This window comes from Excalfactoria chinensis, chromosome 1, assembly GCF_039878825.1.
Source record: "Excalfactoria chinensis isolate bCotChi1 chromosome 1, bCotChi1.hap2, whole genome shotgun sequence".
In the NCBI taxonomy this organism is placed as follows: Eukaryota; Metazoa; Chordata; class Aves; order Galliformes; family Phasianidae; genus Excalfactoria; species Excalfactoria chinensis.
The window spans coordinates 46,940,011-47,222,133 of record NC_092825.1 but is presented as its reverse complement, the minus strand read 5'-3'; the positions used below and the strand labels follow the sequence as shown (position 1 = coordinate 47,222,133).

At 45.2% G+C, this 282,123-nt stretch overlaps 10 protein-coding genes and 1 long non-coding RNA gene across 29 annotated transcripts; 7 read left to right on the top strand and 4 right to left on the bottom strand.

The window, feature by feature from the left end:
* The first annotated feature begins 3,353 nt into the window (after positions 1–3,353).
* On the top strand, positions 3,354–5,085 carry LOC140247466 (uncharacterized). The gene is made up of 3 exons (XR_011902670.1): positions 3,354–3,469; positions 4,154–4,299; positions 4,990–5,085. It is a non-coding gene; the product is annotated as an uncharacterized lncRNA (long non-coding RNA).
* Positions 5,086–8,825: 3,740 nt separating this feature from the next.
* SLC25A17 (solute carrier family 25 member 17) lies at positions 8,826–21,352 on the bottom strand. 2 transcript variants are annotated; one of them, XM_072326725.1, is made up of 10 exons: positions 21,173–21,352; positions 18,352–18,412; positions 17,757–17,823; positions 16,184–16,335; positions 13,829–13,945; positions 12,997–13,142; positions 12,207–12,302; positions 9,833–9,915; positions 9,262–9,429; positions 9,110–9,182 (listed from the first exon to the last, which is right to left on the bottom strand). In XM_072326725.1, the coding sequence occupies exons 1-9, from the start codon at positions 21,308–21,310 to the stop codon at positions 9,282–9,284; spliced, it is 1,008 nt and encodes a 335-aa protein (XP_072182826.1). In that variant the 5' UTR covers positions 21,311–21,352; the 3' UTR covers positions 9,110–9,182; positions 9,262–9,281. The 2 variants fall into 2 exon arrangements, with proteins under 2 accessions (XP_072182825.1, XP_072182826.1); XM_072326724.1 differs by having other exon boundaries at positions 8,826–9,429.
* An 889-nt stretch (positions 21,353–22,241) lies between these two features.
* ST13 (ST13 Hsp70 interacting protein) lies at positions 22,242–43,201 on the bottom strand. Its single transcript, XM_072326722.1, has 12 exons — positions 42,966–43,201; positions 40,559–40,616; positions 39,292–39,361; positions 39,129–39,199; positions 38,711–38,777; positions 38,035–38,119; positions 36,276–36,386; positions 35,216–35,318; positions 32,057–32,173; positions 31,312–31,375; positions 30,128–30,228; positions 22,242–26,297 (listed from the first exon to the last, which is right to left on the bottom strand). Exons 1-12 carry the CDS (start codon positions 43,073–43,075, stop codon positions 26,169–26,171), a joined length of 1,086 nt encoding a protein of 361 aa, XP_072182823.1. The 5' UTR covers positions 43,076–43,201; the 3' UTR covers positions 22,242–26,168.
* A 117-nt stretch (positions 43,202–43,318) lies between these two features.
* On the top strand, positions 43,319–58,148 carry XPNPEP3 (X-prolyl aminopeptidase 3). The gene is made up of 10 exons (XM_072326721.1): positions 43,319–43,508; positions 44,475–44,591; positions 47,132–47,539; positions 49,151–49,353; positions 49,809–49,871; positions 52,334–52,447; positions 54,776–54,861; positions 55,460–55,643; positions 56,514–56,634; positions 57,491–58,148. The coding sequence occupies exons 1-10, from the start codon at positions 43,463–43,465 to the stop codon at positions 57,655–57,657; spliced, it is 1,509 nt and encodes a 502-aa protein (XP_072182822.1). The 5' UTR covers positions 43,319–43,462; the 3' UTR covers positions 57,658–58,148.
* Positions 58,149–75,605: 17,457 nt separating this feature from the next.
* RBX1 (ring-box 1) lies at positions 75,606–85,948 on the top strand. Its single transcript, XM_072344564.1, has 5 exons — positions 75,606–75,764; positions 77,654–77,732; positions 83,129–83,199; positions 84,489–84,574; positions 85,779–85,948. The coding sequence occupies exons 1-5, from the start codon at positions 75,687–75,689 to the stop codon at positions 85,789–85,791; spliced, it is 327 nt and encodes a 108-aa protein (XP_072200665.1). The 5' UTR covers positions 75,606–75,686; the 3' UTR covers positions 85,792–85,948.
* A 24,509-nt stretch (positions 85,949–110,457) lies between these two features.
* Positions 110,458–166,769, top strand: EP300 (E1A binding protein p300). The gene is made up of 31 exons (XM_072333092.1): positions 110,458–110,791; positions 122,978–123,636; positions 131,430–131,606; positions 133,682–133,943; positions 134,688–134,801; positions 135,617–135,853; positions 138,178–138,271; positions 139,012–139,146; positions 139,469–139,586; positions 140,006–140,180; positions 141,886–141,963; positions 142,803–142,912; positions 143,384–143,539; positions 144,575–145,015; positions 145,415–145,603; positions 146,274–146,430; positions 146,947–147,065; positions 148,216–148,455; positions 148,988–149,076; positions 151,649–151,729; positions 153,255–153,311; positions 154,712–154,789; positions 155,565–155,632; positions 156,850–157,000; positions 157,351–157,497; positions 157,885–157,998; positions 159,743–159,908; positions 160,195–160,359; positions 161,952–162,113; positions 162,440–162,721; positions 163,987–166,769. The coding sequence occupies exons 1-31, from the start codon at positions 110,698–110,700 to the stop codon at positions 166,222–166,224; spliced, it is 7,353 nt and encodes a 2,450-aa protein (XP_072189193.1). The 5' UTR covers positions 110,458–110,697; the 3' UTR covers positions 166,225–166,769.
* A 3,235-nt stretch (positions 166,770–170,004) lies between these two features.
* Positions 170,005–183,196, top strand: L3MBTL2 (L3MBTL histone methyl-lysine binding protein 2). Of its 2 annotated transcripts, XM_072333453.1 has the most exons (17): positions 170,005–170,098; positions 171,207–171,486; positions 171,694–171,827; positions 172,147–172,270; positions 172,580–172,659; positions 173,536–173,653; positions 174,425–174,559; positions 175,182–175,270; positions 176,273–176,504; positions 176,810–176,889; positions 177,412–177,516; positions 178,688–178,835; positions 179,648–179,730; positions 180,082–180,316; positions 181,081–181,146; positions 182,082–182,204; positions 182,421–183,195. In XM_072333453.1, the coding sequence occupies exons 1-17, from the start codon at positions 170,069–170,071 to the stop codon at positions 182,528–182,530; spliced, it is 2,172 nt and encodes a 723-aa protein (XP_072189554.1). In that variant the 5' UTR covers positions 170,005–170,068; the 3' UTR covers positions 182,531–183,195. The 2 variants fall into 2 exon arrangements, with proteins under 2 accessions (XP_072189554.1, XP_072189565.1); XM_072333464.1 differs by lacking the exon at positions 181,081–181,146 and having other exon boundaries at positions 182,421–183,196.
* Positions 183,197–183,979: 783 nt separating this feature from the next.
* On the bottom strand, positions 183,980–188,208 carry CHADL (chondroadherin like). Its single transcript, XM_072352822.1, has 5 exons — positions 188,112–188,208; positions 187,436–187,599; positions 185,694–187,358; positions 184,948–185,114; positions 183,980–184,684 (listed from the first exon to the last, which is right to left on the bottom strand). Exons 2-5 carry the CDS (start codon positions 187,586–187,588, stop codon positions 184,468–184,470), a joined length of 2,202 nt encoding a protein of 733 aa, XP_072208923.1. The 5' UTR covers positions 187,589–187,599; positions 188,112–188,208; the 3' UTR covers positions 183,980–184,467.
* A 597-nt stretch (positions 188,209–188,805) lies between these two features.
* RANGAP1 (Ran GTPase activating protein 1) lies at positions 188,806–207,505 on the bottom strand. 2 transcript variants are annotated; one of them, XM_072356760.1, is made up of 17 exons: positions 207,368–207,505; positions 206,997–207,039; positions 204,644–204,780; positions 203,866–203,993; positions 202,914–202,973; positions 202,065–202,244; positions 200,832–200,966; positions 199,285–199,443; positions 198,974–199,087; positions 197,306–197,405; positions 196,538–196,622; positions 195,970–196,138; positions 195,367–195,480; positions 194,951–195,053; positions 192,973–193,061; positions 191,450–191,571; positions 188,806–190,012 (listed from the first exon to the last, which is right to left on the bottom strand). In XM_072356760.1, exons 3-17 carry the CDS (start codon positions 204,753–204,755, stop codon positions 189,943–189,945), a joined length of 1,740 nt encoding a protein of 579 aa, XP_072212861.1. In that variant the 5' UTR covers positions 204,756–204,780; positions 206,997–207,039; positions 207,368–207,505; the 3' UTR covers positions 188,806–189,942. The 2 variants fall into 2 exon arrangements, with proteins under 2 accessions (XP_072212861.1, XP_072212852.1); XM_072356751.1 differs by having other exon boundaries at positions 207,001–207,039.
* Positions 207,506–209,921: 2,416 nt separating this feature from the next.
* On the top strand, positions 209,922–254,296 carry ZC3H7B (zinc finger CCCH-type containing 7B). Of its 13 annotated transcripts, none has more exons than XM_072332190.1 (23): positions 209,922–210,215; positions 215,658–215,718; positions 217,352–217,385; positions 217,773–217,970; positions 218,769–218,927; positions 221,642–221,722; positions 223,222–223,278; positions 225,174–225,216; positions 229,314–229,573; positions 230,460–230,808; positions 231,766–231,875; positions 232,601–232,763; positions 232,863–233,024; positions 233,822–234,027; positions 234,762–234,862; positions 235,561–235,742; positions 239,202–239,287; positions 244,712–244,845; positions 246,094–246,199; positions 247,344–247,452; positions 248,719–248,852; positions 249,679–249,842; positions 250,475–254,296. In XM_072332190.1, exons 2-23 carry the CDS (start codon positions 215,666–215,668, stop codon positions 250,665–250,667), a joined length of 3,084 nt encoding a protein of 1,027 aa, XP_072188291.1. In that variant the 5' UTR covers positions 209,922–210,215; positions 215,658–215,665; the 3' UTR covers positions 250,668–254,296. The 13 variants fall into 13 exon arrangements, with proteins under 13 accessions (XP_072188291.1, XP_072188342.1, XP_072188310.1 ...); XM_072332241.1 differs by having other exon boundaries at positions 209,997–210,215; positions 231,769–231,878; XM_072332209.1 differs by having other exon boundaries at positions 209,997–210,215; positions 231,766–231,824.
* Positions 254,297–261,641: 7,345 nt separating this feature from the next.
* TEF (TEF transcription factor, PAR bZIP family member) lies at positions 261,642–277,798 on the top strand. Of its 4 annotated transcripts, none has more exons than XM_072326503.1 (5): positions 261,642–261,966; positions 271,338–271,661; positions 273,031–273,251; positions 273,847–274,058; positions 275,980–277,798. In XM_072326503.1, exons 1-5 carry the CDS (start codon positions 261,864–261,866, stop codon positions 275,999–276,001), a joined length of 882 nt encoding a protein of 293 aa, XP_072182604.1. In that variant the 5' UTR covers positions 261,642–261,863; the 3' UTR covers positions 276,002–277,798. The 4 variants fall into 4 exon arrangements, with proteins under 4 accessions (XP_072182604.1, XP_072182605.1, XP_072182602.1 ...); XM_072326500.1 differs by lacking the exon at positions 261,642–261,966 and adding an exon at positions 265,935–266,245; XM_072326504.1 differs by lacking the exon at positions 275,980–277,798 and having other exon boundaries at positions 273,847–275,966.
* Positions 277,799–282,123: the final 4,325 nt, after the last annotated feature.

Below are 282,123 nucleotides of genomic sequence, written 5' to 3'. Positions count from 1 at the left end.
AAGTCTCTTGCACTGCACAAATGGAGCAGAGGAAAATCCCTGCCTCCATGGGCAAGGGCAGGTGTGGGGCAGGACTAACAGCCAGTACTCAGCTGCTGCTCACAGCTCAGGTAAGCAGAGTGTTTGGGATGAGGTTAAGGCTACCAGTTGTCATAGAATCTATCTATGACATAGATTCATAGAATGGCCTGGGTTGGAATGGAGCACAAAGCCCATCCAGCCCCAAACTCCTGCTGTGGGCAGGGCTGCCACCCAGTGGCTCAGGCTGCCCAGGGCCCCATCCAATCTGGCCTTGAACCTCCAGAGATGGGGCACCTACAGCTCTCTGAGCAGCACCTCACTGCCCTCTGAGTAAAGCCTGTCCAGCTCTTTTTGGATGGCTTCCCTTCCTTCTGTCAAGTCCTCTGCCTGTTTCCCTATACTAGGGGACAGTGGGCTCTTGCCCTCACAGAAGGGCATCCTTAAGGAGGTGCCAGCTCTGCTCCCTACCTTTGTCCCTAAGGACAGCTTCCCAGGAGATCTCACTCAGTAACTCTTTAAACAGCTGGAGTTTTGCTCTTCTGGAGTTCAGGGTGCTGACTGAAGGGAAGGCACAGAGGGATCTTTGTACAGACACCTGAAAGAAGGATGCAAAGAACACAGAGACAGCCCTTTTTTTTAGTGGGGCCCAGGAATGGGACAAAAGGGAATGAGCACAAAGGGGAATGCAGGTTTCTACTAAGCACCAGGAAACAATTTTTCACCTTGTGGATGACAGAGCATTGCCAAAGGTTGGCCCGAGGCTGTGGGGTGTTCTCCTTGAACATCTTCAAAACCCACCTGGACGTGACCCTGAGCATCCTGCTCTGATGTTCCTACTTGAGCAGGGATTGGACCAGATGGACACAGAGGGCTCTGCCCACCTCAGTTCTCTGTGATAGTTATGTTTGTATTCTGTATTTCTGAACCCTCTCTACCCAATTCAACAGACAAACAAACAACCCCCTCCTCCCCCCCCCAATAACCCAAATTAAAAAGGCATGATGCAGATAGTGAAGTTTCTCTACCGTTGATACTCATGTATTGGGTCTGTCTCAATATAGTGGAATAATTTTGTCTGTCATTCAAACAAGGGGACCAAAATAAATGCAATTAGTAATTTTTGAGACACGGAATTGTTTCTACGAAAGCAAGATTGGGAGCTTCTCTTGACACAGTTCCTTCAAGGGAACTGGCTCAGCCATTAATTTCCTCTCCCTTGAGAAAGTATTGGGCAACCTTTTAATTAGCTGGACAGACTGTGTGATCTGTGGCCAGATTTGGCTTCTAGATGGGTGTCTAGCAATGAAAAGAAAGAGATGTGACATGACACGGGATTACATGTGTGTGGTGCTGGTGGTTTGGGCTGCCGAGGACATTTGGCACCGCAGGGGCATGATGTGAAAAATGAGCCTGGAATAATTTCTGGAGGAGATATAAAGGGAAAAGTCAGGGGTAGGACTGGGAGCAGGAACAGGCAGTGCAGTTGGTAACTGCAGACATGCTGGTGCTAGTGAGATTCGAGGCCTGTGGAAAAGAACGTGACTTCCAGCATTGCTGTACTTCAGTATGTGCCCACAGTGAGAACGCTTTCCTCCTCTGGATGTGTTCTGCAGAAGGAGTTTCCCCCTTTATTTTCCAGCACAGAAGAGCTGGGCAAAGCAAACCCTGCTGTAATTTTGAGGAATAATGGCATGCACAGGTAATGTTTGCTTGTAATTTTGGAAGCAGTCCCAGCAATGTGGTTTATCCCCAGCTATTCTTGAGAAAGAAACACTTGTAGAAGCCGAAAGATGAAAACCAAGTGTTTGCATCAGAAGAGTGGTCAGATGCTGAGTTTACCAGCGTTTCATCCTTGTCTCTCTTCTCGTTTTCTGTCTATTTCCAGCATTTTCAGGAATGCCAGAATGCCTTTATAATTAGTGCTGGTCACTGAGGGGTTTTTCTTCTCTTAACAAGATGCCATTTCTCCGCCTGGTGGCTTCAATGAAGGTGCACATCTCTGTCCATTTTGGATGTATTACAGCACAGGCTGGGGCTGTGGGACAGTTGCTGGGGTGTTATAATCAACATCATAAAACTGAGATAACACTAAATGGTAAGGGCAGACATGCCTATTCAGCATTTTACCTGTGATTTAGTCAGGTTGAAGCTGGCAGTGCTTAACAGAAAGGCATTTATTAGAGCTGCCTCCCACCTGCCTATCTCACACATCAGGTTCCGTTGCTAGGAAAAATATCATCTGTGGAATATATGTAATGCTGTAACTAGCTTTCCATCTTCAGATTTCACATGGGCATCCAGATACGTTCATTAATCCTTAATCCACTTCTTTGTTTTGGTACTAAAGGAGCAACATTTCTTATCATTTTAATAAATTGGGGTATTTCTTTGCACTACTCTGCCCACCATCACCACAGTTACATTCAGCATTTCTTTTTACACTTGGAGATGAATGTATCACTTTACCAGGGCGTTAATGTTTATATTGGACTGACAACTCAGCTTCTCAGCAAGGATAAGAGTTATTCCTTGCTGTCTGAGGGTGCATGTTCCAGCAATGTGCTCCTGCTGCTAAGAAGAGTTAATGTTATCCCCAGCTGCATTAGGCAACGGTTTGTTAGCAGTGAGAACATGTGATTACCTTTCTTCAGTGTTGGTGAACCATGACTGGCAGTGCTGGGCACAGTTCTGGACTCGCTGGTATGAGTTACATGGACAGACTTGTGAGAGGCCAGGGAAGAATGAAGATGCTGATGAAGGGAGGAGAGCACCTCTCCTTTGAGCACCTCTCCTTTGAGGAGAGACTGTGGGCTGGGCTGTTTAGGCAGGAGAAGGAAAGGGGCCAGCACACGAGCAACTGCTGGTTTTTGTGATGCAGAGACATTTGTAAGAAAGCAGGAGCGGGAGCTCATTTCTGTGTGGTTAGTTCAGAAGTAACTGCGTTGTGCGTGGCTGAGCTGGGAAGAGCTGTACCAGGTGATTGCAGAATGAGTGTTACTTCATCCTCCTTGTTCTTGCAAGGTGCAGTTCTGAACTGCCTCTCTGTTGCAACCCTCTGCAGCTGTGTCTTTCTCCACCCCCGTACCGAGTTCTGATTCTCAGCTTCCCTGCGGTACTGTTGTGTTTGGGTTTGTGTGCAATCCCTTTTTGCACCGCCTTTAAGAATCCTGAGTTTTGCACCTCGAGTTTGCTTCACTTGTCCAAGAGGCTGAGCGTTCTTGTTCTCGTTGTTGTGGCAATGCAGGGGCTCTTAGCTTGGTAAGCAGAGAGGGATGCCGTTGGGACCTTCTGGTTGGCGCTGATTTTCCTTGTCTTGTGTTTGCATCAGGTGTTGTGGTGAACGTACTGCTGACCACTCCCCTTTGGGTGGTGAACACACGGCTGAAGCTGCAGGGAGCAAAGTTTAGAAACGAAGACATTGTGCCGACCAATTATAAAGGCATCCTAGGTGAGCATCTGCTGTCCTCAAACAAGGAGGAGCTCCTTCACTGGAAGCCCACAGCAAGGACTCTGAAGGTGATAGACTCAATTCATGTAACAGATCTCCTTGTGGAATCTCTGTACTCCCGTCACTTTGCAGTCATGCAGTTTGACAGGAACCTGGACTGTGCCACCTCCAATGGTAACTGGAGAGTTTGTTGTCTGTGCACACGTAACCCCAAGGCTTTTGCAAAGACACACATCATCTTACCCAAATCCTGGAGGAGCAGCGAGCCCAGCAGTGTGCTAGCTGGGAGGTCTGCCTTTGGACAGACCACCTGCAAATTGACATTTTACTCACTGTAATCTCTAACCTATGCTTACATTCAAGCTGCCTTGCTCAGTAAGGAAAGAAGGAGGTCATTTTGAAGAGGGTTCAGATAAGTAACGTTGATTCTGAGCTTGAACTGAAGAGTTGAAGGCACCTGCATGGCTGGCAAGCTTTACTCACACTGAGAGCGGTGTGAAGAGCCTCCTCTGTCACTGTTTATCCATTAACTACCCGATTAGAATAGAGGGTAAAAAATGACACAGAGATGAGTGTTGAGGAGTTTAATAAAAGCAGAGCATCAGTCTTCAAGTACAACGTCTCCTACAACCAGAATGTTGTGCTTGTAACCGTAACGGCTTGTTTTTCTACCTCATTTCTCAGATGCCTTCCATCAGATCATACGGGATGAAGGAGCCTTAGCTTTATGGAATGGTACTTTCCCCTCCTTGCTGCTGGTCTTCAATCCTGCCATACAGTTCATGTTCTATGAGGGCTTTAAAAGAAAGCTTTTAAAAAAGCAGACACAGGTAAGTATGTTTTGAGACCAGGTGATGGACGTTCTCTGTTAAGAGAGAGGTTCCTTGGGGAAATGTACATTTGGTTCCATTCCTTGCTCTTATGGAGCTGTGGAGGTTTTTGCTGCCTTCTTTTTTTTTCCGCTGTTGTTGGGTTTTAGTGTATATTATGGCATGAGGTTGTGATGCCCTGTGGGCTCTGGATCTCTGTTAGGCATTTTAATTCTGGCTTATCTGTTTGAGAAACAGGTAGTTTTACATACCCTGTAACCCTTCCTCAAGTAAATTAAATACGTTGGTTGCCCATATTTCTGATTGCAACCAACCTACTTTTATAATCTGGAGAACGTTCTGATACGGACACCCACTAATTTTCAGTAGTAAATTCACACAGATGGAACTTTCACGCTTTCTTCCACTGAAACAGGCTGTAATCGCGTTGTTTCAGTAACCTGCCTGGAGGTGCAGGTGAGAAATGCAAAAGCCTGTGAGTAGGAAGGAATTACAAATGAACTCCTGTTGTGGGGAAGCTGCTTGTTTGCACTGTTTTGGCTCTTAGGAGTGAGATAACCTCAAGCTTCATTCTACTCCTGTTATTGCAGAGATGCTTAGAGAGCCAAGAAGCAGGTAATGCTACTGACTGTCAAAGCTATGCAGGTAGCTGGCTGATGGGGTGCTTTGTGTTCTGTCTGTATTGAACAGCTGACATCTTTGGATGCTTTTGTCATGGGTGCAGTAGCCAAAGCCGTTGCCACCACCCTCACCTATCCTTTGCAGACAGTGCAGTCAATCCTGCGGGTGAGTACTCTTTGTTTCTGGGTAACTGATCTAGAGGAACCTGGCATTAACGATTGCAACGAGAAGAAGAGTTTTCTTTGATACGCAAGGGATGTCTCTGAGGCTTTGGGCTGCATGGGCACGTGCACAGGGAAAGATGATGAGAAAAATCCATCCAATTAGTTTTCTCCCATCAGCATTCACAAAAGGCAGCACTCGGGAACAGCTTCACATCAGTAAGTCCCCACTGCTCAAGGACTCTGAAAGGACAGACTCCACAAGACAAAGGAATAGACAAGATTTCTTGTACAAAAGGATAACTCCTTTCCTCTCAATGTCCCACCATTGAGCTGAGATAATGAAGCACGTAACGGGGCCCCACCACATCTGTAATCTACCCAGATATGCTGAGATCGCCTATGGATCCCACATTAAGATCTGCAGGGTCACACCAAGAATTTTCAAGTGACGATTCTCAGCAAGGAAGCCACAGGGAAGCCTGCCAAAGTGCTCAGCGTTTATCTAATGCCACATCAATCTTATAGGAAGGAAAATTAAAAACAAAACTAAAAATCAAGAGCTCCATATGTGGATGTAAGTGCGCTGAAGAGATTAGCTGCTGCTAAGAATAAAAGCAGCACCCACAGAGAGGGCAGCCGGGTAAGGAGCGCTGACGACTGCAGCTCTCTTGGCATAAGAGGATCACTGGGAAAGCTCAGACAAATGCAGTTCCCTCTTGCAAATCGCGTTGCCTTTATGTTACTTCAGATTGTCACCTGAATATCACCATTGCTGGGAGGTTTCCTAAAGGCCTTAATGCTGTTTTCACAGCCAAGCCCTAAGGGAAAAGCCTGGACACACGCATTGCTTTCTGCAGGAAGTAAACAACAACAACAACAACGCAGCCAAATGTGACAAGCTGTGCTGCAAATGAAAAGCATAAAGTAACATGGCACCCTGCAAGAAAGCATCCCTATCCAACCCATTCCTGAAAGGTACGTGTAGCATTTTTCAGTGGCTATAAAAATGAAGGCTCTCAGTGCTGACAGGGCCCTCACGTACTGCTCTCCCCTCCTCCTCCTCCTGCTGCTGCAGTACTTGGGTCTACAGCTGGGGGGTCTGCTTAGCAACTTGACCTATCACCCTCCACGCAGTGTAAACTCACTTTGATATGGTCTTTGCAGCCTGCCCTGTTGGAGAGTGCCTTAAAGGTAAGAGGCGTCTGCTAGGAGACAGCAGCTGCAAGCTGCAAGGGGGTTGGTAGGCAAAGGGAAGCCTCCCCAGTGTCTGGTGCAGCCTTTGGAGATGCACAATTCAGCCTTTAGGGGGTTAAATAATTCTAATCAAACGAGTGTTTTAGATATACTGTCTCCCCCTCTGACTCTGCTTTAAATCATATTGATTAAAAACTCACCAACACATAAGTGATGCCAGTCCCATCAAGAGCTCCACCACCCCCCATGTCCTTGTACTCCGCTGCCACACTCCCATTGGGTGGGAAATGTTTTTCACAAGCAATGGGAAAATGATTGTGGTGATGGCAATCACTGCATTTTGCAACAGACCCCTGTGGCAGGAATGTGACAGTTCGCTCCCACTTCTAGGAACGGATTGTGTTTGCCTGCCTTTGTAACAGGTACTGGAGCAGAGCAAGCACTCCTCTTTTCCTTCTTCAGCAGATAAGCAATAAGATGTGCAATGGAAAGATCGATCTGTACCAGGGGCTTTGCAGTGCAGCACGCTTTATTCCTCTTGGACAGATGGGAAGTAAATCTTGTTCTTCCTCCTGCACAGGTTGTATATCAGCTTTCTTTGGGTTAGCCAGCAAACTGTGCAGGGGAATGACTACTGCAGTGAGGTACAGCCAGCTCAGGAACAGACATGGAGCAGTATTGATGACACCATTTAGGACAAAGAGGACACATTATACCTCATCGGCTCTCAATCTGTACCCTCAGAATCAACATTCAGTACAAAAAAAGGACTTATAAGAACTAGCAGGTCACTGGTCCTTCTAGATTGCAACCACTGCATTAAATACAGTTCTGCTATTATTTATACAGGCAAGCAATCAACGCAGCAATGAGGCAGGTTCAAAGATGTAAACAGAAGCAAAAAGCACCTCTAACATCAAGGTGGCAGAGTAACTGCTCTCTTAGCAAACTAAGCTGCCACAGATGTCTCTGCACAGTCGGTCTAGGGGTGTGGTGAGGTACAGAAAGGATGGGACAGGGATTCAATTTAGATCCCCTACACTGAGCCAAAGAAAGAACAGTTACCCGTGAGGGAACTTGGCTCAGATTTTGCTGCTGTCCTTCATAACAATCCTTCTCTTCCCTTTGTAAGGGTATTAAGAAGTCTGGTTTTCATTCTGAGATGAAAACACTTTCTGTTCTCTGGAAGTGAGAGGATGCAGTTTTGGGCTGGAACACGCAGCTAGATCCTGGGCACGCAAGAGAAAAGCAGAGCACTGTTAGCAGCAATCTCAGTCTTGAGGCTGTCAGCACAAACACCTGCAACATCAACACGGACTCAAAAGTCTGCAAGACACTGAGTTAGAGCTTCCAGCAACCACAGATTTCAGCTGAAGCGCTATCAGAAACATCTGGCATTGACGTAAAGCCAGCAGCCTCCCAGCTCACCTGCAATTATTCTGAGAGCAAGAACATCACAGATCCTTCTATACCCAAAGTGGTTTACCAAGAGCCATTCTGATGACAGAGAATGTCTTATTAAAAATAGCAAGACGCACCAAATCATCTTTCTATGTGATCCCTCGTTTCCGTCAATGGAACATTTTCACTGCAGTTCCCCGAAGTGTGACTGCTTCTTTACCATCAGTGAGGCCTACATCATCTCAGGAAACGTCCTGTCATTTAGCAAAGTATAACCCCAGCTCATTGTGCTTACTCATTCCTCCTGATGTCACACGCAAATGCCATTTGGGCTGATAAGGACCAAGCAGAGCACCAAGCGCAGTTTTATTGTACCCTGAGACTCTCAATGCTTTCTGAACCTGAATCCAATTTATTCTTGTGCAAAAGGCGGCAATATTTCTGCAGAAAGACATTCTCATTTCACACGCAGAACTGATTCAAATTGCAGGGGAGGGGGAAAGACGCCATTTCAGAGTTCAACAAACGTCCTGCAGCACTTAATCCTCCCAGACTTCACTGGCGTTAAACTATCGCAGCCTTTCTCAATACCAACTGTAAGACTGCACTTCAGAAGAATCCTGCTGCAGACTTCATGACAGCAGTATTTAGATGCATTTTATGGTCAAGGATGACTAAACAAAACTCTGCATAAAGAACATACACACTTGCATTAGCTGGGACAACAGTTACAGCCCTTTGGCCTTCTGGTCAAGAAAGTGTCTGGGAAGATCCATGGAAAAACAACTAAACCCCATTTTTGGGAAGGCATGACACTGATGAAACACAGGCTATTGCTCCCCGTCTGCATGACAACAAGAATTCACATTCTCAACAAGGAACCTAAAAATACAGAATTGTATCTGTTTCAGTGTAGGGAGTCACTTTCTTGAGGCACTCCCTTTGTAAAAGCATGAGGATACTCTCCCCTTTTCTACTCAGCGTCTGCACTGAATATCTGCCTTTGGGTTTGGTAGGGCACTGTGCCTACTTGCTGCCAGCGTTCACAGTAACAGCTCAGAAACATCAATAGCAGGTTTCTGGGAGAACACCTGGTCATTCTGTGCTACAAACATGTACGAGATGTTAAAAGAAAACTGTAAAAATCTCGATCTTTCAGAATTGTTTTAATGATCCACATTATTGAGTGACATAAACATAGTGTGAGGAGAATAACATGAAACTGGCCCCACCAGCCCTTGACAGAAGGTAAAGACAGGGAGAGTAGTTGAGGGTTATTCAAAGGAAAATCAGAAAGTTCAGCACAGTGAGGGAATCATTCTCACCGTGACTGTCTGCCAATTCACAAAGCAGTAGGAATTTCATTTCAAGTGTTTGAATAAGGTCTCTGCTTTGTTTCTTAACACAGCGAGTCCACAGAAGAGCAGGGAATGGGCTGTTCCCAAAGTTGCGGCAACACTTCCTACAGACTGCATTCCAAACTCCTCCGAGGAATGGAGATGGCTAAAGAAGAGCAAGTGAGGACCCGTTACTACCCAAGTGCAGTCTCAAAAACAGAATACATCTTTCTAGAGCCCATAACCTTTGGCATAGGTTCCTTTCTCAATGTGTGCGCGAATGCTTTAATCCCATGACTCTGAAGGTTGCCGCAGTCAGTTTCTCATATACTAGAAACATAAGAGCAGCAGTAAGGACTGTTTGCAGGAGCTTTGCTTCAAGGCCTTTGTAGAGTCCTGCTAATCCAAAACGCCTAAGAAGAAGAAGAAGAAAAGGAATTAATTCAAGTTAATGACAACTGTAGGGATCTTCAGCTCATTCTCGATCTCTTAACTGACTGTTATGATTAAGAGTTATGTATTTTGGGCAAAAAACTTGCTTCTTTTTAAAGCCAGAGGTGAATCAATCGGTTTCCTGTTTACCAGCCACTGCAGAGACTTTAAGGAGAATTCAGTTTTGTGTATTTCTACACTACAGTAGGATTATTAAAAAACAAAACAAAACCAACAACAAAAATCAGGCTGATTCAAATAGCAAGTTCAGGCTGTGGTGGACAGGCAAAAGGAAACAAGAGTCACATCCAGCAGTGCTGTCAACGTTAGTAATACTTATTATACCGTATTAGAAAAACAAGCGAACAAACAAACAAGTCTCACCTCACTCTCTCTCGAAGAAGGTAGAGAACATTTCTAAGACTGCCCAGTGTTCGGTTTTCTGGGTTCAATCTGTGGCGTCCAAACTGAAACAAAAAGGAAGCACCAGCATTGTAGAGCAGTAGTTCCCCACATTAATTGCCTGAGAACCCAATATGTGGTTAAAAAGCCTGAAGAGTCAATCCTACAGCTCTTCAACAGCTCTCAGCAAAAGCATGAAGCTAAAGCTCAAGTTACTCAACTTCTCATGCTCAGGGATACAATCAACTATTTTGGTTTTAAGACAGATTACAAGAAAGCATTACGCACGGCCATGCTCGCTGTCTTTTAGTCCTACAAGAGAAAACTTTTTAGCATCTCAAAAACTGAGCTTGCAAGAACACGTGGGGTTTACACAAGTCTCTTTGCTACGCACCTTGAGAAACAGCAGCAACAGAACTGTTGGAAACTATTTAGGTGAAGAGATTCTCGCAAGCAATGACTTGTCATCAGCAACTAACCCACTTGATCCTGAGAAACCAAGGTTAAGTGCTGCTGCCAGAGAGTCAGACGCCTCTATCAGTTTTCAAATACTAACTAGGTTCAAGCTACAGGGCCAGTCACAGCCCATGTTACTCAGACGTTTCTGAACACTGCCAGGTTTGGGAGCTTCCTTCTCATCTCCTCTCTACCATCACACTGCTCTGCAAACAGAGCTTCACCAAGGAACAAAGAGTTAAAGATCTCCCAAAGGAAACAGCATTCTCTAACTCAGAAAATGAGGCATGAGTTTTAAAGAGAATGTATGAACCCTGGAATGCCACACACACCAACAGCACTGCTGTTTCTCCAGTGGGAACTTAATTTATCCACTGTTTACTGACAAAGACACTGAAGAAGCAGCTTCCCTGCAACAGTGCCATGTATTTTTAATGACTGAAAGGGAGATAGACCTACCAACAAGCAAGGCTGGAAGCAGCTCAGCACTATCAATGACACAGGTCACTGCTCATTTCATGGGAACAAGGAATAGTATTGTGCCAGGAAGAGGAAAGCAAAGGTGTAGACAGCTTGTTACAAGGAGCCCCAATAACTATGAGAGCAGCAAGTTTCTAAAAGTTGAAGATTTTTAAAAGAAAAAGCCCCATAATTCAACTTTGAGGACAGAACTTAAGTTTCATGCAGAAGTATTCTTTGTATTATAAGGAAAGAACGGGCTGCCATGAAGTAACAGCACATAGGGCGTCTTTTGCTAGCACAGGCCCCTTTGAAAAGCACACATCAGCACTGGGACACCGACAGCAAGGCTGTGCTTTACCATAAAGGTGACTCCTCACTGACCACGCGAGCCAGCAAAAAACTGGCTGCCATAGGCTAGAGCAAGCAGGAGGCAGCAGTTGGTTTGTCATCAGCACAACTTAACCGGAGCAGCCCTCATTTTAAAGAATGACACTGCCACCAAGAGACAGAAGGACTTTGTTCAAGAAGCCAGGAGGAGACAAATGAAACATGGAAGCAAGAGTCACAGAACTGCAGCTATTTCTGCTGCATCCATGGAAAGGAATGAGGGGTAAAGCTGCTCTGTTGACACAGATCCAGGAACACTGTAACACTGCAATGCTAAAGCTGAAACAGAGCATTCTACTTTCAGACAGTTCTCACTCATGCCAGCAGATAAGGCACTACAAATTAAAAACAGGCCATCCTGCAATGAATCCAAATAAAGGTACATTTGCTTAAATGTCATTTGCTATTTAACCTCTCATGTAAATAATAAAAGCCTGTATTATTAACTCCTGAGATGTGCACAGTCTCTTTAGACAGGATGAAAGAGCAAATGAATGCATTGGCTCTGCTGATAATCACAACTGGAGAAGTTCTAGAAGAAATGGCTATTATCAAAACTTGATTTCTACATAGATGTCATTGTGTGCACAGGAATGTGAAGAGAGGTGGGAAGGAACAGAAACTGAGAAAAGCTGGGCAGACACAATGTTCACCCTGTATCTTATGAGGGTAGCAATAACCACACAGTGGAAATGTAAATAAACATGTAACAGTTCTAAAATTAAATAAAAACATAAAAGAGATGTTAAAGCTTGAGGTCATCTGGAAACAACCTGGGCTTAGAGGATGTAATTTTAGTTTCTCACTTGACACATTTTCTGTTTATAGCCAAAGAATCTACAAAAAATCGACAATTCTGCAATGCCTATAAGCTGCATGGAGTACCAGCTTTTGTGGGACACAGTACAGATGCATAATGCTGTCAATCTTGACAGCTCTAGAAGCAACCTGGCACGGCAATGCCAAGTTCCATTGGAACCCATCAGTACAGCTTCAAAGGAATGACATGTTCTTGGAAATGATCAGTTACCCAGAAACAAAGAGTACTCACCCGCAGGATTGACTGCACCGTCTGCAAAGGATAGGTGAGGGTGGTGGCAACGGCTTTGGCTACTGCACCCATGACAAAAGCATCCAAAGATGTCAGCTGTTCAATACAGACAGAACACAAAGCACCCCATCAGCCAGCTACCTGCATCCCTTTGACAGTCAGTAGCATTACCTGCTTCTTGGCTCTCTAAGCATCTCTGCAATAACAGGAGTAGAATGAAGCTTGAGGTTACCTCACTCCTAAGAGCCAAAACAGTGCAAACAAGCAGCTTCCCCGCAACAGGAGTTCATTTGTAATTCCTTCCTACTCACAGGCTTTTGCATTTCTCACCTGCACCTCCAGGCAGGTTACTGAAACAACGCGATTACAGCCTGTTTCAGTGGAAGAAAGTGTGAAAGTTCACATCTGTGTGAATTTACTACTGAAAATTAGTGGGTGTCAATATCAGAACGTTCTCCAGATTATAAAAGTAGGTTGGTTCCAATCAGAAATATGGGCAACCAACGTATTTAATTTACTTGAGGAAGGGTAACAGGGTATGTAAAACTACCTGTTTCTCAAACAGATAAGCCAGAATTAAAATGCCTAACAGAGATCCAGAGCCCACAGGGCATCACAGTCTCATGCCATTATATACACTAAAACCCAGCAACAGCGAGAATAAAAAAAAGAAGGCAGCAAAAACCTCCACAGCTCCATAAGAGCAAGGAATGGAACCAAATGTACATTTCCCCAAGGAACCTCTCTCTTAACAGAGAACGTCCATCACCTGGTCTCAAAACATACTTACCTGTGTCTGCTTTTTTAAAAGCTTTCTTTTAAAGCCCTCATAGAACATGAACTGTATGGCAGGATTGAAGACCAGCAGCAAGGAGGGGAAAGTACCGTTCCATAAAGCTAAGGCTCCTTCATCCCGTATGATCTGATGGAAGGCATCTGAGAAATGAGGTAGAAAAACAAGCCGTTATGGTTACGAGCACAACATTCTGGTTGTAGGAGACGTTGTACTTGAAGACTGATGCTCTGCTTTTATTAAATTCCTCAACACTCATCTCTGTGTCATTTTTTACTCTCTATTCTAATCGGGTAGTTAATGGATAAACAGTGACAGAGGAGGCTCTTCACACCGCTCTCAGTGTGAGTAAAGCTTGCCAGCCATGCAGGTGCCTTCAACTCTTCAGTTCAAGCTCAGAATCAACGTTACTTATCTGAACCCTCTTCAAAATGACCTCCTTCTTTCCTTACTGAGCAAGGCAGCCTGAAGGTGAGTGTGGGTTAGAGATTACAGTGAGTAAAATGTCAATTTGCAGGTGGTCTGTCCAAAGGCAGACCTCCCAGCTAGCACACTGCTGGGCTCGCTGCTCCTCCAGGATTTGGGTAAGATATTGTGTGCCTTTGCAAAAGCCTTGGGGTTACGTGTGCACAGACAACAAACTCTCCAGTTACCATTGGAGGTGGCACAGTCCAGGTTCCTGTCAAACTGCATGACTGCAAAGTGATAGGGGAGTACAGAGATTCCACAAGGAGATCTGTTACATGAATTCAGTCTGTCATCTTCAGAGTCCTTGCTGTGGGCTTCCAGTGAAGGAGCTCCTCCTTGTTTGAGGACAGCAGATGCTCACCTAGGATGCCTTTATAATTGGTCGGCACAATGTCTTCGTTTCTAAACTTTGCTCCCTGCAGCTTCAGCCGTGTGTTCACCACCCAAAGGGGAGTGGTCAGCAGTACGTTCACAACACCTGATGCAAACACAAGACAAGGAAAATCAGCGCCAACCAGAAGGTCCCAACGGCATCCCTCTCTGCTTACCAAGCAAAGAGCCCCTGCATTGCCACAACAACGAGAACAAGAACGCTCAGCCTCTTGGACAAGTGAAGCAAACTCGAGGTGCAAAACTCAGGATTCTTAAAGGTGGTGCAAAAAGGGATTGCACACAAACCCAAACACAACAGTACCGCAGGGAAGCTGAGAATCAGAACTCGGTACGGGGGTGGAGAAAGACACAGCTGCAGAGGGTTGCAACAGAGAGGCAGTTCAGAACTGCACCTTACAATAACAAGGAGGATGAAGTAACACTCATTCTGCAATCACCTGGTACAGCTCTTCCCAGCTCAGCCACACACAACGCAGTTACTTCTGAACTAACCACACAGAAATGAGCTCCCGCTCCTGCTTTCTTACAAATGTCTCTGCATCATAAAAACCAGCAGTTGCTCGTGTGCTGGCCCCTTTCCTTCTCCTGCCCAAACAGCCCAGCCCGCAGCGTCTCCTCAAAGGTGAGGTGCTCAAAGGAGAGGTGCTCTCCTCCCTTCATCAGCATCTTCATTCTTCCCTGGCCTCTCACAAGTCTGTCCATGTAACTCATACCAGCAAGTCCAGAACTGTGCTCAGCACTGCCAGTCATGGTTCACCAACGCTGAAGAAAGGCAATCACATGTTCTCACTGCTAACAAACCGTTGCCTAATGCAGCTGGGGATAACATTAACTCTTCTTAACAGCAGGGGTACATTGCTGGCTCACATTCAACTTTTTGTCCACCACAAAGTACTCGTTATCACAATGCTGTTTTCCTCCCAGGCAATTGCCAGATTGAACTGGAGCCTGGAGTTGTTCCTTCCCTGGTGTAGGACTTTGCATCACCCCTTGATACACTGTACTTGTGAGCCCATTTCTGCCTCATCATCCAGTCCACTAATTAAGATTATATTAATCAGGACACGACTCAGCGCAGACCCCTGAGGTACTCTGCTTGTTCCTGGCCTCCAACTCAACGTCATGCCACTGATCACAATATCAAGCAGCAGAAAAGTCACATTAATCACTTTTAATCAAAGTCAGTGTGATTACACTGTGGAGTTGACAGGTTAGAGCCCAACATGTTACAGAATAACTCCACTTGCAATTTTTCAGTTGACTCTGTTAAAGGAGACACAAAATGTTATTGTCCAAATAGAAAAGACAATGGCATCGATTTCTTTGTTGTTTCTTTGGGTTCTGGTGTTGTATTTTCTGTTTGGTTTTGGTGTTTGTCCAATCTGTATTTGCTACCGGTAGGAGGAGTGAGAGACTGGTGGGGCGAATTAGCAAACACCTGAAGTGGAATTCTTCAGTTGACACCAGACGTTATTCCACAGAGTTACTCATTACTGATGTTGAGCACAACCCAGTCATTCAAATGACAAACTATTACCGTGATTCCTGCCGCCTTTGATCTAGAATGTCATTAGATCAGAACTTACTCCACTGATACAGCCAACTCTACCAATTTCCTTACCTTCCCCCCAACTACTTACCCATCACCTACACTGGAGATAAAACAAGAAACTACCTGAAATACATGAACAAGCCACCTCCACACCCCTGAAAATCACAGTCTTTTCGGTGTGGTCACATGAACTACTGATCCTTTAGAACAGTGCCCGCAGACACAGACATACAGTAGTAGTTTTACAATGCTGGATTTGCACAAAGGAGTTGGCACTGTCACTCCTTCAAAGCAGCTGCTGAGCATCTGCTTGAGAGGAAGGGATGAAAACGAACACATGGTTCTCACTGTCCTTGCATATACAGAGGGACTTCTTGTCCCTTTCAGATGGCCCAGATAGAAGTCTAAGAACTGGCATCCAAACCCCTTCTTCAACTCCTCTAACATCCTAACTGAAAATACCTGGAATTGCCATTTGCCCTTCCTTTGAAGAAAACAATTCTCTCTCCCTGCTACTTCTCTTATCTTAAATTATGACACCCTGATATCAAATGCACATACTAAACAATGTGCCATGCACAAACAGAATACAAGACCACGACAGCACAGTGCTTGCATTCCCAATACGAACCATCAGAGCTTTACAACAAAGCCAGTTGTTATACGGAGATAGGCAAAGAGTGAGACCTCTGGTGGACTTGATAAAGGAAAATGTTACATAGTTAAAAATCTCAGTTTCATCAGAGGTGCATTTTCAGTACATTTCCTTACCTGCAACAACCCCAAGAACCAAGTCTTTGCCAGTGGTTGAATGCTGACCTTTGACCCAGAGAGTTTTGAGACTATTAAAAGTATAAAAGTAAACAAAATTGGAGCAGCAAAGGCTGGAGATAACAGGGAACCACCCTCGATATGGTGCCAGCCTAGTGGAAAGAACAAAAGTTAAGGTAAGGATCAGCAAAATCTTCATTTGGGCAGGCAGGTTTGACATGTTGTATCCCTGAGGCCTTCAACATCGTATATTACAAACAATAATAACCAGGAATTTCTTCATCATTGCTGGTCACAAACCAGACTGAACACTTGAGTTCAAGGTAGGTGGAAGTTCTAATAAATGCCTTGCAGTGAAGTTTAGAGCAAGTAAGTTGGGTAAGTGAGAAAAAGACATCATCTGCTTAAATTTAATTATACTGATTGCAGATGAAAAGCAGAACTGACATTGCATTACATCAAGAGGAGGAAAGCGTTGTTGAAAAGTCTACTATGAAACAAGAGGAATTGAAGCAATGGTCAGCAAAGTGCTTATGACCTCACATCACTCTGTTAGGTTTTCTTTGGATGGCTGGTTTGGTTTAAGGCTTTTTCTTTGTGGTTCCAGACTTTGTAAAAACCTTTACAGTCTGTGCACTGCTCAGCCAGGTTCACTGGAGGAAATGCCCTTCCCCTTGTGCCACAATCACTGATGTTTTCTTCACAGGAAACACAGGATAGATGCCTGCTCTTTGCAGCCGCTTCATTACAGTTAATGGCTTGTTGGTGTTCTTTCAACTGAAGCTGACTTGTCACCTTCATGAGACAAACACAGTGTAGAAAAGCGAACAAGGAGAGCGCTAACCGGCTGACAGCTTCTAACACACACAGCTGCCAACTGCTCACATTCAAAGCTATCAGAGAGTTATTGGCCAAGCTAAACTGGTGTTCTGGAAACTCTCGCCCACCTTCGAGTTCCAGGGATTCTCTTAGGAAATCAGTTGTGACAAGGACATGAGCTGCTTTCAAGCCACTCAGCACAGACTGCGGGCACATACTGAAGTACAGCAATGCTGGAAGTTACGTTCTTTTCCACTGGCCTCAAATCTCACTAGCACACAGAATCACTTTTTTCCTTCCACTCTGCTTACCAGAAGAAACTTCCAGCTGGTAAATATGTCTCAATTCTCTTGCACAAAGAGGCTCAGCTGTCCAAGAGTTTCATCTGTGCTAGGAGAAATGGACACACCCAAGAATTCGGGCAGACAAAGCTGGTTTATCAGGTACATGCAGGTTTGTGTGCAACCGTACCTTCATTTCTGAAAGGGCACAGCCCCCTCGCTCACGGAGACACAGTTACATGGCTAAACAGCTCGATTGTGTAACATAACCAAGAAAGTTAATCCAATTAACTGAAGGTGAAAAAAACGCAGCTTCTGCCGTTCATATCGCTTAGATGTGGGGATGCTTCCCTTCAAAGCAGAAATCTGCGTTCACACAGATTCGGGCTAACTCTTCCACTTCGTAAGCAAATTCAAACCATGTTTTAGAGCTTGCCTACATAAGGGTGAGGGGAAAATTCGGATCTACTCACAGGCCTTCTTCTTTGATGATTTCCAATAAGACTGCTGGTGTGGTCTTAGACTTCCGCTTCTCATCAACTGGGAAACAGAAGAATCACATTTTTAGGTTAAGCTGATGGTCAAGACTCATTTTCAGCTTCTTACCCTTCTTGTTCTGAACACATCCCCAAACAGCGTATTCCTTCTTCTTCCTTGTACAGAACACACAGCCTATTTCTGCCTATTTTCTCCTCCAGAAATTATTCCAGGCTCATTTTTCACATCATGCCCCTGCAGTGCCAAATGTCCTCGGCAGCCAAAACCACCAGCACCACACACATGTAATCCCGTGTCATGTCACATCTCTTTCTTTTCATTGTTAGGCACCCATCTAGAAGCAATCTGGCCACAGATCACACAGTCTTTCCAGCTAATTAAAACGTTGCCCAATACTTTCTCAAGGGAGAATTACCTTCTGCTGGAAACACAGTGTTAGCAATTGAAAGGCATTGCACAAGTGAGATTCTTCTTCATGCAAGATAGGTCCCCACGCAACAACCCTTACAAACTTCCACAGCAAGAAAACACAAATGCCACTGTACAAAGAAAACTGAGTTTGACACTTACCCTGAAGTCTAAGCCTAGCTGTATCCAAAGGAAAAAATACAGTCATTGCAGTCATACTGCCCTGAAAATAAAGAGAGAAATACATTGGCTACAAAGCGTATCAGTAGCCTCTACAGGCACCTGACAAACTCTCTGGTAGCCTTTTGCTTCTCACCCAGAAACCGGTGTACTATGTTTGAAGAAGGGACAAATTGCACATGTAAGAATATTAGGGATGGAATAGGTTTTGCTTCCATGCTTACAGATGACTTTTGTTTTCTTTTACGTACAGATTATTAGATCAAGCTAAAACCATTCAAAGCATTTTGTCCAAAGAGAAAACTATCCTCCCCATGGAACATTAACATTCACACTCAAGTAAGAAGATGGAAAAGGGGAACATTTGTGAAAGGTTTGGGTAGAAGCCAACAGGACAAATAGGTGGGCACAAGGTGCAGGCTTCTTAAAACCAGCTTAAATCATACAAGAAGCTATGGCTCAAGAGAAAGCCATGAGCTAGCTCAGCTGATTAACAGATTACAGCCAACGAAAGAATCTGTACCCTCTCCCCCTCTTACAGATAAACTGATGAGAAGAAGCTGAAAGAAGCAGCATTACTTTTTGCTGGGCTTGAAAATGGAACAACTCAACAGTGCAGTCTGAAGAGTGCCAGACGTATCACACAGTGGCAACAAGAAAGAAACAAGGGGCAGAGATCAGCGGAACCAGCCCTTTCCCCAGCAACAAAACTGCTCTCAGGGTTTGAATCGTGGCACCAGCAGGAGAAAGTAACTGTCACTGCTGCATGCAGGTACATGCAATGCAACCTGCAGCCCTGTGCTGCTGAAAGAGAGACATTTCACTCTCTGCTTTCCCACCACCTTTCAGGCAGTGCTGAAGCTCAGCGCTTTACCAATTCAAGTGAAGCTATCACTGAATGATCTCCAGAGCAGGTACAAACTGGCTTAAGTAATTCCAACTGGTGGTAAGCAATGCTCCCCTACCACTTCAGTTCTGGGGGTGTAACTATTCAGGTAGCTGCATGGCAATACAGAAGGTGAGGGAGCTTATCTGTCCAAAGCAGAACTTTTCCTGCGAGGTCACTCTTCCAGCTCCCTGGTCAGCAAAGTCTACAGTCTGCTGGTGTTCAGATGTAAAAAATACATGTTGACGGTCAATATTCAGAGCAGCTTAATTACTGCCATAATACCTCTACAGAGCTGATATTCCTATAGCTTTTGGAACAAGGTTACTTTACAACTACGTGCAGAGACTAAAAAAATAATTCTATAATTCAGTTAAAGTCTGTTTTTGTTTTGTTGTTTGTTTTGTTTTTTTGCTGCTCACAGCACTATTAATTTAATCAGTCTCAGACTTGACCTGGTAGTCCAGAGGATAAATGGACTTCCATTGAACTGGAAGGAAAACAAAAGTGATGATGTTGCGATCAGACGTGTTGCTCTGATTCATCATTTCAGCACAGTTCATAGGTTGCTTTTTTATAGAATCATAGGATCCTTCAAGTTGGAAGGGACTTCTAAAGGTCATCCAACACCTCTGCAACAAACAGGGACACCAACAGCTCCATCAGGGTGTACAGAACCCCTCCAGCCTGACCTTGGCTGTCTCCAGGGACAGGACATCCAACACCTCTCTGGGCAACCAGGACTTTTTCCTTATAACCAACCTAAAATCGCCCCTCTTTAAGTCTGAAACCATTTCCCCTTGTCCTGTCACCAAAGAGCCTGCTAAAGTCAGTCCCCTTCTTTCCCTGTATCTCCCCTTTAGATACTGAAAGACCACTATTAGGTCACCTCAGAGCCTGCCCTTCTCTAAGCTGAACAGCCCCATTCCTCAGCAGCCTTATAGTAATTTAAACAAAAGTTGAGACAGTGCACCTTCGTAAGAGATCTTGACAAAATCCCCATATTACCGCAGCAAACAAATCCATAGGAGGATAAATACATATTTACTGTAACAAAATAAAAACAAAAGCTAAGGTTTTCAGCATAACATGGTTTGTCCAAAGGGAAAATAAAACAAACCAGCTCATTTTCGGAACGAGATCTTCCTCTGGGGTCTTGATTTGCATATGAATATTAGTATGTGTGGAACCCACAAAGGTACAGAAGTGCAATGGGTGCAAAAAGTTCTGTCTTTGCTGCAGCTCAGCTGTAAGCAGCGTGAAACACAAGAGGGAATTTCCATCAGCCAACCACCAGCAGGACGCTGAGGTGCCATTCTATCAGGCTTTAAGCTTACACACGGATTTGTGGTCCTGGTTTGCACCAGAAGCTGTGATGAGGGGCACAGCCTGTTTGTCCCGGTCTGTGCACACAGGTGTGAGGCTGACAGGGAGGGCCAGGGAGTATTGCTGTGTTCTGTGCGAGCCACAGAACGCGTGCAGTATTCCAGTGGTGAGCTCGTGTGAGGGGGTTCCCATTCTCACAACGGGAAACAAAACCTCCTCACTGCCTCAGATCCCTGAAGCTGCACACCTAAAGCACTCTGAAGTCCAGAGAACGTCCCTATGCTTATCAGTGCCACACAGACAGTAACAGCTGTATTTTGCTTTCCGTGGCAGGCCGATATATAACCAGCTTCTATTGTTCATGAACACCTAACGCCTTTCATCCAACCACAACTCACCTGAACGCCTCAAATGAGAGCTCGTGCCGTGCCGAGCAGCCCAGCACTGGCTCCAGCCCAGCACTGCTCCAGCCCACCTCCGGCTGCCCCGGACTAACCCGAACGCAGCGCCACAGCGGCTCGCTCCAAACCCACCGCGTCGGCTGGCATAACCCGCCGCACAGCTCGCAGCTCCCCCGCCCCGCCCGCTCACCACGGCCCCGGACACGGCGTGCACCAGGCTCTCATAGGAGACGACGGAGGACATGGCCGCGGCTCCGGTGGGCTCCGGCTTCGAGGCGGCGGTGTCGCGGAGCTCCAGCTTATCGACCGCCGCCCCCACGCGCGCCATTGCGCCCGCCCTCCCGCGCACCTCCGCGCTGTCACGTAGCACCGCCCCCTCCCGGCCCTCTTGGGAGCTGCGCGCATGCGTGGGGCCGCGCCTCAGCGGGAGGCTGAGGAGGAGCGGCTGTGGGAGCCGGGGGAGATCTCAAGGCTCTCCACAGTGATCTGAGAGGAGGCTGTGGCCAGGTGGAGGTCAGCCTCTGCTCCTGGGGAACTGCGATAGGACAAAAGCCTTCAGCTTAGTCAGTGTTAAGCTGAAGCAGAGTTGATGGTTTGTCTGGGCTCCAGGAAATCCAGAAGGATCATCCCTTCCCATCCCCACAGGCAGCGCCCATCACTTCATCCAGTGAACTTGTTCTTTGCTAGGGAGTTCAAATATTGTCACGCCATGCAATGCAGGACATTGTCTCCTTCAGCCTTGTGTTGGTAGGACAGGTCCTAGCAAACCTGCGTACCACGTTCCTTCTGTTCCCATGTGAGCATACGTAGAACACCCAGCACAAACTTTGCCATATTCCAACATTAGAGTTTTACCCTCCTAAGTAAGAACATTCGATTTAGGAAACCAAAGGTTTTAATTCTGGAACTATCCCTTTCCTATTAACGGAGTTAGACTTCACTTCCTTATTTCACAGCTCATGTACAGCACCTTCTCTTTCTGAATGCTTTTGCTCTGTACAAGCTATACTTACCATCTCTGCTTCTATTTGCTGTCCTTAAGGAAGAAGTTTCACGGTAAGCTGCTACCCCAAGTCTTGTCATCTTCCACATTTAACTACAGCTAGTAGGATCTGACTTCTTGTAGCCACCAAAGTGCTAGTGCATAAAAAAAATAAAAAAATAAAAAAGCTGTTTTATTTTTTTAATAAACTAATGTACTTAAGTGCATAAATCACAAAAAGTGCCAAATGTTGCCACCCAAAGAGCCACCACACGTTCTGCAAATACATTCGTTTATTGACAGGCAGATCTCAAGCTTGTCTGAGACCATCCATCTAGAATATACATTTCCAAAGTGTATTTGTACATCAGACAGGTACAGTAATAACACATTTAATTAGCAAAATTGTAAGTTAACACCTTGACTTGGTTAGTTATCAAGACTCAGATTTACAGGACAGTCCTTAGTATTTACATTCACCAGGACCTCCAGCCAGGGGGGATGAAGGAAGCTTTGCCTCACAAAGTTCCTGTTTGTGAGGACCATACCAGGAGAATGAGATTTGCCTAAACTCTGATTCACAAGGTGATCAACTACTTGTACCCCAGAGACACCTGACGATTTGTGTTGCTTTGTAGCACAAATCAGCCGGTCACCACGCAAACAGATCTATTTCTTTATCACACAAAAACCATTCCTGCTTCCCCCATACTTGCAGTTGTTTCTATCATTCCCCTGAAGCCCTCATGACTTGCTCTGTAATACTCAACACAGTTGCCTGTGGAAGTCCTCTTTACTCCATCTCTTTGCTAATTCAGAATCACATTTCTACAGTATGTAGAAACACTGTACAAGGCTCACCTCTGCAAAGCTCTGAAACAGGTTCACGAGACATCTTTATCTAAGCATCAGAACAATGAGAACAATGACAGCCTGCTACCATATTCCTACCTTATTGCTCTCCTGCTCGAGGACACCAATCTACTTCTGCACTGGCACCAGCCACTTGCAGACCAGGCTGCAGCCAACGAAACAACTCTCCAGCCTTACCACTAATCCAACAGATCCTCCTGCTGTACAATCACTAAATCACTGCACTCATCACAGATGTCCTGTGGGAGTCCCAGAGGGTTCCAAACTCCCATCAGGAGCATGCTACAACCCATAGGAAGGTACTCAAAGCTGACCTGACTCCAGCTCATCCCGGCTAAGGCCCTTACCTCCTGTCTCTTTGGATGAAGGATTCTGTTCAGACAGCAGTTTCTACAAGCTCCCACAGCAACACTGCTTACTTCCTGTGAGTAATAAGAAAGTCGCAGTGGTGTTTCAAGGCAGGTTATCTGGATCTCCAGCTTGTTGCAAATAACAAACCGTGCTGTTTCACCACGTGGTTTTACCTTCACGTAGCTTTTTAATACTCATTTATTGACACCATCAGCCCAGTTTTGTCCAAATCTGAGACAGTCTGGCTCCCACCCATCTGATTATCACCTTCCAAAGTAAGGAAAACCAAGCTACTTTGTTAAGTGCCTTTCATTCACCGTCCAACAGGGAAATGGGAGCAATTTTTAAAAAGCACGCTGTTCTCAAAGTCAAGTTGTCAGCTAAGCTGATTACTGCTGCTGTACTGATAAGCACAACCCCTACTCTGCTGCAATGGAGCAATGAACCTGAAGGAGCTGCCAGTAAACACTGGAGCAAGTGCTGAACAGAAAAGTTACTTGCTCATATAGCTACCTATACCCCAGAACAGGAACTACCCTCATCTTTGCTCTTCTCCAGAGCAGTTATGTTTTTGCACTTGCACTTCTGTTCAAAGCATTTTAGCTGCTTAGGTGTCAATGCAGCATCCCGAGGAACTGAGATGAGGTCCAAAGATCTCTTCAACTATCCTACCAGACAGCACTGAAAACAAAGACCACATAAACGAGTCATGGGATGTGCACTCCCAGTCAGACAAATGAATTCAGCTACGCTGCTAAAGCTAAAGCCAAAAGAATCGGGAGAACATTTTGTTAGCATCAATTAACTCTGAATAAGGGTAACTGATGTGTAAGCGAGCAGACAGGACACACAAGCGACCATTTCTACTGGGGTAGCTTCCGACTTTTGACTAGCCATGGGTAGACAGAACAAACAGCCAAGAGGAAGTAAGAGGAAACCATAGGGAATTAATCTGTATTAAAGACTAAGTCACACAGAACATATACGCAACAGCATGAATGAAGCAGAAACAGCTTCAGCCTATGCTGAGGGGTGGCCTACTTCAAGCCTCTCCTCTTGGGAAAAGGAGATCAGAGCATGATCAAAAGCTGGGCTCAAAGCAACACTCCATCACAGCTTGAATTTGCTTGGTCATGAAGAGAAAGCATTAAGCACTTAGTTCTAACTTAAATCACAGGTCATATTATATATATACAGTTTAATTGAAGCATTCCCACATTCAACTTCAGCAAAATAGGATTTATCAGAAAGTTACGCGAATCCAAGAAGTTTTATTTTCCAAAACCATACTTTATTTTGAAAGGCTACTAGAAGTATTCAGAACTATATCTTTACAGCAAAAAGATTCACATTATATTCCGCAGGGTCATTAGGATGAGAAAAAGCATTTGGGGATTTACTTTTTGCTTTGTTTTTTAATTCCTACACCGATCCAGATTTACTTAAAAATGGTAACAACAGTTATGGCTTAGGATACAGAATTATCAGAGTAACAAATGGATGTTGAGACTCGAGCAGTGAACAGTTAATTATGATCATTTTTCCACAGAAAGATGTTTTAGCCAAGACAAACAGAGGCAACGCTGGTCCTTACAGTAGACAACCGAACATCATTAACAGCACAGAAACAGCTTCAGGAATACACATGCTCAGAATTCACAAGCATTAGAAGAACGTTCTGTCTGCTTTAGTTACCTCATCTTTTCCTCCATATCCCAAGTCTCAAAAATACAGACATATGAAATCACAAAAATCCCTTCCTTCCTCTCCCTTCTCCCCACCTCTTTTTCTTTAAAACAAAAAGGAAAAAAAAAAGAAAAAAAAGATGGAAGACTACAGTATGCACTGGAGGAAGAGTCATCATCTCCGCATGGACACAGGACTTCGGCCAATACATTTTATCTGTATGCACGTAAGGACTCAAACCAATTCAGAACCCCGAGCTGCAACTCTGTTGGGCATTTTCCCCATCATCAATCTATAACTCTGTATTTACATGTTCTGGATGGCTTGCATTCAATGAGACAGAGGTAGCAATGGGAACAGATTCCTTCCCTAAAGTTTCCAAATAGATGAAACCTGGCAAGCACGCCCCAAGGAAGGGCAAGTGCTACCAGATGAGGACCTGCCAACTGGGCAAGGACAAGAGCACAAGCACAGACAGTAAGCTGCCCTCCCATACCCAGACTGATTAGAGAAAACAACCAAAAACTCAACATTACATAAACATGCTGGACAATATCTGAATTAGTAACAAAACTTCTGTGGCCTCCACAACACGTACTTCATGCCAGGCTGTGCAAAGGACGGGACAGCACCTTTGCTGTACAACTGTGCTGATCAAAAATAATGTAATATTTGCAGTACTGCCAGAAGTTCCAGTGTGTAACTAACTATCATGGTTATTCTGATCATTTCAATATCTATATAAAGTCAGTCACTCATTTAAAAAAACAAATGAACAAAAAAACCTGATATGGACTTGTATTTGCAGGCAATTCCTTTATCCAGTTAATTCTTCAGATTTATCCCACCTTTGCTACTTATGAGTAGGTCAGTTTTTCTGTCCTAACTAGATTAAGACAGACTTCATCTAAGTTCCTCGCTTTTTGTTCTCTGAAGAAAAATAATTAAAGAAAAAAGAAATGATAGAAAACCCAAAAAACAAAGAGAAGCTTTTATCTTACACTCCTGGAATATTACACTCACAGGAATGTTAAACTGTATTTCATACTTGCCATAAAACATTGCATTTCTTGGACAAGGAGGCATGGCTTAAACTAGGTCATCTGAATATAATTTGAGTGCTGTAAACCAATCATTGAATAAAGTCAACATTTGGGGCTAGAGAGCAGTTCTCCTTAGAACACACAATTTCTCTTCTTAAGAAGATCAGAGGTACAATGGTTTGTTTTATTGCAACACTGGTTAGCCAAATCAATCCTTCCCACTCAAAAATTATTTTTATGAACCAGGGATTTTACGGTTTACTGCCAAATTTAGCAGACAATTTACTGATGAGACTCATGACCTTGGGATTGTTCTGGTACTTGGACATATTCGCTGGGTTCTGGGCAACGTCTTGGAATGCAGCCATAACTTCTGGATCCTGCAGGACAGAAAAAAGCAAAAACAAGGGCATTTTTAGAAGTAGTCTATAATGGAGACCTCCATGCATATCAGTCATGGCAGAATAACCCTCCTCCACGCAACAGCATCCCTTTCACCCGATTTCCTTCCGGCAGCAGAAACTTTAATCTGCTGGACTGCAAGCAGATGATGTGGCAGCACCTGGCTTTTAAACATACATCTGATTTTCAGGTATTCCCTACTTCCTCTGGGAAATAACAACTGGAAAAGAATCTTCTCTCATGGCACTGATGTGTCACAGTAAATAAATGCATTCACATACATGTTAAAGACACTGGTCAACACAAGACAGGTTATCTTCCCTACTTAGTATGGAAAACACTCTAATACTTCTTCCTGTATTGCAGGCACACTTTTGACTTTTACTGAACTACAACAACTGCTCCAAAAGTAATGCCTCATACTTTATTATGTTGGCTCATGATATCAGAGGCAGATGGTGGTGGCATGGCAGTAGAAGCAGAACTCTGTCAGCAACATTCCATTACGTGTTGTTGCCGTTTGACAGATGGCAGCAGAGGGGCAGGCTGACAAAATGGAAATGCTCATGAAGCAAAGGTGTGTCACTGAATTCCTCCATTCAGAAAAAATGACAGCCAGGCATTCACTGAAACTTGCTGAAGGTTTATAGAGATTAAGCAGCAGATGTTAAGCACAGTGAGGCAGCAAGCGGTGCCTTTCAAGCAGTGTTATTGTCTGCTTTACATCTACTGTGATTTCCATTGAAATAAACAGGAGGCATTACTTTCAGAGTAACCTACATAGAATTGTTTTTACTTATTTCACACAAGCATGTTTAGTATGATGTTCTTTAACAGATCTGCACAACTCAATCTTGCCTCTTGATCTGGAAAACATTTCCATTATAAGCAACTTCTGCATGAAAGATTCAAGTTTTCTTTAATCCAGAACAAAACAGAGGCTCTTTATTACATCCAGTATAAAGCTGTAATTTCACCTTCTCTTCATTCTAGCATTCGTGTAGTTTCATCGAGGGATACAATCTTCCCTAGACTTCTATTCCATTGCTACCACAGACGTACTCCTTGGAAACCATCAAAAACCAACCAGTGTCCTCAGAAGATGTCTGTGCAACAGTAACACTCATCATGTATCTATTGTAGCACCAGACACAGACTATAGCTGTTACACAAGTCTGATCCAAAACTGCATCTGGAGGGTGTGTACTCCAACACCCACACGGCTAAATCATGTTTTACACATGCTGAGAACTGAAGAAGTAAACCACAGTATAAATGGCATTAGTGAAACATTCAGTTTTCTATTGGTCCTGTCTTCAACTGCAGAAGAATGAATAACACCATTAAGGGAAAACACTTAACAGTATTCCTTTTTTTTTCCCCCTTTATGTTACACACTGGGGCAGAAGCTTGTGTTCAACATATAGCAAGAAAGCAATCCTTACATGCACTTTACACACCGTTCTTTTTAAAAAATAATTTATATCTGACCATGACTGCTTGTGTTTCTCTGGATACAGCGTGACATTTGTGTTTAGAAGTTGTGCACAGGAGACCTGAAATACTACAACACCCTCTAGACAGCCAAAAAGATAAAAGTAAACAAAACATTCCCCAGATGTCTCACCCCATGTTACCCATTTCGACTACTTCTGGTGACTACAGAGCTTAGGCAAGTGAAATGAAAATAATGCACAAGGGCTGCTCTGAAAGCAACGCTTCCTATTTTATTATGTTGGCCCACAATGTCAGAGGCAGACGGTGGTGGTATGGCAGTAGAAGCTGAACCTTCCCACCAATACTCCATTACGTTTTGCTGCCATGTGACAGAGGGCAGCAGAGGGACATTCTGACCAAATGGTGTCTGACATGGAAGCACAGAGGAAGCAAAGGTGTCTCAATGAATTTCTCCACATGGAATAAAAGGCACCCACTAAAAGTCACCGATGCTTGTTGAACGTTTATGGAGACCAAACAGTGGGTGTGAGCACAGTGAGGTCTTGGGTGGTGCATTTCAGCAGTGGTGACAGTGATGTGAAAGACAAGCCACATTCCAGACTGCCACGCAGATTTTTACATGTGTGGCACGCAGGCTCTTGCTCATCACTGAAGAAAAAAAACAAACTTCAACTATGCTGAAAAATAGTGTTTTGTAACATAATTTGCACTGTCAAGTAGTGTTATTGCACTCTTTGTGTCTGTTGTAGTTTCCGTGGACCTAAGTAGAAGGCATTACTTTCAGAACAAGCTACATACATTAGAACTCACTGCAGAAAAATCACAATTGGTATAGTTAAGAAGCCTTGAAAAGAACTGCAAGAAGCATATACTGATGCAAGCAAAAGGAGAGCTGTCACAAAGTTGTTAATAACCACTAAGAGATTGGGAAGGTCTTCACCCTCAGAAAACTCCAGTTTCAGGAATAACTCTTTGCAATGAAAAGACTCTACACACGCTCAATTAAAATAACACTTTGATATTAATGATCTGGGAGAGACTTGTGTGAATCAGTACCTTCAGATTTTTTTGCAACCTCGTTGCTAGCCTCAATAACAGCTATCATCTTCCATTATCCTTAAACATATTCCATAGCTGCCCTGAGCAGAATCAAGTCAAGCAGTAAAACCTACTCTTAAACTATAGCTTGTGCTGCTGATTCAGAAAGGATATAAGAATGCAAGCAGACATCTCAGTAGGGTGAAGGCAGTGCAGATATTTAAATCTTACCTAGATTTAAACATTTTGCAAAAGAGACCAACGAGAATCTTAAAGCTTTGCTAACAGGCTCCAGAGAAAACATCAATCTATGTTCTTGCATCAGAATACTGTACCATTTTGGAATATACATAATCAGCATGCACTGGAGCCTTTTTAAAGGCTCGTATTAAGCACTCAACATTTAACTGCACTTCAGAGCTGTTTTCAGCAACTCCAATTTCCAAGTCTTGTGTTACAGCATAAACGAGCCAGGTAATGAATGCAACTGCAAGTCGTGGGTATTCTGTTGTTGTTTGTTTTGGACAGTTTGATGAAAGATGACATTGCTGTGTGTGGCAGAGTAAGTAAAGGTGTGCGTCAATAAACCAGTAATTACTAAGAGATCTCATGAATTTTTGCACGGAAAGCCATACCTTTTTCATAATTTTAGGGCATATCAAATGACGGCCCCATGCAATGCTTTTATCTATTTAGATACCAATCACAGCTGTTCAATGACCTAAGCAACTAAGCAAGTGAGTAGTCAATCAATCCTACCAAGGAAGAAGGCTTTCCAAACACAAATTTAGAAAATACCAGATGTGGAACTATTCTAATAGTTCTAATATTCTAATACTATTTTGTCCCTTCGTTCCCTGAAGAGAAAGGCAATTCTCAACACTATTGCAATACATTGTGTTGCAACAATATTAACAATAATTTTTCATTTGTGCATAATTACCTCACCACAGTGTGGGTGCATTCGTGAAAAAAGAGGAAATGAATCATACTATGTAGAAAATAACCACAGACTCAAAAAAAAGCTTAAAAGCTCTATCTAGTATATGGCCGGGGCAGGAGGAAGGATGTATGGGGAAAGAAAAAGGACACAACACGACACCTTTAATTAAATCCCTGTCAGTTTGAAAAAATAGAATCCAGACAGTCTGGACAAGCTGTACACACAAACAAGGAGAAAATTTTGCAACAGAAATAAGCAAGTACCCTCACGGCTATTCAGTGGGTCACATCTTTTTCTCTTCCCTTGGCTTCCCCGAGATGTTCCTCTCTCATTCTGAGCATTCAGCTTCGATTCTAATCAAACACTCACCTGCATGGCTGCAAGGACTTCTGGATCACTGAGAATCTCATTGAGACCTGGCATACCTGCCATTCCCGGCATACCTCCAGGCATAGCCCCAGGAAATCCACCTGCAAACCCCAAGACACAAGAATGCGTGATGAAGAACATTTAATACATCTGTACAGAAGCTCGCTGACACGGAACAAAACAAACAAAACATCCTTCCACTCATACAACCCCAATTTTATGCCTTCCACAAAGCAAAGAGTTGTTTCACAGAATGGAAAGCAGGGGCTCTGTGAAAAACTTGCTTCATCAACGTTTTTAACCCAGTCGAACAGGAGGACCCAGTTAGGATCAGCACTTTGTACACAAATACAATTATTTTCTAGTAAACTTAGTACATATCAAATCAAGAAATTCAGACTTTTGAAAGCCAGGGATGAGCAACTGAGGGCAGAATTAAATCAGCAGCAAAATGTCCTGGGCTTGTTCAGTGTGCAGCAAGAACTTTAGATTTGGGGGGGAAAAAAATGTCACAATCACAACTGAAAAAAAAGCCCTGAGGCAGATATGGTCTCTATTTGCCTCCCTTGACAAGCTGATTTATTTGGAGCATGCATTCAACCCATCACAACTACAATTTGATCTTGAAGCACCCACTATTGCTTCTCTGCAACTGACTGCACCCAAAAATGACACAGAAAGACTGATCTACATGGAACTGTACAAAAATTGCACTATTCCCTTTGGGAAACTATTCTGTTAAACAATAGGGAAAACTGAAATGTTTGGAAGCTAACATTCAAATCAATTTTCAGCTTTACAACTACTGTTCTTGAGCAAGATGGGTCCAAGCCACCCTGAGTACTACAGAAAATATTTTATACTACATTTTCAGCACATACTACTAAGCAAACATCGCATCTTTCTTCTCTCAGGCCTAAATCTTTTCACTCTATTAATCATTACTACTGATTGGTTTTCCCTCTACTTGTTAGCCAGAAACAACGCAATTAAGAGAATCTCATCCCTCCCCCTACTAACGCTCAGCTGTTTAATACAAATTTAATACTTGACTATAAATATTTTTCCTTTCCCTGTCTTGAGAATAAATGCCACCTAAACTGTGGTTTTAATACTGTATATAGGAAAAAACAAGCAGTCACTTCTACCTCAGGTAACAAGTACTGGCGTTTAACAATGCATACCTGGGAAGCCACCTGGGAAACCACCAAATTGAGCTCCTCCTGCTTGTCGTCTTGCTTCTTCCTCCTGTAGAAGAAAGCACATAATTCCAAACAAAGCTATGGAACTGCAACCTGCTTTCTACTGCTCAAAGGGTTCTAGGGGGAAAAAAATAGCTGAGACTGTTTAATATTGACAAGCTAAAGGAATTATCAAATATATTCACAACATAGAAAGCCCCAGACAAGAAACAACAATTTTCATGTTATTGCAGTGAAGTCACAGAGAGTGTGCTTCTACCGAACATGAACCACATGATCAGCTTTAGCCCATTAGCTTAATTTTTAGAACCAATTCCCCACCCCTAACACATGCTGTAAAAATACTTTGGTAAAACAAGAAGAAAAAGGAAGTGAACCGTAGTCAGAAAGTGCAGAGGAGATACAAATGATTATTTTGAAGTTAAAATATCCCAGTTCTAGAGACAAATATTAAGTGAATGCTATTCAGGTAAAGTCACATAGTAAATGAATGCTTGAAATACAGATTCCTAGAGATTCCAGAGCTTATCTTTGTCAGAAGCAACAGATACAGATACATCAAAAGGTGCCCTTCTTCAGATTCCACAATTGGTCAAGCATGCAAAAAAATAAACTCCCTACGATTTAAGATTTAAAATGGAAACGATTCTCCCACACAGCTCATCTAAAACAAAATAACTGCACCACTCTCCAAAACCTTAAGCAATAGTAAAGCCTAAGTACTCACCCTTTGTGCTCTCTCATGCTCCTCTCGTGCCTTCTTCACTCTTTCCATTCTCTCCTTGATTTCCTTCTCTTCACGTTTCCGTTCATACTTTCGGCGATGCTCTGCAATTTTCTGAGCCTGTTACAATACAATTACAAGACTTCAGCTACTTTCTACTTATTTCATTATAAAAGACATGCATGTCTTGTAATAATCTATATTCATCAGTTCTTATAAAAATAAGATTTGACTTCACATCACAGAAGTGCTACTTCCTCTCTACAACAATCAGTTATCTGCACATACTATGTCCTCACTGGATTCACCAGACCACGCACTCCGCTCCAGTATGTTTCTTCCTGTAAAGCTCTGGGACTTACACCATCATTAGAATTTTAACATTTAATAGCTCCACGTTCCTTCCTGTTTTTGTGCTGAAATATTAATTTCTACAAGGCTGACACCAGCAATTGCCCCTGGAGAAAGGAATTTTCACTGGCACAATAACAGGAAGTATAATTCCCCCTGCAGAAACACTTGTTAGAGCTACAGCTGTTCCAGGTGCACCATACACAGCTAGACTTGAGCAGGCCAAAGAATATCTGAATCAAGAGAGACAGGTGGGAACAAGTTTGTTTCCTGTCTTCTTCTCAAAGGTAACAACACCTCAAATCCAGCAGAGGAGACTCATTAACAGTGAACTCTCTAGGGCTCCCCACTCCAGGCTGATCTTAATAACAGAATGCTAACTGCAGCACAATTCCTGAAAACAGAATGCATCTTTATGACATTTCAAAACACGGTTCATCTTGCTATTTGCAGAGCTTTGAAGGACAATACCAGGTACGATGGATGCTCTGTAACATTCTCCTACGTCAAAGTTGAGGAACAGAAGAACAGCTAGAATCAACTACAGCTGGAAGCCCCTCTTACATATGCATACTCTTCTATGCATTCTGTTCTACTCATTTAAAGGGTACTTTGAAAGAATAAATGATTTGCAAGTTGTTATCTTTTGATACAATTTATTTTAACCATTAGATATAGATTTCCTACCATATATTTATCAAAGTATATCTGCCAGAGAAAGCACACTGCAGGCAGCAGGACTGACACCAGAAGCAGTATATGCCATCAGAATCTGATGTTATAGCTATGAAATAGCTCCATTACTTTTTTTTATTTAAAAAAACCCAAAAGCTTCTAAAGTTTTAACTTTCATGGCTTTTAAGTATTTCTCAGGTTAAGTTAAACATCCTCAGAATATAACTCAAACTAGAAGTGCTACTTAATCAAGAAGTGCTGCAAAAGATGGGAGTGAACTAATCAGCAAACAGAATAGTTCAGCTGAAAGAAAACATTACTTTCACTTCATGTGATGGAAAGATCACACATTTGTTCCTCAAGCTACATACACAAACTGGCACACCCCTAGCAAGTACATCTCAGCACATCATAGGCATACTCTGCTTATTCCGTGCACATGCATATCAACTGAGGGGAAAAAAATAAAAATAAAAAAAATCCTCTCAGCCAACCATTAAGCTCTTATGTATAAAAAAAATTCAAGACATAAGACCTAGAAGACCTGCAACAGATCAATAGTCTCTGACACAGAAGACTAATTGCTTGTAAGATGGTTTCAGTTGTTTTGCTGGTGAGTGTTTTCTGCAAAGGCAAGCCAGGAAGACTAAAAACTTGAGCTATTCACTATGGAAATGTTTATGTATTCTGCAGGTTAACCTTGGTTGACTGCCAGATGCTCACTGAGCCATGCTCCCTCTCCTCAATAGGAGAACAATGAAAAAAATCTCATGAGTCAAGACAACAGGGCAACATCCTACCAACGACTGTCACTGGCAAGACAGAATCAACTGGAGAAAGATTAATTTAACTTGCTGCCAAATAGAGTAGAATGATGAGAAACAATGACAAAACTAAAAGACATCTCTCCCTACCAGTCTCAACTTCAGCCTTCCATTCCCACCTCTTCTACCTCCTCTCCTCCAAGTCATACAGCTGGGACTGGGAAGAGGGCTTGCGGCCTGCTTGTAACAGCTCGTTTCTGCTGCTCCCTCCTCCTCACACATTCCTTCTGTTCCAGTGGTACACAGTCCTTCATGATCTGCTCCACACTGGCTTCCCCGCAGGTACATTCCCTTCAGGAACAGACCACTCCAGCCTGGGTCTGCCACAGGCTGTAGTTCCTGCTAGTAGCCCGATCCAGCATGGGGCCCTCCAAAGTCTGCGGCTTCCCTCACAGCACAATCACTTGCTGTGACATGGGCTTCTCCACAGGCTCCACAGGGACAGCACTCTTCACCACAGGCTGCACAGAAATCCTTGCACCAGCACCTTCCTCCTTCACTGACCTTGGTGTCTACACAGCTGCACACTTCTCCCTCACTCCTTTCCCTCTCACAGCTGCTGCACAGCATGCTTTACCCTTTCTTACACACATCATCGTAGAGTTGCAATGAACACAGCTTTGGCCAGGAGTGGGTCCATTTTCGGAGTTGGTTGGAACTGGCTCTGCAAACCACAGGTATACAACTCCCATCCTCACCCTCCTCCAGACCTTGCAATGTAAACTCAGTAAAATGCAACAACTGCAACTTGTGGTCTACAAATCACTTAAGAAAAAAAAAAAATGTAAAAGAGAAGAGAAAGAAAGCCTACAATCAGTGGTGTTACAGATGTTACTCAAGCACTTTATTAGAACAGTATTGGGATCAATCACTTAGGAAAAAGTGAACATCAGTCTCAAAGGAATTATGCTGCCCTCATGGGGTAGACAAATGAAAGCACTTTTCACAGCCAAGAACACTTCCCTTGCAAAACACATAGGATGAAGCTTGGTTGGTTTGAAAACATTTTAGGGAAGAAAACAACAACCATCACTGTGATAACAATGCCTGGATAACTTCAACAAAATCAGATTTTTTTATTAAGGTTTTAAAAAGGAACATTTCATTGTTTGGTTATATACTGAGTCCCAGAGACCTGATTTCCTAACAGTCAAGGCAGCAATGACTGAAGACAGAGAATCATTTATAAACTCAGTTTGAAGTGTCAGATGAACACTGACGTTGACACATGAACATTCCCATAGCCCAAGCATATGAAGACAGCAATGTCACTAAAACAAAGAAGGACCTCCATTGTCAACTTCCCACTTACCCTTGGCTGCACCTCCTTCAGCATGGCGCTAGCATCTTCATCGTAATCCAGTTTACAGGCTAGAGCAAGATCATGAGCAGCCTCCTCCCAGTGACCCAGAAGTCTGGAATTCAGAGGACACCATTCAGAAGCCAGAAAGCAAACTGTTAGTAGTTGTTTTGTGTATTTACAACCACACGACACTCGGTAACTTCTTCCAAAGCTATCTACGTAGTTTCAAGTTTAATAATCATGGTGTTTTCTGTAATATGTGCACTATGATGCTATTAGAGCACGCTTGCTTGTTCCATATTTTTACTGTAACTCTTGTGTGATGTAAAAATCAAGAAGAAAAACTAAATCAGCTCGTGTAATTCTTTGCAATGAACAAGAATGGTCTCTCAGGGAGAACGTACTCTACCTAAACACGTAAAGCATACTAATAAACACTCAGCAAAACTGGGCACATGCTCAGTGTGAAGCTACACATTCAGTGTTCTGTACAAGCCTACACTACTGCCAAATCAAGCCTAAGTGCACATCTACTCAGCATCTAAACATCCTACCTAACCAGGTGCACCATGTCTTAACCAAACAGTTATAAAAACTGCTGTGCAGCACTACTTGATACACATTTAGACAAACTTGTGACAACCAAAGAGTTAAGTGAATGCGGCCATTCCTAAGGGGTCACAGTACTTCATCTCACAGAGCCATTAATCCCAGCCTTCTCAGTTAGGCTGCATGTCACGAATAATACCCACACTGCCAGATCTCATAATCTTTAGCAAATGATTAGAAAACGATCTTCCAAATGACAGTAAGTCATAAGAAGATGGCTTATCAAAGGCAAGAAAAAAAAGACTGTGCCAGACAGATTATTCTTAAGTGACCATTAATAAATCACCACCATCCCTTCTTTCTTGCAAGATATGCACTTAAGATATTGGATTCTTGGCTCACAACTACTTCTCTCACATACAAAATTGACATTTCATGGAGAAACAGAGAAAGAAAAAGCATAAACAGATTCGTTCCTCTCCAAGTAAAGACAACATCAAGAACAGTTGCAGTTCATTACCTATGCGCTTTCCCCCTCCATTTGTAAGTCTGTGCTGAGTCAGGATTAATCTTGATGGCTCTGTCGCAATCTCTAATGGCAGCATTTGGCTTCTGTAGTTTCACAAAAACACTGTGGGAAAAAGAACATTTATTGTATGTATTGAAATGCCAAGTTACTAACTTAAGCTGGAAATAATTTTGGATGACTAACAGGCAGGCTAATGAGATACATTTGAAAAGCTACATTCAAAAAGATTTTGTAGCGTTAACAGCCACTGAAATTTAGTTTCCCCCACCAGTGTTATGTGAATCATTAGCAAAAAGTGTGAGCATTCAGTATTTGAGGTTGAGCCTTGCCAGCAAGAACAACTTTAATGCATGTGAAAAAAGGAAATGCAAAGCGCAATTCCATTCCACAGGGCCACATTCCTCAGCTCACCCTTTTCTCCAGACTGTTACCAGAAGGGGTGAGTTAATTTCTTTTTGATATCTTTTCCTATACCTTTGGCTATTTCTGAAATAAAGGCTCTGTCATCACCCTCGTTAGTTCTACACTGACCAATTACAAAAAGCAGATCTCATCCTGAGCTGCTCCCTGAACTCTTCTGACAGCGTACACAGTGCCTTGGTTCAAACATTTTCATGTCTAAGAAAGGCATTCCTTCAACTAATACAGTACTATCAACTGATTTCAACATCTCATCAACAGTCTCTTAAGCTTTTCAATACAGAGATATCAAAAACCATAAAATCAAAGACCGTAATCAAAATATAACATAATCACATCGCTGTCTAAACCTACAATAGACCTCAACTTGAATACTTTGTGAAACTTTGGTCCAGTTCTTCAATCTCAAAAGCAGCTGTAACAGAACTGAAAAAAAAATAAAATTGCAAGAACAGAGGCATCATTTTAAGAACAGAGCTGCTCCCTCCCATACAAGGGAAAGAGATTAGGACCTTATAGCCTGGAACAGAAAATATATCCAAAAACAAACAAAAATGCACACCACAACTCCAGTCTATAAAAATCAGAGGTAGCAGGGAGACCAAGAACAAGGAACCTTTAAAAGATCTTAGTTCCTTTATACATCAGTAGGAAGCAAACGAAATAACAACTTCAAGGCAAGAAACAAAGAATCACATAATTAATTTAGTTAAGCTTTCAAACTCCTTGCCAGAGAACACTGCAAACAGTAATTTGTTTTTCAACAGGAGACTGACATCATCACAGCAAGACAAGAAAAAGCCATCAAGAGCTATTAAGTATAAGGGCATAGCTTCAAATAATCCTCTGAGATGAGATAAACCAAAGGCTGAAAGAACTGCAGGAGTACCACCCTACTTGCCTTGTTCATATTCTACAGGCACCTGCGACTGCTAACAATAACAGAAGGCTGGATGAGATGTGCTGCTGAACTGACCCTGAATAAGTGCTCTGAGTGTTAAGGCTTGGACCATCCTTCAGAAGACTACTCAATAATAGATCAGAAACAGGCACTGCCAGGACACCAGTTGTTAATATAAGCAGTAAAAAACAACACAGTACATGGAGAATCACAGCCTCTGGATTCTGAATAATTAAATCACTAACTTGCTGTATTTACTACAATACTTTACTTACACAGAGTATACGATGTATTGTTTGTTTCACTAGCCCCTATCAAACAGATTAAAAAAAGAAAAAAAAAAAAAAAAAGCAAGAACTATACATTAATCAAACAAAGACAATTTAAGTTTAGGCCAGAAACATAAATCACTAGTTTCTCAGGACTCACCTTGCTCTCTTGGCATACAAGATAGCCAAACAAGGATTCAGCTTGATAGCATCTGTGAACAAATCGACAGCCTTCTGAAGTTCACCTGAAAAAGAGCACCAGTAAAGTTTCCATCATTATGCAATGACTACACCCAACTTGCCAAACCTGCCTTATATGGTGCTATTCCCCCAGCTCCATCTTGAGTGGAACATTATCAAAGGAAAATCAGTTTTCCATCCTTGCCACAATACTTAAGAACAAACTTCAAAATGAATTCTGGAACTACATGGAGAGGGTGTCCTTTCAGAGTTAGGTTTATACGTTTGACTTCACATGCAATCACATAGGATGTCACCTCTTTATTATGCAGCTTTCCACTGCATTAAGACAAACCACTAGAGACATTAATAATATATATAGGGAACTACTGTAGCAGTTGATGTATAATTAAGGTACTGCAATACTTCCCAAAAAATTACAGCCACATGGGGAAGACTGTACTTAAAAAAGCTTTCATGTTCTAGTTAGTTTTGGATATCTAATATGAAGTAAGCTTTCTGCCTCTAGGAGGTGCTCACTAAAGGACCACGATATTTTATTAAGGTTTATTTCTTTTTGTTGCTTTGTTTTTAAAAGGAGCACCAAACATTATGTCCTTCAATATGTATTAGAAAGCAACTGAGCAATGTATCACCTTCACTTAGGGCATTGATAGCTTCCATCTTCTTCTCATTAGCTTGATCCATCATTTCTTCAGTTACCTAAAAATAATAAGTAAACAAAATCAAAGACCCAGACAAAATTCAAAGGTTATGGAGTTCCAAATGCTGTAAGTATCACGCTGAGACAGCACCAAAGGAAGCTGCACCTGACTCCAGAGGTTTTTGTTTAATTTACATTTAAACCATAGTATAAAAGGTTGTTAATCTTTTGCTTCCATCTTGGAGATATTAGTCACCATGATTTTAGCTGGAAGATTCAACGTAGCAGCAGACTACATATTAGGGATAACAGGTAATACTATTTTCCCCCCCGTGACTGTTATTCTTGACTAAATTCAAACCTCTCCCCTTCTTTCCTGCTGCCACAGCCATTGAAGGATTCGTGCTTACCTCCACATTTTCATCTCCCATTTCTTGAGGGTCATCATTATCAGGTTCAATCACTCCCTCATTGTCAATTTCTGGGGAAAAAATAAAAAGCAAGTTTAGACTACATTTACAGAGATTTCCAGAATCATGTTTTAACCATGATAATGTCATCTGTCTTCCACACCTAAGTCACTCTCTTCACTTTCTGGCTCAGGAGATTTAACTGGTTCCTCTGGCTGTTCTTCTGCTTTGCCCTGAAAAAGAAACACATTTGTAAATGCATATTTCTGACTGATAATCTACTCCCACTCTAATAAATAGCAGGGCATTGAAAAATCCAGAACTGATCTTCAAAGAATATGACTGTTCTAAGGCTAAACAGTTATTTTCAAGACACAGATCTCCTCTTTTCCTCCTCTGAGATTAAGTCTGTCATGCATGCTAATATTTCAAAGCCCAAATCTTGACTCATAAACTTCTATTATTGGTAAAGCCAGTCTTTCAAACTGTATAATTCAATAATCAAAACAAAATGATTTAGGCAATACCCAATTCAGAATCACTCTTGCAATGAATACTAACTAGCCCTTGCAATCTTCCAGCCCACCGACACATCCTTTGGATGAGAAATTCTCTAAATACTTTTAAGCTAAGGTCGTCTGCAGGGAACAATAAGCTAGCATCAATGACACTTACAATATTCTTTCAAATGTTTTCCTAGCAGCTTCTAACTACTTGAGTACGTTCCTCTGCATCCCACTGCACGGCACAACCTCCTTTATCACAGACAGAAGCTGTGTCTATACATTCAGGGCCACAGGCTATACCTAAGCATAAACAACCCCCCAGCAGAGTTCAGTTCTTATCAGCCAGTAACTCCAGCACCCACTATCCTGTTAAGCCTAAAATAAGCATTCTGCTTTTTTCAAAAATAATCAAGCTTGAGAAAATTCTCCCATAAACATCTAAAAGCTGAATTTATTCTCTCCTGAAATAAATAACAAAAACCTCTTCTACAATACTGTCTTAAAAACTTGACAGTTCAACTCTTTCCCACCTATCATGCTTGCTAGTACTTCTTGACGTGTAAAGTTATAATTTGAGCCAGCAATGGCTACATAAGAGGTTTATAAACTGACAATGACTGCATAAAAAGGAGCAATCAAGACTTTGTATGCCATCTGTATTGTTGAGAACATCAGGCATTCATGATTAAGGAAATGGAGCATGATAACAACTGAAACAAACTAGAAAGCCATCCATAACAAACTGTCACCCACAGGATGCAGTGGAGCATGCTTCAGTCTTACCTCCCCAAGTTATTCACCCCATTGTATTCACCCACACGGTCTGTGTAAAACTTAGCAGCAATTTTCGTTTCTCTCTTCCTGCCCAATCATCTTTGCAGTGTCCAAATGTTATTGTGCAATTACAAACTCTTTACGTCTCACCTTACTTGTCTCATCTGTGGAAGCACTGGCTGGAGCAGGTGGTATTGTGCCTCCCATGCTTTTCAGCAAATAAGGGAAGAGAAAAAACAGTAAGATTATCAAAACAATGCCAACTACTTTATTGACTCAAGTCGTACTGATAATCTCAGCTTTCTGTTGTGACAAAAAATACAACAATCCAATTCAATGTGAAAGCAATCAGAAAGTACACATTGAACCGTATTTTCCTTAATGCAGTGTAACGCACACTGGGTTTCCACCCTAGTTTGCACTCGTGTGTATCACACATACCACCCTCCCTTTCTTACAAGGGAAAGCTGTCTTATGGATGAAGCTCTCTTCTTCTTTCCCTGAAAAAGCAAGTTTGCTTTCAATTCACGACAAGGTATTATTATTATGGTTCCCATTAAAACTATAATTATTTTTGAAACAGATCAAAACATTTAAGAGAACTAATAAAAATCTATTACCATGATAATTTTCTCGTCTAAAATGCTTATATAATTTTTAAGAAATGCTGCCAAGAAAACCATTTCATTTCTTTTATGCATTGCAATATCCGTGACTTTCTCCCACTACCCATTAAATAGCATTCTCTCTACAGACTGCATTTCCCTCAATATAGAATAAACTTCTGTATTACATTGACTTGGCTTAACAGCCAGAAATAAGCACAAGTGGAATTCTCCAGCTGTTTCATGTAATATCTAATCACATCTATAGCAGGTTGCCACAAGGACTACTTTTCCACCCATTCTCTGCTCCACATTCTTATCTTTGGACAGTCTCGATTGCTTTGGCTATGAATACTCCGAAAGGGAAAAACAACTACATTTGTGTCCAGCAACTCAACAGCCTCAACCAGCTCAATGAGGAACCACACAATTAGTTTGACACAGTGGGGAATGAAGTGGGCACACATGCAGGAGAAACAGGAAGGGCTTTGAGGAATCAGCTCAACTAGACTACAACCTAACATTGAGATCCTACAGCTTTTTAAGTCAGGCTCGAGATCAGCTCATTTTAACCTGACACCTTGATCAAGACTGAAAGCACTCAGTCAGTCTCCTCTACCTTCTTCACACTCCAAAGGAGGTCCCAGCCATGCTCTGAACTCTATGAGATGCACTTAACATATATAGATCACCCGCAACTTCATTTATGCTATTTCATGAACTACGAAGGCTAAGAAAAACAGAAGTCAATCCGAATTTTATTTGTATTTAATCGTTATTCTGTAACCGATTGCAACATCATCTTGGTGACTAACCTATATAATCATAGATTACTACAGATAAGCTGACAGACAGAAAACTCATCGGGTTTGCTCCCACCCGAAGCCAGGCCACGATGAACTTCAGGCCATTTGCAGAGAACAGGGAGACCCTATAAGAGCACGTAATTGTCCTTGTGGAAGGGAGGGTGGCCCTCCAAACTTCCCGAGTGCGACGTGAAATGTAATTTCGTGACCACCGTTCCACATTCCCAAGTGTATAAGTTCATCAAATATTTAGCTCAAATACATGAGCAAAACCAGAAAGAGACTCCATTAAAGCGAATCTGGTCAGTAGAGCCCTCTGCATTACATGGAAAAAATGAGAAATCAGAGATCGTTTCTCCATTCCCTAACGCTTCTTTTGGCCAAAGGCAGCCTTGTTCTCTTCCCCCGCCCCAAAACCTCTGCTCACACATCCAGAATTACACAACAGAGGGATGGATGCGACCCAGGGCGAGGCACCGAGGTCTCACACGTTAGCAATGGGACCGAGGGCCCACAGAAGATGAAAGCATTCCGTGCGTTTCCATATTTCATATAGGAAACACGCACATGTGCTGCGGGCACTGCAAAACCAAGCGGAGTTAAGTCGGAATATTCCCACAACTACACCAGACGCATGAAAAAGTTCAAGCATCACTGCACAGAAACCTAAATGAATAATTCATGGCAGCAGCGTGGCACGCTGTGCAGTACCACTGTTTGGGTTCTCACACACACACACGCAGCCGGGCTCGGCCGTTCCCGCCCGGCGCTGAGGGAGCCCCAGGGCGGCCCCGCCGTGAGGAGATCGGACCGCAACGGCTTCACCTATTAACGAAGACCGTGCTTGTTGTTAGTCAGGACGCAATGTTCTGCACGGAAAGCCGCGAGATGGCCGAGAGGCACGACTTTGGCCGCGTGCACAGCCACCATTTAACAAACAACCCAGACCGCCCCCCAGCCTCCGGCGCGCAGGGATCGGAGCCACGAAGGGATTCGAACCCGCCACGACTACATCGCGCCCCCTCCGCCCCCCTCCTCAGCCACGCGGCGGGGCCTCGCTCCGCCACGTGCCGCTCCCCCCTCCCGCTAACGGCCGGGCACGCCTCCCCCCCTCAGCCCCGCTCCCCACGGTCGCCCGTGACCGACCTCTCCACCCACTCGCGCAGGAAGCCCAGCTCCTCGGTGTGCAGCAGGCCCGGGTTCTGCTTACACAGCCTGACGAAGGCCCGCAGCTCGCTCAGCTTACGCGAGTCCATGGTGGCGGAGCGAGAAACGACGGCTCGGAACAGCCGCCCGTTCCCCTACCCAACACGACCGCCGCGCGGCGCCGCGGAAGCTGCCAGTCCGCTCGCTGGCAACGCCCACCGCCCGCGAAGCCACGCCCAGCGCCACGAAGCCACGCCCCTCCGCCGTGCGGCGGCCGGAACCTTCTAGAAGTGGGGGTGGCGGCGAGGTGGGCTGCTTGGGGTCGCGCGTCGTTTTAGTGCGCCCTGCCGCCCTTTCCGTCGCCTCAGCTCCGCAGCCGCCAGCAGCGTTGCTCAGGTTCCGTACAGGCGGCCTCGGTGGGCGCCTAAGATGGCGGAGCGGCGCTCGCTGATGCGGTCACGAGGCGGCGCCGCGCAGGGGGAAGGCCCCCCCCGGCCATGTCGCGCCTGCCGGCGGCGGTGAGGGGCTGGCGCGGCCTCCCAGGTCAGAGATCTCTTCTCCACAGTGGTTTGGTGCCTCTGGGCCCTGCCGGCCACGGGGCTGCCGCGTTGCCGGGCGTTATTGCGGGGCGCTGCGGTGGGTGGGAGAGATGTGGGGTCACGGCTGCGGTTGGTACCGTTGTTTGGGAAATAAAGCAACGATTTGGAAAGCTTCCTAATGCCTTCACAGTATTGCTTTCATTAACGCCTGTCGTGTTGTCCTGTGGCAAGGTACTTGGTAGCCCTCTCTGTAGGTAGAGATGCTGAAAAAACTTGATAGTTTTTTATGGTTCAGTCTGTAAAACTGTACCTCCTGGCCTGGATCTCCGGGCTGTTATTCCTGTCAGTCACTGCACAGCGAGTGCTGAATGCTGCGACTGTCGGTCATGCTGTGTAAGTAACCCCCAGTCCGTGCTGTCACACCGCTCCCTCAGCAGCCCTCAGTCGGGCGGTGCTGCTGTCTGTGTGAGGCAGCTCCAGCCTTGCTTATGCTTATGAGGAGTTGGTTATGTTTGTTCCCAGAACCCAGGACTATGGCATGGCAGCGCAAACTGATGTGTCAGGCAAAACAAAAGGCAAACCATTCCCTCAGTATCAGCCGTTAGGCCTGTTGCCATCTCCTTCAGCAGTGACAGAAATCCAAAGTTGGTAAAGTTGTGACAACTGCGTTTAATTTTAGCTTTTGTCTTACTGTGCACTCCCACAGCTTCCAAGTACAGTACACACATGTAATGCCTTTAAAGAATTGCCTGCTTGGCTGCATGTGCTGTTTGTGGGTTTGGAAATGGGATATGCAGCCATGCTTCTGAGAAACTGTTTTCAGTCTGACTCTATAACAAATGTTAAATGGATATGTTTGTGATACAAGATAAGTAAATGCTACGAGGACTAAAGTCATTTGATTATAATTTTAAGGTTTTCTAACTAGAAAGCTCCTTTCCTTTGACGTAGTCCATTTCTCTTCCTCTAGCTTGCAAGTCATGTGTTCTCCGGAGATTCTCCATTCAGCCAGCCCAGCAGAAGAAGATTCCAAACCGATATTTGGGCCAACCCAGCCCCTTCACACACCCGCACCTACTCAAACCAGGTTAGGTTTATGCTCAGTGTGGTCCATTCACTGGTGTTCTTTCTTTTCTCTTATTTTCTGAGTTGCTTAGGATGGAATATTGTTCTGTTGCATCGTACGCATGTCAGTGATTTCATCTGTTTATGATTGGCTTCATTTGGCGTGTAGGCTACTCCTGAAGTACTCTGAAAGAAACGCCTCCTATTTATTTCCCTGCAAACTACAGCAGATACAAAGAGCACAATAACACTATTTGATAAAGCATGTTTTCCCAAACACTATTTCTCAACGTAATCACCACCATTAGAGATACAGTTTCACCAGCAATGAACAAGGGCCCGCATGCTGTGCTTGTAAAACTCTGCATGGTCACCTGTAACGTGGCCTTTCTTCCACATCACTGCTACTAGTGCTGAAATGCACCACCCACTGTGCTCACTTCACTATTGGTTCTCCATCAGCGTTCAGCAAGCATCAATGAATGTCAATGTGTGCTATTTTTTTCCACATGGAGGAATTCAATAACACGCTTTTGCTTCATGCGCTCTTCCATAGCACGTACCATTTTTTCAGACTGCCCCTTTGCTGCCCTCTGCAGCACAGCAACAAAATGTAACAGAATATTGGTGAGAAGGTTCAGCCTGCCATACCACCACCATCCACCTCTGGTGTCATGAGCCAACACAATAAAATAGGAGGAATTACTTTCACGGAACCACAGAATCTTATGAGCTGGAAGGGGCCTCTGGAGATCATAAACTCCAACACCCCTGCTAAAGCGGGTTCCCTAGAGTAAGCTGCAGACGACAAGTGGGTTTTGAACATCTCCAGAGGAGACTTCACATCTTCTCTGGGCTGTCTGTTCCAGTGCTCCGTCACCCTCATAATAAAGAATTTCTTCCTCGTGTTTGTATGGAACTTCTGGTGTTCCAATTTGTGCCCACTGACCCTTGTCCTATTGCTGGACACCACTGAAAAGAGCTTGGCCCCATCTATTTGACTTCCACCCTTTAGATATCTGTAAGCATTGATAAGATCCCATCTCAGTCTTCTCAAGGCAAACAGTCTCAGTGCTCTCGGCTTTTCTACAGAAGTAATATGACATTGCTGTGTTGAAATTATTGATTTTAAAAAGAAAATGACTTTAAAGCAAAGAGGACTCCAGGCCTCACGGTTGGAAAGCAACTGAGGTTCCCATGTTCCACTTAATTGCAGCTTACTGGACCGTTTGCAGTAGTTAGCTGACAGGAACACAATGGAGCATAGGAAACATGCAGTATAATATTGCAGAATTGTGGGATCAGGTTGCAGTGAAACAGTTTCTGTATTCTATATCATTCTACGTCTATAGATAAAGTAAGAAATTTTCTACAGCAAATACCGAGCTATAAGGTTTAATGTAAATGAAAAGCCTCACTTCTTTAGATTCTTTTCTTGTCAGAGACAAACATGCTGGATAGAACCCCCCCCCCTCTGGCCCTACTCGTGCAAAAATCCATTTACATAAAAGTCAAATTTGGATTTTCTTTCCTATAATTGTCAATACCTTAAAGAGTAAAGAAAGAGTATTATAATTTAGCGGTATGAAAATGCAATCTATGTTAAATCTTGTGTTAATATAGGATATTAGCCAAAGCACTGAGAAGGCTTATGTCTTAGTCTATAGCATCGTTAAGGAATCTCATGTTCTTAAAAATATATACTTAGTCGTTGGTTGTTCTTTTGACTTCAGTCCACTTTTGGTGAGTTTCTTGATTGCTTCACTTCTTGTCCTTCGTGACTGGTACGCTGTGAAACAGACTTTCATCAAAGAAAACATTTGTTTAGAGTCGTGTGGAATATAATATTTAGCTTCAGAAAAATCCAGGTGTTGAATTATTGAGATCAGCTGCATCTTCCTCAGAAAAGATTCCTTCTGTTAATTAGAGTGATGCCAGCTTGTGGGTCGTGGTTTCCTTCTGCTTGGAATCCTGTGAAGAGAACCTCTGTGTTTCTGACTCCCTTCCCTGTATCTAGCTCTCAGTCTGCCTCTTAGAGTTTAGGACTAGTTACTTTATGAGTTGACTTAGTGTGTATTTGAACAGACATTCTAGCTTTACCTGATGAAACCAGTGCTCAGCATAAGGAGGTAATCCTTGGTTCAATGTCCAGATGCTATAAAAAAAGTCATGTTTTCAACAAAGTTCACTTTGCCTTGTCCCCTTCTTTTTTCCTTATCTTTCTGAAAGTCACTCCTACCAAACTTCTGTTCACTGAATGCTTTGGATAGTTGTCTGGTTCTACCAGGTTCTGTAATTTCTGCCTTTCCATAGAAATATTTAACAGAAAATGTGTTTAAAACAAATTCCTCCTGTTCGCACAGTGGAGGAGCAGAGTAAGCAAGGATGTGCTGCAGGGGTGAGAGCTGAGATGTTGGAGAGAGCAATGGAAAGGCTAGTGGGAGACTGCAACAAACCATGCATATGAAAGGCATCAGGAATCAAGCAGGAATCCAGCATGTGATTAGTAAAATATCACGAGGGCCTTGAATTTTTTGATCTGATTTGGTTTTTTGGTCATAGGGGAGGTAACCCCAGGATTGTCACAGGTGGAATATTCTCTTCGCCGGCACAAACTGATGACGTTGATCCAGAAGGAAGCCCAAGGCTGGGAAGGATTGGACCACACAGTGATTCTGCTATCCAACCCCATGTACTACATGAGCAATGACATCCCCTATGTTTTCCACCAGGACACGAACTTCCTGTATCTCTGTGGGTTCCAGGAGCCTGACAGCATCCTGGTGCTGCAGAGCCTTCCTGGCAAAGCGCTGCCCTCTCACAAGGCCATACTTTTTGTGCCCCGGAGAGATCCGAGCCGAGAGCTGTGGGATGGGCCCAGGTCAGGCACAGATGGGGCCGTCGCTCTTACAGGAGTAGATGAAGCATACACTATTGAGGAGTTCAGGCACTTGGTGGCCAAGCTGAAAGGTAACAAAAACAAACGGGGGATGAGATGAAGCATGGGTTGTGGGGTCTGAATGGTACGTCTTTACAGTTCTGGGAAGAAACTACTAAGTAGGTGTAGGCTCCTCCCTTCAATGCCTAATCTGTGAGCCTGTATTGGTGATGAAAGCAAAGAGGGTCTCACAAAGTCACAGAATCACCAAGGTTGGAAAAGACCTGCAAGATCATCCAGTCTAACCATCCACCCATCACCAATAGCTCTCACTAAACCATGTCCCTCAACACAATGTCCAAATGTTCCTTAAACACCTCCAGGATCAGTGACTCCACCACCTCCCTGTCAGCCCATTCCACTGCCTGACCACTCTTGCAGAGTAGTAGTATTTCCTAACATCCAGCCTGAGCCTCTGGTGCAGCTTGAAGCTGTTCCCTCTAGTCCTGTTGCGAGTTACACAAGAGAAGAGGCCGACCCCCAGCTCACAACAACGTTCCTTCAGGTAGTTATAGAGAGCAATAAGGTCTCCCCTGAGCCTCCTCTTCTTCAGACTGAACAATCCCAGCTCCTTCAGCTGCTCATGTAAGAGCTTTAAAATACTCTCATTAGAAGTAATCTATCCTTGTTGGATGACTGTAGAAAAGATGCGGGATCATAGTTTAGGCATCTAAGGCTAGCTAATATGAATTCCCACCTTCCGTCCCACATGATCTTAGTAACTGAGAGGTGGTCAGTGCAAGTAAGAGGCTTGTTCTGCTGCTCCTGCCTATTCTGTGTTTGGTGTATTCACAGAAAATTTTAGTTAGGCTGACAACTTTAGTATACATATATTTTTTTTGGAAGTCCAGTGAGATGATGTAGAACTGCTTCTCTCATGGGGGTTCTGCCTCTCCTCTGTGACCTGAGTTTTTTGGGTACATATGTGAACACTGATGGGCACATCTCTGGGAAGTAAGGAACAATATAAACAAGAGAGCATGTATTAGTGTTTTAGGCACATCTTTTTGCTTATAAGGCCAGAACCACTCTGAAGCACTGGAAACTTGAAGGAATTTATTCATAATAGACTTGAAAAATTATCTATCAAAGGAGTTTGTTAGTTCCCTCACCTTTGTTCCCATTAAAAATGTTCCTGTGGGGAAAAAGGTGCTAGTTCTGGTGTTCTAAATAGATTTTCACATAGATAAATATGTTTGTCCTCAGTAAGTTCATCTCCTGTAAATGGCTGAAATAAGCAGTTGCTCACCAAAGATATTCCAAATCATGGTCAATATGTAATGGATAAATGAGAGAATGATTCAGAACATGTCCCACTGCAGTGCAGTGACTTGCTTGCCTACACAACCGCAACCCTGATACGCGAGCTACATTTATCTGTGCAAGATCAGTGATGATCAGAAAACCTAGTATTTGCATACAAATGGGGATATGTCAAATCTACATGTTACGCATTGCTAATTTTCTGGATTTTAAAGGGATCTCTAGTGTTATCTGATAGTAAATATATGACCTTTAAATACAGATTCAGAGAAAATTACCAGTGCAGCAACAGGTCTAGCTTAGGAGGTGATTTTGTACAGTATGAGGAGGGAATTTCTGAATTTATCTTCATCTGCATCAACATTTGTTTTGTATTCCAGGTGAGTCAAACAAGGTGTGGTATGATGTGACTAAACCAGCGCATAAAGAACTGCACTCTGACTATATGCAGCCTCTGGTTGAGATAAAAGCTCGGAGCAAAAATCACATCCAAGGCATCCGGCATCTAGTGCAGAACCTTCGGCTGATCAAATCTCCTGCAGAGATTGAAAGGATGAAAATAGCTGGACGAGTGACAGCAGAGGTACGCGGTTGTGTACTCTCAGAAAGAACCAGTGCATTCCTTTAAACAAGAAAGCGAAGAGGGTGTTTCAGCATGAGTTAGGTTGGAAGGATAAGATCTAATCGTAGTTAGTGAACTGCTATTTCTCAGCTATTGGCTGGGCTCAGCTCCCCCCCACATCACAAAGAGACACAGGAAAACAGTATGTACCACTAGCTTCTCTCAAGGTAACTTCAGCCAAGATGAGCCAGCAGGTGTTAGACTTTGTTTTAAAGCTGTGTTTATTCAGGAACAGCAGTGCCCCTTATACTGTCTCCCCAACATCTCCTCTCCTTCCCCGTGCTATTTTCTTCTCCATTTATTCCATTATTTTCAAGGAAACAGTGAATTTTAGGCATTCCCCAAAAGACGGCAGGTAACAGCAGGTCCTTTACTAACTGAAAGGTCCTTTTTCTTTTATTTTTTATTTTTGGTAGGCTTTCATAGAGACAATGTTTGCCAGAAAATCTCCAGTGGATGAAGCCTTTCTGTATGCAAAGGTGAGTGTGTAATTGTTGGAGGTGGGATGGAAGGGTTAAATGCTTCTTACCCCTCCAGGAAACTAGAAATGTCAGATCTCCCAGTAATGAAAGAGAAATGCATGTTTTTCTGCCCCTGCAGATATATATCTTGTACCTGGTAGCCATACTAGAGCTGTTGCTCTTACACATGGACGGGCTCCGAAGTTCAGTGCTCCTACACTGAGGATAAAATATTCTTCCTGGAGGTCTCTTGTTCATTGTTGTTATTTCCAAGAGTCAATAAGGATGGAGTCAAAGCTCCACAAATGGTTGTTGTGGATTTAAAGGCATTAAAAAAAAAGGTGGGAGATGGGTGAAGTTAGCAGAAAAGTAAGCTTCTGCTCTAGTCCCTCTTTGAAGAAGCCAATCGGATTCTTCAGAGCACCATGAGTGTTGTGGCAAGGTACAAAGTAATCCCATCAGTGATGGTCAGAAGCTACTACATGAAGGTTTGATTAAAGGAATACACTGTTTGTGTGAGGGAAATTTCTATGTAGGAGAAAAAGCAAAGAAAAGCCATGAGGAGGAAGAATGAGGAGGTCTAAAGAAAATAAGAGATAAGGGGGGAGACAAAATATAACAGTTAAGTCCAGAAAAGCTGTAAAAGAGAGGGTTGGCTACATCTGTGTTTGAGTAAATGTGTCTCGTGGACAAGAGTCCAAAGTGTGCCTTATCTAAGCAGACTGATAGCTCTGGAGGCACACTACCCCAGTAAATGAGAAATCCTGAGTGTGAACATAAGCTTTCAGTCGAGGAATCTTTACCATTTCCACCCACAATAAGTAAGAATTCTGGAACATTTGGATCTTCCTCTTACTGAACATGCAGAGAGATTGTATCTGCAGTAAAGATAATTCACTGTAGATGATAAATCGTACAACAAATATGATAATTGAGAAAAGAAATAAGTTACTTTTATGTTTTAGTTATCTGCTTGTTGCTTAGTACAGGGCTGTAGTTCTCAAGAAATTACTTCCTTTAAGGCGTGTAATTTTGTTACCCATGTAAATCAAACGCAGTTTGTTTTCTACTATCCATTTTACAAGCTATCACCAAAGCAATGAGGGAGTTAAAAAAAAACAAAACCACAAAACAACACTTGGAGGAACTTTGTGGGAGAATTGGAAAGAAGCAAATTTTCATCTATTGAAGGAGCTCTTCCTAGCCAGCTGGTTGTTTGGGATGACTCTGGGAGAGCATTTCAGTGAAGGCTCTCACTTGTATACAAAAGAATTTCACCTTCCACGTCTGAAGAAGGGGATATCTAATTCATGTATAACTTGTTAGCAGCTGTCGTGTTTGCTTTTGAGGAACTTCTGCAGCTTTTGCAATAAAGTAAGTGTGAGGAGTTATTTAACAGTATTTTCCCCACCTTTACTGAAGGTCTAAATTTATCTACCATTGATGTCTTTTTTTACCATATTTTCCTACAAAATCAGTTAAACTAAACTGGAGACACAGTTATCATTGTATTCTATAAAACAATTTTATTGTACAAAATGGAAGTATATATAAGACCATTATGTAAAGCCTGCTTCTCTTGACTCTAGCCTCTCACTGCATCAGCTTACCATAGTTGTCTTGAAGCAATGGAGACACCTGCCTGCACATTTGGTGAGGAATTTTGTGGGGAAATGCAGTGAGATGTGTGTTTGAGTTTCATCAGGAGGATTTGACCCTCCATTCTGACATAGTTGGGCCTGTGCTGACATGGCACTGACACACACATCTAACTTGTAAAGAAAATCATTTTGATTTCAGTGTATTTTACAGCTCAGTTTTCCACTCCGCATCAGGATCTTAAACCTTCTTCACTACACGTAGGCATTCTAGAATATTCTGTCCCATATGGATGTGCTAGTTACAGAAAAGACAAGCTAGTAGTATACTGAGAATATAGAGGAGCTTTGTAAACAAGTTTATTCTTTTCATCTGCTACACCGCTGAAGGATGATAAAGCTCTTGAGTTAATTTTGTGGGAATTTTTTGCTGTGACATTGAGGTATTGCATGCTTTATATCCTTTTTATTCAATACTGCTCTAAATACGCTAAGCATCAAAACACAGCTGTTGTCATCATGGATAATTTGCAAATTTGTACAGCAACTGACAGTGAAACATTATGTAAGTACAAATCCTCACCTGGATTTATGACAATGTAGTGAATTTCTGGTACTCTATGCTTGCACCAGGGAAAGCTTCCCTGAGATTGTGTGTAGGCTTAAAATGCTCTCTTGCAAAATGGATGGCTCTGCGTTATTTCCTCCAGTGCTCTGGAAAACCTGCTAGGCTGCTTCCGTGTGATGAAGTCACTTCACGGTTTCACTTTGTGTTGTACAAATTAAAAAAAGACTTGTAGGACATGAATCATAATAGCTCCAGGGCAGTTAATCACCAGGATCCGCACTAACAGTCTCCTCCTCTTTGAATTGGTATTCCAGTTTGAATTTGAGTGCCGAGCTCGTGGTGCTGACATGTTGGCCTACCCCCCTGTTGTTGCTGGTGGCAATAGATCAAACACTTTGCACTATGTGAAGAACAATCAGCTCATTAAGGTAAACCATATGCTGTCCAGTTACTTGAAATGTATTTATGTGACACGCTGTCCCCATATGCGTCTCCTTGCTGATCTGTGTTGGCTGAACAGATCAAAACACTTCAGTGTTTTCAAGTTAGCAGGGGAAAGGGATTCTCTCCTGGTAAACTTTACTGTCAGTGACTGATAGATTATTTTTATTCCTTCTGGTCTCTTTCTCTCCTCTTTGCACTTGCTGCTGTATTTTCTGTAGGGTGGAAGGACTTGGAAACAACTTGTAAATATTTAATTTAGCGAGGATGCCTGCTCCACACCACGGTACAGTGGTGCAGTACTGGGTGAATTGCTGCCCTCACAAATGAGAGGGTCAACTGTGGCAGACGGAGTAAAAGCACTCTGGAATCCTTCTGCCGTCACTTGCATTTCTTGACCCTGCTTTGCAACCAAAGGTTCAGCAATGCATCCCTTCTCTAGCTAAGCTGAAATGCATTTCAGACACCATGTAGGTCAGTAAAGCAGGGAAGGAGAACAAAAAGGGAAAGGGCAAGCATTAAACACTGAGAGAGACTAATTAGATAGTTGTAGGTAAATTAATGTATTAATGAATGTATTTTGATTATTCATACTATTGAACTGAACCCTCTACAGCTTTCCTGATAAAATGTCTTTAGATTCAGGTAAATATTCTGAGGAGCACTACTACCCCTCTGCTGTATTCAGGATTTTCAGTGGAGCATATTTATGTTCCACATTAATGCGGGATGAAACTTTTCATGCCAGCATTGTTTTTTTCTTGAAGCTGGCATACAAGCAGACCTTGAAATGATCTGTAGAGACACATGTACAAAAGATATGACAGACTGTTTTTGGCAGAAATAAACCTCTTTTGTTGTTCTGTCATCCAAGGTCAGGCATGCATGCGTAACTTCAGTTGCTTCTGTTAAAGTTGATCTGTTAAGCAACTGTCACTTGTTTTCTTTTCTAAACTAGTGAGTAGGAGGTTAAACTCATAAACTTGACTTTTCCTTTATGAGCTGCCTCTTTATACATCTTGTTGCCGAATAGGCTGATGAGGTATCTAAGTTAGAAGGTGTCTGAAGGCTGCATATGGGCAGGTGTGGACTTTCTGTTACTTAGTGGACTCAGCTTTAAAGGAAGAGGACAAGATACTTGACATAACAAGGCACTGAACAGTCAAACCACAGGCTGAATTTCTTTAGCCATTTGATTGTTACTTAGCCTGTTTAATCACTTGGAAGAGGACAGGTACTGTAATTTCATATTTTACCTAAATAATTGAACCAGTTGTTTTGAAAAAGTTTTAAATAGGGTTTAAATGGAAAGTGGTAGTGAGACCATCTCACTTCTAGTTCACGTAGGGTGTGTATGTGACACATATCGATAGTAGCCACCAATGGAAGTAATGCTAGCATTATTCTTTTATTCATTAATATGCTAGAATTATTCTTGCCATGCCACATCAAGGCTGCTGGCACAGTCACTGACCTGCACAATGAATAAAAGTCTCTATATAAAGTAACCATAGAAGGAAGGTAAATCCACAGATAATTAAATCCAAAGTTTTCACAGATCTGATTGCTCTTATTTGTTTCTCATCCCTTTAAAAAGGAGGAAAAGCAAGGTGGTGGGTTTGTTCTTGGACCTTAGTCTTTTTGCATTGCTTTTTGGAAGATGTGCAGTCAGCAATTTGATTGACATAGGACCGTTTTGCTGAATTGATTTGAAGATTTGTATCTTCAGAAGTCTGTTTTTCCTCAGCAGATAAATTCAGAAGTCTATCTCAGAGCAGTCAAGAGAAGAAGAAAGATGGTACAAATTATTAAACAACAATTTTACAGCAGTGATGCACTATCACAGAAGTTATTTTGCTGAGTCTTGTGACAAGGCTAATATTTTTACTCGTTAATGATCTTGTTGGTAGTTCAAAAACCTTTTTTTCTCCTTGCAAAACCTTTCTGTCTCAGTCACAAGCAGAGAACTACTGGTGAAAGGAGTCAGCTGTATAATTGGCTGGAATAGGATTTTCAGTGTCAATGGGGCTGACATCTGAGAACACGGTATAGTTCAAGGAGAATGTCTCTTTCACTCAAAGTGTATTAGAGTTCAGACTATAGATAAGCCTAATAGTGAGAGACTTGCAGAGAAGCAATCCAACTGCAGTAGCCTACTTATAAGTAATAGCATCTGGGTGTTGTTCTGCAAAAGGAGTTCAGATCTCTGCAGCTCCTTTGCAGAAATCACTGCATCATCTCCTTTCCTCCTCTCTGAGAAATCAGTTCGCTTAATAGCCACTGATCCACAGGGTATGTTTTCCTGTTGTTCTCAGGATGGTGAACTGGTCTTGCTAGATGGTGGATGTGAGTCCTCCTGCTATGTAAGCGACATCACACGAACCTGGCCCATCAATGGAAGGTATGTTATGTCAAGGCTGTTTTGAAGGAGTGTGAGAAGCTCTTAAATAATGCACAGCTTGAGTCTATGTGTGTAATCTGTGACAATAGCTCAAATATGTCCCTTTCTGTAGTTCTTCAGGGTAATGAAACTATATAAACAAATGTTTCAGTGTGAGAAGCTGTATTTCCCACTGCTTCATTATTTATTGCTGTTTTCAGGTGTTATTATATGTTTAAAGAGAAGAGATAGCTTTTGTGCCTTCAGCTGTTCCTTACTCAGAGTAATGGAATAGGACTTTAGCTGACCAGTACATGGCTGGTGCAGTGTCCCTGTACTTGTGTGTTTGACTCCTGCATGTTGGGCTTGAGGGTGTTCTTTCTCCATCAACAGTGTTCCCTTGGGGTTAGGAAGTCAAATAGAAATGCTGCTTCTACCCAGTGCGTTGAAGGGCATGTTTCAGTGATACCTTGTCTGGCATTTCCTATAAGGAGACAGTTGCTTTCCTTTCTGACTTTCCTTCCTCCAGCACTGAACCAAATCTGTCTCTAAAACAGCTTCTGGGGTGAAGACTTAATTGTGAGAAATGTGCTTTGTTCCTTTTTGCGATGATTTTCAGGTTCACCAAACCTCAAGCAGAACTGTACCAGGCTGTCCTGGATATCCAGAAATCCTGCCTGAGCCTCTGCTCCCCAGGTGTGAGTCTAGAAAATATCTACAGCCTCATGCTGAGCCTTGTTGGACAGAAGCTGAAAGACCTGGGGATCCTAAAGAGCAGCATTACTGACAGCCACTTCTTCAAGGTACCTGAAGTTTTCTTTTTTAATCCAGCTTCTCCCCACTGTGATTATTGCATCTGGATGTCTCACTCACTGCAAATCTGCATGATTGCCGATGCCAGTACCAAAAAGGTGACAGGGACCAGGTGGCAGAACTACCCCTTTGGCAGCAGTACAAACTAATGCCAGATTTAATTGTCCTACGGTATCAGTACGGTAACAGCACAAGTTCTCGCCGCCGAATGGGGGCGGTCATGCCTATTTCTCTCGGCAGATGGCAGCACAGGCAGATGAGAGTAACATCTGCAGCTCAGTCCTCAGGGAATGTGAGGAGCTGGGGGACGGAGGAGTCATTAGCTCTGATTCCTGCTGATGGGAGCTCCTCCCTGGAGGGAGGGGATTAGGATGGTGCAGGGGGAGGTGGTAATAAAGCCCAGTAGAGATGGGTTAGAATCCTGCTGTAGCTGCTGAATGAAATTGGCACTGCTTCTTTTCTTTAATGCATAGGTGACTGCTTCACCACATCACAAAGCAGCTGTGCTGGCTGCTGCCACTTGTTGGGGTCTGCTGATAGGAGCAACATGGGATGGGGGTGTTTAAGGGATGGGAAGGGTTGGGGCAGCAAACGTCAGTGAGATAAAAACTGAAGTCTTGCCTGTCATGCTAAGGTGTGGATGTGCTCAAGCTCATGCTTGAGTGGAAATACTCAGAATAGGCAGCTGGTTCTGCTAGGTTTTGAGGGCCCTTCAGATCTGGTAAATTGAGGGCTGAGAGGCAAGCAAGTAACTAAGCACAGCACAGAACTGCTGTCTGTCTTCTTTCCATCTCCTGCATTTGAACAACAGATTGGCTGTGTTTAAATACCTCCATAATACTTGCTTTGTTTTCCATCAGGCCGTTCGAAGGTACTGCCCACATCACGTGGGCCATTACTTGGGCATGGATGTTCATGATACCCCAGATATATCCCGGTCTGTCCCGCTCCAGCCAGGCATGGTGATAACCATTGAACCAGGTAAAAAGATACAGTCAGTGGTGGACAAATCATGTAACACTGATGATAAAAGTACTGCTTTGAGTAGTTAGTTGGTTCTTCTGGCCAAAGCATTCAGGTCCTTTCCTGTTGAACTTGAAAATGATGGAAATGTTAAGAAAACCTTATCTTACACCCCTCCCAAAAATATTAGAATATTTGAAAATTGCATTTCCATCTCAAATACAGCCAACGTGTGGGCATGAATTCTCAGAAAGTATCTGTGCTGCAAGAGACAGAATAATTTAGAACTTAAGACTGCTGGCATTTGATCCTCAGCATCACAGGTCAGTTGCAGTGCAAAGAAGTAGGGTACGTTCATTTGTGCTGTGGTCTGTGTTACTGTAACTAAACTACTACCAGTCACTTGTAGTGTAAGTCCCTCTTGAGCCTTGCAGCCCGCAATTACAAGCATTCACAACTTATCTTTGCAAACGAGGCATTTCACAATGAGTCTTTATTTCCTCTCGTCACTTGATTTGGAGCTGTCAGATGAAAAATGATATTTAATGCTTGGCTCTTCTCTCTTTTTATTCAGAACACTGTTAAAATCATCACTGTGAACACAGCATTGAGAGCAAGAAGTGCCAAAGGACCAGCTGTAATTGTGGAAGTTTTTATTAACATGCTAGTGTCTGTAGGCACTGTCAGATACTTCCCCTTCTTTTTTTACCAGCTGCTGTGACTGAGGGGAAAGAGAACAGTTATCCTTATTAAACTTGTTCAAGGTCAAATTCTTCTTATACTGCTGAAAATCTAACCCTGTTCTTATGGTGAGGCAGTGAGGGAAAGGTGTTTTGGAGAGTGTGGCATGTTTTAATTCCCTCCCTTCTTTCAGGACTTTATATCCCTGAAGATGATGTGAATGCCCCAGAGAGATTTCGTGGCATTGGTGTGCGCATTGAGGATGATGTTGTGATAGCAGATGATTCGCCTCTCATCTTATCTGATGACTGTCCTAAGGAGATCTATGATATCGAGCAGATCTGTGGTCGCAGCTCATGATGCCCCTCCTCTGCCTCTTGCATCCTCCTCAGGAGATGTGTGCCTCCAGGGATGCAGATCCCTGTAACTGACTGCGGTTGTCAAGTGATGGAGAGTGTGATCAGTTGATGGCTGTTTCCAAAACTGAGGCTGGGAAGTGGAATGCGAAAGACTGAGTACTGAAAAGCAAAGCAACCTTTTCTATGTGTATTTTCCTTCTGATTTGATTAGTGCTGATGTTGAGCTGTTCCAGAACATGGGGGTGGATTCATCCCTGTGTTGTGTGGGTCCATCTGTTCTGATGCCCTTGGAAAGTTGGACTTTGTGTGTGAATGCTGCCAGTAGCAGAGCTCCTGTCTGGTTCCTCTACAGATGCAGTAGTGCAACCGCTGAGACCACAGTCCTGTTGTTTACCCTTTTGCAGTAGTATCACAATAGTCAGAATTTAAAAATGAAATTCTGAAAAATGCTGCTTTTGGACAATAAAGTTGTTTCAAACATCTTTGACTTCAGAGCCCTGGGAGGAAAGGTTTTGGTAGTCGGGAAGATGAGTTTGTTTGGGAGGTAGCCTGAAGCCTGTGCAGAGTTCTTTTATTATTTTAAGAATATATTTGGGTTTGGTTCAAGCAGATGCAAAATAAGCCATCAGTAGAGGAAAACACCTCATCTAGTCTTTCAGCTTATTGAAATGATTGAGTAGAGAGTACTAATGGGACTCTGGAGGTTGTTCATTCTTGTCTTCCACGTTCTCTTTATCACAAATCTCCATTCAAGACTCTTGTTCTGAGTCTGCCACTGCCCTGCGAAGCCAGTACTATGTTGGCTGTGCCGGGCTCCACTGGCAAGATGCTGGTTGTCAGCTGGATGTGACATGGTCAGTTCTGGGACTGTGACAGCATCTTTCCGGTTTATGCTGTCAGCCACTTCAGCAGTGCATTTTTGAAGAAAGCAGCAGTTTTATACCACTCCTTTGAAATAATTTTCCTTTTTAGAACACTGAGGGCATGAGCACTGCTGGGTTTTAGGTTTTGTCAAATGCCATCAGTAATGAAAGCTTTGTAATATTTTTTAGGCAGCTGCAAATGTGATTTATGAGGAGTAAAGAGAAGATTTTCTGTCTGCAAGTCTACCACCCAAACCATTGTGATGCCGTAGTAAACACACCTATCTGAGGCAAACATGCTCTCTGTGTATTTCCAGAAGATATTTTGATAGTCAACTATTTAACATCTGAAAAATGTCTCTAATAATATATCTCCCGTTACATACGTTGGCTTGTTCTTTGTATCATCTTTTTTATTTTCCTTTCTAATTGCAGCTTTAGGTATTTTTCCTCTCCACTTTTTTAAATTCTCTTCCTCTATTTTCTTGTCTTCATGCTCCATAATATCACAGTTTCCTAAAACCCGCTTTTCTCCTTAATGTATGGCGTTCCCGCTTCCCCATATGCCCAGCTCCCCACAGTAGATGTAGGCAATGGTAGTCAGGGTTCCTGAGTTTGACTTTTGGTTCTGTTGCTGTGTAACCTACAGCAATTTCTTTTTAATCCCCCTTTCTTTATTTTTCTGTGTTACATTTGACTTAGTGAAGGCCAGGCAGTGTCATGCATATCCCATTGCTTTTAATGGAAGCGGGATGTAACTACCAAGGTGTGAACTTGGCACTTGAAAGGCAGCCAAGACATGCTGTAATTTTGTTTTTTTAGATGAGATCAAACATGAATGCTTTCACAAGGTTTAATGTATCAAGTTTCACCTAGAAGAGAAAACCTACTAATCTCTGATGGTAGTTATTGTTAGATATCCGTGCATCACACTGTAAACTGTTGTAAGGGAGGGTTGTCAAGTGTGGACACACAGAACTGATGGTTACTTTTGATGTCCTTCCAATCTAACACGTTTATTCTTCCAATTGCACCTGCTAGAGCCATACCAACTGGGAGATGTCTTGGATTCTGGAACTATAAGTAGCTGAAAAGACGTGTGCCAGCTGATGGCCACATCTGCACGTGTGCTTAGTTGCAGAGTTAACGGTTAGACGTACTGTAAATAAGCCCTTGGAATACATGTTAAAAAGTTATTTTTAAAATAATGCGTTTTCTAGAAGGTCATTTATTGAGCCATCAAGTTTCGTGGCTATTAAACTGATTTAAAAGCTTCAGAAAGCATTATTTTTCAGAGGGATTTATAAATTATCAGTAATCTGTCTTGTACTTCAAATAACACTGTCAAATATAGACAAACTGATTTCTGTCTTTCAGGAAAATCCCACGACTTGCAAACACCGATTGAACTTAGGACTGTTGAAGAATGTTTGTCAGTAAAGAAGTGTTCGTGGCTCAGCTGGGTGGGGAGTACTGGATCCGCTAGGACTGACTGCTGTGCGCTGCCACGCAAAGTGTCCAATTCAGGCTGTGAGTTGCTCCATAAATCTATAAATCTTCCAGTTTCTAGCCATTGCTTCAGCATAAACTGCTGCAAATGGTTTGAATCTGTTGCTCCATGAGAGCACGTTCCATAGAATGTATTACATTTGCGTGTTGCCAGCCTAAATTTTTGAGGGCTTTCTCTCAGTTATTACAGAGGTAGATAATCAGAGTATCAGCTGGTAGGTACACACGTGCCTCTGCGTCCTTTGAATACAACCAACTCTGTGAACGTTTTACACATCGCTCATCAGGAATCCAGTACAAAGAATCCCTTCTCTGACTGCACGTAACAATGACGTACTCCCTAATCTCCAGTCGTATCCTGCCTGATTTATTGCCTTGAAGAGATTCCTCGCTCCAACCACTTGGGTGCAGGAGCAGCTCAGTGGCAGCACCACTTGTCATCTGCTGGATGAGAGTGAATCCATTTCCAGATCCTCACTGCAGGATCCACTTCTTTCACTGCCTCATAGGAGCTTGGATATGCATAACCTTAAGGCACATTTTCTTGGACTTCTTGATTCGCCAGAAACTCAGGTATAATCGAGACACGGTAGGGAGGGATTTTTTTGGAACTAAGCCACGGGTCTTAAAGGAATCAGAGAATGAAATGGAAATTTCATTTCAGTCAGCCGTCCCTATGAAGAAGCTGCTTGGCTTACAGAGAAAGTCCTTGGAGACTCTTCTCGATTTTCCAATTTCATACTGCACCAGTGACCTGCTCTGCTTTGCAGTGAACTGGTTGGTAATAAAGTCCCACTGTTAACAGCCTGAGCAGAGGTGTTAATGTGTGGATACGCTGCTGTCATCAAAATGGAAATAAATTTGGCATTCAGCACAATTTGCCACTCAATCTCCGTTATCTGTGAAAAATACAATATGTCTTCTAAAACTGTATTTGACGTTTCACAAAGCAACCTGACCGTGTAGAAAGGAGCACATAGAACAGAATGGAGATGGAGGCTTCTGGGAATGTACAGTGCAATGTAGAAGATTCAGGAGGAGGGCATAATTTGGAGCCAGGGGAGTGTGTGCAGGTGGTTATAAAAGCAAGGTGAGAACAATCAGGTGTAAAATGGCTGTTTGGTATCGTGTCTGGTTATGCAAGCCAGGAAACCCTGACTGATTCTTCTTACTCAAGAAGGGGGAACAAAGCAGCCAGATTGTATTGATGAACTTGTTCTTAACAGTTAGTTTAATTATTCCATCTAAAAATCAATAGAATTATCGGATGAGAAAGTTTTCTGCACTTTCGTGTTATTGATCATGTGTCATGCTTTAAAAATGTGAACCAGGAAAGGTAGGGTTCGAGGCAAAAACCTTCGCTATGATGGAGGGAGTGAGGCTGAGGTTATATGCTTCTAAACTATGGAAATATAGTAATTCCTCCTAGGAAAATTGCTGTAAAGCTAAAAAGAGTGAGGGTTAAACTTAGAAAAAATCCATATGATATAAATGACCAAAATGCTGTAATTATGATGAGTACTTCATGTCACTGGAGAACAAGAGTCTGCATTACAATAAATTGACTTTTTATTATTATTATTATTATTATTTCTTCTGAACTGGTTCGTCCAGAAACCTGTATAGGCATTTTTCATTAGTATGCAGAGTTAGCTTCGTTTCAGTTTCTAATGTTTCTGAGATCATTGCAGCAGCTCCGCTGTGTGGACTCCTTTCACACATGCTTAGCCTCTCTGTACTAAAAATCACTGATTGGGCAGCACTGGCTCTGGGATCACGTCTGACTTATAAAATCAATTGTATTTCAGAGATAAAAACAATAAGTTGCATTTTAAATCAGAATTTATAACAAATGGATAGTGAAGCAGGGTAAATTCAACAATACTCTCCCTTCAGCTCCTTTTGCCTTCTCAGTTTGTCTTGCTGTCTGTCTTACCTGGCTGCCAGCTTTGAGTCTTCCCCTCTAGCAGCAAACAGAGCAAAGAAGCCTTATCTTCCTGGGACAAGCCATGCCTCAGCCCATCTGCTCGCCCCTCCAAAGCACCACCCAATATATAGCTGACCACACCCGGGCTCTACTGAAGATGGGCAGAAAGGAACGAGGAAAAATTTCCAGGTCCTCCATGTGTCACCATCCCTTGCTGACTCATACCACATTAAGCTTTTTTAACTACCATGATTGAGTTATCCATTAACAACGGCAAAGGAAAATTAATTCTTGCCTGGGTAAGTCTGACGACCAGAGCTTTGAGCAAAGAAAAAGTAAAACAAAAGTCAGTTGTAGACAAGGAAGAATGGCTTCTGTAGGGTTTAAAATATTCCATTTCCTGGATGCTGGGGATCCAAGTAGTGCTGAGTGGTTGATGTGCAGTCTTGGTTTGGGAGCTTCTTGGGAATGTTGGCCTCCAACAAGCTGTTATAGGCCAGAACAGACTGTGTCTGAAGCTCTGCATTGGTTTTCTCCTCTGTAGATCATGAAGAACCCAAGTTGGTTTTCTTCTAGGAACTTGTCATGATCCAAGCAGGAATATCATGGCAGCAGAGAACTGAAATGCTGAGCCGGTAGCTCAGTGATGAGGTACTAGAAGTTGGGAGTACAGCAAACTGTCTAAAATGCAGTTCTATTCAGGAAAATAGGCTCACTGAAGTACTGTTGGTTTTTCCTGTTTCTTTTTTTGACCAGTACATTTGACCAATATGAACAATAATGTCTGCAGGAGAGCAAGACTTTTCATTCTGTGGCAGAGCAAAGCTTCTAAGAGATGAATGCACGATGGCATTGGCCGCTGATCCAAGCTAAGCAGCCTGACTCTCCTACCAGGAAATACTTAGCAGACGTCAGGTAGCTTCTTATCGTGTTAATCCTTTACATGATAGAGGTATTTATTGCTTTTAGTTTGGGGAAAGTGTACTGTCTTTTTCTAGACTAATATGCACACAGATTGCAAAGCATAACAAAGGTTTTGGAGCTACAACCAATAACTCCGTACTTTACAGCATTACATCTGGGTTGTGGACATAGAACAGGCACTATAGTCAGTCAGAGAAAGTCCAGCTGTTGCTAGTGCAGCAGGGATGGGATTTTGAGCTTTGTCAGTACGGATCTCTTTCCATGATAAAAACTAGTGTTTCTGGTGCTGCCTATGAACACCCTCCCTTAGCACCTCTTGACAGCCTGATCATTTCTACACAGCAGCCCACCTCAGTATGCCTGTGCTGTTGTCCTGCCACGTCATCAGGATCCAATTCTGATCCAACAACTGCTTAACATTTCCAGTGCTGCCTCTTGGATAGACGAGGTTTGATACAGCACCTGGGACTAGGATGGTCCCCATCACAGGGCTCAGGAATCTCCAGTTCTCACATCTCCAGGCAGCTGCCTCCATCACAGAGGCCTTGCATCTGTAGCTCCAGTTCCCTCTGGACACATAGAGATACCTGCGTGCAGCCACAAGAGCCGTGTGTAGCCTCCAGTGTGCTCCTTGCACTCAGGTTCCGTAAGGCCTTGCTGAGGTCCCTCTGGTGCACTGCAGATATCTGGTTCATATGTCGCTCTCTCATTTATGCTTTCCCCCGCTCTTTTATTTTTTGCCAGGAGATGAGCTTTTTAGCAGCTATATGGGTGTTACTGTGGTGACTGTAACCAGGCAAAAACATACCGTTCCTATTGAGGTGGTTCTACAATTGTGGACTTGGATACGATTAAGAGATTTCTAAAGGCGTGTGGTGTTGTTTTTTCCCCATTTCCTGTGAAACAGAAAGAGATTTCGAATGAATTTCCAGTTACAAAGTATGAAGCAGAAATGTATGATTCATCTTCAAAGGCATGCGTGTTTTAGTTTATATATAAACACACGCATATTATGCACACAAATGTTGTGCCTTTTAGCTGGTTAGAGATTTTGAAGAGCTTTTAACCAAGCATAATTGAGAGTTTTTTTGGATGTTCTGGCCTTGCATTTCTTTATGCTTCGTTTGGTTTTCTCGTTAAATTTGATTTTAACTTAGAATGTCCAAGGGTTATAGTTTCTGGGCTTTGAATTATTATATTATCTCTGCAGTATATTTTACTGCAGATCACTGCCGTGTAGCCTTAACATTGCCTCCATCTTCATTTCTCTTCCTGGTGTATAGAGTAGCTTCCCTGCTCTGTGAGGTTTTTGAGGAGACAGCATTTGCGATTGTCACCAGGTGAGTGCCTTTCCAATGTGCTGCCTTGAAAGATGTCATTATTAATCTCAAACACAAGAACGGAAATGCATCATTTTATCTTACTTTCCTAGAGAAACAAAACAGGACAAGCGTAGCAATTAATGAAAAAGAGGATTGCAGTGCAAACCCAAGTTCTTCATATACTGATAACTGCATATTAATCTCAGCAATTAGCCATGAGCTGCTATTTTCCTTCAGCGTGCAGCTCTCTCTGAAACTGCAGTGATGTTAGTAATGTACACAAAAGTGATAATCTGCTTCTCTAGGCTTGTTTAAGACAACAGGACATAATCACCAAACACCACTGTTCTTAATGGACCGATTTTTGTTGACTGATATGAACGTCTTCTATAATACAGCCTGCATTCAGCCAACAGAGTCACAGAATGGAAGAGTAGGAAGCACCCTTTGATCAGATGGTTTGAATGCTCTCCTATTAAAACTATTGTATTTTACTTGCTTTATTGATTGCCAAGCCTGGTAGCTTATGTGTGATAGCAATGGCTTCCCAGTAAGGCATCGGGCCTTCATCTGGAGACTAGGGAGGAGAATGCTGGGGTTGGGGAGTTGCTTCATTCAGCCCTTTGCTCCAGCTGTGAAGAGACCTTTTCATTACAAATCCATACAACTTACATTGGCTTCCACTGCAGGCATTATAGAGAGGACAAGGAGCGGTTTAATATGTTTAATGAAGAGCCCAGATACCTGCTCTGAGTTCACCATTGCCTTGACAGGAGAACTGTGGCTGTGCTTCTATAAAAATGTCTGCAACTCTGAACTTTGTCTCCTCTGTCAGTCATATTTCTCTGATGAGAATTAGCAAACGCAATTCTAGAAGGATGAAGAACCAGAGAGGAAAGGTAGCAAACTAGCAATGGAGAGACATACATGTTGCGTGACTCTTCTCTGGTAGGAAAGATGCTGCATGTATAGACAGAAGAAAATAAAGTCTTCCAGTAAGTATCACAATCTCCTCAATTCTTTTCCCCAGTACTTGACATAATCTTTACGTGTTTAAAAATTAAATGCAAAGTTGCAGGAAGGACTGCACAGTGGCTCCTCTGGGCCTGAATCCATTCTTTATCGGGGCCTTCCCCTCTTTTTGCCATCTTTTGTTAGCTCTGGTAAAATGAGCAATTGTGTGGGACGTGAGCGCAGTCCAGACCTCATTCAAGTCTCTGTTTGTTCCCTGAATGACCGGGCTGTGCAGATCTCACACTGCTCACGTCAGTGCAGAGGGAAAAGCCCCAGTCTTGAAGCGCAAGCACAAGGGAGAGAACTGAGTTTTCCCGTGTGTTGATGCTGCCATTGCATCATTCCAAGCTCAGGACTTAGTGTCTCAGGAAAGATTTCTTGTCACTGTCTGTGTTCTTTCACATTTGATCACTTCCCCAACAGCAAAGGTTCTCTTTGAAATCCTCAATGTCCATTTATTGTTCTTGCTTCACATTTGAAATCAAACAGGTATGAAATAAATGTCATGTAGCTCCAACCTTTTTCCACCCAGCTTAGTAAACTGGTATCAATCTGGCTAAAACATCTAACAGGGACCAAACAGGCTGTACCAGGAGGTATATTCATTCTGTTATGTGATATTTTTCAGCAGAGTGGATTGGTTTCCTTTGGAAACTTGCACCAGATTGAACACTGGAAGGTATGAATACCACTCAGTGTAGTAAAAGGAGGGGTGACCTCTTACAGTGTTCGTTACTGGGATTTGCTCTGGAAAAGGTTTGGAGAGGGCCTGGAGGAGGCTGACCCAGCAGCCACTCCCAGCACCAAGCACTGACCAAGAGATGCCTCCATGAAGTTTCATTCCTCACCTGGAGGAGGAGGGTGAGAACTCCCATACGACCAGCCCTGCACAGCACCATGCGCTCTTTTGCCCTTCCAGCTCAAATAGAGTGACCTACAAACACACTTATCTTCCTTTTTTCAGTAATTAATCCAAGGGAAGTAACCATCCGGAGCAGCAAACTGAGCACACCGTGATGGTAAGTCTCTACCGCTTGTTTTGATTTCATTATTCCCCCTGTCTTTTCAAGTCAGTCGCATTGTTATCCTGCTGTCGGGGAGCCTTGCTCCATTTTGAGTTTTGTTCTGCTCAGGCTTTTCCATTCAGACTGTCATAACCTGCTTGTGCCACAAAGCATTACTTCATTTTATCTGGAGGCAGCTGGACTGACAATACAGTTACGCCATTTCAGGAAGTTTTTAGACATCTGCAGTGTCAAGAAAGAACAATTTGTGTAATCTTCTTTATAATGTCTATTACTGCTTCAAAATAACATTAATTAACATGCAAATGGAAAATAGGAGCATTCTTGCAATTTATGCTCGGTGCAGTTCTTACGTCCTTTTCCTTCAATCATTACTAAAATTAGAAGGTTAAAAACAGTTTTGGATGATAAAGACCTGGCTGAGACTGAAGAGAATTCCTACTTCTGGCTTTTTTCTGCAAGGAACTTCTTTATTCAAAAGTCAATTTTTAAGTAGGAAATGAACTGATTTAGAAATGTTATCCATATGAATTTCAGTGCTCGCAAGTGCGTACGCTTCTAAGTAAATAGAAGAGATTAGACTGCTCTTGAAGTAAGCTGGCACGCTCCAGTCTCTGACTCGAAGAACAACTCCCGTATGGTACCCTATTGCGTGTCGTGCCCTCAGCTGATGGTCAAAGAAATGCCAGCTGAAGTATTGCTGAGCCTATGGAAACAGGAACAAGAGTTTCCAGTGCGATTCCACCAATGCTTTAGCTGTTGGGATAGGCCTTTAGTGTCTGTGAATTGCAGTCTACGTGGAAGTGACTGATGTTTTCTGTCGTACTCTGATGAGTGATTAAAATATTAATGATGCATTCAGATTATGGAAAAAAATCCTCCCAGCTGATCTGGGCGCTCCTTTACTCAAAGGACGCTTCTCCATGTGGTTGCTTCTCTATTAATTGCATACAGCAAGACTACCAAGTATGTGAGTTTGCATATGGGGCCAAAAAGAAACTCATATCCGTAGAATGAAAGTAGGACCTGCCATGGAAATCTCTATGAATTCGCAAGCACTAAAGGCAGAAGCCACAATGAAGCATGGAATTTTGAAATAGCATTCAGAGCATCTGTGCAAAAATAATGTCAGTACTGTTATTCTTGTCCAGCCCAAAGGAGTCGGTCAAGGGCAAGATGGGGGACTATCACGTGCAGATCACTGTGTTAGGAGAATGGAAATGCAATTGTACTGCTTATCTTCCAGTTACACGGCTTAAGCTACAAGGCAGTTCGTAACACGTGGGATGGAGGACTTGCCTTCATCGCAGAGATCCACATCCTCAAACCAGCATATGTGTAGTTTGGCTGTGAACCAGGAACAGAGAATTTCAAAATAAAATAAAATAAAACAAAAAAATCACACTTATTTTTCTTTTTTTTTTTTCTTTTTTAGTATCACTTTGCATTTGTAGAGGGACGGTTTCTACAAGGTTCCCCAGTGTTAGTGACATTAACATTCGATAGGCTGCTCGTGTAAACTCCAGAGCTCTCATGGCTCTCAGTATTCACTTTTAAATATAAAGCAGTTCATACTGATTTTTATTGCTGTTTAATTTAGTCTTTGTTTGTTTTTTTAACGTGGCTTCTCAGCTGTACGGAATGTGGCCTACACTCATTTAAGACTTTCCAAGACTTCTCCAGATGCACAAAACCCGCTACCATCATCCTTTTCTCTTACATATTTTAACACTCCAAGCGCTAAACTTGCCCATATTTGCCATGCAGATCAATTCTATGCAGCAAATCAGGTCACCTGTTAAGGAAGGGAACTGAGGGCTGCTTTTAGAGTGTGACCGTAAGTCTCTCCTACCTCTGTACCCTCCATTGTTTGTATCTCAGATACAGAAATTGATAGTTGAATTGTCTAAATAAATCATTTTTAGCAAATAATGCTTCTCATTCAAAGGACACATGCAAACAATTCCCAGCCAAATGTTACTTATTGGCTTCTAAGTTCTTGTGCTTTTTGAAGTGCTCCCAATATCACTCATCTCTTTCAAGCATCTGAAATTGCTTAAAGCAACATGTGGTTTTTCACCCTTCCATAAGAAAAAAAGGCAATTTCTGAACAAGGTGCAGAAAAACGTCCTTTAAGTAAAAGTGTGCTTCATTTTAAATAGCATATTCTTGTTTTTAACAGTAGCTTTACTCAACAGAAGGAACTTTCTATATGAAAAGCTCTTTCTTAACACTTACTCTCAATGAATTGCTGTGGGCAATTCAGACAGTTACAAATACTGAGAAGAGCAAAGCTCACATCTTCCTTCACAAGACTTGTGAAGAAAGGATGTGCTTTCTGGTGCATCAATGTACTTCATCAGAATTCCTGGGAAGCCATCCAGCTATACGTAGTAAATATTTCACATACCGATGAAGTGATTCCTCAGCGATCCAACCTCTCAGCACAAATGAAGTTTAATTTATGATGAATGTCTGCACCTGTTAAACAGTGAAATCGGCTTCTGACACAAGTGATACTTTTGTGCAGTAACTTACCTAAATTTTAAAGCAAGTCCTCTCCTTCCAGATATTCACCTTTTCTTCATCGTAATTTTGAAAGCATTCCTGGGCTTGAAGTTTGAATTTTCACACTCAAAAGGGAACGCTTGTAATTTCTGAACCAATATATACATGTACGTGGATCAACTCCATTGAGGGAAGCCATAAAATGTGCCTACTATAGAATTAGCTATTTGTTTTGTGTAGCAAATGATAAAATCAATAGGCGGGTCCACCAAAATCTGTCTGTCTAGCATTCAATCAAGAGATTGGATGTGCAGACTTCTAATGGGAGAGATGATTTTCCATCTTTTGACAATCCATATTATACTAATTCAAACAGCATTTACACAAGGCTGCACCGGTTTACTCAAGCATTGCGTTCAATATCGTTTCATTAAATCGATGTAAAAGGTTGTGTTGACCTTTTACATATATATTTAAATCTGATCAGTGGAGCTTAAATCGATTAGGAACTGATTTTAAGCCAACACTTAAGGCAAATAAGTGCGTCCACACGGGGTTCCTCAGCTGTTTGACGAATTGAAGTGAAATCCAATTTAAATTAAGCTGCTGCAAACAAAGCACTGTTGTGTTGTGTGCGGGTCCCAAATGTGCCCTCAAAGTTCTTTGGGAAGTTTCTCTTTCACTTGAAAGTGTACCTGAGGGAGATGTGGTTAGCTGAGTGAAATCCATCCATCCCAGTAAGGAAGGGAGGGGTGACAGAACATGGCTGTAAAAAGCTTCCAAGCAAACGCCCAGTGTTCAGAGAAGAGCTGCATACCACAGCATCATGGAATCACAGGATGGTTGGGTTGGAAGGGATCTCAGAGCCCACCCATTCCCACCCTGCTCTGTGGGCAGGGCTGCCACTCACCCCCTCAGGCTGCCCAGGGCCCCATCCAACCTGGCCTCGAACCTCCAGGGATGGGGCACGCACAGCTCTATGGGCAGCTGCGCCAGCACCTCACCACCCTCTCAGTGAGAAATTTCCCTTGATATATAACATTTAAAAATACAAACATACAATAAAGAGACAACAAGAGTGCAAGGTGAAAACAGAAAGAAATAGCAAGGCAAACTGAGCGAGAAGCGGTTTATCATAAGTAACTCTTAAATCAGCCGACATGGGAGTGAACGTTTCACTTGTGAGCTTCTGGGGGCCATTGGTTCCCCCGCCTCCCCTCTCCACTCTTATTCAGATAAACTGTCATCTTCCCCATTTCCCTGTCATCTTGTTCCCCCGGGTTAAGAAAGAGAAACTGAACAGTCTTCCTTATACCATCCACATGGTTTTAATTAGCAGTTTTTCTGTATGAAAGAAGGGTTAGAAGGAATCTTTCTCAGCTTCAGGCTCCTTTCTAAACGAAGGAGCTGACTGATGGGCTTCTGAAGAAGCTGTCTTTGCCAGTCCAACCCCAGCAGGAGAAATGTAGGTAAATGCAGGTGTCCCACTTTGTGACCAAAGGAAGGTGAGAGAATGGGGCGTAGTTTTTGACTCCAGGACTGAAAAGACGACTCCTGCCAAATGATTGCTGAATACTCACTGCCTTGTAGAATCAAAAAACCATTAAGACAGGAAAAGCACCTAAGGTCATTGAGTCCAACTGCCAGCCCATCCCCACCATGCCCACTGGCCACGTCCCTCAGTGCCACATCCACACGGCTCTGGAACACCTCCAGGGTCGGTGACTGCACCACCTCCCTGGGCAGCCCGTGCCACTGCAGCACTGCTTTCTGAGAAGAAATTTCTCCTAACCCAAACCTCCCCTGGTGCAACTTGTGGCCATTCCCTATTGCTGTTACCTAGAAGAAGAGGCTGATCCCCATGTTACTAGAACTCCTTTCAACCATCTTCCCATTGGGATTTCCAACTGAGCTGAGCTTTGAGATAAAAGGATCATAGAATCATAGAATTACCCAGGTTGGAAAAGACCTTGAAAATTATCAAGTCCAACCACAGCCTAACCATAGTACCCTAACTCTAACAACCTGCTAAATCATATCCTTGAGCACCAAATGGCTCTTAAACTCACCCAGGGACGGCGAATCAACCACCTTCCTGGGGAGCCCATTCCAGTACTTGACTACCCTTTCTGTAAAGAAGTGTTTCCTAACATCCAACCTAAACTTACCTTGGTGCAACTTGAGGCCATTTCCCCTCATCCCGTCACTTGTCACCAATGAGAAGAGACTTGTCCCACTCTCACTGTAAGCACCTTTCAGATACTGGAAGAGGGCAATAAAGTCTCCCCTCAGCCTCCTTTTCCCCAGACTAAACAGCCCCAGCTTCCTCAGCCTCTCCTCATAGGGTTGATTTTTCAAGCCCTTCACAAGCCTCGTTGCCCTTCTCTGGACCTGCTCCAGTACCGCCATGTCCTTCTTGTGCTGAGGTGCCCAAAACTGGACACAGTACTCGAGGTGAGGCCTCACCAATGCTGAGTACAGGGGCAGGATGACTTCCTTAGTCCTGCTCACCACACCATTCCTGATACACGCCAGGATGCCGTTGGCCCTCTTGGCCACCTGGGCACACTGCTGGCTCATATTCAGCCGACTGTTCATCAGCACACCAAGGTCCCTTTCCATCAGGCAGCTTTCCAGCCACACCTCCCCAAGCCTGTAGGGCTGCCTGGGGTTGTTGTGACCAAAATGCAGGACCCGACACTTGGCCCTATTGAAACTCATGCCGTTAACCTTGGCCCATCGATCAAGTCTGTGCAGGTCCCTCTGTAGTGCCCTTCTCCCCTCAGGCAGATCAACACTCCCTCCCAACTTGGTGTCGTCTACAAACTTACTGAGGGTGCACTCAATCCCCTCATCCAGATAATGTTTGATGCAGATGTGCTGAAGATAGAGAAACCCATTCAGCAAAAGAATATGCTAACGTATTAGCTTATTTTATTGTTAAAAATAGGACGGTCAGGCAGAACACCTCTCTTGTGAGATTCACTGCCCTAAAAACCATAATGAACTTAACAGTGGAGTCCAAAGTATGGTTAAATTCAATGTATTCCCTTAAAGCAGTCATGAGGAAGAGCAATCAGGCATCAGAAATACTTGAAATTCTGCTTTCTGCAAACTACCTGAGTACCACCATTTTTTGATCCTGCTTATGCTGCTATGGGAGGCAGGAGACTGCTGGCTCCCTCTCTCTGGGCTTCTCTTGTAATACCCATCCAAGTTTTGTACCAATCAATCACTGTTGTGTCTGGGGGTTGTCAAGATGAAGAGGTATAACTGCACCTGAACTCCATCTCCACCCTTTCCTCCCCCCAGCAAATAAATAAATAAATGATCTTGAATTTGGACTTACGCTATTTTCAAATGCCAGGTGGTGCCTATGCTATGATGACTAATTTGCTGGCCAAGGACTTTGACAAAATGCTTTTGCCCATAGCAGCATCTCTCCCATTGCGACAAAGGATGGTGGAGACTAAGGAATTCTGTCGTGCCGAACAGGAACATGAACCAGTCAGAAGTAATTTTCAGTGGAACTTTGGCTTACTCTTGTTTTGGTGGGGAAGGACAAAGAATTAATGGGGGAAAGCAAAAGCAAAGTGTCATGGTTTTGCAATGTTGTAATTTTGCTACCAGTATTCCACATCATAACATCATGTTAAGCACAGATAATTTTGACGAATCTGCTGCTCACAGAAAGAAGACTACATGTCCCAGGGAGCACCACGGTCAGTCATATGACCAGGACTATATAATCTCACTTCAGTGCTGGAGTCGCTCTCTTGGATCCTGCCAGCCAGGGGGAGAGCCGTGTGGGAGCGTTCCAGCCGTTTCGCCTAGAGTTACAGTAGGCCTCTCGGTTTCGGGACTCACTCTCTCTTATTTTACTTGATTCGTTAGCCTTAATTCCAATTATATTGTATTATATTGTGTTATTCTGTATTTCGATATAGTATTTAGTAAATAAGTGTGCCTCCTTAGATCGCTGCCGCTGTATTTATTTCATTTTCCCTGAATTTCTTTTCCTTCTGGGCCAGCGGCCTGCGGGCCGACTGCCCCCCTGTCATGGGTGCAGGTAGATTTTAGGCCAACCCACGACACAAAGTTATAACTCAGTGCTTCTCCATTCAAACAGCATCACTCCACCTTGACTCAGCAGAGGTAGGGTAGCTTCCAGACCTCCCTTGGTGATAGTATTTTCTGATTTTAGTACTTTTTCCCTCTCCTGAGGCTGTGCCACATTCAAGGCTATCAGGGAGGAGCTACAGATAAGAATATCTGTAAACAGTATTTCAGTGTCTCCCACACGCCAGTCTGGAACTGCCTCCTGTTACAGAGTGTTCACAGATTTCCCTATTCAGTAGGAGTTCATTGATTTATAAGCAGACAAACTTGTGTTACTTGCTTTGGTTACTCCCCGTGGTTTTACCTGACTGCTGTTAATTAGCCTGCCACATTTTCCATTGTTGCTTACATGTAGCAGTAGATGCATATAACTACTTGTATTGAGCTATCATAACATTCACTTTTGTTTGTTTGCTTGTTTGTTTTCAATCCTCTCTAAAAGGATAAAAGGCACTTTGAAGACTCTGCTTAAGCAATGTGGGATGTCCAGACTGACCTGGTGCTCACATCACAGGATCACTTCAGTTGGAAAAGACACATAAGATCACCAAGTCCAACCACCACCTAACACTGCTGTGTTCACTGCTAAACCATGTCCCTAACCATCACGTCCCAGTATCTCTTAAATACCTGTGGGGATGAAAACTCCAATACTTCCCTGGGTAGCCAGTACCAACATGTAACCACACTTTCCATGAAGCGGAACCTTTGCTGATGCTATGTGAGGCCATTTCCGCACATCCTATTGCTTTTCACCTGAGAAAAAGCTGCTGCTGCTGTGGTTGATGGTGCTGTCTCTAGCAACGGGTCTGACCATTGCCTCTAGTCACCTTGTACATGCCTTCTGGCCAGCTGTCTGCATTCAGGTTAAATCACTTGCCTCACTGAAGGACTTGTCCTCTCCCCAGATGACAAATGCAGCCTGTGTCTCTGCCATCTCTCCACGCTTTTTGCTCAGCTTATAGCCCTCAAGCTCTCCCTCTTTCCCATGTCTTCTCCTTGGAGCACTGAGGGGCTCCCCATCCCCATTTTTTATAATCAGCCCAACATCCTCCCTGTCACACACTGGGACTCCTCTGTCTCAGTCACATTTCCCTGTCGCAGCTGATGGCTGGGCACGATGAGGGGCTGAGATGCCCGCTGCAGAGACAGAGTTATTTGTTGAGCCTAGAACCACGCTTCCCGTTGCTTTTTTTCATGCACGAGGAAAGGCTGTTTGCAGTGGGTTGGGCACAGTCATTAAGTACCATGGTTTTTGCAAGCACCTGGTAACCTGCAGGTTGGTTTTGAGTCATGACGGTCGGTTGTTGTTTTATCTTCAAGTTATCAAGCAGCTTGAGGTGCAATACCATGAGAAAGAAAGAGCAGCAATTAGTCACCATCCCATGAAATGCTGCAACTCATTCCACTCTTTGAATCTCATCTGTTCATCTTAGTCAGATTATGGGGAGCAGGAGGCTTCATTTCTTACCTGAGGTTTTAGTAACAGATTGAAAAAACAATGGTACTACATGGGAATATAATGGGACCATCATCTAGAAAACACACACAGAGGCAGAGGGATTGGGTTCATGCAGAAACCAACCGTCATCTGGGCCAAAAATCTATGGGATATATTGCTTATTCTACCCCTCTGGCTCTGTTCTTTGAATTCAAGTTTACTCTGAGCACTCCGGATCAGCTGGGGATGCTACAGAGTCTTGGGGAGAAATTGTTTGCTTACTTCATGAACTCTGAGAAGTTTTGTGGTAACGTGGAAGGACGGTAAATTAGGTACCATTTGTGAACGCTGTCTGTCTGGACACTCACAACAGCAAAGGCTGCTAGAAATCTCAACTTATCCAAATCAGTTACTTTTAGTGGCATCAGCAACTGGAGGGCAGGCAGCCACCCCTACAGTTCTTTGAAGAGTTATAAAATGCACTTCATTTTTACTCCTCAGTGCCACATCCACACGGCTCTGCAACACCTCCAGGGATGGTGACTGCACCACCTCCCTGGGCAGCCTGTGCTGCTGCAGCACCGCTCTGTCTGAGGAGAAATCTTTCCTCATATCCAATCTGAACCTCCCCTGGCACAACCTGAGGTCGTCAGCTCTCATCCTATTTCTGTTACCCATGGTTAGAGGCCAACCCCACCTCGCTACAGCCTCTGTACAATAAAGAATTGCTCTAACAAGTGTTTCAAAGCACGTGAACTCCTGCTTTCTTTCAGAACATTTTCATTCCTGAGTGCATCCTGAGCGCCCCACAGACATCCCACACCGCTGGGGTAGCACTGAGGCTGATATGGTAACAAAGGACACACAGCTCAGCCCAGCTGAGGGGCTGGGAAGGGAGCAAGGGCTGAAGAGCAGGGCAGCCTCCTCCCTTAAGGGCTGCACTGCTCTATTACTTTTGCTGCCAGGCACTAAAGGATGGCTTTGCACTGGATAATAAACCCAGGCCTTACGATTACTGCTGCACGGCTGTCACCCACTGGCAGCCCCCTCCCCACGGTAACACCAGTGGAGGTGGGAGGACCGTAACGTTATCCGTGATAACTTAAAGTGAAATGGCTGTCAAGGTTCCTCTCACACACATATGTCTCGTTAACGCCCAGAATGACTGCTATGACCACGTGACCGTGTTCCCAGCCTCCCCCGGGCGCCGCGCTGCCGCCATCCCCGCACCTGTAGGGGACGGAGAGGGTGTGGGGGAGGGGAGGGGGGAAGGGCGGGGCCTGGCGGAAGCTCCGCCTACGCCTTCCGCTCACACCTCCCTGAGCCCCCTTCCGCCGCGCATGCGCACAGAGCGGAACGGCCTATTCACGCATCCAAAATGGCGGCTGCGATGGATGTGGACACCCCCAGCGGCACCAACAGCGGCGCCGGCAAGAAGCGCTTCGAAGTGAAGAAAGTGAGACTTTCTGGCGTGGCGCGCTCTACCCGGCCGGTCCCAGCGGGAGGAGGGAGGTCGGGAGCGGCCAGGTGGCCTCGAGCAGGTCGGGGCGGCCAGCCGCTCTCCGCACCCCCTCACGGAGCCGGGCGTTCGCTTCCGCACCGGCAACGCCGTATGAGGGGAGAGGGGGAGGGGCTTGAGGTGTCTATTGGCGTGTGTCGGAGCCAATGGGTGAGACGGGTCTCCGCGCGTGGAACGGAGGTTGGCCAATCAGAGGGCGCGGCCGCGCGGGGAGGAGGAGGGGGAGAGGAGAGGCGGGGCTAGTTCTGGCTGGGCCCCGCCGCCCAGAGCCGACGGTACCTTGGGCCGGAGGAGTGGGTCGGTGTGCTGCAGCTGCCTCCTCAGCCCCGGCTGCTTTGGCTTAGTTGTCTTAGTGGCCCTAAGTGATGCGAAGGGTGCTTCGCACGCATTTGTGTGGCTGCTTCTTTTTGTATTCTTCACAAATCAACTCGTAGGTGGTCAACAAATGCTGTCTTGTCAGCCTGGTTTTCTTCGCTTCCTCCAAACAACCATAACATCCCTCTTTGGCCTACCCTCTCCAGTGTGGTTGCGAGCTGAATGGTGGTAAAAGATCCCAAGTTCACTTCAACGGGGCCTGGAGGTGGTTAGGAGATGCTATTCTAAGTGATAGCAGTGCTATGAAGTGCCAGTGTAACAGTCCTGCTTGCAAGAGTGACCCTCAGTGTGCTCTTTGTCGTCTGTAGCTGTTACCCATACAGCTACAGCACCCCTCACTGTTGTGTGGGAAGTGCTGCTGCTGTTTGCTGTTCCCTGTGAGGTTCTGAGGCAGGTGTGGCTCAGTATAGGCCTGTGGGCCCTGAGAGGGATGGTGGGATTCAGTACCCAAAGTGTGGCAGCCATAGAATCACAGGATTGTTAAGGTTGGAAAAGACCTCTAAGATCACCCAGTCCAACCTTAAGCTTGTCCCCACTCTGCCCACTGACCACGTCCCTCAGTGCCACATCCACACGGCTCTGGAACACCTCCATGGACGGTGACTGCACCACCTCCATGGGCAGCCTGTGCCACTGCAGCACCGCTTTCTGAGAAGAAATTTTTCCTCATACCCAGCCACGAAGGTGCTGAGATTTTTATAGTAGCTCCTTGGTGTGCAAATAGAGACCCTGAGAGATGAAATCTCTGCCAGAAGGCTGGCTGGACTTACAAAAGACCTAATAATGTTGGTGGGGTTATTTGTTTTTTGGGGGGGTGAGGAAGAATAAAAAGGTGCTGTGTTTTTCTGCATAGCTTTTGTCAAAGTCTCATTCTCAGTTAGTTTTTTAAAGTTGTCGTGGAATTTTCTAGCCATTCCTACTGAAGTAGCTCAGAACAGATATCCCACTATTCTTTCATTCATATTTTTAAGTAAAACTTTTGAAAGGTTGATTTTTTGGGGAGCACTTTTGATATTGTATATTTTTTTTTTGCAATGAAGATGATTCAGGAGTCACTGAGGGGCAAAGTTAGAGGTGATTCTGTTTGTTGGCCCCAACTGCTCTGAGGGATGATTACTAGGAAAACTGCTGCAAACAATAGAAGTTCCAAACTGAGGATGTGGCATGAGATGCATCCTTGCCTCCAGATTATGAATTGAAATGCAGATGTTTACATTTGTATGGCAAAAAAAAAGAGTTGGTCAAGTATCAGTTGTTTCTGAGACTGGAAGGAGACACTGAGTGTGAGAGGTATCTGAGAAAGAATTACTCTGGAGCTGTAAGGTGCATGTTTTTTAATATCCTAAGCTTTCCATTTCAGAAAGAAACAGGATCTTGAGGAATAATACGGATTTCCATGTGTTATATATTGAATAAAATGTATGTTTTTCTTTTTTCCCCCCTCACTCTAGTGGAACGCAGTAGCTCTGTGGGCATGGGACATTGTGGTTGATAACTGTGCCATTTGCAGAAACCATATTATGGATCTATGTAAGTAAATGATGGGGAAGAGTGCTTACAGTTTTGACATGTACAAGATTCACAGTTGAAATTTCCACTGCTCAGGGTGCATTTTGGCAGATTTGGTTTTCAGTTCAGAACAAAGTCTTTCAGTACCACTACTAAACTCTGTTCTGTGTAATGCTCAAGTTCTGCTTTCTGTGTCTGACTGACCAGAAAAGGTTCAAGCCACTGAATTTTTGACTCCTCATTCCGCAAAAGCTACCTTGCCTAAATTAGGGTTATAGTGTGGGGAATTCTGTGGCCAGCTAGAGAATCACTCTGTTATTTATGAAGAGAATAATCAAATGCCAAAACCAACACCAAGCATTGCTAGTGCTAATTCACTTTCCCCCCCCCATATGCTCCCAACAGTCCAGTTAACAAATATACTTACTATTTAGGAAAACAAAGTGATAGTAGGAGTAAGTATAAAAAGTTCTACTGTGAAATAGGTGTCCACATATAAAGTCACCAGCTTTGGTCCAATTGAGGATTGGCAATAAGAACAGAGCCATATCTTTTTCCCCCTTAAAACTTTGACAGTATATTGTTGGCACCGTAACTGTCCATGTTCTTTCAATTATAAGATACAAAACACCTTTTATCATCCCCCAGATAGGAAGTCGCCTGTACTACTAAAATGGGAGGATTGTGGTACCTCAAAAAGCAAGACCTTCAGTACCTGACTAGAGCTAGTCATGATTTCTTTGTGGTCACTGTTTCACTTTCTTCTTAGTAGCCCTTGCAAGTACAGCTGATGGTAACTTACTGTTAGTGAGCCTGTGTGAAAATAAAAAAGAGCAGGGGAGAAGAAAAAGAGGCTGTACACTGTACCATGCAGGGCTGAAAGGGGATTAGGCAAGATGACTTCTTTGCTTTGAGTCAGATGTGTTCTATTTTGAGCCAGCTGCTGCCTGTCCATCCCTCACTTTATTCTTGATCATTAGAAGAGGAATGGTAGCACTAAAGGCAAACAGGTGAGAGGAGTGGTTGTGACATGTGCTGAGGACCTCTGACATAATGGTTTACAGTTAAGAATCTCAAACCCGTACCATCCCAAAAGTGGGCACTGACTACAACTTAGTAGCTTAGGTTTATGATTCGTATTTGTGTATTTGGTTTTTTTATACTTGAAATACTTAGCTGATGGATGAGTGGCATTTTAAAGTTTGGTTAGAGCATGACTTACACTGATAGAATTTAGATGCGTAGTAAATACATACAGTTCTGTAATTCAAGATAATCAAAACAGGTGGGATGATGGTGTGCTTCATTCTGTGAATCTGCCTCAAAATTAGTGCCACCTCTTATGGGAGATCAAGTAGAGTTTTATATAATTGTCGGCTTTGATAAAAAGCAAATAGAAAACGAGAGGATGAAGGGAAGATTCAGGAGAGCTGAAAGGAATGTGGACAGATGTTATTTTCCAGTAGTGAATTTCCTTTGTTAGTTCCTTTTAAAACAAACAAACATAAATAAAGAATCCTGCCAGAATTGAGGTTGGGTGGAATTGAAAGAATATAGACGTGTTAGGAAGAACTTCAAAGGAAGAGAGCACAGGTAACTTAGTTTTTGTTTTGTTTTGCTTTTTGAGTTGCTCAAGCATAACACCTTATTAGTTAGGGCATAATCAATGCTATCAAAAGCTCAAACTGCAAATGACGGACCAAAATTGACAGTATACAGAGTAGAAGTGGTATCTAAATTGGTGTTCTGAGTTCAGCCTTGGCTCTGGATTTACTTACTTCCTTGTTAAAGATCATTAATGATGTTAAGCAACATCTTAATTAGATTTTCAAACCGAAGATGTGAAGTGATGGGAAATAGAGAAAAAATTACTAGATTGTGCAGGGAAGAACAACACAAGACTCAGTTTGATAAAGTGCAGGGTAGGAATGTCTCCCTCTCTCACTGATGAGGAGAAACCTTAAAAGGGAAAACATTACAACGGTGATAAGTAACGCCAGCCACGCTAATGGAAGATTGTTAACATTATGAAGTCGAGCATCCAAAAGTTAGGATATAACAATGTTAAGGTTTTGTGCAGTCCTGCTAATGCACATACATTACGACTTGGCTGCTAATACTAAGGACAAAGGATTCCCCTGGCCCTCACTATGGCTCACGTTCAGCACATAGAAGGGATGAGTACATTTTCAGTGGCTTTTGTTCTTTTCTGAAAGGACCCAGAATGTATTTAGGTTTTTTTTGTGTGGCATCCTTGATTTCTTTCAAGGTTTATTCTCTGCTGCGACGGTTGCAATGGGGCAGGTTTGGGGAATGTTAAGAAACACCATGATCAGTATAGCGGGTTGTCTTCTCTGTGAAATGTAGTACTGCAAGGTGACTGGTGTGCTTTGAACTGTGTGAAATGGGCCATCAAAATAGTGGTCTCTTTCTCTGACAGAAAGATGGAAAGTATCAAAAGTGATATTCTGGTGTCACGGAGATAGACAAATTGATTAGAATCCAAAGAAAAAAATCTCAGAGTGATTTGCAGGTTGGTTTATTTTGGCTTTTTGGGAAGAGCAGAACTAAATATATGAGGTTTGCTAAGTCATGTATATATAGTTTGCTAAGTCATAAGTAGGAGTGGACAATGATAGCTGTGCACAAATATTTTGAGAGTGATACTCAGAGGAAATACTCAGCATCATATGAAGGGGTTATAAGTAGAAGGAGTCATGTGACAATGAGATGGATGAACCTAGGGGGAATATTCAGATACTTCTTCAACTGAGAAAATTGCATGGAGAAAGTTCTGAAAGCCCTCTGAAGTTTGAAAAAACCAAGAGCTCATTCTGCATTGTGGAGGTAACAAGTGCACTTTAGGTTTCCTAGCCTGATTATTTGTTTTTTCTGTCTCTGTCAGGATACAGTACATATTGTTAGCCATGGTATGTACATTTTGTTCTGTTCTCCCCAATAACTCAATATCTTCAGGGTGTAGCTGCAGAAAGCACTGTTTAAAGAGAAGGGGGAATCCCTCGGTGGTTACCCTTGCTTAAGCAGAAGCCATTTTGAAGAGCTCTGTCATAATATTCACTGGTGCAGTGGGCTGTGACTTCAGCTGTATCTGCCCGTGTTGAAATGCTTCCATTGCCTCGTTCACATTTATTTACAGCTAGTTCGGGTTTCAGCTGTATCTGCCTGTTCTAGCTCTATCAAAGGCAAAGCAGAAGAGTAGTTCAGCATTCCTCCAGTTACTCCCTGTCTCTTACCACTTCTTTGGGGCAGCAGCCATTAAGTAGCTTGTCTTTCTTCCATAGCCAGAATCATCAGCTTTGATTTTCTGAGGGTTTGCTCATTTTTGTTGCATAGGTGATATGCTGCCCCTTTTTGAAACTAGGCAACTGGGAGACCGGAAGGTGTTTCAGCTTTGGGAATGCCTGCTTTTGGCAGCTGAAGATAGTAGTGTGAGCAGTAGCATCTGGCCTGTTTGATGAGGGAGTTAAATCTGAATGTTGAGTTGGGAGGGCCTTACATCACCACAAGAGAACTCTTCCTCAGCTATGTGTGTGTAAGATCATCTGTTCTTTTAGGCTTTGGGGTCTGTTGTCTTTTAAATTATCCTCACTGGATAGTGCTGACCAGTGTGGAAAGAGGTGAAAAAGCAAAATAAATACATTGTATAGTGCATTATTTCCTGGCTTTCACAGATTTCCTCAGTTAAAGTTTGTGTAAGCTGACTTTTCTTGTTCTTTCTCTCACTACCCATCTTCTCACCATTTTCCCATTAACATATAGACTCATGGCAAATATTTCAATCTAAAATTATACACCCCAGGATGACTTTATGATACCACGAGTCTGTACTGCCATAACAGTAAGATTATTGTAGCAATACTGAGCAGCAAATTTTAACAAGTGCACGTTTCACCAAAACGATTGAAGCTCTTCAAGGTCCTTGAGCATCTTCCCTTTTCTGAGTCAGATTTATTTCTATTGCTAAATGCAATGAAGACTTAAGGAATTAAGACATCAGACTCTTGAGCTGTGTTGGATTTTTTTTCTCTCCTCTGGGCAGGCCAAGAACTGAGCTTTGGACGTCTTGCTTTTGTGCATCATATCTTGATGTAAAACATATAATACAGGTTCATTCAAACAGTGTAGAACAGTTGTTGCTACTCAGTTCTTTATACCTCCGTCTTGTTTTGAATGATTCCTTGTGATTGAAGTTAGTCTCCTTCATGTGTCATGAAAAATGGGCTTTTCTCCTATTTTGTTCACCTCCACACCTGAAAGAGTATGGAAAATGGAGGAAAGGATGAATAGGACAGGAAAAAGTAAAGATCACATACCTCAACTAAAAGCATGGGCTTGAAAGTTATTTTATTAATCCTTTGTTTGTGAATCAAACAGAGAACTGGAACTCATTCGGACCTTTTCTTTGCCAGGAAAACAGATCTGCAAAAAAATAAAGCAACAGACCCATGTGTCAAGTTCTAAGCCGACCATCTATCAACATGTCTTCTTAAACCTTTTGGGCATGACCTTTAGAAGCAGCATCCTTTAACAGGAAGCTAAATTAAAATATCGGTCACGTAGGTTTGTGCTGCTGACTGTGAAGAAGTTGGAAATGCCTTTTTGTTCTTCTGGAGTGCCACCTTAACTGGACCAGAAGTGAATTGGTTGGGCTCTAGAATGGAGAACCCGATCATGGTTGGTTTTGTTTTCCTGGAGGTGTTCTTTCTTCCTCCTCGTGCTCCTCAGCATAACAGCTGGCACAAAAGTTAAAGCCCAACACAGAACCATAAATAATCTTTGGGGTCATCCTAGGCACTGAGCTCTTAGGTGTAAGAAGTTCAAAATATCAGTTGAAAACTTATTTTTTTCTGCTATGTGTTTTTAGGCTGTAGTTACCTGTCACAAGGCTATAGAAAGGAGAGAGGAAAACCTCATCATTATGTGAGCTAATTCATTTGTAAATATAACTGACAAATGTCTGAAGAGACAATTAATTTCTGTTTAGAGAAAGCAGGATAAGAAATCTAGGTGAACTTTTCTTCAGGGCTGTGTCGTTGCAACTGATTGTCAGGATGGATCCACTAAAACACAAGAGAACAAGTGAAAAATATTTATCCTTAAAGTACGGAAAGCAGACAAATGTCACTGATAGATGAGCTAACTGCTCTTGCAGTCTGGAGCTTTGGAATACTGAACATAGAGAAGAAGGACAGTAGGATGAAATACATTTTAATCTGGTACTTTTAGAAAAGCAGTACTCACGAAACCAGTGGCTCTTGACACTTTCTGATGTAATAAATGCAACAGAACAGAGAGCTTCCCCCACCTCAGCTTGTTATAATGAAGAAATCTACCAGCTGTTATTGTATGCACATCTTCTACTCCTGCATATGTATGTTTAATCTTTGTTTTTACAGGTATAGAATGTCAAGCGAACCAAGCATCGGCTACATCTGAAGAGTGCACGGTTGCATGGGGTGTCTGCAATGTAAGGGAAACTCTGATTGCTGAGTATACGTGTGGTGATGTTACCCTCTTTTTCATGACGGGAGACAAAGATTGTTCCATAAAATATTTCAGCTATCTACTGGGAAAAGAAAGCAAAACAATGCAATTTGAAGTGATCTGGTTAGTAGCATGGATAAAGGAGAGAGAAAAATAACTGAGGAGTGGAAGGTGAGGAGGGATATGTGAAAGACAAGGGAGGAAGATTGGAAGCATAATAGATGTTTAATTTTGAGCAGGATTTCCCTGATCAAGGTGCTGCCTTGAAGCTCCACTTCTTTTTTATCTGTCCCCAGATAATAGGATTACTTGGATGGCAGCACGCTTGATTTGTCCTTATGCGGGCTGATTCAGGGAGTCCACGTGGAGTGGCCAGGTGGTTTGCTTTCCCTTCTGAAGGAAGATGAAATCAGCTCTAGTGTATAATCTCCACTTGTTCTCCACTTGTTGCCATATGCACTCCTTCAATATGCACTTCCTGGTCCCACTGGCATGTCAACTCAAACTTGCACACATCTGAGCTAGCCTGGACCTGAGCTGGAAGACCTAATTTTCCATACTGGAACGGTAACTACCCGTTCCTTCCCCCATCACCACCATGCTGTGGAACGAAGTTACAGTGAGATAACGCTGGAGTAAGATTGTAAATGTGGCAGTTCTGTCTGTGAAAGAGGAGAGTGACTTTTTCACCAAGTGAAAATATTCTAGCGTCAAAACGAAGATTTCTGTGTGCAAGAGATAGCACAAATGGAAGCTTGTTCTTAAGAAGCTGCTTAGGGCATGGAAGAGAGTGCCTGTACTAAACGCATCATAGAGATTTTTCTAGTTTTGCAAGTTCATTTATATTCAAGTGTTAGTTTGTCCAGAAGATTGGCGGAAAGCTTCAGCATACATACATACATACGTGCAGTTCTTGCTACTCGCTGTGAAATCTTCTTTGTTGTCTTTCTGATTATGCTTCTTATCAGCATCTGCTCTGCCAATTTTAGCAGCTGCGAAACTCTGCATTCTCTCCTTCATCAGAAGTCAGTTGCTTGCCACTGCGTGTACAGTGGAACAGGCACCCTGTTGCCATTTCCTTCATGCACCATTCCTCTCTGTAAATGTAGATCAGTTCCTTGGTGTTTGCCAGTGAGCTGCCCGATCAGTCCTCCCCACCTTTGTCTGCAAACAATTGCTCTGTTCTTACCACAATGCTTTGTGTGGTAATTTCTACATTGAGATATGTCTGTGTGTTCTGAAGTATGATGTGGTTTGGACTTTCTCTTCCAGCACGCTTTCCACTTCCACTGCATCTCTCGCTGGCTCAAGACTCGCCAAGTATGCCCATTGGACAACAGGGAATGGGAGTTCCAAAAGTAGGTATCCTGCACAGGTTTCGAGATGAAAAATCCACTTGTCTTTCTGCTGATAGAAATGAATATCGGATATGTGGATACTCTCACATTTGTGGTCTCGCATGTTGGGAAGGGTTTGTTTTTTCTCCACCTGGCTGTTTGATCTCACTTCCCTTAATGACCTGTGTGAAGTGAGCTCTGAAGGAAGCCCGGGTAGTTGTGTAGGATGTGGAAGTTGTTAAAAGGTACTGGTTTCTATTGACGCTCTCTCTAAAGAACAGTAAGCGGAAAAATGGAATTAACAGAAAGTGGAGCCTTGGGTGAACGCTGTACTGCCCTGTGAGCTGTTTGAGTTTAGAAAATGACCTGAATTATGCTTCTTGTGTTCCAGAGCATTTATACAGAAGCCTTATCGGATCCCTCTATATTGCAATCATCTGTTTTGTAATTCTAATAGGATCAAAGCTGCATACAGCTGATTTTCTAGTATACTGAAAGTAGATGTCCACATAGTCTTTGTCACAGCCTTGACCCATTTATTCTTTATTTAAACATTCTTTTTTGTTTTGCTTTGCATTCTTCAAAGTTCTGTTATTAGAATAAGAATGGGAGGTAAAGGGATGTGGTTTTGAGGGGTAATTGTACTTTGACAGCAGTTAGGAAGTTTGTTACTTGCTTTGTGCTGGGCAATTTATCCTTTAGCCTTTTCTTAACTGTGAATTCACTCTTTTTCTTTCCTCCTTTTTTAAAGCATATTAATTCTAACCAGTGGTTTGATGTTAGGATGTTTTAGTGAATACTTCATGAAAACTGAACCCTTGCTGCCTGGCTGGTGACTGATGTTGCATGGCAGTATTATGAGCAGTGGGGGCATGAATGAATATCTTCTGATGAGTGCTCAGTGATAAGTCCAGGGATGTCACAGTCTTTGGCCTCATTTGCACTCAGGTTATATGTGAAGTGGGATTCAGGGCAAAAGATGAGGATGCCAAAGGTCTCTTGCTTATGAAATCCTGGGGAATCGCAAATGGTCTCCCATCTAACTAATATCCAAGTAGACTTTTCAGGGAATTGAATTGTGGAGAACTTCGTAAGGTTTTCATAGCACAGCATTTCACCTTCATCTGATTTACATACAGATCGGTTTGTGGTAGAACAAGTCTGTCCAAATGAGTGCTATTATGAAACATATTTTTAAAGAATTAATGTATTTCTGTGTTTGCAGGTATGGGCACTAGAGATGGTCACCGTACTTCGTATGTTGTCAGCCACTGTTGTTTGTGTCACTATGAATTTGTCTCGGTAACTTGACAAATCAGTAATGTATACATTCTGCTTTAATCTTAATTTTGCCCTATTGTGTACCATTGAATAAAATCTTGCAGGAGCTCCCCATCTAAGTTTTTGTCTTTCTTTCCTAAGTCAGTGAATGAAAAGAGTTAGCTGTAGACTGGAGACTTAAACCAAGCAGCTCTTAAGCAGGATAGCTTTTCTTGTCAGCTTGCCCAGGTTTTGGCTGTGGGTTTGGTCTGACTCCCAGGAGACTTAGAAGCACACCTCTGGCTCACTGAGATGATCATTAAGCTCCTTCATGGAGTGCCATGGACACAGACATGGCCCCAGCTAAGTGTAGTCTATGCAGGTAGCATTCGTGTGGACGTGCTTTCTTGGAGCTCGATTGAAATAATGATTTGTACGGTTAGTGGTTAGCATCATTATTAGAAACTACTCTCTATTGCTTCTGCTCTTTGACTAAACCAGATCCCCTGTGGAGGAAAATTTCATTACCTGTTCACAGTTCCATGCATTTAGCTTTGCAGACATTAACTAAATGTTAGATTCTATCAGTGGTCATAAAACATTTCCGTGTGTCAGGTGAAAGTGCACTTGGGAAATTCACCTGCAAGACTGACTGCGGAGCTAAAAGTGAGCAGTGTATGAACAAATTCACTCTGTGCTGGTATTATCTCGGTTCAGGCCCTACCCGTAGTACTTACTGGCCAGATGTTGTTGCTCTGAAAACTACATCACTACATCATCATTTGGTACCTGCTGTGCTGGATGGTATCCTCGTTGCATCAAAATTTGGTCCCTGTGTTGACAATCTCAGCAGATGCCAAGAAACTGAACAAGGTCAGAGCAATTCTTCCTGCTACTGAAGGCTGTGGCACTTCATGGCAGCAGCGGTAGATCCAGTAAAATTCTTCTGTTCGTGATATTACCTTTTCATCAACACGCTTTTCCTACTTGTTGAGGACAGGAGATTTGATAGCTGATGTTTAACGTTAATGTAGCAAAGTGATAGGGAATAAAAATGGTCATAGCCAGGTTAAACACCATTCCCTGGAATGTGAACTCCCCATTGAATGCTCTGTGCGTGTGTCTGAATGTCAGATGTCTCTCATGACGGGCCATTTTGTTTAGTGTTGGGTTTCTCAGGACCTGACACCCAGATGCTCGCTGATTAGAGAATTTACTTCCTCAAGATCTTTATTTTGGGTCCAGTCATATCATCCTGGTTTGTCCACCTTTAGCACTGCCCTGAGTGTATTTTCTTGACTGGACAGACACCACGAGTGCAGGCATTTCCCTCTGCTTTGTGGCTTTTCAGCTGTTGCCAGTCAAAGCATCTCCGCTGCTGGTTCCCCTACAGCAAAGGCTTGGTCTCTGTGGCGACCCAAGGCACAGCATGTGGCTGCATGGTTTTCAGCAGTGGCATAAAGCGAAGGTAAGAGGGATCTGTTATATCCAAATAGAGCAGATGGCAATGTTGGCATTTCCATTACCTCCTGCAGAAGTCTGGGGAAAGGATAGGTTTGTGACTGCTCTGGGTGGCACTGTGCACGTAGCTCACGTGGGGGAGCCCTGAGGGCTGCTCCAGCTGCACTGTGATGTGGAACTCCAACCACACGTACAATAATACGGCTTGGAGAAGAAACATCAAATGCATTTTAACATTCTAATGCAATTAACAGCAGCTGATTCTGGGAAGGATCTACCCAGGCATGGAGACTGCCTGCTCTCCTGCTGGATTTACCCCTTCCCAGACCTGCAGCAGCACAGGGTTTGCCCAGTCACAACTATGAACGTGTTAGCAGTGCAGGTATCACAACTCAAGTGGGACTGCAGAGCTGTGTGGCCATGGCCTATTTACACTTTCTGTTCATGGGAACATGTGTTTTCAGCTGATGTGTCACAGGTGGATGACTAGATCATTTCAGTGCATTGGTGGTGCCTCAGTCTGGCTGTGTGCCTTCCTTGGTTGTTCTTGTCTCTGTCTTCTGCTGCTGCATCTTGAGTGGGTGCTGATGGCCATTAGGGGAGGATTTCTCCAGAGCACAGCCTGTTCAATATCATTTTCATCCCCTCTTCCTCTTCCGTGTCCTAAAAGACATCAGCTACAGCACAAAACGAAACAGGCATTTGTCTCTGTGTGTTGAGGGGGGTGGCATTTCCTTGGAGTGTTCTTTTCATCCCAGTCATATTAGATACATCAGAGTGAATCATGTTGACATTTTATACATGAAACGTTACGATATTTTAATGCAAAACATGGGCTTATTTTTCATGTTTTGGATACCTCCCCTGTCTGAATTTCAGTGCTGTGGCTTTTTTGATGGGTGTCTGTTCACCACAACCCAGCTCGCAGCTGCAGCCCTTTCTGCAAAGCGTGAGTTCGGTTTTGTGCAGTTCCAGCATGGCAGTCACCGCATTTCTCACACGCACAAAAAAAACCCAGCCTTCCCTTGTGTTTGGGTCTGGGGATGAGCCCTGGAACCCCTCTGCTGTGTGGCAGGCAAATGACAGCCACCTCCCTGCCAACCCCCGGCTCAGTGCAGAATGAGGAGCAAAGGGGGGGACGCTGCACCTTTCACTTACACAAAGGAGGTGGTTTATGACAGATTTCATTGTGTCTGTGCAAGAGATTTTTGACAGGGCTGAGTTCACTGTGAGTCCCAACCTGATGGTCCAGGCACTGCCTCTGAACCCTGATGCTGATGCCCAGAAGTGCTGATGGAGAAGAATCGAGTTGGTTATTATTTTGTTCCCAAGCTTAGGAGCATCTCCCTCAAAAATTGCTTTTACCCTTTCTGCAAGCACAGCGCTCATCTCTGCCCTGGGCTGCCACCGTCTCCTGCATCTCACCCCATGGCTGGTCCCATTCTGAGCTGGGGGCCTCCAGGGGAGAGGATGAGAGATGGGTGTAGTAAATACCCACCATCCCACACAGCAACAGCAGCAGCATTTGTGCTGGAAACCAACATCTGAGCTACAACCACTCCTCATTTTGAGACTGTTTTCTCAGCCCAGCGCTGTAGGTCATGCTGGTGGAGCAGAGCCTCCTCTCCCATTTGTCTCCCCCAGGGTCAGCATGCCGTTTTGGGCTCATGCCCCAGGGATGATGTGCAGGATGCAGCCCGTTGGATCTACGATGCTCCTCCGAGTTTGCCATGTAGAGCTGATACTCCTGGGCAAAGAGAGTGACCTCTGCCCATCTCCTTTCTGCTGCCTATAAATCACATTAGAGTATATCAAAGCCCTGAGCTGTCAGTACTACCTAGATGTAAATACTGTAATTATCCTAAGTAAAATTAACAGTTTATCAGACTTCCTGTGTTGAATCTTTTTATTACAGGCTTTTTTTTTTTTTTTCTTTTTTTTCTTTCCATCACAGATTTAATTTGCCACAGACTTTATAGACACTGGGTAATAAATCTCCGAGTTCCAAACACCACCTGACATTGTGAGCAGCAAACTGGCTGCCCCTCAGAGGTTTGTTTTGCAGAAGAGGAGGCCCTCCAATGCAGTCTATGGGCATGGCACCCCAGCTTACAGGTGGTGAGTGAAAAAGGGGGGCTGTGTTCCCCACCAGAATTACAGAACGGTTGGGTCGTTAGGGACCTCAAAGCCCACCCAGTCCTACCCTGTGCCATGGGCAGGGCTGCCACCCCCCAGCTCAGGCTGCCCAGGGCCCCATCCAACCTGGCCTCAAACCTCCAGGGATGGGGCACCCACAGCTTCTTGGGGCCTCAGGAAGGAGCTTTTCCTTGCACACAGCTCTGCACTCCGATAGGAAGCAAGTGGTGTCATTGCTATTCTCCCTGCAGGGCCCGGAGCTGTGGGTTGGTCTTGTATTTTTCCTTCCTTCCCTCTCAGCCTGCTCCGTGCATTTCCAACAGCTCCTCTCCTCCTAAAGGTGATTCAGGAAATGAAAGATGACAAAAGCAAACTCATCCTAATAGCCTGCCTTGGCCGAGACAAACTAGGGATACAGCTCTGTTATTATCATGAGCTGGAACGCAAAGCTATGTTCTTCATTAGCAGGAATGACAACAAAATAACAGCCCATAATGTTGGCAAGGGCAGAGCCAGAACTAAAATATCGCATCCAAAATAGAAGAACTGGAATAAATTCCTTGACAGAGTCCTAAAATATTTCTTTTCTTGAACAAAACAGTCTCAGAAAGCTACAACAGTTTGTGAGAGACTCCTTGAGAGGGGCAGCGTTAGGCAGCATCTGACTGCAGGGCGCTGGGCTGCTGCCTCCCACGTCCCAGGAGATGCCACCAGGCAGAGCTGGGCGCTGCTATTTTCCTGACGTGTGAGTGCTTAAAAGCTGGAGGCTGAGCAAAAGATGGGGCTGAAACTACCAACTGAGGTCGGTTTACACTGTGAGCAGGCCACAAATCTGGAACTAGGACTGTTCCTGAGCTTGTGTTTTCATTCCTGACCACTGTAAAAGCTGAGCTGAGCAGCTGCGGGTGGAGTAAAGTAAGGGTAGGCTGAATTCCTTATCACAGTGCTATCATAACTGGGTTGGCTATTGGATCTGCACAGGCTCTCAATACAGTCTCTAAAGCCTTTCCACTGTCCCTCTGTACTCAGCTCTGGTGAGGCCGCACCTCCAGTGCTGTGTTCAGATCTGAGCCCCTCACTGCCAGAAAGACATGGAGGCCCTGGAGCGTGTCCAGAGAAGGGCAGCGGAGCTGTGAGGGGTCTGCAGCACAAGTGTGATGGGGAGCGGCTGAGGGAAATGGGGTTGGTCAGGCTGGGGCAGAGGATTTCAGGGGAGACCTCAGTGCTCTCTATAACAACCTGAAAGGAGGCTGTGGCAAGGGGGGGTCAGCCTCTTCTCCCAAGTAATAGCAATAAGATTAGGGTAAAAGGCCTCAGTTTGCACCAGGAGAGGGTCAGGTTGGTAATAGGAACAATTTCTTCTCAGAAAGTAGTGCTGCACTGCGACAGACTACCCAGGGAGGTGATGGGGTCATAGTGGCTGCAGGTGTTCAAGAAAAGAGTAGATGACACGCTGAGGGATGTGGCTTAGAGTGGAGATAGTCATGAGCTAATGGTTGGACTTGATGGTCTTAGTGGTCTTTCCAACCTTAATGATTCCATGATTCGACAGTTATTCATAACTTCTTTCAAGGATGGCATTCCCTGTCTGGATGTGGAGCGGCTCCTCCAAGGTGGCTGTGCAGGCGTTACCTTCTCTAGAGAGGAGATTTCCCGAGGAAGTACAAATATGAGGACAGAAACCAGAAAGATCTGCTATAAAATCTGCCTATCTCTGAAAGGGGAGCAGTGTGCATATCTGCTCATAACAACGTGATATCCTTCGATTTTGTTCCAAATTTTCCATCTCTCTTGGGCTATCTTTGCATCTTAAGTATGGAATCACAGAAGATTGCAAATGTCCACTAAGATCATCTAGTCCAACCATCCACCCATCTAGTGCAGCCATCGGTCCCTAAATGCCCCATGAGCAGACCTGAAAGCAGCATTTATGGTACCTCCAACATCTAAAAGCTCTTCTTGTTCTTCCTCAGTCTAGTAGGAAAATCTTATAGAGCAGCTCTTCGCACAGCCCCTAAAGTGAGGAGCCCCCAACCCCATGGATTATTTCCATCATTTGTTTCTCTCCACATCTCTGCTTTGGGTCCAGCTGTAGTATGACCCAGGCAGAGGCTGACTGAAGAAGGCAAGGTGATGGGCTCATACCAGAATGGATGTACCTCGAGATATCTAATGGAAAGCATGTCTTCACATTGAATGGTGGTCAAAGGAACAGCAGGAATTGAAACAGGCAACAAGGCTTTGCTCTGCATTCTTGAAAATATTGTGCATGGCAAGGTGAGCTAGAATCTCAGAACACCCGTGCTTTCTTGTTCTGACTCTCTGGTCTCTCCTTTTGGTTGGCTTTCCCATGGAAAGAACAACCCCGGCAGCACAAGATTAGAGATGGTTACTCAGAGCCCACTGTGCTCTGGGGAGAAGAACTGCAGTGCAAACATTTCTATTAATTGTGGTAAACAGATGTGGTAATCAGTTGGTGTTTGTGTGTGTTTGGGTTGCTTTCTAATGTTGATGATTAAAAATAAATTAGTCTTTGGTGACTGTATATTAGAAAGAGGAGATAAGGCAGGGAAGTTTCTACACAGAGTCACAGTGAAACCAAAAGCAATTCGTCCGTGACTTCCCATCCAGAGCTGCATCCTAGACAGCCTCTCCTCTTGATGGCATAACTGTGGCAGTGGACAAGGGATGAGCCATTGATGTCATCCATCTGGACATCAGTAAGGCCTTTGACAGGGCACTCTGGAAATCCTCCTCTCCAAATGAGGAAGGTATGGCTTTAGTGGGTGAACTATCTGGTGAATGAGGAACAGGCTGTGAGACTATACCCAAAGAGCAGTGGTCAATGCCTCAGTGTCTGGATGGAGGTCAGTGACGAGTGGCATCCCTCAGAGGTCAGTACTGGGACTAATGCTCTTTAATACCTTCATCAGTTACATCAGCAGTGGGATTGAGTGCACCCTCAACAAGTTTGCAGTTTACACCATGTGTAGACACACTGCACGTGGGATGCATCCAGAGTGACCTAGACAGGCTCAAGCAGTAGCCTAAGAGAACCTCATGAGGTTCAACAAAGCTAAGTGCAAGGTCTGCACCTGGGATGTGACAACCCTCATTACGAGTACAATGTAAGGATGGAGCACAGCACTGACAAAAAGGACTTGTGGGCACTGGTGGATGGCAGCTGGTCATGAGCCAGCAGTGTGTACTCTCAGCCCAGAGAGCCAACTGTGTCCTGGGCTGTATCCAAAGCAGTGAGGACAGCAGGGAGAGGGAGGTGATCCTGCCCCACTGTTCTGTGCTTTGAGACCTCACCTGGTGTGCTGCATCCAGATGTGGAGTCCTCAGCACAGGAGAGACACGGACCTGTTGGAGTGTGTCCAGAGGAGGGCCACAGAAATGATCCGAGGGATGGGACACCTCCCTGCAAGGATAGGCTGACAGCTGGGGCTGATCAACCCAGAGAAGAGAAGGCTCTGGAGAGACCTGAGAGTGGCCTTTCAGTATCTAAAAAGGGGATGTCCTTTTTACAGGGTGGAAAGAAAGGAGGGTGACAGCAGTTTGTTGGGCTAGGACAAGGGGAGATGGTTTCAAACTGAAAAAGGGGAGATTTAGACTGGCCGTACAGAAAAAGCTTTTCCTCCTCCCCAATATGTGCTAGGCTTTCTCAAGGGTTACCCAGAACATGGGAGAGATTGATGCTATGTGCCCATTCTCTCCTTCTCCTCACTCAGTGTCAGAAATGTTCCTTAATTAATCACAGGAACATCAGGCCTTTCCTTACCAGAGGGTATTCAGAGTAGGTGACTGGGGTGGTACCATAGAGGCATGGCTATAGAGGCAATCAGAATGCTCTGCTAAAGGCTTCCAGGTGCATCATGCCCTGGAAAATTAATGAATGTCTCAGCATTTTAGGCAACCAAACATCTTAAAACATGACGCTGAATGTTCTCAATAGAAAGTAGTTGGACTTGGTGATCTCAAAGGTCTTTTCCAACCTAATGATTCTGTGATTCTAAGATCTTCTCCATGGGAATAACTTCAACTTACAGCAGATCAGAGCCTGGACTTAACAGTTCTTGGGGCCTTGTGATAAGAACCCCACAGAAAGCCATCACAGTGGCAGACAATTTTCAGCTCCCAGGAAGGATAAAAACACAGCAAGCAGTTAGCAGATCGCTCATTTTGCCATCAGTACGCATGCCTTCCTGCATAGAAGGGTTTCCCTACTGTCCCTAGGGCATTCACAACCCCTGTACCCTGATGGTATATAAGCATCTCTGTAATAGAGGAACTCTCTGGATCCTGCTGCTTTAAATTACTCACTTCCTCTTATTATCTTCTTCTTCTTCTTCTTTTTTTTTTATTCTTCCTTGCGCAAGTGAAAGTACTTTGCCTGCTCTTGCAAGATCAGCTGTGCCTACTCTTTCCCCGGGACAGACACAGGAGGCAAGGAAGGGTTTTACTACCAGTGCAAACACAAAGCTCTTTGCACAGCCGTGTGCCCTACAGTACAAAATACTGAGGTGACAAAACTGTTCAGATTTTGGCATTGCAGCAGCCAACACCAATTACTTCTGTTCTGGATGCCCTCCCACCACCATTGCTACATCCTCTCTTATTGTCCCATGATGGCATCAGCAGCAGAGACAATGCAGAGTCACAAGGGCTCTGCTCTTCCCATGGCACAATGTTCTGAGCCTGTTCGGGGCCGTGGAACAGAGCCAAGGGTTTATCAAATGACAACAGCCTGGTAGGACGGGCAGTCTCTGAATAGAATCAAAGAATCATTAAGGTTGGAAGAGACCACTAAGATCATCTAGTCCAACCATCAGCCTATCACTGGAGGGCTTATGGAGGGTCTCCAGGCTTTTTAGGGGAGTTTCAGGTCACCCTCAGCCCATGCCATTTTGTGACAACAGCATCTGCTGCTGTTGAAAACTGCTGTTCTTGAGACACAAAGATATTCAAAGACTCCAAAAGCAATAAACTAAAGTAATACGGGCCATGGAGATAGCCCCACTTGGAACAGGGACCGCTGGGTTGCTGTGAGGTGAACTTGAGGGGCAGCTGAAAACTCCAGCGAGCTCAGCAAGCTGTTCACTTGCTCACCACACTGTGTTTAAAACAGCCATGGGGCCAAGATATTTACTCAAGGACTGGACTGCAGCGTCCCTGCTTTGTCCTGATCCCAAAAGTGACCCCAGAAAAGGGTGCAAGGGAGCAAATGCTCATTGAGATCTGCCACCAGCAGCTGTCTGCGAGCCGGATTATATCCCTGCTTCGTACATGTGGATGGGAGATGTGCCCTCCTCCTGCACAGCGCCCACTGACCCCTAGAATGGATTAGTGTCACACCCATAGGTACCCATACCCACCATGGGGCCAGCCCCAACCACAGCTATTGCTGTCCACTCCTGGGAGTCCTGCTAGTTATGTCTCAGTCCAATTACACAGTGCTTTGAAGTGGTCCAACAAAAGAGATGGTAGCAGCTTGAGACAGACCTGAAGCAAAGAAGGGTGAACAAAAGATGGTTGTTTTTATGGTTGGAAAAGAGTTATTTGGAAGAAGAAACAAAACAAACAAAACAAAACACCAACACTGTGATAATTGATTGCTTTGTCCTGAATTCAACTGTGGTTCTTCCAATTCCCTCACATGAAAATGAAGTGTAAATTGGGATTTTGAAATTGACAGCTTTTATCTGCAGCAGAAAACAAGAGCAATGCTGAGACAAAGTGCTGAGCTCTGCCCCAAGATCATTGGGTGGGGTGGTACTCCCAGTATGGGATCCTGGACCTGAAGGGAGGTCGTGGTGAGATGGAGGTCAGCCACTTCTCCTAAGTAACAGCAATAGGACAAGATGTGTTGGCCTTAGGTTGCACCAGGAGGTTCAGGTTGGATGTTAGGAAAGATTTCTCTTGGAAAGAGTGGTGCTGCAGTGGCACAGGCTGCCCAGGGAGGTGGTGCAGTCACTGTCCATGGAGGTGTTCCAGAGCCATGTGGATGTGGCACTGAGGGACGTGGTCAGGGGGCATGGTGGGGATGGGCTGATGGCTGGACCAGGTGATCATAGAGGTGTTTTCCAACCTTAATGATTCTGTGATTCTGACTCTTATGACTTTTGCACTTCTCATGGTTACAGCCCTTCAGATGTCTGAGAACTCTGAGAATTCACAAAACTCCGGGCTCACTCAGAACTTCGTTCCTCACAAAGGCTGTGCTAAAAGGAGGAATAATGAAAATGGTGCTGAGAGCTCTACTGAATGGGAACAAGGGCTCTGTTTGGGATAAGAGTTCGTCCCATCCTTCATGCATGTATTTTTTGTGTACAATGCTGCATGTCAACTTATACCTTTTCCTGAAGAGCCCCACTGTTGGTCCCTGCGCAGGCTCTGGGCCCTGGGCAGAAGAACAGGATGGTGGTGAGCAGAACCCAGTGGCAAAGCAATGGCCTGGGAGGTTTTATTGTTTTTCTCCTGGATGCTGAATGAAGCAGCCCTTTTGTGAACAGCCACTGTTTACATTCTTCCTAACAAAAGCTGGGATTTCCTCTGATGCCAGCAGCCTTGTCACCGATGTGTACAGCCAGCCAGATGCTCAGAAAAGATCTTTAATAGCGTCTGAACCAATGCGAGCATGTTCAGTGCTTGCAGCAACAGCCTCCTGAAATCCAAAGCCACTGGGACAGGAGGAGGCTCCTCATCACTGCTGAGCAATCTTGTGTACTGGGGCCAAGCACCCAGCACAGCTTCCTGCAGACCTCAGGCCAGGGGCTGTTTGCACATCTTCAAAGCACCTGCTGACATCCCTCAACTCAGAGGAGCCCCTAATGTGTGGGGTAAGACCCTTTCCATTGGGACTGCAGACACCTGGTCCCCAGCATTTGGATTTTGTCCATAAAATTGAAAGGATTCTCAAAACCCATTAGTGAAGCTCCTAGAGGCGCCATTTGCCTCTTAAGCAGTTTTATTTAAGAATTTCTTTCCATCTCAGAAGACCAAATCTGAGAGCACTGTGCCCTGCTCTGCCAGTGAAGATCTTGTGGAGTCTCCTCTGCAGACATTCAAGACCCACCTGAATGCTTTCTCGTGCGACCTAGTCTACTGCTTTAGAGGGGGAGTTGGAACAGATGATCCCCAGAGCTCCCTTCCAACCTACAGTTCTGTGCTTCCGTGCCACTGGCTGTGCAATGGCGATGCAATTTGGTGCTACCTGCGTCCATCCCAGGGGACAAAGTGAAGATTTCTCTCTCTCTCTCCATGATGTGCTCTGAGGAACACAGTGACAATGACACAGACTTGATACAACATTGATGAAAACTCCGCTGGAATCGTTAAAAAATAAATGAACGTCACTGTGGACCGCAAAGGTTTCTGAAAGTTTCTTTTTGCAGTGTTATCACTTCGCTCTTGCACCTAAAACCATTCAGTAGCAATTCAACTTAAAATCATTAAAAACATCAAAGTGCCCAAATCATTTCCAATGGAAATAGGTGGACAACGGCCTGATGGTAAAGCTGCATGCAGTCACCATAGCGACGGGGCTTCTGAAAGGATGCAGAGAGCATCGCCAGCATCCACAGCGTATGGAAGAGCACAAGCGGCCGAAATGGGGGCTGGGGCAGGCAAGGATTTGATGATTACAGACTTGGAGCATCTCCCATACAAGGAAAGGCTGAGAGACCTGGGACTGTTCAGTCTGGAGAAGAGAAGGCTGAGGGAGGATCTCATCATTGTTTATACACATCTAAAGCTCGGGAGTCAAGTCAATGGGCCCAGACTCATTTCAGTGGTGTGCAGCAGTAGAACAAGGGGAGAAACTGCAACACAAGAAGTTCCACTCTAACACAAGGAAGAACATTTTCAGTCACTGGAACAGGCTGCCCAAAAGGGTTGTAGAGTCTCCTTCTTTGGAGATATCCAGGACCCATCTGGACACCTAACGTTGCGACATGCCATAGTACCTGCTTTAGCAGGAGGGTCGGTCTCAATGTTATCTCTAGAGGTCTCTTCCAAAACCTGCAATTCTGAGATTCTGTGGCCTCTTTGCTGCCCTCTTTACCAAAAGATGAACTGGGGGAACCTGGAGATTGCAGATCCCCATGGGGAACCCTCTAGAGATGTATCTGCAGCAGAGCTGCAGGTCATCCAGGCTGGGGAAGTGACCTCATCACCAAAATGGATCTTCACCATCTTGAATTTCAACTTGAGTGAGCCCAGAAGAACTTTAAAAACACATATTTTAAAATGAGCAGAAGCCAGGATGAACCAGTTTGGCACAACAACTGCCCTCCCTCCCCCTTAAACACCTTGGAGGCGTTCAAGGCCAGGTTGGATGGGGCTCTGGGCAGCTTGACCTGGCAGGTAGAAGCACTGCCTATGCAGGGGGCTGAAACTGGGTGAGATTTGAGATCCCTTCTAACTCAAAGCATTCTGTGACTTTATGATTTAAAAAAAACAAAGGGCTTTGGACTCCTCTGGATCCATCGTAGGACACAGCTCCGAGAGGACTTCACCTCATTCCCAAAGAAGAGACCACAGAGAAGTATTGCTTTGCTACTCAGCAAAGAGCAAATACTATTGATAAACAATGTTGATGAAGTCAGGGTGCTTAATACTTTTTCTATTATTGATCTTCAGTGGAAAAATCACTGCCAAGCAGGCAGTTAACAGAGAGAGTGAGATGTAAGCCCAGAGTAAAGAATTAGTTTGAGGGCACCTGTTATGAGCAACATAAACCATTGTGTGGATGTGGAGCCCTCGGTATAGGAGAGACGTGGATCTTTTGGAGCACATCTAGAAGAGAACCACAAAAATGATTCTGGGGATGAAAAATCCAGCCTTGAGGACAAGCTGAGAAAGCTGGGGCTGTTCAGCCTGGAGAAGAGAAGGCTCTGGGGAGACCAGAGAGTGGCCTTTCCGAATCTAACAAGGGAGGCTGCAAAAAATAAGAGGACACACTTTAGCAGTCTGTTGAGAAAGAATGGGGGGAAATGGTTTCAAACTAAAAGAGGGGGGAGATTTAGACTGGTTGTAAGGAAAAAGCTTTTTATGATAAGGATGGTCAGGCACTGGCACAGGCTGCCCAGAAAGGTGGTGGATGCCCCATCCCTGGAGACAACCAAGGTCAGGCTGGAGGGGCTCTGAGCACCCTGACTGAGCTGTGGGTGCCCCTGTTCATTGCAGGGAAGTTGGGCTATATGGCCTTTAAAGGTCCCTTTCAGCTCAAGGAATTCTGTGATTCTACAGTTCTATGAATTTCATCCAGAAATGATGGATATTATCTCAAGTTATCTTCTGGTGGTTAATTTGGGGGGTTAAAAGGGAGCAAAGGAATTCCTCTCCACATTAAAAGGATGAGGAGAAGAGGAGACAAGGGAATCTGCAGGCCAATCAACTCAACCCCAACTTTCAGGAAGAAAGAAAAAAGTCTGGAACAAATAATGTGCTCATTTGTAAATTTCTAGGAGGTAGCAACAAGAGAAACAGGCAGCTTGGGTTTGTCAACAGCAAGCCCTGCCAACCCAACTGAATTGCCTTCCAAGAAAGAAGAGTAGGCTCTGTGGATGAAGAAGAAGCTCCAGATGTGGTACAGCCCAGAGGCCCAGGTGGCAAAACTCTGCATTGTTTCAGTCTGTAGCAGTGGTTCACAATCAACATGAAAGGCTGAACTGAGTGAGGATCAGTCAGGACCAGCTCAGGTGCACGACCATGCACTGGTTTCATATAAATCAGCTGCTTTCTGGAAGAAAGATGAGGTTTGTTAAAGCTGCAAATGACCCGAAGCTGTGTCAGGCTGCAAGTAACACAGATAACTGTTCAGAAAATAATATAAAAGAGGTTTTATACAATAAAATAAGACATTCAAATTTCATGTGTGCTTACTAATAACATCTTGGGAAGACTGAATATACATATAGATGAGATCAGTCTAAATCCTTATAGTTACGTATCTCCCTAAATCAGGAAATTGCTTTCTACTAGAGCACTGTGGAGAGTTCGCCTCCTGATTTGTGCTGTCTCTGCAAAAGGGGAACCAAGACGTCTTTTATTTTACATTTTCATTTCTTATTTTGAAGGACTCTGTTTTGCCTCAGGTGCACTATAACTCGCATTAGTGACAAAGAAATGTGAAAAGCCTTCACTGCATTACCCACAAGCCTGGAGCTTCCATCAGCTGGGAATTCAAAGACATTCTGAACTTTGTACTGGCTGTTGTGGTAAGAAAACAGGCACAGAGCAGACTAGGGCTGATCCGGAGAAAACCTTATTGCTCAAACACAAGTGTTCACAACTGGTCCACTAACCCCACAGGCTGACCTTCATAGAAATTATATCTATTCAAATGATAACAACATGGAAAGCACGGCTCTTGGTATCACATATTCTCCGAAATAACACCACCAGAACCATGTCTCTGTCTTGCACTGGGTAACTCATGCAGGAAGACAAATTGGACTTGAGCAAAGGTTCTCACCACGGTGCACAAGACAGCTCAGGGACCACGTCAGATGCCATGCTGAGCACCCGGAAGAAGACTCCAGTGCTGCATTCAACACAACAGAGTTCAAAAATAACTTTGAGCTTTAAGGGAGAAGTGTTAAAGGAAAATTACTGTGGAGGTAAGTATCACCTTTACATCCCAAAGCAGAGCTAGGACGAGGTTACTGCAGCTTGGCAAAGAATACAAGCAGGAGTGGAGGCCACGTTTCCCCAAGACCTACACCTTCCACAACATACATTCTTCATTGGTGGAGTCACTGCATCTGCTGGAAAGCTCACTGGAGTTTCAGCCTAGAAGGAGTCATTCTCACCCTCAAAGTGTCCTTAGATGAGATTAAATCTTAAGCGATATCTTCAGTGGCACCTTTGGAAATCACTTGGATGGACTGATATATAATTTGATGACCAGATTGTTTGAAACTATTGATTTATGTGTTCAATCTTAATCATGATCTTGGTGAGATCACCTCATTGGTCTGCTGTCGTTTAGCTTAGTAAAACTAATGAATTAGTTTAGCAATACCCTTGCTCAGGTGTGCCTCCATTCGCTGGCTCTTACTAATTAAATCTGCAAGGAATACGCAAAGCAGGTTTACCTGAACAGAAGTCACCAACCAGACAGTAGCAGTAACTTTGGGTAGGGCCCATGCAGGCAGATCAGTTCTGCATCTCCCTAGTCAGTAACCCATGCACACTGCAAATGAAGCCATCTCCCAGCAGTGTTGGTCACTCACATTTGAGTGGTATGAATCATAGAATCATAAAACCATTAAGGTTTGAAAAGACTTTGAAAATCACCTAGTCCAACCATCAACCCACCCTCACCATACCCACTGACCACGTCTCTCAGTGCCACATCCACACGGTTCTGGAACGTCTCCAGGGACACTGACTGCACCACCTCCCTGTGCAGATGGTTCCAGCGCAGCACTGCTCTTTCTGAGAACAAATCTTTCCTAATATCCAGTCTGGCGCAACTTGAGGTCATTCTGTCTCATCCTATTGCTGATACCTGAAAGAAGAGACCAACTCCCACCTCACCACAACCTCCTTTCAGGCTGTTGTGGAGAGAAATACGGTCTGCCCTGAGCCTCTTCTCCTCCAGCCTGACCAACCCCATTTCCCTCAGCCGCTCCCCATCACACTTGTGCTGCAGACCCCTCACAGCTCCGCTGCCCTTCTCTGGACACGCTCCAGGGCCTCCATGTCTTTCTGGCAGTGAGGGGCCCAGAACTGAACACAGCACTGGAGGTGCGGCCTCACCAGAGCTGAGTACAGAGGGACGGTCACCTCCCTGCTCCTGCTGGCTGCACTACTGCTGGTACAAGATGGGATGCCGTTGGTCACGTTGGCCACCTGGGCACACTGCTGGCTCACATTAGATGGCTATCAGTTAACATCCCCAGATCCTTTGCCTCCATGCATCTTTCCAGCCACCCTGCCCCAAGATTGTAGTGATGCATGGGGATTTTGTAAGAGAAATGCAGGATCCAGGTCAGCTGCCCTGGAACTATACACCTACAGCAGAGGACGTCACACCATGTATGAGTAAAAGATGTGGTCTTCCCTACCATCCAGTTAACCATGTTTGTTACAGTCATCGATATCTGTTAGCTTTGTGACAAGGGCAGAATGTATGGCTTGAACTTTGTGCTGGCTTAAAAAATGATAAACAAGCCATTTTTCTAATTTTTACTGGGAAAGCTGTTACAGGCCTGGTTTGTGGCCAATGTCAGTCAATGGCAGGCTTTAACTGGGTTTTGTTTCCAGGCTAGCAGCAGCCTCTTTTAAAATCAGCCCTCTGCTTGTAAGCAGGACTGGGCCCTGTCAGATTTCAGCTGCTGTGTCCTAGGCCAGGTTCTGGGATGGGGGATGATGGATTACCATCGGAGCAGGCATGTGAACAGTGGTCACCTCAGCATGGGTTGTTTGCACCTCATTGGAGAGAAGGGAGAAATGCAGCCCTGGGGAGTGGGGGTGGTTGGGCCAACTGCCAGCCTCCATTTTCAGATAGGGAGGAAGAGCTCAAGCCATTTTAGGCATTTTCTTGGACTACCTCTCCATCATTAAATTAAAACACCCAGAAAAGAGCTACGCACCCTTCATTCCATGACTTGGCCCTTGCCTTGGCCATGCAAATGGGGATGAGCCCAGCACAGGCTATGTTCCACAGACCTGGCATCCACCTCAGCCAAAATAATTCATGAAGATTTACTTCCTTGCAAAGGAAGTAAATGTGCAGTGATGGCTCAGGCACAGCCACCAAGCCCCAGCCTCTTTTATGGGCCCCACACCCTTGTGTCAAGTGTTTACTCCTTGCTTCCAACATGTGAGCTGGTGAAAGGCTAATCTGAACTTCTCGGCATTGTATGATGTCTGTGCATCTCCCACTTTGCAGTTTTTCTTCCTTGCAGTTGGTTCTTAAACAGCAAAGAATTTGCAATTGTGTAAGTAATGAGAATCAAGTAATAACACCTGGAGGCATTCAAGGCCAGGTTGGATGGGGCCATGGGCAACCTGATCCGGTGCTTGATCTGCCTATTGTAGGGGATTGGAACCAGATGATCTTTGAGGTCACTTCGAACTCAAGCCATTCTATGATTCTGTGATTTAACATCAAACTTCAATTCACTTCTCTGATCATCAGGGAAAGCCTGCTTCATTCCCCCAGTGTCACCTATATGTTTCTTCAGCTACAACAGAAGTCAAACAATGTCTGTATGATGAAAACCACATTAAAAAGTTTGCTGAAATTTTGCAGTGGAGCACTACTTAGGGCTATAACATCATCAGGGTCTGATCTCCATGGGCCCTCGTGCGAGGCAGTCAGAGGATGAAGACAACTTGGCTTCATGACAGCACAAAGTCCAAGGCCACCTGACGTCTTCATCACTTCATAGAAGAGAATGAGAGAACAAAAACCTCATGGATTTTGCAACGTGAGGATTCACGATGGACCTTCTGGGAAGATAAGTGATAAAGCCAAACGCATTAGGAAGGTAAGTAACTGATGATAAACCCTATTGTTTTACACCAAGGTGTTGCATTAGTATCACTTGGCTTTTGGTGTTTGTGGTTAATTATTGACTTCTCCCTATGTGTAGAAGGAAAGCACTCAAGAAGGCATTGCTTTTCTGTTAAGTCAAGAAGCCAAGAAAGTACAGGATTGATTTAGAGAAAAGCAGAAAAAGAAAGAAAAGAGGAGAGGAGAGGAGAGGAGAGGAGAGGAGAGGAGAGGAGAGGAGAGGAGAGGAGAGGAGAGGAGAGGAGAGGAGAGGAGAGGAGAGGAGAGGAGAGGAGAGGAGAGGAGAGGAGAGGAGAGGAGAGGAGGAAAAGAACAAAACACACCTATATTTCCTGTGGATTTTTTTTTCCACAACAATTGTAAACACAGCTCAGATTGAGTTGGTTATCACAGTGTGTTAACCTGTGAAAAACAGGGTCCTACTAGCTCTGTCTGAAGGCCGTTGCCCCCCATACTGAACACCACTCTATTCAGTACGTTTCTCTGCTGAAGAGTAAATTCCTTCCTGACCTTACTGCAAGAATCGCTTTATATCCTGAAGCATGAAAATGAGTAAATCAGAAAAATGTTTCTATTTCCTCCTTTAAATTTTGATTGCAGACATCAAGCAATACATTGCAGTTCAGTATATAGAAGAATATTGCAGTACATTAAAAAAAAATCTAAATTCATTCAGGAACACGACGTTAAAAAAAATAAAAGGTCTAACAGAAACACATTTTGCTCTTTATAAGCACATGGGTGGGCAGAGGATTTATATCTGTGGGACAACTCAGAAGCAAATCAAGAAATAAGCTTAAGGTTGAAGCTCAGCAGATTTCAAAACACACTGTTTATACTTTCTGCAGTACAATAAAGCTTATCAAGAACTTTCCCATTGGATACCAGAGTCAAAAGAAGTAAGAGGAATGCGAACAGCAGGCTTCCTCAGGGTCATTCCTATCACTGTAATTCTTTGTGCAGAGATTTCCCTTATTAGATTGTGCTCCATCACATAAAGATCATTTTTAGGAGATCACTGTGGATACAGAGCTGAGCTGACCAACCTGCTCAGACGTTTGCCGTCACTTCACCATCCACAAGCTCAATGCAACTTAACTAAAAATATGATGTTTTCACTCTACAACCTCTTGCTTTCATCTCCACCGTACTCCAGGATAAAGCAGCTGCTGATGTAAATGTATTCATTTAAATGTAATTTCATTTAGAAGACAGAAGAGCGGTCACACAGAAACAGTGGCACCGACGTTCCCGTGTAACAATCCCCATGTGCTTTATGTAAGAGGGGAAGCATCACCTCCCTGCTGAAGGGAAGAGCTGAGCCTCGGGAGTGAAAGATGGTGATTTGCCAACGCTGGGACAGCACGCGTGTCTCCTGGTGCTATTCCACATTTGTGCTTTTGACGTGGAACAGAATATGAAAACAATGCATAACGATAAATGCATTTCAGAGCGTGAGATGAGCTTTAAATCACCAGATTTCAAGCAGTGGTGTTTCCTACACAGAGCCCACCTCTACCCCTCTGCTAAACCCAGCAGTCAAATCTGCTCTTTTTGCTCTTTCAAAGGGACACTGTATGGCATGTTTGTTCGGACTATAATGCTGCGTTTTCTAATGAAATTAAGTGTTTTGGAGAAGTTCTTTTAAGCAAAAACATGTGTTCCGGGGAGGAAACATTCTTCTGGTAAACAGCTGAGCCCTTAACATTTAGCAACATAACTCTGTGTTTGCAGCTATTGAAAGCTGTGTGACTAAGGAAGCCTGCATTTCTGGGGCCGAGGACTGCAAGCATTTTGCTTGTTGTCAGCCAGCCAGACGTTTCTTTTATGTATACGCTAGCTGCAAGAACCAGCTATTGACTGGTTGCTTCTTATGGTTTTAATAAAATGTGTCTCGTATCAAAATGCTGCTGGGTTTCAACACTGACACTGGGCTGAGCAGCGCTCTCTGCTCAGGCGCAGCTGGTTCCTGCTTTCCAGAAATATCGCTGTGCCCCGGCACTGCTTGCAAAGACTGCAGCCTTAAATCATTTTCTCATCCTCCTGACCCACTCCAAGAGGGATCCCTCTGCATGCAGATCCCCCTCTTTTGTTGGAAACAAGGGTCATTCCTCCTTCTCCCAGTAAGGAGAAGCAGCAGCAGCAGGAAGCAGTTGAGGCACAGAGGAGAAATTACCTGCTAGCCACAGGCATCAGCCATTGGAAGCTCACGAGAAAGTGAAAACAGCTGGAAACTCCAGCAAGGGACAGGGACGAGAAGAGAGGAGCAACCCACACACCAATGGGAGGGAGAAATGCTTGCGCTGTTGATGCTAGGACACCACATTCTGGGCACTTCATTGACTCCTGCCGCACGACAGGATGTTATCTCATTCCCTGTAACCCTCAGAGCAGCTGGGCACGCTTACAGTTTTAACTACTACTAGTTAAGTCCAAACAAGATCCCATGATAAAAGTTCAAGGCCTCGCATTCCTCTTCTTATTGCTTTCCTGAGCAGGTTCTCATTTTAATCAGACTTATGGTACTTTCACCCAGCTATCTCAAAGCACATAACAACCACTGTAATTACTGGCAATAATGAGCTAATTAATTCTTCTGGGTATTAGTTCTCAAGGAATAAGTACTACTGTCCTCAGTGTGGGGATGTGGAAACTGAGGTAAGAAGGAGAGGTGCTTGTTCTTTGGAAAACAGCTCTGTTTTCTTTTTACTAGTTGAATCCTTTCTTAGTTTTATTCACATAGGCCTCTGTATTTGGTTTTTAGAATGCTTTATGTTTGATTGTTGTTTTCCACTCATTTAAAGTGTTTTGATTTTGGCAGATGACACTTAACAACAGTTGGTTTTGTGCTTCTGTATCGAGGTTCGTTGAAGAAAACTGCAATGTTTGCAGGAAAATGAACAGATGCTGAAGGCTCTCTCCTTCTAACATTTTTATTTATTGATTTCTACTCTATTTATGTGTCTTTTTTCTTTTCTCCTTTTCTTGTTTTAGGGAGAGGTGTTTGTTTGGTTTTTTTTTTCCCCAGAAAAAAAGTGATAAGAAGCATTTATTTATTTATTTCAATTTATTTTCCCTCTACTTCAGCTTATATTAATTTCTTTAATGTGGAAAACTAATATGTAAAGAACTGACGTATTCTTCTGGCTGTGAAACCTCTACTGCAAAAGGTATGGTTTTACTAATCTATCAGTTAATACGCTAATGTATCGAATGGCATCGTGGGCTCCATCAGAAGAGGGGTGGCCAGCAAGGACAGGGAGGTGATTGTCACTCTCTGCTATTGTGAGGCCCAGTCTGGAGTAATGTGTCCAGGTACGGAGCCCCCAGTACAAGAAAGACAGAGAACTGTTGGAGGGGCTCTAGAGGAGGGCCACAAAGATGACTGGGGGCTGGAGTACCTCCCCTATGAAGACAGGCTGAAGGAGCTGGGCTTCTTCAGCCTGGAGAAAAGAAGGATGTGGAGTGACCTCATTGCAGCCTTTCAGTACCCAAAGGGAGCCTACAAACAGGAGGGGAGTCAACTCTTTGACAGGGTAGATAACAGCAGGACAAGGGGAAATGGTTTTAAGTTGAAGGAGGGAAGATTTAGGTTGGATGTTGGGGGAAGTTCTTTACTATGAGAGTGGTGAGGTCCTGGAACAGGCTGCTCAGAGAGGTTGTGGATGCCCCATCCCTGAAAGTATTCAAGGCCAGGTTGGATGGAGCCCTGGGCAGCCTGGTCTAATAAATGAGGAGGTTGGCGGCCCTGACTGTGGCAGGGGGGTTGGAGACTTGTGATCCTTGAGGTCCCTTCCAACCCGGGCCATTCTGTGATTCTGTGCAATGTGAAGAATACAGATGCACGACTGATAGCATTCACCAGGGATATGTTTCCCACAGTTTGGATAAGGCACTTCCCTAAAGTTGTTTTAAGGCTGAACAGAGAGGAAGCTACACAAATAAAGGACTTTGTTGCTTTCAGTTTTTCTTTATTTCTCTGTCAGCTTCCTCTAGTGCTTACCTATACCAACTAATGCTTGTGATACACTCTGGAGTAGCAAATAACTACCCAGATTCTTCACTTTTAGGCTGTGATCTAGTGAGCACACGTGCTCAGTTTTACTATGGCAAGCAGTACAGCAAGACTGCAGCGGAACTATGTGCTACGTGCAACTGTTGGTAGGAGCAAGCCTCTAGATAGGGGCTAGTGTCACAAAACTCTTATTTGAAACATCTGCTTTTCTCTGAACTTGTTGTTTAGTAAGGGCCAGATTTTTAAAAGCACGTAGGTGTTTATGTGCACCTTGGTATCTTTATAAAGCTGGCACTAATTCCTTCTTGAGGTATGGATTAAGGGCCTCCAGAGAGTCTGAAAACTGTATATAGACTTATTTCAGTCAGCTTTTAATTCTAAGGGGACTTTAAAAAGTTTAAAAAAAAAAAAAAAAAGGTTAAAATTAGTCTCAGCTGTGGTTAAAAAATAAAAATAAAGCGCTTCACAAGCAAGGGAAATAGGCAATCTGACTAAATAAACCGAGGTAATACAAGACTTCTGTGACTGGGATATTGCTGGGAATTTAGCAGCAATCGGAGGCAAAAACAAGCGAGAATCGTAACAGCCTGTAAGGTGATGCTGCTTGGTCACTGTTAACCCCAGCAACTTCAGTTCTGGGAGCAACAAGCCTTCTGATCTCCAGACTACTTCCTATTGATTTTTGTTGTTGTTTTCCAGATGTCTTCAGCTTTACCTCTAGATGTATGGATTTGGACGCTGTTGCTCCAGAACTCTTTGGGACAGATAAGGCACGTCGAATCTTTTGATCACTTCTGGAACTGTTTGAGCAGAGCCCTGCTCCCATTTTCCTGCTGGTGCTGAAGGAAATGACAACAGCTCTCCTTGAAATAAAGCCCAAATAGGGGAAGCTCACGGCTGGGAGCGTATGAGGGAGCTGGAGGATAACAGCGAGAGGACTAGGGAGCTCTACCAGCTGTTTTTGTCACACTCACTGGTTTTTGTGATAGGCTCTTCCTCAATACCCGCTTCAGTTCATGAGTACAGGATTGCAGAGGGCTCAGAGCAGGTGGGGAGGGGAGGTCGGGCGCTGATGCTCTGAAGGCCTCACAGATCCTGTACGATGAGGTGTGAGTCTCTACCCCCCCCTGCCCAGTTTAAGGTAGAAATCCCAACTAAGCACTCGGGCCTTCAGACGATTAAAAACATATCATTTTCCTGGAGTCTTTTATTGACGAACCAACACGCAGAGCTCGAATTCCTTCCAAACGGGACACTGCGCATCGAAAGGAACTGCGTCTTTCCACGAAGAACATACGCAGCCCCGCACTTCCTTCCCTCTCTTATCGCTTCACAGAGGAGCTGGGCTGGGGCATTTCCTCGCTAATGACGGATGATGAGCGTGTTTAAAGGTTTGAGCAACCCCTGGCCAGCCGCTAATCCCCGTTAAACCCTCAAATGGCTCAGGGGCTGCGAGGGGTTATGGCTGTGGCGAGTGACGTCGGGTGCCGGGCCCGGCAAGACCCGACTGACGGTGTAGGGCCGGGCGGGGCCTAGCGGTGCCGCAGGCCTGCTCTGAGCCACCGCCGCCAGCCGCTTCTCGGCCGACAGAAAAGTGCGTGAGGAGAGGAAGGAGGAAAACGTAGCTCTTTTTTTGGGGGGGAGCGCTTCCCCTTTAAGGGGCGGGGCCAACGCAGTTTGCGGAAGCAGCCGGCGAGCGGCGGCCGCTGATTCGTCGGCGCGGTCTCGTGACCCAGCGGCGGCCCCGCCCTTCCCGTTGGCGGCCGCACGCCGGCCCCCCGCGTTCCATTGTGTGCGCCAGCGCCCCCGGGCCCCGCCCCCCGCCGCTGGACACGCCCCCCCCCTTTTTTCCCCCTCTTGGCTCATTTCCGGCCGCCGCCGCCGCCGCTCGCTTCCCTCCGAGGACTCGGCAGAGTGAAGAAACAACAGCCGCCATTTTGTTTGTGTGTGAGCGACGGAGGGAGGGAGAGAGAGAGCCAGAGGCCGAGCGGACGGGGCGAGCCGGGGGGGAGGGCAGCGCAGAGAGACCCAGGGGCCCGACCAGGGGACGGGGAGAGCAGCGAGGAAGCGAGCCGCCCGCCCCCTGCTATCTCCCTTCTCTTTTCCCTCTCTTTCCCCTTTCCCTCTTTTAATTGCTTAATTTCGTTCTGTTTCATTTCTCCCCTCGCCTCTTTCCTCCCCCCGCTCTCGCTTCGCCCGCTCCGACGCACACGCTCCGGGAGCGGCGGCCGCCGAGCGCCAGGCAGGGGCAGCAGGGAGCCTGCGCCCGGCCCCCGCGCCGCTGCGCGTCCCGCCCCCCCCGCCCATCCGCCCCCCCGCGGCAGCGCCGGGACCCCCCCCCCCCCCTTTCCTCCTCCTTCGGCCATTTAACCCACCCCCGGCGGAATCTTTATTTGATTTTATTACTTTAATTTTAACCCTCTCCCTTCTCCCCCCCCCATCCCCCGCTCCAATTCAGCTCGAAGGGGTCGCTGAGCCGCACCTCCTCCTCCTCCTTTCCCCCCCCTCCCCGCTACCAACCTCGTCGCTTCCTTTCCCCACCCTCGCGAAGAGGGAGTCCCCGTGGCGGAGCGGAGCCGGGCAGCCCCCTCCCCGCCCGGCCCCGGCGCCCGCAGCCATCCTCGGCCGCCCGGGAGGAGGGGGAAGGTAGGCAGAGAGCGGGGGAGGGGCCGGCTCCTTCCTCCTCCTCCTCTTGCCGCTGCCGTGGGCTCAGCCCCTCTGCCTGCGCCCGAGGGGGGGGCAGCGCACTACTGAGAGCGAGAGAAAGAGGAAGGGGAAAAAGAAGAGAAGGGCGGAGGAGGGGAAGGAGAAAGGGGGGGGGTAGGCAGAGAAGGGTGTCGAAACCCGGCCCCCCGGCTCCCCATCCCGCGATCGGCGCTGCCTCCATCAGGACAACAACCCCTCCTCCTTCTGCACAACAAGATGTGAAGCGGAGACTCCTGGGACTTATCCTCATCCTCCTTCCAGCTCCCCTTGCTGCAGCCATTAAGCGGAGCGACCGAGAGGAAGACGCGCGTTGGAGCTGGGGCCGCCCGGCCGGCCGCCTGCCCCCGGCCCGCTCGCTGCCGGTGGGTTCTTTTTCGCAGGGTGGTGTCGGAGGGGGAAGGCGCTGCTGCGGGAGGAGGAGGACGGCGGTCGTTTTTTCTTTTTTCCTCCTCCTTCTTCTCTCTCCTCCTCCTTCGCCCGCCTCCTGGTGGCGATGAGGAGGAGGAGGACGGCGCCGAGGAGGAAGAGGCTGATGGCGGCGGTGAGGAGGCAGCAGCAGGAGGAGGAGAAGAGCCCCCGGAGGATGAAGATGATGATGGTGGCGGCGGCGAGGAAGCACCAGCAGCACAACAGCCGGGATTAATCTCACTGGAAGGAAAAAAAAACAAAAAAAAAACCAACAAAAAACCCAAACAACAACAACAACAAAAAATAACCAACCAACACCACCAGCCTCTTTTTTTTTTTTTTTTTTTAATTATTATTATTTTAATTTTTTTTTTAATTATTCTTTTTGGCGGGGGCTCTTGCCATCCCCGCGCAGCCCCGCGCCCGCGGGCAGAGGCCTCTCTCAGCCCCTACGCTCCCACCTCGCCCCGCTCCTCCCAGGGGCGGAAAAAGGGGAACTCGGCCGCTCCTCGCCCCTCCGCATCGCCGCACCGCAGCCCCCCGAAGGCTCGGCCCCAGGAGTTGGGGGTTTGGGGGCTCCCCCCGCCGTTTCTCTGCTCGGAGTGATTGTCTAAAAAAGAATTAAAAATGGCCGAGAATGTGGTGGAGCCGGGCCCGCCTTCAGCCAAGCGGCCTAAACTCTCCTCTCCGGCGCTCTCCGTGTCCGCCAGCGACGGCACAGGTCAGTCTCGGGAGCCCGGGCCTCGGCCTCCTTTCTCTCCCTTTTCTCCCTTATTTCTCCCCTCTCCTGCCCGAATTCCCCCTTCCTTCCCCCTGCCTTGGGCCTGCCCTCGGCCTTTCCATGCTTCCCTCCCTTCTAGCTCCGAACCTATTTGCTTCACGGCGCAGGAGGGTGTTCGCGTGTTTCTGCCCTTCTGTTTCTTTCCGAAGCGAAGCTGCTGGCTGCATTGTGCTTTTGGGCAATCGCTGACGAGATTTAGTCCGTTTCTTGTCTTTTACGCTGTCGCTATGGCAGAGCTCCTCGTTGAGGCTGGGTGCCGTGAGTTCCCGTTGCAGAAGATAGAAATTGCACAGAAGCATCATCTTTAGCACTCTTTATTGTTGAATTTATGGGTGTGCCTGTCCACATACCCAAATGCGTGGCTTATTTCTTGTTTTACATAGATTCACGTGTATATTTTTTTCCCCTAGAGTTTGTTTAGTAATTGGCTTTATTTCTCTGTTCCTTTTCTTACCCCCCCCCCCCCGCACTCTGCTTATTTTATTGTATTTTTTGCTTTCCTTCTTGTTCTTCTTTGCAGAAGAACGTCCAAAATTTGCTTTTTCATTTGCTTCAGATAGCTCTTTTTGCCAAAGCCAGTGGCCTAAAGCCTGAATCCAGATTGCCACTTTAGGGCACGGGGTTCATCAGGACTCTTAGAGAAACAAAATGTTACTTCACCTTATTTGCATCAAGAATCAATATGGAGTGCACTTCTTGCATCTCCCGTTTCTTTGCTGTGAGACCAAAATGTCTGAAACTGCCCTGTAGACATACAGGTTGTGAAGATGGAGGGGCTTCTCTGCAGTCCCTCTAGAGCTCCGTGGTGATGCTGTGGAGGTGAGAAACGATGGGTGTCCCAACCCCTTGCAGATAGATCTGGTTGTGCTAGGACAGCAGAGGTTGTACCAATGGGATGTTCAGCTTTTAGATGCCTCTTGAGAAGCAGACGAGCTTTTGGTATCGTTCTGCTGAGAGAGCACTTGGTTACCTGTCCCCTGGAGTCTCACTTCAGTCACTTTAGGTCTCCTGGAGCCTGTGGAGATGAAAAAGGAACAGTCTTAAAAGACTAAGATAGCTGGTTGATCTGACTCTTGACAGCATGCAGAAGGTTCCAGGATTCAGTTGGATTGAGCAGTGGCTGTGGTGCTGCTTGGAATCGTGTTCAGAGTTGTGACTTTTGTTTTCCCTGTTCTTGGTGAATGACGTATTAGTTCTGAAAAGTTTGTGCGCAACTTTTAGAGCGTGTTAGACCCAGGGAGGGTAGTGTGTGATTGGAGGAAATGACTATTCCCCCCACTATCAACAGGTCTTCAGTGAGAGAGCAGAAGAGGGCTGGAGAATCTTTAGCCAGAACTTGCTGCTGGAAACCAGTACCTAATTCAGCAGTAACCATTTTGACTTTGCCTTGGCAGCGGTGATCTCATTCTGTTTGTGGATGTGAATTAACGCGTTGCTTTTTAATTGTGAGCTTATCGAGCAGCTTAATAAATAGACTTTCTCTAGTTACAGTGAAACACTGAGGAGTATTGAGCAGGAACTCAGAAGTGGCAGCACAAAATGGAATAAAAGTCTTATAGAGTCACGGAGGTGCTCATCGTCTGGTAGCAGTGCAGAGGTTTGTAGTGCTGCAGACGCTTCACGGATGCTACACAGAGGGTTTTTAACCCTCCTGGTTTCCTAGCTGACAATTTTTAACCTGCATTTGGGACGCTTCCACTTTGTTTTTTAACTTACTACACCTGTTTCTCTGATGAAAATAAAATCAAGTGTGCCAAACCTATACATATATTTTTCAATTGCTGCTTGCGTGGCTCTTTCTTGGGTCTCGCTTTTGCTGTTGTGGGAAGCAGCTTTCAAGTTGCCATTTTTAACGTATCCGCTCTTTAAATTTGTTTTGAAATAGTGCAGGCAGCTCTCCTGTCAGAAATTCCACATAGAGAGTCTATTAAATTGTCCCCACTCCTGAGTTCATTATAGAAAATAAGAAGCACAGTGCTCATCTCCTTATTCCAGCACTCTTGTTAAACTCAGGGTTCAATTTCTATATTCAACCTGGAGGGAGAGAGGTTTAGAAACTTCAAGGGTCCGTCAAACTTTCCAGCTCATGTGCGCAGTGGGACTGTGAGCCTGTTTCCTCTGCTAACTTGTTGCCTTGAGTTCTTAATGTGAAATACAGTTTCAGCCTGTTAGTTTCAGCCTGTTAGGTACCTTGAAGCGATGGCTGGCTGTAGTTAACTTAATCCCAACCTGGTAGTTCAGTCACCAGTATATGTACACCGAGCCTCTGATTCACCCCCGTTTTCATTTTGGGATGATGCTGATATTGTGGAATTGGAATGTACTGAACTCAGTCAACTAGTTGGATAGAAGAATGGTAATCACACATGTATTATCTTCAGGTGCTAAGACTTCAAGCTTTACTGTGGGCTCACCTTTTGTTGGCACCGTGTCCTCAGCGTGGCATGTAAATTTGTGACACCGTGCTAGCAACTTTTCTGTACTGAGCAGTTACATTGAGAAAAGTAATTTGCCAGTGTAGCTTCATTTGCTTAACCCTTCCTCTCTGGCAGAAACACTGTTTTCATATGTTGCATCTCGTCTGGAAAGAATTTTTTTTTAACATTATATTAGCAAATTAATTGTATAGCTCAGTCTTTTTTTTCCGCCACTGTAACGGCATAATTTCAGTGCATCCTGAACAATTATCTCCTTGAGCAAATGAGTAGAAATCTCTCATAACAATTCATTTTTAAAGGGATGCTTTACAGCGGCGATTTTATGTCGTCCTTTCGATCTGTGATCCCTTCATTTTTTTTCCCCATGGCGATGGGGATGTGCTGAGATTGCCACATGCAAGTTTCTATGTGGTGTATTCAGTAAAGATGAGGGTAATCATCTTTTACAGCTCTCGCTGCCCTTAGGAATAACCTGGGTTCTGTGTGCTGGGAAAGCTTCTGGGGCTGCGGATTCCAAACTGCTGTCTTCCATCAAGCAATAGAAATGGAATATAGGCAGCACTGCAGTGTGCTGGTACGGAATTGCTTCTTTGGTTGTTAGATCTGAAAATAGGATTGGAAGTGCTTAGTGTTTCTGACTTGCTCTAAGTCAGTTTTCTACAATTAATTAGGCGGCACGTGTTCTGTCAGACACTGCTGCTGGCTTGATGTGTGCCTTAACTTCCTTCAGTTTACCGTATCCAAAAGTCTCATTTTTCTGAGCGATAACACATCTCCGGTCTCTCCATTTCAGTACCTGACTTAAACTGTGTGTAAGATGGGTCTTCTTGTTTTGTTAGTTTCTTTCAGGAACTGCTTTTGACCTTTAAAACTTTCCTCTCCCTTCCAGCAAAGGTTTAAATCTTGCATGAAGACAACCCCCGAAAACCAAACCAACAAACAAAACCCAAACTTCTCACCTGGACCGCTACAGTTTTTGACTGATCCTCATCTTTCATTTGTTCCAAATGTTATCAGACTGTTTCCTTGCTTGAAATGAATCTTACTGATCTTGTCTTACTGCCTTTTCCACAGGCACTTGTAAGGCTTTCAGCTCTGTTTTCACTCTGCTATGGTTTTTGTGTTTTCTTTTCTTAGAGTTTGTATACGCATCTTTTAAATAACATTAACAAATCTGCTTTCTGACCAGTGTCAAAGACCAAGCTGTTTGCTGCTTGGAGCCATCACTTCAATGTTTCTATTCCTTCCTGTTGAACCACTTTCTTTTCTTTTTTTCCCCCCAAGCGTTACTTGTAGTGAGATGAGAAATGCATTAAAAATAGAGTCTGTTGGATGATATAGTCTGTAAATCTGGCGTTGCACTAGACTATCTTCAAACCAGGGGGGCAGACACTGCATCTGCCAGGGAGAGTGAAGGGGTATCTGTGCCGTACAGTCGTCTGGACTGTTGAAGTACCTGCATGAGGAAGAAGATACATTAAATGTTTTGCAAAACGATCGTTCTGATGGCGCTTAGGATTTCCTCTGAAAGGTTACTGCGGGCTTTGGATGTTCCTGCACTTCCAAATTGCTGTGCTGCTGCTGCTTTTGCTGCTCCGCTGAGTTGGTTGTGTCTTATACAGGTCACGAAAAATACCCTGCTAACTTTTGCATCCTTTCTTCACGTTGTCAGAGCAGGGCAGAGATTTAGTCCAGGCAGCCCTTAGTTCAGATCACTGGTCAGTTGTGGATTTGCAAGAAAACCCTTCAGAATGCTTTATCTCAGGAGACTGTAGTGGAATCTAGAACTTCTTTGAGAATGTGCATTTTTTGAGGTACTGTCTCAACAACATCCAAGTTACAAAGGTACAGCAAAAATAGTTTTACAGGAAACGTTCAAAGTGATTTTATTACTAGATTTTAATTTGGTGTCATTTCTTGTTTGTTTTTTGCCTTCTCTTCATAGGTTGTTCTTCAGAGGAGCAGCCTTTCAGTGCATGTTCTAACAACGCGGTGCCGTTACTTTAACCTTTCTCATCACCATAAATAGGGTCCCCTTGGAGAGGGTTTGGCCAGAAGTCACTCAAGAGTTATTATCTGACAGAGTATTTTTGCTGTGTCGTTTTCATCATCAGATAACACACACCTGTCTCCAAGGACTTGGGTTTTCTGTCTTTCCTTACACTGTAGCAGCAGGCTGAAGTAAAATACATCTGTCTCTGCATATGGCTGTATGCAGTGACGGTGCATCCATAGCTAGGTTGAGTTTGGAGGACTTCAGGTAGAAATGGATGCAGGGCAATTCACAGAAATCCTCTCCCTGAGTGGTGACTGATCTACTGGCCGGTGTGATTTTGTTTGCTTTATAAGTAGCAACAAGTTTGCTTAAAGTGCCTTGGCACACGAGAGTGTTTAGAGTTCTGCAAAATGTGTTATTTTCTTTTTCAAGCTCCCTTCTCTTACAGAACTTTCTGATGAAAGTCTGAAAGAGGAATGTTAAATTCTCTGCTCCATTCACAAGTAACTCACGGTTTAGTTGGCTGTGCTTGCAGGAACAGCGCAGGTACAAAACTGTGGTCTAAACTAGGATTTGCACTGAAAAAGTGAAAGTTTACTACAAGGTTCTCAGATCTCTTTCTGTTATTGATGACTGTAAAGTGGGCTGGATAAACCTTTAGCTCTTTTCCTTTTTTGACAGTTCAAAACTCTTCCGTACTGCATCTATTCTACTTCTCCACAAGAAGTGGAATTCTGAACTGCATTTATTTGCTTGCAGAACTGTGATGTTCCTGGCTAGCAGGAACTCCAGCTGAATGACTGGACCAAGGTGACGTCTGATGTGCTGACTTTTGGTTTAAGTATCTGGGAACTTGATAATATACTACCTTTCTGGTTTTACTCAGGAGTAACGTGGTGGTGTCTGTTTGCAGACATAAACGTGTTTCCTTCCTATCTGCACGTACCCTTTATTTTTTTGCCTGCAAGTGTAGCAAACCAGCAGCTCTCAGACTGCAGAGACCACCAGCTCTCCAGACTTGTGTGCATGGTGCTCCATCATTTATCAGACTCCTGGCTAAAATGCCTTTCTTGCTTTCTGACAATACCACAGATGAGCAGTATGCAACCTAATGTGGCCCTGTGGGAATTTCAGTGGCATCCATGTGCAGGATACTCTTGGGAGCAAGATTATTAATTTGAGACTGGAAAGGTAGCACGATGAAATTCATGCGAACACCAACATGTTCACAAGTTAACCATTAACTGTGTGACTTCAGCACCTTGGAATTGAAATATCAGCGCTTCATCTTATTTGGATCATCAAGGACAGCAAGGCTGGTATCTTTTTGGTGCATTACATAAAAGCGTGGGTATGCTGCTATACAAAGAACAGTGTTTCTGAACTTCCACCTTAAGTAATGTCTTCCCCATATGATTATAACATTTCATTTTCCCTAGAGCAAAATCTGTGTTCCAGAATCGTGAAGTTTTCACTCTTTTTCAGCAGTGAACTGCACTCATCTGTATCTCTAAATGCTGCTCTGTAAAGAGCTTTGAATGAAAATGAGAACACAATATTCATCTGACGTTGCCAAAAACCTCATGTTATCCAGAGTCTACTAAAACTGGTCTGTAAATTAGTAGGAGGAGAGGAGAAATTAAACTTGTAGATTAATTTTCTGAGTGGAATTTAGACTTTTCTCCTAAATGCAAGTTGAAAGGGGATGGGAATAACTCAGAAAATGAAGAAAGAGCGCGGTCCTAAAGTAGCCTTTGATAGATGTTGAGCAATAGGTCGCTACTTCTTTAAAATGACTTTTTTTATGCTTGCAAAATTCTGGTTTCTATCTGCTTGTTAGAACTAGTATGAATTCATGTGCGTTCTAGATAATGAATTGCACTTTTTGACCAACATGCTTCTGGTTGCTTTTAAAAACCAATGCCTGGAGCTGTGTGCTAGCATGACTTGCTGACATGTTTTGTGCCTTTGCACGTGGTATCTCGTAGGGGCGCTGAGCCCACTCTCAGAATGAGTAGCACGCGTCCCTTTCAGATGTATTTTTTGCTTGTGTTGTTTGTGGTTTGTCTTCAAGTTATCAAGTTCCTTGATGTGGTGAGCAAATTTAGGCCTTCATTGGATTAGCAGGAAGGAAGGAGGAGGCAGTGCTTCCCCAGTTTCTTGCAGGGAACAGAATTAAAAATAAAGTCTATGGCGAAGACTTAAGTTATTGAAATGCTGTTGTACAGTATAAGAATTTTCAGCTGTTCTTGCACAAGCAGTGGTGCAGACCTCCGCATCACTCTTCCACTTTGGCCACGTGCGATGATTACAGTTATGAAGAGGCTGATGCCATAGGATTTTGGAAGCAGCAGTAGTAGCAATGATGAATCTAGACCTTAATTGTGTAGGCTGATGCTGAATAGTTTTTTTCCCCTTCTGTCTTGCATCAAATTAGTAGATTATTTTAAACTCTACAATTTAAGGTAGGAAAAATGGTTTGGCGGAGTTCTTGTTACCGTCGGGTAATTGTGGCTTCACAGACCATCTTATGTGAAAAGCTTTCTCTTTCAAGGCTTTTAATCATAAGCGTAAATCTCTTCTCCAAAATATAGCAAAACTCTCTCACACCCACTTGGTAGCAATCTTGAGAGTTTTTGCCTCTTTCTTAGCATGCTTTTCCCTTGCTAAAATTGCCTGAACATGTCTGGCCTCATGTTCTGCCATTGCAGGTGCCGTGGGAATTGATGATTTTCTTTTATTAGCGCTTTGTTACCAATCCGTGCTTCACCTTTGCTTCTGCATTTTCATGGAGTTGTCTTGTGAGAATGTGGCTCAGCATCCCCTTCTGCCATTTTTACTTCTTGTGTTCTGCCCCCCGCTCCCCCTTTATTTCTTTTTTTAGTTTTAAGGGTATTTCAGGCAATGCCTTTTAGGGCCTGTTCTGCTGGTGCTGCTTACTGTTGGCTATTGGTTATAAATGCTGGGCTTTCTTGCTGTTATACTTTGGCTCTGTTCAATTCCTGGATAGCTTTGATGTTGCCATGTGGGGAAGATGCTGTGCTCAGCACCTTATTGCTGCTATTTGTCTCAAAGCATAGCGTAGGTTTTGTGTTTTCTGTGTAGTCTCTGATCATCCACAGCTCCCGTCAACCCTGTCATGTGTGTACTTTGTGTTCAGTGTCCTGTAGTGAGCCTTGCCCATGTGACTCATTGTGAACCGAAGGACTGTGGTATTGATCACTGATACATTTCTGGACCCCAGGAATGCTTGTGCAAAAAGGGGACTGCTCAACAGCTTGATGTCTGAGTTCAGAATGTAATGCAGTCGTGGGATACAGGGACAGAAACTGAATGGCTCATTCCCTCCGTATGGTCAGCAACAAGCACCAGAGTGAGTTGTCTTACGTGAAGGGTTCTTCTGGCATCACTGTCAGCACATGGTGCTGTTTCTTCAGATATACCACCGCTTTCAAGACCGAGTGCTTTAATTTGTTGAGGCTGTGGTACAGAACATGTGAAACTGAAGTGTTCTGGGCTGTTTTGTAGCATGTAAGCAAGTTCTCAGAAGACTGACAGGATTCATTGGAGCCCTTTTGCTAGAGCCGGCTAATCTCCGTGTTGATAGAAACTCCTGTTTTGTTCTGGAGGGTGATGGGAAGTCTGTTGTCTTAAGCCAGAAATAAGAAGGCTACTGACTGTAGGCTAGAAAGCATGCAAGAGAAACTAACATGTGAGTTTCTTTGCTGACCAGCTCGGATGAATGTGTTGTCCTTGTGTTGTGAGTGCTTTTGTCAGAAGTCTCTACCTTTCCTTGCGTGCTTTGACAGCTGTTATCACTGGGGCTGCCCGGCAGTCTTGCAGTAACACTAGCTTGAAATACCTACTTTGGGACTTGGTTGAAAGGGCACTGATTTCTTAATGACTTACGGGTTTTGACTGCTCACCATGAATCTGTAGTGGTTTAAGGGCCTTCCTGGTGTTAGGTGGGTTTCCGTTCCAGTCTGGCAGTCTCCTTGTGTCATGCAGATTAGATGCTGTCAAAGGCAAACTTAGCAGAAGTGTCCGTAGGGTCCAAAACTGAGAAAACTGTACCACATACAAAGAAATCTTGTTAACATGGTGATTTTTGCAGTTGCTCTCAAGGCAGAGGTTACAGCTCACATGACTCAATCCAGGTGAGCTGGGAAGCTGTTACAAAAAATGGACCCATTCCATCTGCTGGCTTTCCTCACCCACTTTCTTACTTCAGATTTAACACAGCCATGGTGAGTTGGGCCAGTTTCTTCACTCTACAAAGGCTCATTTTGACATTCAGGGGCATTACAGTTCCTAGTGGGAATTATTATATGCCTTTGCATGCAGAGTCTATTTCAGTTTGACACTTAGTCCCTACTTGGATGTTGTGTTTCAGAGGTGCCTTCCATCTTTCATCATGTTAGATGGCAGGAGCAATTTATTTCACCTTCATTTATTAGTGGGATGCTCTAATAATGCCATTAACAGCATCATGTGAAATCACTTTGTACCACTATGCTGAGATCAAGATTGAGTTCCAACACGTACTGCTTGGTGATCCTGATGAGCTTTAAGGTCAATCTGTGGCTGTTCTGTTCTGTCCCAGCTTCTCTTTGTCCGTGATTACACACCATAGCCTCTGAGGTTTATGAATCAGGTAGGCAGACCTTTGCAGGGCTGTTCTGCCTCCTTCCCCTTCTCACTACCAGCTTTATTTTCTTAGTAAAAAAATCCTTGTGTGTGTCTTTAATGATAAAAGACTGCAGGGTTAGCAGTGGCAGTGGAGAGCCAGCAACTTCTCTAGGTTTCTGTCACCTATGTCTTAAGCTATTATGTTGGCTCTTGAGTGGATGTATTTACCATGGTTTTCAAGTACTCAGAGCTGTCTGCCCTCACCTTGTCAGCATTTGGTGTGGCCATGGATAGGTCTATATAGCAGGCTTTAGGGGAGCAGTACATGTAAGGGACTGGAATGGATTGTAATGCGTGCGATGTGCGCACAAAGTCCTATTGTTCTGGATGGTCCTTTGAGACTGTTCGTATTTCAGTCTCATACCTGAAATCTTCTGCCTCCTGCCAGTTGACTAGAAGTGTGATTCCTTAGCTGAGCAGACAACTGAGCGTTTTTCTCTGTGTTCTTTTAACCTGGCTGGAGAAGACTTTGAAGTTTGTGTTCTGGAAAAGGGGGAAGAGGGGCAAACAACACCAAAATGGTGCTTCTCTGGTTTTACGATTGTGGCTTGTAGGTGCTGCATTCTTGTATCATAACTCTTCCATTGCGCATTCTCTGTGGCTGCCAATCCTTGCAGGTTAGTTTCATGTGGAAAGAACAGGATGCTTTCTTATTTAAGTCTTTGGGTGTGAAGAATGGGATAATCTCACAGCCATTTAGTCGTTCTGTTTTGATATGTAACTGTTGATATGTTGCGATGTGAGAAGTTAATAAAAAGAGAATTAAAAACACCACATTTTTATGGCTTTCTGCTTCCTGCTTGTGGGGCTGCACCAAATCACCTCGCCATGGAGCTCTATTAGCCTGTACCAGGTGGGAGCAAGTCAGCTTAGCAGCTGGAAATATCCACTTGCTTGACGAGGGGGAATTTTGAAAGAATGAGGTCTTCAGAGGGGCACGTTAATATTGTCTTGTGCAGAAGGATGAGCAAGTCTTTTTTGTCTCTCAAAACTGAAATTGCACTGCCCTTTTGCAGTGTTATATCTGAAATCATTTGAGTCTTTCTGAGTAAATACCCAGTGATAGTTTGAAAAATGAGCCGCTTTTCATATTTAGATGGCTATTGACTGCTTTCCAGGTGGTGTTGAGAATGGCTGAGTATGGAGCAGGCTGTTCTCAGGGGACATGAAGTGGGATTTTGTTTTGGGACTCACTCTGTGCTGAAGGCTGCATCTGTTGGAGTAGAAGTTCTTGTTCATCTGCTGCCAGGTTTTAAATGCCGAAGAACTTGGACAGAACTGTATTCTTTCTGCCTCTCTCATTTTGAGACTTGAGAAAATATTGATTGTATTGAAAAATATTGCGTCACTGAGGTTAAATCCTTAGTATGTACCAGAAAGCAGAACTTACAGCACAACATTTTCTTTATTAAGAATGGACCAGCTGTTTTTAGCAGTTTAAGGTACAGCTCTTTAGTGGAAACTCTCATTCTGTCTCTGGTGCTTTGTAGTGACGAAGAATACATCAATGGAGCTACTCAATCTCCTCTTGAAATCTCCTGTGTTTTGGTATACCTGAACACTTGCTAACCTCTTATCAGACCTTTAGAATTCTAAGAAGTCATGGTCTTATCTGTGATGACAGTTGAGAGATTGTTTTTAGAAAATAAAAAGAAAATAAATCACCATCAAATCCCCTTAGCTAGTACTGGAGTTTAGCGGTTTGGATTCATTGTTGTATGAAACGTTTTGAACGTGCTTCTAAAGCTGGTCAGCTTTTCTGACTTGCATGCTGTTTAACAGTAGTCTTTTTTCCATTAATATTTGGAACAAGTCACCTTCCAGCCTCTGTAAAATTGGCTGTAATTGACACTTCCTTCTTGGCAATTGCTGAAATAATGAGTGGTATTTTAGGTCCTTGTCTAGATCTGAAGTTTTTGAAGATGCAGTGGAAGACCTCTTGCTGAGCATCCATGAAATGACCTTTCTTCAGGGTGATGCTGAACTATTTCTGTAGTTAAGATTAACTTAAAAAAACAGAAAAACCCTTTGCTGTATATTCCCAAATTCCAAATGCTTTACAGCCTGGTTGGTGGGGTAATTACGCCGTACAATAGTTCTACTGTTAGTCATAAGCTTTCCATGTCACTTTTGTTTTAGCTGCCTTAAATACACGGGTCAAGGTGTGCACTATCTCTGCAGACATTGGAACTTTCTCTTGATGAATTCCGATAGACACTGTATAATATTCCCTTATCTATGCATCCTACATAGTAATCTTTTTCTACATCATTACTTGCAGATTACTTTGCAAGGGATCTTGTGACATGAATTTTATTTAAGTGGGTTTTATTTTTTATCCTAATGTGTTTTCACAGCTTCATGGCCAGGAAGTTTTGTTTTGATTGCTTTCTGACCGTGCTTATTGTGGGAAAAATACTGGCCGTTCCATGAAGCTCAGTTTGATTGTGCAGGTCTGTGCTGGGAAGGACTAGGTGTAGAAAACTGAATGGAACAACCATACGGGAACAAAACTGTTTTCTTTTACAGTTTTAGAAACATTTTCTGAGAAAGCACATAATGATATTAGTTGTCTTTTCCTGAAAGTGATGCTTCAGTGAAAGATCAGAAATTAAGGTGGTGCTTTCTCATCGGTGTTCTCATTCTTGTTAATAACAGTTGTCCAATTCCATTGGCAGATTATGGGACATTAAGAGTTTTCCCTTCCTTTCCCTTCAGATTTTCAGTGTTGGGAGATCCTGTTCTTTCAAAATAAGCTGTTGAGGGAAAGTCAAGTAGAATGGTCGTCTCCGATGTAGGCTTGATAAGGTTTAGAAATTAATTTTATGACAGCTAATTGGGATAGTTTTCAATAATAAATGATAGAGGAATTCCACTGGAACATAGCGAGTGTGTTTTTAATAGTTAAATGGACAAGAAAAAAAGAATTGATAAACAAGGTTTTTACTCAAGAAGAAACCTACTGCTGTTTGCACTGACCTTATAAAATTTCTTGTTTTTCAGATTTTGGATCGCTGTTTGATCTGGAACATGACTTGCCAGATGAACTGATCAGCTCCACAGAACTGGGACTCACCAATGGTGGTGACATTAATCAGCTGCAGACCAGCCTTGGCCTGGCACAAGATGCTGCCTCTAAACACAAGCAGCTGTCAGAACTTTTACGAGCTGGTAGCTCCCCAAATCTCAATATGGGGGTTGGTGGGCCTGGCCAGGGCATGGCTGGCCAAACTCCACAAAATAGTCCTGGAATGGGAATGTTGAACAGCATGGTGAAAAGCCCCATGGCACAGGCTGGGTTGACTTCTCCCAGTATGGCGATGGGTACAAGTGGTCCAAACCAGGGTCCTTCAGCCCAATCTACAGCAGGAATGATGCCAACAGTAAACAGTCCAGTTAACCAGCCTGGCATGGGAATGAACACGGGGATGAATGCTGGCATGAATCCTGGGATGTTGGCAGCAGGCAATGGACAGGGGGTGATGCAGGGGCAAGTCATGAACGGTTCGATTGGAGCAGGCAGAGGGCGACCAAATATGCCATACCCAAACCCAGGAATGGGAACTGCTGGTAACTTGTTGGCTGAGACACTGCAGCAAGGCTCTCCACAGATGGGGGGACAGGCTGGACTGAGAGGGCCGCAGCCTGGAGCCATGAACAAGGTAAGGCATGCTAAGCTTGGCTTCAGTACCTTTCTTCACATCATTTTATCTGCAGTAGAGATTCTATAGAATAGGGCTTTTGTCTTTTAACAGTCCTGGGTCTTGCGCTGAATAATTAATATACTGCCAAAGTGGTATTTATGGCAATCAGGGGAAGCAAGAAGTTACTCAACGAGTATGGTTGTTGCTAGGTTAAGTGGTGGTCTTTCTTTTAAATTCTGTGGCAGTATAGATCATCAATGTTAATGTAAACTTAACTTTAATAGTATTTAATCTATTTCATGCTTTTGTCCGCAACTGTGTTTTCCCGTCTAGTGCAATGAGTGTGATGGGAACAAAATGGGATCTTTTAGAAGTTGTGGTGCTTTTCTGTGTGACACTTAATGAGAGTATTTGCTGGCTGAGAGCAGATGAACATTGGTTTGTGCTGTAACAGATGAGAAGAGGCAAATACAAGTTAGAATGGGCTGATGGTGCAGTGTGTGTTTGGTCATATGTTGGATTTATAGAGAAAAACATACTCATGTTATTGGAGAAAGAATGCTTGTGTGAATACCTGTAAACAAGAGTTTGGTTCCTTGTGGCTGTCCAGTTGCACCCAGCTCTAGTTCTTAGTTTGGAAAGGCTTTGTTTACCTTTTTCTAAATCAGAAAGCTGAGGAAATATATTGGTGGGGGAAGGTGGGTGTGCTTTTATAATGTAAGAGATCTGAACCTAACCTCTTGTGGAGTTGCTCTGAAAGAGTGAGAGAAGACTAGACGATCTAAGTTACAAGCCGTGTAAAGTTTGCCTTACCTTGCACAAATAGCTTCACTAGCATAGGGAAACAGATGAATGTTGCATAAGTTCTTGTGTTTTGATTAAAAAGCCTGGAAAATATGTAAACATCTCGTTTCGTGGAGTTATTTTGTGTTTATTGGTTAATGAGTGGAAACTTTGTTTTTGGAAGGATTGAATTCTGCTGTGTTAATGATTTTGCTGTGTTTTAACGTACTAAGTAAAACGTTGATATCTTACGAGCATTATTAAAATGTTTTTCCATCTTAGCTGCTTGCTTGAGCTCAGTGTGCTGCTACCCGTGGTTCTGATAGCTGTGACCGGTAACGAGTTAATTTTGTGGTCCGTTCATTTGGTGTAGCTTTACTTGATAAATGCATTGCTGCAAAGTCCCATTGCTAGAGCAGCTGTAGTTCGTGGTGGAAAGAAATACGTGGAAGTGTTTTTGTATTGGAATTAGGTGATTGTTTACTTTGTTGTACTTCGATGTTAAAAAAAGCTGTATTCAGGAGTTCAAAATTAATGTACTGAGTTCCAGGCTGAAATGTAACAACTTAATCCTTATTTGTTGTACCTAAAGTGGAGCTTTAAACTGTTAACAACAGAATGCTGTCTTCTTTATCTAGGAGAAATCAAGGAAGGTCACAAAATTGAGTTCTTGGCTGAGATAGTTCAAAATGAAGCCATCTTTGTGGCTTCTTAAAATCCTGCCTTCTGCTTTACATCTAAAGCAAGCTGCACCTTGTGCTTCGGGGAGTCTCTACAGCAATGCAGAACTTCTGCTTTTTTTTTTTTTTTGCTTGTTGTCTCAGCCTGATTTAAGAAAAAAGAAAACAGAGAGAGAAAAAATAAGGGGGGGAAAAAAAAAGCTTAAGGTAAGGTCCTTTAATTGTTGAGAAAACCCTTGGAGACTCGTAGGGTGAGCTCAGCGGGCACAGCCCGCGTAAAGCAGCTCCGACTGCCGGATGAGAAAGCACGGTCTGAAATGGAGGCTGAAATTCCAGAATGCCTTCAATTGGTTTGGCTGCTGGCAGGGAGCCTGTGTTTCACTTCGTGCAGCGGAGTTAGCGCAGTCTGACAACAGGCATGTCGGACCGCATCAGCTCCCCACCCATCTGCTTTTGTTTTTCCCCCCACCTACAAATCTTCACAAAGTAGATGAAAACATAGGACCCTAAGCAGTTGTTTTCAAAGGTCTTTTTCTTTTTTTTAACTGATAAATTTAGCACTGTGTTGCTGCTCGTGTGGGAGTTTGTGGAGTAACTTTCATACGTTTCCTTCATTGCTGTGAAAATGGGCATTATTTCAGAGCTGTTCTTTAGTAGGAGGGGAAAAAAAAATAGACAAGACGTTTGGGCTGCATTCAGCAATGTTGTGTTAGCCTTCCAGAGTTGGCCCTTCATGTGGTGGGAGGTTGCTTCTGGGAGTTGTCCTTCATTAAAACAGAGGTGTGTCATCCAACACGGTTTTTATAGACGAGTACCGTATGTTTGGTGGGATGCTAACTTACTGGGAGGAAGGAGGTTGTGCTCTTCCAATGGTAAAGATGAGCTCCAACTGCTCATGGATTTGAGGGTGGGCACGCTTCTGCTTTGTTCAGTTGTGTCATGGAGCTGCTAAAGTGTTTTCTTCTTCTCCTTAACGACTGGCAGCAGTGGGATGCTCACTTCTCATGGGAGGCATGTTCCTCACTTTCCTAGTTGTGTAACTTTTGTTGCTCTTTGCATGATTGGTTTTGTTTTGGTTTGGTTTTTGCACTTGAAATCCCAAATGCCCAAAACCAATTGGTTTGAGATCAGCAGATACACACACAAACTTGAATCGTCCTGGTCAGCTCCTTGTAGTGTGGTCCTGTGCTGTCGCTTTATGTATGCTGTAAGCCGTCTCTGGAATAGAAGCACCTCTGTATTTCTAACATCTCCTATATCTGTTGCAGTGGTGCTGAGAAATGTAAATCCAGGCTTGAAACTCACCTGGTCATTTAAAAAAAATAAAAATAAAAATAAAAATAAAAATAAAAAAAGTAATTTGAATGAGTTTTCTGATGCACAGAAGCGGGGTGACGCACTGGAGCAGGTTGCCCAAGGAGGTTGTAGCTGCTCCATCCCTGGAGGCATTCAAGGCCAGGCTGGATGTGGCTCTGAGCAGCCTGGTCTGATGGTTGATGACCCTGCGTGTAGCAGGGGTGGTTGGAACTAGGTGAGCATTGTGGTCCTTTTCAACCCAGGCCATTCTATGATGATTCTGTGTTGCACTTTAAATACACCTGATGTAAGGGGAGGGGATGAGCTCAAGGAGAGAGTGCTGTGGTCAGGGCATGGGCCTCACAGTCCTATTGGGGTGGCTTCCAAACACCTGGGAAGGTTCAGCCTTAGGAGAGGAAAGGAATTAGGACAAGTTTTGCTTTCTTAAATAGCTTTTTGTTTGATGGGTGCTTGATTGTGCGCAGAGGACAGACATTCCTGTTACTCTTAAAATAGAGTTTTGGAAACTGTTTGTAATGCTTTGATTCTTTCACCGTTCAGGCATTTTTTTAATTTTTTTTTTTTTTCAGGCATTTTATTTCACTGGGTAGCCTTCCAGTTCTGATTCAAGAGTAAACAGCAAACTTAAGCTTTGTAGTAAGTTAAGAACAAGTTCACCTTTCCTGTTTTGAACCATTCTTCGTTTGGAAATATATATAGTTAGAACCTTAGTGTGGCTCTTCCTCCTGACTCCTTCAGTTCCCAGTTATTGATGAGGTCTTAAAGTCCAGCCTTTTGTTAGAGGTCCATGCCCTTCACAAAGCGCACAGGTCCACCTGACTTTGAGGCCATTTACATTGGGTCTCCCGCTGATCCTTACAATGCTCTTTCATCAAGAGCAGGGACCCCAAGGCAATCCAGATGAGTAGGGGAGTAGCTGCCTTCCCTGTTGGATCATTTTACTTGTGTGTGGAATTACTCTAAACGTTTAGAACTGGTGTTAATTCTTTGTAATGTGGCTTACTGTCTCAGTATATATGGTGCTCCCTCCTCTTATAACTGGAGGCACTGTTCTGTGTTACCAGTGCTTAGCGTTTGTATTAAGAATCAATTGACAATTATTTAGACTTTCCTTTAAATAAAACCGAAACATGTTGAAAGTTGCAGGGGCTGAAACTAATGTCACCCTCTGATAGCAAACTTAGGTAAAGACAATAAAAACCAACACATGTGCGTTAATGTTAGTGTATTCGTGTCACGCTTTGGGCAGAAGCAGATCAGTATTCTTGGTTGCTTTATTTGCATTTGACTCAACATGCAAGTGTACCCATAGCATTTAGATTCCCTGCCCTAATGTGCCCTGTGGTCAAGTACTAATTAATCGAAAGCATAGCTGCATGTCATGGTCCTTTACTTTTTCTTCTTTGGTGCAAAAGGTGGATAATTGCTCACTTTGTGCCAGTATATGGGGGGAATGTATTTGAGGAAGAAAGGGAGCAGGAAGGCTTTGTCTTTGGGGGGTCTAAGTTTGAGTGGATGGAGGAGTTTCTTACACAAATGGCAGTGAAATAATGCTTGTCTTGCCAGAGATACCTTAAAACATAATGAGGTCATCTGCAGAGAATAATCATCATTAGCAGTCCTTGGAAAGATTGTAGCAGATATCTCTGGCATAATTTTGTTAGACTGTATGTGGGTCCAATAAAGCTCTAACAGAGAGTTGAATGGCACCAGAAAGCAATGTACAATAAATCAGTTACAAGATCTTCTCTTTAAAGAGCCAACTGGAATTTAATAAAAAATAACTTCCCGGTTTAGAAAAGTTAATTAACTTCTACTTGCAAATATGGAAAGATTACATCAGTGTGCTCTTAAACTAGTGCATGTACTACAGTTACCCCAATAGAGATGCGTAGCTGATAGTGCAGATGTTGGGTTATTTCAATCAACGCTGTAAAAACTCAACTGGAGGCAGGAAAATCAAGCACAGTTGTTTTCTGCTGTGTGTAGAAGGAATAAACATTTGAGATCAGCTTTGCCACCTAGCAGCCATGCATTATCATCTTTTGCTTCATAGCTTTTTATCCCTCTTCTCCTTTATCGTGATGTGCCTCTGCTCTGCTGTGTGTAAAGGCCTCGTGTATGTGATGGAAGGACCCTGAGGCTGTGAGGAGAGAAGTAGAGGTTGATGGCAGGAGGAGTGGATGAAGAAGTGCAATGGGAAGAGCAGTGGAAGGAGGTAGGCCAGGAGTGCAGAGTCTGAACTCCCTGACTTTGGGCCACAGTGCAGCCACATATGTTTTTACATGGTGTTGTAAAGGAAGCCTTGTGCCTATCTCATGCAGTGCTACCAGAGCTGCCTTGCCTTGGTTGGCACTTCAGTGCTTGATGGTGTACCCTACCCCTCACCTTCGGTAACTCACTAATTTGATGGTGATCTGTATATTGGTCTTTCCATGTTTGTTTTTTTTCCAACTGATGAACTTTGAGCCTGCTGGATTTATTTTTTTTACTTCCTTCTATGATTAGTTATTAGGTCACCTGGTTCTTTCTGCTTGATATTCTCCCCTTCTCTATCTCCCCCACACACGCTTCCCCTTGTTTCCCAGTGTGTCACATCAAGTGACACTGGCATACTCCTGCTTCCAGTGCCAGGGTCACTGATGAGACCCTACGCTGTCACTGTGAGGAAGCTGCCATGAGCCCCTTCCCTTGACTCAGCCTGGAGCTCTGTGTGCGTTGTCCATCTCACATTAGTAGGTCAGTGACAGCAGGACTGGGTACACCACTGCGAAGCTGAGCTGTGGATCTGGCAGCTGTCAGTCTCACCCAGACCAGGGGATGATTGCTTATTTCCTCCAGGAGACTGAGGCAGTTTGGCTTTAACACCTTAATCAGGTGATGCTCGTGTGTGGGTTTTGGGATCACTTTGCAATGCCTGCCCTCTGACCTGGCCATGCCCTACATTTCTGCCATTCAGCCCCATTGTTGGACGGGCTGATGTTGCACCCGAAGCAGTGCCAATGCCTCATGCTTGAGAATCTTTCTGCTTTGTCAACTGGATCAGTACATTAATCCTTTGATATCAATGGAAGTAGTCTCTCAATTTTCTTAAGCTGAGCATCTTGCTTTCTCCTGATGATTTCAGTTTGAAAATGTGCTATCAGCCTTCAAATCTGAATTGTTTGGTTAGTTTTCTTGATGGCTGGTCACAGCATAAGGTGTACAAGGTCTGTGGGGTGGTATTAGTGATGGATAACATAATATATGCTCTAGCACATAGTGTGTGTTTCCCACAGTCCTATACTGAGCTTTGGATCTGTAGCTTAGTTTTAGGCAGAGGTGACAATAGGGAAACGTCCTCAGAGATACCAGTGTGCTTGGCTCCCTGTAGCACTAAAGGCTTGGGTCTCACCTGTGTCACTTTGGGCAGCAGCTGCCTGTCACCATGTATGTATTCATCACAGTTGAGACATGGCAGTGGCAGTGCTAAAGGAGGCAAAGGAAGCACTTATAGTTTTTCGTTATCATTGTGTAACTTATCTGTCACGTGTAGAGGTTCTTTTCATTTCTCTCTAATGAATTACCGCAGTGTGATTATAGATACTGCTTGGAGTGGAGGGAAGGGGTTGTCATCAGGTACCTGACCAGTGACTTTCCTCAAAGTGTCAGGTTTTTCAGTAAGGTTTGTGTCACTGTTCCTGTAGGTGTTGGTTTGATTCAGATTTATTTTACAAATGTTAGTTGAAGGCTGCTGTAATAGGTTAGCAGAAATTAAAACCTGGAAAAAGAAAGCTTTGGGTAATCACGGATAACAGGTAAATTGTTGGGCACATGAGTTACTTTCCTGTATGGGTTGGAGAGTCTTTGTCAGGAGCGGGAACAAGGTGCTTCTACTAGGGGAAGAGGATCTGAGAGCAAATGCAGGAGCGCTTGGACAGATGCGTGCCATTGGAGCTTGTATGCACTTCTTGATTAAGTCTGGGCATTTTCATGGATCTAAAAAAGCATCCAGTAGCCTGAACGCTGAGTCACACGCTAATGTGAATTGAAATGTCATAGCTCTCTCAAGTACTTGTGTGCCTTTCTTACTGTGAGCTAAGGCTGCCTAAGGATCCTGCCAGAGTAATGGTGCGAGCTTGGTAGCCTTAACAAAAAACTCCAGTTTTCCTAGTCTTCTCTTGCTAGTTGTTTGGTCTGTAAAAGCCAAATTTTGTATGAAAACTAGAAGGGAATAGAATGGAAAAAATCAGAGGGCAAACTACTTCATGGAGCAGGATAAATCCTGCCCTTTGATTCTGGAGCACTCCAAGGCAACAAACCATATATTCTGTTATGCTAAAACTGTTGAGTATGCAAATAGTTGATGCATAGTGCAGAAAGGAACAAACACTGTGTATCAGTCTGCTTCCATGGTATGGTTCGATAGCTTTATTTGCAGTATTCCTTCCTGCCATCTCGTTTGACCTCAAGTAGTGTTCGTTGCAAGCAAGTTACAGTGCCTGTGTGCTTGTGGTGTTACCTGTGTCTGTGGCGTGTACTTAAATTGAAAGCTGTTGTGTACTGAAAATGCAGATGAGAATTGTTATAGCCTTATGGAGCGGAGCTGTGGGGGTGCTGACGGTTGGTTGGGAAGTATTTGGGGCAAAACTTAATGATATGAATGGAGGTGGTATTTTGTCTGCTTTTAGTGGAAGCAGAAAATTCCTCCTCTACTCTAATGTATAGATTTGTGATTGAGAAATTGATATGAGAATTTTGTTGAACTACATGTTTTTTTTTCTTTTGAAGAATCGGGGCAGTTCCATCCAAGCTGACTTCAGGGCTGATAGATAGGCTTTGCTTTGTTTATAGGAGCAGGTCAGATTGAGAAGCTAATGCTGTGTGTTAGGTGTAAATACACGCACATGAGGGAGCAAGGGAAGCACATGGATCAGGACTGCATTGCAACTGTTTGATGGCTTTGACAACCTTTGCTTCTCTGAAATATTAATTTACCTTTTGAATTATAACTACATTTTTACTTGAATGTCTTGCCGTTTTAATTCCTAGATGGGAATGATGAGCAATCCCAGTCCTTATGGTCAGCCATATAGTCAGAATACTGGGCAGCAGATTGGAGCCACTGGTCTCGGACCTCAGATGCAGAATAAGACTGGACTGCAAAATAGCTTACCGCAGTTTCAAATGGACAAGAAGCCAGTTCCTGGGACAGGAATGCCTAACATGGTAAGTAAAGTGGAAGAGATCTCCAGCAAATGCTGTGGCAAACCAAAGTAGAACAATGTGCAGTGCTCAGATGCTGCCTTGTTAGAAGTTTTGCAGCTATGAATGTGTGTTCTGAATCTACACATTACTTATTTGCTTAAGCTCCTAAAATGGCTGATATGGAGGAGAGAGCTGAGCTGTGCTCTCTTAAATTTCTCTAATTTTCACCCTTGAAACCCTGCTAGCAGAGAAAATGAAAAGGAGCTCCTTATCTAAAGTTACCTTTTGCTACTTGTTTGGGCACCTCTGCTCTCCCATCCCTTCTCTTGTGGTCGGTTCACCGGGTTCCTTCTCAGTGTAGTTTTGTCTTGAGGACTGTTCTTCTGCTTGTACTTGTGATGCTTTTGGGAGAAGTAGTTCTTCTCAAATGTATTACTTATGATAGTGCCTATACGCCCTTGTTGGGTGTTCATTCCTGTTGTGCTCTTACATGGACATACACAATGGTCTTAGTGTTGTTGCAGTAGTGCTGTTCTTCCCTCATTCCTCTCAACACTGTGGCTGCAGCAAAGCTTGAAGAAAAGGGAAGTGAATGGTGGAAAAAGTGGATGGCCCAAGGTTATAAATTATAAGCATTAGATTCCCTGGCTTGAGTTTACCAGTAGTGCCAAGTGCTCTAGGAGAGCAAGGGCTGAATGTGTTTGCTTCATCATACTAAGAGCCTATATTATTTAGGGGGAAGACATGCAAAGTGCCCCATTGTTGTTTTGGTTTTTTTAATGCATATATTTGTGAAACAAAATAGTGCTTCTGAATATAGCTTGTGTTTGTCACTGCTTCGGATCTTAGATTGCTTACCACCTCAGGACTCAGTCTCTTGACCTAAGTAATTTGCTGAAGAACACTTCCAGGTAAATTCCTTTCTCTGAATTAAAGAAAAGTTGATTCCTTGAGTTTTATTTATTGAAGATGAACACAAAATACGAGAATTCTAGTACTGCTAGTTGGTTATATTAACCAATAAAGAAACGTCCAAAACTTACTGCCAAGCTTTTGTTCAATTCAGAGCATGAAACTCTTTTGAAGTTGAGTTGCTACCCAGCTGGACCTAGGAATGAAAAGTTGCTGCTGTCTCTCTTGTCATTTAGAATGACAGACTGCAAAAAGGCAGCTACAGTTGTACTGGAGCTTAGAAAAGCCCTAAAGGGACTGAGTAGCTGGTGAAGTCTCCTTGTAAAATGAAAGGAAGAATTGCAGTTTAGGAATGCAGGTAGTTGAGCTCTAAAATAACTGGAGATCTTCACGAATGTTCCTTAAAACATTCTGTAAGTGAAGAGTCCACTACAAACCAAAAGCTTTTGAAGTGAAACAAGCAACACAGAGTTCCCGAGCTCTTTTCTTTGTTGAGTGCTTGTCATGCTTTGTCATGCTTCACCTGGGAGAAAGGGAGAAGTCTGAAGAAATGAATGTCAGTATGGAAGAAGCAGTAGGTATTGCCATACTTTACATTAGTTCTCTGACATGTGTTACGCTGCATTTGTGCTTCATCATTTGCAGAGACTTGTATGTGCTTTTTCTGAATGTATATGTACAAGCTTCCTAATGGTTAAAGGTTCCCTTAAGTTCCCTTTCATTCTTCTTTTCTAGAAATGGTCAGTTGAAGTGCTCAGTAGAGGCAGGCAGAATAATTTTTCCTTCCAAAAAGTGCCTTCCTCCACTAACCCAAGAATTATGGATGCAACTTTGTAGCTTCTGAAAGATTTGAGGCCCAGCTGCTTTTAGTACATCATAGTTGGGCTAGCAGCAGGCAGTAGCCTGTGAGCATATGCGAAGTGAAGTTCTGCTGGCCTTAGATAAGGCAAGAGCTGGAAATAGGGAGGGCATGATATCAGGAAGACAGTGTGGTTGGCAAGTGAAGTATTGCCAGCACTGTTGTTGGGAAGTGGTTTAATATGGTATCCAGAACTACAGGTAGGTGGGATATTCCCTTGATCACACAATGTAGTTCCTTGTGTGTTTATTTTTGGTATTTCCATGCTAAATAGGCAATTCTTAAATAGATTTATTTTTGGACATTTCCGTTCTCCTTCCTCCAGGGTCAGCAGCAAGCTCCCCAAGTTCAGCAAGCTGGGATGGGGCCAGCAGCTTCACAAGGAATGGGGTCTGGAGCTCCAACAGCAGATCCAGAGAAACGCAAACTCATTCAGCAACAACTAGTTCTCCTCTTACATGCTCACAAGTGTCAACGGCGAGAACAGGCCAATGGTGAGGTGCGGCAGTGCAACCTCCCTCATTGCCGAACCATGAAGAACGTCCTGAACCACATGACACATTGTCAGGCTGGCAAATCTTGCCAGGGTAAGTGGAGGAGGAGTGGTTATATAGATGTGGTCAACCTCTGCAAGACCAAAAGGGCTTATGGTAAAAGATAGAGAACAAGTGGGTGGCTTGGGAAACTGAATTTTTTTTTTTTTAACCTGTCTCTTCCCTTAGGGATTCAAGTTACAACCTCCTCCTCAGTCTTTAAAGGTTTGGTCAAGTTAAGGCAAGATTACAGACAGAAACAAATGAAAGTGTTTTGCTTAACTTAGTACTCGCTTAACTCACTGCAAGATGTTTTGGATGCTGTCTTCTGATAACAGCAGGCACAAAGGAGGAATCTGCAAGCAGGACTCTATTTTTCCTAAGCAGAAGGGACAAATCTGAAGCAATAACTAGCCCAGAATTAAGGTGCTTCTGGCCCCAGTGAGCTCCTGATCTATCCTAGAAACCAAGGGAAATGTACACTCTTTTTAGTAGTCTTTGTGTACTTGGGTTGTGCCAGTTGCTAGAATCTTAATTGCTTTATTCCATGTGCCTAATCCCTTATGTATATGGTGGTGCTCTCAAAACTAGGCTTGGAATATAAGGTAGAGCTACTAAGGAAATTCAGTTGAGCTGATCTAGCTATGTATTCAGGGCTATATAATACTGAACTATTTCAAGTAATCCTTTACTGTGCATGCCCTGAGAGAAATAGTTACTCCCTACCTAGTTTGTATTGGTTGTGCGGAAATGCTGGCATTAATTTGTAAAGACTTCTCATTCCCTTCTCTTTCTCAGTGGCACATTGCGCGTCTTCTCGACAAATCATCTCGCACTGGAAGAACTGTACGAGACATGACTGTCCTGTTTGTTTGCCACTCAAAAATGCTGGGGACAAAAGAAACCAACAATGTAAGTGCTAGGAAGTGCTGTGTGTTAGATAAACCATAAAATGCATGTTGGGAGTTGCTTGTACCCTGGTGATGGACCTCTTTGATCTGGGAATCCCTAGTACAATTGTCATCTTGCTTTGGAGCGGCAGAATATTTTTCTGCTGCTGGTAGCTTGTTTTTCTGGAAGCTTTCTAACTTCTATCAGGAGAGTGGTAAGGGTGAACAAGAACTATAGTGCTCTCAACCAGTTGATGTCCTTTTCTCTACCACCTGTTGGAGCTGATGATCTTCTGGAGATAGACATGCACAAAGAGGGGTTTGTGCCATTTCAGCATTGAGCTTTGTTGTTCTGTCTTCCTCTGTTTTTCTTTTCCCTCTTCTCCTTTGGTCTTCCTGCCAAATTTGCAAGATTTCTGTCCGTGTGTTAACTGTATCCTCATGGTTCTTAATGTTATTTTGGGCTCTTTGCATGAAATGAACTGGGATATTTCTTGTTCTAAGAAAATAACAAAGCATGGCTGTTGAAAAGCTGAACCCTTCTGCCTTTAAACTCTGTGATGTGTGCCTGTGTTCTCAGTTTTGAGCAAACAGTGTCCTAAATACTTAGGGATTTCTTCTCAGCAGCGCAGAAGGAAAACAGTGTTATTGAAATGACTGCTTGGGTCAAAATTTGTTCTGCCTTTTCACAACAGCTTTTCCAGACCTGGCATTTTAGTTGCATAGTGCTAGAAGGAGTCATTTTGGTTCTGAACAACCAATAGTCTCCTCCCTCTTTTTGTGGACCTCTTTGACTACTTCCCACTGTCCTTACTAACTTTGGTGCATCTCTTCCAGCGCTACTGGGTGGAGCTGCAGTAGGACTTGCAAACACCGGCTCTGTGGGCGTGGGGCAGCAGACTACGCCCAGCATAAGCACTACCAGTCAGATAGACCCCAGCTCCATTGAGAGAGCCTATGCAGCCCTTGGGCTAACCTATCAAGGGAACCAGATGCAGACACAGTCTCAGGCTCAAGTGAAGAATCAGCAACAAGGACAGTCACCCCAGGGTCTGCGCCCAATGAATCCTATGAGTAAGTTAATACAAACTACAAGCAATTTTCCTGTACTATACCTGGTGGAAATTTTCTTACCTGCTACCTAGTTACAGATAGTTAACATGTGAAAGGCATGAATTTGCAGTATTTTAGATGTGGAATACCAATCTGCTCAGTGGAACAGGAGACTTCAGAGGGCACAAATGTCTTCTCTTGGAAAACAAACTTTCTGGGAAAAGCATGTTTTCTGTAAAAAATACTTGTGGGGAGAAGGAACTAATTTTTCTAAGGCATGTTATTTAGTATTGTTCTGTAGCTTTATAATGGTACTGTAATGCCAGTGTCAGGAACTTTTTGAGTTTTAATTGGAAATGCAGGCATTAGATAGCCTGCATTCAAATATGCTTCCTTGTCACTTGGACAGTAGCATTTCATATTTGTTTCTCAGATCTGCAGTGCTGGTTTTAAAAGATGTAAAGCAGTACATTCCTGTCTCTCTGAATTCTGTCATATAGACTCATGTAACTGTAAACTGTCTGTGTGGCTTATTGTAAAATCACACAAGACTGCATAGGAATTTAAATTTGAAGTGTGTTTAATTGTGCCCTGGCTATCCCTGGTGTCAGAGTAACCTTTAACCATCAAATCTAAGATTGGTAGCTTGAGATGACATCATAGGAACTTTTCTGACTCTCAGTTCTTAGCTTGAGTTGTTTTAATTGGAAAGTGGATAGATGGACTGGCAGACATTTATCACAATCTGTGTGGAGTTGTGGTCTGACCCGTATGCCTCATGACAAGCTCATGTATACGGTGAGTGTCATGTATGCACAGGAGTGCTAATGGGGGAGAACTGAGAGGTTACCAAGAAAAGTAGCAGTTGGTTGTAGGTTTCTTTTTTCCAAGTGAAGTCTTTCTATGGGTTTTGGTGTTGTTTTTTTTTTATCTCCATTTACAGACTATTACTAGATGTATATTTGTTTTTACTGGGCAATCCTTTTAGCACTAGTAGAAAGAAAAGCCAAAGAGATGGGTAGAAGAGTTCTTGGAGAGTGAAGAAGCGAAGATTAACATAGGAAGGATAAGCTCTGAGAGTGTTAACTTTTCACTTGTTTCATTATTAGGAGTGGGGAATTAAAACAGCTGAGATAGGAATCACAGAATCATAGAATGGTTTGGGTTGGAAGTGACCTTTAAGATCATCCAGTTTCAACCCCCATGCTGTGGGCAGGGGTCCCTCCCACTAGACCAGGTTGCTGAAAGCCCCATCCAGCCTGGCCTTGAATGACTCCAGGGAAGGGGGCATCCAAAACCTCTGTGGGCATCAGCTCGTGGACTGTGTGATAGCAGGGCAAGTTTTGGACAAAGGTCAGCATTTGGTGAGGGTTGTGATCTAAAGAGATGCTGACCTAAGTAGATCAAACACGCCATTTCTGGCATTTGAAAGATAGAGGTAAAGCAGAGATTTGCAGTTGTCTTCTACACCACCTTGCTCTCAGGTGGCAAAGTGGATCGGGGAAGGATTTACAAAAGAAAGGTGAACATTGTGGGGGAAGGAACTAGAGGCAGCTATATCGAAAAGGCTGTTAAACTGTTGGTTGTGATCTTGAAGGTATGTGTAAGAAATGCTCCTGAAGTACAGGTTCAATAGGATTCAGCTGTCCTGAATATGTATAAAGACTAGTAATGGTTTTCATACTACTCAGCTTTACCATGTGTTGTATTCAGAAGTTCCAGTCAGAAATATGCTGCATTTCTCTTGGATTGTAACTGTAGCGTATGGGCACTTTTTATGGTGATGGAGGTCTGCTGTGATTCAGAGAAGATGTTGGTACATAAATTACAAGAGCCTTTTCCTATAAAGGGTTGTCAGTTTTCCTTTTATTTTTTTAATACCTGCACTGGATTTGTTGTAGAATCCTTTAGTATGGAACAGGTGACAGTAAAACTTGTCAGATACAGGTTGTAGCTGAATCTTTGGTTTTGAATCCTTTGAGTATGTGTCCTCTAAACCTCTGAATCACAGAAGCTTCTAAGGAAATAATAGAATTTGTAATGCAGAACCTTCTGCAGGAAAATATTCTGGTACGTACTATTGACAGAAAATGGAAATTGCTTGTTTGCTGAGAAGTTCAGGAAGATGAGCAGAAGAATAATATTGCTGATGTTTCACTTGGAGGACACCAGCACTGTGCCTCAGTCTTCAATGTGGTAAAAGGAAGAGGGTAAACATTAAAGAGTAATTAAACTCCTTTCATGAAATACAAGTACTTTAAAGTCTAGACCTCTGTTGTTTCTGAACAATTGCTTATCATGCACAGTAGCTGCACAGTTCATTTCATACTACTTATTTTTTCTAGGTGCAAATCCAATGGGGGTGAATGGAGGAGTAGGAGTTCAAACTCCCAGTCTGCTCTCTGACTCAATGTTACATTCAACCATGAATTCCCAAAAGTAAGTTGACAAACTCTTTGCAACCCAGTGATTTGATTCAGCTACAAATGCTGATGATTGCTTGTAACAAATGAGATGAAGATGAAAAAGTTGTATATAAGGATCTTGTGTGCTTATACTTGGGAGGGTCAGAGCTGATCATAGCTGCTAAGGACAGTCGGAAAAGAAGCCTTGTAGTTGGTATATCTTTGTTTTTATCCTATCTGTGTGTTCATTTTACTTTTGCACTAAGTGTTTGCAAACTGGTTTTCTTAGGCCACGGAGGTTACAGATGTTATCTCTGAATTAGTAACTGGGCAGATCTGAAGCACCCACCAGTGCATTTACTGATGGGGATGGCATACCACAAGTCTGCTACTGGTCTGCAGTGGGACTAAGGGGCAACTTATTCACTGAGGTGTAAGAGTGATCCTTATGCTTAATAGTCTCATGGCACTTTTTGCATAAACAGTGGGATAAATTCCATTGATTGTTATCTCTCCCTCTGGATTTTGTAGCTTTTGTTCCAGTTTTCAAAATCCTTGGATAGCACAGCTTGTACTCTTTTACGGCCCTCTTTAATCCTGGGAGGGATGCATTGTTTTGGTGTCTGTGCTGCTATTTCTGCACAGTTTGTCCATTGATTAGGGAATGGCTGAACTAGCACTTTGTACTAACATTATTCTAAAAGAGGCTCTGACTGTAAGATGACTAAGCTTGGGCTGGACTTCCATCCTCAAATTCTTACTCTGTTTTTGAAGCTCCATGATGAGTGAAAGCGCCAATGTTGCTAGTCTGGGGGCTATGCCAACAGCTCAGCCATCCAATACAGGAATTCGAAAGCAGTGGCATGAAGATATTACTCAGGATCTCCGAAATCATCTTGTTCATAAATTGTGAGTAGCTAATAACAAACCAATGGGCTGAGATGCAGAGCTTGTAAGGGTCAGTGAGAAGGAAAGGCAAAAAGCCGTGATGGGAGGTGTTCTTGCTTTTCTTGTCCTTCATGGAGATGCACTTGCTGCTTTGGGGCTATTGTCTGGGAAATGTTCCGTTCCACATTGGAGCCCATCAGCACACCAGGAGCATCACTCAGGGGCAGCAGCAGTGCCTCAGTCCCTCAAAAAATTGCTTACTGCTTTCTGTTCCTATCAGTTGGGGTTAGTGCTGAGGTCCAGGTTTGGAGACATCCTAATAGCTTGCATGCTTTTTCTTCAGAGTCCAAGCCATATTTCCTACACCTGACCCTGCAGCATTGAAGGATCGGCGTATGGAGAATCTGGTGGCGTATGCTAGGAAAGTGGAAGGTGATATGTATGAATCAGCAAATAGCAGGGTAAGATGCTGTCTTCTGTCACCTGGTTGCGTCTCTCTAATCCCATCTGGTAGTGATTGGAGAGGAAGAGGGGTGGAAAGCAGAGGGTTCCAGAGCTGCAGGCTTGAGTCTAGGAACCAGCCCACTGCAGATGTGCTGGGATTTGGAGTGGTGCCTGTTATGCTGTGCTGTGCTGTGCCTGAAATGTGCTGGATGAAAAGAAAAATTTTGTGTGGTGCCCTGATGGTTGTCAGGAATACCCTGAGCAGTTCCTGTGTTTGCCCACCAACTTCCCTGCCAGTCCTGCAGAGGGGAAGCTTCCTCCCTCCTGAGTTCGAATGTGCATGTGGAAGGATGTCTTCCAAGCTTTGCTGAGTGTGACCTGTGGCCTTATTTTAACGTCTCCTTCCCTTTCCTGGGTTGTATTCCTCTCCCAACAGGCAGAGTATTATCACTTGCTAGCTGAGAAGATCTATAAGATTCAGAAGGAGCTGGAGGAAAAGCGAAGAACAAGGTTGCAGAAGCAAAACATGATACCAAGTGCTCCAGGCATGCCACAGGCTCCTGTGAATCAAGGGCCTAACATGGGACAGCCTCAGCCAGGGATGTCTGCAAGTAAGAACAGTTGGGTTAGTTGTTGCTTGGTACAGGTCAAACATATAGTGTTTTTCGGGTGTGCTGGTGAGCATTTTGGCAGTATTGTTTCATTAATACCTGGTTTACCCAGAGTTAAACTGAACTTATTCATCTCTGTTTAGGAGTACTTGCAAAATCTTTGCTTTGCTTATTTGTTAATTAATGGCCACAGATTATTTAAAATTATTTGGTCTTGTGAGTATACTGAAGTATCCTAACCTTCTGTGCTAGATGAGAGGAAATGGAGGACATTGTAGGAATTCAGTCTCATTAATCTCACTTCTAGAATTGATTGGTAGTGTCTGAAGTTAGAACACGTTTTAATAGTATTTAACTGTCTGGTGTTTAAAATGTTTATTATTGCTGCTAAGCAGGAAGTCTGATGATCAAATTGTTTTCTACAAAATGTATTACTTATGCCTTTGAAAGTGTAGGTAGTGCTTGCCCTATGCCATGTTTGTTTGTCATGTTTGGTGGTTTGGTTTGGTTTTTTGAACAAATAGCTCTTATAGTGTGCCATGACAACCAAGTTTCATTATTTTTCCCTATGTAGCTGTCCTGTGTTTCACAGTAGTTCTGTTACTGGGCACTTTTAATGCTAAACAGATTATTACTTTTATATTTCCTTATAACTAGGCATTTGCATGTTAGAGTAAAGTGACTTTGGAAAGGAGCTAATGATCAAAATTGTAATGCTACTGAAGACTGTTCTCTTTTCACAGCATTAGGAGGTTATAGGACACAGTAGGCTTTGCCAGGTACCAGGTGAAATCAAGTAACACTAATTCTTGCACTTGATATTTCTCTTCCATTCATTCATTCCTGCATGGTTTTTAGATACTTCACAGTTAAAAACTGAGCTCTGAAGATGTCTAATCAGAGTAGATGTATAACAGTCAGTGACAATATACTCAATTGTCCTAAGAACATGGAGTCATAGTCAGAATTAGTCAGTTGAAGAGGCAAGAATCTGGGGTTATTTTTCTTATGCTGCATGATGATCCAGTAGTTCCAGTGTTATGCTATAAGAAGCTTAATCTGAGGGGTTTTTCTCCTTTTTGAATATGAATGTATCTTGGTAATTCCATTCTGGATTTTCTCATACTTGAACTTAGAACTGGATTTACCAAGATGCATTACCAAAAAGCCGGAAAGGCCTTTAAGATTGGTACTATGAATTTATTTGTTGTAACTTCCTCTAGATGAGGAGTAGATGTGATATTTTGGTTATTTATCCCGTATGCTAGAAGTACCAAACTTCAAAGGTTTGATAAAGTACTTCAAACCATCCCATTTTTATAGTGTTTTCAATCAGGAAGTGCAGTAACAGCGTAGAGTAGTTTGCATAAATTCTTGTGGTCTGGAATGTTCACAAGCTGCTGAGTTTGTCATTGTACCTCAATAGCATATTTCATATTTGTCCATGTTTCTAAAATCTGGCTGTAAGTCAGAATGTCTTTAGTCAATTGGATATCAATTTGGTTTTGCTTCGTACTTGAGGGACTCTTAAGTATGCTTAGTTTAAAATTACTGGACAATGTCCATGCATTTTTTTTTTATTATTATTATTTTATTATTATTTTTTAACTTTTTTTTTACTGGAGGATTTTTGTTTTCACTAGAATGATTAAAAAGTTGGTGGTTTCTAAATGCCATAATCTTATTCCAGTATCTTTTTTTACAGATGGTCCTATAACTGACCCCACACTGATACGTGCGAATGTGCCAAATCAGATGATGAATCGCATGCAGGCACAGCCAGGTAAATTTTATAAGAAAAACTGTTACTGTAATCGTGAAAGAATCTTGAAGTTAGGCAGCTCTTGCTGAAGTGTTGTAGTCCTTGTTTCACCTGCTGTATTCCCACTTGACCTGTGAAGCCTGTTGTAGAGAGCCTGCTTTGCAGGGGGGTTGGACTTGATGATCTCTTGAGGTCTATGCTTTATATACATATACGTGTGTGTGTGTGTATAGAAATATTTGTGTGCATTTCTGTGCACAGTGTTATTTTATTTTCTTGGAGATGTGAGCTGCTTGTTAGCTGCTTGCTTTGTTAAACAAGGAACTTATTTTTTTATTATTATTATTATTTTTCTGTGTGAACATGAGATGGTTGACCTGATCAGCTTAGGGTGAGGGCATGTCCGAAGCAGGGGGAGGATGCTGAAAATTGCTGCTCTGGGGTAGAACTTTGTATTTTCAAGAAGTATTGCAGCCAATATAAGAAGCACTTAAATGAAGATTCAGAGTCAGGATTTCCAATAAATTAACTTCTAGTCATTAAAATGATGCAAGCTATCACAAATTGTATGTGGGAATAAGTCCTTCAGGGGAAAAAAAAGCCAGCATGTATTCTGAAGTAGCTTTGATGCTTAGTACTTAAAATTGTTCTGTTAACTGACCAATAGGAGAAGGTATTTCCATTACATGCTTTCCATGGCATGCTTGGAAATTTTTTCATTAAAAAAAAAAAAGAAAAGAAAAAAGAAACTGACAGCATTCTCCAAATGTTGAATGGTGCCCAAAGGAGAATTCAGGACTCTGATCATAAGTGGTTTTTTTTGTGTTGTTTGTTTGTTTATTTTTGTCACAAATGTGCAGGAATGAATCAGTTTGGCCATATGAACATGCAGCTGTCACCGATGGGACCCCGGCAAACCCCTCCTCTTCAGCACCCTGGACAGCTAAACCAGGCCGGGGCCATGAACCAGGTCAGTGCGCTTCCCTTCATCTTGGGTATTCAGTTCATGGGTTTCTGCTGTTGTGCTTTCCTTAAAATAAGTGAACAAAAATAAATACAATTTAAACATCATTCCTGTATTCTGTAGGCACTTTGGCTTCTTATTTCTGCAATGCCACAGAAGATGTGTCTGGTCTGTGGTTAGCCTTGGTGATTTAATTAAAAATATGTATAATTTCTTTCACTGAAAACTATGTTAAAGTGGAGTTTTGGGCTGTTGCTCTCCTGCAACAAGGAACAAATTGAAGTCACAGTCTGAAATCAGTATCCCTTTGCTTGGTTGGCAGATGTCATAATTTCTAACTTTTGAGAGTTATAGTAGACTTTCCATACTGTATCCTATGCATAAATATCAATCAATCACACAATTTCTGTGGTGAGATAAGTGTTTTTATAACATACAACAAAAGTATATGAAATAAGTTTCTTTCTTTTCCAACAGATGGGATTTCCTTCACGTATGCAACAACCAGGAGTTGGCCAACCTTCTGGTCAAAATCAGTTTCTGCAGCAGAACCCATTCCCTGCTTCTTCCCCAGGAATGAATGCAGCGAGCATGCCTATGACACAAACTAGCAATCAGACACCAGTTTCTCAAGTAAGTTTCTGATTTCTGGAGGTTGTGTTAGTGGGCTCTGTCATATGCTGTTTTTATTGTTCAAGTTTGTAATAATGGAGAATAATCTGTTTTCTCAAGATGCTATTGGAGCTGTAATCAACTGAATTTATTTCTTGAGGCTCAGCATTTTCCTGGCTATTGTGCTGGTAGTGGTAAGGGTAAAATGTTGGCTTGTTCTCAAGCTAAAGTTTAAGTGACAGAGAATTATTTAAGTTTGTATCTGTGAAGGAAAGATCTTGTTGCTCATATATCTTGCTCATATAGTAAAGAGCAGCAAAGCAGTAGAGCCTGAGAAATTAAAAGATGCTGGAAGGACAAGTCTTAAAAAGGCATGTTCAACCACAACCATCAAATGTATTTTGCTGCCGTTTGGGGAATAGGAGGGTTGTCACTACTAAAGATTGGAACTTCCAGTCTAGCAGTTTCTTTTCTGTCCTTTCCCTCTCCCTTTTCAGTGAGAACCTTTCAGGCCAGGAAGAAGTAGGGAACGTCAGTTTGCTTCTCGTTGATGCTTCTTCCTAGTTTGCAGGCAAGATTATTGTGAAGTGACAGCTTTTTTTTCTTGATCAGTACATCTTTTTGTAATCTCATAGCGCAGTTGCAGCTATATGTATTTCTGGTGATAAATTCAGTTTCTAGTCTTGGGGGTGGGGGCGTGGGCAGACTGTATTTGAATCCATTCTTTCCACTGTCATGTATCGCCACATATTCAGGATGTATATATTTGCATCATAGAAAGAAATGTTTTGCAAACTGCAGGTGTAGGTGTGTCATTCTTGGAGTGTATCGATGAGTATTATTTACTCTGAAACTTCTGTTTTAGAGCTGAGTACACTACAAAACAGCTATATGTTCAAGTGATACAAAATAAAAAGCCTGTTTCTCCTTTTGAAATATATATATTTTTTTAAGTTTGTCGCTTTTTGAAACAGTATGCCAGTAACTGTGGGAAAGCAGCCATTTTAACATCTTTCTATTTGAAGTCAATGCAGATGTGTACTTGTTTTCCCACAGGCACAAATGAACAGCTCTTCCTGTCCTGTGAATTCTCCTGCCATGGCTCCAGGTTCTCAAGGGAGCCATATTCACTGCCCACCTCTTCCACAGCCTCCCATGCACCGAAATTCTCCTTCTCCAGTACCCAGTCGAACCCCAACACCTCACCATACACCCCCAGGATTGGGATCACAGCAACAGCAGGCGGCAGCAGCTGCCACCACTGTCCCCACCCCTACTCCTCAGGCAATACCACCTGGACCACAGTCACAAACTATGCATCCCCCTCAGAGGCAGACTCCAACACCTCCGCAGGCACAGCTGCCTCCACAAGTCCAGCCTCCAGTTCCAGTTACCCCCTCTGCAGAGCAGCAGCAGCAACCCTTGTCACAGCAGAGTACGACAGCATCGGTTCCCACACCAACAGCACCACTGCAACCTCAGCACCCCACAACACCTGTAAGTAAATATTTTAATTGAACAAATGGGCAAATGTAAGGTTTAGGATGTGGTGTTTCCACAGAGGAAGTAATTTTTTTCGTGCATGTTGAGAAATGCACAGTGAAACATGCATACGAGGCCATTAGTTATGTCTGCATATGCATAGTGATGGCATAGAATAGGGAAACAATATGAAATTATATACTAGACCTTTCAGTGCATGTCTGTTGTGTTTTCGTCTATAACTAGACTTGTGTTAGCAGTATGTACTTCAGGTTAAGCAAGTGGAAGTACTGAAGTGCATTTAACTTGATGGAAATAAGGTTACAGGTAAAAGAGAAGAGAAAAATAATAGGTTAATTAGAAGTCTGTTTGTAATGTGTTTTGTTTTTTTTGTTTTGTCTTTTTACCTCTCAGCTGTCACAACCAGCTGTAAGCCTTGATGGGCAGGTGTCCAATCCCCCATCCACCAGCAGCACAGAAGTGAGCTCGCAGCAGACGGCAGCGGAGCAGCAGCAGCCACCTTTGCAGGAAGTGAAAATGGAGATAAAAACAGATGAAGGGGAACCAGAACAAACAGAGCTGCAGATGGAGGAGAAATCTGAGGTGAGCTTGTTGGTTTGTTGTTGGAGAGAATATCTACTATTATTAGCTCCTTGGTCTCCATGCAAGCTTGTCCTTTTAGACTTCAGTGAGGGAATTGTATGCTACCTACTGCTGTGGTTTTGTCACCTCCCTTACCCCTTTCTAAAGAAGGGTCTCTGTTTTGTGGTGTAATTATGGTAGAAACCAGTGACCACAATAAGGACTGTGATAACATGGTTGGAACTGTGAAGTTTTTTGGTAAATGCTAATGTAAGAAGGTGCTCAAGATGCTCCTTTGAATATTATTGGCACTTTTACTCGCTAGAGTAGTGGCTGTGTATGTGACAGGCTGTTTTAGTGGGTTGTGACAGTTTGTTGTGAGGACAGCTGGGGCCGTGACTCCCGGCAGCTGGACTGCAGGAGAGACAGTCAGAACTGCCTGAGCAGCAAGATCCATACCTCTTTGCCTACTTGCAGCTCAGAACTGGTTAGCAGCCCATCACTGCCACTGCTGTGGTGTTAAAGGTGTGTTCTGGCACATCTGATCAAGTTTTAGGCAAGTTATAATTGCAATGTAGACAGCCTTAATCCTAGAAAAGAGCAGTGGGCGAGTGCTATATAGGTTGATGGGACAAGAACTTGGTTGTATGACTCTACAGGCAGCTGTGACAGGGTCTAATCTGCTTTCCAGGTTAAAGTAGAACCAGCAGTGGAAGAATGTAAACCAGACCCCATGGAACAAGAAGAGAAGAAAACGGAAGTGAAGACTGAAATGACAGAGGGGGAAGAAAGACCTACAACTCCAGCTACTCAGTCCTCTCCAGCAGCTGGACAGTCTAAGAAAAAAAGTAAGTAGGCTGGTTGAATTTCTCCTATCTCCCTTAAAGGCGTTGAGAGAGAGCTTTCTTTTCATTGGTACTCAGTAGGCTTACATAAACTGTTTTTGTGACTCTTGGGCAACAGATATTTAATACATGTAATTGTCTTTTGTCAAGTTCTTTACAGCTCTAATATTATTTGTTAAGTGTTAGAAAAACTGTCAGTACAATTGAAATTGAAGTGACTGTGGTAGATTTTTTTTAGACCAGCTTATTCCTGTGACATCAGGAGGGAATGTAAATTGGCTTTTAAATTTGATGGTGTCTTTCTATGATTAAATCCTTTCTAAGTATTTTCACCATTTCTTTGTGTCCAGACGATAGTTTTAATATCCTCCTCAGAATGCAGTGTTATGAGGATAAACAAGCCCTACTAAGCATCTGATACTTGTTGTCTGTAGTCTTTTTACACCCCACGTCCTTCCAGCAGCTTTCTTCCTCCTTACAGCTGTTTCTATCTTTCTGATGTTGATTGTTTTTCAAAAGTTTTCAAGCCAGAAGAGTTGCGGCAGGCACTTATGCCAACACTGGAGGCACTTTACCGTCAGGACCCAGAGTCTCTTCCATTTCGACAGCCTGTGGATCCCCAGCTACTAGGAATTCCTGTGAGTGTCTTAGCAAGATGCTTTCCCGGCTTTAACTCATAAGTGTTCTGAGAACTTCTACTTGAGACCAACTGAAGTCTGTCTTACTTCCATTTCTGTGTTGATGCACTTGAAGAGGTTTGACTTAGACAGTGGAACATATGGTGTTGGAGTTAAGAAAAAATGTTTTTTCAAAGGTTTGTTCAGTTCTGTCTACCTTCTGATAAATAAGCACACATACCACTCATCAAGGTGACTGCTAACAGATCCCAAAGTTTTGGAGGTCCTTTTGTAGATCTTCATTCATATTAAAATACTTCTATAGATGAGAAACACCTATAAAGTGGAACATATGTAAATATATAGAAAACGAATTATGTAAAAACTTTAGTGGATCAAGACCACTTCAAAAATAAAAAACAATACTCACTGATTAAGCTTTCATTAGCAAAGAGGAGGCTTCTGAACTTGTTTGCGTTGAATTTTGCACTTGCTTTAGAGTTATCTTTGGGGGACCCTACTATCCTGCAAGGGTCTGTGTTTTAAACCTTCTCGATTGACCACGCTTGCATTTTTTTATTCACCTATATGTGTACATAGTTCTGTTTAAATGCTTTGAGTGACTTTTTTGCATTTGGTTGGCTTCATTGGTTTTTACTGCTTTTGTTTAAACTGCAAAGATGCAAGACCTTCTGTATTAGAAGCAGGTATAGGTGTTTCTCATGTTCTTAAACAAGATCTCAACTGGTTGTTGCATTTGGAGGACTCTATCATCTAGTATGTAGATAAGAGTTTTCTTATTTGGCTGGTCTACTAAGAGCAGTTCTTCCTACTAATGTTTTTATATGTGTCCTTGGATCACAGCAGCTGTAAAAGTACTGCCATTTCCTTCTGTCTGTAGTACTTGTTTTGCAGACTAAAATTAGTGTTTTACTTCATTGATAGTAGATGACTGATAGAACCTGAGAAATACAGGAATAATGAAAAGGAATCATGGGGGAGTTATACAGAATTAGAGACTTCAGAGCACGTCACAGGGAGCTTGACAGTCAAGTCAGGGAGGAACCTGTTTTTCTTGATGTATTGCAGAAGGATGTATGTGCTGAGAATGCATATGCTGTCATTTCACAACGTAGTTCCATAGCAATATTTTGATGTGCTACTCTTTCAGGATTATTTTGACATAGTGAAGAATCCCATGGACCTTTCTACTATCAAGAGGAAGCTTGACACAGGACAATATCAAGAACCATGGCAATATGTAGATGACATCTGGCTCATGTTCAATAATGCCTGGCTCTACAACCGCAAAACATCCCGGGTATATAAGTATTGCTCAAAACTGGCCGAGGTGTTTGAGCAAGAAATTGACCCAGTTATGCAGAGCCTCGGTTACTGCTGTGGAAGAAAGGTAGGGAAAATGATTTTTTTTCCTAGTCTGGTTCTTGCTCCCTGCTACTGGGGGGAAATAGAACAATTGCAGTTGTTAGCAGCTACATTGTGTCAAAAATTCAGAACGCTTCACAGGACATACCAGTCCTGAGTAATTCTAGATTCAGAATTTATGTATATTCTAATACTATCTATTGCTTAAATTATGTATTCATATATAAACCCTTGCAGGGGGAGAAATTGAGCATCTGAAGAATTGCATTGATGGTCAATGAAAAAGGTGTTATTGCAGAAGTGCTCTCAATTTCATTGTATGTTGAGGCTGCATTGTATTTCCATGGTCTTGATAGCTTTTCTCCAGAAATGGAAAGCATACCTTGAGAATAACAGCCCACTAAGCACTTTTTGGACTCTTGTGCTTCATAGTCTTGCTGTGCTGCGAGATCTGTGCACAGAATAGGTGGTAATGGTTGGTGTCTGGATTACGTTTGCTTCCCACGGAGAGCAAGTGAAAACGTATTAGTACTAAGATGACCCATTCCTTTTTGCAGTTGGAGTTCTCGCCACAGACTTTGTGTTGCTATGGCAAACAGCTATGCACAATCCCTCGAGATGCCACTTACTACAGTTACCAGAACAGGTAAGGGAAGCTCACTTGGTGCAATTTTGAGCATGACGCAATCAATCTGTGAAAGGCACGCATGTATACACATATACACCCTCTTCATATGTGTACGCCTTTGTGTTATAAGAAAAAAATTGCTGAAAGTGCCCTTGAATAGTTTCCCTTGTGTGCGAACAATTTCTGTGCAAAAATTCACTGCAGTCTCTGCTCTTCCTTTTTTGCTTGCTGGAATGTGTGATGTTCTACTAAATTTTTATGCTATTGTTAACCAAATCTATAGTTGTCTAGATGTCATATACATCTGTTAACTTGCTTGCTACCATGTAGCAGTATTTTTCATGGAAAAAAAATAAAGCAAGTATGTTATGCTCATATATACGTTACACTTACCAAGCTTTTCTTTTTCTAAAGATAGTAATTGAAGAACTGTAAGGTGGAATGATACAAAGATGGTAACAGATATTCAAAAGGTTATTTATGAGGAAAAACTTACCGATACGGATGTCTTCGCTGGGAAATGCTGAGGCAGTCTCCAAAAGATGCTGCCTTAGTGGTGGTCAGCCCTTAAATGAGGTCTAGAAGAGGTTGAGTCAGGCTCCACCCCTTCCAGGAGTACAGCTAAATTACTCTCACCTGTACTCCCACAGCTGACCTGACACTTGCCTCAGCTGATTAATCAGAGGTTCAGGCTGTGATTAACAATTTCCCTTACAAGAACAGATTTTTTTTTTTGTGGTGCAAGTCTTCATTGAAGGTTTATATATTGATATGTTGAATAGTTTGATTTCTTTTCACCCCTTCGTCACCTTAAAGGAACAGTCTTCAGAGGCTTTATTAAAGAATTTAAGTCATCTTTGATTTCTGAGGGCATCTCTTTACTGATTGGAAGAGTGAGGCAGGAAGAAGCAGAAAAATACATGTTTGAAAGCTCTTGTGTCCCTGTGCCTATTGCCAGAATGTACCAGTTAGAGCTGAGGACTGATTACCTCAAAATTATGTCACCTCCATCAGTTTAGTTCCTGCTCTGTTCTTTCACCTTCCAAAACAAACAAACCAAAAATAACCACAAAGACTTGAATGCCAGGAAACTTTGACACAAATTGTAATTTTTTAAGCACCTGATTAAGCAAAAGCAACCAAAGGGCTGTAACAGTTACATCTTAACCTTCTTAGGCATAGTAAAGGTTGTATCAGCGAATGGAGGTTTCTAGGAGCAAGGAAGTAGAAATTAAGTCTCCAGAATCCATAGTTCCAGAATTGCATAGTAATTGTAATTCTAGATTTAAGATTCAGAGCACTGTACATTATATTGCTTGATGGACCAAAAGACCAGTATCACAAAATCTGACATCCTTAAATGTTTTGAAACTTCAGAATGGAATCTTTGCACTATAAGACATGCATGTGATTTTCAGATTGTTACATACATACATGCGTGTACATCCATGGACTCAAGTGCACCATCCCAGAAGTATTCTTTAATGCATTATCGCAGGGGAAGACTGGGAGAAAAGGTTTAGACTTCCTGACTTAACTTAGCAGCTGTTGTTATGTTGCTTTGTGGCCTTACAGTAAACTGTTGCAACTTTTTTCCTTTTATTTTTAGATGCCTTGTGCATTCAATTAACATATTTCAGTAGTAGAGAGGCCAGAGTCTCAAAATGTTTGAGGACTGGGATAGAATCTTGAATCAAGCAAATTTTGTGTTTGTTTTTTTTTAAATGTAAATGAAATCCTTTTCTGTGATGCTTATTGTACTGGTACCTGGACTATTCTGGGCTATGGAAGAATTGTGTCAGTGCAGAGCACTTTGTATGCAGCTAAAATTAGGTATTCTTGTTAATGTGGAGTTTGACAGTTTGATAACAAGTGTCTGAAAGATTTTTAGGACTGATTTTATTAGAAATGTCTGATATTTAACTTCCCTTCCCAATGAGAGAAAATCCTGCAGCCTTTCAGCATTCGTACATTAAGATGGAAGATTGCCTTTCTTCCATTGATGCCCTGCAGATCTTCCTGCCACCAGAACAGCTATGCTGATACACAGATCAGAGTGGCGGTTCTTCCTTGTTTCTGTTCTTTCCACTTTCTCATTTTAATTCTTTGCTGTACTTGGCATGGATTATTAAAATGAAGAGGGTATGGATATGCTAAAAAGAAAAACTCTTTTAATTTGCTTTAATCATTTGCTGCTCGAGTACCCATTTGAGAGATACAATGCTAATCTGTGCTTTGCCTTGGCTTTCTGCTTTGTGTTGTCTTGTCCTGCTTCTCTGTTTTTGTTTTTGTCCTGCAACCCCACGTTTCTGTGTTCGTGTGTGTATTTTTCTCCTTCGTGCTTGTCATTGTCTGCATTTGGTTTTGATTGCACAAAAAAAAACCCCACACAAACAAAACAAACAAAAACCAACTAAACTTAATGCGGGGCCTATAAATCTGGATCCTTGAATATCCTTGTCGCCATTGATGACCTGCTCTCTGCTCCTGTCCTTTCCTTGGCCTGCTGTGATTGGTGGCTCCATTGCTTGGCTTGGGCTGTGTTGTGTGGATGGAGCAGTTCATCCAAATATGGCCTTCTTGCTGACAGGTATCATTTCTGTGAGAAGTGCTTCAACGAAATCCAAGGGGAGAGCGTTTCTCTGGGAGATGACCCTTCACAACCTCAAACGTGAGTCACTTATGTTTGCTTGGGCTTCGCATTCATAAGCTGCAACGTGGTCTAAAGTGCCTTCTCAAAGGGAAGGAGTTCAGTTTTAGGTAACCCCCTAACCCCCTCATTTCTTAGGTCAGGGCAGAGAAGGCAAGATATTCTTTGGAAAAGCCTGGGCTTGTCCTCTAGATTTCTTTTTTAATGTTTGGTCTGATTGAACTGTAGCAAAGAGAAATCACAGCTATCCCGCTAGAGGGGAAAGAGTAGAATCGCTATTTTTCTGAATAAAATGTGAAAGTACTTGATTGGAGAAAAATAACCATGCCTACTGGCAGGTAGGTAGGTAGGTGACAGGCATAGTCTGAAATAGTTGAATGTACCATTCTGCTTATAGACTGGGTGTGCTATTAAACGTGTATTCAACTTCAGATTGCTTTTCATCTAAATCAGAAGCAGAAAACATCTTTTTGCTGTTCAAGTATTTTGGTGTTGGAGTTCCACCTGCTTATGAGGAATGCTGTGCAGTTGTTAAGCAGATAATGGTAAAAGGCTGTGGATGGATTTACTTGCCTTTTCAATGGTAGTAGCAAATTGTTGGGACAGTCTTCCATTCCACTGTACCCTCTCTTTATACCTCCTCCAGAGATCTTGAAACAGACATTTGCAAGACTAAGGAAGCCCTTGAGGGAAAGATGAGCACCAAGCAATTACTGTGAAGGTTTTGTGCTGTACAGTAATGCTCTTTTTTGAGGGAGGACATCGCAGGAACCATGGTTTATAAGTTAATAAGCTTGAGAAATTCTACAGGTGGCAGTATTCAGAATAAACACTGACAAAAGGATGGGAAGGTTAATGCTAGTTGCATTGGATCTCTGTCACTACTTCCCAGGGAGAGAGGTACTGATCACCTCGTGCTATTACACAGCACCCTTTTTCAGAGGTCTAAGTGTTCATATATGATGGCTCTGGACTACTTTGAAGCAGGCTGGTGTCAAACAATACCTAGGACCTCACTGTCAAAAAGTGGGCTTACTAGTCCAGCAAATGATACAGGGAATGTAGAGCTGAAGTGTAGAGTGGCTTTGTTGGGGCTGCGGAGTTTGGAAACTGGAAATTCTCCTTTGAAATTAACATATGAGGAAGGCAAGGCTACGGAAGAATCTGAAATCAGGATAACTTTTCTCAATAATGAAAGATAATTGACATTCTCTGTCTTCAGAATATCAGGGGCATATCAAATGGTTCTTTAACAGTTATACACTGATACAACTGGTCCGAAAATTGAATCAGCAAGTTACCATTTACTTTGGCAAACTGAACAAGAGAGGTCACAGTCTGTTATCTCATCAGGAAGAATTTTTTTTTCATGGACAGAGACAAGGATGGCGCACACTTTGTCCATCACTTCATAAAATACCCTTCCTTGTAGTGCCAATGAATGTTTATATTAAAAACAAATCTGCTTTTGTCATGGTGTGTGGTATGACATGAATATATGTCTTTTGTTAAAACTGAGCTTTATTGCCTGTTTTTTCTTCCACAGCACGATAAACAAAGAACAGTTTTCAAAAAGGAAAAACGATACACTGGATCCTGAGCTGTAAGTAATTCTATCTCATTCTGAATGATCCTCATTGCATCACAATTCCTTTGTAAAAGACGTAATACTCATTTACTTACCAGCTTTGTTTTTCATCATCTTCCAATTTTCATGAAGCTCTGTTCGTTAGCCAGTAGGGGCTGCTAACTAACAGCAGTGTATCTGGCATTCTGTCCTGAGAACCCAAATTGCAACAGCTATCCTTACAAAAAAATGTAAAATCACATGTATGGCCTGAAATTAGTGCATTTTGTTGTCCTATGTGTAGATCCAACAAAAGGAGGAATGCAGGTAACTTGCTTTGAAACCCTGTTGCAACAAGCGCTTAGGTCTCAGAACTGATTGAGGTCATTTGGCAATAGCTGCTTTTGGGGCTCTGCTGTAGTACAGGGAAAAGATCTGTTAAATCTGGTTCTTCTGCACGCTCTAGAAGCAGAAGTGTAGGCATTTGATAAAGATGGTGGTGACTCAGCTGCTTTTCTTTGTTTTCCTGATTATTTTTTTTTTAAGCCACTTTATGCTCCTTCATTATACACCTATGCTGCAATTCTGAAAAGTGCTGTCTTCTTTCTCAAATGAATGAGCAAAAAGGAAGCGTATTCTTCCCACACTATCTTTCTATGAGGGTGTAAGGGTCAGCCAATTCTTCTATTTTGCAAGGGCTGTGGGAAGAAGAGAATAGTAACTTGATTCATAACTCGTCTTTCCCTTTGTTATAGTGGAGATGCAGCCCAACACTAAAATACAAGCCTAAATGCTCTGTGCTCTGCATAAACAACAACTATTCATTCTAAGTCTGACTTACAAATGGATGTGTTCAGAAGGAGTCAGATTGTCCTGATATGTGAAACAACTTTAGGTATTTAGGAAAACTACGTTCGCTGACTTCTGTAAAGTGAACTGTATAACTCTTAGCTCAGAGTTGTCACTGAATATCTTCCAGAATTGCTACCATTTCCCTCTTTCCCACTTTTCTGTAGTAGACCTGCAGTGTTCCTCAGGCTTCAGGCATAGTGGGGTCACTAATACACAACTGTTTCTCCTGGTTCCTCACTTCTGACACAGTGAATGAGTTGTCATCTTTTTTATAGCAACAAGCAGTTTACAGGTCTGATCCTTAGAAGGGCTCCTTTTTAAAAAACGAGTGAGGTGGATGGAGGTAAAGGAAGCAAACGGTAATAATGTGTCCCTGCATAGACTTGAGCTGACAGTTTCTTAGTTTATTTTGGAGACTGTTCTCAGCATGGACATGCTTTCTGATATGGAGTCTCAGGAGCCTAAATGCTAGAACTAGAACAGTGTTCTAGAAACACTGGAAATAGAACAGTGTTCTATTAAAACAATGGAAAATACAAAAGCAATTAATGGTACTACTAACCTCGATTCCTTTCTTTTTACAGATTTGTTGAATGTATAGAGTGTGGAAGAAAAATGCACCAGATCTGTGTTCTTCACAATGAGATAATCTGGCCTTCTGGGTGAGGAATTTCTCTTACTTGACTGTAAAATAGATTTGCTAGAATTAGTCCATGTTTAAAAGTGTCTGATTAAAAACCCTATCCAACCAAAAAGTGGCAACTCGCCTGAAAAACTTAGAGAACACGTAAGGTAACCTGGAATTCAGAAATTGTGTTTTACTGTTACATGTGAAGTTGTTTCAAATGTTCCCATGTATAGAGGAGAGTCTTTCAACCTTGTTTACATTTAAAGATAGTTTTAGTTCCTGTAATGATTTCCTACCAATCTATTTTCTGTACAACTCAGATTGCTTTGTCATTTTCAAATTCGGTAACCACTAAAGAATTTAAGATGAATTCGCTTTTTTTGGCCTCAGCAATCTGATTAAATCTGAAAAAACAATCTAGTCATCTTTGAACCAGGCTTTTGCTTTACATAATTTGGTACCTCATCTTCATCAAAGACAACAGTTTGAGACTGTTTTTTCTGGGAATACTTTAACTTAACATTGTCAGATCTGCCAGAGAAAACCCTTTTTCCTGAGTTGAAGTCTGCAGGTGGTGGTGGTGGGGTAGCTGACAGCAGCTGCTCCCCCTAATGTTTAGCAACTCTACTGCAGCTATGAAACGGGCTATTTCTGCTGGCGCTATTCTCTCTGCAGTCTTTTAGCTCAAATGTCAGTTAAAGTATTTTCCAGACCTTATCTGATGAAAGATTTTGCTTACAGTCATAAGATGCTAAGGGATTTATGGTCTGATTTGGGGTGTTCTTCACATTCTCTTATTTCTGCTTCAGCTTTGTCTGCGACGGCTGCCTAAAGAAAACAGGACGAACCAGGAAAGAGAACAAATTCTCAGCTAAAAGTAAGTTTACGATACTCACACCACAAATCTTCCATTTAAGAATTGGGAAGATATGTATTGTGTGCTCATTTTGCATTTATTTCAGTCTCTTGAGTTTGATGGTGTATACATTTGGTCAGCTCTGACCAAGAGTTCTGTGATGAGAATGTTTGCATTCCCAGGTGCCCCCTCCCAAAAAAAAAAGCTAGAAAATCAGTATGTTTGAATAGAGATTCAGCCATAAGTATAACTAGTGTTATGCAGTTACTTTTAAAGGAGATGCTTTGGAAAGGGGGGGGGGGGGTTCTTTCCAACTCTGTAAATTGTCTTGAAACGTGAGGTAGGCTGAGAAGTGTACAATTCTGTCAAATACCCTGTTCTCTTTGATTGTTCTCATTAAATAGAAAGTGAAGAACTCCAAGGTTTCAAGTCTGTGTCTTTTTACCAAAACTTGCTGTTTTCACTGAGGACATTGGAATGATGCAAGGATTATTTTATGGATGGTTACCTGTTAAGTTCTGTTTCTAGCAATCTGCGTGTGTTACATGCTTAGCATAGCGATGCTTTTGCTGGAAGGTGTTAAATTGTAAAATGAGAGAGCTTAATTAACAGGCATGTAACCCTAAAAGAAGTAGTGAACAGCAGTGAGACAAACCCCGTTACACCACAAGTCTTAAGCTCCCTCTTAACTTCAGGTTTTGTCAGTTACCTCTATGCTTGTTTTTCTGTCCCAGTTTTGGTTGGGGGGGAAAAAAAACAAAACACCAATCTCTGAACAAACTACATTATTTGCAGACAGTCATATTTAGTAGATATTTATCAACATAGATTTTGGTAACTGGAGAGGCTAAGCTGGCAAGTATGGAAGATTTTACTTCTATGTCTGCTCTTGAAGCTACATCTGAGAGTAATGTTTTGTAGTCCAGTTACAGTAATTAAAAGCTTTTTTTCAGGAAGAACCTTAATTGCAATTGACTTTTAAGAGAAAATAGGAACTGGGTTGAAACACAATCTTTCTTTGTTTGAATGATGTCTAAACCACAGGCATGTCTGTAGGTTAATGGCAGTTCATCTCTATCTAAAAGTAGTAATGTTTACAGATGATGGTTTAATTTATAGAAGCATAGTGCAGTGATTGATTTGCTTTTCATATGGCATTTGAATAGAGAAATCACACCATCGCATTTGGACAGTTGTATTTTGTATGTATTTAGAACTGATTTTTATTTTTTCTGCAGGGTTACCGGCTACAAGACTTGGTACCTTCTTAGAGAACAGAGTCAATGATTTCCTAAAGCGGCAGAATCACCCAGAGGCAGGAGAGGTTACAGTTAGGGTGGTACATGCATCTGACAAAACTGTTGAAGTAAAGCCAGGAATGAAAGCAAGGTATGTTCTGTCCATTTCCAGTTTTGGTTCCTTTTGAGGAAGAGGTGGGGGAAGGTGGGAAGCCATTTGATGCTATCACTCTATCACTTAGAAAGGATAAAGACTGTTGAGTTCAAAAACCCACTACTGATCAATTCTTGCCAAACAGGTGTTACAGGAATTTCCATTGTTTATCATATCTTCTTTTTCGTAGCAAAAAGTAGATGCATTTGTATTTCAGTGGTCTGTAAGCGTTCAAGTGTAAAATTACACAAAAATTACACTTGGAGTAGTCCACATTGTTGCTTTTACAAACTGATATATGTTCTCTAATATGTGAGTGTATTTGATGCCCTGTTTTTACTCTGCAGATTTGTAGACAGTGGAGAGATGGCTGAGTCTTTCCCCTATCGAACAAAAGCGCTTTTTGCCTTTGAGGAGATTGATGGTGTAGACTTGTGCTTCTTTGGGATGCATGTGCAGGAGTATGGCTCAGACTGTCCCCCACCCAATCAAAGGTGAGTAGCTGTCTGATAACTGATTTTATTTTGGTAGCCTTTCAGTTGTGTGAAACTTGCTCTAAAATCTTTGATGTTATTGTTATTTCCATTAGCATCTAAAAACACAACAGCTTCTGGAAGAAATATTTCAGAATCATTTTTTACTGGAAATGCTGGCTGGCAGACAGTGCTGACTTCAGGATCACTTGTCAATATTCTGAGAGGAGGGATTGGATGGTTCTAGACAGAGGAGGCTAGTATATCAACAGCTGGTTTCTAGAAGTAGATTAGGATTAGACCTTTTGAAGGCTGTTGTACTGGAGATCCTTCAAATATATAAAGCATGAAAAAATGTAGTACTAGCTTAAAATCTGTTTCTGATCATGTCCCCCTTGTTTTTTCTAGGCGAGTGTATATATCTTACCTTGACAGTGTTCATTTCTTCCGCCCAAAATGCTTGAGGACTGCTGTCTATCATGAAATCCTAATTGGATATCTAGAATATGTCAAGAAATTAGGGTAAGTAGTTTTTCTTTTTAATGTTTCCTTCTGTGTAAATTTGTGTTCCACAGCTCTCACTGCAAGTTACTACCACTTATTATGCAGAATATGGTGCCAAATATCATACTGTGTGACAGAGTAAATAGGTAATACCTGTGTACAGGTGAGAAAGGGAGAAGACAAAAAGGAGATTAACAGGCGTTTCAGGAGAGGCTTGATTCTCACATACTTTAGGTAAATAAATAGTTTCTGTATTGATGTTAAACTTCCTTAAATCTAAGTAGGAAAATTAACCTTCCTGTCTGGGTTGTAAAGTTCTGCTGGCCTTGTTGATTGAGTACAGTACTTGGGAAATGCCACTGCTTCAATTGGGTCATTCCTTTGGGTCGGCAAGTTCTTACCCATGGTTGTTTGTGTGGAGAGAGGTAAGTTTCTTCAGTCTGCACTGATTAATTCCCACAGTTGTGCAAGGCTGCTAAGAAATCTCTTGCAGAAAGAGTAGTTCAAATTATGAAAAGCTGAGAAGTTCGAAGAGGGGGAGGAAATTATACACAGGACAGTGCAAAAGAATAGAAAATACTTGAAGCAGTACAAAAGAGAATACAGAACAAGTGAAATAAGAAAGGTGAAAATGATCGTGACTACTCAAGTAGAAAAGGCAGTAAGATAAACATCAATCTATTGTCAAAGGTATCTGGTATCATTTGGCAGAGTTATTCATGAAGAAATTTTGGAGGATGAGTTGCATGAGAAAAATTGGGAGTCAGAATGGAGGAGGGTGATACTGTGCTGTTTTCAGTACAGCGCGGAGAAACGATGAATATGTGAATTTTTAAGGCATACTTTAGACTTTTCTTTACCGCCTTTTCTTCTATATTTCTGACCTGGGGATCTGTAAAACTGCTGCTTGGAGCTCAAGCCTTGGTTTTATTTAATGCTGCTCTCTGTGGAATGGGTAACATCAGGTTCTCATTTTGGGAAAACAATATTGGTCACGCAATATCATCTCTCCCTTCTCAGGCAGAAGGAATGACAACTGGCTGCAGTTCCTGGGGTTTGGGTAGGGTTCTGCAGGGCTGTTTCTCAACACACCAAGGATGGTTATTTTTTCTCTAACTTGAGATCTGATCATTCCTCTCATGGGAGTTATTACTTAAAAACTAATAGAGAAGGACTGTGAATGAGGAAGTGATCTTCATGGTATTTCATTTTCTGCAGCTGCTACTATCTGGATGTCATTTGTCTTCGTAGTACTTGTGTTTATATATCCAGTAGCTTGGGTTGACAGTGACTATTTTTTATATTCCCAGATATAATTGTGAAACCTTTTAAAACAGGTCTTCAAGGTTTAACAACAACAAAAAAATCTACAGTAGAATAATGAATTGTACAAGTATTTGCATTTTTTAAATGTTCCTAAGAAACAAATGATTGTGCTGTCTCCGTCTTTCTCATTAGTTATCAGGTGGCACTTGCAGGTCTACTTTAGGCTTAGATTTTTACCTTGACTAGAAAGTGTGAGTGCTTTGTGATTTATTCTGCATATAGTGCTGAATTTCCAGAAGTCAGTGAAAAGATGCAAGTGTTGTCTATGTGAATTAAGCTGGAATGAACACTAGAATTAAATCTTTGAGAGCTATTATTATCCATCTGTTAATGTCAGCCAACTTTGTGGTGGCTCCATCTCGTGGCAGAGAGGAAAGCAAGCTCTATTAATAACTATCAGAGCCAACATGTGCTGTTTTTTATCTAATGATGCTAGGTATACTACTGGACATATCTGGGCATGCCCACCTAGTGAAGGAGATGACTACATTTTCCATTGCCATCCTCCTGACCAAAAGATACCCAAACCCAAACGACTGCAAGAGTGGTACAAAAAGATGCTGGACAAATCTGTGTCAGAGCGCATTGTTCACGACTACAAGGTTTGTTGGGTGACTGTGTTGGAGGCTGATTTTGAGCAGCCTTGTCTTGGTTTCTTCCTTGCCTACGTATTGTCTGATTCTGAAGTTGTGCTATATTGGTTTATGGGATTTGATCTCTAACATTTGAGGAATTTTCTGTAAATGATGCAGTGTTAAATCTGCACTTAGACTGTGCTCTTACAAACTTAATTCAGGTTTATTGGTGCCTTTTTAAATCATTTGTTGAAAAGCTTACCTTTACTCAGTTCAATTGTTATAGTGGTAACCTGGTGTGTTACTTTTTCAGGATATTTTTAAGCAGGCAACAGAAGACCGTTTGACGAGTGCAAAAGAGCTACCTTACTTTGAAGGGGACTTCTGGCCAAATGTTCTGGAGGAGAGTATTAAGGAACTTGAGCAAGAGGAGGAAGAACGGAAGAGAGAAGAGAACACTAGTAATGAAAGCACAGATGTAAGAATTCTTCTGTTATTTCGTGACCTAATGCAAAAGTTGTGATTTCCTGTTACTAATTGAAGCAGAAAAAGGGCCGAGGCTCTTCATTTAGCTGGCTTTTTTATGTTTTGCTCTAATATAAAGCTCAAATTTGTGTTTTGTAAGTTAAAGCTGTTAAAATACCTACTATGTATTAGCAGTGGATGTTCATGTGGTTGTAAACCTAATCAATCAGCAAAACTTTAAAATGAAACAGCTGCTAGTTGAGTGTTTTGTTGCTGAAGTTCAGCTGTTATCAGTGTCTGTGCTCCAACCTTGGCCTGGATAGGAAACCTTTTCCTTTCACTTTTCAACAGCGACTCTTTTCTTACTAGCCTGGATGTTACAGTAATGATGGTAGCAGAATACCAGATAAAGGCAGCTCTGATGTAGTAATTTACTCAGCACAGGGTTTGGGGTGTTTAGTTTTATTTTGCTTTTTTCCATTAAAAGGCTTTCGGGTATCAAAGATTAAAACTCAAAATAAGACTGAGTTGTTGTAGGGCTACTCAGACTACAGCATTTTCTTGTCAATGTCTTGTTTGTGCCATTTTCTTTCTGGAGAGCATACAACAAATGTGCTTTCACATTGAACTGGGAACAAAAAGAGTTTTGCCTCCTCACAAACAAATTTGAAAATGAATAGATGCAGAATTTATGTCCTTGATCTTCTGAGCTTTCATGGAATAGGTGATGAACTGAGGGTGAAGTTAGTAGTCTTGCCCACACAGTAGTACTTTCTAGTTAGCTCTGAACACTGCTGCTTCCTCATCATATTCAAATTTTGTTCTGGTTTAGAGCTGTCATCTAGAAGATTTCTGCATCAAAAAAAGTTAATGTTACAACTAGAATTTGTAGTTCTCCTTTGCTGTCCTTGCAGCATCTTCTGAAAGGCTTTTGAGTTAGCTTAAGTTTATGAGCCATCTGGGAGATAGGAAACTTAAAACCAAATTTGCATTAACTAACATTAACTAAGTTAGTTAAAGGTTTGTTTTGTTTAACTGCTGCACCTTCCTATCATATCCTCATACTAGAAATTACATTACTAGGGCTTTTTGGACTGGGAAAACTGTATGTTAAAATCAGTTTGATATAATCTAGTTCAAAAAACAACTGTTGGACAGAAGGCTGTAACAAACTAAATCTAGGTTTAGTAAGTCTGTCTTACTTCTGGTTAGTGCGGTATCAGTTGTGCTTTTCAGTTATTTTTAGTTTTGAATTGCATTAAGAGCCATTTGCGGAACACATTGGTAATTATCCAGGAGATTCTTCGGTGTTCAACTATCACAGGCAAATGGGTTTCAGTAAATATCATTTAGCGTTCTTTATCCCTTATAATTCCCAAACATTTATGCTTTTAGTGTTCCCGGAACCATGTGTTGCTGATCTTGTTATCTTCTAGAGTAATTCCAATTGAATTAATTTAATCTTTCAGGGGACCCCAATAAGTGTCTTCGGAGTAAATTCCTGTGAAGTGTGTTTAGTCCTGCTACTAGAGAAGGTGTGAAAGTAATAAAATACCGTGTGGTGTGATGCAGATACCTGACATAAAATGCTTTTTAAATTGTCAGGTGAGCAAAGGAGACAGCAAAAATGCCAAAAAGAAAAACAATAAGAAGACGAGCAAGAACAAGAGCAGTTTGAGTCGTGGCAATAAGAAGAAGCCTGGCATGCCGAATGTGTCCAATGACCTTTCCCAAAAGCTGTATGCTACTATGGAGAAACACAAAGAGGTGAGAGCTGATAGAATGAGAAGTACTGTACTAAAATAGACAGTGTTCAAAACCTTGGTCCTTCCAACAGAACTGTGTAGAGATCATACAGGTTTGATTGGGGAGTTGGGTGGTACACTAAAGCACCAGGAAGTGAGGGCATTCTTTGCTATAAAGAAGGTAAACCAACATGCAGTGCAATGAGAAGTTTTTAAGGACTGGGAAACTTCAAACACACTACTGCAGCAGCACATCACGCAAGTGTGAGTGACTAGTTTGTACGCCCTAGTTTGAACAAAAAAGTCTTGTTGAGTGCTGGCATTAATTGTTTTTACTTCAATTCTCAGGTTTTCTTTGTCATCCGTCTCATTGCTGGCCCTGCAGCCAACTCCCTTCCCCCCATCGTTGAGCCTGACCCACTCATTCCGTGCGACCTGATGGATGGGCGCGATGCTTTCCTCACCCTTGCTAGAGACAAGCACCTGGAGTTCTCCTCACTACGAAGGGCTCAGTGGTCAACCATGTGCATGCTCGTGGAGCTGCATACGCAGAGCCAAGACCGCTTTGTTTACACGTGCAATGAGTGCAAGCATCATGTGGAGACCAGATGGCACTGCACTGTGTGTGAGGTACGCTTGGTGAAGTTTTCCCTACTTGCGTCCCTGTATTCCTGTGCCCAGAGTGCTTTGCAACTAATTTCTCAGTGTTATCTTAGAAAAAAGATCTGCGCAGCTCACCTTCTGGCACCTTCTTCTGAGGAAAGAAGGATGTTTTTTCTTATCAGACAGTACCACTGACTGGCTACTCAGTGAAATTTTTGTCCCCTACTTTCAAGCTGTTGAGGACCAAAGTAGCAGAATTGCATTTCCTGTAAATCATTTAAGGTGTTGCTGCTTAAGCAGTTGGAAACAGTAGTGATGGCTTGGACTGTAACTGTTGATTGTTCTGAAGAGCAATGTGTTCGTTCTTCTTCCAGACTGTGGTGCTGCAGTGTTTCTGTAAACAGGGCTCTCCATCAGTTTTCTGATACAGAGGTTTTGCTATGCTACAGAACAGATTTCTGTACATGGGTGATTGTTCTGTTGTCACTCTATAGTAGCAAACAGCATACTTGTTCTCAGAACTGTCTGCAATACCAGTGTTTGAAGACTGAGCCCAGTGACCTGTTCCCAGAAGTTGGAAGAACCTTGAATCTGGCTTGCAACTTAATTTTTTAGCCTGCTGGAAGTAAATGATTGCCTGGGATTTGGTTCTGAAAAGTTCTGATTTAAGTTTTTATATTCTCATTTCAAAGTAGTTATTGGGAAACAAATTCTGCATTTCCATATGATCAATGAATCCCTTGAATAACTCGGATCATCTAAATAAATGGAGCTTAAGTTCTTGCTGTTGCTTTCACAGACTGTAGGTGCTATTCTATTCTTCTATCATCACACTTTTGGGTTCAACTCACCTGACAACCCAGCTTTCATTCTTCCTTCTTTGAAAATTGGGTAAGAGTGGCAGGAAAGGTACCCCCTTCTTTTGAAAAAGCAGCATACAGCAGCAGTTTGATCCTTGCCACTCTCCTCCTTTTTTAAATCAGGAAAGAAAGGGATTTTTTCAGCCTGGCTGAATCGCATGTGACTTACCAACTCAGAGCAAACTAGTTATTCAAGATACACATATTTGTGTAAATATCAGACACCTTTACACACCCACACGCTTTCCCTGGCTATAGTTTCAATTTATTCCTCTCTGCTACCTCAGCATAGCCTGAGAGACTGAATTTTTCCCCCAAGCATCAATTTGCCTGAAACATTCTGGGAGTAATGTGCTGAGATGGCACGACATCATTCGCTTATTGCATGGAGTTACAGGAGCTCTGATAACTTTACCTTTGTTGTCTTTTCAGGATTACGACCTGTGCATCACCTGCTATAACACTAAAAATCATGACCATAAGATGGAGAAATTAGGCCTCGGTCTAGATGATGAGAGCAACAACCAGCAGACTGCAACCACCCAGAGCCCAGGTGACTCCCGCCGCCTGAGCATCCAGCGCTGCATCCAGTCCCTGGTCCACGCCTGCCAGTGCCGTAACGCCAACTGCTCGCTGCCATCCTGCCAGAAGATGAAACGGGTTGTCCAACACACCAAAGGCTGCAAACGCAAAACCAACGGAGGGTGCCCCATCTGCAAGCAACTCATTGCTCTTTGCTGCTACCATGCAAAGCACTGCCAGGAGAACAAGTGCCCAGTGCCCTTCTGCCTCAACATCAAACACAAGCTTCGTCAACAGCAGCTTCAGCACCGCCTGCAACAGGCTCAGATGCTCCGAAGGAGGATGGCAAGTATGCAGCGGACCGGTGTGGTGGGCCAGCAGCAGGGGTTGCCCTCACCAACGCCAGCCACCCCGACGACTCCAACTGGCCAGCAACCCACAACGCCACAAACTCCCCAGCCCCAGCCTCCACCCCAGCCTGCCTCGCAGCCTCAGCCTGCGCCTCCCAACAGCATGCCGCCCTACAGCATGCCGAGAACTCAGCCCCCCAGCGCTGTGTCCCAGGGCAAGGCGGGCGGCCAGGTGACTCCTCCAACTCCGCCCCAGCCGCCCCAGCCACCGGTTCAGGGTCCTCCTCCAGCAGCGGTGGAAATGGCCATGCAGATCCAGAGGGCGGCAGAGACCCAACGACAGATGGCACAGGTTCAGATTTTCCAAAGGCCGATTCAGCACCAGATGCCCCAGATGCCGCCCATGGGAATGAATCCTCCACAGATAGCCAGAGGTCCTGGTGGCCACATAGACCAAGGAATGGGGCCGGCAGGGATCCAGCAGCAGCCGCCTTGGGTGCAGGGTGGCTTGCCTCAAGCTCAATTGCAGCCGGGGATGCAGAGGCCATCCATGATGTCAGTAGCCCAGCCAGGTCAGCCGATGAATATGGCGCCTCAGCCAGGAATGGGCCAGGTACCTGGCGCTGCTCAGCCAAAACAGCCACCCCTGCCCCAGGCGGCCTTACAGAACCTACTGCGGACACTCAGGTCTCCCAGCTCACCCATGCAGCAGCAGCAGGTGCTTAACATCCTTCACTCCAATCCTCAGCTGCTGGCTGCGTTCATCAAGCAGCGAGCCGCCAAGTACGCGGGGTCCCAGAACCCCCAGGGGATGCCTGGTCAGCCTGGCATGCCCCAGGGCCAGCCGGGGCTCCAACCGCAGCAGGCCATGCAGGGGCAGCAGGGAGGGGTGCACCCCAACGCAGCCATGCAGAACATGAACCCCATGCAGGGCGGGGTGCAGAGGCCCAGCATGCCACAGCAGCAGCAGCCGCAGCAGCAGCCGCAGCAAGCCATGGCTGGGATGAATCCTCAGGCACAGCAGATGAATATGAATCACTCGGGGATGGCTCCTCAGTTCCGAGACCTCCTGATGCGACGGCACCAGATAATGGAGCAGCAGCGCCAGCAGCAGCAGCAAGGAGTGGGACCGGCATTGGGGCCAGGGATGGCCAACCACAACCAGTTCCAGCAGCCCCAGGGCGTTGGGTATCCGCAGCAGCAACAGCAGCAGCAGCAGCAGCAACGGATGCAGCATCACATGCAGCAGATGCAGCAAGGAAACATGGGACAGATAAGCCAGCTTCCCCAGGCCATGAGTGCAGAGGCGGGAGCCAGTCTGCAGCAGGCTTTCCAGCAGAGGCTGCTCCAGCAGCAGATGGGGTCCCCGGCTCAGCCCAATCCTATGAGCCCCCAGCAGCACATGCTGCCCAACCAGGCCCAGTCCCCACACCTACAGGGTCAGCAGCTCCCTTCATCGCTCACCAATCAAGTGCGCTCTCCGCAGCCCGTACCCTCGCCACGGCCCCAGTCCCAGCCCCCCCATTCCAGCCCATCTCCCCGTATGCAGCCTCAGCCTTCTCCGCACCACGTCTCCCCGCAGACCAGCTCCCCACATCCAGGACTGGTAGCTGCCCAGGCTAACCCCATGGATCAAGGGCACTTTGCCAGCCCGGACCAGAGTGCAATGCTTTCCCAGCTTGCTAGCAATCCTGGTATGGCAGGCCTCCATGGTACAAGCGCCACGGAACTGGGGCTCAGCTCTGAAAACTCAGACTTGAATTCAAATCTTTCACAGAGTACACTAGACATACACTAGACACGTTGTAGCATTTTGGGAGCAAAAAAATAAAATAAAATAAAAAGAAGAAAAAAAGACAAAAAAAAGAAAGAAAAAAAACTTATTTTCTCAAGACTTTTTGTACTGAAGACGAATTTTTTTGAATCTTTCTTAGCTAAAAAAAAACAACATTTTTCCCTGGACACATCTGAACTCTGCAGCAGTAGTTTGTGGTTTTCAAAGCAAACCAACAACGAACCTGAGGGACAGTAGAGTACAAAGAATATATTTTTGTTATGGCTGGAATCACAACCAGTCTTTTTTTTTGTTGTTGTTGTTCTTGGTTGTTGTTGTTGTTTATTTTTTTTCCCCTCGTGTGCGTTGGGGAGGTTTGGGGGGGGATAGAGGGTGAGCTTCTGCCTGTTGGCCAAAGGCTGCCCTACTCATTGCCTCCAATAGGTTTTATTTTTATTTTTTATTATTTTTTTTTCTTTTTTAAATTAATGAAAATATGTAATATTGATAGTTATTATTTACTGAGGCAGATGATAAACATTTTCCCTGTTCTGGTTTTTTCTTCGTGTCACCGCAAAAAAAAAAAAAAGAAAAGATGCAACAATGAGGAATAAAAAGAAAACCAACACAAAACGACATCAGAATCAAACCACCAGAGGAGAAACTTTTCCTAAAGCCGGAGGACAAAAGGGGTTAATGTTGCTTTAAGAATACATTACATATATAAATATATATATATAAAAGTAAATACCGATCTTTTCCTCTTTGGTTGGGAAAATACGTCAATTCTTTGAGAGAGAGAGAGAAAGAGAGAGAGAAAAAAATGTACAAATAGTAAATAAGTCAGCCCCCTCCCGAAGTCTACTTTTGTCCTCCAAGAATTTTTCTATACGAGAGTCTGAGCTTAAAAAAAACTAATAAAAGCTTTTGAGTATTAAATTTGTACATGTAGAGAGAAAGGCGCCATTTTTGCAAATAGCCGTGGGGGGGGGCAGCTGCCAAATGGATGTAGTATATATATTGTGGTTTCTGGTTTCTTGAGAGGATTCTTTTTTGTTTGTTTCTTTTTTTGGGTTTTTTTTTTTTGTTTTGGTTTTTTTTTCTGGTCGTTGTTATTTTTACATCTAACAAAGGAAAAAAAAATACAAAAAATAATAATGATAATTAAAAAAAAATAATAATAATTAAACAAAACAAAGAGGGTTAAGCAACAATTCCGACGGGGTGATTTTTCTTTTTAACCCGATAAGGTGGGGGGAAACAAAACAAAGAAGTCCCTGGGGTTTCTTCTTTCTGCTTGCTTTCTCTCTGCCCTGCCCTTCTCCCACCTTCTCTTCCACTTTCTTGTAAAACTTGAAAATAGAAAGCAAAAAAAAAAAAAGAAAAAAAAAAAGAAAAAAAAAAAAAACACCCGACCCTCAAATGTTGTACATCATGCAATTTAAAAGTTGATTTACTTATAAATACGAACTTTCGATCACTGTATAGACTGTTAAAAAAAAACAAATTGATTTCTTATTACCTATTGTTAAATAAACTGTGTGAGACAGACGGCCTGTTCTTCATGATTCTCCCTGCGCTCCCACTCGTGAACGAAGCCGGTGGGGTGGCAGGAGATGTGCCACGTCCGATGGTCGCCGCATAGGAGATGGAGAGCTTATTTAATGTATATGACTGCTTTAAAATGCAAACCTACGATAAGGGGACGCGGAGTGACCCATCAGTCTTATAAATGGATGCTTTCTTTTGGTACGGCCCTGAGTTTGTGTTTGTTCATGGCAATGTATTTTACCAAAGAAACGAGGTCTGATCTCATCAGCTGACCCGCACCCGGCCAGGCTGGGAGCAGCTGATGCTCAGAAGACCTATTTTGCATTTTGAAATGAGAACTATTGTTTGGATATGTGATATTAAAAGATCCTATTTCACTTGGAATACATTGTACAGCTTTTGGCACCGAAGTGTGAGCCTGAGAGAGAACCTCGCGTGGATATCCTGTAGATGTTGTACTGCAGTAGCCGATGGTTGCACTCATTTATGGGCTGCTCGTGGCCACTTAGCGTGGAAAGGCTGAAGTGCTCTTGGTCTCACCTGACAGCAATGTGTGCGGGCAGCTGCCTCTTAATTGAAGCACGTTCCCCTGTTTGGGGGCTATCCTGTACAGAAATGCTCCAGCTAGGGAGCGTGTGTTTATCAAAGCCAGTTGTGTGTGCCGGCTGTAACTGCATGCACGTGCCGTTGAACCTGCTGTGTCGTTCACTGCCTGAGAGCCCTGTGTGCAGAGTAGGCAGGGAAGGCTTCCCAGAGTACAGCTTTACCCCATGGGTGTGTATGCTGCGGCTGTGCTGGGTGTGTGGGGAGTAACTTGCACCTGTGTTTTGTGCACCTGAAGGTCTGGCTGTGGGCAGAGCACAGCACGAGTGTTGGGATTGTCCCTGTGTCCACGACACGAGCAAGCTGCCTTCAGGAAAAGACTGGTGGAAGATGATGGAGTGGAGAGCCTGACCGCACGGGAATCTCAGTCAAGGGCCAAACAAAAGCCATGGTCTATTGCAAAGTGGACAGGTGTTCATGGCTGTTAGAAACTTGGAATAAAAAGCTTGATATTTAGATACAAGCACAAGTACGATGATTGGTCTTACACAGGAGCACAAGTTGTGAATAGAAAGGTGTATTTGATGGCAAGATGCCTTCGGCAGGATGGTGGAAGGTCTCAGAATGGCGGGATGGCCCAGGTTGGAAGGGACCTCGAGGATCGTGAATCTGCAACCTGCCCGCCACAGTCAGGGCCACCAACCTCCCCATTTCATACTAGACCAGGCTGCACGTGGCCCCATCCAACTTGGCCTTGAACACCTCCAGGGACGGGGGCTCCCCTCCTGTTTATAGGCTGCAATGGGGTCACCCCATAACTTCTTTTGTCCAGGCTGAACAAGTCCAGCCCCTATCACAGCCTATCTTCATAGTGGAGGTGCTCCAGCCTTCTGATCATCTTTGTGTCCCTCCTCTGGACCCACTCCAACAGCTCCACGTCTTCCTTGTGCTCGGGGCTCCCTACCTGGATGCAGTACTCCAGATGGGGCCTCATGAGAGCAGAGCAGAGAGGGACAATCACCTCCCTGTCCCTGCTGGCCACCCCTCTGCTGATGGAGCCCAGGACACCATAACGTCCCTGGAAGGCTTACGGAACGCAGCCCTGTGCTTTGGCGTTCCCCGTCATGCAATCCTCATTCTGACCAGCCTTAGATGCTGCGGCCAGCCCCGCACCGAGCCCATTACCTGCCTCCTCTGCAGTGGAAGGCAGTGACCGCTGCTGACCCACTGAGGCAGCTAAGCCGCATGGTGAATAGGTAGGGCAGCAGGGCGGGATGGCTTCGGTCTGCATTCTCCATTCAACCACAGCAAGCTTTCTTTCCTTCCACCCAGAGCCCGGTTTTACTTTCAGCCCTGGCCATCTCAGGCTGCAGTACAAATAACAACCCTTTTAAAACCCCCTGATCCCGAGGGGGGGGGGAGACCTGCACAGAGCTGCGGGACGTGTGGCAGCTGCTAGCAGGAGACAGCACGAGTAACGCTACATGCAAAAGCTCTTCTTATCACAGCTGAGGCTGCACTAACGGCGGCTGTTAGTACGGCGGGTAAGGCGGACCGCCACGGCCCCACTACCGCCCGCGGCCGCCATCTTGCTCCCGCCCGGCCCCTTCTAGCGGAAATAGAACTACGCCTCCCGTCGTGCCCCGCGGGGAGCGCGGCGGGAACAAGCTCTTCTCCGATTGGTTCATTTTCTTCCGTCCGAGGCCAATCGGGTGCGCGGCTACGGGGGAGGTCGTGCTCCACGCGCGTGAGGCGGGCTAGCGTCCTGGGAGCCATGGAGCAGGAGCAGCAGCAGCCAGGGGAGGTGAGCGGCGGTGGGGCCGGGACGGCGCTGCGCTGCGAGAGGCCAAGTGCTCCGACGGCCGCGGAGCGCTGTGCCAAGCCCCACAGCGTAGGCTGGGGGGGGCTGGGCCGCCTTGTGCTCCACGGGAGACGCGCGGCCCGGGCTGTGGTGGCCGTTTAACCGCTGCTTGGGGGCGGTTCGCCTCCCCGTGTGTGGAGCCCGATGTGGGTACGGCGGGGCGTTGTGGTGAGGGGGCGCCGCGGGGGGTGATGCGGCTCAGCTTCCAGGTTCTTTTGGTTCCGGAGCAGCGATCCCGAGTGGTTTGCTTCCTGCGAGCTGAAGGAACGTGCGTCCGCAAAAAGGGCTGCGAAGGAGGATTTGCTGCTGGTCCTTCATTGCAACTCGTTCTAAATTCAACCCTGCAGAAAGCTTGTCCAGCCGACGTTTAGTCCGCACTAGTTTTGTGAGCTTTGGTGGCCGGGGCCTGTGGCTTCCACAGTACAGGGAGGACGTGGAGCTCTTGGAGCAGGTCCAGAGGAGGGCCAATAAGATGGTCAGAGGGCTGGGACACCTCCTGTGAGGAAAGGCTGAGGGAACCGGGATGGTTTGGTTTGGACAAGAGAAGGCTGCGGGGAGACCTCAGTGCAGCCTTCCAGTATTTGAAAGCATACAAACAGGAAGGGGAACGGCTGCTTATGAGGGTGGGTAGTGATAGGACAAGGGGGAATGGTTTTAAACTGAGACAGAGGAGGCTTAGCTTAGAGATTAGGAGGAAGGTTTTCACACAGAGGGTGGTGACGCACTGGAACAGGTTGCCCAAGGAGGCTGTGGATGCCCCATCCCTGCAGGCATGCAAGGCCAGGCTGGATGTGGCTCTGGGCAGCCTGGTCTGGTGTTTGATGACCCTGCACATAGCAGGGGGTTGAAACTGGATGATCCTTGAGGTCCTTTTCAACCCAGAGAATCAGATTCTCTGATTCTTTAGATTCCTGAATTTGGGATTGTTGCATGGATTTCTTGCACAGTCTAAGGCTTCTCTTTGGTCCAGAAGGCCTCCCAGCGGTGAAGACAAGCTTGTGAACGTTTGGCACAAAGTGTTTGTTTTAAAGCAGACCGGTTCTTTTGTTAGGCAGTGTCTTCCATTTGCAACAAAACTTCATCTTTGGAGAGGGCTGAGGAGGAAGGTGAGGAGGAGGAGGAGGAAGAAGAGGAGGAGGATGACTTGGACATCTTTGGAGGCTATGACAGCTTCCGGAGCTACAACAGCAGCGTGGGCAGTGACAGCAGCTCCTGCCTGGAAGAGTCTAGTGATGATGAGGTGGCAGATCGGGAAGTCAGAGGTCTTCCAGTCTCCCCTGTGCATCAGCCACCCACAAGCCGGATCACAGAAGACAGCGGCTCTGAGCCAGGTAGTGCCCGTTCTCCTGTGTGTGATGGTAAGAATGAGGGCTGGAGGAAACCAAAGTATGGTCTGGGTGCAGAACTGAACTGATAGTGCATGTTCTGTAATACATGGAGGAGCTGCTATGTGTAGTGGGGATTTCCTGGGCTTAGATCTGTCACTTATAAAGCATTGGCCTTGCTGACTGCTCGTGTCTTTGTGCTTTTCCACTCAGCTGTGTGCGAGATGTGTGGGATTGTGGGAACCAGGGAGGCTTTTTTCTCCAAGACCAAACGTTTCTGCAGCGTCTCCTGCTCCAGAAGTTACTCCTCGAACTCCAAGAAGGCCAGCATCCTGGCCAGGCTACAGGTGAGTCAATACCCCTCCTTCCCTGGGGATGGACTGGAATGCCCCTGTGTAGAGGGATGGATTTTTGCTGTCTTGTGAGTGCTCAAGCTGCTATTACCAGTGGTTTATTTCTGCTTGAAGCCCCCAGAGAAAAGCATACCAACTGTGAGATGGTATAGAAGCTGGGGAAGGGCATAGTTATATTTTATTCGTTGTATCTTCTGGTTCCTGAGAGCACTAATAGTAATCTGAAAATCATCCCTGGAGAGATATGTGCCTCCTCCTGGCCAGTTGCAAGCTTCTCTCCCTTCCTATTCCACTAATATTCCTTCTTTTGTAGGGGAAGCCGCCAACGAAGAAAGCTAAAGTCCTGCACAAGGCAGCCTGGTCTGCCAAGATCGGGGCCTTCCTCCATTCACAGGGCACGGGGCAGCTCGCAGATGGGACTCTGACAGGCCAGGACGGTGAGTGCAGGCGAGTCATGAGGAGGTCTATCTTTAGGAGGGGTAACTGTAAGATTAATAGCCCCATGCTTCACTCTGATTTCTCCGAGATGCCGTGGGCCCAGAGATGGCCCCCCAGCTCCATTTCTCAAGAGCAAGTGATGCCATTTGTGGGATCTTGCTCCTCTTCAGGGAAAATGCACTCAAATACAGAGTCCCTGCTCTCTGGGACAGAGTGCTCTGCCCTTGTTGTAGCCCGGAGGTAATTGAGTACTATGTGCCTTTTAGATAAACCTCTTTGCCTTACTTTCTTCTCTTGTCTGCTCCTAGCACTAGTCCTGGGCTTTGACTGGGGAAAGTACCTGCAGGAACATGGCTTCAAGGCAGCTCCAGTCAGCTGCTTCAAACATGTGAGTTCTTTGCTGTGCCTCTCAGTGTGTGGTACACTTTGCATGCACTGGTCTCTCTGTGCTGAGTGGAGAGAGGTCTGGGCAGAGGGTTCTTGAGTACTGCTTGTGAGGGAGGGAGCTGGGGTTTCTTACAGCTAAGAATGGGAGTCCTGTGGGGGGAGCCTTTAATTTCAAGGACAGAAGCAGAGGGAGACTTGGGAGGAGCACTGTCAGCGGTGATGTGTAATTACTGGTGTGGGTTTGAATGGGTTGGATGGCAGGCAGTTCACAGCTGCCTCTGACTTCTGTGGGGAAGTACCACACACAGTGATGTGCAAGGAGGAACAGTAGCTGCTTCTCCAGCAGGTCTGCTTCCTCTGACAGTGACTGGCAAGCCCTGTGGGCCGGGGAGCCAAGGCAGAGAAATGGAAGGCTACCAGTAGCCATATCCTCTGTTCTGTGGTTGGTTTTGGTTGGCTTGCTTTTTTGATCCATGATTAGTATTAACAAATTTAGGGTTTTTTTGAGTATAGATCAGGGGGATAATGGCAAATGTTATTGATGATTAGGCGTTTTGTTATCACAGAACGATGGCAGCAATGTAGGTTGCTCTGAAAAGTAATGCCTCTTAGTTCCATGGAAACTACGAAAGATACAACAAGCACAAGAACACTATTTGATAGTGCAAATAGTGCCTTCGTAATTTGAGATTGTAGAACAGCCTGCAGTGAAATAGTTAATTTCTGCTTCTTGGGATCCTCAACACCCCAATGAAATGTTTGTCACGGTTTGTTTGCTGCTGGCAGACACAAGATTCTGTTTAAGGGTCATTGTTTAAGGTGAAGGTGCTCAGGTTGCCAATGTTCCTTTCCCACTCTGGCTGCCTCAATTCTTTAGGTGCCACTCTTCGATCAGTGGGATGACGTGGTGAAAGGTATGAAGGTGGAGGTGCTGAACAGTGATGCCGTGCTCCCCAGCCGAGTGTACTGGATTGCATCAGTCATCCAGACCGTAGGTATGCCTCCAATGCAGCTCCCAACAGCCAGGCACAGCTGACTGCTGGGGGAAACCTGAGTGAGAAGGCCATAGCTGGTCATGTAAAGCATCAGCTCTTTGGAGATCATCAATTCATAGGATTGTAGAATGGCCTGGGTTGAAAAGGATCACAATGATCATCCAATTTCAATCCCCCTGCTATGTGCAGGGTCACCAGCTACCAGACCAGGCTGCCCAGAGCCACATCCAGCCTGGCCTTGAATGCCTCCAGGGATGGGGCATCCACAGCCTCCTTGGGCAACCTGTTCCAGTGTGTCACCACCCTCTGTGTGAAAATCTTCCTCCTAATCTCTAACCTAAGCCTCCCCTGTCTCAGTTTAAAACCATTGCCCCTTGTCCTATCACTGTCCAGATTCATAAACAGTTGTTCTCCCTCCTATTTATATGCTCCTTTCAAATACTGGAAGGCCATAATGAGGTCTCCCTGGAGCCATCTCCAAGCTAAACAATCCCAGTTCCCTCAACCTGTGTTTGTAAAAATATTGCTGAGGGATATTGGAACAGGAAATACCATGGTACAAAGGTGGGGGGAAATCGGCATCTGATTCCTTTCCTGGTTGCTGGGCCCTTTGCAAGGACTGGTCCGCCTCTGTAATGGTTGGGGAAGCTCTGATAACCTGTGTGGAGTTCTGAATCCCTTGCTGTAGGGAATAAACCTGTAGTACACAAGAGGGAAAAGAGAAATTCTGTCTCTGATGCCTTTCTTTGGTTGTTTGCTCTGTCCTGACAGGGTACAGAGCCCTTCTGCGATATGAAGGCTTTGAGAATGATGATGGCCATGACTTCTGGTGCAATTTAGGCGCAGTGGATATTCATCCCATCGGCTGGTGTGCCATCAACAGCAAAATCCTGGTGCCACCACAAAGTGAGTGTGGGAAAGAGAGGCCAGCACGCTTGCTTGGCTGCCTCAGCTTATGCATGGTACAGTGGGATGGACACTCTTACCCACAGCTCTGCTTGTGCTCTGCTGAGACAGCTGGGGCTGTTTGCTCTGCATCTCCCTGTGGCTGACCCAGGGGGGTGCTGGGTGCCAAGCTGCTATGTTACATCTGTGGACAGAGTCTAACAGATGTAGCCATTCTTCCTTCTGACCTTGACAGTAGCTAGGTTTAGCTTTTGGGGATTCATCTTGTTTCTGAGCAACACACTGGCACCAGTTCTTGCTCAACTAGCACTTAGGAGAAGGATGCTACTTGAGCAGGACTCTGGCAAGTGGATTTGTTTGGCATGACTTACATGTTTCTTGTAATACAACTTCTACATCTGGATGAGTGCAGTTGGATGTCAGCTTGTTGCAGTCCCTTCTGTGGTGGTGATTCCTCGCAGCCCGTAGTGAGGGTGAGCTGCAGAGCAGAGTCTGCCTGAGAGCAGGGAGAGTGTCAGAGTGTGGAGGCCTTCTAGTTCAGATGAATTGTACTTAGAGAAGAGGAAAGGTGTAGTACAGTCCTTTGGTCATAAGGATCTGCTTTTTCCCTGTGCGTGTCTAGCTATCCATGCCAAGTACACTGACTGGAGAAGCTACCTCATGAAAAAATTGGTTGGAGCCAGGACCATCCCAGTGGATTTTCACATCAAGGTGAGACCGTGATTAAGGTGCTGTTTCCTTTGTTGCTTCTCAGGAAGCTGAGATTTTGGGGTTTTTTGCTGCTTGTTCCTGGGCCACAGTTAAGAGCTCACGCTGTGGAAGGTGCTGGAGGCAGGCGGATGTTGTCTGTGTGTTTCTCCTCCCAGCATTCCATTCCCATCTGATGTGCAGAGGTGGGGGAGCACCTTCCCTTCAAAGATCTGCATTCAGTTGTAGGCTGCTTGAGGTGTCAAGAGTCTGTTTAGAGTGTCCTTAGTAGTTCTACAACATTCTGGGATCTCCGGTGAAAAAATGTCATGTGTTCTATACATGCCTTTGAGTATTTGCAGGTGAGTACAGATAGGCTGTTATTCTATCCTAAGCTTTTAGGTTTGTTATCAACAAACTGCAGGTCTCCAAAAAGTCAATCAGAAGGCAGCCAGTGACTCACTGGGTCTGTCTGTAGCGTAACTCCAGTGCTGGAGATGGAGTTGGCAGGTGGTTTATCATGTTGCTCAATCCAACTAAGAAAACAAAAACAAGGACCTGACCTCTTGAAGTCTACTAAAAATCCTGTTACCCTTTGGGAAGCTGTACATCTTTGACAGTATCCAACCTTGGAACCTTTGTGGCCTCTTTTATGGCTGAAAAAGGCACACAACTCCGCATTCAGTTCCTGCTGAACAAAGAAGTGGTATTTTTCTCACCTAAAATGTTCACACAAGATGCTGGCTGAGCACGGCTCCTGGTCTGGGGTACCTGTTGTGAAGCCACAGGACTAAGGGAGATTTAAGGTGTATGTGCCCAGCCATGCTGTCATGTTGTGGGGCTGGCAGCTCCCTGTGCCTCTGATGAATTCACTCCCATGCAGTATTTCCCAGAGGTGTCTCCCAGTCCGTTTTCGGCAGTGAGAGCATCTGAGCAGAGTGTGTGTGGAGGGGAAAGCTGTTCCTTTGAGGTCTCTGGGGAAGGAAGGCACTGTTTGGTCACTTCACCTCTTCTTCTTGTTGCCAGATGGCAGAGAGCATGAAGTACCCATTCCGGCAGGGCATGCGGGTGGAGGTGGTGGATAAGAACCGCGTGTCCCAGACACGCATGGCAGTGGTGGATACTGTCATTGGGGGTCGACTGAGACTCCTCTATGAAGATGGTGACAGCGATGATGACTTCTGGTGCCACATGTGGAGTCCCCTCATCCATCCTGTGGGCTGGTCACGGAGAGTGGGCCACAGCATGAAGAAGACAGGTAGGGAGCAGGCCCACACATGCATCTTTTGGTTTGCTTTGTGCTGCCCAGCTCTACTGTTAACACCTGTCCCATCGTGGTGGAAGATCAGGCATTTGTTTTTGTGTGAGCTCTGTATCACAGCCTGTTATAGGAAGATGTCGAGGGATTGATCTGTTTCTTATCCATCTGATCTGGATTTTATTTAGCTGCTGAGTTCTCAGCAGACAACAGATAACTGATAGCCGGGATGTTTTCTTGCTGCGTCTGCTGCAGGTTTCTCACTGCTTTTGTTGTTGTTTTTTTTTTCTTCCCATTCCTTACAGAAGAGAAGCGCAGTGACATGGCAAACCACCCCACCTTCCGCAAGATTTACTGCGATGCTGTTCCCTATCTGTTCAAGAAGGTAGGACAGGTCTTGCTTTCTGCCATGGCTACAACACAGGAAGTAGTGATACCAGTTCTGCGTGTGGCAGTTAAGGGTGGTTCGTCTGTCTCCCTTACAGCTGTAGGACAGTGAAGTGTTTGGAGATGTCAAGACTGAGGAAAGTCAGAATAAAATGACAGAAAAACTAGAAGATGGCATCAGATTGAGGAGCTCAACTGAGTAGTGAGCAGTTGCTCAGAGTTTTGACTAGAAGGAAGCAGCTAGATTGTACTGGTGGGGCCTGAGATCAGAAGGAGACTTTACTGCAGAGCATTAGCCAAGAGTTCGGTCTGGCCAGAGCTTTGGCAGGAACTTGCTGGTGCAAGGACAGTATTGTGCTGTCTGCCTCTTTATATTGTGTTTAAGTTCTTTATTTCTCTGCCTTTCTTAGGCTGAGCTGAGTAGAAAAGCTCTAATCCAGTTTGCACCTGGGGAAGTTGGTGTCAGGATGGGGCTGTCTCACACCCCTGATAATGCATGGTATTCTGGGGTCTCTCATAGGTTCGTGCTGTATATGCTGAAGGTGGATGGTTTGAAGAAGGCATGAAACTGGAGGCCATTGACCCTCTGAATCTGGGCAACATTTGTGTGGCCACTGTTTGCAAGGTAAGTTTTGGGTGGGGAAGAGAAGGTCTTCTGGCTTGATCTGAGACTTCCCAGCCTTTCCTCAGGTCTTTGCAAATGAATAGGACTGGGTAGGATTTTGCCTGGAGGAGAAGAGGGAGCTGTAAAGTGGAGCTGTCAAGAGAAAGGTAGGCAGCTGGTATGTGGAGGGTGTGAATTGGGGCATTAGCTCAGAGGTCTGACAGGCTGATGAGATCAGTAGCTGGCCATTCACACCTATTTGGACAGCAAGAAGATGAGCATGTGTGATCTGTGAGCTAACTGTCCAGGGTGTGTGACTGGCAACAACCTTCACACTTGGGCATGCAGTAGGGAAGATCTTCAGTAAAGAGAGCCGTCTGTAGTGCTGCCTTGAGGAAAGAGAGAACTGATAAAAGGTAGTGGCAGCATTTTTTCAGTGGGCAGCATTCATAGGTTTGGGAAACTGAGGATAAATGCATCTCTGACTATCTCTCCTGATGAGGTGATAGCAGGCTTTCCTCTTGTGCTGGTATTGGAAAGTGAATTGTTCCACCGGGTTTCCTCAGGGGGTGCTCTGCATCTCCTGAAGCATTGGGTTTACTTGGGCTTTCCCTGCACCTTCAAGAAGGTAACTGCTGTCATAGAACAGCAAGCAGAAAGCTGTGATACTTGGGGTCTGGCAGGAGGATTCTGAAGAAGTTTTGTCTGGAAAATGTTCCCTTTCACCAGTTCTTTGAAATGCTGAGAGGCTGGGGGTAGTTGTGTCTACATTTGGTCAGTACTAATTAGCTTCAATGGGCATTATGGAATGAGTCTCACTACTGTAGGTAGCTGCAGGTCTCGATCGGGTCACCTTCCCTTCAGCCCAGTATCAAACTTACATTGTGTCTGGTGTAGAGGGGCTCTGGGCTGGCAGCAGGATCTGGTTTTGGGGGACAGCAGAGCTCCTGACTCTTTATGGCTGAGCCCTTATTATAAAACTGTTGTGTCAGTTGCAGTCCTGCAGCAGTTGCTGCTCTGAGGATTCACTTATGTTATGCTGGCTGATGTATCAGGAGAAGCTACTGTACATCCTGGAGCATATAATGTTACATTTTACTGTCTAGAGGCAACGGTGATTCAGCTGTGGGTGCTGTTAAGTCTCTCCTTCCAAAGGATTTTAGAGCACTTTTGCCTTTCACTCCGATCTTAGGTGCTCCTGGATGGATACCTCATGATCAGCATTGATGGAGCCACGTCTGATAGTGGCTCTGACTGGTTCTGCTATCATGCTTCCTCACATGCCATCTTCCCTGTCAACTTCTGTCAGAAGAACAACATTGATCTGACCCCTCCAAAAGGTGAGATTTGGACTCTGGCCTGTGGCACAAACCTGTGCACAGAATCTGCTGGACTGAGCTTTTCTGACAAGTGGCAGATTGAGATGAATCAGGGTTTCAACTTCCCTGTTTTTTGAGAAGACAGAGCTGGTTGGGGGAAAAGCCAGTGCATTTTTGCTCTGATCCAGTATGGAGTCTCTGTATTTTGTGAAATAACATTTCCAGAGGGCATTAATGTTAGTTTAGCTCCTGGAGGATCAGGGGACAGGTGTACAATTTCAAGTGAACAGTCAGAGGTATAACAACGCTGGGAAGGAATAACTAGAGCTATTGCTTTGTGACTCAGACCGCCACAGTTGACAGAAGTCACCTCTTCTTGCACAAACAAATCAAATCTGATATGCCATCCCTCTAAGAGTGGATTTTACTGCCTCATCTGGCCATGCCCAAAAAGGCCTACTCTGAATTTGTGTTGCAGCACTTTTGTGTAGTGCTGTTCCGTCTTTCTTTGTTGTTGCAGTAGATGGGATAAAGGTTCCTTTTAGTGGTTTGTTTTCAATTCACAATCAAACCACTTGATTGTTTCTTCTCACCTATTTCTGTGGTCTGGTACATGACTGACGTGGGTGTTCAGTGTTGCATCTTTTCTCTCTGCCCACTGGAGGGAGGTGCTGGACTGCCATGGAATCTGTACTCAAAGTGTATGTCCAAAATTAGGCTGTACGTGCTTTTGGAGGTGGTTACTGTGCTTCCTTCTTGCCCATTCTGCCTTTTCTCTCAGCTGATCTGCACAGTGGCTGTGTTGCTCTTCTGACCTCTTCTTCCTCCTTCAGGGCAAGATGCAAAGACCTTCAACTGGGAAAGTTACCTGGAAATGACAAAATCAAGATCTGTTCCAGCACGGCTCTTCAACACTGTGAGTGCTGTCCAGGAGAAGATATTTGTTTGTAGTCAGCAAGAAAGAGCACAAGAATTCTGTCTGTTATGGAGTGGTTGAGGCTGGAAGGGACTTCTGTGTCCATCTGGTCCAACCTGCTTGAGCAGGGTGCTCGGACCCACATCCACATGGCTTCTGAAGGTCTCCAGGGAGGGAGGGAGATCCTACAGCCTCCATCAGCAATTTCTGCCTGCGTTCAGGCTTGAGGATGGGCTCTTTCTTTCTGCTTGCTGTAGGCAAGCCTGTATCTGTTATAGGGAGCTGCCGTCATGTGGCTTTGGACTGGGTGCAATTGCCTTGGGTTTTCCTTTATCTTTTCTGTGCACTCAGGACTGCCCAAACCACGGCTTCAAGGCAGGCATGAAGGTGGAAGCAGTGGACCTGATGGAACCCCGGCTCATATGTGTGGCCACAGTGAAGCGTGTAGTGCACCGTCTCCTCAGCATCCATTTTGATGGCTGGGACAACGAGTATGACCAGTGGGTGGACTGTGAATCTCCAGACATCTATCCTGTGGGGTGGTGCGAGCTGACAGGTTACCAGCTTCAGCCGCCTGTTGTTCCAGGTAAGTGAAAGCTTGACTGTGGTTTCTGATGCTGGAGACAAAGGTGCCCTCCCTCCTTCTCTGTGAGTGGCTCCTCATTTTGGATCTTGTATAGAGGAGGGATTTGACAGCCTGGGCTCTGTTGGCTCACACAAGTCCTTCTCTGCAGCTGCACAACCTTGCAGCTGGCAGAGGAAGGAGTCTGTGATGAGGAGAAAACAACCTGAGGTTTGAGGTTGGCTCAGGTTCCCCTCAGCATCCCTACCTACACAACACAAGAGAGCTGCTCGTGCTGAAGTTGGGTAGAGTTCAGGTGGTCCTGTCCCTGCACAGCTCCCTCTCAGTAAGCACACTACAGCCTCAGCCAGGCAGCAGGGGCACCTCAGCTATTGCTCCCTTATCTCATCATTTCTCTGACTGTGAAAGGTAAGAGTGTCCCTCTCAAGAGTTTATTCCTTTCCTTGTCACAGGGAGGCCATTGCCTCACCTCTGCAGATTTTTTCCTTCTGCATCCAAGCTACAGATCTCTTTTTTTTTTGCCTGTCCCTGCCCAACCTGCACTAGGCCTCTCTCCCCTGTGCTGCCCCAGCCTGCCACCCTGTGCCCTCCTGTGGAAGCACAGACAACAGCTGCACTGTGGCCTTGCTTTCCCCTCAGCCGGTTGTCTCGGGAAGAGGGTGCTGACGGGGGGACGGGTATATCTTGTTTCTCGCTTATATCACTTGATCCCAGTTACCTACTGGTTATGGGACTTGGCTTTCGTTTCCCTCTCGTCTCTATGGCAGAGCTCACAACTCCAGCGAAGGCCAAGGAGGTGCCCAAGAAGAGGAAGAAACCCTATGGAAAGAAGAGTGAGTGATGTTTGACTAGTGCCCTCCCGCTCGCTCGCAGGCTGGGCCCAGTTAGAGGAACCCTGTCTATGATCTGTCAGAGCAGGAGAGAGAGGCCTCGTCTTGCTGTGTTTGCTCTCAGTCAGCTCTGGGTGTGACAACTCAGCTTCATCCTTAATCGCCCCCATTATCCAAGAGCAGAGCGCTGTGTGTGTGTGAGAAGGCTCTCACAGTCTTTTCTGTTGGCTGAGGTACAAATGGTGCTTGTTTCCAGGCGTGAGGTGTGCTGCTTTCCCACCATGTCTGTGGTAAGAGGGAGATTCTTGGCCACAGCTGGAGGGCAGCTAGAAAGCAGCCCTGGCTGCTTTGTGCTGAAGGAAAGAAAGCCTTAAGATGGCTGAAGAGGCCAGTAGTGGGGCTGGACCATGTTGCTGTTCTACCTTGTCCTTGTTGCTGTCACTGTTGCAGTAGGTGTGGCAAGTAATGCATAGACAGGCAAGGAGTTCCTTTCTGGGGGGGTGGAGAGGAATGGACATCTAAAGAGTATAAAGACGCTGAACCTAAATAAAAACGTCAGCTAAAAATGAAACTATCAATGCTACGCTGTCCATGCCCTGGAGCCACCATACCCATCTCCTAGGGCCAGACCCAGACAGGTAAGCAAAGCTTTAATGGACTCCAACAGGACCACCTCCTGGGAATTTAAGCACACGCTCAAGTCCTTTATCTCTATTGAAGGACAACGTGGAGGAGCATATGCTGAGACGATGAATGTAGAGTTCTTCTTCAGTAGCTCCTTTTCTTTTGAGTAACCAGTTGGCAGCTGGTGATGCTGGTGTAGTTTGCTGGTTGGTTGCGCTGGTCCCTGGCCTGTGGCTTCTCAGTGGAGCTGGGGTGATGATTTACTGGGGGAAAGAAGCGCACGTTTTCCTATGTTTTGTTATCTCTTTCTTAAGGAAAAAAGTTACCTGCCAAAACCCGCCCCATCAAGCAGACGGTCAAGAAGCCTCCCATGACACGGATGAAAAGAGAAGCAAAAGCTTCCAGCAAAGCTTTGCCAGATCTGGCGCCTGATGAGAGTAAGGGAATGAGTTACTTCACCCTGTAGCCATGTGCAGCTCTGCTGCTGGGGAAGGGGGTTGGGTGAGGTGCTCGCTGTGTGTTGGGGTGAAGCCTCAGAAGGGTTCCAGTTGCTCATAAAGGCTTAATTTTCCCTTTGCGTGGAAACAGAGAAGGTGGACCGTGCTGGCTTTCCCTGTATTTATTTCCTCTTCTCTCTTTCTGTCCATTGCTAGTCATTGCTGTGCAGGTGAAAGAAGAAACCATCGACCCCTCGGAGGCAGTGTTTGAAAACACAGAGCTTCCCATTCCTATCAGCAGCATAAAGCAGGAGGATGCAGACTGACCTTGGAGCATCCTGCGGTTGCCTCACCTCAATTGTGACCCTTTGGCAAAGGTCCTGTCAGTGGGAAGTAGAAGACTTAGAGGAGACTCCTCTCTGTGGCAGGCCACCCTGCATCATCACATCTCTGCTTTCTTGATGAGCAGGAAGATTGCCCCCAGGCCTGCAACATTAAGCCTTAGCAAATAGACTCCAGAAAAGCCCCAGGCTTGCAGAGGAGCACGAATGGGGTGGGTGCTGCTTGCAGCAGTGTGTTCCCAGCCCCAGAGGCGTCTTTCGGAGCTGAAACCCCTGGTGGGGACAGAGGCTGCCAAAGTGCAGAAGGGCAGTCTGGGCTCTCAGCTGCGGCTGGAGGTGTCAAACCTGTGATGTGAGATGATGTGTGCGGGTCACGCGTGTCGGAATCGGCTGCCATGCTGTGCTCCGTGGGTGCGGCTGCTGCCTTCGGGAAGGGCAGGAGAGGAAGAGGTGAAAAATGGAAGAGAAAGGACGATGCCTCTTGAGTGAGCAAGAGACCTCTTTGTGTATCATCACTTCTTGCTTTGGAACCCAGAACCGCAGCGTGCGTGGTGCACAGTTTGAGGTTTTTATTGTTTAGTAATCCTACTGTCAATCTTGATCGGCAATCTGTATCCTGAGGCCCTGTGGATTAAATGAAGGAAGAAGCCAAAGGCTTGTGTCGTGTTTTCCAGAATACCAGGCCTACCCAAACTGGGGGAGAAGAACAAATCTGAAAGGTCAGTGTGGCAACAGAGGCCAAGAAGCTTTCTATAAGTTCCTGTGAGCTTTGTACAGGTGGGGAAGTGCCTGCCCTGCCCGTGGTGCTGTGGGCCCTGCCTGGCTGCAGCACATCTGCCTTGTTAAATGCTACAGGGAAATGACGGCCATGCAGGGCAGTGTCTTAGTCATGAAATGGCTGCCCTGGCCCCACTCCCCTCTCCAGTTTCCAGGCAAAAGCCTGCAATGCCAAAATAGTTCATGCTTTGAAAAGTGCTTTGTGACAAAATGATGATAATAAAATGGCAAGGATGACAAAACTAACTAGTGAACACCGGGGAGAGTGAAACACAAGTGGAAAAGGTGATGATCATCGGTCTCAAAGCTGATGGGTGAATTGGGCCATTGCAATCTGCCCTTTAAACGTCCTTGGGTCTCTGAGGAAACTCGTAGCCCAAGGAGGGCCATCAGCAAAGTGTTACGGAGGCAGCCTGTGGGGTGTTAATGGAAGGCAGGGAAGGGGATATAACTGCATACCTGTCCCTGCCTGCTCCCCAGCCCTGAGTCTATGCAGCTTGCATTAGATGCAGGGGGATCCCACTCCAGGGCAAAAGCAGAATGTTTCCTCTCTTCCCCTCCCAGCAGTGCCAACCCATGGCCTGCTGCAGGGAATAGGTCAGGTATGCTGCTTAGGAACGGGGTGGGTGAACCATCAATCAAACTGCAAAAAGGAGAAAGATTTCAATCTGCTTTTGTTTTAATTCTAAGGAGCAGCTGGGATTTCATGCAGTGTATTCTTTGATTAAGACTGTTTTCTCCTAAGATTTGGGCCGGCACAGGATGTTGTGCTGCTTCCAGTCTTGCTCCACGTTGTTTCAGCATTTCTGAACGCTTGTGGATCCAGCTTTTCCACGTGGCTCTTGAAGGCTTGTGAAGGTAAAGCAAGCATATGGCCTTGCTGTCGGAGTCATCGGGTAAAGCACATTGCAAACACTATGGAAGCTTTCACACAAGTCCTTTACAGGAATCACGTGCCTCTATGTTCTGCAAGGACAAACCTTGCATCCACCACCCTTGGCCAGGGCAGGTCAGCATTGCTCTGCTGTGGCCAAGCTCTCTCCTTCATATCCTGTACAAGCTCTGTGTTGCTGCAGTGAGGACAAGCCTAGAAACTGCTCTCACCATGTTGTAGGAACAGCCCTGTAGCTCTTTGCATGCATTTCCTAAGCTTTGCTTTTCCTGAAGCCTCTGGATGGTGTTTTCTCTGATCTCTTCTTCTTGCCGGGCTTTCTTGCAGCCTTGGCCTTGTCAGCACTGGCTGCTCTGGCTGTCCAGCTGGGGCAGTTTTGGAAAGCGGTGGAAAACTTCACCTTCTGCCCCTGGGCTTCTGCAGGGGATGCACAGGTGGCCCCAGTGCGCAAGTTGAGTTTCTCGATCCACCTGGAAATGAGGCAGAAGATCAGAGGAGGAGCAAAAGATGGAGCAAAACCGCATGCGAGTGGGTATGAATTGCTGCAAAACCTCGTGCTCAGGTCCTCGCCTGCCTAGGCTTGGAATATCTGCTCATCCCAGCGCGTCACTGCTCTCCTCACACTCTTTTTGCACAAAGATGTGTCTTTGTGGGACTATAATGCAACCAGCTGGACCTACATCACCAGTTGGGCAGCTCTGAGTGTCCCTGTGGCTGTGTTCGCAGCACTCACCTGTGCAGGGGTAGCAGCCGGCAGTCGCAGTGAAAAGGCACATCCCTCAGATTGAGGATTTCCAGCCCTGTGAAGTTGCTCAGGTCAGGAATGTTGCTCATTTTGTTGCTCTCCAGGTGCAGGCTTTTGATCTTGGGTCCAAGGCCAGCAAAGGCACTGGGGGAAATCTGCAATGAAACAAGAGTGGGGCAAGGGCAGCGTTGCTGAGCAGAGCAAACTCTGCTTCACTGCCACTCTGGGGAGCTGAGAGCCTGTCCTGAATTTGGAGCACCCAGGAAAGAGTGGTTCTAATCAGCAGTGACCGTGGGTCGTGTTTTAGGACTCAATAGACCCTACGCAGTGTTACAGGTAAGAAGGTGACTTGCAGGAGGTCACAGAGTGAACTCTGGGCACTGTGAAAGGTGTGTGGTCTGTATGAGACTGGTGTGAGCACCGAATTCTTGAGGAGGAGAAATTCAGGGTTACAGCAGAGGAGTCCCACAGGAAGGGTCAGCAGAAGAGGAAAAACTGGGATTTGAGGGAAGAGCAGGTTGAAGAAGGGTTACAGGAATGACCTTAAGATGTGTACCCCGTCATTCCCTGTCTTTAAGGAACACAGGGACTGCAGCTGTCCCAGGTCAGTTGGGTGTGAGGCAAAATCAAGACGTATCTCCATCCCGGTACAAGGAAGCTTCTCCCTCTAGCTGAGCTGTGGAGCTTCCAGGGGACAGAGGTACCTGCAGTGCCTGTCCCCTGTTCACACGCACCTGCTCCAGCCCCATGTTGTCCAGGTAGAGGTGCTGCAGGCTCCTGGCCGCGGGCAGGAAGGCGCCACCCCTGATGTGCTTGATGGGGTTTCCAGACAGCTTCAGTTCACTCAGGACTGGCAGGTGCTGCAGGGAGGCTGTGGGCACCTCCTCCACGGAGTTCCTCTCCAGGTGTAGCTTCTCCAGCATCTTGGTGGCAGCCAGGGCAGCAGGCTCGATGCTCCTGATGGCGTTACCAGCCAGGCTCAGCCATCGCAGCCCCGCCAACCCTGCCAGGTCACCCTTGGCCAGCTCCCCAATGGCGTTGTGCTGAAGGTGGAGGGAGAAGAGGTTGGGCAGAAGCTGGAAGGCACCCGAGGGCACCTGTGTAAAGGCGTTGTGATCCAGGTGCAGGTAGGAGAGCTGCGGGACCCCCTCAAAGGCAGCGGGCACCAATGTGCTGAGGTGGTTGTCAGAGAGGTAGAGGTAGACCAAGCTGGGCAGCCCCCGCAGCGCCCCGGGGTGCAGCTCTGTGATGCCGCAGCTCTGCAGGTGGAGGGACACCAGTGCCTTCAGGCCCAGGAAGGCACCCGTAGGCACCGTCCCCAGGGCATTGCGGCGTAGGTCCAGGAGCTGGGTGTCTGCAGGGAAGCCACGAGGGACCTTGCGCAGGCCTCTGCTCTCGCAGTTAATGTGGTGGAATTCAGGGGAGCAGGCGCAGCCCGCAGGACATGGCCCACTCGTGGTTCCCCCAGTCTGCAGTGAGGGCACGGTGGGGGTAGGGCCGGGCAGCTGGGGCTGTCCACACTTCATCTCAGAGGGCCGCAGGGAGTCAAGGGGTCGGCCCTGGAGGGCTGGGGGTGCCACGCAAGTCCCCTCTGCCTGCACTCTTGCCCGCCCCGTCCAGCGGTGGAAGGGGAGCAGGAGGCAGGAGCAGAGCAGGGGGTTCCCATCCAGGCTGATCCTCACCAGCCTCCCGGCCCCCACCAAGGCAGGAAGCCCCCGCAGCTGGTTGTGTGTCAGATTTAGCGTCCTCAGCAGGGGGCTGCGGGAGAAGGCATCTGGTGCCACGTCCTGCAGGGCCGCGTGCTCCATGGAGAGGTGCTGGAGGGACGCCATGGCCACGGCCTCCTCGGCCAGGTAGGTGATGGGGTTGTGGCCCAGCTCCAGCCGCGTGGCCTCGCTCAGCCGTGACAGAGCCTCGCTGGGCAGCGCCTGCAGCTCATTGTGGTCCAGGCTGAGCCTGCGCAGGGCGGGCAGGGCTGTGAAGGCCTCGCTGCCCAACACGTGGAGCGCATTGTGAGACAGCCGGAGCCACCTGAGGCTCTGCAGGCCCTGAAAGACCATGTCAGGGAGGTAGACCAAAGCGTTCTCCCTCAGATCGAGGAGGGTGAGGGATGCCAGCCGGCTAAAAGCACCCGGCTGCATCTCCTCCAGGTTGTTCTGCCGCAGGATGAGGTGCTGCAGGGAGGACAGCCCGTCCAGGGCCTCCTGGTAGAGGACAGCGATGCTGTTGGAGGCCAGGTTGAGGTGAAGCAGCCGCCCCAGCCCCCGGAAGGCCCCTTCCTCCACCCTGTCCAGCTGGCAGTTGCGCAGATCCAAGTGTGTGAGGTACGGCGTGCTGAGGAAGGCTCCGGCTGGGACCACCTTGAAGCTGTTGCCTCGCAGGTCCAGCTGCTTGGTGAGCTGCGGGTCACGCAAAGCACTGTGTCACCACGGGGCTGCGGCCCACCCCTTCCCATCCCCTCTGGCTCCTCACCCACCTCGGGGATGGTGTCAGGTACGGCTGTCAGGTTCCGGCTGAGGCACAGGACGTGAGCACGGAGGTTGTCACAGATGCAGACTGCAGGGCAGCGGGCCGCAGCTGGCCGTCCAGGTGCCAGAGCCAGCGCCAGCAGCAGCAGGAGCAGCCCCATGGCGGAGGCACCTGCGGCCGGGGAGAGGCAGCGGTGAGGGACGGCAGCAACGCTTTTCTCACCGCAAACGGCATCTGCTGGGGCCGGGCAGCGGGTGGGAACTGATGGGACAGCCGCTTGTTCCAGCACACACGAGGCAGTGGATTTGAGCAGCCGTCCCGGGCTGCCACGCTGCTCCCAGAGCTCCTCCTGCCGCGCTGTGGAATAATGCTCCGCTCTGTTCAGCGGCAGTAAAGAGCCGGGGTTGGTTTTGGCCAGGAGGCAGCGAGCCCCATCGGGGGGTACCGGAGAGGGGCCGGCGCTGGGGGAAGCACAGAGGTCTGCCGCCACCTTTGTGCAGTGGGGCCGACGGGGCTCAGACACGTGGGAGCCACTGTAGCTGTTCAGCCTCCCACCCCGATCCCGGCTCTACGCTCCTCTCCTTCGCACCGCGGTCGCATCCCAGCGGCGGCGCAGCTCGCGCAGCGGCCCCAGGCCTGATGCGGCACAGCAGCAATGCCCTCCCCTTCGAACACACACGCACCTTTCGGGCTACACGCAGCTCCTCGAGAGACGGCAGGGAACGAGGGAGAAGCTGTTGCGTCCTGCGGCTGTCCGGCTCCCGCAGCAACCACCTCCCCCCACCCCGGGCTCTCCGTGCCCGCGCCGGTATTTGGAGGAGCAAGAGCTGAATGGGACGCCTTGTGTCCCTTTGCCAGCAGCGCTGGCTGGAAGGAGCCAGGAAGGGGGGAGGAGGAAGAGGAGAGTCCCCTGGGGATGGGGCAGCGGCTCGGCCGTCACCTCCTCTTCACCTTACGGGGCTGAAGGCAGCACGATGGAAAGGCCAGCCCTACTCTTTCTCATTACCTCTGCTCACAGACACCCCCAGGGTCGCTGCATGCAGCCAGAGCTCATCCTCCCCTCTGCCACCGCTGCTTTGCTGCACTTAGGAAGTTCGAAGTACATACAGTGGTGCCTTCGGGCCAAGTATACGCGCAAGACAGGCAAGAGCTCAAGGATCCCACATAGGACACAGGAACCGGGGCTGCAGTTTCACTTCTTGCTTGCTCCATTCCATTCATTTGAACCAACTCAGACCCAGTACCATCCCCTGCTTCCAGCCTTCAGGCAGTCTTTTCCAGAGTGATGCAAACGCTGCTCAGCTGAAGGTGCTCCTTTTCCCCCAGTTGTGGGCACAATAAACAGCCCCCCAAGGTGGAAGAATCCAAGCAGGGAATGTGTGCAGTAGAGCTGGAACATACCACACTTTATTTCCATCCACCGCCTCAAATCCCTTCTCCTCTGTCAGCACGACCTGCAACCCATGTGAGCAAACACCAGCAGCTCCCACATGAAGGACAAGCACTATCCTGCAGCTACAGCTGGGAGGGAAAGCATCGAGTGAAGGGAATTATTACTTTCTATTACCTTAAAGAGAGGTGTTGATTCTCAGAAGCCCCACTCAGAAGTGCAGGTGCTCAGCACCAACACACAGCCAGGTGAACTAACCTCAGTGTAGCATATGGGGCAACTCCTGCTATTCCTTCTGTGCAAGAACAAGGGGGGTTCCTACCCAAGGAACATCACTGCTGCCCTAATTCCATGCTCAGCTTTCAAACATGTGAACAGTCCCAAAGATAAGACAGACAGAAGGAGAAAGGGAACACATATTTCTCATGGACTTCACGGACTGTATTCATTTCCAGACCAAGTCTATTTAGACAGGAAAGGGAAAAGGAAAACTACGCAGGCAGTGACAAAAAAGAAAGTTACAATGAAAATCTGGTTGCTCCCTTAAGCAATGGCCACCCGGGTCAGCCACACTACACAGCCACTCCAAGCCACGGTAGCAGGGGAGCAGTACCCTAAAGTACACATTGGCCGCACGGCGCCTTCAAGAAATGGGTTGGAAAGAAGAATGGCTGGGGAGCAGAGCCTGCCCCTCTGAGGCAGCAGCTGGAGAAGCAGCAGCAGCACAGCTGTCCTCCTGCACAGTCTAGTAACATAAAATAGACAGGGGTTGATCCTGATGAGAGCGCTTCCAAGCTCTGCGTTCACCTCGGCACAGCCTTGCCAATGCTACGTACGGAAATGGAGGGCGACTCTTCAGTTCGTGCTGAGCTCAGAGCGCGAGCATCGGCCCCGCAGATCAGAGAGTCACTTCATGAGAGATACAACAACGTTAAAAATAATAATAACCAGCAGGATTTGTCCAAGTTTATGGAAGCGGAAGGAAGGACAGACCTCCAGCAGGGGCAAAAAACAAATGAAAGACAGCACGTCTGCGTGGGATCCGAGATCTGCTGCCATCGTGCAGCTCTGAGTTCTCTGCTTGAGGACAGTCCTACGGGGAGGGAAGGGCACATCTGTGCCTCTCACAGCTGGTGGAGGGTTTGTAAAAGCATGTGGCGGGCGAAGGAACAGGAGTCCAGAGCACGGTTTGGTCTGTAGAAAGAAGAGAATTACAGGAGTAAAGCATCACAATCGCACTGTGATAGACTGTAAGTGCCCAAATAAACACCATCTCAAACACACGGGGCTCGCACACCCAACAGCCTACACATCTTTTCCTATCAGTTCTCCCCCCGATCCTGCTCCCCATTCAGAACATGCTGCAAACAATTTTCTCTCCTGTTGCAGCGTTTGAGACAGGGCGAGAGCTGCCACCAATCAGCACGTTTATAGCCAGAGGTACAAGGATGGGCAGCACACTGCTCCTCCCTGCAGCCAAGTGCCTCGTTTCTGGCAGCAGGAAGTAGCTGGGATGAACATTCCCCTTCCCTCCCTGCAATGGAATTTTCCATACAGATTGTGTTTAGGGCACCTGAAACGCATAAGAGAAGCCTGCTTATGCTCACATACATCTTTTCTCACCAAGCCAGCACCAACTTCAGTCTCCAGGACCTTTATGCCTTCAAAAAGAGGCAGTGTAGCCCTGGAGCCTAACAGCACCCGCTGGCTTCAGAAATGGCCAACAGAACCCGTAGCCTCTGGAACGCACCAAGAGGACAGGCAGGCATCCGTGTGCGTTGTTTCCTCCTAAAGGATCCCGCAGAAGCACGGGTGTGCTCACAGCGCCCTCTTGTGTCCAGAAAGGAAAATAAGGACAGCGAGCACCAGGTAAGATGGATGCCGCTCACAGCCCACACCCCAGTTGCAATCTTTCTTTGAGCAGAGAGCACTACCCACAGCATCACTGCTACAGAACAGAGGAGAAGGACTACTCCAGCGGTAACATAGTTACACTGGTTCACATTCCAGATCCGCTGTCAGCATGGCTGGTTGCTGGATACGCTACTGCCGTGCATCAGCTTTCACAGCTCCAGCCACACCACCTGCAAAAATCCTCATAACAGCCTGCTCCTAATCCCAGCAGAGCTAAGAGAGGGCTGACTACCACTATGTGACTGCATCCCTCTTACCTGTGGTTTGTACCAGTCACAGCTCTCTGGGGCCTCTGCGCATCACAAGATTTCATGCTTCTCCTCACACCATGAAAATCAAGAAGGCTTAAGCCTCGCCTCATCCTTGAAACCCACTAAGCTGTTCTGACCCTACATGGCACATCGTCTGTGATGAACCAGGCAGCAACCAAACTCCAAGTGGATTTCAGGTGGTTTCACCACTGGGACAGTGCCGGACTATTTCTCCCCTCTGCTTCAGGGCCACTTAGCTTTCCTCTACTCCTTCCTGAGGTTTAAGATTTGCTCACCTAAACCTTGCATGCTGGAGTAAGAAAGATAGAGGGCCAAATTATTCATCCTTGATTTTAGAATAGACACTCAGGCAAGTTTAACAGAGTAGTTTACATGTGAGCTATTAACCTTCCATTACACCTCCTCTCTCAGAGAAAGAAGATGGCACGATGAGAACCATACTCACTTTGTGACAAAAGCAGAGAGAACTGGGGCCAGGGATTTAGGGAAATAATCCTGCTGGACCATATGGTTCAAAGTCATAAGAATACCATAGAGGCTCGGCACAGCTTTGATCTTCTCTTCGCTCTGAGAAAAGGACAAGAAGATGGAAATCAAGCATCAGTCACTGCTTCATCTGATCCATTGGGCAATGAACTCCCTGTCGAATGAAGCACCCTCGTACACTGTAGTAAATACTGTTCACTGTGTTAAGCATGATGTCCCTCAAGACCAAGGTGGCCACCCTTCTATCCTCCCTGCGCCAACATCTGAAATGTCATCACATTGAGGATATTCTAGTATTTATCAATTAAATATTACTCATTGATTGCATCAGCAGCGGGGAAAAGGAAGTAAAGAATGTGCAAGCAGAACAGCCAAATCTCAGAGGCTCTGTGTCAAAGTGTTCTCCTGTGGAATGCTACTTGATTTTATCAAGACCCGAGTTGCCTTAATTACACCATCTTCTCATGCATTATTCTGTAGCCCATTTTTATACCGCCTCCAGCTCTTTGTTGGGATGCCTCCAGAACCTGATGCACTGCTCCCAGCACTGGTTTATTACCATTCCTCTTCCTGCTTACACAGTGCAGAAATTCTTCTTGCTCCTAACACGACGCTGACCCACATGCCCCAACTTTTATATTGCTTTCATTTATTTTTCCAATGCCATCCTACAAATCTCTTCATTCTGTAGACAAGAGCTAGGCAGGCATTTCTGGGTATGTGACCTTATGTTTCACGGTACTAATGATATCTGTTGCTCATGTGCTTCTACCTACGTGGGACACAAAGTTATGAAGTCGCTCCCTCTCCCCACATGCCTAACACATCAGCAGCCCCCCACAGGTGACAACAAGTGGCTGGCTCATCCTCGAGGCCATTATTATCCATAAGACTTCCTGCCAGAGCTGTTCCAGAGCACGAGGCTGTTCTTCGTGCTTCATACATCTGTTATTTTCTGGATGGGATACGAGCTACGTGGCAGTGCCCAAAACAAGCATTCTGCAGAGCAGAAAGCCAGCCTGGGTTCTGCAGACCTGTGAAGAGGGATGCTCAGTTTTGGTCCCATTTGAATCTGAGATATGCTACTGGAAAGTTCCCTAAAGGACCGCAGTTAATAACATTACACATCAGACACTTGGACTTGGCATTGGTGTGTTGTGTTTAAGTAGACATAGGAAGGAGTCTATAGTCCAGCTGCATGATCCCCCCCCCCCACACACACACCTTTAAAGGATGACTGAGAATGCAAAGCACATTGAACAGAAGAGGCACAAATTGCTGACACCACCTTCATCCCAATGCAATCTTGCAATTTTTGCCGGTCCTGCAGACTTCTATTGTCCCTGGGCATTAGGCATGCACAGGCACCCAGCTGTTTCCATGGTAACATAATTACCCCCCCCAAACCCAACCAGACTGGTTTTCAACAGCCTAAGCAGACAGCAACGCAGACAGCAACTTAACTCTTTCCTGCTTCCTCACCTTAAGTAGCCCCATGTGGATCAAGAGTCTTGTGACGAATGCATCTGAATTAAATGTGGCGGAAGAGAAGGCTTTTCTCATCAAGGCATCTAAAAAAGAAACACATCACATTAAACAACACAGAAAAGAGCCCTGTAAAAAAAATTAAGATCACATCTGATCACATCCATCATCTGCTGGAGGAATTTTGAGAGGTAATCTGCCTGTTTCCCCAGGAATTAGGAAGAACCTCTGAAACCACAGAGATGATCGTGTCCTTAAGTATTAGGGACTTCATCAACCCATAGTTACTCTTCTAGAAGGAAAGCAATTACTAGGTACTACTTTTCCCTACAAAGCAGGGGTAGTAAGGAAGAGCTATCAAAGTAATACGTGCACAAACATGCTTAAGGCAACGCATACATCCTGCTCTCCATTTTTTGTTGGAGACAACCCATATTGGGCAGTGGTCAAGGCTGGCACTCACTCAGTGAAATGCCAACAGACCATTTTTGGCTGGTTGGACCCACACGTCACTCCAGTTAACTCTGTATTAATGTAACTGTTTTACAGACAACAGCTGACAGTTTCACCACGCTTATGTATTCCAAACTAAGAAAATGCTAAGGGAGGACATGCTTGTTTAAAATAAATCACTCAAAAGGGGCTTAAAAGCAATGGATCCATTTCTTTTGCACGGGACTGATAGGGTAACTCGTGTTTGGGGGAGCTGTACTGCTGCATCATTTGGAAGAAAGACGGAAGGCAAGTGCTCAGAGTGCACAGGTGTTGCTTGGAATTCCTGTTTCTCAATGAGAAAAATCAAGGGATACTATTAATACGCTCATAAATCAAACCTACCCATTCAATGCTGCACTGTGAGAAACAGCCCCTTGTTTTATAGTACCTGCTGTGCCTTCATAACTAATTGCAACTAACAAAGAGGTACATTAAACAAGTGACATCTCTTTACATTCTCTTAATACTAAATTGGAAGGCTACTTCCTGTAAAATACTTTTCAAATAAGCAGCCTTGAAAAAATAACTGATCTTGAGACACAGAACTATTGGCTATTGATAGCACAGCACTGAGGAAATACAGGTAAGGGCAACACATGATCACAAAGGCAGCAACTGCAGGACACACTCCTCCTCAAACTTTGGAAGCATAAGACCTCCTTCACCTGATGGACAGTCAGCTGAATGAGCCAGCAGTGTGCCCAGGTGTCCAAGAAGGCCAATGGCATCTTGGATTCTATCAGGAATGCTGTGGTGAGCAGGACTAGGGAAGTCATTCTGCGCCTGTACTCAGCATTGGTGAGGCCTCACCTCGAGTACTGTGTTCAGTTTCAGGCACCTCAGTGCAAAAAAGGACATTGAGATGCTGGAGCAGGTCCAAAGAAAGACAACAAGGCTTGTGAAAGGCTCGGAGAATATGCTAAATGAGGAGAGGCTGAGGGATCTGGGGCTGTTTAGTCTGGGGAAAAGGAGGCTGAGAGGAAACCTTATTGCTCTCTTCCAATATCTGAAAGGTGCTTAAAGTGAGAGCAGGGCAAGTCTCTTCTCACTGGTGACAGGATGAGGGGAAATGGCCTCAAGTTGCACCAGGGTAAGTTTAGATTGGATATCAGTAAAAGCATCTTTATAGGAAGGGTTGTTAAGCACTGGAATGGGAGGTGGTTGTCACCATCCCTGGATGTGTTTAAAAACTGTTTGGGTGTGGTGCCCAGGGCCATGATTTAGTGGAGGGTTGTTAGTTAGGGTAGTGTGGTTAAGTCATGGATGGACTCGATGATCTTTAAGGTCTTTCCCAACCTGAGCGATTCTATGATTTAGAACAAGTCTTTACTTCAACTCCACACGACAGCATGGCACAGCCTGGTACTTTGTAAACTGGGGTTTCCTGCTACCAGAGTCAATCAATCAAATCCCCAGCCCACAGAGGCCTTCCATTGCTTTGCATTGCATTGCACCCTTAAGTGAAGAAAGGTCTGGTCACCTGTTGTTTCATGCACTGCTGTTTTTACTGGGGCTTCATCTTTGAAGACTGAAGATATCCTTAAGAGAGCTGTAACTACTTTCTCTACATCAGATGTATCTGTCTGAAAGGCAAGGAAAAAAAATAAGTGGTAGCCAAATAGAGAAGATGGATCTCTGCCAAGGCAAGAAATACAGCCTCCAGCTGACTGACATCAGTTTTACCTTGGTCACATTACAAGACATACAAATCAAAATTACTCTGTGTAAAACACCTAGGGTGTCAGTTTAAGTATTAAATGCACCATCTGCTTCTATGAGGTTACTCAGGATCACCAGGGAGAAGAAGCAAGTCTAGGACTGGAGAGAAAGCTACCACTTCTCGGGATTAACGATCCTGAGAGAGATTCAAGTGCAGCAAACCACTGGTTCACCTACCTGCTGAGCTATCAGCACAGAACACTTTGGCCCTAGCCGCAGCAGCTTCTCTGGTGACGGGAAAGCAAGGAATGTGGCAACATCCACAGGAGGAGATGGCACTGGAGTTGAATCCTGAAACAGTCAGAACCCACCCCAAGTTTACTCTTAAAAACAAACTGGTACAGCAAAGGCACATAGGTCTGACTTGCAAAGGAACATTGGGTCAGAATTTGTTCTACTTGAAAACTAAGGTTGGAATGAGAGCAGAGTTAAAATAGACACAATATGCTAGCATGACTGCATGGCAGTGCACATGCAAGGTTCTTACCATACTCTGAAGATGGGAAGACTTTTTCTACCCATATCTGTCACAATGGCTGTTCAGCTTTTACCACTACGCACGTGTGCACACACACCCTTTAACAAAACAGGTTGCCAAGTCACCCATTTCCTTATCTTTCCTTATCCTTATCTTCCGCACGTTGTCTCCCTGCCCCTTACCACAGAGCCAATCCACGCAGGAATGTGAACTCCTGCCAGCACTGCAAACTCACTTTAAATCTTGTTTCCTTCTTAGCACTTCTCCGGTAAGGAAACAAATGCATCCAGGAGTAAACTTACCTGTGAACCAATTATCTTCTTAGAAGTCACCGAGTCCTGTTCTCCTTGTCCTCTTTCCTTCAGCTGTTGCTGTTCCTCTTCCTCCTCCTCCTCCTCTTCTTCTTCTTCCTCTTCCTCTTCTTCTTCCTCCTCCTCCTCTTCTTCTTCTTCCTCTTCCCCTTCATCATCACTGAAGTTGGAGAGTTCACATATTACATTCATTACATACTTGCCACTCCAATATACTGGTATTCAATTTTTCCAAGAACAAAAAAACAGCCTCTCCTCCAGACTTAGTGTGAGAAATACACCTTCATCTACAACACATTATGAGACCCCTTGAGACTTCAGTCATCCAGCCGACAGTGGTAAGCAGAGCCTGGAACATAGTCAGTAACTGAAACAAAGTTAATTCCATCAATGAAAATGAGGTACAAGGCTTATCCCGCTTACAGAATCCCTTCACAGCACTTCACAGCGCACTCAGACCAACATCCAGCTGCAACATTATGGTTCTTACATTAAGCAAAGTAAGCATTGATAAAAATTGGTAGAAAATTTCTCATTTAAATTCTGGTGCCCTGCCTACCTCAACGATCCCAGCACAGTTGCCATATTGAAGCCTTCAAGAATCTCCTGCAGTTGCTCACATCCCTCTTCTCCCAGGCAGTTACCTGGATTCAGGGGAGAAGGGAACACATTTAAAAGATGCACACAAGCTTGTTCTTGGGAACACTGTTATAGATTTTTATCTATATATGTTCAAATTAAAAAACAATATCAGTAATTTCTACATCAAGCCTTGGAGGCAGCGAAGCAGAGCTGTCAAACAGCTGTTTAACAGATTTCAGAAGCATTACACAACATGCAGAGATGGACAAAAGCCTTTGCTGTTCAGAATGTCTTGGAGAAACTTCCTGTTAGTTCTGTAAACAGCTGTTAGTCTCTGAAGTTCAGAACTGCTGGGACTTGGGGTATGAAATGCAAAAGCCTACATTGGTCAAACTCTCCAGCTCTTCTGTAGAGATCCACACAGAGGTTTTTACTTACAACTTTCAAGTACCTAAGATCACCCTGAACAGTCTTAAAAAGTTTTACTGAAAACAGCAACAGGTATCACCTTTCTACCTTATGGGATGTACTGAAGCTACCGACTCTAACAACTGGCTGAGTTCACGGCTTACGGCTGCTTTCAGAATCTAACCACTTCCTGTCCCAGCATCATCCAAATTCAGCTAGTCCTCCATAAGCACTTTCTAAATGCTAGAAATTGCAATACTAGTACAGGTGATACTGTAACCACTCTTCCTAGCAGTTTCTAGCTGGGATCAGACTTTTACCTACCAAGTTTACTTACCATTGAGATCCAGTTTCTCCAACTCCGCCTTATCTTCAATAGCTTCAGCTACAGACAGGGCAGCGTCTCGTTTGATCTCACAGAAGGACAAATTCAGTTCCTAAGAAGCAAAAAACCCTTTGTTAACATAATTCCCATAATATCCATCATCCCCATAAACTTCACATGCTCACTAACTTTCTGGAAAGAGTCTCATTTGAAAAGGTTCCTAGCAAAAAGAGATTTTCAATTGGAAGTAAAGTGACATTTCTCTGCCTCACTCAAAAGAAGTATTTTGAAACATACCATCGTTAAAAGCAACCACTTAAGTGAAATAGCCACAGACAATACTATTATGACTGCTCACTTAAAAAGGTAGCATCCGTTTCAGCCCTTAGCAATCAGCTGGTTGGAGATCTTCACCTACTCAAGAGGCACCTCTTAGAGAACCAACAGGAGGAATTCTGGAACCACTTCACTGCCCTGGGATTCAGCAGCATGTCCAGTCTGCTGGGGTAGCAGGGACAGTCCTTTTGTGTTACCTTCTTCCAAAAACTGAAGATTTTAGTTTCTAAGCACACTGTACACCAGCAGAGCCCACCTGCATGACCAGGTCAGAACTCACACACCAAGTCTTACTGAGGAAGGGTAGCTGCTATAGTGAATGGAATGCACATTTGCCTTTTAATATTTACACTTCAAGTTAAAGCCTTCTAAAGACAAACTATACCATCCCCCACCATTTCACATCGCGTTCTGTCAATCCTTTCCCTGAGATGAGATTTAATATTAACAACAGAAGGGAAGTCATTCTTGAACACAATGAATCAGCTACTATTGCTTCATACTACTCTCCCTTAACCACTTCTGCTCTGGAAGAGAAAAGGGTTTAATTTCCAACTGTTAGCACAGATAGTCCCATTAGAATCCTTACTTAAGTTTATCTGGGAAACTCAGGAATCAATTCTGGTGGAAGCAGTAGAAGCTTGAGCAGTGGATCTCACAACAAGTGAGACTAATTCTGTACCAGATTCATACACATACATAGACATCAACACTCTGCTGGATTTTTGGCTTTGTATATAAGCTTCCAAGAATAGGAATGGTGTTCAGCATCTGTCCCAGTGCAGCTGTGACCCTGGACAGGTGTTTCTAGAGATTCTAGTTTACTTATTTTACTGACTTGGCAACATTTCAGACAGGTCTAAGTCCAATGCCAGTGAAGTTTAAATATTGATACAGGAAGTGACAGTACTGCCAAGAAATAAAAATCTACTTGACCCCTTGATACATCCCCAGAACAAGAAAAGACAACAACTGCATCAATGCTGAAAGGATGCAGAGGTTACGAGATACTTGGGAAGAGAGTTATCTCAGTTTGCTCTCATGACTCTCAGAGGTTCTAAGAGCAGATGCTTTTATTATCAGACTTTCTGAAGAGCAATTGCTAAGCTGAACCAGCTGTTTAAAAAACATGAAGTGGAGCCTAATCACATTACTGGTACACCTTCACACAGAATAGTCCTGTGTGATGTCACTAATCTACAACTTCTCGCTATCAGTTACAGGCATATAGCTGCACTGAGCTATATTACTTAAAGTAATCAGTAGCAATACGAGAACGGACTTGAAGACAGAAAACAAGTCATTTTCAAAAGAAACTCAAAGCTGAACAGCAGAAGGTGGTACCTTTAATTTATGAAGTCCTTCTTTAAGAGCATCAGCAATAGCAAGAGCGCCCTTGGAACGCACCAGGCAGTCTCCAAAGTTGATCACTTCAACCTGCCGAAGTGCCTTCAGAGTCTGCAAGATAACACAAGGTTGACGGTATGTACAGACATACAAGTCAAATGTGTATATCGCTTCTGGAAGGTCATCCTTCCCACCTTGTTGTGGCACGTGGCTGCACCAACCCACAGGCTGCTGCTAATTATCTACATTTGAAGAGACTGGGAGATGGAAATCAAATCAACCAGTTGTCTTGTCTTGGAACAACTCACCTCTGCCATGGCCACAGCTCCTTTCTCTGTGAAGGTGTTGTCATTCAAATTTATAACCTTAAGCAATGAATTGATAGCAAAGGCCTGGGCCAGCGCCGTGATGCCAGGATGGTTGATTCCATTCTGTGGCATATGGACCTCTTCTAGAGTCCCAATGATCTGCAGAAGGATGCAGATGCAAAATAGGCTGTTAGAAGACACATTTCAACTTAAGAATATAGGGCTCCACTCTTTAGGATTTGCTCAAAATCGATTTCTTGCAAGTCAGAAGTCCATTAGCTCTTCTACACATAATTACATAGCAGCAATTATATCACAAATCTAAGTGAAATATAAGGCTCGTGGCAAGCATCTAATTAAGTTATGGATAGCTCCCTGCTAGTAGTATGCCTGTTCTAGATACCTCAAAACAAGAGTTCTCACTTTGAGGTTAGACAACCCTCAAACAAACAAACAAACAAAATAAAATCACTAGTTATGATATTTTTGTCATTAAGATCTATCCAAGAGTCCCTTGGATACAAAAGCAGACGCATAAGAAAGGTAGTATGAACACCCATTCTAGTCTAACCTAAAAGGCAACTCAGCACCAAGCAGCCATTCGCTCACCCTCCCTCCAAGTGGAATGAGGGAGAGAACTGAAAACAAAACGGAAATCATGGGTTGAGATAAAAGATATTTACTACATCAGAAGAGAAGAAAAATGTTAGTTGCAATGCAGTCACTCACTACACCCACCTAACACCAAGACAGCCCCCTAACAATGCAAGGTCCCACGTGCATACCACAAAACACAGTAATTAATCCAATTTTTAGAAGTCAGTCTCAGTTCCTCTTGAATCATCTCACATGCCTCTCAAGTACCTAAGAAGTCTTATTTTTGCTATGATTATCAGTTAGTCAAAAAGCACATCCAGAAAGACCCCTACAAAAAAAGAGCAACTTATAAGCTGCAAAATCATCACTAACACACTTTACAATGTGCATTATAACTCAGAAGACATTTTTAGCAGCAATGGAGGAAAGCAAAGAGGTGTAGGTGGCACCAAACACAGGGACTTCTCTTCCTCCAACAAAAGTGAAAACTGATCAGTGACAGCTAGAGAAAGCTGAGCTCTCACAGGATGATGCTGGCAAAAATAGCAGCTTGTTCCTGACAGTTGACTAAACAGCTAAGCAAGGAAATAACTAGTACTGAATCACTTGCTCCATCTATCCCAGTACCAGACAATGTCCATTAGTACAAATGAAGAAGGAATAGGACCAACAGTTTACTAAGGAGATGCCTATTTCTCCTTCAGGTAACTACTTGACACAGCAACTAGTTATGTGCTTGGAAACTTAGGTCACACAAACATTCAGTCATCCATTCTAATCACACCTGTTGAAGACTCCAGTCTCAGCAGCAAAGAGCATTGTTACTTCAAGTGACTTGACAGCCAGCCATTGTTTCCAAGCCATGGCAAGCCCTGTGTGTGCTACCACTAACATCAGCACTTAATTATACCTTGCTCCCACTTGCTGTCAAGATCTGGTTTGATACTTACCCCAAAGGCTTCAGCCAGTGCAGTGGCACCATCATTCTCCAGACGATTTCTACCAGCCACAAAAATCTTCAAAGCAAGAGGCTTGCCCTGAGCACTTGATTTCCTGTGACACTCTTTCAGGGCAGCAGCCAATATCTAAAGGAAGCAGAAATAGTTTATACTACCTCACTACTTAACTACGAAGGGGCCCAAAAGTTTTGCGTATCCAACTCTCAAGCAATAATACTTCAGACACTGCCAAAATACACTTGCTTCTACAATATGTCATACAAGAAAACTGCTACTGTAACACTTGCACGTAGAGTCCCCAGGACAGAAGTGATCACTTTGCAGTAGAACACATCGATCCCAGTAACATTTGGTTAGTAAGTATGTAAATGAATGGGTCTTAGTAATAACGACAGTCAATCCTGCTTTTCTGCTTCATTGAATAGGCATCCTCCAGTGCCAGGCTTGGCTTTCTCTCATCTAAGGATGTTAGTTCTTTTGACATGGAATCTGAAGTTTAAGGCAGACCTGTTTTCCTGCCATGGAAAAACAGGTGAGCTTATTATACTTCAGGAATTTGACAGTACAAACGCAGAGGGAAGGGACTGTGACAGACTGGAGAAGTGGGGCAGGAAGATTTTCATGAAGATCAAAGGAAGACACTAATTCCTGTTCCTGGGGAGAAACAGCCCCGTGTAGAAGCACATGCTGGGCACCAAACAATAGCAGAACAAATTAGTAGGAAAAAAAACAACCCAAAACAACAGGGAATCCTGATGGCTGAGAAGTAGACCATAAAGTAGCAACATATACTTGCAGACAAGAAAGCCTACTGGGTTGCCATGGGAGAAAGTGGTGAAAAGATGGCAATGTCAGACAAATGTGTGCACAATGAGGTAGAGAAAATTCCATTTTAAAACACACATACAAAAAAAAAAAAAAAAAAAAAAACAAAAAAAACACAAAAAAAACGCAACAAAAAACCCAAACGCTTTTTACTGTGCAGGTTGTCAAACACTGGGGTAGGTTATCCAGAGAGCATGTGAAGTGTTCATCTTTTGAGATACTCAAAACCTGACTAGATACAGCTCTGAGCAACCTGATCTGGTTGCTTTGAGCAGGAGAGCTGGGCTAGATGATCACCAAAGATCCCTTCCAACCCCAATCATTCTGTGATTCTGTGTAGGGAAGTCTGAAATCAAGAACTGGCTCTGATCTCATCCCCAATAAGGAGACCACCTTTACCTTGCCACCACCTATGCCCATGCCACAGTTATTGAGCTTGAGTTCCTGCAGGGTGTAACAGGCAGGGCTCTTCAGCAACGCCTCAAAGCCACGAACGCCATCTGGCCCAAAGGCATTGTCACTCAGGTCCAGCTCCACCAGCTGGGCTCCAGCAGTGATGAGGGCATCCCCCAAAGAGATCTGCAGGGAAACAGGTGACAGGGGTGAGGGCAAGGAGTGGACTGACTGTTACTGACAGCAGCACTGCAGTGCTAAGGTGAGACAGTGATGCTGCAAAGAATTCTGTTTTGAGGATGTTCTGCAGAGTTGCATGGAGAAATATAACTTCATAGCTAAAGCCAGAGCAGGAGTCACACAAATCAAGCTAAAGATAACTGCAAGGAAGTCACCAAGAACTATCTCATCTTTTTAGGTTAAATACACATTTTTTTTTCAAATTGTGCTTCCTCTCTACACTGTTCAAAGAAATATTTTGTGAATTCCTTCAAGTTTAATACGTTCTTGCTCAACAGAGCTTAAGGCTGGCAGGGGGAGTCCTGCAGTGCTATTGGAAGAAAAAGCCACATGCTTTTGTTTGAAAGCTCAGTTCCCATACTACCTTTTGGATCATGGACATGTCTTCCCAAGGGACAAGTTTCCTCACTAATACAGAACTGCATTTGGCCTTTTATCAACACTTCTCCAGCTCATACAGAAGGAGCTAAAAACACATTACTTATTCTGAGACACTTAGTGTTAGCAGTATAGAGAAAAACTCACTGAGTCTCAGAAATACACTCCCACAAAAAGCATGACAGGTGAGAAAATAAGTTATATTAGTTGGAAGTCTCAGATCAAGTTTTTACTTACCAAAGCAGGAGGGATCTCAGATCTTAGCCTCCCAGTAAACATGTCACTCCAATGACACCTCTAAAATAAGAAACATGCAGATACGAGCCATAAAAAATATTTAGGACACAGTTGTACAGAAATTTACACATACAAGATGCATTACATTAGTAAGGACAGCTTAACATAGTCTGCTGTGGCCTCACCATTTGATTGTGCTAAGGAACTGTGACAACTAATACTACAGCTGCTCTCTTGGAAGGACGCTAAGCCACTGAAATGCATATTGTAAATAGCAGTATATAAGAATTGTTGCTTGAGCTGGAATTCTTTTCTGCTGAGAAAATTACCAACAGAAAAAAAACAGTAGGAAACTGAAGGACAGGAACATATATTTTACTAAGTTATGGAGCTCAACAATCTGGACTGACTTGAAAAGCCACAAGTGGGTGAATCAGTGTTTCATACTCCTCTCTTGCAAAGAGCAGTGCTTCTAGCAGCACAGCATCCTTCTAACATTAGGCTAAAAGAGCACTAGGGAAACATGGCTTGGACACAGAAAAACCTTCTGGCACATATCCTCCATCAGTTCCTTCCTTATTCAGGTACTGTATGAAACATCACTCACAGAAGATCTGACCATTCTTCAGCTTTGCCATTAGAACTTGCTTTATGGCCACAGGTCTTTGTCTACAGATGTTGCTTACACAGAGAGGTCCTTTCTTGCACAGCCTCCCAGCTTTAAGATTGGAAGCCTTTTGAACAGGAATGGTTAGGAATGCAGGAAGTGCTCCTCTCACTGTCAAAAAGCCTCCAAGTTCTGCTATACTTTCATATGGTTATTCTTACCACTGGAAGAACAAAGTAAGCTTTGGGGCTAACTCAAGGCAGGCTCCAGAAAGAAGAGCACAGATAGGCCTTTGGTGTTTCTGCAAAACTTCTTCTGCCCCCACCATCTACTTGAAGGTCTCACCTTGAGCTCTGACTTCTTCTCCAAGGCTTTGGCGATAACCTTTGCTGCCTCCACACCCACGGTGTTGCCTTCCAGACGCAATGCTTCCAAGCCATCAAATTCTTCAATTTGTTTGATCACTTCTTCAGCTGGAAAAAACATACAGTCTTGTTGGGACTCGTAACTACCATCTTAGATACCACAGTAACACACTGAGACAGAAGTATTTGCTACACTCTACACTTAGCAAGAACATCTGAGTAACACTATCCCAGACAATCCTGAAACATCAATGGAGAACACAGCTACAGTGTCAGATCACTGGAGAGAATGCTCTCCATTCACCATCCTCTCCCCTTTTTCATGACTTATTTCTACTATTACTTTGTCAAATATAAGGATGGCTATGTAAGTTTGATACACATAGTTTAGGAACGCAGGCATCAACAAAGACAAAAAGGCCTAAAATATGATGACAACGGGTGCCACATCAACAGGAATAAGATCCCACTGACTGGCATAAATAGATGCCCATTTACTAAACGTGGCAGAGTGGAACAATTGTACTCTGGAGCACTCTTATTCAAGGCAAAGGTGAGGGCTGCAGGCTCTCTCCTGTTACTGACATACCCAGACTCTTTCCTCAAAATTTCAGTGTCTTTGCACTATTAATAAGGCATATAAAAAGCACCACCAGAGTCAGTAAAAGAGGTAGACAGTATACCACATTACATCTCTGAAGAACATGCTGTTTTTTCACATAGCAGAAATATTGATCTAATTGTATACTTTCTCTTACCATCTTCAGCTGTGTTGAGTTTAAGGCTCTGGCCTTTGAAGCTCAATTGTCCTCCACCCACTTTGGTTTTGGCAAGTGATTCTGCAAGCTTAGCGATGTCTTCCGATGCCATTTTTCTGCTTTCCCAATGTTAAGAGCTGTCAATTAAAACAAACGGTCACCATCAAAAAGACAAACTATAACACGTAATCTGCATTAGTAATTATCTTTATAATCACTATGTGCTGGTATTATTTCCTGAGGTACCTGAGTATTCAGTGTCATTACTGTTCTCCCCATAGCTCACTTACAACAACCAAGTTAGATTAACATTTCAAAGCCAGCCAGCCAGAAGGTGTTGGAAACTTGTTTTTTGATGAAGTTGTTACACTTCCCAAATAACCAATAGCTAAAGCTACCAGAAAAGGCTACATTAAGATGTTAGTCTTGGGCGCAACACTTCTACTATTAAGATGTAACATTCCTCTGTCCCCTGCCCCCAGCCCTTAGTAATACATGCTGCGCTGTTTTTTTCCTGTTCTCCAAACCCAGCCAGAACAAACACAACTGTTTTTCCTTTTCAGCGATATCCCCAGTAGTGCCCAAGTCAGCGGAGTTCCAGAACCACAGAGTTGCTGAGAAATCATGTGTGTTGTATGTAGCTTGCTCTGAAAGTAAGGCCTTCTATTTATCTCCATGGAAACTACAATGGATACAAAGAACACAATAACTCCATTTGACAGAGGAAATTCTCAACTACAAAACACCGTTTTTCAACATAAGCATCATCATCAGCTACACATTTTCATCAGTGATGAACTAGAGCCTACACGCCACACCCAGAAAATCTGCACCAGTGGAAATGATCCAGTGCTTTACAACTGCTATGACAGCATCGCCGCAATGAAAATGAAAGAGAAAACGTTGCCACAGAGTCCATCGTTCATCAAGTCAAAACAGACGGAAGTCAGAAGTGAACTATAGGCTGGGTGTGGTAGCACAGCCCAGCCAAGACTGGCAACGCGTTTTATGGTCTTCAAAGTGGTATGGATCCTGGTGTTATTGTACTACAAGAGAAAAGTTGCCTTCTTCTCTGGCTTAACTCTGGAAGTTCACCCCCTTTCTATCCCAAAAGGCAGAACACATCACTTTAACCACTGATGTCTGTGTCCTGAACTACTTCTTCGATGGCAAATTCACATGCTGCCATTCCAAGGATTGCTGTTTTGAAGCTTTCCCAGGGCAGAGCTTCTCTTCAGCTTTCATTAACTTCAGCATTTGGGACATAGAAGATAAAACATCTCCAAGGTTTATCAGCACCACCTTTAGAGGATGACTGTCCTCACAGGTAGATGCTGAAGATAAAAAGAGGCTCAAATAATTCACTGCACTGATTCTAAGTCAAAGACATTGTGCAACGGGCAACGGATGCTCGCAATCTCTGTCAATCCACTGAAAAGTGAGAAGGAGAAGATGTCCCCCAGCCATGTAGGTTTTATCACAAAGAACAGAAATTAGATAGGGTCCAACAGTCAGTCTGTTCACCTGCTTCAATCTTCAGTTTTATAATACCTCATTACCCTACAGTTTAAATCATAGAATCGCTTGCATTAGAAGAGACCCTAAAAGCCATCTGGTCCAACCCCCCTGCAAAGGACAGGGACACCCACAGCTTGATCAGGGTGCTCAGAGCCCCTCCAGCCTGACTTTGCATGTCTCCAAGGACAGGGCATCCATCGCCTCTCAGGACAACCTGATCCAGTGCTTCAAGTACCCTTATAAAAAACAGCTTTATTCTTATATCTAGTCTAAACCTTCTCTCTTTCAGTTTGACACCATTTCCACTTATCCTTTCACAACAGACCCTGCTAAAGAGTCTGTCCCCTGCCTTCTTATATCCCCCCTTCAGACACTGAAAGGCTGCTCTCAGGTCTCCCCGGAGCCTCCTCTGGGCTGAACAGCCCCAACTCTCAATCTTCTCTCTCACAGGGAGGCATTCCATCCCTTAGATCATTTCTGTGGCCCTCCTCTGGACACGCTCCAACAGGTCCGTGTCTCACTGAAGACTCCCCATCTGGCCACAGCACTCCAGGTGAGGTCTCACAGCGCAGAGCAGAATTGCACGATCACCTCCTTTGCCCTGTGGGCCACGATCCTTTTGATGCAGCCTGGGATACATTTGGCAAGACGAAAGAGAGTTCTGTTTACCACCTATACCTAGCAGGCTCACACCTTTCCTTTTCTCTTCCTGACATTTCCTCCTTTTACTTTTAATTTCATAAGCAGGGACAGCTCCCTAATTCCAGCACACCAACTCCCCAGCACATCCTGCAGCATGTTTTATTGCAAACGTTGGCCGCACCCAACCTCTTACCTACCCGTGGGCTCTTATGTTGCCAGATCTTCCACGAGAAAACCTTTGGAAAAACATTGAAATTCCAGAGTTACTAAGGACTCGTGGCAAAACAGGGGCTGGAAACACGCCTGCTGACAGCCCAAGGTTACCCTCCCCGTCCCCCTCCCTTCGGAAGGTCCCCTCGCTGCCCTCTGCCCCCTGACGAGCGACGTCCCCACACGCCGTCGGCCCGCAGAGGGCGCGGTTGGGGGTGGGGTTTCCCGAGGCCCACGGGCCACGCGCGGAGCCGTCCTCCACGAGGCATTAGTCGACAAGCGCCCTGAGAGGCGCCGCTCCCTCACGGCTCCCTCCCGACGGTCCCCGACTGCCGCCGCGCCGCCCGACCTCACCTCGGAGCCTCCGCCGGGAGCGGGTCGCTGAGGAGCCGAGATGCGGCCGGCACGGGGCCGACTCACGCCGCCGTCGCTGTCGCCGTCGCGGGTGGGGGAGGGGCGGGCGGAGGCGGAGGATTTGAAAGCCGGCAGTTTTGCTCTCCGCGCTCCCATTGGCTGCGCGGCGCCGTGTCACAAAGGGCCGCCCCGCGCGTGACGGCCGCTCGCCGGCGTGACGCGCGACGCACTCGTGGGCATGGCCGCGGGGCACGCTGGGATATGTAGTCCTACCAAGGGGGGGGATTCCCGGCGTGCCCCGCGTCGGGGCAGTCTGTGCAGGTCTGGATTGAGGCCCGCGTCCAGCAAGCATCAGTGAATGTTAATTCACTGTTCTTTTGCATGGAGGGATTCAGTGTCACGCCTTCCATACTTCCATTCCTTCACATACTAACATGTCAGCCTCCATTTTGTCAGCCTGGCCCTCTGCTGCCAAGTGCCACACGGCAGCAAAATGTAACGGGATGTTGGTGGGAAGGTTCAGCTTCTCCTGCCGTACCGCCATCATGCACCTTTGACGTCATGGGGCAGCATCATAAGAGGCATTACTTTCATAGCTGCCATCGTATGAGTAAGGAATGTGGCACTTGTCAGCTCATCACAACCTAGAGCAATAAACAGGATGGTATCCAGTGTATCTAGTTCTTCCCTCTGTCTCCCAGATATTGGCTGAGCCAAAGGGTTGGGGGTAGAACCTTTAGTTGTGGCTGCAGGCTGCAGTGAAGGTGTGCTGTGCTAATGAGGCATACGTCAATCCATTCAACCTTTAAAGGCCATTTAGTCCAACTCCCCCACAATGAACAGGGACACCTACAGCTAGAGCAGGGTGCTCAAAGCCCCTCTAGCCTCACCCTGAATGTCTCCAAGAATGGGTACCCACAACCTCTCCAGGCAACATGTTCTAGTGCTTCATGTCTCTTACCATAAGCAGCCTTTTACTTATACCTAGTCTAAATCTCCCCTCTTTCAGTTGGAAACTATTTCCCCTTGTCCTATCACAACAGACCCTGCTAAATAGTCAGTCCCCTCCTTCCTTATAGACCTCCTTAAGATACTGAAAGGCCCCCGATCTTCACATTAACCCTTGAGGAAAGGCATTATTTCATGAGCAGGACAGTGCTTACTTTATGTCCCTTATGGAACAGCTTTTATATTACAGATGAAGGAAACTGGTGCTGGGTGAAGTGGCATTCAATGCAGAAACACAATCTTGGAAAATAATGTCGTATAAATTGTCCTGTGTAAAAATATAGTAATTCTCCAGTATAACTCCTGATTGTAAATAGATTGTGGTTTAGTTCCTCTTCCTGCTTTGCTTCTCCTAAGCCCTCTTATTCCTCTCATCCAGCTGCAGTTTTTATCTTGCCTTTCAGTCAGTGAGCTCTGAGAGCATGGCTGGAAGCATCGTGGGCTCCGTGACTTGCACAGTGCCCCATCCCTGGATGAACAGGTAGCAAAAATAAACACTGTTCTATCTCTGAGTCAGAGAAGTTCTTGGATTGTAATGGACAACGTAATGAATATCTTTAAAAAAAATAAAATTAAAAATCTATTATTAAATATTGTGAAAAGAGTAGGACAATGTCCTCCAACATCGTATGGTACGTTATACAATTCACAGTCTATATTTTGTAAATGATCAGTTTATTGTGTTGACAGGACTGCCGGCAGCCAATCCTACTCTCTATCATCAAGTATTTCCTTCTCTGATTAAAATATTCTGAATACTAAGGAGTTTTAATACGTTTTTCTACCTGCACCTGAGTATTACCTGAGATGCTATTCTGCAGATTACTAAGTGACACTGTTTTGGGTTATGGTAAATAGAGGAGTGAGGCACTGAGGAGTAAACACGTCCCAGACTGCATGTGAAAAAAGGGGGATAATTTAAACTGGTGTCAGTCTGGAAATTATGACCTGATGGGAGACAGAAGTCTTCAGGGTGTGGAGAACCCATCCTACCAGGAGGCTAGGTTGGGAGCCAAGCATAGTGCTCATTTCAGAGGCATATTTGAAGTTAATGGCATTGCAGCTGGCGGGGAGGGATGAAACCTTTATCTGAGGTGATCTGTGTACCTCCATGTTAACAACCTTTTATCATGGTGCTATTATATGGGGCGTTGTGGCGGTGTAGTTCATTTTCCAGAAACACTAAAGGGTTTGAGATGAGAACAAGCCAAGCATTTAATGCCAAAAAGATTTTTACGTGTATATAAGTTATATATACATCTTTTGTATAATATGCAATAGTATATAATGCAATAGTATCAATATTTTATACACACACACACCATTTTCATTTCCACAGGAAGGTTCGTGTGTATAGATGTTATTTTCAGGGAAGCCCTCAGCAGTGTGGGATGCAGTAAGTGCATTCTGCACTGAATAAATCATTAAAAATGCTGCATTAAAATCGAGAACAGAGCTGCAAATATTTCAGTGCTTTCCTATTATTTTAAGCCGAATTTGACTTAAAGAATCTCAGACATGAGGGAAAGCTGCATGCGTGTATGCTGTGGGAAGCGGTAGCCTCTAGGGCCCAGAGGATATGCGGGAGGCATTTTCTCTGCTGGTGCGGCTGCGAGCGAGCAGAGCGAGAGACCTGGAAATGAAAGTAAAGAGCTCAGGAGGCACATGGAGGGAGCTGCAGGGGCAGCCGATCCACAACCAGAATGCTCCCTCCTATAATTAAATAGCACTTACTGTTATTATTACTTATAGTAATAATACGTTAATAATACCTCTAGTAATATAATACCATTTATCGAGGAAAGTTATACGTAGCGTGGGGGGGAGAACCCGAGGAGAGGTGAGTCCTTTATGATTATTTTCTTGTTATTATTAAACCGAATGTCTGTGTGTGTGTGTGTATGTGGAGAGGGGGTGGACTTGTGAAACGAGAAAATCTGGACATTGCTTCACTAAAAAGTAAAGGTTTCCAATGCTGACTGCATAGATGGAATGTTGTGTAATTGCAAAAAAAAAAAAAAAGGAAAAGTGGGGGGAAATGATAGTGGCGATATTCGGAAGTTACCCCCCCCCCCCCCCCCCCCCCCACTTCTGCCAAAAAAATGTGGGGCTTGCAAAAAAATAATTGTCAGAGATCCTAATCCCACCCCCCGGAAAAAAATGTGGTAGTCTGAAAGTGAATAGCGAGGGGAAAAGCCCTTGGGTTTGTATTAAGAACTTGGGGTTCATTGTGCTTGTGGCTCGTAGCTTTCAGGGCTGTGTTTGGGGCTGTATTTGGGTTGCAGCTCTCCCTTCTGTTTGGTATAAACCCCGCGGAGCAGCGGAGGATCTCAGCTGGAATAGCTTCCCAAATGCACCTTCCTTAGGGCTTGTAAAGTTTATCAAATGAGAAGGTTCTGCTTTTGTATTTATTTATTTATTTTTGATTTAATTCTTAATGTTTTAAGCAGCTTCCGGGTAGCGCGGGAGGTTATTATTTTATTTTATTTATTTTTTTCCCCTTTTCGTAGAGTCGCTTCCCCCTCCCCCGCGACTCCTGGAGATGTGTGGTTTCTATTGAAGCGGAGGGGGGTGGGGGGGTGGGGAAGGAGGAAGAGTATGTTTGGGTTTCTTTTCCGTTTTCCGGGAAACATGACTGACTTCCCCCGCCAGCACCGGGACTGGGGTGATGTCGGGGTGCGGGCACCCGGTGGAGCTCGCGGGGCTCGGAAGGCACCGCCGGCCCTATGCAGCTCTTGCCGGCGGAGGTGGCGCTTCCGCCCGCGGTGGCCGCCACGCGAGGCCGGGGATCGGCGGCCTAGTGCTGCCGGTGGGGGAGGAGAGCGGGAGCCGTGAAATCGGCCCCGAGGCTTACGTTTTAAAATGAGGCAGGGGAGGACGAGCCGGGCGGGCAGGAGACCCTGAGTGAGTGGCCGAGGGACTGGCTGGCAGTGTAATCGCATTGCTCAAGCAATGCTGCTGGGGCAAGAGGAAGGTAGCCTGCAGTAAAAACAGCAGGTGGGAGGCCCAAGGGAGCCAAAAGGGGGGTGATGAGGGCCTGGGTGCTCTCTTGAGTCTTTGCCCTGGGGAAACATATGATGGCTGCTTTTATTTTCAGCTGGGGCTAGTCTCACACTCACAGGGGACTGGACATGGCCATCATACCTGGCTGGCTGGGGGGAAGTCCTGTGAGCAGTGGCTGAGGAAACTGGCATTGTTCAGTCTGGAGAAGAGGTTCAAGGGAGACTTTATTGTTCTCTACAACAACCTGTAGTGAGGTGAGGACAGCCTCTTCTCCCAGGTAGCAGCAATAGGATGAGAGGGAATGGCTTTAAGTTGTACTGAGGGGGCTCAAGTTGGATGTTAGCAAGGGTTTCTTCTCAGAAAGAGTGATGCTGCCCTGGAACAGGCTGCCCAGGTAGGTGGTGGAATCACTATCCCTGGAGGTGTTCAAGAAACATGTGGATGTGGTAATTAGGGTTGCGGTTTAGTAGGCTTTATTGATTGCTGGTAGGTGGTTGGACTAAATGATCTTAGAGATCTGTTCCAACCTCAGTGGTTCTATGATTCTATCCTGAAAACTGTTTGTGAGAAGTGCTCAGACTTAAGGAGCAGCCTCAGGAAACAAGCAGGAGCCCTTATTTGTGGTGGGCTATAGAGCTTGACCTGTTCTGCTCTACCACCATGGTGGCTGAATTACAGCCAAAGACTTCATGTTAGCAGGTTAGCAAATCCTGGAGCCACTTGCATGGAGAAGGGCACACAGCCAGCGGCTAAGCTCCTGTCTGAGCTCTACAACCTGCCACTTGCATTTCCATGTGCTCGTTTCTGGCTGAAATGTTACAATCAATGCCTAGAAGTCAGACAAGTACGAACTCATTGCTATTACGGAAATATATTGTGAAAAACTTGGTGCAAATTCAGCTTTGTCAGGGTCTTTGATAAGGTAAGTTGAAGTGTTTCTGTTCGTCTCATATTCTCTCACTGACTGAATCTACCTGGTTTGTGACTGAGTCACTGTTTACTGGGTTGTGCTTCCTTCTGAAAGCAAGAAAACTTGTGCCAATCTGCAGTATTTTCTTTCTGTCTGACAAATAGTTTGTAACTCATTGACAAACCATGAATAAAGTCCTCTCCAGATGCTGGACCAGCGAGGATAAACATCTCAACTGAAATGATAAGAGCTTTTTGGTGGTGATATTTATATCCTGGATTCTAATTCTGGTGATGATTTGAGCAGACAGGTCTGGACAGACAGATCTGGGGGGGAAAAGGACGTTCAGGCACACTGCTTGATGAAGTATTTTCTACTGTGTTTCTAAAAATATTTACGTGACCGAGAAAACAAAAACTAAACAGGCTCTGTGCTTAAAATTAATTATGCATTAACTGTGGTGTGGTGTGCAGCAAAACCAAAGCACTGCGTGTGTCGGTGGCTGACTGTACTCTGGGGTTACAGGCATAATGAGTGTGCGGTTTGGCCTAATGTTCAAGTGGGACATGGTGGTGAAGATGCTGGAGTGACCAAGAGACTGAGTTTGCCAGGAATGCAGCTGGGGTGTATGAGAGGGCAAGAGGAATCTGCAATGGCCGTGGAGCATGCAGAGGGAAGAAGAGAACATGTGGAGAAAGGTGCTGCTATGGAGTCAGATCTAATGGGAAAGAAGGTTGTTCCTGAGAGAGATAAAATAGGTTGTTAGGGCAGCAGCATGTGGTGTGCGTTTTGAGGGTGTTGCCATGAGAAGATGAGTCCTATGTGTGAAGTTATGACATAAATGTGAAGGTGTGAAGGAGTGCTAGCATGGGAGGCTGGTTACCAACCTATAAGGAAAGAGGAATGTGGGGCAGCACCAGGATGCAATACTGCAGAGGGGCAGCTGAGCCTGTGGCCTGTGTCTAAAGAACACAGTGATGAGTCTGGTGTTGGGAAGCACTCACTGTGCGAGATGAGGCTCAGACTGCAGAGGGGAAACAGCATGCAGGGAACAGAAGTGTTCTTGTTTTTATGAGAGTTTTGTAGCAAGGATCAAATCTTTAACAGGGTACTGTGGGATGTGAAGATGGTCAAGCCATCTAAGTGAAGCAAGGATGGAAACGGGTGTGCTGGATCTGATGGCCATGATGGGGAGATTAAAAACAAGGGGAACTCCAGGGTGCAAGAGGAGTTGGGTAACAGTGGGAAGGAGATGTTTTGGAGCCTTTTCCTGCAGGACTTTAGCCTGACTCCACCTTTTGGTCAGCAGTGTTTGAATGTTACTCTCTGTGGGCAAGCAGCAGTGACCAGTACTGTTTGTAACACATGCCCATATCCTGCTGTAGAAGATGTTCAGCAGTGGATCAGGATAGAAGTGGTGCTGATCTTCTCTTCCTCACTCCTTGCAGTAGTATTTTGAGAAAAGGGCTGAGTTCAGTAGTGGAGTTGAAGCAATGCTGTGTATATCAGAAGCTTTTTAAGGTGATGTATCAGTTGTACAGACATACACGACTGTGAAGATGTGCCACAGTGTTTTTGGAGTGCAGCCATTGGCTTAGTGATGAACAGCCAGTGTTCCGCTTCCCACAGTCACCAATAATCTCCCTTTCCATCAGGTCTATGGGCCACAACTTTCCTTCTGTTCTCTTTGTTCTCTCCAGTGTGGCTCGTGTTGAGGAGCAGGAGGACAAGCCTGACTTTTTTCCCCAGCTTCCACTGCTGTCTGCGTGCACGTAGCTCCTACTTCTCCTCTTTTTGTCTGTTCTCTCTTTCTTCTGTCTTTTCAGTTTTGTGTGAGGAGAAATACTGAATGAGATGACTATCTTATTTTCTACCATTCAAACCTGTCTGCTTGTAGCTTCTGTGTTCATATTAACCTCACAGTCTCCTTGTTAAATTTCTCTCTTCCTGATTGCTCATTATCCAGGTTATTTATAAACCATTCCAGCCCTTCTGGTGGTGGTGTGCTGAGGTCTACCAGCTTTTCTCCATTGCTTCTGTTGAAAGCCTTTATAGAGACACTGATCATCACTCACCTTGTCTGCTGGCATTCTGGCATTTCCCTGCTTGCTGTGCTGCCCATCCCATTCTGCATACAGCTGCTTAAAATCTTCTGCCTGCTGTTCGGACCAGATTGTTCTCATATTTAATGTCTGATGACTTATAAACAACACTGTATCAGTTTCAAGCCCTTGCTTGCTTCTGCTACCTTTGCTTCTTGGTCTTTATCTCATCCCTCTTTTTTTGCTTTACTGTCCTTCCTGGTAAAGGGCAAGTATCAGCCATTCTGCATTTTGCATAGTGCAGAGCATAATCAATAAGGGCTTGTTTAGCTGCCAGGATTGATTTTTGTGTACCTTAAAGGTTCCTTCACAGTATTCTGGGCTGGTCATGCTGCAGGTACTGTAAGATACATTAGATTGGTAGGGACGTCTGTAATATGAAAGGGAGTCAGGTGGTAGTGCTCTCTAAGAGAAATTACTTTTGCTTTTATCCTAATCTTTTCAGAGGCAATCCCAAGATGTAGATGCATGTTGTCTTCAGTTCTATCTCATCTCAATGTTTTTGAGCTTGCTGTTTTTGTCCATCTGTGTGCATGCCTATGGGAAAACATTTATCTGAGTTGGCCTGAGGCTGCAATTCAAAGCACTGCAGAATGGGGGGTCCCCACTCCCTGAAGCATCGTGGAGCCCTCTTCCTACTCCCAATGAGCATTCCCAAGTCTCTGCTGCACTTGTGCACTTGTCAACTGATTTTCAGCACAAAATATGCACCGCTGAGGTCCCTTACTGTCTTTTTATGTGTAGCACAGCAAGAAATTCCACCTCCTTCCAAGCGCCTCTCTGTGATATGATTCCAGACACCCCACATAAATTACTTGTTTGGTATGCAAGGATGTTGTAAACCAGTTTGAGTCTGGCCCAGTGGTCAGAATTGCTTATCATGGGAGGGTCCAGGTACAAATTCCTGCGATCTCTGCCAGTGCGGGGGAAGTGTTTATTTTTCCCCCTTTCCTAGAAGGCAGTCGTGATTGCAGTTGGTTCCCATTGCTTTGTTTATTGGCAGCCTAAGCAGCGAGCTCAAATTGAAGCAGTTCCTCTTTGCCTGTGTATCCTGGCAGTGGCATGTGAGAAAAAGCAGATACCGGGTAGCGAGCTGCTTGCTGTCCTTTGTCTGCAGCGTGGATAAATCATGGGCTTCGGTGTTCAGTGCGTTTGGGCTGGTACATTTTGTTAGTAGTAAGTTGAAGCGCACACAAAATACTGTGTTGCTTAACTGCCAGCAAGACCTGTCATGACTCATTTCTTTTTTTCCTTTATTCATCTGCAGCGCTTGTAATGGAGAGACAGAAGAGAAAACAAGACATAGAGAAAGGACTTCAGTTAATTCAGTAAGTGGACAACCTCGTTGTTTCCTCTGGCTTGGGAATGGTTATCTTTGTATCAAGGAATGTAAGAATCAGGTTCTTCCTATTCATCTTTCTTAGGAAGACAGTATTCCTATTACGTAGGTGAAAAAACCAGGGTAAATGCCAGGTGCCTTGTACACTGTACCAGAAAGAGATGACCTGGGCTCTCCCACAGTTGCCAACCTGGTCATTGCCTCCAGTCACTCTTCTGCAAATATTTTGTGGCCACTTAGAGCTTGTGGTGATTTCCTGTGTGGTAGCTACAAGTTCAGGCACTTCCTTATGAAGTGTAGTCATGCTTTTCCCACCAGTGACTGAGTTGGCAAAAGCCTCAAGGTCCAAGTTCCATGATGAATAGGGAAGAAACAAGATTAGAATCAGATTTATTTCCTTATTTTTTCTTAAGGTGTGCTTTGAATCCTGCAGTTACTGTGAAATCTGTGCATCCACAGTAGAGAAAGTTATATACTGTTATATACTCTTGGCATGGCCATCGTATTTTTACCCCAGTTTGAAATTATGTGTGACTGGTAACCAGTCTCAGACAGACAGTTGTAATGTTTGTTTCAGTAACGTTTGTAAAAACGCATAAGGTTCCCATAAATGAAATAATTTGGAAATACAGGATGTTATCTGTGTTTCTAGAATGTGTCTTGACTTCTGAACCAGGGAAAGTGTTATTCGTTGGCTTGTTTTGGGGTAGTCCAATTTTATAAGCAGTGTGAATGTTTCTTACAAAGCCATTACATTTCCTGTAGTTAATTTTAAGGATTGGTACTGATGAAATGTTAAAGTTTATTCTCTGACCAGTAAGGCCGTATGTATGGTGCTGTATTTCAAAGGTGAGGAGGGGCATGAAGGTTGCTGAGGATTTCTTGAAAACTAAATGTTGTTTCCAGGAGAAATAATATGCGTGAACCAAACAGGTGCCCTGCTTTGAGGAACAGAGCCTTTTTTGCCTTGGGGCTGTTGTGGGGCAGGTGTGGCCCACGCAAGCACTGCCAGTTCCAGGGCACAGCCTGGCAGTCTTGGCCAAGGCAGCAAGAATTGAATGGCTTCTTGCACCTCCATTGTTTTCTCCTTTCATTGTGTTTGTGGTGTAATCCTAAAGGCATGAGGCTGAGGTAATGGGGAGAAAAATGATTGCATTATCACTGTCTTTTCTGTGACTGCACAGAGGATTTGAGGAGGTCTTGAAGTGACCAGTCTGTTGCTTCTCATCAGGCCTAGGTGCATTTATGCTCCCATTTTCCATGACAGCCTCTCATGAGATTTTCTCAGCAATGTCTTTTTTATGGGCGGCTGTCTGAAGGCACATGACAAAATATCACATATGCACAGAAAACAGCTGAGAATAAGATTCCTCTTGTCTCAGTTACCTTTGGGACCTGACCGTCTCTTGACATCACTGTGTCCATCACCGAACATAACGTTCCCTAATTGTGTTTTCTTCACCCCAGCTGTCTTATAAGTGATAAAGTATTCGGTAAATCACTGAGATAATCAAAACAGGACCAAAAAAGATGCTTTTGTCTGATAGAGAAACCAAGTTTTTATGTGGATGCCTGACTCATGAACACTTTCTCTTCTTTTTTATTTTTTATTTTTTTTCCAGGTCTACATTACCCCTAAGCCAAGAAGATTATGAGGTAATTCCAAGGTGTTTTTTTCTCTGAAGTTGAGAACCCTTAGGTTAACAAGATTTGTTCTGTTGCACAGCCATTGGTTTGCAAACAAGCAGTAGAGAGCAAGAGTAGAGTGTAGGGATGGTCTGTCACAGTTTGTCTAAAATGTAAAGCTGTAAGAATTCTGGCAAGGAACTTTCAGTGGAAGGAGAAGACACTTAAGGGGTCAAGAAGGGAGGGGATCTGACTGGATTATTCTCCTCCATCATAAGACTCATGCTTTGTAGGAGAGTGGGGATGTAGGGGATGCATGGTGGGCAGACAGGTTGATGAATGAAGGAGTGGGAAATGGAAAGTGCTTCTGTGTCTGTGTATCCATTTCAGACTGTTTGCTCTGTCCCTGCTGTCCAGGCCGTCTTGCAGAAGCTGGTGAGAAACTTGTTTGCAGAGGGCAATGATTTGTTTCGAGAGAAGGATTTCAAGCTGTCGCTGGTACAGTATGTAGAAGGGCTGAACGTGGCAGATTATGCAGCCTCTGATGAGGTGACCATCCCGAAGGAACTCCTGTGCAAGCTGCATGTCAACCGAGCTGCCTGCTACTTTGCCATGGTGAGTGCCTTCCCAAGGCATCCCCAGGAGTCAGGGAGGACAGCTGGATTGCTTTGGGTGTCATGAAGTTGGAAAACGTGTCAGGAGGGGGATTCAGTCCCCAGCACTGATGGAGATGGTGGAAACTTTGATACCTCCTCACTGTCACACTGTGTCTTGCAAAGTCAGAGGAATGATGTAAAGCAGTGGGGTCCTGCTTTTGTTGGCCAGCCCTAAGGTACTGAGAAGGCAGTTCAGGTCCACGTTGTTGAGGAGTTAATGCACTCTGGAAATTCAGTTGTAAAGAGCCAGTGCCTTCTTATACTGACTCTGAATATTGCTTTGGAAGTTTGCCTACCTCTTCATGTCTGTGAGACTGGAAGACAGCGAGAAGACTTTAGATCATGGCAGAACATTCAGAATGCATATGGAAAATGATTCTGAAATGATTGGGCTCTTAAAAGCTGTGCTTTTCCATTTTCTTCGGGAATTCAATAGCCTTCCTTTATGGCACAACCCAAAGCAGGTCCATCCTGTTCAAATGAGGCTGAGTCCTATGAAAAAAGTTAACAGGCAATCACATGATTAAAGACTGTCAAATGCAACATGTCCACAGTAGAAGAGGAAGCAATATGACGTTGCCCAAGCAGCCCAAATTGTGCTGTTCACTAACTTTAAGGTGTTCTGTATTTTGCCAGAATTAACAAAATTCAATGTATGCATTTCCAGCTGTCTTTTCCATGCTTTTATATTTCTGCTGAATTCACACAGAGAAAGGCTTGTCTGCTGTGCTGACTTTTGGTGGTTTCTTCCATGCAGGGGTTGTATGAGAAGGCTCTGGAAGACAGTGAAAAGGCTTTAGGTCTTGACAAGGAGAACATCCGAGCTCTCTTCCGCAAAGCTCGCTCTTTAAATGAACTTGGAAGACACAAAGAAGCATATGAGTGCAATAGCCGATGTCTGCTGTCCCTCCCCCATGTAAGTTTTTGACATACAGCTTATCTTGATTTCTGGGGCTCACCACCTTGATGTTCCATCACTTAACATTTAGCATGAGGCCTGAGGATAGCAGAAGAAGAAAGTTGGCTATACTTGGTGACATGCTTATGTCCAGGAATCTTCTCTCTCTCTCAACTCAGAGAGGATCTTTGAACGCTCGTGTTTCATCAGTCCAAGTCACCATCTGCAGACAGTACCAGCCAGAGGCACTGGCTAATGGCAGATTTGCTGGCCTTTTCACAAAGAGCAAAAAGTTGCCCTAATGGAAGGTGAACTGAGGCCATAAAAGTGTTCTAATTAGCCCTTTTTATATGCCTAATGAAGGTGACTGTGAGCATGGCACAAATACAAACTAGAGCCCTGTGAGAAAACATACATGTTTTTCCTGTTCTAGATAAAAAATGTCTGATGTTTTAGTTAATAATTGGTAAGGCAAGCTGATAAAGTGTTTTTATTTCTAAGGGATATGTGGAGGGGTCCTTGATGATTAGTTATGTTCACAGGTGTGTAAATTTTTTTACTTCAGAGGGGACTATCTGCACATACTAGGCCCTATGTATTTTCTTAACAATGATTTTATTGAGCTTTCTTTTAGGCCAGATATTGAACAAGTAAGCAGATTCTGATTACATCCCAGTGACTACTGGTCATCTTTGCTAAATTTAGTTCTGATCCATCAAAGTAATGCTGTCAGAAGGAAAAGGCAACTACTTCAGCAGAAGTTATTTTTTTTCCTATTAGAATTACAGCAGCAATCTTGTAAAGCAAAGCCTTGTTAGTGGTTAGTTGCCTCTTTTGTATTCAGTTTCCTTGACTTGACAGAACAAGGTGACCAAAACACACTGAACATGTATTATGTTAAGGGAGTTTTAAAGACCTATTTCTTAAATCCTTTTATAAACAAAACTGCCTAATTAATCTGTTCGTGTATGTGGCTATATCTCACAATGTAGTTCTGCCACTTTAATATGTGGCTGAAATATTAAAGGTCATGGTGGTCTACAGACATTTTATCTAACTTTTCTGGGTCAGGATAGCTCAACCTTACACATTCATTACCAAGACATCTGCACTCCTGGCTCTGAACAATTCAGTCTTGTAAATTAAAGTATGCCATTGCCTTATTATCTGATTAACAGAAATCATAAGCCTTCTCTGCATCAAAGGCAAATCAAACTATCCATCGTCTCAGTTCTGTTTCAGCTACACCAGTTGCCGGGCCTCTGGAGCAATGAGGTGCTTCCAACTTGTGTTGCTTGTAACAGCTGAGAAGCAGATCTTATATTGAAACTTACAGTGATGAAGAAATGCCTCTCAGTCGTCTCGTTGTCTAGCAGAGTTAGCTTAACCGTGTGCAGATATTCAGTGCTGATAGTTTGCAGAGATTCCCAGCACGGTGAGGCTGGTGCTTCTCTGTGGTCTGCTTTTAGGATGGCACAAAGGGAGGTTTTTTAGGATGTTGGAAGAGCATTTTGCATGCCCTTATTGAGCATCCCCTTGTTTAGGTGGGAGGCAGTAAGCACCTGAGGGGTGGTATTTGGCTGAGGAAAAGGGGGGGGGGAGTAAAGAAAAATACTCAGAATGATAAAAAGTGAGTAAGCTCCCAGTCCCAAACCTTAGGCCTGCTTATTAAAAATTAACTCATACTGTTGGGAAGTGAAGGCAATCTAGAGAAAAATACATTCTTGATTTTGTCCAAGCATCAGAGATGATACATGGAGTTGGACAGGGTGAGCCTGGTAGGTATTGATGTGAGATCAATGAAAAGAAATGGTGCAGGAGGCCTTTCTGGGAGATCTCCGCAGGGAATAGGAAAGTGCAAGAGTGTTTAGAAAGGCAGAAGAACCAGACGCAAACAGCACTGAAAACATGATTGGGGTAAAATATTAATAAAGGTGGAGTAGTGGTTATGTCAGACAGATCTGAGAATTGGAAGGGATGGAGTAGGGGGAGGCAACAATAAGAACTGACCAAGAAGAGATCTCTGGAGAGTATGGGCACAGTTTCAGGGGAGCAAGGTACATCCTGAAGAGGTATGAGATGGAGAGAGAAGAGGACATGGGTAAATTGGCTTATATTCTTCACTGACTTCAGACCAAACCAGTGCTGAGGATGTGGGGAGAGAAGCTGCGTCAAAAGGTGGCATTTCAAACTGAGGGGAACAGTTACTGATGCAGTGGGGTAGAAGACCCAAAGGCTAGTGAGGGCTGAAAGGGAAAAAAAAATGAACCTGCAGAGAGAAGGAAATTAGAAAGATCAGAGTTACGTGGTAGGCAGAGAGAAAAGAGCAAGCTTCAGGGTTACAGGTGAGGGAGATATTGTAGCATTAGGGAGGGATATTGCAATAGATTGGGCAGGCATGTTGTTTTTCTTTGAAGAAACAGTTAAAGTATGCCAGTACTTTTGCCAGTGGGGAAAGGAAGGAAAGCACAAGGAAGGAGTTGCTGATGATAAATAAGTGAAGAGGTTTGTGGCAGGTTAGTCCAGGCAAAACTGGAGAGGATGGAAAACCTCAGTAACTCAGCAGGAATGACAGGAACATTCTGGTCCGCATGGCCTCTGCTAGGGTTGCTCTGCTGTTATCTACGAATGAGGCTTTTTGGCACAGCCATGCAGACAGCTGCATTCCTGTTTGTTTTGTCTGCCACAAAGACACAAAGCTGAAAGTGTCCTTCCAATGCTTTTGTCCCCAGGATGAGAGCGTCACACAGCTGGGACAGGAGCTTGCCCAGAAGCTGGGACTGAGGGTTCGAAAAGCATATAAAAGGCCCCAGGTATGACTTTTTTCTTTTTTCATTTCTTTCTTTTTTTTTTTTTCTTTCCTAGAGACTATCCTTTGGTCCTTTCAGATTTACTTCTGTAACAGTAGTAGGTGCTGCTTCACAGCTATAAAAACAGGTATACTACCCTGCAGTCCCCCTAGCGGGCCACTGGCTCCCCTCCTTACCCTGGCGCTCTGACTCACCTTTGCCTTTGTCCACTTCTGATCCCCCTGCTGTCCTGGGGTCAGAAATGGACAAAGGCAAAGGTGGGTCATTCTCCAGGATGTTCTCTGCGTCTCCAGCAAAGTCAGATTTGTGCTGCAGGAGAAGGCTCTAATGTAGTAGGAGCCTGCACCTCTGTGAAGAGAGGGACATGTGGCCTGATACCAAAGGAGGTTTCGCATCATAGTTCTTTCCCTATAACAGGAACGTGGCAGATATGCATCTGGTCAGATGCTAGGAAAGAAGGCAGTAAAAATTAAGCTGTTGGTCCTGTTAATGGAACCCAGTGACCGGATCTGTTACCTGGCTTTAAAAGAAAGTGCTGTAGTGCAGTGTACTGTGTAGGTATAGAAATGTATACTCTGGGATGGAGCTAGAGGGCGTTAGGCCACTGCTGGCCCTCTTGGATAAATCTATTTTGGTCGTGTGAAATCACGGGGTGCATTTTCAGGGGTAAGCAGCACTAACTTGTGTTCACTGAATGTTCATGGGATGATTGTCAGTGTGCATCCCTGAGCCAGCTCTGCCCAGCATCTTCAGCCCCCTGCAGAGTGGTGTGTTGAACTCCTCCAGGGAACCTTTACAGTATCTGGTGACTGTGGTTCCAGGGCATCCAATCTGCAGAGAACTTCTGGGAATAGTGTTTCTCTGATGTCATGTTTTACTCAATGACAAAGCTCTTGTGATTGATCCACCCAAAACTCCTCGATGCTGTAGCAACTCTCAGCACTCTGAAATGATTTCTATCCCAAAGAAAAGGGAGTTTTACTTGGAAAATACTTTTTGAAGCTGCTCATTGTGTTCACTAACCCAGCCACATTTTTGCTGTTGTCACACTGCTGAATTCTGATGGACTTAAACCACTCTGATATGCTGGAAAAACAAAGACTAAAAAAGACAAAATGCTTTTTATTGCTTGATGTGCAGAGATTGGTCTTTTGATAACACCTTGCTATCTTTTGTGTTGACTTACAACTTTCATTCCAGTGCTGTAATGCCTTCCCAAAGCAATAATGTTTTAATGAAAAGGCAAAGAAGTTTGTTTTTTAGGAGTTGTGTTAGCTTCCTGATTGTGCGTTGTATGTTAGATCTTCTGCACTGAAGTGTCCATAGTAAATATGTGGCCCTGCCAGCGTTCATAAAACTTTGTGTCACACAGTTATGCTTTTGGGCTGGCTTTTATTTCTAGACAGCGCCTGAAAGAAAAACTGTATCATACCCCAGCTTTACCTCATTTACAAGCGTCTGTGGGCTGTCTCTGTTCTAAGACATCTCTCTTCTTGCAGCAGGAATTGGAAACGTTCTCTCTACTCAATAATGGCACGTCCATCAATTTGTCAAATCAGGTACAGTTGGCATCCTCTAGTTGTTAATGTTGATGGATTGCTGCTGGAATGCTTCTGAGCTTTATTTATGTACTCATTGGTGGCTGTCTGTTAGAATTTAAATGTACTTAATAGTGTGTTTCCCTTTGTGGTGGTTTAACCCCACTGGCAGCTAAGCATCCACAGCTCTTCTCTCACTCCTTCTACCAGTTGGATCAGAGAGAGAACTGGAAAAAGGGTAAAATTCATGGACTGAGACAGACAATATAATAGAACAGAAAAGGAAGGGAAAATAATAATGCTAAAAGAATATAAAAAGCAATTACTCACCAAGTGATGCTCAGCCCATCCCAAAGCAGCTGCAGCTCCTCATGTCACTTCCTCCCAGTTTCACTGGTCAGCATGATACCACATGGTATGGGATATCCCCCTTGGCCAGTTTGTGTCCTGTCCTGGTTCTGTCCATGCCAGCTGCTTCTTACTGGTGGGGTGGTACAGGAAGCTGAAAAGTTTTTCATTAGTGCAAGCACTGCTTGGCAACCACTGAAACATCAGTGTGGTATCAGCATTGTTCTCATCCTAAATCTAAAACAAAACACTAAAGCAACCTATTAAGAAGGAAACTAATACTGTCCCAGCCAACACCAGGACAGCCTTTTAAAGGAAATTTGTTTCTTTGAAAATATTTCTAGTGAAAGCATTTTTACTATCAACAGATCAGTGGCGATGGTTATTTTTCTTACTTATTGTGAATGGTTGTCTTCTTTTGTATTTTAAATAAGTTTCAGCTTTCAGGTTTTTACATAGTTAAGACAACACTAAGTCAAGATCAGGAAACGCAGCCGCTGAGGAAAGATGGGAGATCAAACCAAGCAGTGTTTGTTGTCCAGAACTGAGCAAGATACTTACACAGTTTGTGTATTCTTTGTATTGTCCTTTGGCCTGGGGGATCCTTGGGCAGAGCTCTGCACAAACACTGAACCAAAATATAAGAAATCGCTGAATTCCTTGTTCCACCACCGGCTAACAAAAGCCTGGATGTTATTACAGGCTGTTTGGTACTTCACATTACTCCTTAAAGCAAGCAAACTATAAAACCATAACAGCTGACATTTTGTTTGACAAGGTGGGATATACTAAAGAACCAGTTTACTTGCCAATGCACAGAGACTTGCCTTCACATCTTTCTAGGAGAACAACTCAGTTTTCTCATATAGTTGTACCTAGTTTTTCATTTGTAAATCTTGAAGAAATTGAAATAGTGCAAAGATCAAAAGTTGTGTAAACTATTGCAGTAGATGCGATATCTAGAAAGCAATGCTTTACTTGTGCCTTGGTAAATTTAAACTGAAAGCACGCATGCTTGCATCTGTTTATGTTTCTGTAAAATATGGGCTTGTTTTATTCCTTGCCCGGAGCTCCGTGTCAGCAGTTGTCTTGGTGGAAACCTTTTCCTGTTTTAAGTAGTCTGTAAAAGTTTGTGGTTATTAGATTGCGAAGTACGTGAACTAAGAAAAGGAACATTGTGTCAGACCAGGCTAATCAGATCTCACTGCACAGGGCTGACTGACTGGTTTGTCCTGGGACTTGGGACACGGTATTCTTTCTCACCCACACAGGAAAAACCCAATTCTATATACAGATTTGCTCACGTGGTTGGGCATTATGCAGAGTTGGTATTCCTTTGCAACAACAAGGCCTGTCCACTGCTGGAAGTGAAAGTGCACAGGCTTTGGATGAATGGACTCTTAAAGATCTGTGGTTTTACTGTTCTTGCACTGAAGGAGGCAATAAAGGAAAAGAAAGAGCCTGATGCATTAGGAGTAGTAAAAGGTCTCCTCTGTGATTTGAGAATATCTTTTTCAAAGATTAATTTCTGGTGATAATTCCTCTGTTCTTTCCTTTGCCTTCTGCAGACCACTTCCAATGGTTTGGGGTCGATTGATGACATTGAAACAGGTAAAGACATTTCTCCTCTCTGATTTTTGTGCTATCAGTGTGGTACCTGACCAGGCTGGCAGGCCTGAGAGGTTTGTAGTCTGCGTTTGTGTCTCTCTGTGTGCTCCTGACTTTGAAACCTAGGAGGAAGAAAAGATGATGGGAAGCAGGAGCATATGGGACTGTCACCTTAACTAGTTTCTCCTCACATCTTCCATACTTGCAGTCAATTATTGAGGCACTGTCTGGAGGGAAAAAGGAGGCTGAGCAGTTATTTGCCTATTAGTACCTCCTACAGAAAAGCTTCTTGTCAGGCCCAGCGAAGGACATCTCCAGAAATTAGAAGGGTATGCTGATGTACACAGCTTCCTCCAGTTCTGCTTTCTTAACGTTGAGCTTGGCGCAGCTTCTGAGATTCTTCTGTTACTCCCAGACAAAACAGTGAAGTTACAGATAAAGTGAAGTTAAGGTTGTAGGCGACTGTCTGTGCTCTGAGTGTGTGTGGTCCTCCAGGATGCTGAGATGGAGCTCAAAATAAGGGGGTTGGGAAGGACCCAAAGAGAGCCTTGTGCTGCCTTAGGCACAGAGGAGGAGCAGAGTGAGGGCCACAGGGTTGCTTTTCTCATGCCAAGAATCAAGTGACCTTAACTCTTCCCCTGTAGGAAGGCTGACTGACCTTTGTTGTGTGCTGGAGCATTTTAATCTTGCATCTGAGCACGTCAGTCTCTGTTCCTTTGAAAGGTAGCTGCAGTGCTAAGTGTGCAGGCTTAACGCTGCAGATAGCTACTGCTCTTTTTATAGAAAGACACTAATTTCATAATCTGGGTGCTCTGGTGTCTATTTTGGAAAACATGTTAGTTCCCTGTTGGATTCTGGTTCAGTGACAGAATGCTGCGTGCAGGCATGAGACCCACTTCCTCAAAACAAGGAGAGTTTTTCAGTTATTTGCTGAGATGAGCTGGGAAGAAGTGGCTGCATCCAGGAGGCTCTTTGTCTCATCAGGGCTTGGTGCAGGAGTGGCATGCCAGCTTTGCTGCAGCTCAGGCAGAGAGAACATTTTCTGCTAGATCTTTTCAAAACCACTGAAATGATGTGTTCTCTGTTGCCCTGAGATTGGCGTGCCATTAGGAGAGCTGTGGGTGCCAGGTGCCTTGAGTGAAACCCACAAGGCTGTTAGGGGGTTTTGTTGATGTTATTTTGGGGCGTTTTTTGTTGTTCTGGTTTTTGGGGTTTTTTTGTTTTTGTTTTTTAGATGCAAACTCCTGACAGCCCTTCCTACTTGAAGTCAACTGATATACATATATATATATATATATATATATGACATATTTATATATATATATACATACATACATACATATATATATATATATATATATAAAACTCAGCCCTGTCCTGCAAATGTCATGGCTCAGATATGGCACACTATTGCCTTTGGCCAGCTGATGCATGGGGCGAGCAACTGCTTTTTGGGATGCAGAGTGAGAAACAGGGCTCTTAAAAGATCCCTGTTCACCTCTTTGGGGCTGGCAATGTCCAGAGAAGCTCCCAAGTGGGGAACATAGTCTGCTTGTTTTGATAGAAGCTCAGGGAAAGGGTTGGACAAGACCCTCAATGAACTCATAATAATACACGTGGCTTAGTGGTGTTGGAGCAGTGGCTCAGGAAGGCAGGGGTGTACGTGTGATCTGTTCATCAAGGAAGGCTTATGGTTTTTGTTTTTTAAAGTTGGGGCAAATGTTTAAATGGGTACAAGGGGTGCTTGAGCTTTATAGACAGAGAGTAGATACTCAGTGGATGGGAGTGTCATGGGGAAAGGAGAGGTAGGGAAGGAGATAGGATGGAGTGGAATGGGTGCGAGTAGCTGGAAGGAGGAGAAGGTTTGGGTAGTCAGGGAGAGAGGAACAGACATTTTTTCTGCTTGAAGATAATGGGATCTCTTGGTCCCTTGTTCTTCTTCCCATTAACCTGTACCAATCTGTGAGACATCCCTTATTATGCCTTTTAATTATGCATTCAGTTTTTCAGAGTTTGGGGCCTGTAAGGGCATATAAGGGCATTTCTCTCTGCTTCCCAGTCTGACAGAGAACCAGAGGGCCTCACTCATTCCTTGGAGAAGGTCTGAACTTGTAACTCCCTTGAGCCTGTATCATTGTGAACCCTTTTGCTCCCCCCTGCACGTGTCCCTGGCCCCTCTGGCATGTCCTGAACTTCTTGTAGGCCTTCGCAGGGATCTTGACAGTACTCCAGATTAAAACATCTGAAAAATGGGAAGGGACAAGCTGTCCCTTTGTGCTGAGGGAAATCTGGCTGCACTACCAGCGATGAGGCCAGCACCAAAGGGAAGCTGAATGGCTGGCTCCCGAGCGTGGCTGCAGGGTCCGCACCAAAGGGAACTGAGCTGAGAGAATCCTTTGCAAAGGAAGCGCAGGGTTGGAACCAGGCCTGATCTGAGGAACAGCTTTTCCTGTGTAACCAAGGGCATTTACAGCCTTCCTTTGAACCACTCCACTGCCTGTGGTGGCTGAGTCCTGCTGCAATGCTGAAAAAGTGTGTTGGAGCCCATCAAGTACGTGTGCTCTCCTTTAATTGCATGAATGAGTTTTATGGAGAGGGATCAGTATCTTACTGTTTCCCCACACCATTCCTTTGTCATTGCTTGACCTCTAGTGCTTTGTACAGCAGCCTCAGCTGCTGTCCTCATGGCTTGGAGGTAAGGGGGCCCATGAGCCTGTATCAGCTCTGCTGTGGTGTTATTCAGGATTTGAGGTTTTGCAGGAATTACTGATCTTGCTCTAAGAAGGGCATTGACACAATCCTCAGACGCTGAGTATGCAGTGTAGGGGATGGCATCGTGGCTCACTCGGTGCCTTTGAGGAAGGGGCAGCAGCAGTCTTGCAAAGACTACCTACACAGAGCTTGTGCAGACAAAGTGCAGTATCTCTTGTTGGATCAAGATTTGCATCTCAGAAACTTGTCAGGTTTCTTTCCTTTCTTATCAGTCCTTCTAATGAAAGCTGTTGTCACTCCCTCCAAACTTTCCCCTGCTTATAGCTTTAGACCACCATAGGTACAGTGCAGCCACTGCTATATGGATGGAGGTGGCAGCACCTTTTTCTGATTTCTTTTCTTTTATTCCAGGACATCTTCACAGGGGCAGAACTAAGGTAGTTTGGGTGCTTGGTTTGAGAGCTGCAAACGTAATACTTCATTTCCTTAATTTCTAACTTTTTTTTTTTTTAACCTTTAATTTTATTTATATATTTTTTTATCTGGAGAATATAATGCTCTTCTGTAAAGAATATGTGCTTGTAACCTTAACTTCACTTAACAGAGGTTTATTTTGCATGATGGAAACGCATTACCTTTTCAGTAGTGTACCAGAGCAGTAAGGAAACCTTAGGAAAAATCCTTGCCTCTCTCCTGCCCTGACCCTTATTCACACAAGTTTCTGAGGGGTTGTTTGGTGCTGAGCTGTTGGGGGGAGCGTGGGGCGCATCCTCCCACCTGCAGACATTAGGAAGCAAACGAGAGCAGGGTATTTTCTTGGGCAAAGGCAGCTGAGTGAGTCTGATGGGACTTAAAACAACCCGATGTGAGCTTCTGATGTCTGGCTCATCCCAGCAGGACCCTGTGGTTTTGTCTTTTGCCATCTAGGATGCCTGAGGGTTTAGAGAATGTATGTATAAGCAAGCCTTCAGCTGGGGTGTCAGAGCTCCAAGGAGCAGAGAAGGCAGTGACCTCTGCCAAGTGCCTTAGTGAGGAACATTAAAGAAAGCACCAGGTGATGGGTTCTATAGGAATCAAATTATGTGCCCTTGGCCTTCTGTCCTGGACACAGCAGCTGGTCAGCCAGTGGCTTTGTGGTGTTCTGGTTACTGCTTGACACATCCTGACAGTCAGTCTGTGCGCTGGCCTTTAGGGCATGTTTCAGCAATCAGTGAGCCATTGAAGACTGAGAATAAACATCAAAGATTAAGAGCAGACCAGAGCCCTTCCTCTCTGAAAACAAGACATACTTGGTGTTTGTGATTTGATGTATTGGTTTTGCCAGGCTGTGCTCTGCTTGCACACTCCTGGGTGACTGACTGTCTGTCTCTGTTTCTTCCCTATCACAGACTGCTCTATGGACCTGCAGTGCCTGCCAGCTCCTGTGGCCACTTCCGTCCCCGTGAGCGAGGGGCTGTCCCCTTTGCACTCAGATTCAGATGCAAAGGGCCTGCCTAGCTCACTCCCTGCTGCCAGCCTGCTCCCATCTCCAGAGTCTGTGTCTCTGCCAGTGCCTGACAGTGTGGAGGACTTCACAGATGGGGACATAATTGGGGAAGAACTGGATTCCCTCCTGGACTCCCTCGCTGAGGGCTCACCGTACCCTTTAGTAAGAGTGGACATTGCATAATTCCCTTGCTGCTTGATCCAAATAGATCCTTAGAACCTACAGATATGTGTACTGCCTTTGTTTCTGTCACTCCTTCCTCCTAGCTCTTTCTCTAGCTTATTTCTGCAACTGGCTTGTGAGTATCTAAAGAGCCCATCTCTAAGCTTGCTTTGCTGTGTGCAGCTTCATGAAGCTGACCCTCAGAGCTAACCAAGGTGGCCTCCCCCAGCAGTCACCTTCTCCCTGGCCTCTGGTGTGCATGGATTAGAAGCAGACCTGAGGGTAGAAATGAGTGAGGTGAAGCAGTTGCAATGGATGCATTTTACACAGTGGACATACCCTAGCCTGTGTTGTGCAGGTTGCATTCAGCCTGAGCTTTTTGCACATGTCTCCATGTTGTAGATACAGTCTCTATTGATGCATATGTTGGATTTTAGTTACCAGTAGTGCAGATGTTATGTGGGTCAGCTTTGATCTGGAAGCAATATAACCACATTCAGGCAGGAAGGAACTTGAGGCCAAAAGCTCTGCTGAGAGGTGCCAGTAGTAATGGTCACTACCCCAGCCTTGGTGCTGTGTGTACTCAGCTGTGCTGTGTCTCGACCTGAACTGGTGCAGGTGCCCAGTGCAGGGCTCTGCCTGGTGGGGTGATGAGCTCTGGTGCCCCAGGACCTCCTCAGGGACCTCAGCCCAGGCTGTGTGCGGTGCAGACAGGTGGGCAGATCTGTGGGAGGTCTGCAGGCGAATGGAGCCGTTGGGTGTCCTTCTGCTTCAGATAACGCAGCACATGCTTGAGTGGGAGTCTGCTGGCTCCCTCTGTGTTCAGTCACTCCCTTCTTCTTGTTTCTAATACACTGCTTATCCTCTCCCTTCCCAATCTTCAAAGTCTTTGGTCCAGGGCACCATTCCCACCAACCTGCCAACAGAGATGCCCCAGCTGATCCCCGTGTTTCCAGGGGGAACTCCGCTGCTGCCCCCAGTTGTGACAGCTAGCATCCCTGTTTCCACCCCGCTGCCGCCTGCCTCCTTTGGCCTGGTGATGGACCCCACCAAACAGCTCTCCTCCTCCTCTGTCTTGGATGCCTTTGAGCCCCCACCTGGGGGAAGTGGTGGCTCCACCTTAGATTCGCTGGATTCCCTGGACCTGCTCCCCTACACAGACTCACGTCTCGATGCCCTGGATTCCTTTGGGACGAGCAGGGGGTCACTGGATGCCTTGGACTCCTTTGCCATCGGTAGGTGTGGGGCTGACAGAGTTTTGTGCTTCTTTACCTGTTCATGTCATGACTGTTTCCTTCAGTGCTGAGGTCTGTCCTTTAGCTGTCTTTGCCAGCGCTTCAGAACAGGAATACAAATGTTGAAGAGTGCAGGGGATTGTTTTGAGCAGAGCAGCTGGGTATGTCTAGCTCAGGAGTCGTAAGGACGACTGTAGGTGTGTATTCCCAGATAACTAGTATGAGCATGCCCTGAAATCTCAGAGGAGAAAGGAGCACAGGATGTTTAATGAAGAGAAGTGAGGTCTAATTGTAGCTGGGTATCCAGGATACCTCCCTTGGCACAATTTAGTTGACTATGAAGTGTTTCCTCCACCTTCCCTAATGACTGTTGGACATTTGGGACCAAACCAGCAAAACCCTGGTGACTGTTTTAAATGAAATAGGACCTTTTTGCGCTGGACAAAATGGTAAAGGTCATGGTGGGTCCTTCCCATCTCTGGCTTCAGAACAGTAAGCATCTCATTGCCTTGAGTACTGGACTTTCACATCACAAGGAGCCAAATTGTGGAGATCAGTGGGCAAAAGGCAAGTTTCCACCTGTCCCATAAGGGATGACAGGCTTCTTCTTGGCTCGGTTGTCTGCTGTATTGCAGTATAGTTTGGTTAGCAAAAATACGTTCTGAAGAACAGAGATTGGCCAGTCAGCACTTCAACACACTGATTTACCTAAGGATTGGACTGCCTCAGTGCTGCCACTTTAGAAATGTCAGAGCTCAGTGGCACAGAATTGAATTCAGTATGGTTTTGGGGACAAGAAGGCCTTTCCTAGAGTTTTTCCAAGACTTATATGGGGGATTTGGGTATAAAATGTTATGAAATAAAGCAAAGTGATTTTGCTGGCATGTGTTTGTCTTTCTGTGAACAGAACTACCTCTGAAAGTGAAATGTTTCTGTTTTCTCCCTTCTTTGACCCAGAAGAAACCAGCCCTCAGGAACTGCGACACCCACCTGGCAGCCAAAAACCGTCCCCCGTGGTGAGTGAGCCGCTCCCGCATGCTGATGTCCCAAGGTGCTCTGGAACCAAGGTAGTAGTAACTTGGTTGAAGTAGGTAATTTGGCCCCTCTTCTTAACCTGCCCCAATGAGCATTTCTTCCCACCTTGTGACAAGGCAGGTAAAGATTTTCCCAGTCAGGAGGAACACATCTGTTTTGCCTTTATTTTTATCCCCAATTCTGCATATTGCCCAAGTAAACATAGTGCGATCTAGGTTGTAAGATCAACAGGGGATCAAGGAGGCCAGTGTGCTGATGTATTTGGCAGCCTCTTAAGAATGGATCAGAGTAAACCAGGTTTTCTTAAGACGAGTGTACTTCTGAAATGCAGATTGTTCTTAGATTCCTGTTCAACTGCTATGCCTGTTACACAGCCGTAGCACAAAATCTTTGTCCTCAGATTAAGCCCCGAAGACTCACTGATAAGTTGTTCCTTTTTTTTGCCGGGTAGTAGTGGAGTTGATTTGAGAGTTGGTTGTAATGGATGGAATGAGAATGAGTGAGTGGACATTCTGTTCTGTCTCATGATAGAAAACTGGTGCCCCTTACCGAGAAAGAGAACTGTCCTTGAGGTGATCATATCGTGCTTAGTTAGTTTTGAAAAAGTTACATGCAGCTTTTCAGGAAACGTCATTTCAGAGTTGAATGTTTTGACGAGGAAGTTTTTTGAGAGACTGAAGTGAGGTGTGAGGTTACAGAGCTCTCTTAGCCATATGGCTGCAGAGCTTAGAAGACAAGTATGTGTGTTTTTGTACAGGTCAGCCTTGGTGGGGTGAGTCACCCAGCTGTGCCCAAAGTCACCGAGCACCTGCTGCCCCAGCCAGAACCAGTAATACCCAACACAGCCTTGCTGGTGAAGAACCCTCTAGCATCCACCCATGTCTTCAAACAAGCCTGTCACATCTGCTACCCTAAAACAGGTGATGTGTTTCCTCTGTCACCCAAAGCATTGGCCTAATAAAGCTTTACCTTTCTCCTGGCTGATGGGGAGAGGCTGATGGAGGAGTTCTCTGCTGCAGGGCCCAAGGCTGGTGATTACACCTATCGAGAAGGCTTGGAGCACAAATGCAAGCGAGACATCCTGCTGGGCAGGCTGAAGAACTCAGAAGACAAGACTTGGAAGAGGATCCGTCCTCGCCCAACCAAAACCAACTTTGTGGGATCATATTACCTGTGCAAAGGTGATCTGGCGGGGATAGAGATGTTGGTGGCTGGGAAAGGTTGTAAGGTGTGGGCGGGGGGTCTGGAAGAACCTGTTGGTTTTGCCTGCTGTCCCTGGGGTCTTCCTGCTTCATCAGTAGCCCACAGACTGTAAGGCCCAATACAGTCAAAGAAGGTGAACTCTCATGCTGTGAAGAATGGGCAGTGTAGAAAGTGGGGGAGCAGGAAGAGAGTTGCAAAGGCATAGTGTGGTGCTGTGCACAGCCAAAGGCTTGGAGCTGCCCTGTTAATGCGGGCTTTCCTGAGAACCTACCTAGCAGGCATATGGCAGGTCAATGGTTTGGCCTAGGGAAAAGCTCCTTTGCTCCAACCCATCCCTTGGGTCACATTTAATGTGACTGGACTGATCCTGTGGCAGTGTCATTGGAAAGCACCCAATGAGTTGGGGAGAGAGATCCAAGATAGTGGAGCTCCTTAGTGCTGGGCTGCTAGGAGAGCTTCATCTGGATTGGCTTTAAAAGGGGTTGGTTGAATTTCAGTCTGGTCTTGACCAAGCATAGCGTTAAAGCAGATCTCCAGTTTCCACGGCAGACTGTGCATCTTGGGAGTGTCACCACTTAGAAGTTTGCATTAACTTTTCTAAATGCCTTGGTGTAAGCAAACTTGGAGGGAGATGCCTTTTCTTTTCCTTAACTCTGTGTTTTCTTGCTTTCAGCTCCTTGTGAGGTGTGGGCAGTGGGAGGAGACAAAAGAGAGCTTAGTTTCTGACTGGGCCGCCCTCCCTGTGTGGTGGTGTGTGCTGTTTGTTGCTTTGTAGATATGCTTAACAAGCAGGACTGTAAGTACGGGGATAACTGCACCTTCGCGTACCACCAGGAAGAGATCGACGTGTGGACAGAGGAGAGGAAGGGGACTCTCAACCGTGACCTCCTCTTTGACCCACTAGGTGGGATCAAGCAGAGCAACCTCACCATTGCCAAGCTCCTGAAGGAACATCAAGGCATATTCACTTTCCTCTGTGAGGTACAGAGCTGGGGGGGGAGGGTGGGCCCCTTCAGCTTCTCCTCAGCGTAGATCTGGAGCACTGATATGTCCTAGCCAGTACCCTGTACCCAGAAGCGAGCAATGGATGCAGCCATGTAGTAGGAGGGTGAGGTTGTTTTCCTCATCCATCCAGCTCCCTGAGGTGCACACAACCACGTGGGACCGCTTTCCTCTTCCTCTGTCTTGAGGTGTTGTTTTGAAGTGTAATTTGGATCCATCTGTTCTAAAAATCAGAATCCCATGATGCAGCAGCAATGTCTGTATTGAGCGACATTGAGCGACTGCCTTGGTCAGTTAGAGATTAGCTCTTACCTTTTTGACATGAGTTCCCTGGGTTGGCAGTGTGATACATGAAGAAACATGTTCTTAGCTGTAACTGTTGCGTGTTTTTTTTCCCCCTTTTATTTTTCCTCATCATTTCCTCCTTGTTCTTGCGCTGTTGTCCAACTGGAAAAGAATATGTGGCTGTGACCAAAATGTTTCCAACCACAGTGGAAAATACTGTGGAAAATAAGCCAAAAATGTTGTCCTGAAGCTTTTCCAAAAGTTCGCTTACTTTATTCTAATGCCCTACCACGAAGTTTTCACCAGGCTTGTTCAAAGTTAGGACATTAGAATAGGCTGGCTCTGGTTCTTCTTCCCCTTCCAAGTGAAATGGATCTGTTTTACTTCTCTATAAGGTTTTCCCAGCATGCTCATTCTTCTCTTCTCAGATTTGCTTTGACAGCAAACCCCGGATTATCAGCAAAGGGACCAAGGACACGCCATCTGTCTGCTCCAATCTCTCTGCCAAACACAGTTTCCATGACAACAAGTGAGTGAATGTTTGTTGCACTGATGAGAGCAATCTCTCGCACGTCCAACCAGTTTAACGCCAACCCCCTCATCTCTTTCTTTCTTTACTCCCAGTGGGTTCCAATTGTAGGCCAGCTCAAAGTATGGTTGGTAGTTCTAAACGCTTTTCCCTCCATGTTTGCTGCTGATGCTGAGAGATTTGGGGCAAGAGCAAAGCCCTTTTGAAGTCAACCTGAGTTTTCCATTGACTTATTTTGCCTTTGAGTTTGGCCTTTACATAAAGGTCAAACCAAAGGTCCTCTAGCTCAGGATCCTGCCTCTGACTGGCTGATAACGAATGTTTAGGAAAACAAGTATAAGAAGCACGTCAAGTACACAGTAATACAACCCCTTCTGGCTCCTGGCAACCTGAGGCTTAGAAAGTTTGCTGAGCCAGAGGAGTTTGTATATTTGCTGCATGTTTTTGAAGTGGATCCGATTTCTGACTTTGAACTCATCACCCATGGGCTTAGGAGGTTACAAATATCTACCTAGAGCTGAGAGAGTCAGAGAAGGCAGCAACTTGCTTTCCCAGGTGTTCTCTTAGAGTTCACATCTCCTAGAGCTGATCATGTGTGTCCTTTGCCTGTTCGGTCCAATGTATGAAAACCAGATATAAGGAGGAGCGGGAGGAGAATTGGTGCTCTGATGACTCGCATTTCTCTGGCCTGGCTGTAGGTGTCTGGTCCACATCGTGCGTTCCACATCCCTGAAATACTCCAAGATCCGACAGTTCCAGGAACACTTTCAGTTTGATGTGTGCCGGCACGAGGTACGCTATGGCTGCCTGCGTGAGGACAGCTGCCACTTTGCTCATAGTTTCATTGAGCTCAAGGTCTGGCTGCTGCAGCAGTATTCAGGTGAGTGTGGCTTGGTGCAGGACTGGTGATGCGTACACCTTAGTTTCTTCTAGCATGTGCCTGGAGCCAGTTGAAAGGGGAAGGAGGTGATGTGGGAGTGCTGAGAAGGTGTTGCTCACTTGTTTTGATACACAAATCTTGCAGAAGATCCTAAATAGCAGTTGGGAGTTGGAATAAACATCCGGCACAGTAAGAATAGCAGTATGCACAGGTGACAAAGCAGTTGCAAGAGGCAGACTGTGCATCTCTAATTTCTCTGAACAGATTCACCAGCAGTGTGAAATGACAGGATTCTTGGTGTTTCCCAGAAAGGCTTTGATGATGTACCTCCAAAGAGGCTTCTACAGGATTATGTTCAGGTCACTCATACAATTATGCTGCCACATCTGGCGTTTTCACTCCTCTCTCTTTGTGACAATGCTGCTCTCCTGTTGACTGAGTAGATGTTGGTCCACCCATAAAGATGGCTGGGTATTTTTTCACCACAGGGTCTTGTTTAGTGCAGAGTCCAGCCTGGTAATGGAAATGCTTTAGAGTGGAAACATGTTTTAAATTTTCCTTCCATTCTTTTATGTAATTGGAGGCAAGTAACTCAGTTTACTGTTCAGCTCCCTGTCACTGTTGCTCATGCAGTCTTTAGCCTTGGCTCATGAAAGACAGTGAAGAACAAGCAGTGTACTGTGGCAAATGCCATCTGCATTTTGTCCAGTTGGCTTCACTTACTCATGGCCACAGGAAATACAAAAGTTACAACACTAGAATTTCTAAGATGATTACTGCACTCAATGCTCATGATACTGCATGGAGTCCTCTGAGCACTCTAGTATTCAAGCACCCTGCTCTTTACCTCACCCCATTTTTACTTGTTATTTCTAGGAGTTTCTTTGCTCCTTCTTTCCTTCTTCCTTCCTCTTCTGCCCGTAAAAGAAATAGGTTGATTTTTGCCTCTTGCCTCCTTTTCTTGAAGGAGTCACTCTCAAAAGAGAAGCTGAGGAAATAAAGCAAGCTAAGAGTTTTAGCTGCAGAGGTGGTCAGTAAGTCTTATGCTTATTCTTATCTTCTCCAACAATGGGACAGCTGTAGTCTTTTCTATTTTTCTGCAAAGCATTGGATACGGGCCTGTTCTTCTTCTTTGTTTTCCTTTCTAGAATGGTAGATTATTGCCTCCCTCAAGTACAGTCCTTCTTAAGGCAATAGATGGAAGGTGGTTGTCACCAGTCTCTGAGCAGGCCTTCGCCTTGGAGCAGAGAGCTTGATTTACACACCAAGCGCTCTGCAAAAATAAGAAGGGAGCATCCATCATACGTAGCAGCTTGCATTTGAAACCAGTGGGCTGTTGCATTTCACAGCCATTTGAGCGTTTACAGAGCATGTGGCTTTGCTCATGGGGATAATGGATTGCACTTGCAGAGAGAAGGTTCCCATGATTTGAAAATGTGGGTGGGCAGGACTGCTTCCTCAGTGAGGCTATTCACAGACATACCTTGCTGTCTTTTTCTGTCGTTGAAAATCAGGGCCTCTGTGCTCTCTAGTGATGTTGCAAAAGATGCTGAAGCATTAAAAATAATCGGCATTACTGATCACCTTTTGCTTCCTAGAGTTTCTCTTAGGGATAAATCATGCTCTGTATCAGAAAAACATTGCTTCCTATCTGGGAGTGCTGTCCAGCCACTACATTTTTAGACTATTCTGTTAGTTCAGATTTCTGGGACTGGAAGAAGGCAGTCACTCGCTAAGGACTTCTTTTGAAGTTAAGACTTCTGACAGGAGCTGTGTATCTTTTTCCTGCTGTTTCTGCATACCCAGGGTCGCAGTGCAGGAGTGAAGAATGGAGATGATGGAAGTTGCTTTTGTCCTTTCTCTGTCAGATCCAATGCAGTGAATTAACTCTTTGCTGTAGTTTTCCCAGCTTTGTGTTTTTTCCCCTCAGAGTACAGATCAGGGTTGTGTCCAGCTCTGGACTGCTTTGACATGAGAGAGAAAGTTGCAGTTTTACTAATTCTACATAGTGTCTTCTGGGATTGATGGCTAACAAGGAAAAAAGCTACAAGCAGCTCTGATCTGGGAATACCAGCTAAGCAGCAGCTGCCATTTTGGAGGCCTCAGCAAAACTTCCTGGAGAAAGTCCTTTAATCCTGCTTAAACCCTGTACAAATGGCAGTATTATTGTCTAGCAGGGATTTGGACAGCTGAAATCACAGATGGAGAAACTGAGGTCAGGTGTACTGTGGCTTACCCAAATTGCATGCAGCCTAAGCTGAGATGAAAACTTGAGTTTGCTGGCCCTTGTGTTCTGGAACATGCTGACTCCCAAATCAGAGATCGTGTCCATGTAGCACATCTCAGCAGCACCAAACTTCGATAATAGAAACTGTTAGTAAAAGCAAAGCAAGCAGGTTTATAAGCCTGGACTGGAGCACTACACCAAGGCCACCCTCAGCATCCCACTTGTTGCAGTCAACTGGCAGCTGTAAGATGCTTCTTCAGTTTGTTTTGGCAGGTATCTCAGGTCTTCACAGCACTTAAATAACACGTCTTATCTCTAATAGAGCCAGTTCTCACACTGACCAGCCAGTTCCTATTCTTCTACACTTTTCTTTTGATATTTGGTTCTCTGAGAATTGAAGCGCTCATCTAATCTGGTTGGTGCTGACAGAGGCTGTTACTTCACCCCTTGAGTTGGCCAGGAGCTAATTCCATAGATAAAGTCTGACCAACCCTTCTTGTTGGCTGATGCATTTCTGATTCCTTAAACCTTGCAGTTCTTTTCTTACTGGTTACAGAGAAGCATCTGTTTCTTTGTAGGTTTTTCACTTTTGGTCTTTCCTTTCTACTTTGGCTGCTGGACTATTGAAATTCATCTTTTTTCTTCACTTATTGATTGATGAACACTCAACTTGAAGTCTGTAGCAGGCTAATTAATCCTAACAGGGATTAGTTGAGACTTCTGGGGGCTTGAAGATTCTCGGTGTCTCAAACAGTGGGATATCTGTGATCTTCCAAGCTAATGGCAAAAACTCCAGAATACGATAGAACAGTAACAAAATGTCATCTTTAGAGCCTTGAGTAGATCTGCCGATTTGGTGTTGGTCAAGGTCTTGATCCCTAGTCAAGAATCAGCATCTAGGAGGCAGCATCAGGGTTCTTTGTACCCAGTCTGAGAAGAACACCCGATCTGAATATGCTCAGAAGTCCAAACTCTTCCCATTTTTCTGGTTGGAGTGAGAGTGCTGGAGAGACATCCTTCCCTACCTTGATTTTGAACAGGTTCTGTGCTGGCGTTGGATCCCCTGACAACCGATCTGCTGGCATTCCTGGTGGGGCTGTTGGGAGCTGTTAGCCGCACAGGGGTTTCCTAAGCCCCAGTGCTGGAAGTCCTGCCAGTCCTCCCTCACTCTCTCTTTCTTCTGTTGGCCAGAATGGAGTAGCTCAGTCCTGTCTCCTCCTTCTTGTTCCCAGGAATGACCCACGAAGAAATTGTTCAGGAATCTAAGAAGTACTGGCAACAGATGGAGGCACATGCCAGCAAACCAACCAACAGCATGGTAAGGTGCATCTCAGGCTTGCAGCCTGGTTTTGCTCCTAACTGTTCCAGCACTTTTTCCTCTCTTTTCTTCCCACTGTTATGCCTTGTGCCTAGCAGGTCCCAGGAAACCAGGCTGGCCACAGAGGAGGACAGCTGTGAGCTTTCTGTCTTGCAGTGCTTGTGATGGTCTTTGCAACTTGTTTATCAGCACTGTATCTGCTCAGTTCAGTGGTGGAAAAAAGCCTTCAGAGCACAGAGGGCAACACAAAGAGAATGGTGTTTCTTGTGACGTCTTGCTAGTAAAACTGAGAGACTTTGGGGGTCCTGTCCACACAGAGTGGGGATCAAAGAGGTCCTGCTGCCCTTTAGTGGCCAAGGGATGATATGGCAATTGAAAAGGACTGTAAGAAATGACTTGTGATCCATGGGGCTACTCATAACACAGGAGTTTGTAGAACTTGTGGCTGAGGTGCTGCTGAGGCTGGTCAGAGACATTGGTGGCACCTTGACAGGGGGACAGTGTGAGCTTTGTCTCTGCTTTGTTTCACCGGTCTCTGAATATGAGAAAAGGTGTCTTTGGCTGCACTTGAAGCACTGCCAAGAGATTTCTCTGGAGAGGCATGTTTCAAGCAAAGAACACCTCTTTGTTTACTTTATTCCAGATCACTGGCTATGGGTGGTGCCACCTCATCCTTTCATTCCTCCAAGGAGGTGTTCTGTAGCACAGAAACTGAGCTCACCTAGTGAGGTTGATTCCTAGCCCCAAGATTGAACTAAAGCAGTCTTCTGCCATTAGAACAGTGATTTTCTGTTCCTTAGTTACTTTCAAAAGATAAATGTGATGAGATGAGAAATGTCGTGCCTCCTAGCAAGCTCACAGGAGGGGCAGGAGCAGTCTTCTCCCCTGCAAAATGCTGGAGAATTTATTGTGAATCCATTTCATTCCCACCTGACAGCTTTCTTCCCCTTGTGGAGGCCTAAACCCACCACTGCTTGGCCTGTGCCTTACTGCCAGGGCAAGGGTGATTCACCTCTGTTTGGGAAGTCCCACCACGAGTCTCCTTGTACCAATGAATACAGCTTCTGAGCACCCTGGAAGAAGATGTTGTATAGGACAGAGGTCTGAGTCATTCCCATGGTGTATGGCAGCTTTTTTTTGGCTGGGTCACGAGCCATCAGAAATATTCTGAGTGCCGTAGGGTGCTGATGCTGGGAAAAGCAACGGTGATCGGCACGGGTTAGCCCACTGGGAAAGACTCAGGTGACTTGCAGTGCTGTTGTCAGTGTGCTGTATGCCCAGCTATCTACTGGTTATGCTGCATGAGATGGAGTCATCTTTGAGGAATTGCTCAGTAACATACTTGTGTATTCTGCTGTCGTGGTCTGAAATGACAGGGGAGAGGGTGCTGACTGAGGAATGGGAAGCAGCAGTCAAGAGTAACCAAGGTCACTAGTTCCCAAAGCTGTTTGGCTTGCCTAAGTAACTTGTTCTAACCTGTCAGGAAAGTGTATGTTTGGTCCTGAAGGTATGAGATAAGTTCTTACCATCTGTATTATGTGAGAGGTGAAAAATCTGGATGGTTCCATCAGACAGAGCTGCCTATGCTCTCTTTCTAGCCTGGCACGAAGGCAGAGACAGATACCTGCATCTCCACAGGGGAGGAAACTTAAGTATGAATCCGCAGCAGTTTGTGACAGTAGTTGGGTTTATCTCAGCAGACCCTGCCCCATGGAGAATGAAGTCTAGTGACCGGTTCTGTCCTGCCTGCAATGGAGCTGCCAGTGTTTTCCGGAAAGCTCTGTCTCGTCATTCTCTGTGTAATGCTGGGGGAAAACAAGATCGATGGACAGCTGTATTTTTGAAGCCTTGCAGCATCAAGTTCACCTTTCACTGGAGGTGTTGCTGTTAGAAGGATCAGTTGTATGCATGGCACGGTCAGAGCATGTCCACTGAAGCATGTGAGCTCTAGATGCTGAGTAAGGGTTTCATTTCTGGCTGCTAGGACTTGCAGGGGCAGAGGCTGAGAAAAAAAAGTGCCAGTTACAACAGCCATCAGGGGATGGGCAAAGAGCTATATTTTCTGGGTCCTATGGGCAGTGTTTCATACTGATGGTTAATACAAAGTCTGGTTGCACCCCACACATGCCTGGGGCAGAGCTGGATTTACCCTGAGCCCTTCCAGGATTTCAGTTTGTTCAGAGGCGAAGCAGCAGCCTTGTTGGTACGGTCAGAATGTGCTTACTAGTGGCACCATCAGTTATCTGCAGGACTTGGCAGCCTATCACTGGACAGGGAGACAAGTCAAGTCAGTCAGACATCTCTGTTTGCAGTAGCAGACCATGGCTTGGGCATCAGCACATATTCAGGCAGAGGACTCTGCTCTGGGATGAGACACAGGCTTGCTGCTGAAGACCGTGGCGGCAGGAATAATGTATCTGTTGAGAGAGGTTTACTTTTGCTATTATGTTCCCCAGTTCAAGCAGACTGAAGTGACTCAGAGTTATCCCAGCGACCTTCCAGCTTTTGAAGTTGGTCTCCTGGCAAAGACAACTGCCCAGGATTGCTGTAAAAGCAGACATCATCTTCCCATCATCCACTGTGATCCATGCTTGCCCTGGTGCCCTCTGGTCAGCAGAAGCAAAGTTCTTCCCAGGGATTTTGCAGCAGTTTTGACACAGCAGCTGAGGGTGTTCCAGTTGTGGAAGAGACAGGCAGCATATGGGCACCTGGCAGCCGTGATGACACAGAAGATTTAGTAAGAAATGGCAGATGATGATATACTTGTTGCTAAACACTTGCCAGGAGCTCATAGGTAGGCTGCAATGGGAATAGCCCTGTGGCTGCTGATGGAGGAGGCTGTCATTCATCAGGAGAGGCGGTTGTAGGTAGTTGGGCGTCCTCAACTCCCAGCACACCTCAGGAACCGAGGGGTTTAAGCCTTCATTTTATTCTGTTTCTTGAGGGCTGTTTTGTTTCACCCCACTGGCCAGCTGCAGATCCGCCACACAAACCAGCCCCAGAGTTAGCAGCTTCAGCAGGAAGAGGAAGGGATCATCCCTGCCTGTCACAAGGGATACTTGTGCCTAAATACAGCTCGCTCAGGTGACTGAGCAACCCAGGCTGCTCTGTTGTACCCCAAGGGCACGCAGATCCTCCAGAGAACGTTTTAGTATGACTGAAAGGGCTTCCTGTAGCTGGGAGACACGCATGGTAGTGCTGGGCCTTTGATTTTAGCAAATCCTCAAGTGGAGAGCTGTTGTGCCAAAGACTTGTATTTATTTGGTTGCCATGGTGCATAGCTAACACTATATTGTCTGGCTTTAGAACAAGGCGTGGTGCCACAGCCGGAGGCACTTTTGCCTGGCTTGGTCTGCTACAGCCTCATGTGATACTCATTTCCACACTGCTGGTTATCAGCAGCCTGCCAGGTATGTGTCTTGTCTTTACAAATACAGTCATGTAGAGGCAACAGCAGCAGCTTTGATTTTTGTTTCACTCCTAAACCCCTGGGAGCATACATGCCCGCCAGATTATTGACCAGCAGTTGGCAAGACTCTCATGAAGAAATGCATGAAAAAGCAGCCTAGAGCACCAGGATCACCTGAGAAACATGTTCTCTTCCTCTTCCATCTGCTGTGACTTCTGGAGCCACTCAGTTTTCCTTTAGGCTGGGTCAGTAGATTTGAGCTGAGCTTTCTGGCTGTGCTACGGAATCTGCTGCCTGGTAGATCTTATGGCAGGTAGCATTGGGCTGATAAAAGCCTGTATTCCAACAGTGCTGTTCTGTTATTTTGGCCCCATAGGTGTGTTGGGTCAGTGGCAAGCTGTGATTTTCTTTGAACATTTGAATCTTTGAGTGGAGATTAAAACTACCGTTGAATTGCCACATCTGAGAGCGGGACACCTTGCTGCCTTCTGTGATATCCCAGACCTCAACCCCGTTCATCCTGCCAGCTGGCCACTTTAATGTGTTCTTTGTGGTCACCAGCATCAGTGAAGGCCAACAGATGAACAAGCCACGTGGCAGATGCCACCAGAAAGGCCACCTTGCAGGCAAGCAGGCCAGAATCAACGCTGCTTTGTGAGAGAGATGGTGGCTCTCCAGAAGTCCTTCTGCAGTGAGTGCCTTTTGCAGTCAGCACATGCAAAGATCAGCTCTCTGGATAGCTTTTCAGAGCCGGAGGGCCGCTGTCTGCCACATCTGCTTTGAAAGACTGGGTCTGGAGGATGCAGAGTGGCAATCGGGAGCTTATGTAGCATTTCCTGGGAGATGCTTTGAATCTGCACCACCCTGCATTTGCTGTTTTCCTTGTGCCCGGTGATGCTTGCAGGATCCACACTACTGCTGTTGCTGGCAGAAGCCAGTTCCTCTGGGACACTGCTTGCCTGTCTGTTTTGTATGAGATGCTCAGGGTTAGAAGTGAAGGCATGGCAGCTGCAGGGGCTGCTTGTGTGGTTAGCAGCTAATGAGCTGCTTGCTGATGTGTCACCTTTGTGCTTCGTGGTTGGTTCGATCACCAGGATGTTCCATGACCAGGATGTTCTGTGACCAAACCTTGCAGTCAGGTTTGGTCTTTAGTTTGGAAATGAACAGGAGACGGTAGCACTGTGTCTGCCAGTGATGGTATAAAATCTAACTGACTCTTCAGAGATGTGCTGAGATAATGCAAGGCAGTGGTGATACGGGACTTGCTTAGCTTGTTAGGTTTTTTTCCTGCTCAATCTGTTGGTCATAATCCCAAAGCATCCACTTGTGATGATGACAGGTAGAAGGCCAGTTAAGCTAAGTGGCTGAGAGGATAAGAAGTGTGGGTGTTTATGGTTGTAACTCTGTCCAGAGATTGTAATTAACTGAAACCCATAGCAAAGGAACTGTGAGGGATGGAAACCTGCCCAAAAACGGCTTTGAAAAGTATTAACAAGAGGACCCCGGTCTGGTTTTGGTGTTTCAAATGCTCGGTGTAACACGAGCCTCTTGGTCCAAAAGCAGCTCCTGCCTGGTGTCACAGCCTGGCTTCCTCCCCAGGGGCTCCTCAAGCTGTGCGACAGAGCTCTTGCTGTGCATAGCAAGGAGGATGTGGGTTGCCCTCCCTGTAGGGAAGCAGGGATTAAGCACTGGGGCAGGTCTTGCGGAGCTTGTGTGTACATGGAGATATGCTGCAGGGGTTTGGCAGCCAGGCCTGGTCAGTGCTGGAAGTTGCCAGTCTGGCTGTGCTCTCGGCCAGAAGTCAAAATGCAGGAAATCATGCTGAAGCAAGCGCTAGTTTTGCTCTTGTCTGGTATCTCAATGGGCCACCAGCTAACTCTGGTGAAGGAGAGCTGGGCTGTCTCCATTCTAATCAACTAGTCGCTGGCACACAGGTGCTCCGAGAGCTGCCACTGTGGCATTTAAGGGGGTGTGTTTTGGCTCTGTTTGCCTGAGGTTCTGGTTCTCTTCCCCAGGCTTCTCCCCGGGCTCCCACATCGAGCACATTTGACCTCCAGATGAAATTTGTCTGTGGCCAGTGCTGGAGGAACGGACAGCTGGTGGAGCCAGATAAAGACCTCAAGTACTGCAGTGCCAAAGCCCGCCACTGGTGAGCAATGCAACCTCCTCTTTCCCCCACCCCTCCTGAAGGGCAGGAATTTCTCCACTTACATTCTCCAAGGCTTCATTTGGCATTGTTGGGAGAGGTTGTAAGGCTTCCTAGCAGCCTCTTTGTCCTCTGGGTGTTTTATTGTGTTACAGGCAGCTGTTTTCCAGTTTCCAGCTCTCTTCATTACTGCTTGTACCTGCTGCCAGCATCGTGTGTGGTGCATCTCAGCCAGACTCTTAATCTTAGTGCTTGCAGTCCAGCTCCTGCAATTCCCTTTCCTCCAGCTGCTATCATTCCTCCTTAGCAAGGTCACTAAAATAGTTCTGCTCTGTGCTTGTTTATACTCTGTGCTGTTTGAAGATGTCTGTCATGTCACTATTAGCAATTATTCCAGGTGTTGTACTTCTTTTTAAATTAGTTTCCTTTGCCCTTTCATTGCTTTTGTTGCTCTTCTCTGATGTAAGTCTGTTTGTACCTCCTGGTTACATAGGACCCGTTGGGTTTGATAGAAGGGAAATGTTGGCTGGATATAGGCCATTGGTCCGTGGAATTGGTGGACCCTCTCACCCAGGCAACTTGGCAGCATAGGATGGAAAGGTTTATAGGACATTGGTTCCCAAAACACAAGCCACATAGGTACAGTTCAGCATCCTATTGCAAATGTTAAAGCCTGGAAAAGACACAGAGGCAGGAATTGCTGGAGGAAATGAGGAGAGGATTACTTCCTGAAATGGGAAGATAAAACATCTGTGCAGCTGCTGAACAGAGCTGGGGCTTTTGCCCAGGGTATCTCCTCGTGATCAGTTACTGATGCTGCCCAAGAATTAGCACTTAATGTTCATAAGGCAGTGCTTGTAATGACTTGTAATTCTGCTGTACCTTTCAAGCAGAAAATATTCCCAACTGTTTTCCATGGGTCTTGTTGCACAAGAACTGGCTGTGTCAAAGGGTGGAACGCAGCTGTTTAGTAATCCATGGTGATGCCACGCAAGACGTGGGGGAAACTCTTCTGGCTTTACAAAAATATCTATGCCAGAAAACATGTAAGAAGTGGAGGGAGAAATCGTCCTTAACACCCTTCTGAGCCCTCTGCCAATGATGTGGATATCTAGGAGCAGGTAGATAGCAGCAGGGACAAGCTGAACTGGGGGGTCAGGTCATCTCTCCATATTCAGGAGATCTCTGAGGAAAACAAAGCTTTGTTTTGCTCTTCTTTTTACCTCAACTGATTTATTCTCTCTTCCTTAGTTGGACAAAGGAACGTCGAGTTCTGCTGGTGATGTCCAAAGCGAAGAAGAAGTGGGTGTCTGTCCGACCACTGCCTTCCATCCGCAACTTCCCACAGCAATATGATGTAAGCCCCATAAATGGCTCAGCCGGGTGCCCCTTTCCTCCCAGCATTGTGCAGTGCTTTGAGGCATGCTCCATTGTAGACCTGTGTGGGAAGCAGGCACGTGATGTTGGCTGAGGTGTGAGAGCAGGACAAACTGAAGGCAGCGAGATCTCAGATGCATCCAGAAAAATGGTGGAGCAGAAAAAGGAGCAGCACTCATTTGAAACACTCAGTTACACACGTATGCAAGTTTCTGTCGCTGTTGTTAATGCAGTCACTGTCTCTAGAACTGGTTGGCACAGGGTTTGGAGATGAGGTTTGAAGCTTCCCTTAGGTCAAGGTTTCTCAGTGTGGGTGAGAGGGGAGATGGAGTACTGGGGGAGAAACCTACCCCTGCCTTTGCTGTGTCTGGGCTGCTGTCTGTTGTGAAATTCACCCAAATAGTGTTTGGAAAGCAAAACCAAGAACTCAGCTAAAAAGCCTCGTGCTATGAGGAAGACAGTAGATAGCCAACCTCTACCCCCAAGTCCAAATATGACAAGCAGTCATTACTCTCACCCTCTCTTTTCCTTTCTCCCTAAAAAGAAGCTTCTCTCTCTGCTGCCCTGTGGGATCCCCTGTAACCGTGTCCAGGTGTGAGGCCATCTGTGAGGCCTTTGGCACTCTGCAGTGGAAGGCCTGTTGCTGGAGGCTGGGAGGGGGCAGCAAGAGATTATTATGGTTGCTGCAGTAGGAGATGAGGCTCCCATGAGTCGAGGGTCACACAACAAAGGCAGGTTGCTATAGATCTATCTTTGCCTGCTTGGAGATGGCTGGAGAATGTGTCACCTTTGGGGCCAGCAGTGTGACCACAAGGAGACACTGTTGGGTCAATCCAGGTTGCTCCCTGCTGTTTCTCCAAAGCCAGATGCATGTGGGAAGGGCACTTAGAGAGAGGCCAGGTGCTGAACTGAGCTGCCTCTGTGTTTACAGGGAAATCTTACCTTTCATGTCATAGGGAGCTTGAGGAAAAGAGGCATGAGTTAATGATACATGATGTGTCCTGTTTTGTGAGCTCTCCTGTGTGCAGTTTAACACCCTTATTGTTATTTTTGAGCCCATTTTCCCCTCCAGCAAGGAACGTTTGTACAGATGCTAAATAATTTTGCTCTCTGTCTTTTAACAGTTATGTATCCATGCACAAAATGGCAGGAAATGCCAGTATGTGGGCAACTGCTCCTTCGCCCATAGTCCTGAGGAGAGAGACATGTGGACCTTCATGAAGGAAAATAAAAGTGAGTGTGGGAAATGTGGGCTGTGGATGCAGGGGCTGTTCAGACTTATTCCTGACAAGCTGTTGCCCTGGCAGTTCCCCAGGAGAGCTTCAGCGGCACTGATATCAGCTGGGCTCCACGCAGCTCTGTGCCCATGGGAGCAGAGTAGGGCTCACAGAGGGACTGTCAGTTCTCTGTCATCCGTTGTTTTATTCAGACCAACAGAAGCTGGGGTTGATTCTTTGCAGTGCCCAGTTTTTCAGGTGCTTACCTTGCTCTGGTGGGAGCTGCTGGAAAGCTGGAAGGATTTCAGGTTGTTCAGTCTTTGTGCATGGATGGAGGGTCTTTCTCTGCTGTGCCAAATGCTGTTGTTTGTTGCAAGTTCAAGTGCTTTTGTTACTGGGCCTTTTTAAAGCACATCAGAGCAGTGTGGTTGCGTTTGTTCAAGCATGAAGGTGAATCTTCAAACAACAGCATTGTTTCAGTTTGGAGGAATTTGCATTAATTATTCCCCATTACCTTCAGTTCTTCAACTACCCATTTAACGAGGAGTAAATCAGTAACGCGTTGCATTTAGAACGTCACACTGCTATCTGCAAACTCTGATTTTTCCATGGCCTGTCTCACAAATTGATCTCAAAAAGGCAGATGTGCAGTCAAATCTTCCAGCCAAAATTTCTCAGCAGCGTCCCAAATGGGTTTTAAACCAAAAGCATCAGGACACATTGATTGCACTCCTCTGGGAAGGGCTTGAGCTCTGGGGCAGGCTATCATTAGGTCTTCCTCCCTTCCCTAGTGCTTCCTGTGGCCAGTTTGCTTATGGGCTCTCTTCCTCCTTGAGCACTGAGAAAAAGGTGTAGGCTTAGAGGAAAGCGATGGATCCAAACCCAGTCCCTGCCTTTGCTGTGGCTGCAGTAAGATGCTTGCTGGGGTCAAGCAGAATCAAGCCTGATGGGGAATCACCTCATGGGGTGAAGTCCATGGGGATCTTGAGGCACCTTCTGTCCTTCCTGAATACTTTGTGTACCTGCTGCCATGGGTGCCCTTTGACTCGTAGAAGACAGCTCCTCATGCCGGCCTGGGGAGCTGTAAATTTAGCTCTTCTGCCCACAGTTCTCATCTGGGGAGGTGACACTGGGCCTGCCAAGCACTGCCTTGGGTTCTGATAGCAGGAGCTGCTGCACTGGCGAGGGGAGGGAAGGGCTGCCCCACCGTTCATCCTTTTCTTGTAGTTTGTGCACTGTGCGGGAGGTTATCTGAGTGACTTCACGGGTCGCCTTTGTGCAGTACTAGATATGCAGCAGACCTATGACATGTGGCTAAAGAAACACAATCCTGGGAAGCCTGGAGAGGGAACACCACTCACTTCGCGAGAAGGGGAGAAACAGATCCAGATGCCCACTGACTATGCTGACATCATGGTAAACAGCTAATCTCTTGTCCTTCGTCCTTCTCCTTCAGTGCTCCAGGTATAAGCCAGCAGGGGCTGAACTGCTCTTCTGGGAAAGAGCCCGTGCTGATGTAGGTTAAATGGACAGCTTAGAGCAGCACAGATGAGGTGGGAGGGGATTTACCTGGGGCAACAAGGCTTTGCAACAGCTTTTCTGTTAATCCTCAAGTGAGTAGGTGTCTGCCTTGAGTTCTCTTTTGCCCGGGCTCAGCCTCTCCCCAGGATTTTTGCTCCTGGGGAAGCTGGGAAAGCCATGGCTGGCCTGTGGGAAAAGAAGTGCCACTGGCCAGCATCCCCCCTGTGGCGCAGGGGTAGAAGTGCCACTTCGCTACACAGAGGGCTCGAAACCCAGGAGTTGGACTCGATGATCTCTAAGGTCCCTTCCAACTCGCACGATACTATGATACTATGATACTATGATACTATGAAGTGGAAGCTTGGGGATGAGCTGTGTCCAGAGCACAGAGACCTGAGAAAATCAGGGGCGGATGTGTCTCCTTAGCCCAGGAATGGTGGCTGGGGGAATAGTTTGTGCTCTTGAGGGGTCTTGTGCTGCCTGAGTTCCTCGCAGTCAGCTTGAGCTGTGGGTAGACTCAGAGCATCTCTTCTGCTCGCCTTCAGCAGCAGCTTGATACCCAGGAAATGGTGTGTCAGGGAAGTGTGCGAGGTCTTAGAGGGAGGCGAGGAACTAGGATGCTCTGGAGGGAGATGGGGAGAAGCTATGCCAGCGTGAGAAAGGCGGTTGAGTGTGAATATTGATGCACTGACTGGCCTTTTGCCCTTTCTGCACCAATTAGATGGGCTACCACTGCTGGCTCTGCGGGAAGAACAGCAACAGCAAGAAGCAATGGCAGCAGCACATCCAGTCAGAGAAGCACAAGGAGAAGGTCTTCACCTCAGACAGTGACTCCAGCTGCTGGAGCTACCGCTTCCCCATGGGCGAGTTCCAGCTCTGTGAAAGGTACCGTGCACACGGCTCTGTTTGATCCCAGAAGTGCTGACTACTCGGTGGTAAAAATACATTTCCAAACACAGCTTCAGAAAAGGAAAGCAAGCTTCAGAAAAGGAAAGCAAGCTTCAGGTCTGCCCTTCGTAGCCATAACGTGCTCAGCTCTCTGTCTGCTAAACAGAGCCTGTTTGGCTCAATTCTTGGGGGAATCCCAGATGCTTTATTAAATTGCTCGAATGTCTCACGCCCTCTGAATCAGCGCCTTGAGGTGCCTTCAGAAGGCTTGTGATGGTTAGAAATGCCATATTGGTCAGAGAGAAAGCCGTGTTTCTTGTGGCTGCTTTAGAATTTTCTGGTATTTCCTCTCTTGGGTGGTGGCTTCTTCTTGTCCCTGCTGGTCCAGCTCTAGCTTACACCATTTCATTCTTTTGACTGAGTCTCCTCATAGGTGCTTCTGTTTCTGCGTCCAGCCTCTCTATTTGCCTTCCTGTGGCTGCACGCAAGTTGTAGGAGAGTCACCTCCCCCTTAGCAGGGAGAGTCTGCAGCCGGTTTTGGTGGGCCCCAGTGGAGTCTGACAGACAGGACAGCTCACAGCCCTGATCTGGTAGGGGATCCCTGCTGACTGTGCTGCTTGTGCTGGCAGGTTCCAGAAGAGCAAGGCCTGCCCCGAAGGAGAAGAATGCCGCTATGCCCACGGCCAGGACGAGCTGACGGAGTGGCTAGACCGGAGGGAGGTGCTGAAACAGAAATTGGCCAAAGCCCGCAAGGACATGCTGCTCTGCCCCCGGGACGACGACTTCGGGAAATACAACTTCCTATTGCGGGATGGTGTATAGTAAGGGCCGGGAGGGGGGGAGGGCCTGTTGGCTGGAGAAATGCTGGGCGGGTTTTCCAAGTGAGGCAGTAGCAGGGCGAGCAAAATCCGTGTCTCGCAAAGAGAACTTTTTCTTTTCTTTCGTTTTAAGATTTTGAGACGATGATTTATTAGTGGTGAATGAAAACGTGAATTTGATTCCTCCTTGGCCAGCGAACGCCATGCTCACCGAGTTTGTGGTCCATCTTCTCTCTCTGGGTTTTTTTCCCCCTAAATTCTCCTTTCTCTCCATCTTTTTTTTGTTCTCGCTGTCCTTCGTTTAAAGGAACGGATCCGGCCTGTACTGGGATGTGAATGAGAATTTCTCCTTATCGTTCCCCTGCCCTTCAATTGGGACTGTGGCTGCAGAGGTCAGGAAGACAGAGCTGAGAGGAAGGGCTGGACATCTGCTGAAAAGGGGACCATGAAGTTCATGTGCTCCTTTTCTCAGTGCTGCAGAGCAAGCCTCGCAACTGGCCTGCTTTCCTGGGAGTTCGGTACCACAAGAATTGGGAATTGAGATGCAAAGAAGAAAAGCTACAAAATGTGGCTTAAAACATGTGGGCTTAAACCCCTACTGGTTACTGTTTTGGCTGACTGTAACCAGGAAGCAAGTTGGCGATGCCTCACTAGGTGTCTTTCTTGAGTATGCAACATGTTTTTGGAGCGGGTGGTTTTGGTTTGTTATTTGTGTGGTCTGACTGGTGCAAGTAAGACTGCAAAGTCATCTAGGAGGTGTAGTGGAGACTGCGACCTGCCATGTACCACTATACTCCACATGGCAGGATCAATCAGGAAGAAAGCTGTAACCAAAAGGAGGCTGTATTTCTCTGTCTGCTTGTGTCCAGGAAGGAGGCAGTGAGGTTCCCTTCTTGCTCTTTAAGTGGCGTGTGTTGGTGGTTACTTAGAGCTGAGCTTTATACTGCACCATCAGATGATGAGTTGATGGTTGGACTAGATGATCTTAGTGGTCTTTGCCCACCTTAATGACTGGGTAGGGATTGAATTAGAAGGACACCATCAGGCAGTGTGGGTGTAACATGGAGGGTCTGGCACTGGTCATGCTTTGCTGATGGGAATTCAGCTGGAAGCACATTTAGATGCACTAAAGGTCCAGTCCAGAATCACTGGACCTCAGCCCACTGATGGTTCTCCATCAGGGCTCAACCCCTGGCCAAGATTTTTGGAGAGGTCTCATTCTGTATGCCAGCCTTGTTCTTTCTGCTGTTCCCATCCTGTAAGCAACAAACATGTCTTATCCTGAGCTTCCCTCTTGTCTCTCCTGCAGTCCAGCTGTGCTCTGCAGTTTTGTTTGCACGGATAGCATCATCCTCTCCAACGCAAAAGCATCTTCTTCCCTGCCTTAGTGATGATGTCTTTTTGTTTTGTATGCAGGCTCCCAGAACAGCAAGCTGAGAGCCCTTGGGGCTGGCAGACAGCACTGTATCCATGGCAAATACAAATTGGCTGTGTTCCACACGGTGCTTTGGCATTGTTGAGTCCTGCTTTACCCTGCCTGCTCCCATATCCATCGGGTCCCCAGCTTTGAGAGAGATGGGACATGGTAATAATAAACAGGAGATGCTGTGGGAACAGCTGGTGCCTCTCTAAACCAGCCTCCAGGTAGCTGCATCAGCAGCACTGAGGTAGTTATGGCCCAGAAGCAGAATGGTCTTGGGTCTGTCTAGTAGTATGATGTGCCCCAAATAAGCCACATGTGCCTCTAAGCTTGCTTCCTCACCTGTTAAAACACAAAGGGGGTCATCATTTCCATGGGAGCTTCTCTTGGCTGCGCAGCACCTTGAGATCTGCCCCAAAAGGGGCCTGGGCTGTAGCGTCTGATGAAACATGAGTGACTTATGATAGATCAAGGAGATGAGGGGAGGGAAGTTTCCAGCTCTGCCCATGTGAGAGGTGAAAGATGAGAGCCGGAAGAATCCGTGCAGATGGAGAAAAAGAATGACCAATGCAATATGAGATATGGCATTTGTTGAGAGCTTAGGTACTGTGTTTTCTCTGCTCTTCGTTGTAGCTGTCCAAATCGTGTCTTCTGCTGGTGCTCCTTGTGCCGGTTGGTTTTAGGAACAGAGAAGGAGAGGGGAAGCAACGGGCACCAGCTCCTGGGTTATCTTGTCCTGTTGGGCTGGGACTGGGAAACGTTGGAATGTGTTTTTATTTTTAATACAAATCTGCATCTCTAGTGTGATTCAAGCGTTCGCTGCGCTGTGATTTCTCATACAGTAACTTGTTTTAGGTTCCAGAGTGGGTCATGGTGCCCTCTCCCTGTCTCTGCACGAGGAGCTGAGCTGCTCGGTGGGGCCGAGATGGGGAGAGGGCAAGTATGTGTGAGGGGGAGGGAGGCCCACGGTCACGGCTGTTGCGTTGAGTATCTCTTTTTGTTTTCCCTGATATGATAACCTGGTCTGTGGTGTTGCAGTACTTTGTCACCAGACTTGTTTTAGTGTGTATATATGTGACCCCTCCCATAAAGCATATATACACAGGTATTAAATATATCGCTCTATATAATATTATATGTGTGTGGTATCAAAGGAATCTTTCTAATGAGGGTAAAGGAAAAAAAGGACTCGGGCCAGGAAACGCAGCATCTCCATTTAAAATATGAAGACTTGTATTTAGGTTAGGGAAAGGGAAATAACAGAGGGAAGGGTTTTGTATAGATAGGTATAAATTCTGAGATGGGGCAGGTTTACCTGGTCATGCTTTTAAAACCCCCTAGGATGTCCTTCCAGTCCCATCTCAGTGAAAGGGTATTATACTGCTAACTAGGGAGTGAAGTTTTCACAACAAGGCTTAGCTTATATTATCTCAAGGGACATTGTAAAAAGGCAGGAAGCCTCACACTCGGCTTCCCGGGCTCACTTCATCGAGTCAAGAGGTTTTTCTTCAGCACGTGATGTACTTTCAATAGAAATGCTTGGTGCAGTTGACCCCGCAGGTAAATTGCAGGGCTGCTTTAGTGGTGCATTCACGAGACCCTCTGATCACTCTTTTATTTGTCCTTCTGAGGGAAGAAGAAAATCTTGCAGCGTGGAACCAAGTCCGAGGGTTATTGCCAATGCTTTGGTTTTATAGCGTTAGAAAATCTCACGTCCTGTAAAATAACCGCGTATGCAGAGTAGAGACTTTGATTTAGATCAGCTTGTTAAATGCTGAAGGACTTGGTGAAAATCTCTTCCCAAATCCTTTGGTAAGGGTCGAGGTTGAAGTGCTGCTGGTGCGGACCTGGCCTTTACAGGGGGAAGGAAGAACAAACTAAATACCCTACTTCGCCTGTATGAAACTGTATGTCAAAACCAAATGGGTTTTAGCAAGTGAAAGGAAAAGACAGCAAGGGGATGCTGCAGTTCTGAGCTGGGTAGTAATGACTTCGAGTCCTTTAATATGTCTTTGTATTAATATAATTTAAGAATACCACGCTTTACTATTAAAAAAGAACTTAGTATCTTTCATAAGGTCTAGTATCAGGATAATAATGTAGATGTTTTAACAACATTTTTGTTTTTGTTCTTAAAACAACGACAACAACAAACTTGCTTCTTTTAGCCTTTGTAATAGAAAATAAAAGTGTGCACTTTAAACCCTCTTCTGATACAGTGTGCGTTTGCATTTTTCCAATAGCCCACAAAGGCTTCTTATGTAGGTTCCAGGTTTCCCTGCTGTACAGAGGGAAGCAAAGAGAGTACCTCTGGCATTGGATCATTTGGGCTTTCTGCCTTCCTTCTGTATAATCTACTGCTCATCTTGCCTGAGTAGAGAATGGCATACGTGTTTACTAACAGATCCTGCAGTTCACCTCAATCTAGAGTCTGCTGTGCTGTGCAGACTGCTGTGCTCAGCTGGGTTAGCCAGTTGTGCAACCTAGGCAGGGAAATGCCCTCGGTCCCACCCTGGGTTGCATGCAGCTCGAGCCATGTAGCGTTGGTGCAGATTCCCCCTGCTAGGATGCTGTGTGAAGATCATAGCTGGGGGACAGCAGCAGGATGGAAACATTTCTTCATAAAACTCTTCTTTTTTCTCTGCCCATACATCACAATGCAGATGGAGTGCCAGAGCTGAACACGTGGCAAAGACAAGGGAGTCCCGTGGAGGCACCCTGCTACTGCTGTGCAAACTGCAGGAGTGACCTGAAGGCCAGAACCAGTGAGACCTAAGGAGGGGAGACTTGATGGGCATCTTCCTAATGTGTCTAGTCAAAGGAGAGGCCTGCATACAGTCTTTGAATGCAGGGGGAATGAGATGGGTGCTTTTTTATATGCATCGACTGAGCGTGTACAGTATGAGAGGCATTGCTTTTAGCCTCCACAGATGACTGAGACCCTGCTGGCAAGAGTGAGTGTAGCTTTTCCAGAACAATGGAGACCAAAACTGTCCAACTGTGAGGCAGACAAAGCATAGGGAGAAAAACAAAAGTACTGACTGCAGTGTTTTCCTGGCAGACCTGAGCCTCAGCTGTAAACTCCTCACCAGTGGTTTCTTCACTGCGGAACAGCAACTTACGTTTTGAGGAGGCAGGAAAAGGAGTGGTGGTTTCACCCTCCCAGGAATTTCAGCAGGCATGAAGGCAAAGGGGAAGAAGGCACAAGGTCAGCCAGAAAGGATTTGGGTCTGATGGCAGAATGAAAGGAGCAAGGGAAGGGACCTTTTCCTTGAGAGGTGAGAGAAAGGCTGCCAACTAAAGGCCTTTAATACCACAATGCAGCAGTGTGGCAGAGGCGGTTTGCCCTCCTAAGTCCCTAAGCTGCAGGTGGAATTCTTAAGCCATTTTGTGACTGAGTCTGTCTTCCCGCACTACAGAGTGTGGGAGAAACATTTCTGGGCAGTGACAGCATGTGATGTAAACACGGTCATCACTGTTGATTGCTTGTAGCCGCCATTGCAACCACGAATGGGAGCATGTTGCATCATGCCTGTGCATGGAAAGCAGCAGGCGGTTTGTGCCCTGCAGGAGCTGGAACTTGCTGAGGTGTGTGGGTCACCGGCCATGGAGGAGGGGCACAGAGATAGGAAATGCTGTAGGGCACGTGGTGAGGAAAACATTGGGCAAAAAGCGATGCGCTAAATAGTAAAGGAGAGAGACAAGGCTGGATGGAAGTGACTGGTATGGAGGGAAATGGAGGACGAAAGGCTGCAGGAGTGCAGGCTGGAGCAGACAGCCATTTGGTGCAAGGCAGGGGAAGGCGCAGAACACATCGGCACCTACAGGGTAAGGCTGGGCAGAGGACTTCCTTCCTCCTGTAAAGCTGTGGGTGCTGCTCAGGAGCTCTGTCCTACGTCTCGCCCAGCCTCACCCCTTTATCCCCAGGATGGGAGGAGAATGGCCACAGCCCATCTGTTCCCATCAACTTCTTGCCCTCACACTGGCTGGATTCTTGCTTTCTGCTTCTCTGCAGTTCCCTCTCCTGGCAGGAGCAGCAGGTCCCAGTGCCCCCAGGGCAGGGGTGTTGTTTCCCCATAGCAGATCCAGCTGCAGCTGGTATAAGAACAGGGAACAGACAGGCTGACAGCTCTGATTTACTCAATACCCTCTGCAACAGCTTGGGATGTTGCCCTTCATGACCACCTCGCTGTGGTTTAGCTTATGGTTAGCAGTTCCCCAGAAGACTTTCTTTTCTGTTTTTCTGTTTCCTGAGAGCCCCATGAGGTGCAGACAGCAGCGCTCCAGGAAATAGGGGAACTTGTGTTATCATCTGGGATAATCCTCCCAAAAATGACATTTACCAAGGATTGAGATGGAAATCTCTAAACCCAGATGCCAGAGTAGCTTTGGCTTGCTTGGAACTGGAAAAATATTCAGTGCTGGAGGTGCTTTTCCATGCATTTCTCTGTGGATTTCCTCTCCTTGATTTAGTTGTGGACCTTCAGTAGTGCTGGGGCCCTCCAGGCAGATGGTCAGGGAGAATGAAAAGCTGCATACTTTCTGTAATTGAATACTAAGGCACGCTCCCCTGTTCGTACCCCAGCAAAGCTCGGCAGCAGAGACAGAGTCCTGCTTCCACGGGGGTGAGATGGCCTCTGTTTTCCTCAGCCGAATGGCTTGAGGATACCCTCCGAGTTGCTGGATGTGGGGACCCAGTGCAGAAGTGGTGTTTCAAGAGAGACTTTCAGCAGATGGGATTGTGTCTAGTTGGAAAAGCAGGTGTTCATATCTTGCCTATTGGGGATCAACTGGAGCCGAGCTGCCCAGGCCTCTTGTGGGACTGGCTATTTTCTTTCAGCTCGTGTTCTTTCCCCAGACTCAAGCTAGCTCTTTTATCCACCTATTGTGTTCTGACCTCTTGGGCCACAGCACCGCAGTATCCCTTCTCCTACCAAGGGCCACGTAGTACCTGGGAGAGGTGAGTGAGTCTGGGATGGGTTGGCCAAGGGATGGCTGAGATCACTTACGACCAGCCTCTTTCTTTTGAGAAGTGGCTGCAGGAACGTGCATCTTCCTTGCCATCCCACCCAACCGTCTTCCATGGACCCTGGCAGAGGCCCAGCAATTGCTGTCCTTGGATTTCCCCATCCTTCTTTAAACACCTTTGTTTTTTGTTGTTCTTGGCATCTCCTGGGCTCTGCCTCCTGCCAAAGGTCTGATAAAGAAATGCTTGGAGAGCTCCCAAAGCCAGCTCTGCCCAGGCTTCCCGAGTATTTCTGGAACAGGGAAATGCATAAAAGCAGCTTTAGGCGTCCTTCCTGCGCAGGGCAGCACAACCTTTGGTGACCCCGAGTCCTTCTCACGTTATCCCTCTGCCTAGCACCTAGTTTTCTGGCAAATGACGCCACACAGGGAAGGCCACATGCAGAACAACAAAGACGCTGCCACGTGAGCACCCCAAGAGGTGGGCATGTCTTGGCAGCAGGGTGGGAAGGAAAAGCTCGTTAGCTTCTGGCACACGTTTTGGGAAATTAGTTGTTAGAAATACTTATTGCCTCATGCGGGAGATGTAGGCGATTCCTTCTGCTCAGCTGTGCTGTTTGTTCAGGGGTTCCCAGGGCTGCAGGAGGTGCCCTTCCCAGTGCCATCCCTAGCTTGCAGAGAAGGCAAAGCCACTGGCTATCTCCAGCTGTGAGCCGTATCCCTGCAGTGGAGAGCTATGGGTACTGAAGGCTGGGCCAGGGCCAGGCCAGCAGCAAGGGATACAAATAGAGGGGCTTGCAGCAGCAGTCTGTCCTTCCTCAGGTACATGACTCACTCACCAGCCCTCCTCCATATAGGGATGCAGGCATGCGGTACGTATGAATGTATGGCATGACCTGCCTGGGGAAGAAGTGGCCCATTAGAATGTGGGAAGGGGACTCAGCATAATATCTCATCAAACCTGCTTGTCCATATCCCACATTGCTACCATCAAAAAGGGTTCGATGTATGTATTTCATGCACCCAGCCACTAGCAGCAGCATCTTGAGACTATAGAGATGAGACTATAGAGATCTTATAGACTATAAGGGACTCCATGATGTGGGCAGGTATTCTTTCAAAAGGTCATGGTAAAATTTATCCTGCCGGCCCCTGCCAAGGTGAAAAAAGAACACCTCCCAAACCCAATGCACTATGCAAATAAATAGTTAAGTTCCCCGTGGAGGCTCTCATTGGAGCACAGTATTTATTTGTCCAGGAGTTAGCACAGGAAAAAGACAAATTACGGATGTCTGGAAAGAGGCAGCGGTTGACCTCTGGCAAAGGGTTTGCTTGGGCAAGAGAAGAAAGAGGAAGCCATTTACCAGGCTGGGTTTGATGAAAGAATTGGGGCTGGAGCCTCCACCCAGACCATGGGGAGTAGGTTTGATCTGCAAGACCTGCAAGAGAAGACCGTGTGAGGTGATATGGAAATTTCCAAATCATGGCTGTGCTGCCAAAGTGAATGCTCTTAAGAGACTGAAAAAAAGAAAGCTGTTTCAAGAGCAGCAGGGCTTATAAAGCTTCTAAAGGTATCTACAGACTTTTATCCTTATTTCCAGGTATACCTCAGAAGAGCAGCCAACCTCATCTGTCACCTCAAAGTCCTCTCAGTACTGCTGGCTTCTGCCTGTACCCACACTATTGCCTGCCCGGGGCAATATGTGCTTTGGGATCTCAGCTACCAATACAAATGCCCCAGATCAAACGGAACAAAAAACAGTAGGTTTTCTTGCTGAGGACTCATTAATTTGACTCTCCCTAGCTTATCTGTCCAGTAGAAAAAATACATTTAAATGCATGTATCCCCTTCTCTAAGTGGGTAGTGTGTTCTGGGTAAGGGAGGGCTGAATAGATGGCTGGATAGATAACAGTGTTGTGTAAGCTTTGTGTCCTTATTAAATCAGACAAAAATGTTTTTTGTTTTCTAAGAGGAAACATCCCATTGGATTATTTAACCAAGCTTTCGTTTCATCTGCGGAAACCGAGATAGCAATCAGCAATAATAACCATTAATGCTGCTCTTTGGTCAAATGTCCTTGCTGCTGGTGGGCTCCCCGTAAGCTGCACTCTCAGATACCCATAACACACAGCTAAGCTCCCTTATGATACCGCTGTCTCACAGTGTGCAGCCAGATGCCACCACAGAGTACAAGACCCATAGAGACAATTTCCAGTAGTTTCTGCCCAAGGAGGCACTCAGGCATGTCCCTGACTCACATTTTGGGGCTAAGGGTGGCTGTGAAAGACTGGCATGAGGAGAGGCAGCAGAAAGGCAGCTCCAGAATCACTACTGATGTGGCCCTTTGAAGAGACTGAGAGAGTACTCCTGGGGCTGAGGGAAAGTTGATAACATTTAGATCTGTACAAGGAGCTTTCTCACCCAGCTCCTTGCAACAAACGGGGCTGTATCAGGTAAGTCCATGTGCCCAAAACAATTCCTTGAGGTGTCATGAAGGCAGATGACCCCTGCGGCAGATGCTCTGCAATTCCCGGTACACTTTGGACCTGTAGTAAGATAGTAAGATCCCTGCAAAGACAGCAGGAGAATTTGGGTTTTAAAATGAATGCATCCCTGGCTTCTGCAATTTAAATAGCTGTTATTGGAGTTTGACTCTCTATGTCACGTTCAGTGTACCCTTCTCTGTGCCACCCATTTAGAGCCAGTGCAAGTAGACTGTGGCTGGTCAAGCGTGTGAGAAAATCTGCTATGAGTGGCTGACTGGGCTTCTGAGTGATGGAGAAGGCTGCTGAGACCTCCACTGATATGGGAATACGGTGAAAATAAATAATGAACTGATCTGATAACAGTGCAGCCAGAACAAATTATGCAATTTATGGCCATGCCCGCAGGTCTCCGTGATGACACAGTGCCAACATTTTAACTCCATTCACTAAAGCAACTCAAGCTCTCTCCATGTCAGGGCCATGAGAGCAGGTAGATGCTCTGCACTGCTGTGACGTTAGTCCATAGCGTGATTTCTGCTTCTTTGGGGCTGGATGTCAGGGCAGTGTTGACACATCCTATCAGTGATGTTGCCAAGTTCTTCACAGAATGGTTGGGTTGGAAGAGAAATTAAAGCCCACTCAGTTCCAGCCCCCTGCCATAGGCAGGGCTGCCACCCCCCAGCTCAGGCTTCCCAGGGTCCCATCCAACCTGGCCTTGAACCTCCAGGGATGGGGCACGCACAGCTCCCTGGGCAGCCTCTGCCAGCACCTTACCGCCCTCTGAATAAAGAATTTCCTCTTAGTATCTAATTTAAATCTCTTCTCTTTTGGTTTACAACCTATCACTGCCCATGTAAAACCTTCTCCTGGTTGAGAGCTTGATTTTCAGTGGGTTATGAGTCAAGAAGGACACATGGTGTTGGCAGGAGACATTGTGGATATTGCAAACACAAGATGAGATGTGCCCTCTCAGCTCTGTAACTTGCCAGCGCCCGCTGAAATTTAATAATTCAAGGTCTTAAGTGACAGTTTCCTCCCAACAAACCTAATTTGCCAAAGCAATAAATATCAGCAATAGGACTAGAGAGAATAACCTCAAGTCATGCCAGAGGAGGTTCAGGTTGGATATTAGGAAAGATTTCTTCTCCGAAAGAGTAGTGAGGTACTGGAGCAGGTTGCCCAGGGAGGTGGTGGAGTCACCATCCCCAGAGGTTACACTTAGATGTTGTACTAAGGGACATGGTTTAGTGAGGAAGTACTGGCGGTAGCAGGATAGTTGGACTAGATGATCTTGGAGGTCTTTTTCAACCTTGGTGATTCTATGACTCAAACCACTGTAAGGCTGAGCAAGACAGGAGCAAAAAGAAACAAAGGCACTTCTGTTCTCATTATCACACTCAGCAGGAGAAGACCCCAGCACATGGTAAGCTGCACCTTGCCAAGCCAGAACCCTATAAAGATCAGACTTTTTTCCTCCTGTCTCCTGTCCATCCATCCACACTAAAAAAACCTTCACTAATAGAAGGGGCTTGCCTGCTGAAGATCTTACCTAACCGGCTGTTATCAGAGTATTCTCAGGGCACATGAACTTGCCTCACATCACCGCTTTGAGAGGAGGTTGTTGGCTATCCAATAAAGCTCTGTGTCTCTTCGGAAGAGTGTATTTGTGCCTGATGCAAACTTGATAAGGAAGATGCCTAGCACCGTTAATCAGTACGGACTTAGCATGGACACACAATAAGTGTTACATCATAGAAAAGCAGGCGCTATCTGCCTCTCTGAGAGCTGGAAAGCTAGCAGGCAGACACAGGTACGGTGTGTATGTCTCTATGGGACAGGCTGTGCAGCTCGTAGCTCCGCAGATCCATTTGTTGTTGTGCTCACAGCCAACGTGTGCACCCCTGGCTGTGCGCGCACTTTTCTTCTTCTTCACAATGTTTGTATTTATTATAACACCTTGGGAAAGAAAAGGGTGCTGCCTTTTCAAAGTTAGATAACTGGCCCAGTTCTTCGCAGTCGGATTGGTTGCGAGAGGCCCTGTAAAACCGTGCTGGCCAGCAGCCCGGCCCAGCCCTGCTAGGCTGCGAGCTATTTCCACAATTGGCCACTTCAGAGTGGGAGTGGGGGAGGTGAAGACAGCTGGGCAAACTGCATCTCCACCAGGCTGCTTCCCTTCCTCCTCGGCTTTTCTCAGCCGGAGTTATTGCCAAAGCCTGCTCCGAGGTGCCTCCGAACCCCTCTCGTGAGGTCCAGGCGAGTGTGTTGCTGCGCTGGCAGCCAGGCTGCTCGCCCTCCCTTGGCCTCTCTAGAGCAGTCCCAGCACAGGACATGTCAGTCTGCAACAGCCCTGGGGGCCCCGCTGCCCTGGACTTTCCCGAAGTCTTGAAGTCCCTGCTGGAGTACTCCTTACCCTGGACCAACAAAATGACAGGTAGGACGGAGGGAATGCTTACGGCTCTGGTTTTGTTTCTACTTAAACTGCAGTGTGAGAAGGGGGCAGAAGTTTGTTCGCTGTGAGCTTTTCAAGGGTGTGCTTCCTCTGATCCCAAGTGAGCTGGGGAGTGCTGGGACTGAGCGTGGCGTGTAGCTCGGAGGAAAACAGCAGTGATGGATTGATTACAAAACCCATCAGGAGTGCTGAGCTCCTGATCCTTTTAATCTCTCTTCTCAGCTATGTCTCGGAAGCCCTCAAAGCTTTCTGAACAGACAAGAATTGGGTACAAACCTTTGTGCTCACACAGGAGCAACTTCCAGGACTTCTATCCGTGCTACTTAGTGGTTAATGACTGCTCTGTTTCTGGACGCCGCTGCTCCCCAGATGTGCACTGCTTGGGGTGGGGTGCCCAGCTGGCTGATTCTGTGCAAACTTTGTGTGTGATGCTGCAGTTGTTTACTGGTTATAAGCTGGGGTACAGAACAAAACAAATGCTGTGTTTTCGTTGCAAGAACACTTCCATACTCCTAGGCTTTCCCACTCTCTGTGCAGCCTCTGAGAAAACAGATGGAAATGATCCAAGAAGTTGTTTAGTCTGTGCTTCTGCTGGGCTGACCGATTCTCTCCTGCTGGGCACTCTCCAAGCGGCCATCACATAACTCACAGACTGGATGGCTTTGAATGGGATGCCACATGCCCTTGGCAAGCAGTTTTTTGGTTGCTGTGTTGTAATGATTGCTGCCGAGTGCTAGCAAGGTGTGTGGGAACACCTCGGCACCACACGCTCCTGTCCAGGCATGAGCAAGTTGAACTCACTGAAAAGAACTGCTGAGTTGAGTGTTGGGCAGGGAGCTGCCAGAGGACAAGGCGGTCAGCTTGGTAGCCCTCGGGGGGTGTGCGACCCAAGGTGGGAGCAGGAAAGCCAGGCCTACAGTGCTGAGGGGAACTTTCCTTTCGCCCTGATTGTCAACAGGAAAGAAGAATGCTGTGGTGGTAAAGCAGCTGCCAACACCCACTGGAATACAGCAGACTCTGTGGGAAAAGGCAAGGGGAAATGCCCATACCTTCCGGAGGCTTATTTTATCACATTACTCTGATGCTCCCATCTGTGAGCTTGCTTGGCTCATTCCTTTGCTGAGACTTTGACTGTTACCTGGCATGCTTACATACCACACTGTTCAAAGCCACGTGTTGGAAACAGGTCATGTTTTCAGGGCTGACCGATGCCCAGGTGGAAAGCAGACCTGGCTGGGAGGCAGCAGTAATTGACAGAGGTGCCTCACATGGCACAGAGCCTTGCAGGGGCACAGCTGAAGTTTGGCTGGCCCTTTGGGACCTCTGGTCTCCACAGCCAGGTGGATTGAACTAATCCAAGGGAGGAGTGCTGGCAAGATTGGTCTGTCTGGCAAGTAGGAGGGGCCGTAGGGGATCAATGATTTGCAGAGGGAATCATTTCATTTTAACTGAACGTGGCTTATTTGGCAGCTGAGGTTGCTGTCTTACGGCAGCTTTCCTCCTCAATCCTGGGACCACCCTGCCTCTCAGCATCACCTCATGTAACCCTGAGAATTGTGATTATTATGCCACTTCTCTCCTGAGGCCACTGTTCCCATCATGTCCCACTTCCCACAATGCTCAGTTCTCCCTCCTGGGTCTCCGTACCTACACACCCCTGTTCTGTTTTTGCTGGATCTTGGCTCCGTGTCTGAAATGAGGCTTCAGACCTCCCAGCAGAGCTTGCTGGATGTTTCCCACCCTGTGCCTAGCACTGGGCTGCTTTCTGCTCGCCTCCCTGCTGCATCAAAGCTGGGCTGTTCTGCATCATCTGTCCCCTCCAGTGACAGCCAAGGCCTCTTCATTCCTCTCCTCGCATCTCATTGTCCCCCTCTCTTCCTCCCTGGCTGCAGAGCAAAATACCAAGTGCAAGGATCCAGGCAGATTCCGACTCAACCAGGAAGGTACAGCTGATGGAGCAATGTCCACTTCGTGCTGGCAGCGACTTGAATCCCTGCTCCCCTGAGGCAGCAAGGAGAAGCTGTCAGAGCAACCTCCCTCCTTGCTGGTGGGGCAGAGCCAGTGCCTGGACAGGGTGCTGTGAGGAGGAACCCACAGGATTGCTCCCCAGGACCTCCTGCCCTCCGGCAGAACAGCTAACATTGTGCAGGCCAACCCCTCCCCAAGCAGAGTCACGAGGCAGTAGCAGTGTAGAGTGAACTTTAGCTTCAGCAACTACTGAGCTGGGTGAAAACGGGCTGGAGAAAAAGCGTGGTCAGTCTAAAGGGAAAATCCCTGGAGGAAAGGCTGCTGAGTGGATGTAGCAACCTCCTTTCACATGGATGTCACCCAGCAAGTATCTGCCATTTAGATCTGCAGGGGGGGATGCGCACAGAGGCATTCCTTGAAGGAGCTATGTACTGTACTGAGACATAGTATCATCCCCGGGGGCCTCCAGCCGCAACAACAATGGAACAAAGCAACCCAGAGATGCTGTAGCTGAATGGGGAGCCTGCAGCCTGCCCCGCTTTGGCCAAGTCCCCTCACCCTACTCATAAAAAGCTGCTGCTTCCCAGCCTTGCTAGGTTGCCTTCTTGTTACCACTTACCATTTAGCTGTTTACTGGGTAAGGGCTTTACTGTAAGCTAGTTGCCCCTTGCAGAGCTGTATGTATTTCCTCTGTCCTGTGTGGTCTGACATCTGTCTTTCATTGCCCCGTGTGAAGTGCCATCCCTCTTGCACTCATATGATTATTTCTTCTGCCAGCTGAGCTTGGCAAGGCAGAAGGAGCCTGTGAAAGGCACGTGGCAGCCCTGGAGCACACCAGGCAATGGAGCATGACCTGTTCTGCATGCTTTTGCAGCTGGGTTTATCAGCTGCAGCGATACGTTAACCCACACTGCTCCAGCATCCTACGTTCACCAGGTGCCCTTCCACACGCACTGCCAGGAGGGAGAGAGCCCTTTTAGGGGGTGAACCTCTCTGCCCTTTCAGCTGCAGGGTGCAGACGGGGCTCACGCAGAGGGGCAGTGTGCCCGTTCCTTTGGCTGCTCTGGGCAGGTTTCTGCAGGCAGCCTTCAGCGGCAGGAGGCTGCGGCTGCTGACAGGAGAGGCCTGTGGCTGTAGAGCCATCACTTCTGAGCTCGCTGGTTCCGCAGCAGCTCCTCACGCTCTGCCTGTGCTCTCGGGGATGGACGTGGCAAAACGTACGTCTCCCTGCGTGCTCAGCAGCTTAATTCCCAGCACGAATCCCTGCTCCTGGGATAGGAGGCAGGCCCTGCCTGGACTGCTAAGGGCTGCTGAGGTTCCTCCTGGCTGCTCACGCTATTTGGGGCACACAGCGGCTGCACTGCAATGTAGGGCAGAGGAAGATTAAATCCGGGCCGTGCGGACACAGCGATCCCGGGCTGCAGACGAGAGATATTTAGGGATCGGTGAGTGATTGCCCCACAGCAGCCACCGCCGTGACGCAGCTCCCTTAGCGGCGGCCCTGGGCCCACAGAGATCAGGGTTAGCGAGAGCACCGCGCGGCTACACCGTCTCCACAGCCGCTATCGGTTCCCTGAGGCGAGGTGTGTGTGTGGGGGGGAGGCTCTCTCGCTTCCGCGCACGCGCGCCCCCCCCGCGGCAGGCGCCGCTCCTCCACCGCCCCCGCGCGCGCTCAGCCCACCCCTCCCACCGCCTTCGCGAGCAGCTGGCGGTGACGCAGCGCCGTGCGGGCGGGGCGAGGGGCGGGGCCTGTCATGCTAATGAGCCGCCGCGGCCCGCCCCTGCACGTGCCCCGGAGGGCGGGGGACGCGTGCCCGCGCAGGCCGCGGCGGGGCGCGGAGGGCGGAGCCCGGTGGCGAGGACCCGCCCCTAGAGCGGCGCGGACCAATCGGCGCCTCCGACGGGGCGGGTCGAGTCGCGAGGGTCCGGGTGGGCGGCGCCGCGGAGCTCGTGAATATCGAAGCCCTAGGCGGGCGCGCATGCGCCCTCCCGCTCCAGCTGCTCGGTGTCGCTGGGTCCCGGGGTGCCGCCGCAGCAGCCTGGCGCCGCGCGCCGCGGCCGTCGGCGACCGTTGACAGCCCGTCAGGCGCCCGCCGGCTCGCGGGGAGTATGCCCGGCCGCGCCGCGCACCAGGAGGCGGCGGCGGCGGGAGGAGCGGCAGCGGAGCCCGCGGCAGCCGGGGGGAGCGCGGGGGCCGTCGCGCAGCAGCAGCCGGAGCAGCAGGGCCTGGCGGGGGCCTTCCCGCTGGTGCTGAAGAAGCTGATGGAGAACCCCCCGCGGGACGCGCGCCTGGGTGAGCGCGCGGGGGCGGCGGGAGCGCGCGGCACCTTAACCTCCCCCCCCCCCCCCTTCCCTTCTCTCCGTTCCCATTCCCCTCCTTCCACCGCCGCCCCCCCCTCCCCCGTCACCGCCGTCCTCCCGCCTTAGGGGCGGGCCCGGTGCGGGTGGAGGGGTGGGGATCCGGGGGGCGCCCCCTGCGCCCGCTCCCTCCGCCCCGAGCCCCGCGGCGTGGCGGGGGGTGGGAGGCGGGTGACGGGCGCTCCGGGTGCGTCGAGGCGGACGAACGACGCTTCAGGTGGGAGGGGTGTAGGGGCGGGCCGCGCTGCGGGAACCGGCTGCCTCCGTTGCCGCAAAGTTGGGCTGGAAGGAGCCTTCAGGTGTCTGCTGTCTGCCGTGGGCAGAGCCTCATCCCGAAGGGTGTGCCCGGTACTTGCACCGTCCTGCCCGGCCGGGGCTCCTCCGCTCCTGCGGGCAGCGTTGTGCAAACGGGGCCGGCTGCAGCCTTACAGCGCTGCCGTGCACAGTGCGGGATCCTTCCCAGTGCGGGATCCTTCCCAGTGCGGGATCCTTCCCAGTGCGGAGCCGCTGGCGTTTTATTTCGTTGCTCAGTGCTGCATAAATCTATTTGTCTCGTGATTCTGGCAAATACCTTTTTTTCCCCCCCCCTCCTTTTTGCTTCAAATAAATAAATAAAAAGGTCAGCCTCGGATAGAGGTTGGCCGTGTTGCTATGGCACAGGGTGCTGCAGTGCATCTGGAATCTCCAACGTTCTGGCAGTGCTGAGGTTATTGTCCTCACCCAATACCCTTTAGAGGTGATAGTGCTATTAGAAACAACCTCCGGCTGTGTGTGGTGACCAAACAGGATACGGCCACTTTGTTTTCCATGTCTAGCATTTGGAGCTGTGAAATTTTAAAACAAAAAAAAGGATTTTGTGCCTTGCGCTGCTCTAAAATGAGCAGCATTTAATTCTTTTCCCCTTACCAGATGACCCCGTTCCAGCTTGGGAAGGCACACAGCGTGACCCTGTTCAGCTTGCTGGTGGGCCCGCTGAATTCTGATTACCCCCTCCATTCACGCTGGGCTGAAGCTCGCACTGTTCCCATTCTTAAATTTCTCCCTGGGCTTCCTTTAGTTCACCTGGCACTATTTCATTTCATTTCACGCTTCTTGAAACGTGTTGCTTTGTTTGGTTTCGATCCCTCGATGCTTCAGTTCTCTGCATGTTTGTAAGACAGAGAAAAAAGGCACCCCCTATTAGCAGGTAACTTGTTAATTTCAGAAGAGCCTTGTCAGTACAATTGCAACTACCGACTTCAGAGGATCCTTCAGTTATTTCCTGTTCCTTTGCAATGCATGGATGGAGCCGAAGTGTCAGCAGGCTTTCTAAGAAGGGCTCCTATGTCTTTTGCCTGCTGACAAAATACAATTTGCTGTATTATTCTGAGATAAATGGTATCAACTAGCTGCAGTTGTGTCCATTTATAGTCTGCACGAGCTTCCTATGGGTTTTCCAACTGCCCTGGGTAATTTGACTACCCAGGACGCGAGCAGGCTTTCTAATCCTTCTGAGCAACAGCAAAGGACATCCAGTTCCAACTGAATGCCATCATCTTGAATACTCTGCCACAGACTATGTGCAACAGCACTTGTTGTAAGTTGTACTTGAGCAGGGCATAAGCATTAAATAAATAAAAGATAGTAATTTAAAATAATAAAAGTCTGTGTAGTGAGGGAAGGGGGATTAATATTTTGGAGCAGGAGCGTAGGTCCTGCCTATTAATAATGAACTGCTGCATACTCTCCAGTCCAAAGGATGCTTTAATCACCAGTTGCATGCTGCTGTGGCAGGAATGCCTCACCAAACATCACAGTAATGGGCATCAGGAGTACATTACTCTATAACCTGTCTTGTTGCACTGTCACAAACGGGGGCTGAAGATGTGTGGAAGAATCAGCCTTGGACTATGCAGCATTTTCAGTATAATTTGGCAAAATATTTTTGATGAAGAGGGGTTTCCTCAAAAGCGTGGCTACTGGTAGTGGCCTAAATGTCTGTCTCGTCTTGAGGAAAAAACAAGCATGTGCAATCAAGCTCTTTCCAGCTTGCTAAAATAACAGCGTTTCCAGCTGTTAGTGATCTGGAGTTCTTGCTTTTCATTGCCAAAATTACCTAAGGTAAACTAGTGACCTCTCTTAACAGCAGATGTACAGGCCAGTTAATAGGTCATAGTAGCAGAAAATGAGGTGACTAAATCGGACATGAGCTTTCAGCTGCAGAACTACAGTCCAGATTTACCAGGGTGACCTTGAATCACTGCAAATGGAGCCTCTTAGGATACTGCAGCTCTGCTGTCAGGTAATACCTGTTTACACTATAAATATCTTTGGAGAATTAATGGTTTAGGTCCCCGTGCTGGGGCAGGTGGAAACTTTCACCTCAAGATGCAAGAAGTTAATTAGCGTTTCATTAGATATTGTGCACCCAGCAGGATGGCGTGCAGCAGGAAATAAAGATTAAATGAATTGAAAGAAAGCCAGTGGGAAAATGTCAGTGTAACAACGATCACACAACACAGTTCTGTCTTTTTATGCGTCATGTTTGAAATACACGGGCACTCGGTATGCCTGCTAACGGCTGCTATTTCAATTTTGTTTCAGATATTGCTGCTAGAAGTGAGGGTGGAGAAAGAGGCAGCATAGCTAAACAAAGGCGACACTGGGGAGTCAGTGCTTGTCCAGTTCTCGACATGTAGCAAAAGGAAAAAAGAAATGAGGTGGTCCTCTCATGCGAAGGAAGGATCTAATTTGATGTGAGCCAGGGACAATAGCAAGAGGAAGTTGGAAGGACTGCGGTCTGTTTGGGGTACTAAAGTACAGCAGGATGATGGTGCACATCGAAGGGGCTTTGAAAGTTCTTAAAAGAGAACATACCTGCAGTATGGCATGTCTTTGGGGGGAGGGTTGGATACACACAACTGAGCTTTGTATTTTGAGGTGTTGCGTTAGATGTTGCAATGCCCATGCACTACTGGCTTGTGTTAAGACTTGCATAGTTTCTAATGGAATACTGATGTTTTTAAGACCAAGGGGTGATGACTCTTCGATTCAAGATTCACAAGTTGTTTATCGTGTTGATAAAAAAAATAAAGTGATTTATAAAGAAATCATCATTGTTGCTTGTCTTGTATTATTGCAATACTGTACACAAGCCCTGGTACAAATCTGGGTGGTTGTGTTGGGCAATATGCAAACCTTATGGGAATGCGCTATCCTAGATTCAAAAGCTTGATATAAAATGGCTGTTCTGATTTGGTGGAGTGTGCTTCACTAGTGACGTCATCTTTATATGTGAAACAGAGCAGACAGCATTTCTTTACTTGCTTCAAGTGCAAGCTGCTTAGAACATTCAGTCAGTTTGGATCGTGGCTCTTAACCGGAACGTTTGCTTTGCAAAAGGTAGGAAAGTTAGCAAAGGAGTTTATAGTGAGGGCAGGTGTTGGGAGGTGGAAATTCAGGGGTAGTGGGGTGAAGTTGTGAGGGGAGAGCCCCATAGCTGCAAGGAGGTAATGTTAACAAAGCTCAGATTTTATGTGCCCTTTAGCTACTTATTGTTAGTCCCAAGTCTGCAGCCGATAAGTATTTTCTTACATGTTTAGATTAGCAACTATCTCTTGTATAAAATGTTCAGGTTATGGTGGATGGAAACGATAATTTATTTTGTATGGCAGTGCTGCTCTTTGAGCCATAAAAAGCTCTTTCAGTCTCAGTTCCGTCTCAGCTAAGGCAGCAGTGGAATGAATGCCAGTTTTATCAAATAGGCTTTATATAAATAGGCTTTTCTGATTTAGAGCACAGTTTCAACCACACTCCCACCCTGATGAAGTAGAATACTCCTTTAGTGTGTTTTAGCTGGTCTGGAATATCCTATTGCTGAGGGCCTGTGCATTTTGTCAGGCTGATGTGTGTGGATGCTGGAGATCCGCACTGCTCCAGTGTACGTTCCTGCAGCCCTTGTTGCCTCAGAGTGGGTGTTTGTCTGTTTCCTTGACAAGATGCAACTCCCAGTTGATACAGCTGCACCGGGTGACTGTTCCTTTTGATGGCAGTGCTGGCATCAGTAGTCGCTGCCCTAGCATTGCTTCTGCAGTGCTTCCTTGCAGTGCAGGTAGAACTGCGTGGCTATGTGGAGAACTGGATCAGGAACAGAACTTGGACTTTTTTGGCCAATTTATTTTTATCTCTTCAATTATGTAATTATTCCATAACTTGAGTTTTCTGCTTGGATCCTGTCCCAGACAATTGTGAAGATTCAGTAGCTATGAGGAACGTAGAAACAGCCATTTTTCAGTATTACATGCTTTGTAGCATAGTAAATGGAGAGCTCATCGGTCTTTTCTGGCCTGGGGGTGGAGGTGTGGGAGTATGTCTTATCAGACATCTCCCCAAAGAGTAAAAATTGTGTGTAGGTACACTGAGCTATCTATAGTGAACAGCATTTGGAGCTCTTACTTTGCATGGGCATGCTGAGTCATTTTAGAAAGGAATGCATCTCAAATAATCAACAGTAGTGGTCCAGGTCTCTGATGTGCTATGGACCCTTCTAGCTGATTTTCAAATGCAGTCTGAAAACCCTTATTTACTTCTGAATATCTGTCTAAATCATTCTTGGCACCTTCTTTCCCTCGTGCATAGAATAACCCACTCTGTTTCCTCAAAGTTCTCTTAATGGCTTCTGCTGTAATTCTGTGTCAGGACATTCACTTCCCCATCTTCCAGGACAAGTCAGGAAAAGAAATGAACCCGCAACAACAAAAGCAGTCTATTTTGCAGTGACTAGTGAATAGTGAGCTGGATGCTGTATTACAGCGCGCTTTGGTGAGTTATCACAGCAGAGTTGCTGATCTTCAAGGCTACTCAACTGTGGTCCAGCCCTCATGGGGAGGCAGAGCACTCCATGCTGAGCTGCGTACAAATGCTGCCTTTCAGCGTCTGCATTTGCAGATGATGTCTTGGGGCAGAAATATGGTTTACTGAATTTTCTTCTGTGGGATTTTTTATTTTTAAAGCTGCAACTTGTGCAGTGACCTACTTGTATCTTTCAGATAAAGAGAAGAAGATAAAGCTCGAGGAAGATGAGGCAGCAGCTGCCAGCACTATGGCAGTCTCAGCTTCCCTCATGCCACCTATTTGGGACAAAACTATTCCTTACGACGGAGAGTCTTTCCACCTGGAGTACATGGATCTGGATGAATTTCTCCTAGAGAATGGAATTCCTTCCAGCCCTACTCACCTGGATTTGAACCAGAATCCACTCATGCCTGTGGCTAAGCTGGAAGAAAAGGAGCCAGCCAGTGCTTCCACTGGTTCTCCTGTGTCTTCGTCATCTACTGCCGTCTACCAGCAATCTGAAGCAGCGTCCAGCACAGGTAGATGGAATTGTTTTGATTCTTCTGCTATCAACAGGTGCCTCTTCAGATCCAAGAGGAGATGTGCTGACCCACCGATGTCAGTTGTGGCAGGTTAAGTAATAAAAAAGTGCTCAGCATAGCCCCTTCATGAAGATGCTGCCTCTTGTCTTCCTCAGTCTCCTTATTGGAAAAATGAGTCAGTGTTTACAAGTGTGGAGCCTTTCTCTTTTGAAATCAGTGGAGCTGGAATGCCAGCATAAAGAATTTGCTTTCTTAATTTTGCTTATTTGGTAAGAAGCAGGACACGTTGTGTATTTAGCTGCTTAGATTGTCTTCTAACAGGTGTGATAGGTCGTGCCAAGTCACTCGTAATGCCTTGGTGGCTTGGTTTGTCCCTCAAATAACAATGCTTAATTGGAAGAAATAATAAATAACAAAGCAGCCTTTCCTTGCTGGCCTATGAAACTGGCAGAGTGACCTCTGGAAAAGGTCTGCTAGTGGTACAGTTCAATATTCTGGGTTGCTTTGGAGAGGGAATGGTAGAACAAAGAAGCAAAACTACTTACTTAAGCGGTACTGAGAGATTTCTGCTTTTGATGAGTAGTGTTTGAGGTACATTTGGAGCTTAAACTTCTTAGCCACTCAACTTGCACAGTGCTATGTCAGGAGCAGAGTTTACAGCAAGTATTTTGCTGAGGACCTCCTCCTGGGAAGCTATGCGAAAAGCAAAACATTAAACTGTTTCTATAAGACGTAAGATGTGTTGTTTGTTTTGTTTTTTGTTTTTTTTCCAGGTGGCATTTGAAAAGGTTTATTCATTGGTCTCTGCTTCAGATTGCACTGACATTACAAACTTCATGAACTTGAATTGCTAAGTGATAGATAAATATGGCAAAGTTCATGTGAACACAGTCAGGCAACTTGTTGGGGCACTTCTGTTCCCATGTGGCAAGGTAGTAGTAGCAAGTAATTAAATGTGTACCAAATCTACACCTCCTTAGTCTTTTGGTAATGCCATGGTTTGAACCTGGAAGGACTGCAGTGTTTGGGCAAGCTTTGTTTTCCTGTGAAGTTTTCAAAGGCACAAATCTCAGGCTGATACAATGTCCATACTTAGAAACACTTGCTGTAGCAATGCTGAATGTGCTCGAGTGCACAAAGCGCTTTGAGGAAGTCTTAGCTTTTGTCCCACACCTGTCTACTCTTGTCTGTTAGTCTGGCAGATGTCCCTGGAGCTTGTGTTACAGTGGACATACAGTACCAAGCATTGCATTCGAGAAATATCAGGTAGTGCTATTGAATGCTAGCTGCAACAATAGAGGTTGTGCGGCTTCTGAGTTAATTCTCTTCATCCTGCTGAATGTGTTGCAACTTCTGTTTTTGCCAGAATCCCCACCGCAAAATGAGAGAAATACACCCAGCCCCATTGATCCTGACTGTGTAGAAGTTGAGGTGAATTTTAACCCTGACCCTGCTGATTTAGTGCTGTCCAGTGTGCCTGGCGGTGAGCTTTTCAATCCTCGCAAGCACAAGTTTACTGAAGAGGACCTGAAACCACAACCAATGATTAAAAAAGCAAAGAAGGTTTTTGTCCCAGATGAGCAAAAGGTAACAGATTTAATACTGCAGACTGTGATCGAAACTTTTCACTCTTTGACCAAACATTCAAATATAAAGGTAACATGCTGTACATACATGACCGGGGGAAAAGCACTGCCAGGAATAGAATTGGCAAGTAAACTGCTGTTCTTGCTGTTTTGCTGGTTTAGTACCATGAGGTATTTACCAGGCAGGAGCAACTTAAGATGATGGACACAGAAATGAGAAGGACTATCAGGTCACATCTGCATCAGCTGCGCTTTGAAGGCCAGTGTTTGTATTTGCCCAGCATTGTGCCTGCTGTAGCTTTGAGCAGACAAGAAAACAGGCTGTTTTCCTTGAAACTTCATTCTTGGTTTGAAATCAAGAAAAGGGCAGATTTCAGTTGGGCAACTTAGTAGTCAAGTCTTCTCCTAGCAGCACATCTTGCTTCTGCTAAAACAAGACCTGTGTGTGATTATTGGCTGCATTTTAGTGTCTGAGTCTTATGAACCAATGAAAGAAGTTCTCACGTGTGACGTGTAGTGCCCTTACAGGACAGAGGTGTTTATTTGATACAGAATGTCGGGTTGGCATCTTTCTTTCTTACTTCTTTTTGCTACAGGATGAAAAGTACTGGACAAGGCGAAAGAAGAACAATGTGGCAGCAAAGCGTTCCCGCGATGCTCGACGATTAAAGGAGAATCAGATCACAATTCGGGCAGCCTTCCTTGAGAAAGAGAATACGGCCCTGAGGACGGAGGTTGCAGAGCTGCGCAAGGAAGTGGGGCGATGCAAGAACATTGTTTCTAAATACGAGACCAGATACGGACCCTTGTAAGCACACCCCTTTTCCTTGTTAGGGCTCCTTGTTTTAGCCTCTTAGACTTCTCTGCCTTCTGTAGAGACTCTCAGAAATAAAGTTTGTGGAGGCTTTGCCATTTTGCATCTATTAAAAAACAACCAAAAAAATTCTGTTGGCACAACATTCAGACACTTCTCCTGACGATCCCATTGCCCAAAACCTTAGTGTCCGTATTTACAACGTTAGCACTAATAGAGCACTTTCTGATATCACACGAAAGAACAGATTATCCCATCCGAAGGAATCTATATGGATTCCTTGTGACTGGACGGAGCTTTTGCTTTCTGTTCTAATCTCCCTTTTTTTAAAGGGGGGTGTGTGGGGGAAAGCAAAGGCCGGAGTTCCCATAGGCTCTTTTCTTTTTTCTTTTCATTTTTTTTTTTAAAGAAGCTCCTCCTCTTTTGTACCCGTGTGCCGCCTCCCTGCCCCAGTCAAATTGTGAAATGGAATTTGAAGATGTTGCTGTGCAGCATCGTGAAATTTTCCTCTCCCATTTAGAGGCACTCGAAAGCACTCTCTTCCTGTTGAAGAGGAACAGAGAATCTTTAGGACAGGGAAATAATTCCATCTCTTGTGGAAACTGAGATCTTTACCTTAAGCGTTATGAAAACGACAGTCAGTACAGTGTTGATAAAATACTGCACAAACCTCTTGATAGGCTCTAATCCTGGGTAACTTCCAGGAGCCTGGAATAGAGAACAACAGGGGGTCTCTCACTTTACAGATGACTACAGAATGGATTTGGATTTTAGGCTGTAAATCTACCACCTCCCCTCCTTTTTTTGTCCCCCAAGGAGAGACTTCTTCCTTGGATTGCTGATGAAGCAGCGTATTTATCAGAAGTGAGGAGCAAAGGAGGAGATGGTGTTGCTTAGACAAAAGAAGTCTTCCTCCTTATGCTGAATTTGAGGCCCATCTGTTAAGGAATTGCTTTTAAATTTTTTTTAGAAAGAAAACTTCTTCCATAGCATGAGAAACAGAGAAACCAGCCCCTGTTACTTTGTTGCACCTTACCTGTTGTACAAAGAAAGCTTTTGTTTGTCTCTTTTTGGTTTTTGTTTTGTTTTGTTTTGGTCCTTTGCCTCCCAAATATGCTATGGAACAAGCTACCAACAGTACACCTCCGTATCTCTTGTGTAGCAGTGTATGTGGACTCTCCGTGCCCTCTGGTTCTCTCTGTAGCATGCCTCTTGATAGAAAATTAATATACAAGACTTGCCCTCTTGAAAATAATCCATTCTCAGCACCGAGTGCTGCTTCAACAGTACATGCTGCTAAAAGAGAACTATGTTGCGTGTGATGTTGGGATCTTCTCCATGACCTCCAGCTGCAAGAACCAGAAGCTTTAACAGAAGTATTTGTTCAGAAGTTCCCTTGTAGACAAGAGAAGCTATCTTAAGATAGCGGTTATGTCAGAACTTCTAAGCTATGCTTCCTGGGCTAATGCTTCTGTTAGGGAGTAAACAAGAGGTAGAAGATGTTGAGGACAGTTTCCAGTTCCCCTCTTGAAATCTAAAAAGGATGTTGAGGGAAATGAAACGGAGGTTCTTTTCTGTACTAAAGACTTTGTGCCCAGCTTGTCATTTAAACATAATGGAAAAATTGGTATGAATTTAAACCAACTGTGCGTTGATTTCTTAAGATAGTGAAGAAGCAGGCTAATCCAGTACAGTTAAAGTAAATGTATGCTTTGATTTCTCTCCCCCTCTTTTATGTTTTAATTAGACCAGAATGTCTCTTCATACCACGTTGGTCTGATTTCTTTCAAACCTACTAAAAATTGTCACCCTTTCAGCAGGGGATTTGCTTTCACAGGGTGGTGTGTGGTGGTGGTGATGGTGGGAAGTATATTATAAATAAATTGTCACACTTAACACTTTGCTTTGTTTAAAGTGACTTATCTGATTCCGAGTGATGCAACTTTAAAGACTTTTAAAAACAAAGAAACTAAAAAGCACACATGAATCGCCAGTCTTCAGAGTGAGCAGTGAAATCTTTGAGGTGTCCCAACACAACTGACGATGACCCTGCCTGCCTGCTTGCCTGCAAGTACCCCATCTGAACTACCCAGGGCTGGGCATGATGAAAAGTGCAAAGTCTCCTTAATTCTGTATATGGCTTTCTTATCTGTCTTTCTCACTGTAACTATGAACTACAATAAGCTTACTTGCTGGGGTTTTGTCAAGACGCTCAAAGTTCATGTTTCAAAGTCTGTTGACAGCCTGTGTGAGTAGTGACTGTTTTGGCACTCGAGTGGAAGAAAATAGAGAGATTTAAATGGAAGTGTCTGTATATATTAAGAACTGCTATACTTTAAAACTTCTTTCCCCTGCAGTAGAATAAGTTATACCTAATGCTGCAGCTTGCTTCTGGTACAGCATAGCATCTTGTGGAGTATTGTGAGTGCAGAATCAAAGACAGCAGTTTGTGATGTGTAAGGCTTCCAGTGCAGAGTAATACAGCAGATGTATTGAAACAATCCAGAAAGCGCCCCAGTGTGCCATACCAAGGCTTGTAATAAATCTCTATCAAATGGCCCATGTAAGAGAAAAACACTGCTGTAACCTGCCTGCTCATTTTTTTCCAAGGCTCACTTTCTTTAACGGTGTCTTTCTGAAACAAAATCTGTTCTTCTGTTATGAGTTAGCAGTTGTGGACAAGGTGCTAGTCTGATCCCCATGTCTTTTGGCAGTGTAAGACTACCAAGTGAGTATTAGTGCCAGCAAAGCAATGGCTATGAGCTGCCATACTGCAGTTTGCTCTCTCTTGACTGCATGAGAACTGCAGTGGAGAAGGAGTACTTCACCTGTTTGACAAATCTGAAGCAGCTGATGACTTTGCAGAGGTACAGTGGACACCTTAAGTACCAAGACCTTTCCTTGTGCTGGTGTGGGAGAGTAGATGAAAGTTTAGGCAGACTGTGGAGATGATTATTGTGTGTAGAAGATGGGGAAAGTGGGTGGAAGTTCCTTTGTAACAGCTTCGTCAGCCAAACAAGAATCTACCTTTATGGTGAGGAAGGTTAAGAGCTGTATTGAAGTGGGAAGAACAAGTACTTACTTTCTGGGAAAGTAGCACAGAGCTGTGCTGAAGCCTGTAAGACAGGAGTGAATGTTTGGTGTATTTGTGCCTGGAGATGGAGGAACAGCATACACCTCTAGAAAAATAATCCCCAAAGCTTTCAGAAGCACAAGTGCCTGGGTTATGAGGCACAGCCAGTTAGCAGCAAAGCCTAACACGACATTGAGCAAGTATTCTGAGTTAGTATTTACCCAAGAGATACCACTCCTCAGAGCAGAAAGACAAAGAGAGAAAGGTGCAAGGCAGCAGATAATGTTGTACCTTCACAATCCTGAATTTGTAACTATTTTGTTTTGGAAACGTAACCTTTGTAAAGGGCATCTATATTAAATGCACTTATTGACCTGTTGTTTGTCGTGGACCACATGCCAGAGTGGAAAAAAGTACTTCTAACTTTTGTTGGTTACAAAATTATACTGAGCGCACAGTGGTCGTTTGTGGTTCAGAGGTGATCTCTGAGTATCCTCAGATGGATGAACGGCTTAGCTCTGTGATGCTGGAATGCGGCGTATCTCACTACCTGTAGCAAGTATTGCAGGTTCAGATGGATATTTTTGGTATATGCTGTTTTTCTTTTCCCTTTATGTTGGTGATACTGTCGGCGTGTAAATATAGCAACTCTTTTTCCGTTCATAGTTTCTACATTTCCAGTTGGCTTTGGCTATTCTTGAAAGTGGCGCTTCCTGCTTAAATCAAAGCATATTGTAACTGGGCAAAGAGTTGCTAATCCTTCATTGGGTCTTGCTATCTTACTGCTTTAGGAGCATGTTTGAAATGCCTATATGTTGTACACAGGGCCTGGTTTTTGCAGTGTGCCATGCTATTTTAACAGCAAAATAGTCAGAATAGTATGTGCAATTCTATTTTTTCCTGTCGTTATCAAAGGTTTACACAGCGGAAACTAACAGTGAATGATACATATATATTTTCCTTTCAGAGAAGACTGTTAGTAAATTCTCGCGCTTCCCTGTAGAACGGTGCGTATCCACACATCCCGTTTCACGTATCTACAGGTTGTGAAACTGGAAAATCACACTTCAGGATAAATGTGACTGATCTTCTGTAGCTGGAGATTATTTTTTTTTGGTTAAGAATCAACATCTCCAAGGGTAGATGGGAAGGTAATGACTACGAGAGGAGCGTGCGCATTGCCACGTGGCTACGTGACGTGTAGTGCTGATTTCCTTTCTCAGCTTTTGCAGTCTTGGGAAGTTGAGCTTACCGCTTCAGAGCGCTCTGCTCCTTTCAGAAAGATCCACTTAGTCTTGCTTCTTTGACGAGGATGACCATCCTATTTGTAAGCGATAGCTTGAATACATTTTCCATAGAGATCGTAAGACCAATATTAGCTCAGTCTATGTGTTAAAAGATGCTGAACTGACACTGTTAGTGTCTGAAGTTCTCTATCCTTGGAACGTGCTACGTGGAGGCCATAAGTGTGCCTAATGCCAATATACCCCAATTGCATCCACAAAGGGACCATCTCCAAGGGGAGGGAATAAAGGGAATGCATCTTGGAGCATCACTGCAGGGATTGCCGTTAAAGGGAGCAGTATTTGACAGCCCTACATTCATTAAGAAATGGATTGAAATCAAACGGCACTTGCTTTCAAAGTGCATAAACTGTTGATATTGGCAATTGACTGTTGTCTTATTCTACAGAAAAATGGACAGTGAATAAGTGATGCACAGAACTTATTGCAGTACTGCTTTTCTACACGGCCTTCTAATCCACGCAGTTTTGTTCCCACGCAGTAATGCACTTTGGTACTTAAAAAGTCCCTAGAACTTTATCCTTTCACCTGATGCCAAGATCTGCTCCCGGTGAAGCCACTAACAAAGATCTCATTAACTTCCATAGGAAAAAGTCTTTGTTTTGGTGAGCTGAGCATCAAGATTTAAGCAAGCCCTGGGTTGGGCGTATTTGTGTTACTCTGGAGCGCTCTGTGCTGGGATCAGGTGGATGTATCCCTGATTGCAGGTGTCATGTTCAGAAACTGATCCTTCACTGATTTCTTCACACTATTTTGATGCTCAGTCTGAAATCCCTTCCCTCCCTCCCCGCCCCTGCCCGGACAGGGTAAAAAAGCGTGTTATAACCTTGTGCTGGGAGAGGGAATGTTTTTTGTCATGGCTTTTTCTTGTTTGCTTGTTTCTTTTCTTAAAAAGAAGGTGATGTGGCTTTTTACAGCTCTTTTGGTAACATTTGATGTCATTTCTGACAACGTTCCTTTTCCCTGCTGTGCTTTTTGAAAGTCCAAAGTATTACAGCTGTCAAAATCACTTTCAGTGTTACCCGCAGGATTGCTACTGATTTTAACAACTGTATTTCAGGTTGAGGGGCGTAGTGGAAGGCAGCAGTAGCAGCTCAATAAAACATTCTTGTGTGGGGAATTTCCCCCCGTCCCTGCAAAACTATAATGGATTTGCACAGAAGAGAGTATCGCTGCTTCAGCCTTGTAAACCTCTTCGGGATAACATGGCCCTGCTGCTTGTGATCAATGCCTTCATTTTTAGCGAGAGCGAAGGTATCTGGCGCCCTTTAAAACCCAGACAGGCTTTCATTTGCCCTTACTGTCTTAGCTGATAAGCAGGAGATGAGAAATGCAAACTTACCTTAATGCATAAATCTTTTTTTTTTTTTTTTAATATAAGTAATCTACACCTAAATCCAAAAGCAGCACAATAAATCTGTTGGTGCTGTTGTTTTACCTTTGCAGTACTGGAAGATACTGGCCAGCTTTCTAGATTTTCAGCTGATTACTCTGATCTGTATAGCTGCCACTGTAACGGGGTGAAGATGGATAAATGCACAACACAAGATTGGGAAGAAGGTAGAAACAGTAAGCCTAACTTCTGCGGGAGTGCTGACATAGCGCTAATTGAGACTGCAATGGTTTAATTGTCTGTAAGGCAGATTGGTCACGCAGAAGGTTCATTTTTAGCTTGAGAGTGTGCTGTCCCCTAGGAAGGCCCTTCTGGAATGCAGACTTCAAATTGAAGCAACTACGGGGAAAAGGGAATGCTTTGAGGAAGATACGTATGTAGGTAAACATAAAATATCTGTCAAGTAAAGCAGAAAGTGGAAGTGGGGAAAACGTTGTACCACAGGGTACTGACCCTAATTAGGCTGCTGAAACCAAAGCCTCGCTGTTTAAATTCTACAGCAGTTTGGATCCCCGTCCTATAGAAGATTGTTTAGGTTTTAGGAAACTTGTTTAGGTTTGGGAATCTCCTTGATCTCACATCTGGAGTTCAGAACGAAGTGAAAGGAATATAGAGATGGGGGTGGAGAGCTACTGCAGAAAGGCACGAACAAATAGCCATCTCTTGAACGGGGTGTGCTGCTGTGCCAGGACTTGACATGCCCACGTGAACTGATAGCGCTGTGCCGTGAAGAAGTTACTATCTGAGGCCCCAATGCTGTAAGACCTCAGCTCTGCATGGGATGAGCCCTGTATCTGTAGAGAGCTGCGTGGACTTCACAGGATCTATTTTGGAATGTGAAGCTCTGCCCAGGCAGTCAGCTGCAGAATTGTGCCCTCAACACCGTCAGCTGTAGTTACAAGGCTGTTCATATTCAGTGTCATTTGGGTGCCTGTTACATAGCCAAAACCCTTGTTACGTCATTTTCCCACCCGAGGCATGAGCAGAAGCCCTTTGCTGTACAACACCTGTAAACAAAAACAAAATGTACTTCACATCCATCTAGTAAATTAAGGCATGTGATTTTTGGTCTGTGGGTCTCAACAAACTTTGCTCGTGTACCTGCCTGAATGTTTCCTTAGATCTGCAGCTGTGTCTCGGTGAGAAGGTACGGCGCCATTTGTTTTCCCCAGGGAGCACAACAGCAGCTCTTATCTGTCACGCTGCAGGTGACCGCTTGCTGCTGGCCAAGACCGTGGAAGGATGCATCCTCTGCACTTTTATGTGAAGTTGTCTCAAATATGGTGATTAACATGACTATTGAAATACTGTATTTTGTATGACTTAGAACGTGTAAATACACTTTTAAAACTGATCTGTTCTATGAAGTAATAAATAAGTGCTTCCATTGTAATTCCTGGGTATTGTTAATGCTTCATGTAGCTTGATTTGGGACTATTTTATTATTATTTTTTCCTAGAGAACTACCGAAATCAAAAGCAAGATTGATGTCGTGGAATTCTAGTCTAGTTGTGATGCTTTCTATCAAGACAAAATGTGTTAAAAACAAAACCAACGAGCTACTTAAGCAGAGAAACTGAGAATTTGAGGGAACTGATTCTCTTCCAGTCTTTCTTTAAGGGTAGTCACCCGTGGCACCGATAACTGCGTTCCTCCTACCCCATTAGCCGAGCAATTAATCTTGTTGTGTGTGAGTAGCGTTGGGAAGGTGGCCGTGTTAAATGATTCGTAACACTTAGCGATGGAGGAATACGAAAGGGTTTGGGTTTGGGGGGTTTTGTTTTAACTGTTCTCTCTTTTGGCTTGAACAGATCTGCCTCCAGCCTTCAGCCAGGCTGCACAGTGAGTGTTACCGAAGCTCATTTGTAACCTAGATAGCCTACGTCTCTATTAGATGCATTACGTACGTAGATGACACAGGTACCCTGTCTTGGTTTTGGAGAGGGAAAGTAATTAACAAGTTGAGGTTTTGCTGGATGCTGCACAGCTGGAGCTCTCATAAGCTTTCACGACTTGTTCTATCTTGTGTTAAAGTGGAGCAAGCTGGGTTGATGGTTGGACTAGGCGATTTGACAGCTCCCTTCCAACCTTAATGATTGGAACCACAGGCAGCCCGTTAGGAAACACCAACGCTTTGAGGAGGTGTGGAGACCGGTCTATCGGTCTTCAGCTTGGTGATGAGCCTGTGACAACAGCCTCTCCAGCCATAACATCACTTCTTTGTCTTCAGTGCTGTACTGAATCTTTATCTGGTATCAGCTGCTTCTGTGGTGTTCCATAAACAACAAA

Excerpts from the sequence above, each read along its gene's own strand:
- SLC25A17 (XM_072326724.1), bottom strand. The coding sequence starts at position 21,310 with ATGGCGCGCGTGGGGGCGGCGGTCGATAAGCTGGAGCTCCGCGACACC. Across the intron at positions 13,946-16,183 it reads GGTTCTTGGGGTTGTTGCAG|GTGTTGTGAACGTACTGCTG; the intron begins GTAAGGAAATGT and ends TGTTTGCATCAG. Across the intron at positions 9,430-9,832 it reads CTTCTTCGAGAGAGAGTGAG|GCGTTTTGGATTAGCAGGAC; the intron begins GTGAGACTTGTT and ends TCTTCTTCTTAG.
- ST13 (XM_072326722.1), bottom strand. The coding sequence starts at position 43,075 with ATGGACTCGCGTAAGCTGAGCGAGCTGCGGGCCTTCGTCAGGCTGTGT. Across the intron at positions 32,174-35,215 it reads TGAAGGAGGTGCAGCCAAGG|GCTCAGAAAATTGCAGAGCA; the intron begins GTAAGTGGGAAG and ends GTATTGTAACAG. Across the intron at positions 31,376-32,056 it reads AGCATGAGAGAGCACAAAGG|GAGGAAGAAGCAAGACGACA; the intron begins GTGAGTACTTAG and ends TTTCTTCTACAG.
- XPNPEP3 (XM_072326721.1), top strand. The coding sequence starts at position 43,463 with ATGTCGCGCCTGCCGGCGGCGGTGAGGGGCTGGCGCGGCCTCCCAG. Across the intron at positions 43,509-44,474 it reads GGGCTGGCGCGGCCTCCCAG|CTTGCAAGTCATGTGTTCTC; the intron begins GTCAGAGATCTC and ends CTCTTCCTCTAG. Across the intron at positions 49,872-52,333 it reads AAGCCTTTCTGTATGCAAAG|TTTGAATTTGAGTGCCGAGC; the intron begins GTGAGTGTGTAA and ends TTGGTATTCCAG.
- RBX1 (XM_072344564.1), top strand. The coding sequence starts at position 75,687 with ATGGCGGCTGCGATGGATGTGGACACCCCCAGCGGCACCAACAGCGGC. Across the intron at positions 75,765-77,653 it reads AGCGCTTCGAAGTGAAGAAA|TGGAACGCAGTAGCTCTGTG; the intron begins GTGAGACTTTCT and ends CCCTCACTCTAG. Across the intron at positions 77,733-83,128 it reads AAACCATATTATGGATCTAT|GTATAGAATGTCAAGCGAAC; the intron begins GTAAGTAAATGA and ends TTGTTTTTACAG.
- EP300 (XM_072333092.1), top strand. The coding sequence starts at position 110,698 with ATGGCCGAGAATGTGGTGGAGCCGGGCCCGCCTTCAGCCAAGCGGCCT. Across the intron at positions 145,604-146,273 it reads AGATGGAGGAGAAATCTGAG|GTTAAAGTAGAACCAGCAGT; the intron begins GTGAGCTTGTTG and ends TCTGCTTTCCAG. Across the intron at positions 157,001-157,350 it reads AAGCCAGGAATGAAAGCAAG|ATTTGTAGACAGTGGAGAGA; the intron begins GTATGTTCTGTC and ends TTTACTCTGCAG.
- L3MBTL2 (XM_072333453.1), top strand. The coding sequence starts at position 170,069 with ATGGAGCAGGAGCAGCAGCAGCCAGGGGAG. Across the intron at positions 172,660-173,535 it reads CAGTCAGCTGCTTCAAACAT|GTGCCACTCTTCGATCAGTG; the intron begins GTGAGTTCTTTG and ends TCAATTCTTTAG. Across the intron at positions 175,271-176,272 it reads CAGTGGATTTTCACATCAAG|ATGGCAGAGAGCATGAAGTA; the intron begins GTGAGACCGTGA and ends TCTTGTTGCCAG.
- CHADL (XM_072352822.1), bottom strand. The coding sequence starts at position 187,588 with ATGGGGCTGCTCCTGCTGCTGCTGGCGCTGGCTCTGGCACCTGGACGG. Across the intron at positions 187,359-187,435 it reads TACCTGACACCATCCCCGAG|CTCACCAAGCAGCTGGACCT; the intron begins GTGGGTGAGGAG and ends CGTGACCCGCAG. Across the intron at positions 184,685-184,947 it reads CGGCTGCTACCCCTGCACAG|GTGGATCGAGAAACTCAACT; the intron begins GTGAGTGCTGCG and ends CCTCATTTCCAG.
- RANGAP1 (XM_072356760.1), bottom strand. The coding sequence starts at position 204,755 with ATGGCATCGGAAGACATCGCTAAGCTTGCAGAATCACTTGCCAAAACC. Across the intron at positions 202,974-203,865 it reads AGAAGAAGTCAGAGCTCAAG|AGGTGTCATTGGAGTGACAT; the intron begins GTGAGACCTTCA and ends TTCTTATTTTAG. Across the intron at positions 197,406-198,973 it reads AAGGACTTCATAAATTAAAG|GAACTGAATTTGTCCTTCTG; the intron begins GTACCACCTTCT and ends TTTGCTTCTTAG.
- ZC3H7B (XM_072332148.1), top strand. The coding sequence starts at position 215,666 with ATGGAGAGACAGAAGAGAAAACAAGACATAGAGAAAGGACTTCAGTTA. Across the intron at positions 234,028-234,761 it reads TATTCACTTTCCTCTGTGAG|ATTTGCTTTGACAGCAAACC; the intron begins GTACAGAGCTGG and ends TTCTCTTCTCAG. Across the intron at positions 249,843-250,474 it reads GAGTTCCAGCTCTGTGAAAG|GTTCCAGAAGAGCAAGGCCT; the intron begins GTACCGTGCACA and ends TTGTGCTGGCAG.
- TEF (XM_072326500.1), top strand. The coding sequence starts at position 266,062 with ATGCCCGGCCGCGCCGCGCACCAGGAGGCGGCGGCGGCGGGAGGAGCG. Across the intron at positions 273,252-273,846 it reads TTGTCCCAGATGAGCAAAAG|GATGAAAAGTACTGGACAAG; the intron begins GTAACAGATTTA and ends TTTTTGCTACAG. Across the intron at positions 274,059-275,979 it reads GAGACCAGATACGGACCCTT|TGACTTATCTGATTCCGAGT; the intron begins GTAAGCACACCC and ends CTTTGTTTAAAG.